Raw genomic sequence first — 288,358 nt, forward strand, 5'->3', positions numbered from 1 at the left:
CTGCTTCCAGGAAAGGCGAGTCCCCATCTTCCCAGACAGAGACCTCTGCAGCCACCCACAGGCTTGCGGAGAACAGGATGGAAATGGAGGAGGTGACAAAGCAAAGAAATACAGCCTGAAGGGAGGAGGGGACCACACCAGGAACAAAAGACTAAGATTTATTGAGCTCCTGAGTGTCCTTAGGAGGTCTCTGAGTCCTTGGAACAGTTCCCAGGCTACGCAGGGCAACTCATCTTTGGAGAAGGGGGCAAGGCCCAGCAGATATGAGTGACTGATTTCCACACACCAACGCACCCATGTGGCCCAGGTTTCGCAGATTTAATCCCTTGGGTACCGCTTCCTAGGGCTGGGGAGGTGAAAGGGGAAGATATTCTCTGCTTGGTGGTCTCTTAGGGACCGAATGGGACCATCGCTGAAGAAAAGCTAGTAACAAGTTTGAAAGACACATTCAGCCTCTAGTTCCTTTTGACTTTTAGGACACACCTTCCTCCCCCGTGAACCAACCCAAACGAGTGGTAGCAGTAACCACCCCCTGCATACCCAGCTAGCCCAGAGAACAGCCCAGACTCCTTCCTGTCACACCTGGCAGAATCATCTGCAAACTGCCCACGCTCTGGCTGGGAGGCGGCTCCAAGGTGACGCGCCCGCCTCCGCCCCTTTAAGGCGGGGCTCACCAAGGGGTGGCCGAGGAAGTCCCGCGGCCCTCGGGACGCTCTTGTGTCCTCCGCATCTGGACTGCTTGGTGCGACCATTACCACAGACAACAGCAACGGTGGGTCCCACGCAAGTGAGGGGCGCGTGCCCTCAGCGCTCTGCTGGATTGGGGACTCAGCCTCAGAAAGGTGAGTGTGGTGGCTGGTTCACCTGGCCGCGTACAAGGACCGGGTAGCAGGGTCCTGCGCAGCCGGATACTGAGGCTGGACTTCTGTCCTTTTAAAGCCCAAGTGGGAGGTTACTGACTTTGGGGGTCCAGGATGGGATTTAGTGGCGTTCCGAATCAGTAGTTGGCTGCTCAGGGTTCCGAGAAATGTCTTGAGGCTCAGAGGCAGACGTTAAGTATTGGCGAACTTGAGAGGGCAGTCCGTTCCAGAGTTTCGTCGCATGGTAAAGGCCACACACCCAGTGTCTCCTGAGTGCAGCGGAGTTAACACCCTATTGCTGCTAGAATCTGGGCTCTGCAGAGGTCAGTCCTTTGCTTGGATAGGTTTGATGCACTCCGAGTTCCTGAAGATGTTGAGAGTCGCGTTTCATTCTCTGCGCTGGCATTTGCTCAGTTTCAGGACGATAGAAAACCTTAGAGTACGAATAGGTTACAAGGCTCTCAGCTACGGCACAAAACAAAGCAGAGGCTAACGATGACTGAAGTGAATTTGAAAAAAAAAAAAAACCCAAAAAGTTCCCTGTTCTTTAATAGAGCTCCGGAGCCTTGACGATTTCGCTGGTTGAGTCTTCTCTGTTCATGGACAAGCTCTTTTGCAGTGTAAGTATTCCAGCTGCAGCTGCAGGCTGAAGCCTGTGTGCTCTGGAAACCGCAAGCCCGGGGCACTTAAGGTATTAAAGAGCTTCTCCAGGAACCCTGGGACATTAGGACATTGCTTTCTCCAGGCATATGGAAGTCAGTGCTATTCATTGTGTGGGGTCTCTGGATGATGATGCCATTAGCATTCAGCCCTCGACTGGGTCAATAGCAATTCAATTAAACAAATATTGTACACCTGCTGGCTAAGGGCAAGCCTTCTAAAGAGCAGGCTGATCTAGGCTTTGGTGGGACAGATGTTAAGACAAGGGGGTGCGGCTTCGAATTTACAGTTGGCATTTAGAAAAGCCCAGGGTCATATTTGTGATTTACTTCAGCACTGTTGCCACAGGTACATAGCATGATACAGGGAAGAATACAAATCCGAGAAGAGTATGTCGCTACCCATCGTGTAAAGAATGGAGAAAACTGTCATTAAAACAAAATTAAGACTCAATGAGGATGAACTACACAAAGGGCCATAGGCACTTAATCTTATCGTGTGAAATACACATAGTAGATTTCAACACCCCATCCCGCAATTTGGACAAGGAGGTTGGCCTAGAAATGGAACGTGGGTACATCTGTGTGCTGTTTGATAGTCCCTGCTGTCATAAGATCAGATAATGTAGATGGGAAAGATTGGCTGGAGAATAGAAGCCAGCCATGTCCTGAGAATCTGCTGCCTTGGGTTAAAGCAGGCTGAAGCAACCAAAGTGAGCAGAGGCTTCATTGTGCTTTTGCTGCTGAACGGTGACCTACCTGGGACAAGTAGATGGACCGAGGGTTTTCAAAGGGAAAATTACTGTGTGACTTCTTTAGTCTACCTTAAAAGGATTCATAGGTCCAATTGGGGCTAGGGGCTAAAAGTTTGTATGTATTCTTTCTATGTCATCATTGTATGTGCTTCAACAGTTCAGTTTGATTTCTTTCCTTAGCTGGGAAGTGAATAAAGACCATCAGGGTTCCCTAGAAAGAGCCTCGAGTTTGTATGCAAATCCATCTCATATTAATTAGATACCTAACATCAAATAACTGTGTCCATCTTTCCACAGGTCCATCCCTGGAGATGTAGCCCAATGTGCAGATTTGTCAGGGAATCCTTAGCATCCCCATGTCACTTTTGTGTAGAATCCATAACAACTCTGCTAACCACATCTTGAAGTATACGCACAAGTTAGACACTTGACCTTCTAATTCATGTTACTCTGCCCTCTAAAATGAGTTAAGCTAGAACTCAGAATCCAGCCTATTTCTTGGCAAGGAGAATGTTTGCTTTCTTAAAACCCTTTCTGCAATTGCTGCCAACTAAACAAAGATTCAAAGGTGTTTATACACTTTAATTATTTCTGAGGCATTGTCATTTCACTGATGAGTAAGAACTCCGCATGTACAGAAAGGTCAGGTGGCATTTTCTGCCTGGATTCTGCTTCAGATGTGTTTAGGTTCTCTGTTTGCAGTGAAATTGAAAAACCCGAACAACTCGTCTTTCTGAGCAATTAAAATTGTCAGTAGTAGGTGTGTGTAAACTGTGCTTAATTTGATTAAGGTGGTCCAGTGAAGACAGAGCTGGACAGATGATGACTTGGAGAAATTTCCAGAAAACCCAATGGCCAAAGTATGTCTGATATTGGAGCTGTGATGTCTGAGGGTTTTGTGCATCCCCACAGGCAAAGAATTTGTGCACCCTCTTGAAGAAAATCAATAAAAAATTCGGGCATGAAAGTGAATATTTATTTAAATGAGAATGAAATAGATAAGAGCTTGAGTATTTCTCTTTTTTTTGGTTGCAAACTTATTGGGTAATTTATCAGAACTGTTGACAGAGCAATGCTTCCTGTTTCCAGCCTGGCTTCCTCCCTCCTGAGACTACTTAGCTTCTACCAGCTGCATGGATCATAGAAGCCTCAGGCTGAAGTTCCTGTATTCATAACGAGTGAGGGGCAATTTAGTGTCTGGAAGCCAAGGACTCCCAGGCTCTTGGATAGAGAAGAGGTAGCTGATGAGATAGCATCGACTCCTAGATTGTTAAGGACTCTTAGCATCTATGTCTAGTGAATAACTCAGAGATGACCCCTAAGGCCTTCTGGGGATCGTTTCTATTTAGTTACCATTTACTAAGAATTTTCTGTATCTTAAAGTAAGCTAGGGGCCTTATTGCTCAACCCTCCTCATCTCCAGGAGTGGGGCTTCATTGATAATGGTGCAGTGTCGGTGGTGTCTTCATGAAGGTTCGGTGAGACTTCAGATGGTTTGGAGTTGGTAGAGTTACTGAGTCTAGGAAGGGTTTTGTAGGTGAGCAGGAACACTGAATGTCTGCTGTTACTCGCTGCTCTCTTTGATGCAAATGTGTATCTTAGTCAGTTTTCATGATATTCTTTCAGACCAGCAGCATGAGCATCCCCGAGAAGCTCATGAGATACATGAGCTCAGGCCCACCCCAGGGCCCAGAGATCAATAGCTCTGGAGCTCTGGATCTGAACAGAGACGTTTTTAGTGAAACATCTAGGAGATGATCTCAGGCAAGTTGAAGACTGTGAACCACTATGGAATTTTACGAAACAGACCAGGCAGAGAGTCCCTTTAGATCAAGAAACAGAGAGGAGTTAGTAATAATGTAGATGTATTACTATTACAAAACAAGTTAAACATCTCCATTCTGGTTCCGAAATCTGAAACTTTGGGGGTATTGACATGATGCTTCATGGAGAAATGTACACACTACACAGCTTTGTCTTTTGCCCCAAATTATGTAAGATAATATACAAGATTACCTGCACGCTAAGTGCAAGCGAAACACAGTGAACTCATGTACAAACTTGGGTTCAATCCTTAAGCTATCTCACTGTACATATGCAAGTATTATAACATCGGAGGAATTATCAGATCCCCAACCCTTCAGGCATTAAGCATTTCAATTAAGTGGAATCGTACAGTAAGCACCAGAACTCATATTGTTCATGTGTATCGCCACTTATGTTGTGCCGTGCACTGTGTTAAAAACGGTACTGTTTAATCATAAGTTGAACCTTGAGGTAAGGTAGGGCTCTCCTTGCTTGGATGCAAGGGTTGGAAAACTTAAGAAGAGAGGGGGAAAAAAGGCTTTGCCTATGTTCTCACAAAAGTCTGAGAAGCTGTTCGGGTAGGATTCAGGACCAGGCACTCTGGATCTAGACCCACCTTTCTCTTCCTGCCACAGAGGAATTTTCATGGATGCCAATGTGTTGTGTTGGCCTCAGGGAGAAAATATGGAAGGCAGGCACAAAAACTATTTGGATGAACCTTTTAAACAGGTCTTTCATTTTATGAGCACCCTGGGTTACCAAGATTTTCTTTAGGGACAGATTCCCATATTGAAGGGGGACCGGCCATAGGATTCATTCCCATTGTGGGTGTTTCAAGTGTGAATGCGTTCTCATCCCCACTGTGGATGTTTCAAGTGTGAATGCTTTAATTACTTTCTTGTCTGAAGCCGCAAAGCAATCCCATACCATTTAAGAATTAGGGATAATAAAAAGGGTTATTTATTTGAGGGGAAAAACAGATCACCGTTCCAAACAGCAGTCCTCTCATTGCAAACAGGAAACAGAGAGTCTCCCACTGCTCTCTTATACTCAATAGTATAAGAGACCACGCCCCAGTGGGTTGGTATCGTAAAGGCTATTAGCTGAAGAAGCAGAAGGAGCTCCTGCAGCACTTGTCCCTGTGATAAAATACTCCACAAAAGCGATTGAAGAGAGGACAAATTGTTGAGCCATGATGGTGGGACTGTCAGCATGTGGTTGCATATAGTATCAACAGACAGCTTATATGCACTAACTTCAGTAATAACTCTTAAGGCCCACTGTCCCAGACAGCAGCCCACTTCTTCAAGGTCAGTGCCACCTCCTAAACTTTAAACCAATGACCCAGACAGTGCCTCCAGCTGGAGACCAGATCCTCAAACGTATGAATTTATGGGGATTATTTCACATTCAAGCCCCAGCAGCACTGAATGGACATAATTGCATAATGCGGGAAAGCCCTTTCCTGTAGCCATATTATGACCTAATAGTCTATCTCTAGTGAGTTTAATTAGTGGTGGTGGTGATTACCGAGCTTGGCTTCCTTTAGATATGCTGAGATCTGACTTGGAACTGGACTCGGGATAGATAGAACTAGGGGCCTCCTGCGTATGAGGCCAGTTTTTATTTTAGACTCTTCTAAAAAATCAAACCCTCTCCCCCAACCATAGAGGACTTGAAGGTGATGCATATAGCCATTGCGGGTTGAAAGATGTACAGAAGAGGTGTGCCTTGTGTGTTTTCACAACTATGTTTTTTTTTTTTTTTTGGTATTTTATCTTCCTTGAAAGCAAATATTCACATTTAATCTAAAAATAGCCTCAAACCATCAAGTTGCATAAGTCAAGCTATATAGCTACAGATGTGAGTCTATGTGGGGATGCACAGCATAAGGAAGGATATACAGCTACAGGTTTAAGTATGTGTGGAGATGGATAGCCTGATGGTTTGTTCTTGGGCTTGAACTTCAGGTTTCTGTCTTCACCTTTCGTCGAGTTTATGACAGGCAGCAACATCTAATTTTGATAGCCTCAGCTCGTTCATTCTTACATTCCTTTCTGTGCGTGTTCACCCATTGCTTGTCTGATCGGTAGGCAGCTATCGAGGCAAAAAGGAGACCAAGCCAAACATAACCTCTCTGGACTGATAGACAGGTGCAGGCTCTCGGGCCCTCTTGTTCTGACACCGTGAAATGACTTACTTATTGTCATTATGATTTATGTTTATGGTCATTCAGGGTTCAAGCCTGTTTGTGTAATTGAAGACAGTGCATGAGAGAAGAGTAGATGTACAAGGGGTGATGTACATGGGGGTGATGAGGACAAGGGAGGTCTTGACCTCAGGAGGGGATTTGTACCAGTGCGGGAGGAAGAGTTCCATGGTCCCTGGGTTTGAAATGGCTGTATGGCCTCACGGTAGAGAGGATCAGGACCATACAGAGTCTACTATCTTGCAAAGAGTTGTATAATGTAGAGATTTGAAAGAATGGGTCTTTTGGTAATGGCTTAATCATTGACTAATTATCACCTGGTTGAATAATGCAGCCGCTCTAACAACCGAGGGAGCCAATCGAATAGAATCTACAATTAAACAACAGGAGTGGGAAAATTAGGAGGAGGTTGCAGAGGACACATGGTCATTCCTCCCTCTGGCTAGGAAAGATGCTAAAATATTCCGCTTCCTTTGACATTAGGTAGGAAGAGGTTTGTTCCTGCCTTTTCTCTAGAAACTTGGGATGAATTCTCTACTCCCGGTGACCTTCATCACATTCCAAAGCTGGAAGTGTGACTGGGGGAAAATTCTCTTTGAGGAAAAGCCAACCAGATCTGGCCAAAGCAGTAGTATGAACAGGGAGATTGTCAAAAGCTAGTTTACAGAATCTGATGCTATAAAAATATCACATCATTTTCACACGTAAAAACCTTAGTTTGTTCACTTACATGTCATGTATTTCATAAAACAGTGATTTTTTTCCATGTGACCTAGATTGAACCCATTTTGTTGTTAATGCTAACATATTTCAGGACCACTTTTAAAAAGCAGAATGTATAGATCGTCTTAGATACACAGAGTTAAGTAGAAAGCTGTTTGAAATATACTAAAAAGTTTCTGAAATAAGGGTTTGCTCTTATTTGATCCTGTCCTGTGTGTACTGTGTACTAGAGTATACAGAGTAATTATTACCAAAACAAGCAGATTTCCACCCCTTTAGATTATAGCAAAAGGAGGGGAGCTAGACATTACACACTGAGTGACCTTCAAGTGCTGTTCCAGATAAAAGGCAGGTGCTATCCCAGCTAGCGGTGAAGGGCGACCTCTAAGCAGACCTGCTGACCATGGGAGGAAAGCACAGGTGGGGTGGCTAGGCGGAGATACAAGGAGGAAGTTTACAAAGCACACTGATGGATACTTTTGAGGAACTGCAAGCTTCAGTTACTCACTTTCAGCATTGTTAACAAAATAAGCAAACACAGAGACGGCCCATGAAAGTCCTCTGAACTGACGGTGAGGCCCAAAAGAAAACTGCTATGTGGATGTGAGTGGCAAAGGCCATGCTGTGAGAAACGCTGCCTTGAGACTTCCCAGTCTAAGAGACAAAGGAAGGACAATAGATAACACAGATGCCACTAAAGAGCAGCGACGGAGCCCCACAAGGCATTTCAAACGCAAACTAATAACGGGAACAACGGGATAATGATTATGTACCACTGGTTTGAGTTGGTGCATACTGGGCTGTTTTTCAGCATTATAAAATAAGCTGGAGTTTTAGATTGAGAACCTACTGGTATATCAGTCATGAACGTTCTATTTCTTAATTCGCAATAAGCAATATCATTGCTACAATAGCTTGGCTTTGAGTTAAAGATATGGTATCTATTGGTATAAGTAAATTAGCTCAGCTTCCTAGATAATGTTCTTTCTTGACATGACTTCCAGGGTCAGCTCTTATACCCCCTATTGTTATCCTATAAGTGAGTGATAGCTCAGAGGTGATGGAAGCTTTTGCCCCTCACATGATCAGTTAGTGACAGAGTCTGTTGGACAGAATGTGTCTGTAGCTGTCTATGCATGTCTTGTCATTCGGTGCTCAAACATCTCTTACCTCTTGCCTAAAAGCCTGGCCTATGATGGTCTTGTTCTGCCTCCCCCTCCTTCAACTCAACCTCCCCTTGTCTTCCCTCCTTATCTTCCTTCCCTCCTTATCTTCTTTCTGGTGTGTTTGCACTCTGCTTTTTGTCCACAAAGCTGAGTGTGTTGGATGCTGTAGGAAACCTTGGTAGAAGTCACCTTCAGCATTTGGGACTTCTGAACAGGTTGGATTGTCTGGCCTCTCTTTCCTTCCCTTAAGTCTCAGGTGAGCTGGCAAAGCGATGGTAGAATGAAAAGGAAGGTTCCCAGGAAGTTGTCTTTGTTAATATTTAATAAGACATGGGCGGGTCAGGGAGGCATATTATGAATTGTCTTTAAACCCCATGAACTTTTAATGCGTAACACAGCAACAAAAAACGTTTGAACAAGCAGGTGTGGTTCAGGCCCTGATTAACTGATTGGCAAGTTTGGTTATATCATTATCTACTTCCTCTCTGGCATCCAGTCTTGTGTCAGTTTCTAGCTTCATCGTAAATCCAGGGTACCACTTCACTATTTGATAGTATCGCTTCTGGGTGCCATTGTCCGCACAGGTTTCAACTTTGGGCTTAGTGGGAGAAGTTACTTGCTTTTTATAGATTACAGAACATCGAGAGCCATCTGGTGTGTCTTGCATTCCGTGCACTCACTCTCCGAAGTCAGTGAGTCCCTCCCTGGTGTAGCATTATGTTAGTCCTTTTACACTGAAGGATCTCTACTCAGTAGGAATGCCTTGGATTTGACTCAAGAGGAAACACGTACAACTTAGAGGCACAAATAACCAAGTAGGTTGGCGATCAAGCCCATTCTTGTTTGTTTAAGTTTTACTCCATGGTTGCATTTCAGATGCTCTGTTTTAGTTTTCCCCCTCTGTCTCACTTCTCATTGACATGCAAGACTCGTAAGACTTTAGTTCACCAAGACTCATTCCAACTAATATTTCAGGATTTCTTTTCCTTGTTGGATTCGGAAGAGGCTGGTTGGTCTGTTTATTCTCAGGTTCAATAATAAAGTAAAGACTCTTCAAAGCATGAGAGAGAATGATGAAAATGCCACTTTGATGAACCCCTTGGGAATCCTGCTGACTCTCTTATGGAGACGGGTGTGTGTTTCTCTGATGTTGCACAAAACACACAAATGCGTGCGCGCCTGAGCACGCACACACACATACACACATTTTTCTTGTCGGACTGTGAGGCGTCACACAGAATGTTTGTCAATGTTCCCTCTGCTTAGTGTGACCTAACTCGTCCTGTACACTCCTGATGGTTCAGATGGTGTTGTGGAAATGAAGCAAGCTGTCTCCATGTTTCATTCTTGATTGTTCATTGAAGATCAACTCACTCTGTAGGGTTCTGTTAGATGGTGTAAGCTTATAAAAATATGAACAGAGGTTGACATTTCCACACTCTGAAAATATCCTTGCCATTGATTTGATTTGGGTTCTTCTTTATATAACCATCATCATTTGGGTACATTTATCAAGTGAGTCGTTTCAGTATCTTTACTGCTCTGCTGTGGCTGATGTAGTTGTCCCAGTCTTTAGAAGGTGGCCACTATTCTAATTCCAGAAAGACTTGGGAGCCATAACTCAAAGTCTTCCATTTTTTTTTGTGTGTGTGTGTGTGTGTGTACATTAGGAGACATAGTCTGTAACTTCTTAGGTTACAGCTGTGGATAATCCAGCTAATAACAGTTAGTGGGAAGTGAAATAGAATTAAAGTCCCCACAACCCACACTTCAAGTTCCCTGTACCTTTGAGAAGAACACGGCTTGTGGTTCGTAGTACTTCCAGTAAGAAACCGACTCACTTTATGGTGTGCTCTGAGGGGCTGGGGGGATGACTCAGAAGGGAAAGCATTCGGTATCCAAGCAGATGAGGACAAGTGGGTCCCTGGAACCAAAAAGTGTCAGGTGTGGTGGCCTGTGTTTACACTTCCGGTGCAGGGGCGGTGGAGACAGGCGAGTCCTGGCAGATGACAAGTCAGCCAGCCTAGTCCAAATGCTGAGCTTCAGGTTCGGTGAGAGACCCTGTGTCAAAACTAAGTGACAGAGGGAGACACCCAACACTGACATTTGACCTTCACAGACACAAGTATATGCGAATGCATGCATGTATTCTCTTTGATATTTTTGTTGATTCCTTTTTTAATATATATATATATATATATATATATATATATATATATATATATTCCAACTAGGAATTCTGTATGTCTGCTTGTAGAAGTCTGGAAGTTTTCCTTGGTTTGCACTGACAACCTGAGTCTAACTAGTCAGAAAAGCAGTCTTCTGGCAATTAGTCCTTCCTGCCTGTGGCTGAGGGAGGGCACCAACTGACCTAGTATTTACAAAGAAATCAGTGGTGTTTCTTTCTCAATTCGTGGTACAGCAGGGGTTGAAATGATACACAGCTAAAGCCCCATCACACATGCCTTTCCACTGTTGGATGGAGTGTGAACATATAAATTTCCTTTTTGGAAGTGTGTAGGAGAAGGACTTGATGGAGAAGGACCAGTCTGGACTGAGTCACAGCTCATTACGTGCGTCCATGCACAGTGACCATGTCCTAAGGCGTGCCTTCAAAACTAATGTGTTCAGGGTTCAATGTGTGGGGAGAAAGTAGGCCGTTTCTGTCGTCATTAAAGTGTCACTAGCAAAGGAATTCTTTCCAGAGGCTGGGGGGAATGCTTAGTGGTGAAGAACACACGTTGTTCTTTCCGAGGACTTTTGTTTGGTTTTCGGAGTGGCTTCGAGCACCCGCTTCAAGAAGCTCACGCTGCCTTGGTCTCTAGCCCTAAAAGATCTGAACTCTCCTGTCTTCTCAGGCACCCGTATTCATATGCACATGCCTGCACACAAATGAACATGTGTGTACATAACTTAAAAATCTGTAAGACACGCTTGTATTGGAACATGAGGATAGTTAAAAAAATAAATTAAAAAAGAAAATTCTTTTGATTTGATTAACATTTCAAAACCTTAAGATGCCTGACATTTACTATCAGAATCTAACAGATTCTCGGAAGTCAGAAAAACTTGTTCAGCTATGTCTGTTTAAGCTAAAAAAAAAAAAAAAATGTCTAGATTCTTGTCTCAGTTCAATGTATTTTCCAGATGATGCCCTCTGACATAGGCATGGGCTAGATCAATTAAGAGACTTCTGTTCCAGGAGGCCAGTTTTCGAGGCTTATACCGTCTATACCTCCTGAAATTTACCATCGCTGTGCCTATGAGAAGAGGCTTGGGTTTGGACTCAACTGGGTTTGGGGTCAATCAGAGTTCAACTATCAAGCACGGCAGGTGCCAGTTGTGGACTTCAAAGTCTCAATATTTTCTCTCATAAATTAACGGTGAAAACACATAGTGGTGTTGTAAAGATTAGCAATGGCAGGTGGGGGAGAGTGCCTGGTATAAGATGGGTATTGTCTTATTTCCTCTTTCACATGGCAGGGAGAAAGTCTGGCTTCTAAGCATTTAACAGCATACAGAGGACTTAGAGAGCAAATGCCCAGTGTTCTTGAAGATTCAGGGGTTTATCCTATGTTGCTTGTCAATTTCTAACCCGTGCAAGAAAGACAGCAGGGGTCAGAAATGACATTAAATTATTGTATTAAAACTACAACAATGATAGCACCCAACTAAGATCTTTTTTTAGGTGACAAAAGTTAAAAGTTATAGTTAGTCCATATACTCAATTTGGGGCAACCTGTTTTAAAGATGAAGTGTTGGCTGCCTGCCTTCTCAGAGCTCACCTGAACCTTTTAGATGGACGCCTCACTTAGGAGGCGCTTTCTTTTTTATATTTTAGACTAAATCTGAAGTCAGAAAACTGCTAGCAAACACGAGCATCCTACCCAAAGGACAGGATTTAGTGTCTTCTTGCTGAGCACAGTATAATTCAGTCAAAACTGGAGCACACCTAAGCCCAATTTGACAGTTTCTTGGAAGACTAAACCTAGTCAGTGGCTTGCTGGACGCCTACCCCTGCTTTTCTAATTCATGGGTTGATTGGCCGTGGTCTCATGTGTATATGGGGCAAAAAGGAAGATTTAGAAATAGCTCCTAGTCTCAAAAAGTTTGTCTCTGATGAATGTGATGATTCAGTCATGTGATCCCAGGTACATGGGAGTGGGAGGTTGACGCAAGAGGATGGAAATATCAAGACCTCTCTGGACAACTTAGTGTCCAACATCTCAGATCTTGTATCTCAAAATAAGAAGTAAAGAGTGGGCTGAGGATTGCTCAGAGTACAGCCCTTTCTTGGTAAGCATTGTAGAAACCATTCTCTGTGCAGAGATACCTTGCTCAGCCTAGGCATGTAAATGGGGGGGGGGGGGGTTGTTGAAGACCTTGGCCCTGCCTCAATGAGGGAACAAGACAGTCATAGTTGACTTCTCAAGGGAGCCCTTAACCTCTCTGAAGAGAGGATGGCATGTGAGGTGGGGGAGGGGGGAGCGGGAGGAGAGGTGGGAGGTGGTACTGGGATTGGAATGCAAAAACAAAATAAAAAGTTAATTAACAATAAAATAGGCCTCAGGTGAAATCCCCAGTATAGGGACAGAAGGGAGAAAGGGCAGAACATGTTTCCCTAGGAAATTAGGATTTCTCTTCCTGAGAAGATTATCCATGCTATATTGTCTTGGGGACGGAGAAAACTTTGAAGTCACATGAACTGCTCAGAGCAGAGAGGAGGGGAACTGTGTCCCTGTTGGGCAGGATGGGAGGAAGAAGATTATTGTGAGAGGCTTGTCGTGGTTGCTGGGAGAGTCCTTTCCTGTGCACCTGCTCCTGCCATGGCCTCCTCAGACTGTGCCGTAGGGTGCCTTGCTATACTGCGTGGGTTATGGAAAGACAACTTGAAACAGTGTCATCTCCCAAGATCCAGGACATTTGGTGATGGAGACTTGGAGACAAACAGCATAAGGATCAGAAATGCCGTGCTGTGTCCCGGGTCTTATAGACTGTATGTTTAAAGCTTTCTCTGCGTCAGCTTACCAATCAGTGAAATAGAGTCTACTAGCAGGGTTATGAGGATTATATAACAATCTCCCTAAAGAGCATCATTTGCTCACTGTGAGGGGTATCTGCAGTCACTACAGTTTCCCATTGTCCTTGTGAGGAAGCTTATTGTCTCATTAATGAACCATTATGTGCCCCGTTGGCTTACCTCAATAGACCCTAATAATTGCTCCATATTTAAAACTCATTTACAGTATTATATGTCAGTGGGAAGATTTCTTGGGATGTTGCTAATCACTCCCGGCTTTTTGCATGTGGATCCTCTGAGGCGCATTGCAAAATGCACGCTCGGGAGTGATCAGTTTAAGCTGTTACACAAGAGTGTCCTCTTCTTTGAGCCGACAGTCACACTGATGGAATCAGAATGGCGGGGGGAAATCACTGTGGCTTTTCGGAAAGATAGAGATTTCAATATGGAAAGAAGTATTTTACACCTCATCATTGGAGAGGTTTGTCTAGAAGAGGAAACCATATAGATACTCTCCGGCTGATCTGACCACAAGCTCTGTTACTGAATAACCCCCTTGGTTGCTATGAGACAAAAGTGAGTGACTTGATCTTGACAAATGTCACTTGGATTAATCATTGACAAGTTCAGAAATAGATGAACCATGATGGGGGTATTCAGTAATTAGTATTTTAGAAACTTTGGTGTGTGGGTCCATGTGGCTGGGCGTGTGCATGCATGTGCACGCATATATGAACATACAGGATACATGGTTCATTTGCATCCACTTGGAGGCCTTTTTCTGGAAGGAGAGTAGAAGGTGTAGGCTTGAGGATATGGGGTTCATGTTCAGCTCTGGGAACCTTCAGCTCTCAGCAGAGTCTCTGCTGTTGATTATGTATGCCTCACCCTGATAAGGAAGTCAAGGACTCCATGGCCCACCTGTTGACTGCAATTTTGTAATGGCAATAAGCGGAGTGAAGTGTTCATTATTAAATGGTTCGGAAAATGCGGATGGGCTGTGCAGTAGGCATAACACACTCCATGCTTACATAGCCACTCTACTGCAGGTCCCCCTGGGCATCCAATGGGGCTGTGATAGGGCTAATGATCATTATTGATCTAATGTTCTCAAATCTGTACATAAATCCAGCCATATTTCTTATCATAGGGCAATACATTTTTTTTTCCTACAGCCTATAATTTTAAAAGGTTTAATGGTTATGACACCTGTTAGGTTGATGGGATACACTAGTCTCTAAGCAGGCTTGGCTTTATGGTAAATATGCAATCATGAAGCCAGTAGATTAGTAGTCTGGACACACTTGCCCCTCTGTCTTTCTACCTCTCTGCCCATCTATCCATTTGCCTAATTGAAGCATAACCGTCATGCACTAAGTATTTATGTGGACTAAGAAAATGCACTCATCCCCTCTGAATCATGTATCATTGGGACTGGAAGATTAAGTAGGTAGACTATGTGATCATTTTGCATCATCAGGTCTGTGATAAATGTCAGCGGGCATTGCGAGAGAAATTACTCGGCAGAGGTATTCCTTCATACCAGAAGGTGGGGCTTGGTGTTAGGCCTATAGGAGGGCACTCAGGGAGATGACACTTTCTCTGAGACCCCAGAGAGCCAGTGTTTGATTTGTGGCCAGGCCATGGAACCAATGACAGACTCCCTAGATTGTCACTTCAAAGGTTTGCACTCATGTTCTCTTTGTTCGGGTTCTGCAGCGTTCTTCTTCATGTGGACTGAAAAGGACAGGTTAGGACTGGGTAGAATCGGACCTTCCGAACATGAGAAGTCTCTCCTGGCATGGTCTTTGTCATGGGTCAGCGGAGTCTTCTTCCCTGCTATAGCCAAAGTCAACTGAACTTTGTGCCTCCTGGAACCTCACCTGTGTTTACTTGCCAATGACAATGGTTGGATAGGCAAGCCGTGGGTGGCGACTAGGCTTGTTTTCCTTCCTGCCTAAAACATGTACTGGCCTGCTTGGTGCTTCGAGCTCGGTGTAAAGTAGGCACTGGCTTGGCAGCCTCCTGCTGTCAAGGTTCAGCCCACTCACATCAAGGCACCTGTTGGAAATGAAAGCTCCCCCGACTTTCATTTGGAACTTGCCGATTTTGGAGGCCTTGCTAGCCATTTCTATTATTAATGAAATTGAAGTTGTAGCATGTGCTTTTGGCAAAGGAATCTAAGCAGGGGTGAAGTGAAGCCCATTAAAAGGGAGGGTGTCTGAACTGAGGGTCCTTCAAGACCGGTCAGTGAAGGGAACTTACCTGTTGTTGGGAATTATTCGAGAAGACCTCTGTGCTGTTGATTAACTCTGTGTACAGACAGCATAACATGATTTCTTCCAAATGGGAAGAAGAGTATAGATTTATAGCTTGATAAGGAAGCAGACATTTGCTTAGTTATTGAAACTCAGCTTCGGTCCTATTTGAACCATGGGATTGGTCCTATTCGAGCCATGGGATTGTACAGGTAGATGTTTACTCTTGCTGTTTTTTAGAGTCTTTTGTCTAAATAGAGACAAAAAATGTGGTAACATTGTATTGCAAATAAGTCAACATTGTTGCGAATTAATGATGAACTATTAAATAGGTTGTATTCACTTTCCTGCCACATACCTGTGTGGTATTTAGAATATTACAATCTTAAATAATATGTGTGGACATTTCTGACTTGGCTATTGGGAAAAGAACTCATTTGATACATTCTATTTTGGTCATCAGTGTCTCTTAAATTGATAGTTTTGTAAAAAAGCTAAGGGTATCCTTGGTGTTTGTGTGAATTCTATGTTTTGATATTAGTGTTGAGACAGATGACAAATCCCTGGGCAGGTTCATGTCTTGTGAAGTCCTGTTTCATACTGAGTCCTAGAACCTTCTGGAACATAGATGCTTACACAGTTGCTTGGTGATTCTCTTAGTTGTCCATCAGAAATCTAGGCATTGGGGTGGTTAGAGTATACCACCCCACATACACAAAACATCACAGCACACAGGTGTTTCTAGATACGCTCATCACACATGCACATAATGCCTATACTAAGAGGAATAAAAAATAAAAGAGGAAAAAATCGAATATTCACTGTCTTAGAGAGGAGTCAGCCATTAGAAAGCAGGTATTCTATGTTTGAGCCATGAGAGACACACCATCTCACAGAATTGCAAATAGTGTTTAGTTGTGGCTTTGGGGATTTTCCATTACAAATTAATGCCATTAGTGATTTTTCAAGTGGCTTCCTAGCGCTTGAGGATATTTTTCTTTTATTTTTTGTTTTGTTTTGTTCTTCAAGTCATAGTTTCTCTGTAGCTTTGGGGCCTGTCCTGGAACTTGCTTTGTAGACCAGGCTGGCCTCGAACTCACAGAGATCTGCCCGCCGCTGCCTCCCGAGTGCTGGGATTAAAGGGATGTGCCACTACCACCCAGTGAGGATAATTTTTAGTGGTTGGTTGGATAAGTGAACTAAGAAATCTTTCCTGTGTCTATTCATGAGCCTATTTTCAAAACTATGTCACTCACTGTTCGTCCCAGACCACATCTCCTAGGCTTAGCATTTACTTATCTCATTTTTTTTTTTTTTTTTTTTTTTTTTTTTTTTTTTTTTACTTTTTATCTTGAGCAAACCCAGACAGACATCCAAGTATTTACCTCTGACCATGGAATCCTTTAAAGTTTCGCATGGTGAGCATGTATTGGGATTTGGAACAGAAGGTTATGAACTGGGTTCTTTCATTTGGAATTTCCTTAATTTAGTCTAAATCTAAAAAAAAAAAAAATTAAGGTAAAGCCAGTGTCTCCAAAGAATCAATACTGGAATTACTTGGAAAACAAAATGTAGATAAGTAATTTTTTCATCAGAATTACTGGAACATGCATTATTCTTTTTCCCTTGTATTAGCCAAGTGCAGATCTTTTTCTTAGGTACATGGGATGCTGTGTTCCCTGGAAGGTGAAATTACTCAGAAAATTAAAAGAAAATTGGCCTTAATAATGCATGGAAGTTTTATGCTTCTTTATGAAATTCAGTATAACTGAACTGAGTTAGCAAATCCACAGCAGTGCCCAGCAAGTTTATAATCAAAATGAGTCATCGAAACTCTCCATGTGCTGGGAAATGTGAATTGGTGTGGATTGGTAGTGCGGGGAGCAGCAACAATGCCCTTGCCATCTGTTTAAGCAGACACAGAAGTAGAAGGTATTGCATTGGCTTGCAGTCTAATGTCAGAAGGATGAATGCGAGACACAGTTAAGGAAGAGTGGTCCTGGGTCCTGGGAAGATGTCCTGGAGATAGAGTACTGCTGTTGTACACAACGGGACAGAGTTTGGGTCTCCAGCACCTAAAAGTCAGGTGCTGCAGTACATGTCTGGAACCCCAGTGCCAGGGGGACAGAGACTGGGTAGGTCAGTCAGCCTATCCAGCACAGCAGTGAGGTCCAGATGCAGTGAAAGGCACTGGCTCAAAACACAAGGTAGAAAGCAATAGAGGAAGTGTCCTGACCTTGACCTCTGATGTCCAGACACGTGGGAAGGTTAGCACATCCACTCACAGGTACACACACAGTCAACACACAGAGACACACAGGTACATACACACAGACATAGATACACACGTAGAGACACATACACACATACTCATACCAGAAATATAAAAACCAATCAACCAGAAAAAGAGAAAATCAGTAATATAAAAAAAATAGCAAAACAAAATGCACTCCCACCCCAAATACTTAAATCATGGAGTACATAAACAATGTATTCAAAGTTTACCAATACTGTAAAATCATTACTGGTTCAGTACTAAGTCAGTTTTTCCTGCTGAGTAATACTCCTTCCCATGACCATGAACATTTTGTTTGCTTTTGGGAGAGCGTTTCTTCTGTCTGTGGCCTACTGAGGATAATAGAGGCAGCGCTCTCACACACATACGCCTCTGTGGGTCCCTGCTTTCAATTCTTTTGGATATATATGGCGCCCTGGAATTTCCTAATGTGATGAGATTTAATATTGTGTGAACTGCCTACATAGTGTTCTAAGAGCTGATATCCATGTCACATTCCCAAGAGGGTTCACAGAGGTCATGATTTGTCACATCCTTGTCCACTCCAAATATTTCCTATTTGGTGTGACCTTTCCTTACTGACTGTGAGGTTCACTGTGCCTTTCTTTCAGCTTCCTCTGATAACTGATCATGTTGAGAGCAACGGTTGACAGACGTTTAGTACACATCCAATCCTTGACTCTGAAGTTTCACTGAAAGAAAATTACCTGGAAAAGGAAACGATCTGGATTCTAGCCATGATTCCGTGTCTAGCTAGTCATTTGACCTTCAGTTCTGTTTAACAAGTGTTAATTAGGCCACTATCAACCATTAATCGCTGTACCTCCTACAGTGGAGAAAAGTAACTGACAGAATTTCCATTCGTTTCAGCTTACAATAATGAAAGCACCTTTAAGAAGGCTCCATCCATACCTTTGAAAATCTGAAGTGTTTAACTGCACCTAAAATTGTAAATGTGACATAAACTCTCTTCAGAATTAGGTGAGATTACCTGCAATTAAAACAATGCATGAGAACGATAACTATAACAGAGAAGTTATTTTTTAAAGGTAATCGTAAGATCCTGGAGGCCTAGGGCCTGTGACCTAAAAACAAACAAACAAACAAACAATAAACAAATAAAAGCTCGATGAACTGAAATCATGAACCAAAATTTTGTGCCTTATATTTCTTCTCTCTATGGTCCTTGGCACAGAAACACAACGAAGTGTTTCTTAACTTAACCTCACAGTGAAGTTGATTTTATGTCATTCTGTATATGGTTAATTTCTTTAAAAGCCGAATCCTTCTTAACCAGGTGATGCCATGTGTTGCATCTCTGCAGCAAGGTTTGAGTTTCTCTCTTCTATTTTAAACCCAGCTTTTGTGCAAGATTGTTCTTACCCAGTCTTGTTTCTCTTCCTTCCCAGCTCGCCTCCTCCTGTCATTTACATTTCCAAACCTGCTCAGCCTGCTCCAGAGCCAAAGCTGGATGCAGCTGGCCATCCTCACTGGCTCTCTGGAGTACCGGAAATGGATGCTCACTTTCTCTTAATGTCTTCATCCTCAGTCAGCTTCCCTGACCCCGCCCTGCTTTTCAGACTATCCTTCCTGGCCAGTTGATTCATTTTTATTCTAAGTTCAATTTCGTCTGTTTTGCCTCTAAGAGATAAGTTTATTTCCTAATCTTATTTTGTTTTCAGCCTACACCCTTGCTAAAGTATGAATAAGGGCTTCCATCACCTACAATTCTACCTAGACTTTGTTCTTGACTGGACTCTGAGTATTCAGGTACACTGGATCTGTCTCTCTCACGTTTAGAGATTTGAGTCCTTTCAATGGACCTCACCAAGCCTGGCACTCGCTTCTCTCCTGTCGACGATCACCCTTACACTGTTTTCTTGTGTTTAACAGGTGACTGGGCCATATTCCTTGCTTTTGCCTCAGGCCTGCCTCCCAAACATACACAATCAACTACTGACAGTCATTCCTCTATATTCGTGGGAGTTTAACATCAAGATCGTTAAGCCCAGAGATGTTCATGTCCCTTATATGAACTGCCATGGCATCTTATCTAGTATCATATCATAGTTATCATATGCTCCTCTGTGACTTAAATCATCTTCAGCTTCCTCCAGTTGCTTAAGAATACATCATAAGGCTCTTTGTTTGTTGTTGGTTTTTACTGTGGTGCTGATTGAACCCAGGGACTCATGCATGCTAGGCAGATATGCAATACAGAACAACATCTCCAGCCCTGTGTAAGTGTCTTAGTATAATATTGCTTGGGGAAAGGCGTCATGAAACATATCTGAAACATTTTTGATTCACAGTTGGTTAATTCACAGATATAGCACCCAAGGGTGCAGAGGGTTGATTGTCCACAGCTCAGCTTCTCATTTGACCATTGCATCTTCATTCTATTTAAAATCTCCTTGGTCTAAGCCTGTCTGTATGGTAGGTAAACTCATCTTTTATGTGTGCTTCTGGTACCCACTTCTTAAGACTTTGTGGCCTTCTCTATACCTTTACTTTGTTTTTGTATCTCTCTCTCATGTTGGACCCTAAATGTCTCAGGAGATCAAACCACATATCGTATTCTTTCTTCTAACACCTGGAAAGGAATGAGACCTTCCTTAATCATTCTACTATCTTTTTCCTTTTGTAAAATTTAGAAAGCATAAGAATGGAAAGCATGCGATGGTTCCGCATCGTGGCGTGTCACAGGCTGATGTGTCTAGTGAGGTGTTCATATAGCGTAACCAATAAATACAAAGGACCAGAAAAACAGCTGGTCTTGGGTTAAGGAGATGAGGTGTTGCTGTGAGCAATGGTGGGGGCAACCAGTGTCTCTTTCAGACTCCTGGCTCCCTCTGCCCTCCAGCCCACGGTTTGCTTTCTCCTTCAGTGACTCCACTTCCCAGCTACTGTGAGAGCTAAGGTCGAGCACGTGTGTATGACGCTGTTGTGGCGGTGGCGGCTGACACAGTAGAACGCTTCCAGTACCACAGTGGTACTTGATGAGTGACATCTGGAAGTCACCGCCTATCCAGTTCTGTTTATGTTGCTCTTTTCCCCACTGAAGGATACTTCATTCCTATCGTCTCTGCATGTTTCAAACTATCCCTATCCCCTCTAATGTGCCATTAACTCTGTCAACCCCAGTGTCAAGTTAAGTTTTTAAATTAAGTTTTAAATTTCTCTTTCAGAACTGAAACCTCATTAGACAGGTCATGTGATTTCCTCCAGCCAGAGATGGCTGAATAGCCCTGATGTGGTGGTGGGGGAAACTGGGAAGGCTGGCACTGGCATTCACCAGTTGACAAGTTGACAATAGTATTTCTATTTTTAAATTTAATTTTTTTATTATTTTTTGGTTTGTTTTTTGAGAAAGGGTTTCTCCATGTAGCTTTTGCTCTGTGGGACCAGGCTGTGCTCGAACTCACAGAGATCCGCCTGGCTTTACCTCCCAAGTGTTGGGATTAAAGGCATGTGCCACCACTGCCTGGCTTTAGTATTTCCAATCTAGATTTACTTCTAAATTAAACCAGGGTGATTTTATCCAGCTCTGTGATGCTTATGAAGATTCAGAAAAGTTACAGATTAAAAAAAAAAAATTCAAGGACTGGTGAGATGGCTCACTGGGTAAAGGAACTGGCCGAGCAAGGGAGCCTGGGATTAGAGTTTGACTTCTGGAACTCATATGAAGGTGGAAGGAGAGGAGCAATGCAGTGTTGTCCTCTGACCTCCATACCAGTTCCAACAGCAATTGGCCGACACAGCTCTTGAATGAATGAGGGAATTTAAACAGTATACTTGTCCTATGAGAGAAGTCATTAATTTGCCATTGATGGAAACCTTAAATGATTGATGAACATTTATTTAGAAAGTAATCCTTTTCCTTGAGACAATTTTCAAGCTGTCGTTTTGTTAATAGTTCAAACAAAGCCCCTGCATTATTATTCTGAAGCTTGGAGTTTTGAGGTGCCTTTCATCTGGCACTTTTATAAAAGATGAATTATGTTTGGGAAAAGCCAATAACTGGAAGCAGGACTTAGCGAAGATGGACTTCATGAGGACAGGATTGTTTAGAAGTCTCCTACTTGGGAGCTCACCAAATCCAGCTGGACCAGGTCTGAACGAGCATGTGATTAAACCAGACTCTCTGATTGTGGCTGAAAATGGGGGCTGACTGAGATGCCATTGATAAAGGCACTGGGACTTGTTTTTACAGCATGTTCTGGCTTTTTGGGACCCTAGTCTATATGGATGCACAGCTCCCTAGGCCTGGATGTAGTTGGGACTGCCTTGGACTTCCCACAGGGCAGGGTTCCCTGCCCTCTCTCCAACAGGGAGGGGGAGAGATGATGGGGAGTGGGGGAGTGGGGGAGTGGGAGGGGATTGGAAGGAAGGAAGGAAGTGTAAATATTTGAATGGAAAAATAAAAAAAATGAAAAAAGGAAAAAAATAAGTTAGGGAAGGTTGATAAAACTATGCCTATGTACTGTAAAAAACCACCTTGAAATAATGAAGTAAATAGATCTGAAAATTAAAAAAAAGAAGTCTCCTACTAAGGAGGATATTTTCTAAAGATAATAGTAAATAAAAAAGAACAATTAGTAAATTAAAAACTATTAACATTTTTATTATTTAATTTTCTCTGTAAGAGAAGTCTATTAAGGGTAGAGATGATGTCAAATATATCATTGGGGTATGGTGGTCTGAATGAAAATGGCCCAGATAAACTCACAGGGAGTGGCATTATTGGAGGTGTGGCCTTATTGGAGTAAGTGTGGCCTTAATGGAGTAGGTGTGGCCTTGTGGGAAGGGTTCACTGAGGGCTGAGGGCGGGCTTTGAGTCCCAGATGCTCAAATCTCTCTCCCTTCTGCCTTTCTCCCTCTCTCCCTTCTGCCTGCTGATCTGGTTGTAGAACTCTCAGCTTCCTCTCCAGCACCACTTCTGCCATGATGGAAATGGATTAAACCTTTTAACTATAAGCCAGCCCCAATTAAATGTTTCCTTTCAAGAGCTGCCATGGTCATGGCATCTACTCACAGCAACAGAAACCCGAACAAAGACATGAGGGAGTTTTCTAATTTTTGGAGTTGGTCAGCCAGGTATTTCCTTGACTTAGTGCAGAAAGAAGATCACAAGACGGACTGTCTGTAGAAGAAATGCAGGTGGAGGTCTTTGGTGTTAGCAGTAGGTGCTGATGGTTCCACACTTATCTGTTCATTTTTAATTTATTTTGAAGGCGCCATTATCGTTTGATGTAACATGAATTTTAATAATTTTATTGGCACTCATTATCTGGGTAGTAATAGATCCCATATTAGATAAAAATCCTTCCCCACAGTCTTACAAAGGGAGTTCAGACTGCATCAGGGATCATGTCAGGGATGGCGCTAAGAAGTGGATACAAACACTTACATTTACACTAACTGGATTTAAGGATAGAACAAGGGAGTAGGTTCTGTTCTGTCAGAACAGCTTAGTATCCTGGTGGTCTCTGTTTAGGCTGAGAATCAAACCCTTTGCCATTGCAACACAATGGTTTTCCAATGTGTTAGATTGCATCCATAACTGTCCTGCGATGCACGTGGCCAGGAACCCACAGGTTAGGCACACCTGATAGTAAGAAGAGTGAAATCAGCGTGAACAAAATAATTGCTTCAACTGTGGAATGATGATGTGAAAATATTGTCTTTTGACCTTAAGGTTTGTCTTTTTCTTTAATACATCCCAGGCATGTTTTTTTTTTTTAAAGGAGAGATGATCTTTGCCTTCTGAAACGTTCCATGAAAAATTTCACTTTGTTTTCCTAGCGCCTAACAACTCTTGACATTTTTGGTAGAAAGATTGTGCCCACCCCCATATCTTCTTAGTGACTCAAATTCACAGTGTGCTTAACTTTGTCCCTGTGTTCTTCCTGTACACAGAACAGAGCTCACTGCAGACAGTTGTGAACATTGTAGTATATTAGTAAGGTTACATGGCGTTGCTTAGATGGAGAGGCCTATGACAGTGTCACTACTGAAGGTCAACAGGGCTGACCTCCATAGAGGTGAGAGACCAGAGGAGAATCACAGAAAAGACGTGAAACTTCCCTGTGTCCTTAAATCCTGAGCAGACATAGCGGGCAGCACACAACCGGGGTTGCAGTCCATGGCCTCTTATTTCCAGCAGGGTGCCAAGCTGGAGAAGCCAACCACAATCCCAGGAACCGTTGAGACTTGCAGCTCAGCTGATCTCCCGCCTCAGCTCATGACCTGTCTGACCATGTTCTCCATGGTAGATGCCGGGGAGTCTTGGACTACCCAGACCTGCTGATATGCCATCATTGTTTTTTTAATGCTATAAAGTTGAGAGGTGGATGTCCGTTGGTGAGGGTTTCTGTCCTGCCTGGTTCCCGCAGTCGTTAAGTCCCAAAGAAATCACACAGAGGTCTACATTAATCATAAACCGATTGGCCCATTAGCTCTGATAACTTACATTAGCTCATTATTCTTATCTGTGTTACCACATGGCTCAGTACCTTTTTCAGCTGTGTAGTCACATCTTGCTTCTTCTGTATCAGGACAGGACTGTGTCCACTTCCCAGAATTCTCCTGTTCTCCTTGACCCGCCTCTACTTCCTGTCTGGTTGTCCCACCTATACTTCCTGTCTGGCTACTGGCCAATCAGCGTTTATATAAAACATTAGTGACAGAATATAGACAATTGTCCCACACCAGATGTCTGTGGGGGAAAGTCCCAGATAGTTGGAGGAGGAAGTGGGTACTGGGTATCATGTATGAAATTCTCAAAGAATAAAAATTTAAAAATTGGTATTTAAAATATAAATCCCTCGAGTCTTCTTATAAGACTCACCCTCTGTGTCTAGCCATGTCTATGTAAATGCACTTAGGTGACCACTGAGGTCTCTGCCAACCCCTGCCCCTTCATTGCTTTGGTCTCTTCTTAATGATGGGCAGACCAGGTTGTCGCAGATATGTTTACCTCTTCAGTATTTGAAGCCAGAGGAACAGGTGTGACTTTAGGGCTCAGTGTGAGCTTTTCCTTCTGTCTAGAACTCTCTCCATCTTAAGCAGCCATTCATTCACTGTTCGCATTACTCCTTATCCTGAGTTGAATGTATCTCCCAGTTTCCTCTATTGGAAAGTTAATCCCCAAATTTGTGTGTTCATGACACACGGAGAGAGAGGACCTCTGGAGGTGATTAGGGTGTGATAAAGCTGTGAGTTGGGGGTCCCCACAATGACGTTACTATGTATAGAAACTAGATGTGAGTTAGCATGCTAAGTCTCACCATGTGACCTATCTGTGACATTATGATGTAGCAAGAGGGCCCTCACTAGATGCTGGCGCAAGACTCTTTATTTTATTTTATTTTGGGTTTTTAAGACAGCGTTTCTCTGTAGCTTTGGTGCCTGTCCTGGAACTAGCTCTTGTAGGCCAGGCTGGCCTTGAACTCAGAGATCCACCTGCCTCCCCCTCTCCAGTGCTGGGATTAAAGGCGTGCACCACCACTGCCTGGCTTGACATAGTAGTCTTAGGTTTCAGGCTGTAGATCATGTAAGCTTCTATTCTTCATAAGTTAATATAGTCTCGGATATTTGGTTCTAACAACAACAAAAAAATTTGGACTAGGACACAGCTTCTCTTGACTCTAGTTTCCTTTCTGAAGACATAAACCTTCACTGTGTGGATGCTCGTGTGGGTAGGGCCCTTATGTGATTTAATCACTCAACTGATGGGTGTAGAAGAAGTCAAGTCAGGCTAGGAACTGTGAACTTGGAAGTTCATCCACAGGAATAATTTTCAAACTGATCAGGTGAAATTGAACCCTATCTCATACATCTTGAACTTTTTAGTCACGGCATGTGTTCACGTCAATAACCCGGCAGTACTGCAAGGTAAAAGGTTCTTTTTTTGTTTGCTTGTTTTGCGTTTGTGAAAGTCCACTTTTTAAGAATATTCGTTTTCATTTCCTTATACTGACCTCTCATCACCCTCAAGGGTCAGGGTCATTCTAATCATTGTGCGCAGCGTCAGGGCTGAAGGAAGTTAACTGGATGGCTCAGTCCACACACGGTGTAGAATATGTTTGCTTCCTAATGTGAGCCTGAGTGACTGTCAGCTGTCCCAGCCCAGGTGCCGATTGTCTTGTTTGATTACACCTTCTACTTGCCTACTACTGGAGGCTGTAGAAAGAAAGGCATCTGCATCTTCTTTTGAAAATACAAATTACACTCGGGAGGCAGAGGTGGGCGGATCTCTGTGAGTTCGAGACCAGCCTGGTCTAGAGAGCTAGTTCCAGGACAGGCTCCAAAGCCACAGAGAAACCCTGTCTCGAAAAACCAAAAAAAAAAAAAAAAAAAAAAAATACAAATTATACAAATGGGATAGAGGACCCAAAAGGAAGCAGCATACAAGGTAGTTTAGTTTGCAAATACTGCAGTGCATTTAAGACAAATGAGCTCACTTATTGAAATTAATGTCCCCAAGGGAAGCACCCTTTTGTAGAGGTGCCAGCAGTCTTGCCGGAAACCTTATTTAAATCACACCTGCATGCTTTTTTTTATTTTTAATTGAATATTTTCTCTATTTAAGCCCATCCTGGCTGGCTGGCAAGATGCTCTCTGCCTGATCTAATTTTTTGAAAGAAGAGACACTGTTCCTAAAATAGTCTTTGCCTAAAGGGGAAGCCAAATTCTTTTCTTGGTATTGCCGCTGCTGTTGTTTTCAAATTTGTTTTACTGCAGACTAAAGGATTTAACTCTTCACGGGCTCTAAATCATTCCGGAGTTCCTTGATCATGTAACCTTAGCAGCAGACACAGCACATGGGAGTTTTCATATGTACGTATGACTGTGTGCGTGCTCTACTGCGTGACGATACGCTATGAAACGTGCGCAGAAGGGAAAATAAGGGGACACATAAAGTCATTCTGAATGGAAGTTCCAGCACTTTCTTCTTCTGCCATACTCCAGCTGTGCTTGGTCTCTTCTGGAGAACCCCCCCACCTTAGGCCTCCCAGTCAGGGACAGGTTTTCAGGTCTGCTGAAAGGTACTCAGGTTCTGAAAACAGAGGAACGAGAAAAGTTTGCTAGAATCCTGAAGGAAACTCATTGGCCGCTGTCTCCTTCCACTTCAGAGAGAACACAGGGTGTGGCTGCTGTCTGGTGCCAGGTGTTGGCCAGGGGCCGGAAGCTGGCCTTCTGTATCCGTTTCTGCTGCTGGTTTGTGACTGCAGCTGTCTCTGCTGGTTTCTAGACCACTTACACAAAAACTCAAAAACGTCTGAGAATGGAAAGTGCTTTTGTTTCTCAGGGGCATCAAACTGCACTCTGACCTCCTAGCTAGCCATTTAGGAGCTCTCTATACATTCTGAGTGGCTGGAATTTTGACATGGTTGATGGAATGCTTACTCTCTTCGGTGAAGTCTTAAATTCTGATTGCCACAAACTTGGCTGAAGCTTTTCACAGGAGGGAAGGTTTGATCTGTGCCCTATTCTGTGTGAAACTTGTCATGTTTCTGTTGCGGCACAAGCTCTATGTTTTATAAAGGATTCTGCTTTTTTTCTGAGACAAAATTATGCGTAAAAGCTTGTGATGTAGTTTAGGTCCTGAATGTTCCCCCAAAGACATGGTGGATTGGGAGGTGGTATACGTTAAGAGGTGAGGCATGGAGGCTGGACTTGGGTCATGGTCCTTTTGAAGAGGCTGTTCAGATCCTGACCCCTTCCTCCTAGCTCCCATTTTTGCTTCTAGGTTGGATCAGTGTGATCAGGATTTCTCTTCCTTGTATTCCTCTGCTAATGCACTGTATTCCCATAGACCCAAAGCAGCTGGGTCAAATGACTATAGACTAAACTTCTAAAATCATGAGTACAAACAAAGCTTTCTCAGTTATTCACCTTGTGTGTTTTGTTAGAGCTCTGGGAAGCTGACTGGCATAGCTTGCCTAGGTCTCTATTGCTATGAAGCCAGAGCCCCTTCACACTGATCACCTGTACCTCGATTATGCTGGGTAGACATGGTAGACAGCTCTAGCCTAAGCCCCGTCCCATGCCCTTCTCCCTGTACTGAAATGGTTGTTTCCAAATTCTGTTAACTAGTAGCAAAGAATATGCTGACCACGGGCATCTTTATTCTCAATTTTTCCAGAAGCCCATTCTTAAAATTTGAATGCTTACCATGGGGTCATTTGCTTTCTCTCAGGATTGTGTAAATGACTCTGTTTCAGTGCGCTCCTCCTGCAGGGTTGCCTTCTTTTGAATCATGTGTGCCTGAAACCCTAGAAGCTTCCTGGGGATTCTAATCACTGTAGTGTCTGCAGCTCTCTAGAGATACGGGAATGCAAAAGTTCTTCAGTAACAGAGATCTCCTAGGGCTTCTTTCAGAGAGGTAGTTGAGAGGTCGCTACAATCTCTGTTGTTCTTTCTTCAGATCGCTGTCACCTGCTGTCACTTAGCCCCCAGAATTCTTGCTCTTTAGATCTTGGGCCTTTCTTTATCTGTCCCTGATGGAGGAGGGTCATCTTTCCATCTGTTGTTTTATTGGTTAAGTAATAAAGAAAACTGCTTGGCCCTGATAGGACACAAAACTAGGTAGGCGGAGTAGACAAAACAGAATGCTGAAAAAAAGAAGCAGAGTCGGGAGTCACCATGATTCTCCCACCCAACACAGACGCAGGTTAAGATCTTCCCTGGTAAGCCAGCTCGTGGGCTACACAGATTATTAGAAATGAGTTAGATCAATATGTAAGAGCTAGCCAATAAGAGGCTGAAACTAATAGGCCAGGCAGTGTTTAAAAGAATACGGTTTCTGTGTAATTATTTCGGGTATAAAGCTAGCTGTGCCGGCGGCCGGGTGCCTGGGACACAGCCCCGCCACTCCTATTACTACATGTCCCTAATGGGATAGTGTGATCTTCAGACTAAGGGTTCTGAACCAGCTTTCTCTCTGCCTTCTCTTCCATCTCTGGTTGCGATACAATGCCTAAGAATACAGTTATCAACCACACACAAACAAACAAGAGTTTCGAACACTGCCCTTTAGGCTTTCAAATACTGCATTGTCTTCTCAGCTTTTGCCTTGCTCACCTGTAGAGGCATGAGTGGATCTGATTCTATCTACTATTTGTGCCCTATGTGAGTCAACTCTCTATTTTTTTCAATTCCTTGTTATTCTGAAGAATTTCACATGTATATACAATGAAATATAAATTCCAGCTTATATTTCATTCCTCAAATGTTCTCCTGAATATATACCCCAAGCTCATGTCTTGTTGTATAATTCACCAAGCCCCTGTGTACGCAGGTGACAGCTGTAAACTTTAAAAACAACTCTGCCATGCCCAAATAGCTGAGACAAGTGTAAGCTATTCAAGTATTAGTTCTTTAATTTTGCAAACTGGGGTTTTCTCGTTTATTCAAAACACCTGTGGGCTTTTGATGACTATTATATAATTGTCTTTGTATTGTATGTTACCATCCCTTTACTGGATCAAAATATACAAGACTAATGAAAAAGAAGGGTTTATTTTGGTCACAATATCAGAGGTTTCAGTTGATGGTTGGTGTGGTGCTTTGGGGCCTATGGTTGGATGGTGTGTCACAGCAGATGTGGTATAAGAAAGAGGCCTGTTTACCACACAGGGGCTGGGAAACAAAAAGAGGAAGGGCCTTGGGTTTCACTATCCCCATCAAGGGCTTTCCTCTAATACAGAATTCCCTCTCAGAAGTCTTCGCCTCCTTTTCTATGACTTTCAGATGGCAGCATGGGCCGGACATGATCCCTTCAGCACAGGGGGCTTTCTAGGTGTAGTTGAGATCCTGACTGTGTGAGAAAGAAGTGAGTATATGTCAGGAACACAACAGGCCCAGTATCCCAACCCCACAAGCTATTGCCACCAAGATCTGAACTTGTAATCCAGGCTTATAACGCTGAAACTTGCGCATTACAAAGAGACACTATTAGCAGTCACAAATTCTGTGAGTTAGGTCCTGCTGCTAAGGAAAATGGGTTGTCAAGTCAATCCCTGCTTGACTGGGACTTACTGGCACTTGTGAATGGATTCATGAATTCATGTGAAACTTGAACTTGAACGGAAGAGCTTACCTAAACCTATTTGAAGTCTGTGAAGTTGAATGACTTTAAGGTTTATATAGAGAGCATCTCATCATGAGTGGAAGCATTATCCCCAACTGGAGGACCCAACCATCAGGTGATCAGATCATAAGGGCTTGGATTTCATCAGAGGCTCAGTCCTTTCATGTCTGTATACTATGACAGCAATGTTGGGAGGGGGTAAAAAATTATAAAATTAGGAAAATAAGAGGCTTTCTTATGGAAAGCGGGTCATTAGAAGGGGCCCTGGAAAAATGCACCTTTTCCCTGGCCTCCCCTCCCACGCTTCATGGCCTCTACAACATTCTCCCGCCAACCACACATTGTTCTACCTTACCAAGGTCCTAAGTAAAAAGATAAAGCCATATGTGGCCCGAAGCATCCAAAATGATGAGCCAAAACAAATCTTCCTCTCAACCCCTCCTCGCTGATATTTGTCAAAGCAAGGGAAAGGTCTGAGTGATACACTTCGTTAGGAAGCCACGCTTATTTCGTGGCTTTGGAAAAGCTGCTGTCATTTTGTGTAAAAGTCAATCTAATTAGATACATATTAAGAACTTTGGAAACTAAACTGTTTGATTTCCTTCCCCTCTGTTGTCTTCACGCATTTAATTCCAGCCATGTAATCAATGTATCCTCTTATTCGAGATAATTTAATTGACTTTGGGCGATTAAAAATAAATTATACTTAAAAGGCTTTTAGTTGAAGTCACACAAATCCTTTAGTATTATTAAGTGCCAACAAGTGAAACTTTGTAATAGTCCCCTTGTGCAGTTAGGATGAAATATGCTCTTTTATGGTGCTCTTTCATGTGCTGTGTTCGCCAACTGAACCTCATTTGAAAATAATTGTTTGAAGATTACAGTTTCAATTTGTGCACGTGTTTCCCAGCCTGTCCTCTTTACTTACCAATTTATAATGTGTGCCATTTCTTTTGAGATATGACTGAAACATTATCAGATACAGATTGGCCAGGCTTCATTCATCAGGGTCAATAGCGTGTTAGTTCACTCCTAATTTTATCTTCAAATGTGTATGTAAACCCAATAGCAAGTTAGTAGAAGCTGTAGGGTTGATGTCTATAATTACATACACATGTTGAATACCACTTCTGCATGCATTTGAACATGCCTATGTTCTGTTACTTTACATGCAAAATGATATGTAGTCTTGTTATGCAATTCCCTGTGAACAAAAATATGGATTCTTATAATAGATTCATGGCTTAATCATGTGTGTTCACAATTCTCTTGATTTCTTAAAGGACCTATGTGTGTGACTATAGTAGAATTCTGACCATTAAAAGTGTCTGTCAAAGAAGGGATACACTGAGCTGTATTTGGTCTCCATGTTCACAGTTGTATTCTACAGAGCCAACAGAAGCAGGAAGTTAGTGAGCATTGATCAGCTGAACCATTGCTTGCATGGGAACTATAGAGTTAGGCTGTTAAAATTTTGCATTATTTTTGTATATACATGCATTAATGTTTTGCCTACATATATGCATGTATATTATGCATATATAGTGTCTGCAGAGGCCAGAAGAAGTTATCAGATCCCTTGGAACTGGAGTTACTGAAGATTGAAATCCATCTTGTGGGTTCTGGATCATTTGCAGAAATAACAACCAAACCATCTCTCTGATAGTTATATTCGTGCACATAGTTAGGTTCTAAGTTAGGCTATTACAAAACTCAAGTCTCAATTTGTGTAACTCAAGTTGCAATGTATTTGCTTCTTAGTACATGAACTTATTTTTTTGTGTGGTATTGTTGTTAAAGATACCTTATTTTGTGCACACATCCAATGCAGTGTCTATCGTATGTGTCTATGGCATTCATTAGCATTGAGCTTGTGGCCAAGGCACTATAGTTTATGTATAATGAAGGTTATTTAGCATACATGTGTTTTTTCTATAAGGCATATTGCAGTCTTCTCCCTCTTAGGAATACCAGGTGGTACATCAGACTTGTGCTGGGGGATCATTTAAAGGAAAGGCACAGAGTGTGTACTTAGTAGGCTGTAGACATCAGAACTGAAGATGTATTATAAAATGCAAGGTACCCTCTCCTCTCTCTACTCCACACTTACCTTGTTAAAAAAAAAGAAGCCAATACAATAAAACAGTTCATGAGCAATGTTTTTAATAATATAATCATTTGACCAGGAAACCTCACACTGGGAGCGTATTTTCCCCTTGATTGGTGCCTTGTCTGTGCCTCATACGGTTTCTTTGGAGAATCTTGCTCAGTAAAATGGGCCAACAACTTAAAAGATTGGTAGCTGGAGTGCCAGAATGTGTTTGTACACACACACACACACATACACACACAGCACTGAAGATGATCATGAGCACGTGGACCCTGTGATAATGTCTGGTATGGCAAGACTCCCCATCGTCCTTTAGACCCTCTCCAGTGGCTTGTGACTCACTGAAACCTGGGTTTGGGAAGAGGACCACATTTTCTTTTTCCTCTCCTGGCAGTTTATGTCTTCATCTGTACTACTCACTGTGGGAATGAAAGGAAATATTTTTTTGGATTTCAAAGAAATTTTTTTTTTGTTTCTATTTCTTGTCTGTCTTGTCCTCTCGACGCATCCCTTCTGCATCCAGTGTTTAGTGCTTTGATCCCTGCTTTGTTTCCAGCACAATAGCCAACTTCTTAACTTAATGATAGGCTGGCTGAGTGTTGCCAAGTGAGCCAATCAGTTTTCATGTTCAAGTTTAACAACAGTAAGCGCTGCTCAGTGTTAAAATGAGAATAAGCATTGCTCATGCCCTGGTGTGGGGGGTGGTAAGGCATCCCTGAGAAGGAGGCCTGGTACATTTCTGCACTTAGTCCAAGTGGAGGGAAAGACAGTTGAGCGTTGTCAGCCGATCTGAAAACTTTGAAAGCTGGGAAGCAGAAATGGAGAGAAGGCAGAAGATTGATGTGTTTAGCCGATGGGAAGCTGAGTGGCTGCCAGCTGTCTGGAACAGGGCAGGGCGGGCACACCAGAGGTGGTAATAGTCAGAGGCCAGTTTTTTGGCAAAGAACTTCCAGAGTATGCCTTGGTGAGTGGCCAGATTGCTGGCATTTGATCTGTGAGTCAGTGCAAGTTTATGTATCTTCTTCTCTAGAAGGGTGTAGTCAGAAAATGAAATACGTGAGTTCCGTCCTCACCCAGAACAATGGAATCCTGTGGAAACACTGTGCAGAAGGAGCCCTTTATGGCTTCTCTGGGATGTGTAAGACCTGAAAGGGTGGCTTTAGGACAGGATTGGCATGTGTTGTGTTGTTTTGTGAATTTTGGCATTTGTGTTTGCTATGAAGAAGTCTTTTACACCTGTTTGAGGTCTTGTTTGGTGTAGGAGGTCGTTCTGTATTTGTGTTGATTTCATTGGTTGAATAAAGAGACTGACTTGGCCTTTTGATAGGGCAGCCCTTAGGTGGGCAGAGTACACAGAACAGAATGCTGGGAAGAAGGGAAGTGTGACAGACGCCATGCTTCTCCTGCCTGAGACGGATGCTGGTTAAACTCATGCCGGTAAGCCACAGTCAAGTGGTGATACAGATTATTAAAAATGGGTTGAATCAAGATGTGAGAGTTAGCCAATATAAGGCTAAAACTAATGGGCCAGACAGTGTTTAATTAATACAATTTCCGTGTGGTTATTTTGGGTATAAGCTAGCTGGGTGGCCCGGGGAGCTGGGCAGGACAGAACAAGGGGCCCGCCCTCCATACAAAACTTGTTGATTTAAAGGTCAGGTTTATTATAAAACTCTTATGTAGTAAATTTACCATGTACATATATATATATGTATGTATATATATGAATGTATATATATATATATATATGTGTGTGTGTGTGTGTGTGTGTGTGTGTGTGAAGTTTGAAATTTAACTGGTTATATAAAGATCTATGTGGACATCTCTTTCCATCTCCCCTGAGTAGTAAGTGTGGCGCTGGGTCACCTGACAAAAAGATATTTCATTACTCAAGAAACTGTTGACGTTTTCTAACGTGTCTGTGTTAGCTTTTGTTCCTGTTTTCGGTACATGACTTCTCTAGTTTGCTAGGAATCTATGCAGTCTCGCCAGCACTGTGCATGGCTAGTTTTCTTTTGCTCATTTTATTTTAGCCATTACAGAAATTAGTTTAGTTTTGAATATAGTGGAATGTCTTAGAAAATGTGCATGCTTGCACATGCACACACACACACATTTTGATGTCATTTTGTTTTCTGAGAATATTTTTTCCTCCTATTACTGGCTCCCATTGTGTATACTTCATGTTTAATGCCTCATTGAAATTGTCTGAATTTCTGCTACTCTGTGATGTACATGAAGCTCCATTCTGCTCCCCATTCAATACTTCTGTTAGATTATAAGCCTTACATGTTCCAGACTTGCGTTACTCTGATAACACAGCACCTGCAGACATTCACTGATGTTTGAGAGGATAGTGAGATGAAGCACAGGTCGGCCTCAAGTCCCCAATCCCTCTGCCTCAGTTCATCACGCATTAAAGGTAGAGCTAGAATAGCCTCTTGTGTTTTTATTTATCTTTTTTTGTTTTGGATTTTTCGAGACAGGATTTCTCCATAGTTTTTGGTTCCTGTCCTGGAACTAGCTCTTGTAGACCAGGCTGGCCTCGAACTCACAGAGATCCAGCTGCCTCTGCCTCCCGAGTGCTGGGATTGAAGGCATGCGCCACCACTGCCTGGCTCTTTATCTTTTTTTTTTCATTTTTTTTTTAGAGAAGTATGTTTTCTGGACTGTCAGTTTTGAATCAAGGATGAATTGATGAAACACTTTAGCAACATTTAAGCTGTTAATATAAGGATTTCTTATTGATCTTACAGCTCCAGTGTGTCTTCTTCATATAATATCTAACACTTTTATAAAGCATACAAGAAACAGCCCCTGTTGATGGATTTTTTCCCTTGGGCTGCCAGCTCACAAAATATGACAGACACTGAGACTTAATACTAGTTATGAAAACTTGACCTAGAACTTTGGCTTTTCCCACTAGCTCTTATAACTTAAATTAACTCATTTTTATCCATCTACATGCCAACACATGGCTCATGGCCTTTATGTCTCTTCCTGCTTGTCTTTCTCCCTCTGTGTCCAGCTGGAGTCTCTGCCTTGCTTCTTCCCAGAGCTCCCTCTGTCCAGATGTCCCACCTATACCTCCTGCCTAGCTACTGGCTGTTTAACTTTTTATTAAACCATAGTGACTTATCTTTATGTAGTGTAATCAAATATCTTGCAACAGGACCCTGTCATGCTGGTTTCAATTCCTGCCAGTTTTCAAGTTCTCTTCAAATTTGATTCTAAAAAAGGAAAATAACACAGACAAATAGCACCATAGACTTGCCTTGCTAACTTGGCTCTCTGCAGTCATTTCTCTCTAAAAGTTGCCTTATTAAACATGAGCATGACATTAAATTCTACTCTTTGTTTTTCTTCAAATTCAATTGTACATCCAACTGATGTTGCACATATACCAATATAAATATGTTTCTACAACTTTGTCTATCTTGAATCATGTTTCTGGTGGCTGTCATAAAATATGTGAAGCAGAGAGCTCATAATTCATTTTCAGTGTTTTGTGTGAGCTTTGTCCCATGAGCATGGCAGCTTCGGTGTGGTTTATTAGATTCAGACCTGCATGATGAGTTTGGGCTTCCGATTTCTCTGGTATTTTGTCTACCTCTCCAATGCTAAGCACATTTTAATATACCTAAGGTTCTGAATAAAATCTCCTTGGCTTTAATTTTTTTCCCCTGATCCATTTATTACATTTCGAATTCAACAGTAGGTGCTTAATCCCGCGAGGTCTCTCTGGGGTCAGTTGTCCTTCTAACATAGTGCTTCTCAACCTTCCTAATGCTGAGACCTCTTAATATATCCTCCTTTTGCCATGATCTCCAACCATAAAATTGTTCTATTGCTGCTTCATACCTGTAATTTCAGTGCTGTTATGAATCATAACATTAATATCTGATTTTCAGAATATCTGATATGTGCACCTTAAAGGGGTCACGACCCTCAGGTTGAGAAACACTTCTAGCACTTGCTATGTTCCTCTCTCGGTAGACAATTGTTTCTGATACTGATTTGAAAATAACAGTGTCGAATTGAAGTTTGAGGTAAGAAAATGCCCGATGTAAAAACCTAAGCAAATGGAGGAAGCAGGCCAGTTTTAAAGTAGCTTTGTCATCCACCCATCTTCCTAATGATTCCTGCCTCCCTCCTCCTCTCCTGCTGGCAGAATAAAGTGACAGAGGCAGAACAAAGTGACAGTATGGGTGGCGAGAGTCCTGGTGGCTCCCACTAGAGGATGCAGTGGTCCCACTGGCGATCACTTTTTAAAGTGACAGCTGCTGTATTTGATTGCCATCGTGGCCAGGATGTTGTTGATGCTGAAGAAATGAGGACTGGTGATAATTTCAATGTGTAGGACAGCCCCACACAATAAACAAGACACCACCCCTAGTGCCGACAGATTTACTTATTGTCTGTCTCTTCTAAGTAGAATACAAATCCTATGAAATAAAGAAGTCTGTTTTGTTTCCTGACTTATCCCTAAAGGTTGGACTATCCCCTGATTTCCTAGATACCAACAATGTTGAGTGGATAAATAAATAATTCAGTAGCAGGATGGAGTAGGTTGTGATTGAACGGTAGTGCGTGGTGGTGTATACATTTGGGGCTGTGTATGAATATAAGAGAATGTGTTTAAAAACGTTTACCTTTCTTCTAGTTAAATAATTTTTTATGACGATGTTGAAACAGTAATCTACATTGTTCATTTAGACAAATGAGCCAAATAGTTTAAGTTATAACAACGTATGGAGAACTGCCCAAATACTGGGTTTTCTGCTCTTGAGACTCAGACGATTCTCCCGTCCACGTCAAGTGAGAAACGCATATGCTGTCGTCACCTTGCAGATGTTATGATGTGATTGCCTGTGTGCATGGCTTGAAACTGGCTGGGAATCTCTGGATGATAGCAATAGAAATACCTATGTCATATTGGTGATATCGGGGTTCCTCTGCCTGTCTGGAGGAGATATAATTACTCTTAGAAAATGTGTCAGATGCTTCTGTTCAGACAGATATGGATGAGGATTTACTTTCCAAAGACGGGTTATGAAGTAACTACTTGTTTGATTGGGAAGAAAGGGAAAGACAAACTGAGATCTTTTGGGGGCTGAATTTTTCAACTTTTAATAGATGCAGTCATATACTTGAAATACTTGGTTCCCATTAAAAACTACAATAATTTGGTGATTTAAAAATACATATAGCCATATTTCACATTAGAAATGGCTTAACATTTCTAGCTAAATAGTTGAACTCACACTTAATATTTTAAAATAGTTTAAAACCCAGGTCTAATAGCATTTTATAAAAATGGTTACTGTCTTAAAATCCTATTCTGATAGCAGGAAATCCTACTAACACCTTCAACATGTGCTTTTTTTGAAGCCAGTTTCCAGGTATCAGGTGCTGTTTTTATTGCCATGACCACTTGAGGCAGGAAGGATTGATTTTGGCACCCAGTTTGGGAGCATCATCCAGCACTGTGGGGGAAGGTATGATGGTGGCAGGACTCTGAGTGTGTGGTCACATTGTATCCATTGTCAGGAGGCAGACAGACATGAACATAGGCACTCAGATGGCTTTGTTTTTTAACAGCTGAGAAACCCACTAAAGGAGGTTGCTACCCACATTTAGGGTGAGTCTTTGCTTCTCTGTAAATTCTCCAGAAACATTCTCCTGTATATGCTGTAAGTGTGTCTTTTAGGTGATTCGAAATCTAGTCACATTAACAATTAAGATTGGCCATCATATAAGGGAAACTTTTAGATACAACAGTATATTGGACTGGTGTTTCTGAAGTTTGGCTTCTGCTTTGTAATGTAGTAACTAAGTGATGTGTCTGTGGTTTACACGGGGCCAATGAATCAAATAAATGCAATAACATGAAGTGAGTTGCTTCTCTTGCACTTGGCAAATACCATTAAGTTGATTGTTGGACAGAGATTGGTTAAACTAAAGCTCGACTCAATAGCTGGACAGCTGAGATAACTTCAGATAAGGAAGTCGAGAAAGTTTGCATGTGTTTTTATTAGAATGGGGATTCTATGAGCCAATGAGGGATTGCTGACTGAAGTCTGCACTGAACCGTGGATGTGCCTTGAGTGGAAAAGCTTCATGTGTCCACCCCTCACCATGACCATGCCTCCCCAAGTGGCCTGCATTTCTCTTCCTCTCCAGCCAGTTTATGAGTGTTGTATATTTATTTCCTTTCTTCCCAAGCTCTTCTTTCCTTCCTCCACGCAGATTATTTTCAGAATCACATCATCAAGACAAGCCATACCATCACTACTTAGTCTTTTCACTTTGTCAAATGGATACTTGCAAGATTATTGTTCCTTTGTCTATATGCAGTACTTCATGATGCTGACCACTTCCTCTAGAAACACCCTTCCTTTGGCGCCTCTGCTTTAGGTTCTGGTTGTCGTAGGTGATACCACACCTTTTTTTTTTTTTTTTGTCTAAGTCTTTGTAGTTTCCTTTGTGAATTTATTCTGCCACAACTGACCATTAAGTGCTAGAGTTCCTTCAGGCTCATGCCATCTTTTTCTATATATTTTCATCTGTAGTCTTCTCCAATAAAAACCCGAATGCCAATCTCTACAATATTAATTTCTAGACATGATCCATCTCCCTGTTCTACAATCATGATTCTAGTTGCCAACTTGGCTTCTTTCATTGGATAGACAAAACACAAAAAGCCAGGACTAAATCTATGATATTCCTGTAAAATCCATACTTTTCCGTGAGAGGCTTTAGTTCTTCAGGAAAAATCACTTGGATTCAACCTCAACATCTTCCTCTTCATTCCGTTAACTGAGTGCCATCAATTCAATATCATTAATATTGCTGAGAGATGAAAATGAAATAGATATAACTAACATAGTCAACCACCTCCAAATAATTAGCAGACATAAAACGTAATGACTGGAGAATGTTTAATAACTTTTATTATTCTATTAAAATATTATACTTCACAATATGTTTATATGTATTTAAATTTTATGTTAGCATTTAATATTATAACAATTTTTAAGTTGCTTATTAAATTTTGCTAGTATTCAATTCTGGAGAACATTTATCCCAATAGTACATTCCAACTAAAGATTTTTTCCCATGTTTATATTGCTTTCTGTGTGTTTATGATATGTATATGTGTCTGCGCATTTTTCTTTGTACTTTTAAAATTTTTGTGTTTATTCTATAATTACAGCATTTCTCCCTTCCTTTCTATCCTTTAAGCCTTCCTATCTGAATTCACACTCTCTGAATTCATGCTCTTTCCTTTTATTGTTATTGCATGGATATATATATTTTGATTTGCATATCCATTTATGTATTCCTAAATATAACCTGCCCAGTCCATATAACGTTACTTGATGGGTATTTTCAGGGCTGATCATTTGGTACTGAACCATCAGTTGCTGTGCTCATCCCTGAGGAATGCAGCCTCTACTGCTTCCAGGCTTTTGCAGTTGCCTGTAGTTCTTTGTGTAGGATTGAGGCCTCATGGGATTTCCCTGGTCTGTTTTGGCATGTTGGTTGGTGTAGTCTTTGTTCAGCTCATGGTTGGACAGTCATGTTGGTGAGCAGCACTCTCTGTGAGAGCCCAAGACCACCTAATACAATCCTCAATGTCATACCTGAGAAGATCTCTTTGAGTTGGTGGTCAAGGCTGTCCTTGGGCTTCACAAAATATCCTGCCTTTTGCTGTTGCCCTTGGCTGCCCTGTACATGGAAGTTAAGTTCCTATTTCTAAAGACACACCATACACTTCAGACACAGGGTCCAGAAGCCACTGAGCTGGGACTTACCTAAATGTTTCCTTCCAAAGAATTAGCTCTTTATGGTACCTGAAGGTACTATGCAAGCTTCCAAAGGATGAAGGCAATCAACAGTCTACTTAGATTTGACACCTAAGAACCACTTCAACAGCCAGCGTGGCACAGTAAGCCTAAGGGTGCATTAGTGGCATAAATACCTGGTAGTAACCAACAGCTCTCTGAACAATGAAATTTCCTTCCCAAACCAAAGAAAGGAAGCATAGAAATAAATGTAACAGAAGTTCACCCAGAAACACATGACCTGGCCAGATCTGGGAATCTTTGAATGTAGCTCAGAGGTCTAGGTTCTGAAAAATCAGCAAGCTGACATATACGGCAAACGACAGCATTATGCATAAGCAAAAGGCTTCCCACACTACCCAAAGCTCGCCGACTTAGGAAAGACTGAATCAGACCTCTGTTAAGACAGGCCTTGGCTGAACAGTGATAAAGCCCACTCACTCTGTGTTTGCTTAATACTGGCAAAGCACTTCCAAGCATGTTATTATGTTGGAGTCAAGCAAGCACATTGGCCAAAATAAATAAATAAATGTACAACAGAGAGATACATAGATAAGGACAGTGACCTGGGGATGAAAATATGTGATACTTGACATGGCAGTGACGTTTTAGCTTTGTAAATAGATTTACTCTCTCCACACACAACCAAAATACACAACAGGTGCTGAAGAAATTTGTGCTTAGGATCTCAGATTGCATGAGTATAGTCTTCAATCAGCTACTGAGAATTAGGAAGTCTCCTAAAACCATGGGCCTCTCTTTTCATTGGGTAAAGATAAAACTATCTCAAATTTGGTGTTTAAGTAGTATAGGGACCCACAGGTGTGAGTCTGTTCCACCTTGATTGGAGGTCAGAGAGTTTGAGCTCATTGTTGACAACAGGTGTAGCTACAAATGAGAGATTCTCACCTAGGGTGTGGTTAGCAAGTATTTTGGGTATAGAGATGGATTCACCCCATCTGGACCAAAGGTTGGAGAATTCGAGTCTACTCCTTGTGTCATGTTGACGAAGTCTGCTGCCTTCCCTCTCCCCTTTTGGAGTGAAGTATATAAGCATGTGGAAAATGAATGTGGATTCAGTATCCACTCAATGTCCCTCCCAATGTTGTTCTATGTTTCTGCCTCTCATTTTTCTTATATCTCTGTTCCTTTTGCTTAATAATTTGAATCCTCACGCTCCTACCCTGGAACGTACGAGTTATGTCAAAGCTTATCTTCAACAAAGTAGGACTTTCCATACTGCCAGAATTTTAATTGGAGATTGCTTGATCAAAATAAGATATACTAGAATATATTGCCTGTTACTCTGCCACATAAATTCACATTTATGTTGTGGAAATAAACCTACAAATTATTCTACAGAGCAGTGGCTCTCAACCTTCCTGATGCTCCGATCTTTTAATACAGTTCCTCATGTTGTGATGGCCTCCAACCATAAAATTATTTTCCTTGCTACTTCATAGCTGTAATTTTACTAATGCTATGAATCATATTGTAAATATCTGATAGGAAGGAGATCTGTGAAAGAATCGTCCAATCCCCCAAAGGGGTTACGACCCCAGGTTGAGACCCACTGCTACAAAGGAACTATGAGAAGTACTTTGAGTTCTTGTTATTGACCAGCTCTATTAAGTTCATGGGGGGAAAAGTTCCATTGTCACTTTGAGCTCCCCTTTCCTTCTCTGTGGTTCTGATTCAGCTGCTGGTGTGACTTGGCTTCAGTCAGACACTTTGAGGACTGGTGTTGGAGTTTTTCTGTTTCCATTTGGGTAATTGTTTTGCCGCCAGATGTGAAGAATGTCTGAAACCATAATATAGATGGGAGGGCCACTAGTGTCCTTGGCTCGGGCTGTTGCCTGTGACTGTCCTGTCATAGCCATAATGATTTAGAGAGACAGTGCTTTTTCCTGCTCATTTAGTGAGAGCTGGGGTTTGAGGCAAGGCATCAGAAGGATTTGTTTTGCAAAGAGATTGAATGTTTACTGTGGCTTTGCATAACCAGGAGTGTATTCTTGCAAAGACTTTTAGTGTATCTTTCTCTTTAGTTGGTACACAGCAATTATGATATCTAATGTGTATTGTGTGATATTTTCATATGCAATATAAAACGACCAGACTTACACTTTTTTTTTTATATTGGGGATATTCAAAATCATCTCTGCTCTCTATTTGTGAACACTTAATTAACTGTTGGCAGTCATATTACCCTGCTAGGAAGCTTACATTTTTTAACTTGCAGTTTGTTGGGTGCTTCTGATAAGAGCCTTTGAACTTAAGACTTGAGAGAAAATGAAACATTTGGGTTTGCTTCAAATATCCTTTGAGATAAGGGAAGTTGGATTATATTAAGTATTCAAATAGGTGTGTTTATCTCATGGGGCTTTTTTTCAAATGTAAGTCCTCTTTGAGTTTCTTCTTTTAGCGTTCCTTACTTCTGAAGTACACACTGCATATTGTAGGAATTGTTTTTCTTGTCATAAAGGAGACCAAACTCCAGTTAGCAGTGGACCTTAAAAACCAGCCTTCAGGCCACAAGCCCAGAGAAACCAGACAACAATGAAGACCCCAAGAGAGACACACATGGATCACAAAGTCTCCTGAGTGAACTGGGAGCATACAAGACAGGGCAAAAGGGGAGAGGAGAGGAAGGAAGGGGAGTGGAAAAATGTATAGCTTAATAAAAACAATTTTAAAAAAAGACAAAAAAGAGAGCACATTAGGTTTTTGTTGTTGTTGTTTGTTTTGTTTGTCTGTTTGCTTGGTTAGTTTTCCAAGTTAGGGTTTCTCTGTGTAACAGCTCTGGCTATCCTACAACTTGCTTTGTAGACCAGGCTGGCCTCAGATTCATAGAGGTCCACCTGCCTCTGTGTCTTGAGTGCTGAGATTAAAGGCATGCACCACCACTCTGAAACACATTGTTTTTCCCTCTTGACAAAGTTTTTGTGTGTGTTTATATGTTTGTGATTCAGTATATTTGATTCTTGTTGAAATGATGGGCAAATGCTTTTACTTTTTTGATAAAAGTTATTAAAAATAGTCCTGTCTCCAGATAAGATGGAATGCGGTAGATAGGGAAGAAGATTATCAATGGGATTCCTCTGAACTAGACTTGCCTTAGGCTCTACTTCTTAGAAGCGTGCCATTTCTGTGACCAGACCGGGCTGGCGGAAAGATGCAGATCATTTCAAAACTAGACAAAACACGAAACTTGGAAGTGCCATTTCGAATGACGGCTTTACCAGAGAAAGGAGCCGTTTTCTGCAACCCATTGTTTGCGTGCTGATCACTTTGTCATCCCTGGATCTTTTTGGGTTGTATATGAATTGTAGAGATAGTTTATTAGCCATGAAAAAAAATTCTGCTGTATTTTTATTGTCATTGTATTAAAGGCACAGCGCTTGGATTTAATGTGTCCAATAGTGATGTGTTTAAGCAGAATCGGAAAACAGTTCTGGAAAAGAACGGATTTAGAGAAGTTACATAAGCTGATTTTAAGGCTGAAGGCTTCCCTGGCCTTCAGTACAGTATAGCAGCGGAAAGTGAGGGTTGTGTGGGTTAATGGAACAGCACAGACAGTCCAGAATTCCTCCCCTCACAACTTGGACATGTTTCATTGAGATAGGAGCTAAGTAATTCATTAGAGGGCTGTGTCCTAATGATAGGGTTGGAATAAATCATCATCTGGGTATAAAATGAACTTTGACATAAACCTAACAGTGTATGCAAAAATTTTATTGAAATAGGTCATAACTCCAAATGTAAACCTAACAGTGTATGCAAAATTTTTATTGAAATAGGTCATAACTCCAAATGTAAAATAACAAAACTCCTAGATGGAAATATTGGAGATCTCCTTTGTAAATTATCTTTAGATTCTTAGATATGAAACCAAGTCAGTTGCGTAAGATCTCTTCAATGTTATCATATTTTTAAAAGTTAACCCTTGATGATTGAGAACTTTTGATCTTCAAAGGATATTAATAACAACATCAAAAGACAAGCTACAAAATTGGGGTAAATATTTGCAAATTGTATGTTCAACAAGGTTCTTATATTCAAAATATATAATGAACTCTCATAAGCCCAGAGTAAAAGAGCAAATAATCTTATACTAAAGCAAACGGACAAAACTCTTGAATAGACAGTTCCCCAAATTACATATAAGCTAGCAAATTAATGCCTTAAACCATTTTCACTATCACACACCAGTAGGAAAATGAAAATTTAAAACCATTCTAATAATTACAAAAAACTGAAATAAAAATACTAGCAATGTCAAATGCTACAGAGGACGTGAAACAATTGAAATCCTCCCAATTGTTAGTGGGGGGGGGGGAGAAAGGATTCATGTAACCACCCAGGAAACATTTCCGATGATACCAGCATTCACTTGCCTCTTTACCCAGCAAAAGCATTGCTGGCCATTTACCTCAGAGAATGAGCGGTAGTTCTCCACAAATTTATAACACTTTTATCGAAAGAATTTGAGACTAGAAAGGCCCCACCTGTCCTTCAAGGAAAATCAGTCTGTGATGTATACACACAATGGTGTACTGCTCTTGGAAATCAAGAGGTAATCCGCTGCTGACATGGCCCACCACTTAGGTGAATCTGTGTGTGGCTTGAAAGGAACCAACCTGGAAAGTTAAAGTTACATGCTGTGTGATTCCCTCTGGGAGATTCTTGAAGACAGAGCTGTTGTGATGGAGAATAGATCCACGGTAATCAGAGGAAATGAGTTTCCCTGACAGTGTTCTAATGGTCCCTAATGCCCTCTTCCATCAACCTCCCTTGATCCTATCCAAGGATCTGTTTGTTGGCACCAGGCAGGTCAGCTGTGTGGATGATAACAATGTTTTCCCACATGCCGCTGGTTCTTCAGGGGTATGTTTTTAAACCCCAGCACCACTTTATTGCGTGTTTTTTGTTTTTGTTTTATAGATGCAAAGATATCAAACCTCTCCTTTATGGGAGCACTTAATGCCGCTCATAGTTTCTTCTCAAAACAAATAGATTTCCCCATCAGGGTGTGCCAGTCTCCTTTATGGACTTAGATGCTAAACAGCGATTGCCAGGAAGTTCTGTTGCAAAGCAGATTCTTGGGAACCAGGTTCATCTGATATAGTGGGCTTAATCATTTAAATATCATGCAAATTGTTAAATTTTATTATAGACATTTCAAACAAAATTTGGCTTAATGACCTCATTGGTGAGTCCACTTCCGATTATACAAGGGCTTGTTTGAGATCCCTGTAGACCTGGGAGTGTGAATGTATAGGTCTTCTCTGTTGGCATACCTCTGACTTCCCCACTTTTATTAATGTATGAAATCCCTCATGCCTCCTACAGCCCTTGCAAATGTCATAAGAGTACTTTGTTATAGCCTATTCCTAGAGTGATTTGTCTTCTACTGTGCCCACTGAGGTCATGGTCAAGCGCATCGCTCATTTCTTCCTTGTGCTGTGGTGTTTCTCCAGATTTCTCCTGGCATTTATGTTGCTCCCAGAGATCCAAGGTCACTGTTTTTGCTCAGAAGTTACTGGCCTCCTTCGTCATTGTCATGAATTTTCTTTAGAATTCGCATATATTTTAATGAGATTCGTTCTTCTCCCCCAAGCCCCTCCCATATTCTTCCCACTCCATACCCATCCAACTTCATGTTATTTCTTTCTCTAACCCCATGGTTCTCAACCTTTTAAGGCAGTTTCTCATGTTTTGGTGACTCCCAACCATAAAATTATTCTTTGTTGCTACTTTATATCTGTAATTTTGGTACTGTTATAAATTGTAATGTAAACATTTGTTCTTCCACTGGTCTTAGGTGACCCCTGTGAAAAATTGTTTTGCGTTTTGACTCTCAGATTGAGAACAAATGCTTGAACAAACAAACAACCCCTCCTCGCAACAAACCATGCTAAACCAAAGCAAAAGAAATCACAGACAGACACAGACACACAAGCACACATACAACAAAACAGCATGGAATCTGTTTTGTGTTGACAACCACTCCTGAACATGAGGCCTACCTTGGAGTGTGGTTCATATACTTAATGTTACTTCATTGGAAAAAACCGTTTACCCCCTTCCAGTATCCACATATTTCAAATAGCTTCTTAGGTAGGGGTTGGACTTTGTGCCCACGTCCCCTTCTTCATGTGTGCCTTTGTGAATTTAATTGTGCAGGTCCTGTGTAGTCTGTCACCATCTCTGTAAGTTCATATGTCCATCAGCCCATGCGCCTGAGAAAGACACAGGCTCAGAAAGACAAATAGTGCATAGTTTCTTATATTTGGATGTTAGCTTTTAAGCTTCAGATATGTGTGATTTACTTTGTGTATTTTACTTGCATTGCATCAAAACTTTCTGTTATTTAAGACTGTTTTTTTTTTTACTCTGTGCCTCTTTGTGGTTGATCAGAATAAGATTTATTTAATGTTAAGAACTGTAGCTGGTTGTAATTAGTATGGAATTTGGATACGATATTCTTCTAAGATATTGCATTTGTGTTGTGCTGTCTCTCTCTCTCCCTCTCTCTCTCTCTCTCTCTTTCTCTCTCTCTCTCTCTCACCACTGCCTGGTCTGTAAGGCTGATCAGTGCAGCTGTTTCACTCTCTGAACTTCAGGCAAGCTTTATTTATTAAAATACAAGTGAAATATCGCTACAGACAGGAGTGTACCTGGAGCTCATTAGCAGACCGGTGCATAAGTGAGTTGGTGAGTTCCAGGTTCAGTGAGAGACCCAGACACAGAGTGGCTAAGGAAAACACCTGAATGCTGGCTTCGATACACATGTTCACACACACACACACACACACACACACACACACACGCACACACACACACACCTGACATTACACAGGAAGATGGTACATTCGTCGTATGGATTGGCATGTACAAAAGGTTCCATTTGAGCATAGGTACTCTCTTATCATCTTTGATGTCTGAACACATTTCTTTTGGTAACTACATCAAACATCACCCAACCTGCAGTGTTTAAAATACCCATTCCCTTTCCAAGTCCAGCAAATACTAGGTGATCCTCCGTTTACAGAAGTATATATAGTGCCCCCTTGTTTATGGTGAGGAAATGCTACAGCAATACTCTGGCAAGTGTCTTAGCTTTGCTGTCCTTGGAGCTGAGTAAGTGCTCTGTCTGTCCAGGAACCTTACATTCAATCCAATCATCCCATTTATCACTTTTCTATTCCTGATGACTTAAGTATTTTGTCTCTTAAAAATGCTTTTTGTGATGTTTGTGAAATTACGACCTTACTGCTTTCTTTCTCCTTAAGGAACCAAGAGTACATTTTTTGCATAAGTTCCCTTCAGGTCTGCCTTACACTGCGAGAAGGCTATGTTCTCTCTTTGTGCTCTGTCTTACAGGAGCCGCCGGCGGTTTTGCAATAGAGGAGCACTCTTGAGGAGTGGCATTCTTGATTCTTCATGCAGTCATGGATCTGGAGAAACCATCTGTCTGGGGGTCATTAAAACAGCGGACCAGACCATTGTTAAGCAACCTGAGCAAGAAGAAAGTTAAAAAGACCGCAAGCAAACCCTTGGACTTAAGGGCGAGGCATCACCTGGACCGGCGTCTTAGCCTCTCGGTGCCTGACCTCCTGGAAGCAGAGGCCTTGGACCCTGAGGGCCGGCCCTACTCGGGACCTCAGTCATCCTACACCTCGGTACCCAACAGCCTGTCCACGGCAGGCATTGTCCCCAAGAGCAGCAGCAGCTCCCTAAAGCAATCTGAGGAAGAACTGGACTGGAGCCAGGAGGAAGCAAGCCATGTACTCGGGGTGGACACCGACTCAGAGGATATCTATGCCTCTTTTGCGGAGGAGCGGCAGGCATCCAGCCAGAGTGGCCTGGATCCGCACAAACATCCCCTTGGAGAGGATGCTCCGGAAGAGACAGAGGTGAGACCTGGGCACTTCCCAGCTTTAAAATAAACCATGTTTTTAAGATACATTCATTGTCCTTGGGAAATTTGGGTAACAGTTATTTTGTGGTTTTATTGGATGAAGAGAATATCATTTACAAGAATTTAAATTAATGTACTATTGATTTTACTGGTGTTCCCATTTGTTTCAGGGCTGACCTCTATGTTTTTCAAAGCCAGCACAAAAGAACCTTCTAGAACCATTTAAAGCTTTAAAAGCCCTAGTGGATGAGGTTTCTTTGTTTCATCTCCTGGCAGAGAAATTGAGCACATAACTTTAACCTTTTTGTTCTAACCCTCCCTCCTCTTCCTGCCTCCCTTCTCTTTCATCCTCCCTTCTCTTCCTCATCTCCCTCCTCCTCTTCCCTTCAAGAGGAGCGGCAGTAATGAGAGCAATAGAGCCTCCCTCCCCCTAGCATTGCTAAGTCAATCAGACTCCTAGACAAAGCATGCACACTGTTTTTTCCAATCTAGACTTTGTAGACAAAGCATGCAGACTAGCTTCTGAGATAATGTGCGTCTTCCTCTTTGACCACCAGAGCCCAAAGGGTGCTCTTTCCTCTCTGGTAGCAGGTCTGGGTAAACTTGTACACCAGTATGGACACTCAGTTTTGAGACATTCTCTTACTTCTCTGAACAGGAAGGTGGAATCGGGGATCAAACTTTGATTGATTAGCGGTTGTAGCAAAGCTTTGGCATTCTAGGAAGGCTAAGTACCAGCATCATGCCAAGGTTCATGGATCTGGAAGAAGAGCTTGAATTCAGCCACCAAATTCCTAAATCCTGATCCTGATTTGGATGACCAATTTAATCAGCTAAATTGCATATTTTTATTTCTTTAAATTCATCTTAATGATGTGGAAATAGTTTCTAATGTTGAAGAAAGAGGCCAATACTTTATATATTCCATATTAATCTTAGAGTTGAATAAACATTGATTCTTCAGCTGAAGGATCTGGTTTTTCTTTTAGAAGAAAATCTGTTGATCACACAGCATGTCTGGGTTTCCTTGGGGCATGAACTCTGGGAATGGAGTATGATGTGATCATGTTCTTTTGAACATGGTTACTCACTAAAGGGCTCAGCTTTTTTTTTTTTATTTTGAACTTACCATTAGGAGATCCTGTTTGTAAATTTTTTATGATTGTAAATATTTGTAAATTTGAAATACATTTTCACTTTACAAAATGCTAATGCAAGCAAGGGTGAGGGGTTATCAGGAGCATGGGCAGCTTACCCATGGCTTTGACACTGAAAACATAGATGTCCTTCCACTCTCGGAATTGTCAACGTGTTTATCATGAGGTATGACTTAATGAAATCAATACATTTTTCTGGAGAAAATACTCTAAATATACTCTTCGATAAGATGACGGGGTGTGGGGAGGAATAAAGGTGAAGGGAATAAACAGGATGTGAGAGCATGCAACGGGAACATCTGCAGAGATGCTCAGAGCAGCAACAGCAGCAAATGGGAGAAAGAGGCTTAGCAGAAGAGGACTGGGAGAAGAGGACTCCACCAATCTGACTTTGATCCTTAGCGTCATGTGTGCTGATCGCTCCTGGAAACATGGCCTTAAGTTGTGGGACTGGAAGTCATTGTCTCCTGGAATGGCCTCCACACATACATTGCTGGCAGCACCACCATTATCTGTCTACTAGCTCAGGCTTGGAAGCCTTTTCCCCATCCCTCATCTATTTCCTCTTCATTTCCCTGGTAGTCTCCTCTTCTGGAAATCCTTCATAGCCTTCAACAGCAGGTGAAAGTTCCCTCCGCTGAGGCGTTTTCCTACCTTTGCACCCTGCATGTTCATCCTGCCTTCATTTTCATAGCAGTGTGCTTTTACTCTGCTGGGAAGTACCTTCTGTCTGCTTGGGCAGGAGTTCGTAGAGAGTACTATTTACTTACACCTTTGTAACTCCATGCTTACACCTTCATTTAAGCTCAATCACCTCTTCAATGCCCTGTCTCCAATACAGTCATATGGGGGACGGAAATTCAGCATATGAACAGAGTGAGGTAGACATACCCCAATTCTTAACAACAACTCTTCTCCCAGCAAAGCCTGGACATTCAAAATGAGAGTAAGGAGAGGGGGAGTTCCTGGGCTCTGCCACACAGTGCCAGCTCCCAAGGATGGTTAACCTTGATTAACAACTTGTTAGGACTCTGAATAATCCCAGAAACAAATCTCTAAGACTGTCTTCCAAAGGGTTCCTATATCAGGTTAACTATGATGATAAGGCTGACTCTAAAGATAAGAAGCATCATAGCATGAGCCAGGGACAGACTAAAAGTGGAGAGGGATTGGAGCAGAGCATCGACATTCATCACCCCCTGCCTCTGGTTGCAGCCCCACGGTGATGTGCTACTTACGGCACCGTGATTTATTTGCTTGACATGACTATGGCCTTGGACTGTGAAGCCTTGAACTGCTTGCTTAAGGAGTTCTTCTCAGGGTTTGTCACAGCAATCAAAAGTAATCCCTCTATTACTTAAATAAGTGTCAACATACAACACACGGAACGATGCATCAGTCAGAATGGAGAAGTTATGTAAAGGCAGCTAGGTAACCTTGGGCGAGCTCACAGAGAAGACAGCCTATGCCACAGAGCATAAAGGATTCTCATTTCATTAGACAGGCCAGATCCCATGTAGAGATGAACAATGTTAGTCCAAAAAAAATGCATCAAGTTCTCATCTGCAGTTCTGCCCTCACTGAGAGATGGGTGTTGACATAAAGGCCATTTATGGAAGCCATCTACACATCGCACTGGGACTCATGGGCAGCAATCTTCCAATTCCTGTGTGATTTCTCTCAAACACTAACTCTACCGTGAGAACGGACCTAACAACTACCATTCACCAGGGTGACTCTGCCATACACATTTCTCCCAACAAGTTAACAATCGTGTTGATTTTGATCTGACTCCTAAGCACCATGATAAAGAATGGACCCTTTATTGAAAACATCACGCTACAGAAGATAACATTGTTAATTCTCACTGTAAATTAGTTGTTATCTCCACCTGTAACTTATGACTCTTTTATTAGAGTCAGTCTAAAGAGTCAAATGGCCGCAAGGTAGCCAATGGCAGAATCTCACAGTCTGCTGATTTCAAATCAATGACACATTTGCACAGAGACAGCTGTGCCAGGCTCCAATTTGCCTCTTTTTTTTTTAACCTACCTTCTCTTCCTATAATAAGTTTTTCCTCTCTCTACAAACTCCTGCCCAAGCAGACAGAAGGTACTTCCCAGCAGAGTAAAAGCACACTGCTATGAAAATGAAGGCAGGATGAACACGCAGGGTGCAAAGGTAGGAAAACGCCTCAGCGGAGGGAACTTTCACCTGCTGTTGAAGGCTATGAAGGATTTCCAGAAGAGGAGACTACCAGGGAAATGAAGAGGAAATAGATGAGGGATGGGGAAAAGGCTTCCAAGCCTGAGCTAGTAGACAGATAATGGTGGTGCTGCCAGCAATGTATGTGTGGAGGCCATTCCAGGAGACAGTGACTTCCAGTCCCACAACTTAAGGCCATGTTTCCAGGAGCGATCAGCACACATGACGCTAAGAATCAAAGTCAGATTGGTGGAGTCCTCTTCTCCCAGTCTTCTTCTGCTAAGCCTCTTTCTCCCATTTGCTGCCGTTGCTGCTCTGAGCATCTGTGCAGATGTTCCCGCCGCATGCTCTCACATCCTGTTTACACAGATAAAGCCCTGGATATTTTTTTTCCCTACCATGTCAAGACATATGGAGAAGACAGCTATCTACAAGAAGTAAATGACCTTATTAAGAACAAAGTTTTCCTTGATCTTGAACTTCAGGATCCAGAACCATGAGAAATCAACTTGTATCAAGTCTCCTAGTCAGTGAGATGGCGCTGCAGAAGCCTGTGGTGACTGAGGTAGTGTCTATTGGTCTTTCTCAGGAGGTGACTTCATTGCTCTTGCCCCTGAGACTGGGAACAGAGAAGATGGGCAGAGAACCTTAGGATACTGAAGAGCACCATTCCCCAACATATTTATGTATGTCATCAGTTGTGTTGAAGATTTCCATTTTTGTTAAATTGCAACCTTCTGGTGACTAGCCATGTAATTTTTCTTCTTCAAGCATTTGTGCAAATCTGTAGAGATTGATACATGATAGTAGATATATGGATGAATATGCTCATGAGTCTTTATTTGCTATTCAAGCTAACGGCGTCATGAGGTGCTCTGGTCACCATTAAGAGTCTCTGTTGGGTTGGGGATGTGTTTACACCTTGTGCTCTTTGGTACATAGGATATGTTTCAAAGCCCAGCTTCTTAACTGTGGCATCGCTTAACCGAATGTGGGGGTATCAAATACTCTGGCAGCCGTGAAAGTTTCCTGGCCATGTAAGGACTGAAAATTAAATGAAAATCAAACAGTTAATGAATGGAAGGTATTTATGGCAGAACTGACCCATGTTACCATAGCACTTCACTACAGCCTTAGTTCTGAACACACAACACGTGCCATTTACCTTTCATGTGCTCTTAATATCAAACAGCATCAGGAAATGCTTCCTAGAATACCTTGGCTCAGAACTAAGACTGTTATATGCTTTGAATTACAGTGTTTTGTCTGTACAATAACATTTTCTGCTCTTATAAAATCATAATGATTTAATTAAAGAAAACATACTTTTCATATTTTACTAGCATCATTCTTCAGCATGTGCCAAATTAATAACCTTTGTGTTTTATTATGCTGTTATGGTAGATTTTATTTTTATAATTACTATTTATTTATGCGCATATACACGCATGTGTAGAGATTGGACAATTGTGGAACCACTTCTGTCCTTCTACTAAGTGTGTGTCCTTAGGATCCCAGGTCTTTAGACTTCACTTACTGAGCCATCTCTCCAGCCCAGAATATTTGCTTTGAAGAATTTCTGTGCTTGAGTTGCTAACTTAAGCTTTAAAAATAAATTGTTAAATAGAGTTTGGCTTGGGATTAGGGAGGAATTTCCAATAACTTTTGAAATGCCTCTACACAGAGTTCTGCTGCTTACATGGTGCAGCATCCTCAGCATTGACAAATCAAACTATCAAAGAACTCCGAGGAATGTTAGAGATTGTTACAGCATCAAAATTCAGCCAAGTTTTAATTCTTCAGAGGAAGAGAATGCATCTCCATTTCATTAGCATGTCTTTTGCTTTCATCTTCTATTAGTGGTAAAGTATTTACCTCAAAGAAATGTTGTAAAATAAGTTTCTTGGTAATTTATTTCAGCAAATATTTGACTCGTAAACCCATTGTATAGACCTAAACACATGGGGGTACCTGAAAGTTTCTTGGAGGAAAAGTGTCATGGGTAAGAGTTTAGGAAGCCCTGTTCTTTAGTCATGGCAGTCATGCTATGCCCGCTAAATCTCAACAATATGGTTATGTGTAAAGCTTGCACAGTAACAACACCAGGTGACCTGCCAATGTGGATGAGGGAGATTTCACTAGACTCTGCTCCTAAATGAAGAACTACACTTAATCAAAGTTTGCCAGAAGAGGGAAAATTGATCTTGTCCAGGGAAGAGTACCCTCGTAGATTATCTAGTCCCAGATGGTAATCTCTAAACACATATGAGCAACAATAAATAGATACAATAGTACACACATATACATATATACTCACATAGCTTTGTTACTTTTATATTGTCATGACCAAGCATCCTGGTCTGTGAAATGTTAATTTGGGGCTCATTGTTACAGAGGGTTAGCATGCATAACTGTGCAGAGCATGGGAGCAGGCAGGTATGGATGATGCTAGAACAGTAGCTTTGTCTGCAAAAAGGAGGAGACTCTGTGTGTGTGTGTGTGTGTGTGTGTGTGTGTGTGTGTGTGAGAGAGAGAGAGAGAGAGAGAGAGAGAGAGAGAGAGAGAGAGAGAGAACACTAACTGGAATGGAGGACATAGGCTTTTGAAACCTTAATACCCTGCCCATAATGACATACCTCCTCCAACAAGACAACAAACCTTCCCATTCTTTCTAAACTGTTTTTCCAACTAGGGACCAAGTATTCAAATATAGAAATCTATGGGGACCATCCATTCAAGCTACCACGGCACATATATACATATCTAGCAATAATAGAGAAGAGGTAAACAATTTGAAAGGGAGGTCAAGAGAATTGGGAGGAATTGAGGAAAGAGGAGGGAGAGGTATAAATTATATATATATATATATATATATATATACGCATATATATACACATATATAGTTAGTACCCTTGAATGATGATACTCTCAAAAAATTAAAAATTATTTTCAAAAAGTCCACTTGTTAAATATCATCCAGCTGGTTCTAGAGGTAGGCTCAATCCAAGCATATCTGAGAATTAAGCCTGTGTGCAGAATGATATGTTCTACACAAGCTGGGAGGGCATTTTGAAAGTAGAGCGATCCAAAACAAGACAATTTAAAAGGAAGACATTCATTTTCTTCTGCCTCTACTGTGCCCCATGAAAAACAAAGATAAAGGCAATGCTTCAAAAACAAATGCTGATAAATTGAAAGGTTAGTTACTCAACCTAATCAATGAATTCTGCCATGTGGTAATACCCTTCCCCCATAGTTCATTTGTCAGTTGAAGCAGTAAACCCTAGCTTTGGTGATACCTCATATGGTAAGTCAGTGGTGCGTCCCACTTGCTTGTTTCCAGAAGACCTACCTTCCACCCATAGGGCTTCAGTTCAGTGACCACAGAGAGGCAATGTGACAGCCACAGAGGGGAGGAAACAGCTTGTAGCTTGCAAAAAGAAGCAAGTGCCTCAGGCCCATGACACTTCAGTTCTGTGGTTGTTACTGTTTGTGTGACCTCAACGTGGCTTCCGTGAGGCTGGTATATATGACATGTTCTAGGGGTCTTTATGAGTATGATCTTCTTCATCTCTATCTTTGGGGAATATACCATCTGCAGATGATGAACTTAGCACTAGGAACGTAGCAACTGGCAATGCAGTCAGACCTCCCTTCCTTATAGAGTTCCTATGATAGATACATAAATAATTCAGAAAGTGCTAAGTGTCAAGGAGAAACAGTAAGTGGAAAACATCTTTGAAAGCACTGTGTAGAGATGCTACACAGAGGTCTTAGGAATGGCTTCTTCTGAGTAATCAACCCTCTTTGTTTAGCATTTCTACTACTGTTATTTGGGGTGTTGGGAATAAACAGTCGATATTCTGGGCAATGGATGCAAAGCTGAGTTATACTCCCAACCTTGAGAATATAATTTTTCACTTGAAGGGGAGGCAAGGTAGCAAGCTGTGTGTGTATCTGGGGAAGCCGTGGAGGATATGAGATCAGTAATTTTGAAGACTGGAGAGCAGCAGGCTACCAAGGAATGGGTGAACATTTCACAAAGAACAAGCAAGTATTGTAGCTCAGGGGGACAGGAAGAGGGAGCAATGGAGGAGACATCAGAGAAGTATCAGAGGTTGCATGTCTGCACTGTTTTCCTACTCTGTAGGATGACTCTTAGACTTTGGTGATGGCCTGGTACCATAAGTGTGCCACATAGATTCAAAATGAAACTGAGGCTCAATGCCATGCCACTCACACACAGTGCAAAGTGAGTCAGCAGAATGTTGGCCATGATTCTCACACCTGCTCTAGACAATGGGGTTGGGCTAAGTGATGGTTTGCCTAGGGTAAGAGTTCTGAGAAAATCTGATGGCCAGTGAATAGCAGGGAAAGGCTCTTCCCAGGGCTTCATCCTTCTTGCTTCTAATACCTTTTCATGTAACAGTACCAACTGGTGAACATCAACAGAAGACCTTGGGTTGCTGGCTGCCTTCAGTTTTAAAAATAAATTTTGGGTTGAGGCGGTAGCTCATTGGATACAAAACACACTGTGTCACTGCGTGAGGACTTGAGTTTCAGTCCCCAGCATGCACTTAGAAGCCTCACATAGCTCTGAACTCTGTAATTCCACCATTGCTATTGGACACGGAAACAAAAATGGGAAAAATCCTTAGGAATGCACGGGGCAGCTAGCCTGGCATAAATAGTGCAAAAACAATAGACGCCCTGTCTCAAATAAAGTAGAAGGTTAGGACCTGTACCCAAAGTTGCCTTCTGCCCCTCTCATGCTTGTCATAGCATATGTCTATCCATATGTGCACACATGAATGCCCACTCCCATCAAACACATACAGAGAGAAAGAACTTAATTCTTTTTTTTCCCTTTTTTTAAAATTTATTTATTTATTAAAGATTTCTGCCTCCTCCCCGCCACCGTCTCCCATTTCCCTCCCCCTCCCCAGATCAAGTCCCCCTCCCTCATCAGCTCGAAGAGCAATCAGGGTTCCCTGACCTGTGGGAAGTCCAAGGACCACCCACCTCCATCCAGGTCTAGTAAGGTGAGCATCCAAACTGCCTAGGCTCCCCCAAAGCCAGTACGTGCAGTAGGACCAAAAACCCATTGCCATTGTTCTTGAGTTCTCAGTAGTCCTCATTGTTAGTTCTTATCGTTGTGTATATTTATGAAGTATAATATTTTAACCCCGTACACATGTATAACTTTTATTTGGTTTTTCAAGACAGGGTTTCTCTGTCACTTTGGAGCCTGTCCTGGAACTAGCTCTTGTAGACCAGGCTGGCCTCAAACTCACAGAGATCCGCCTGCCTCTGCCTCCCAAATGCTGGAAACATGTATAACTTTTAATAGCACAAGCAGCATAGAGTTTCCATCTTTCATGAAGGCTTTGCTCTATACCTCCCAAACATATCTGCCATAATAATAATGATGATGATAATTATAATAACAGTAATAAATTGTCTAGCATAGTGACTCCACTTTGTTATTAATTCTGTTAAAGTATATATCAGCATTATCTCATTGGAATGCCTCAATTTTCAAAGCGCTTGCCTGGTACAGTGTCCTCCCTAAAGAAGTCATTCATTAAGTAGCCTTTGAATTGTCTTTCCCCTAAAACCTACAAGGTAAGTATCGTGCCTTGCTTCTTTGGAAAAAGTCTCCTTGTCCGGAAATATAAGCAAAAAAAAAAAAAAAATCAAAGACACTAAGAAATAGCAGAAGTGGGTATGAGTCTAGGGTCTAGGTTTTCCCCACCCAGATCCTTGTTTATTAAGGGATTTGAGTCTAGGTAGTCTTGAACCGGATCCTTGTTTATTACCGGGTGTTTCTGTGCCCAGTACATCTCCTGTGGTGGCTGGTCTAGGTTCATTTGACACAGCTGTGTTCCAGTGAATAGTGATGTGCTTAAAATCTTCCCACGGGCCTAACTCTCTTGCTTCTCCTTAGTGACTCTTTGGCCTCCTGGCTCTGGATTCTTCATTGTAAATTGCGGATATGATGACAGCCTTTGGACTTCTTTATAAAAGATGATAATGGGTGTGTTTGTGAGTTATGGAGTGATAAGAAAACATTAAGGGATAAATTGTTCAGCTAACACAGCTCTTGCAAATAAGAAGGAAGGTCATTTGTAACTATTACTTCTGGTTCAAGAAGTACCTGGGAACTGGCCAAACACTTATATCAGGAATTGGCCTTTTTTTTTTTTCCTTGTAACTATCCAGATACTAACTGTGTTTGACTTTGTGGGTGAAAAGGTGTCTGTCACCACTCACTTCTGATGTTACTGCATGGAGAGCACAGAAATGAACAGGCAGAACCAGAATTCAAATGAAAGGTCCAAGCCAAAAACCCAATTTTAGATATTTAGATTTTTATTCCCATTTGTTCTTTTCTTTTTTTTTTTGATATGGAACTTTTAAATTGTTGCATTTTAATAAGAAAGATACCTTTCTAATAGATGTTAGCATGATGGACCTGATATTTGTAAATGGTTAATAGCTTCTCTGGCCTGTCTGGCCATCACATTCCTGTTACTTATATTTTGCTTTCTATGTCTTGCATATTCTTGAATATCCATAGTGTTGAAAGCGTAGAATAGGTTACAGGATTTTTTTTTTCCCAACACAGGGTTTCTTTCTCGCTTTTGGAGCCTGTCCTGGATGGAACTCGCTCTGTATACCAGGCTGGCCTTAAACTCACAGAGATCTGCCTCTCTCTGCCTCCTGAGTGCTGGGATTAAAGACGTGCACAACCACAGCCAGACAGGTTACAGACTTTAAATAATATGCCACTTGATACTCATATATACACTCATATGCTTTCATGGATTAGTTTTAAAATGAAATGATTGATCTCTGCCAGTGTTGCCTCGTTGTTAGCTTGTCTTCCTGTGGGTATATGCCTTGTTCTACTGAAATCGGACACCCAGGGATGACACACTTTGTTGTGGCTTTTGAGTATACAGCCCAGCAAGAACTACATGGAAGGTCACATTCATACGAGATCACATTAAGTGTATGGAAAAGGCAAAATTTATTTGTTCATACCAATGTTTTGCTTTCAAGTTCCTTGGTGACAGTTTGTGTGTGTGTGTGTGTGTGTGTGTGTGTGTGTGTGTGTGTGTGTGTGTGCAAGAGTGTATTTACATTCATGTACATGTAATCACATGTGCTAAAGCATGCCTGCATGTCTGTATTTGTGTGTAGAAGTCAGAGGTCAACTTTAGGTCTTTCTTTTCAGGAGATGACCACTTTGATTGTTTAGACAGGGTCTCTCAGTGCTTGGAGCTAAGCCAAATAGACAAAGCTACTTTCCAGCAAACCTCAGAAATGCATCTGGTTCTATTCCTCAGCCCTAATATTACAAGTGTGCACCAGGATGCCCACCTCATTACATGACATCTGTCAATCAAACTCAGGTCTTTTGCTTGTTAAGCAAGTACTTTAACCAACAGAGCCATTTCTTTGGCTCTGTGACAGACAGACAGACAGGCAGGCAGACAGGCCTGCATGCACGTGTGACACACACGCACATGCGTGTGCGTGCGCGCGCGCGCGCACACACACACACACACACACACATACACACCTTGTATCCATCTCAAACCTCCCTGCGCCCTTCTGGGTTTCAATGAATTTTCATTCTTTTAGGTTGGGGATTCACACCTACAGGGGACACAAATTTTGGGTTAGCTTCCCCTATGGCGTAGTACTCTATAGTAGAATGCAAAGCCCTGTGTCTCTAGAGGGAAATCAAAGAAAAGACACCTGTTGCCTTGGAGGAGAGCTAAACACCCTCACATATACATCATGTAGGAAATAATTGCCCTAATATATTTTGGTGTGAATTATTAGATTTTATAATGTTCAAAATTATTCATTCTTTCCTGAGTATGTGCTTAAAAATAATTCGTCTAAAATCCTCAAACTGATGCTCAGTGATTCTTCACTTTGTAGAGAATCCTGCTTGGCAATTAAGGGACATGATAATGATGGGAACTTGGATGGTTTCAAAGGCAGTGTGCAAAGTGAAAGTATACGCTGACACACTGCATGATGTCTTTGACAAGACAATCTATAAATGGCAAGGTAGCATGATGGAAATAGATCAGTAGTTGCCTTGGCTGAGGAAGAGGAGGAATATGTTAGCATAGTGGGATAGAATGGAGGAGTCTCCTGAGTGGCAGAATTGTTGTGTATCCCGACCATAGAGCAGTTGTTCAAATCTACGCCTCTTTAAAGTCACAGCACACGTAGCAATGTGGCGATCTTACTTTGATGCGTTTTAGCAAACCCAACATGCCTGATTATTTTTACTCAGAACATAAACACCAACATCTAGCGGCAGAGGATTATTGGCCGCTCCTTATGATGCAAATATAATTGTGCTCCTTTTACTAAGACACCAAGTCATAACTCCAAGATCTAGTTACTAGGCTTATGGATGAGATGGGAATGTTATAGATTCTGCTCAGTGGATAATTCTCTGGGTTCTGGGTAAGAGTGCATGAGACTGCTTTAAGTTATGTGTCTCCCAGCTGTTGTAACTCGTCCTCTTGTGCATATGGAATGCCTTTCTCTTCTTATGGTAATCATTTTCCTTCCTTCCCGTGGATATATAGTGGATGACAGTTACAGTGGCTGTGGGAACCATAACTTTAAGTTCGGTGACTTCTGTGAGTAAAACCAGCCATAATGTTGAATTAATGTCATTGCTCACATGGAATTTCCCTGTTGCTATAAGTGGGAAACTTACAGCGTATTTAAATAAAGACTTGGCGTTCATTTTCAGTAGTATATATATTATGGCACATATACAGACTAATTTGGTCATTTAAGTAGCATTATTATGAAATAGAATAAGGCTAACATTGGAGATTGTATACAGAGTATCATGTTTTAGCATAATGTCGTTTAGCCATCCACACACTTCAAAATGGAAGATAAGGAGCTGGAGAAATGGCTCAACATTTCTATTACAGAAGACCCAGGTTCAGCACACTGTGTTCTCTAACTCCAGTTTCAGGGCCTGCAACATCTTCTCCTGGCCTCCAAAGGCACCAGGCATGCATATGGTCCACATGCTTACTTGTAACACACATACACACACACCAAAAGTAAATATGTAGATGAAGTGGAAGATGGCAGACTCTTATGACAGTCAGTGAATAGCCAACTAGAACTCTGCTCCCAGCCCTGGTAGCTTTGTAAGACGACCTTCAAAAATGGTCAACTGGAACATTGATTCATTTAATAAAATTAAATGATAGTGGAGACTTTCCATGCTGCAGAGCATCAGAATCTGCTGGTTATTGTTATATTGAAACATCAGTATTGACATAATAAATCAGGCAGAAATTGGGGGCTTGGTAATGTGCAGTATAAAAGTCATGCCATGAATTCTTTGGCATCAAGAAAGTTGGGTAAGAGTCTAATTGTTGATGGCCCAGCCTATCTTGCCTGGGTATCAGTTTAGAAACAGTCAATCAAGGTGATAGCAAGAACCTGAAGGAGAGGTTTTCTTGGCTCTGGACCTGTTGTTGCCTTCTTGTCTATCATTAGGCTGGGCCTCACATGGGTGTTGGGTACAGTAAATGGAGTGTATGTGCCCTAGAGAAAACTCAAGGCACAGGATATTTCCCTCCCCCCTTCCTAGGTGAGTTCATATGAATTGGCCACGAGGTCTTTATGCTCTGAGGACATTTGACCCAGGGTTGGGGGAGCAGAGGAAAGTCTGAGAACAGTAGAATCGAGAGCTCCAGGGCACCTATTATTCCTGGCTGAAAGCTTATTGGTACGCACACCATTTCTGTGTGTTATGGCCTCCTGGATGTTATCAAATGCAGAGCGGGGAGGTCAGGGAGCCTTTGCTTCTCTGCAACTCTTCATCCTCCCTTGTGGAGGATGAAAAATGGCCCTCTTATGCTGGGACTGTCTCAAGGTCTGGGAGTGTATGTCTTAGTGAGGAAGGCTGCTTAGCATACCCCAGTGAATAGGAAGACTCAGGTCATCTGTGCCTCCAAACACGGCCTGCATACCAGGGGACTGTTTTCTAAGCTTTCTCTGCAGGCTTCCTTGTCCCCACGCTGGATTATAACTTTGGAGTTTCCCAGTTATTAGAGCAAGGCATGGTATCTATTTGTTCATACAAGTAATTATCTGAACTGATATGCCAGGCAAATGGCGGCATGCTCAGATTCCCAGGAGAGCTGCCCAGGAACCCAGCCAGCTCCTGTCTGTGTTTCCCTGCGGGCATCACGGGCATCACCCTGGCTCTCACACTGCTCGCTAATGCTGCAAAACCCTGAGCTTTTCTAGATGGTCCCTCGTCTGTGTGCACACAACTAGCCCAAGAAGGCTGCTGAACATCACACTTCCTATTGACAGACATATATTCTGTCACCCCTCCCTTCCTGAGAATCGTAGCATATTGACACAATGACATACATATGACCCTGTAAAATCATCTGTTGGGAATTCCTGGTTCCTAGTTTTGGATTGGTCTTTTGACACCTGTGGGACCCAAGCTATATAGTTGGAAAAAGATTTCCCAAATTACATATTGAATGGGTTCCTAGTTTGTGTATGTTGAATTCTCTGGGGGCTGGGCAGCTCAATTTAGTTTGGTCGTTGCAGCCCAGGCAGTTCCTCCTTGGAAGGGGCGTGGCTATGTGCCCTGAAAATTGTCTTCAAGCGAATGTTGTTTGCTGTATGCGTGGATGTACTTATAATCTCGTACCCAAGCATGCTCTCATAGATAACCTAGGTCTCAGAGGCCATGGCTCAATCGACACCTCTGAGTTCACCTCTTCTTGCCACACAGTTAGCAAAGCCTCCCCCATACCTGAAACCAGGCATGCAAATATCAGATTTCCCAAGGACCGAGGCGGGACATGATTGCAAGGCAATGTTCATTTGCTTTCCTAAAGCAGAGTTTTCTTTTCTTTTACAGAAGCCACATGGCAATGATGATCTTAATGCTTCTATGACATCTCATCATTTTGAAGAAGAATCTGTGAGTGATGTTCAGTACACCTAACACTGATGTCAGCCTTGTAAATACGTCTAACCAATTGCTTATATTTCTTGGCTTCTTTCTCCTTAAAACATATAAAATGGTACCCACCAATAGAAATGTGTCTTGGAAGTTCTAGCTGGAAGAGATTAATTCGGGTTTATTGATTGGTTAGCTTGGAATAGATCTGTCTAAAAATACACAATAACCATGCAGCTGTGTTTGGAGGAAAGAGGACAAAGCCCTTTGAAGCCTTCTGCAACTTTGAAAAGTCAAGGGCAGCTGCAGCCACAAGATCAATTGGTTGAGTGTCTAATGAATGAATAATAAATCATTCCACCTGTTCTTTGAAGAAAGTTGGGAGCTTGAACTGGCTCTAGCGTTACAGGGGATTCATACGATTCACAGGTACTCGAAAATAGTTGGGTTTGTCGCTGGGGCCCATGACAGTTGAAGAATTCCCAGAGAGTGAAGCGGTAGCGCTTAGGGGACCGGATAGCAGCAGAAGGGTAGAGCGGGACACCAAGGAAGGGCCTGAGGGATGAAAGTGAAATGTTCCTACCCTGGAGAGCCCAGAGCGGAGACTATCAAGTGTTGACTTGGGGACCTTGGTGAAGAACCTGTGTCTGGAAGATGGAGACTCACATTGAGAGTTGAACTTATAGCCATGTGTAGGGGGTCTGCTGAGTTGGTTAGGATTGGTGGGGATATAGAGAAGAAGTGGGAAACTTCCACAGCTGAGGTGGCTATGGGGACACGCCTTGGTGGCAGCTAGCCCCATCCTCCTTTCTCCATACTATTCCTTCTCTGGTGTTCTGTTCTTATTTTTAAAAGTTTATCCCCCACCTACCCTGTGTGTGTGTGTGTGTGTGTGTGTGTGTGTGTGTGTGTGCACATACCTGTACATGTGGCTACACTTGCCTTTGTGCACATGGAGGCTACAACAGGGCATACCCCTTTCATCACCTTCCACTTGTTCCTTTGAGGCAGAATCTCTCCCTGGACCGACATTCGTATTTTCTGTGCTAGGCTAGATGCCAGCCAACCTGGAAGAACCTCTCTGTGCAGAGAATATTTGGCTTCTTTTGTTGGTTCTGGGGCTGAAACGCCAGTCCTCATCATGACACAGGAAGCACCCAACTGCCGAGTCATCTCTCCAGGCTGAGTGAATAGTTTTATAAGAGAACTCACAATGAATTAAGGGGTTGAGGGATTTCGGACATCGACATACCATCCGTGTTGGGAAGTTCATCTTGTGAAGTTATACTCACGACTACCTCTTAATTCAGAGACAATCCCACTGGGGGAAAATATAAAGTAATTGACTGATAATGCATTTAACGACCATTTTATCAGAGCCTGCTACAGCGGGGGTTCATTCTTGACAACTGTTGCTTTTGCCATTCCTGATTAGTAAGCGATGTCTCCACTTGGGCCCATATTTCACTGACTCAGATCCCTTTCTCACCTGTGCAGACGCTTGGAGAAGCCGGAGATTGCCTGAGCCACCTCCCCAGCCCCTTCGCATACCTACTCACCATACACCTGAAGGAAGGCCGCAACCTCGTGGTCCGGGATCGCTGCGGTAAGGTTGGTCTGTTGTGCGCTTGCTCAGTAGCCATAAAGACCCTCTCCGTGTCCCGCTCCAAAGGCATGATCAGGCATTGTACAGCTCACACTGTTTAGAGAGGAGCTGGTCCCTCACACCATACTCACAGCTTCAGAGTCTTCCATATCCATTGACTGTGAGGTATTTAAAAGTGATATATGCTGGTGTCCTTAAAAAAAAGAGTAATAACAACATATAAAGCTATTTTAGAATGAAATAGCCATGATAATTTGTATTTGGCATATAGCAAGCGGTCTAGCAAATAGTCCATTGGTCTTACCCCTTCATTGAAAAGAGTGAGTGGATTTCTAAGATGAGACAATGAGATTAATTGATGCAGATAGCCTTTAAAGTTCTTCCCTCCTGCTTTGAGACCCTAGAGGCTCCCCTTTGTAGTCATTATCTGTCTTTTCTTTGTCTTCTATACAAGTCTCTATACATTTCTATATAGAGAGAAACTAAATTGAGACCACGATACCCATATTGTTGTGCAATAGACATCAATTCTTACTTTGCAATACATCTTCAAGATAATGCATGGTTTTCTGTGCAAATATACTTTCTTTTTTAAACTCAACGTGTTGCTCCAAGTCCTTTGTATCTGTGAATTGCCCAAGAGGTTGTTCATATTTTCTGTGTCCTTGGGCCCCCACTTATGGATGCCATCTTTGTTCATGATGGCCTGCCCCCAGTTAAGAGGGTTGAGACATGCAGCTGAGCAGGTAGTACCTTTTTTTTTTTTTTTTTTTCTGTTCTGCTCTTGAGTAACTCCTGCCACCTGCCAGTTAAGACTTTTCTTCCTGGCATATTGCCCATGCTGTCTTCCTGTATGTCCACACATGTTGTGCTGGTTCTTCCTTGGGTAGCATCAGTGGACAAGGGAGTGTCGATCTATCTTCTGCTATATGAACAGTGCACCAGGCCCTGTGTTCAATCATACATATGTTGGCTTCCACTTCTTGTATCTGCTGCCTCCAAGCCTGGAGCATGGCAAGCTTGTCTGTCACACACACATTCTCCTCCTATTCACCCAACCTGTGCATCAGAATTCTTCCTACAACCCTTCCTTACTGCATGTATTTGTCCTGTCAATTCTTCCACAAATCTGATCTCATTTATACAACTTCTGTCAGTCAGAACTGTGTGAAGTACATCCTTTGTGTGTGTGTCTCTTTCTCTGCCGTTGTTCTTTCCTTTCTTTTTTCTTTTTTGTTTTTGGTTTTTTGAATAGTTCTGACTACCCTAGAACTCTTGCTCTGTTGACCAGGCTGGCCTCAAACTCAACAGAGATCTGCCTGCCTCTGCCTACCAAGTGCTGGGATTAAAGATGGTCAACACTATCACCTGGTACATTTTTTCTTCTTAATAAATACTCTCTCTTTTAATATGTAGTTTTAAAACAGAGGATATTGCATTGTACTTGTTAGTAAGTCTATTATTTCGTATTCAGTACCACAATTTCTCACCTGTCATTTGAATCATGCGTGTTTTATATCTGTCGTAAAGACATCCATGTCTATAGATACATTTCATGCCAATTTAGTAAGAAGGGTCACCTAGCTCTTCATAGCTGAGATAACATATGAGGGATGTGATATTGAATCAATACAAGTGACCACTTACAGATGACCTGACCTGCTAAGTGTCCTAGTGACTACTTATGTCAAAAAGGAGCATTGTCAAGTTCATGTGACAACTTCCTCAGGTGTTAAGAATATTCTGCAGAAAGTGTATTTAATTTTACAGGTCCTCAAACAAATTTGCTGTGTGTGTGTGTGTGTGTGTGTGTGTGTATGTGTTTTATTTTGCAATGCATATATTCTCACAAACATATGTACATCCTTAATATTTTTGGAATTCTCTTTCCTCCAAATCTTTAATTTTGGGGACAATCATAGGCCCTGGATCCTTTTGTTCTCCTTTCTAATCTTTTGATCCTCTCTCATATATGTGAGTTATCTAGCTAGCCCATTCTTGGTGAGTCATTCGAATACAATCACTGCACATCCCTATTCAGTGGTTGGTTTACTTGGGTGATGATGAAGCTATGGCCATGTCAGAAAGAGAATGAAACACTGGGGCTCAGGTGCACTACTTTCAAACTTTGCTGTTTTAATTTTTATTGACACACATTTATGGGGTATCATGTTTAGGTATGTACAAACATATGGAATGATTGTATGTGGACAGTTTGCTTATACATCACTTTAAACAGCTTATCAAGGTGACAACATTGACTATCTTCACCTTCTGGAACACGTTATATAGTTTGTTGGTTGTAGTCATTCTACTGTGTGACACCAGTTCAGAACTGCTTGTCCCACACATCTGTAACATTATGCCTGTGACTAACTTCTGTCCCCCTCTCTCTTCCCTATGTCCTTCGTGTCCCATGATATCCACCATTTTACTCTTAACTTCCCTGAGACTCTTTATACAAATGAGAACACACAACATTGCTTTTCTGAGCCTGGTTTATTTCACTTAGCACAGTGTTCCTCGGGCTCATCCCTCTCCTTTTATCATTGGAGAGTGTATAGTCATTATTCACAAAAGAGGTGTATTTTTATTTTATTTTACTTAAATGGAATAATAAATTTAACTTTTAATTTGATTTGGAAGTTCAAATACATGTAACTGATCAGCTATTGACTTCCAATTATGATGGAGGCTTTCCAAGGTATCAGATGTTTAAGTTACCCCTTCAGCCCTGGGAAACAGCTGGAAGATGGTTAATTTCAATGCATTGTTTTATTTCATGGGTTTTGCTCATAAAAGTTATTTTTGATGAATCATTCTCTGTTACCAAAGATCTCAGCTTTTTCCTTGAATTGTTACAAAATCATTCCTGTTTAGGAAACCTTCTGTCTAGATCTAGGTTGGCAAACAGTTTAGACAAAAGGCCCTGTGGTAGTTAGTTTAGGTTTCCTGGCCTATGAGTGCCAGCTCTTCAACTTGGGGTAATACGGTGGGAAAGCATCCATAAAGAGTACATAGGCCAATGGACATGACTATGCTCTGTGAAAACTGCATTAATGTAAGCAGAACAAACAGACTAGATGTTGGACTGGATTGAACCCAGGTACTAAAGCTGCTGACCTCTGACTAGAATATTATGGTCTGATTTTTGGATTCCTCCTCTAAAAACATGGTTTTAATAGCACAGTGACCAAAACCACTGTTTGAATCAAGAAGATGTGCTTACAAAGCAGTCGTAATTGGAAGTTCTGACTTTTACTAGATCTAGAAAACATCTTGGTAAAAAGACAAAATATTACATTAATATCTGGAGATATTAGGGAGCCAGAAGTCATGGTTTGGTTTTTCTCCAGGTTTTGAGGGGAAGACTCAGTTTCAGGAGAAGCCTGCAGTTAGACAGCATCAAGAAAGCACTAAACTGTGCTTGAAGATGTCTTGATCTCGATCCAGGCACTGTCGTGCCCTGGTTGGCCTGGGCTGGGAAACACACCCTGCTGATGTTGAATCTTTTGCTTCTGTCTTTGAAGATGCTGAGATTTTCTGGGATTTTTTTTTTTTTAAAGGATTTCTGCCTCCTCCCCGCAACCGCTTCCCATTTCCCTCCCCCTCCCCCGATCAAGTCCCCCTCCCTCATCTGCTCGAAGTTGTTAGGTGTTCTTTGGAAAGAACTTGTTAGGGACTTGTGGCTCAGGATGTTGAACAGTTTTACCACTGGTGCCCTGTGAAGCGCAGGGGTCTGCAGTTTCCACCCAGGACTGTCTGACCTTGGTTTATGTTCTCTTGATAATTTTCTCTCTCTGTATGTGTCTCCTGCTGTCTCGGTCTCTGTCTCTCTCTCCCTCCCCTGCCCTCACTCTATCCCTAAGTCTCTCTTTCCACCCCTTATAAACATGACTATATACATATGAATACTTATGGATATGAGAACAGTGTCATGTGAGGCCAAAAGCTTTAATTACATAGTTCTAGAAGTTTGGACGCATATCAAAGATTGCCCTGGAAGGACTCTTTCTGGTGTGGAATTATTTGCTTTGGGTTTCTGATACGTCCCTTTGCCTGTACCACACAAGATCTACAATGGGCATTTTGTGTCTACGTGAGGGATTCCTTTCTTTTCCTTTTTTTTTTTTTTTTTTGGCAAGCAGTTTTGCTTGCTGTAGTGTGAACTTGAGTACATCATTGTCTGGGCATGGCCTTGAGCTCGCTCTTTGAGGAATGCCATGGCCATTCCCCTCTCGGTAATTGTCTGTTTGTCCTTGCCTCAGCCCTCTTTCTCTCCCCTCTTTGTTTTTGTTTTCTTCTCTCTACATCATTAAGGACCTACTTTGTATTCCCTGTTTTCTTCCTACTTTGGGGGCTGTAAGATTACCCATGTTGTACTGTTTTTGAGCACTTAAGACTTGCCTTTTTCTATGGTATTGGTGTGGTTTTGGTCCAGTAATTTTAAGTCTTGGAGACTTACAGCTGAAGCAAATAACACAGCCATTAAAGCGTTTTCCCCTTGATGGTAGGTTAACCCAGGCCCACAGCTGTGGCCTTAAAGAATACTGTGGTGCTGGTGCCCTCTTCTGGCTTCTCTCCAGCATTGCAGTGGGGAAAAATGAAACCATAACACCACGAGGGCCATAACCATCACTCCCACTGTGTTGAGGACTGATGATTTTCTTTGTGATTTGAGCTTTTTGAAAACTCATGCCCCGTTCCAACACAAAACTTCTCTTTTTATTCATATCTGGAATAGATATGTATTTGACATTTGTTTATAGAGTAGTGACGGCTTCCTCTTCAGATGACAGGAGGTCACTTTTGAGAGGAATGATCTAAAGGCCAAGAGCATCAAGACCACCACATGAATAGGTGTTTAAAAGCTGATGGACTCCACTAGAGTGTTCCAATGGTCAGCGCCTCTCATTTAAATCTTGCTACGCATAGCAGGCTAGGTTTCATGATTGTTGCCTGGCGATGGTGACACACACCTTTAATCCCAGCATTTGGGAGGCAGAGGCAGGCGGATCTCTGTGAGTTCAAGGCTAAGCTAGTCTCCAGAGTGAGTGCAGGACAGGCTCCAAAGCTGCAGAGAAACCCTGTCTAGAAAAGCAAGCAAGCAAACAAACAACAACAACAACAAAAATGTTTCATGATTGTCTGTTTTCTTTATAATGAAGAAATGATCACATTAGAGCCATAGAGAAACAACCTCCTTGATGGGGCTTCAATGACCGACAGGCAGGTGTTTCTAGAACTCATTATTTGAAGGACTCTTTCTACTCTGGGGGTGGTATTGTGCCCTCCAGTTTAAATTTGATTCAGAAAATACTCCTCCGGATGCAGTGACTGACATGGGAGAGGGAGCAGATAGGGCTCCACCAGGTCCTTACTAGAATTTAAGACGAATCTCCCTTTGCTGATATAAGTTTGACAGTGGGTTTCTTTTATACCATATAACAAACCCTAATTTATGAAATGCTCTATCACTTACTTTGGTTTCTTAAGTGTGTTCTTCTCTATTACAAAGTATTTAAGAAGAAATATAAAACCTTAGAGGGGCTGGAGAGATGGCTCAGAGGTTAAGAGCATTGCCTGCTCGTCCAATGGTCCTGAGTTCAATTCCCAGCAACCACATGGTGGCTCACAACCATCTGTAATGGGGTCTGGTGCCCTCTTCTGGACTGCAGGCATACATACAGACAGACTATTGTATACATAATAAATAAATAAATATTAAAAAACTAAAACAAAGTAAGTCATGCTCTGTTGAATCAATGATCCAAGTTAGGTTAATTAGAAAATGTATTTTATTGCTATTTATTATTATTTATTGTGTGCATATGTTTATGCGTGCGTGCGTGTGTGCGTGTGTTCAGTCACATGCATGCACATGCTCCCATGATGTGTGTGGGTACATGTATGTCACAGCATGTGTGTAGAGGTTAGATAACACTTTTGTGCTGGTCAGTTTTCTCTTAGTGCTGGTTCTAGGGATTGACCTCAGGTTACTAGGCCACTAATGTGGCAGTATCTTCACACACCGAGCCATCTTGCTGCCTCCCCACCCATTTCTATTATCACAAACCATGCTTCCCCAAATGCTCCTGCGTCTTAAACTGTGTGTACAGCTTTGGCCTTAACTTCTTTGCAAGTCAATTATTGATTTGCATTGATTTTCTCCGGCCCTACCATCATCGTCTGACTTGTTCAGTGTTCTCATTACAAGATTAGCGGTTTGCTCCCGAGAAAAGCTTACTCTTACCAGAAGCAATGAAGTGGTTCCCTCTCTATTCCCTACATTGAATATAGAATAACTTTGTTAATTGGGTAGAGAAAAAAAATCATTATCCCTTTGGTTTATTTAAATCTATGTTTGCATCAATACTTTTGGACATTTTAACATGTGTGTTCATACTTGTTATCTTTGCACGCCCTCTTCTGTGCAGAATGGCCCCTGCTTCCAGAGTGTGCTGGATGTGTTTACAGATAACACTGGGATTTGTAATCTGACCTTCACTTTTCTTTTTGAAGAATGTGTTGTGAAAATCTATTCAGAGTAGCGCCTTCCTCTGCTTCCCTGTCTACAGAGGCCCATGCTCCTCTTCCTCTCTCATTAGTCCACGCTTCTCAGACTGTTTAGTTTTTCATTTCTCATTTGTGTTTTTTTAAATCTGTCTCCATTTTTTTCCAATATGAGGACCTGAATGAAAACTTCATGTTTCTTTTTCAAAATGACTTTAGATGACCAAGGACAGATCTTTCTCTCCCCAATGTTAGATTGCCATTTTTCAACATCCACACATGCAAGTGCAGTATGTACCGGTGCTTGCTTCCCGGGCTTCTTCTGGATTTCTGCCCATGTGTTCCGTAGTGCAAGAGTCAAGTGCACACCACACTCCTACTTCTCACACACAACCCAATTGATTTTGCAAGCTTCCAGCTTTGTTTCTGACTGTAGTACCCTCTCTGAACACCAGATGGCATGAGATCCTTACTATGCACGTGCCGCAGCTTAAAATCCTGGGTCTCTGAGACAGAAGCGAGCCGAAAGCTTACAAAGATGCAAACCATAGCCAGTGGTGTGAGTCAGTCATCCTCTCCTCCCAGCTTAAGATGCTGAAATAAATGAACACAGCCGAGTTTGGAATCTGTTTCTGTGGATCCCCTTCCCATCCTGAATAGATCACGCAAGACATGCTGGTCTGTGTGTGTTACCATTTCTGAGAGCTCCTCTCTGGGGACTTTTGTTGCTTGGTTTTGTTTTGGGGGTCCATACGCTCTGCGCTGATAGGGATGTTTGGTGCTTACCACTTTGTTGAGCCGGTTTCCACTTAATTCTTTCTCAGTGGTCCTGAGGGGCCAAGGAAAGTGAGCCAGGAATGACCCCTATGTTTGCTGAGTCTATTTGACCACTTCACTCTGCATAGTTTTTATCTACTTGCCTATGTGGGTGAGGGTGTCCATTGTTAGGCGCAGCATGGGATGGGATGGGTCCCATGATGTTCTCCACGTGTCTGTTGTACATGTGTGTTCTGCTCTTGGGCATGTCTGTTGCTATGTCTTCAGTCTGTCTCATTTTACTTGAAACCTTTGTTTCTAGTGTTACAAAGATGGCCATGCTTCAGAGTCACTGAAGTTCACACTCATGTGTGCTTCTGGTTGTCTGAAAAGAATAGGGAAACAGGCATATTGTCTGTGTGGCCGTTCCACCAAAGCCCGACCAGATAAATCCTGTATTCGCCAAATAACCAATTTACTGAAATTACTGAATCTGTATATATTGACAAGTCTTTCAACTACAAAGTGAGTTATGATAGTTATATGTATATACATATACATATGATAGTTATATGTATATACATATATGTATATAATATTGATGCATATATGTATATATAATATAGACTTTTAAAATAGCTGTAGAATGTATGTGACTCATTAGCAATAGGTTATGCAGGCAAAATCAAAGTAGCATTTTAAAGAATACTTACATTTTTGTTTAATTTAAATATATTTTTGTAATATAGTATGGAGTTATTGCCTCTCTCTCTCTCTCTCTCTCTCTCTCTCTCTCTCTCTCTCTCTGTGTGTGTGTGTGTGTGTGTGTGTGTGTGTGTGTGTGTGCACCCTGTTCATGACTGGTACCCATGGGAGCAGAAGTTGGTGGCACCCAGAAGAGGGTCTCAGATCCATTTAAAAATGGAGTGATGGATGGTTGTCAGCCTCCATGTAGGCACTCTGAAGTGAACCCAGGTCCTCTGCCAGATCAAGTGCTCTGAGTCACTGAACCACTCTTTAAAAAGCTGTTATGCTAGCAAAGTGATAGAGACAGAGATGCTGTAGCATAGGCTGTGGAGCCAGAGAGGGGAAGATTAGTGATGGAAAGAATATGAAACTTCAATGGACTCTAGGTGGTACACGGACCAGAGTCTCAGAAGGTAGAGACAATGGTTGTAGGATATGGATGGAGGAAACTTGAAGGTCATGTGTCTAGGAGAATCCAAATGCCCCAGGAAGCACTCAATGCCTACTTCACTGCAGCACTGACAGATTCTATTTTATATTTCGTACAGGTCTTTATAAGCGTCATAAACAATTAAAGGAGGTTTATGGTAAAATTGAGACTTTCAGATCATTAATTCTGCCATAAGCTGATTCCTGGAATATTGTTGAGTAAAATGGATATTGGTGGGTGTTTTTTTTTTAAATCATACATATTTGTAAATTGCCTGAGACCATTGTATCTCAAGGTTCAGCCAGGGTCAGTCCTCACTCAAGGGGCTCCAGGAGGTTTTGCGTATGCATGGTCCCCTTCAAGGAGAGACTTTGTTCCTATTCAGTTAGGGTGGGCACATTAGCAAATCATGTTTCAAGGGCAGTAAGGCATTGAAAACACAACTCTTCCGAGGATGAAGATGGGAAAGCTGGTCTCAGAAGCCGATAGCCTCCCTCTGCAGAAGTAGCCTGGGCTAGGACCTACCAACAGATGGTTGTGTTCCCTGCATTGAATGATCCAGGAGAACCCTTGGCTTGGGATGTTCGGAACGCATACACTAAATAGGAAATGATTCCTCGGTTTTCATAGGATCAAGTAAACTGCTCCCTCTCTTTCTCATCTGCCCCTTCTGGTTTCTGAATGGGACTGTTGACGGATGTAGTGGGCTGACATTGTTGTAGCTGCATGGCTTCCCGTGATTCTGTGGAGCACAGGCTCCTATGCAAAAGTCACAGATAGCATACCACTCTTACTTATTTATTTTTTTTCTGCAAATTATCTTGTTCTTTTATTTAACCAGCTTCAAAGACAGGGCTCATGGGCCCCATACTGCCAGGCTAGATTTTCAGAGTGCCCTCAAGTCCTCAGTGAACAACCTCTGGGTTTTTAGATAGGGAGAGACCATGTTCCCAGGGATTTCAGAGTTTCAGTTTGGTGTACAGCTGTTTCCTTCCGGAACACCTAGGAAGGATTCAGAGATGTTTTCCCGAGTGTATGTATGGAATCCTGAAAAACGAATTTAAGCTCGCAGTTTTTTCTTCCCGTCTCCCTAAAAGGAAGGTGATAGAAAATCACACACCGTCAGGGATAGCACTAAAGAAACTTTATAGGGAGATTGGTTATGTGAATTACCTTGTGCATTAAAATAAAGTAAATGAACATTAGGACTGTGTAAATGGTTATATGCTCCCCCCCCCCTTTATAACTTAACTGAATCATGATGCTAAAAATAGCAGCCCTTACAAGGAGGCTTTCTTCGTAAATTCTGACTACCATTAAAGGAGATTGGTTTATTTGTTCTCAGGGGACTCCTTTGAGAATGGTAGTTGTTCACATTGCAAAGGAGAATAGGTAGTGTAAGGAAATTGAGTGAATTATTCAAGATTGCACAGTTACTCACAGGATGTTCCTGCACTAACTTCAGCATCCCCGTGTGTGCTGGGTAGCCCTAGGCTTGTGCCTTTCCTTCCAGGAGCTCAGATTGATGCAGAACGGGTCAAATGAGGGGGGGGGGGGGTGATGTGAGTCAGATAATCCAAGCTAACTCCAAATAGAGTATTTTAAGGTTTTTCTATATGAAAAGGGAGCTCACGGATCACAGCAAGGAAATAGGAATTGGGTCCGACATCCAGGTGTGGTTCATGAGGAGAAGAGAGAGGGCTGGATCTGACTGTGACTTTTTGGTACCCTAAGTCACGCCCCCAACCTGGTCCAGCCTCTTAAAGGCCATTGGCTGAAGGAGGTTCCCCATCATCAGCTGTCGATGAATTTATTAGTACGTCTGTATATGTTCCAGTCATTGTTTTCCATATTCAGATTATTTTAAGAATATGTTTCCCAAAAATTTTAAGTTGTACTTATATTTTTGTTCATTATATATTGCATCTATTAGTGAGATTTTTATTTTGTATTTTTAATATTATTATTATTACTATTTGTGTGTGCGCGCGCACGTGTGCATGTGTCTCCATGCATGCTGAGGCATGTATGTGCTGGTCAGATGACAGCTGCTCATGTATGGGAGTCACTCCTCTCCTCCTGCTATGAGTTTGAGAGATCAATTTTTTAAGGATTGAGCAGCAAGTGCTTTTATCCACTAAACCGCCTCACTGGCCCTATTAATGGAACTTAATATTTCACTGTACGTTTTGAAATTTCCAGATGAGTGAGAACACTGAGGAGCCATTTCCAATGGCTCTGGCAACATATTCCTTCCAGTCTCCAGAGCATCTCTCTAGATGACAAGGATGTCTGGGTATTTCATTTTTTATTTTCCATTTTAAATGGCATGTGTGTATGGTGTGTGTGTGTGTGTGTGTGTGTGTGAGAGAGAGAGAGAGAGAGAGAGAGAATGTGTGTGTGTGTGTGTGTGTGTGTGTGTGTGTGTGTGTGTGTGTGAATATGGAAGCTCCAGGTTGGATGACAAGAATCATTTTTACTCTCTTTTCCACCTTACTCTTAGGGAAAGCCTTTCAATCGGAACCAGGGAATATACAGATGGTTAGCATCCTCTGAGGATGCCTTGCCCCTGCTCCCTGAGTCTGGAACTATAAATAGGATGCCACACATACCCTGCCCCATGGACCTGGGCTCCAGGGATCTGAACTTGAGTCCTCTCACTTGTTCAAGAGGCACTTTAACAACTGTGCCAGCCCCCTAGCCTCCTGCCTGAGCTTCTTCAGTCTGAGCTCAGCTTTCTCCTCCACCCTCCACTTCCTGCTGCAGCTTTCGGGCCAGCTCCCAGGTGTCCTTGCTCTCTCCTCTTTTCTCTGTCATCTGAATTACAAGCTGCTGCCAGATTTATATGTGCAAAGCCGGACTCTGATCACTTGACTCTCCTCCTGAGTGAATCTACATTTCCTTCCTCTTCATACTAAAATAACTCCAGATGGACCAAAAACTATAGTGTAAAAAAATAATAATGTACAAAAATTAATGGGAAGAAACAAGGCTGAATTAATTTAAAATCTTATGGTTTTAAAAAAAATGCTTCTCTTCAGGATGTGAAAGTACAAAGACAGAAGTCAGACCTTGGCTAATTTGATTAAATAATAAAGAAAAGAACTTATTGCCAGTAATAACTTGTTAAATTCTGACAACATGTGGGCTTGGGGAGAGTTTCCATAAGGAAGATCCGTCCCAGTTGTAGCCAGAAGACCAGCTGAGCCCTCTGAAACAGAATCACATAATAAGAACAAGAACCTGGTTGACAAAAACAAGCAGAAATCAGAGCAGCAGGAAAGTCCCTAAAGGTGTTATAGATAAGGGGAGAGACAGAGGTGGTTCCCCCCCCCACCCCATACCTGCCAACCAATTCAAATAAAGGTTTAAAATATTCAATGTCTGGGAAGGCAGAAAGAGACAAAAACAATGTATAGTGTGAGTTTGATAAGCATTTAGAAGGATATTGATTTTACGTTTATTTACATGTAGGTGTGTGTGCTTTTATATGTCATGTATGTGGGTGCCCTGAGAAGCCAGAAGTGGGGGGTGGGTCCCCTATGAGTTACCCAAAGTGGATGCCGAGAGCTAAACTGGGGTTCCCCTGAAAGAGCAGCAAGCTCTCCTACCCACAGGGCCATCCTTCGCACCCACGCCTAGGTTTGATAAGTTTAGAAAAAATTTTATAAGGTCTGTTAGAACCAGAACAAGCCACTGTCAGACTTCAGCGGCACAAACTTGCCATAGAAAGGGATTGAAGGATGGATGCCTAAACCTGCTGGCTGAACTACTGTCTGAGGCAGGGAACATATTAAGCGTTTGCCAGCACGGATACAGCACAGCCAGGATGGGTATACTGGAAAGACACCAGTAAGTGCATGTTGCTGTTGTGGCCCCAGCAATACGGCATATTACTTGAGAAAAATAAAGTCATTTAAAAATGATTCTTACATATATGTTCTCCTGTAAAACACCCAAGGGACTGCTTATGGGTATCAAACCAGACAAATGGAATCACTCAAAGGATACAGATTTCATTTCATATCAATACTGGGGACATATGCTACTTTTACTTAAACAAAATTAAAAAGGCTGGGAACAGGAAATAAAGCACGCACATTTCTTGCAGGAGCTAATCCTTTATTGTGTATGTTTAGAGCACTTTGGTCTCTGTCTCAAATCTTCCTTCCTTCCTTCCTTCCTTCCTTCCTTCCCTCCTCTTCTTTTCTTTTCTTTTTTCCTTCCTTCCTTTCTTCCTTCCTTTCTTTCTTTCCTTCCTTCCTTCCTTCCTTCCTTCTTTCCTTCCTTCTTTCCCTCCCTCCCTCCCTCCCTCCCTCCCTCCCTCCCTCCATTTCTTCCTTTCTTTAGTCTTAATTTCTGGGTTCACTAAAATGCCTGTCTAGTATGACAACAGTAGCTAATTTTTGGGTCTCTCTCCCTGCCCTATCCTAGTCTTTGTTCCTGTTTGGTCCCAGGGTGATTTTAACTCCTGCCTTTTTTATTTGAACCCTCACTGACATGTGAAGTAGGAGCTACCTTTCCTACTTCCTAGTGAATATAACTCCACACTGTGTTTACTTCTTTTGAATATTACCCGGGACCCCATGCCGTGTTGTGGGGTGCAAGTTCTCCCTGGTACAGAACAAGAATTGGAAAAGACCACAAGTATCAGTGGTCTGGTAGCATGACTGACAGGTAGCATGATTGACAGGTACATGTCAAAGGAGAGTGACCATCCGTAGGATAGTGGGCATGAGCAGAAACACCTGTGACTCACATGGTTCTTAGGAGGTGCATTTGGTACCTCTCTGCTGCACGGATAGACTGCATGCAGATCCAACCACCCCCTAGAATCTGGATGTCATTATTTTCTAGTACCTCTGTTGATTCCATAATCCATGAGTCAGCAAGTCCTTTATATAGAATGTAGCATATAAACTGCCACATTTGTATGTGTATATATAGTATTATATGTAAATTAGCATGAGAATTGTATATTACCTACATGTACTTCCCCTATCTTTTCCTTAATCTATAGATGAATCACACAATGTCAATATCTTATAAGTAAATAGTTATGTCATGTTGAGGATAATGACCAGGACAGATGTCAGGACTTATTCAGTAAAGACACATTTTACATATTTTAAAAAAAAAATGCTGTGCCCATGCTTGGTTGGGTCTATGCATGTAGAAGTCCTGCCTCCGGAAGCTCCCGTCTGTCTAGGGTGGGAGAAGATGACTGCCCTGGGTCCTAAGAGTCTGAGTTTGAGACTCTTGGGGAGACACAGCCTGCTCCCTTCTCCACTGAGAGTACCAGCTACCACAAAAGCCTCTTTGTATCCAAGGCTCCCCGTGAGGAAGGTTAAAGTCCACCCATTCAGGTGTCAGCTCCTCATCTGTATAATCTGGGAGTTGCATTCCAGAGCCTCTCTCTGGCCCCTTTTCAGGACCTGCCTAGTTGAGATGCCACTTCCCTGACAGTCAGGCACTTAGGCTCCTAGAGAGAGAGAAAGTCACCATGAACTACCCCCTCCTCGCAAATTTTCACTAACAATTAACACCGCACTAACTTGACACCCTCTTTCCTAATTTGGCTTTGTAAACCCTGGTCCCTTTTTCTCTATTAATTCCAGACATTAATATTTTCTTTCATGCAACTGCCGCCATTCACCCGTGAAACAGTTTGAACATTATGTAGCTGTCAAGATGCTTGGGGATTACCCAGTATGCCTTGCCTGTGAGAAAGTAACACCACGGAGGCTGAGTTTTGAGATGTTTATTTTGAGAGTACGCTGACAAGCATGAAGGCCCTGATCCCAGAGTGGCAATTTCATTTAATTAAAGGCCTCTTTTTATTATAGTTTCCCCTACTTTTTTTATATATATATATATATCACGATGATTGTTAAAACCTGGCCAGCTAGAGGTGTTCTCTCAAGCTGCTGAAGGGAGGGGGCGGGCAGATGCTCACTCACCAGTGAGAATTCCACCAAGTGGCTCTGAATGCATTTATATATTTTTTTTTACTAGCCCTCAAAAGCTGCTCAACATGGGTATGCATTTCGAATGAGGGCTGGGCTTCTATTCCTACGCTGCCAAACTTAAGACGGTAGAATTGGACACATCTGATATTTGTGGCTTCTTTTAATTCTTCTTTGTTTAACGTTAGTGCCCTTGTATTACTGGAATGCCAACTCAGAAAATTCCTGCTTTAGTAAGGTTATTAACATTGAATAATATATACTGTCTTCTTCTAAAGGGATGCCACCTTCCTCTCAAAATAGCCAGGGAATGTATTGCTTTTGTTTTCTGTGGTTTTTACCACTGGGACCACATGGAAACATAAGAACGGGCCTATGTCACAAATTATTGAAGTAAGGCACGATCGTTTTTAATGATATGTTTGCATCAAAGTCGAGGAATTAATTTTTGACCTAATGTTTGTAGGTGGTATTGGCTTGAATTTCATAGCAGAAATTCATTTCAGTGAATATTCTTAGAATCTTATCTGGGGCCCTAAATTAAGACGGTGGGTCCTTGCATGTATCATCATAGGGCTGGGTTTCAAGATTAACCCCAATGCTATAGCTCTGCAAGCCACACGTTTCAACTTAATAGTGTCTTGAGCAGGCCTTCCCTTATCTCCCTGCTGATGGTTCCCTTACTGCTGTTTCCTTCCCTCACCTGATATAGAGGAGCAAGTACATCGTTGGCACGTTAGATGATAACTGCATTCATGCAACACACGGACACAGCACACAGTTCCCATTCAGGCATCACGTTCGTAGGTCTTTTTTTCTTTTCAGTTGATCTGCGAAATGTGGAGGAGGGCCTACCATCAGTTTTGTGTGTTAAGAGGGGGTTGTGACTTGAGGGATATTATTCATTCCCTTTGGCATCCATTTCAAAGCACCCCAGGAGGGGCCCCCTCAGGTCAGCTGTGTCAGCTCAGGAGGCCAGCTGAGGGCCTGGCTGATGTGCTGGCCCTGGCTGGGGACAGTATGTGCGGCTTTGGTGCAGGTGCGAGGAGGCAGTAAAGAATGGCCACTCTGTTGATTTAATCTCTATGCCCCTGGTTCCAGGCGGAGTCCCCTCATATCACCCTTTGAAGGAGCGATTGCAGAGACTGGTTTATTTGTTATGATTATATTTTAAGGTAGAAGATTCAATTGAATCGGCCATCTGCTAAATATTTGGAAATGGTTGCTTTCCGTTTTCACGGACTTTATGCTGATCCTAGCAGGGACACGTTTCTCGCCAGGACTCCTGACACTGACTTGATTTTTGGAATTTTTGTGGTTATTGAGGGGTGACATATCCACAATTGAAACCACATTTAAAAAAAGCTCAAAGAGCCCATTCATATTCAACCATTAAATGACAAAATAGAATTAGTCATTTACCATTAAATTGTAGCATTTCTTCCTCCCCATGACACCTATAGGGGGCTTCCCACCCCTCCATGGAGCACCACTGATCTCGGTGTGTTCCGTGGCTTGCTTCAAGGCCGGGGACTGTGGGAAGAGTCTTGACTTGGTAGAGATGTTAGACTTTCATGTGTGTGTTTAAAATTCTGTCCTGTTCTCTTTTTCCTTTAAAGGCACGAGTGACCCATATGTAAAATTTAAGCTGAACGGGAAGACGCTGTACAAAAGCAAAGTCATATATAAGAACTTGAACCCTATTTGGGATGAGATAGTTGTGTTGCCAATACAAAGCCTTGATCAAAAGCTTCGTGTGAAGGTAATAATCCCGACAGCTTTCAAGTCGGCTCCTTTCTTCCAAATATTCATTCTTCGCTAGTTCCCAGGCCTCCTTAAAAGTGAACGTGCCTCTGATAATCCCCCCCCCCCCCCCCCCCCGTTTTTCCCTGTGCCTGGATTGAAATAATAATACTGTAGGGGACATTTTTTTCAGACTGTTTCTGAAACCGTGTTTCCCTCGAATCAAGGAGATACATATGCTGGGAAGCCGCCATGTAAATAATGTCCTTCTTAACTCTGTTTGCACTTACTCGGTGCAGAAGAATTATTATTGGCCCCGCAGTGGTGACAAGTGGGGACCATGTTCTCATTAGAAAGAACTTTATACTCAATAGAGCTCCGAGCTACCAGGTGTAGGCCTCAATTACTCCAACATCTGGGTTTAAACAGTACGAGTTGCGGGCAGAATGGGATAGTTGCATCACAGCAAATTTCTCTTTAATTGGCAGAGCTGCTCACCATGGAAAATGCTAAGTTTTAATGAAAGGCCAATTAAAGTATAGGGAGGGTCCATTGTGTGTAATATTTTGTTGTATTAAAAGTTTCTTTTTTTTGAACATGGCTGGTAAAATAGGCAAGGTATTTATCTGCATATGCTTGCTTGACCGTAGTTTTCTTCAACTTCACTGTGCATTGTTGTAAGGATGGAAAGATGTATTTCCCAGTCCCCAGCCTGTTCTATGTGTGAGTCGTTTGATAAAGCCAGCCGGTGTGTGTGGCCCTGGGTGCTAATGCCCTCCCTTTTTTCTAGGTGTACGATCGAGACTTAACCACATCTGACTTCATGGGTTCTGCCTTTGTCGTTCTCAGGGACCTTGAACTTAACAGGTATCTTATTTTTACCTTGAATCATTATCAGTGAATTGCAGGGAAGCAATGTTAAATTTGACAGTGTCAGAGTTCCCCCCCCCCCGAAAATTTATTTTCATTAAGTGTGGTTTCGTATTCTCCCACCCTGCCCTGTGTCTAATCTTTATGCAAAGATAGCAGACTCATACCTTCAGCGTCTGATGGGTTAATCAGGCCTGCAACGTTGCCAATTTATGTTAAAATCACGTGTCGCGTTTTTGCTTGCAGGACTACTGAACATGTTTTAAAACTGGAAGATCCGAACAGTTTGGAAGATGACATGGGAGTGATTGTTTTAAATCTGAACCTAATTGTAAAACAGGGTGATTTCAAGAGGCACGTAAGTGTGAACCTTTGTGGTTAACCTCCCCTTTGTGGTAGTTCTCTGATAGCTGAGCATCCGACGGGATGCCTGCCCACTGTACGTTAAGAGGAAAAGTAAAACAATCACATCAAGTATCGGTATGTCATTATCAACATTCTTTCTCATGGACCACTGACCAGACAACCGAGGGACTAAGAAGTTAATTGGCTAAAATATGACCAGGATTGTTATTATACTGTGTGTATTTTGCCTGGATTTGAAATACAGCTTCCTTAAGTATCAGAGTTCCGTTTAGAAAGTTTTAGACTCTGGGCGACATTCACATATTCAGTTACTCAAGTAGTTCCCAGGATTTAATGATCGCATCATGAATTATGAAGTGATCAAGTGTCCTCTTGCAATACGTCGAGTCCTTCACCTTCTTTACTGGCCGTTGCTTTTTTAGCTACTAACTTTTCCACCGGGTGTGCTTTTGCGAAAAATGCAAATCTGAGCGTTCCGTATTCTATCACATGGAAATTTCTCATTAACACGCTGTATCGTGGCGACGCCTGCACCGTCAGTGAAGCGTTCGAGTTTGTTACGATAAGATAGAAAGTCTGCCCTAGCAAGTAAACACGCTGATGGAAATCATAATCTCATTTTCATATTCATGGATTGCACATCAGAATTCCAATAATTAAAATAAGAGCACAATGCATTTGATTACAGTTTACTGAATGATATTTTTAAAGCCAACTAAAGAAGTTACTGGTGGGAGAATAGACGTGGTACAATTGAACCCACATGGAATCCCATATGAAAATCTGAAGCCTGTTTAGAAATTAGCCTTCTAATAATACCTCCTAAATTGACATAAATAGTCTTCATTCTAGCTGCTGCTTAATCTTTCTGCTGTAATTAATTTAATAATGAGGACCATAGCTAATTTATTAGAAGCTAGCTAGTAATAGAGGAGGAAAAGTGCACTATGAAGCTTTCAGTTGTCACAGTATCAAGTAAACATTTTCTTTTTAACATCTGAATTCCCTGAGTTGATTTACCTAGAGGGGGGGGGGGGACTTGATCGGGGGAGGGGGAGGGAAATGGGAAGCGGTTGTGGGGACGAGGCAGAAATCCTTAATAAATAAATAAATTTAAAAAATAAAAATAAAAAAAAAATAACAGGATGAAACTCTCCTTACTCGTTTTTTTTTATTTTATTTTTTTTTTTTACGTTGGTCCTGTTGAGCCATCACAGAACCTCCAAAAATTGGTTCGAATTTTGCTTTAGCACTGTTCACACTTGGGACCTCAAGGAAACTGTGATGATGATGAGGACAAGCATCGTCATCTCTGTCCCCCTTGATCCAGGTTTTTTTTTTTTTTAACCCTCATTGTTAGCTTCTCATTGTTACTTCAGAACCATTGGCCTGGATTCACTGTTCAAGTGGACAGTAGGTGGTGGGTGCCTTGTGGTATCTGCTAGGCTAAATGAACATGCACTGTAGGTAGGTATTCGAACCAGGTGCCCATGATGGAACACTTGACAGCCCATGTGTTCTAAAAATTTCCTTGAGAACCCTTTGTAAAGCTGATGTCGCCCATGAAAGTGGCTGTACCCTTTGAACTGTTACACAGCGCACTGGACTATGCTCAGCAGTCTTCCTGCACCTTAGCCCTACCTCAATACCATCACGTTAGGAACGTTAAAGGACTGGCCATTTGATTTCAATTTAGCTCACAATGCGGGACAAATACTGCAAGGAGCAGCTTGGAATTGCACTTGTGATAAATCTCAAAGCGTGTCTTTTCACAGTACCAAGATACCTACGTCTTCATCTAACTTAGCCTGGCCCCTCTTAGGGCTTGAGCACAACTCACCACCTCCTCTGTGGAGGTCGCCAGCGCCTCTGCTTCCTGGTGTGCGCTCCTGAGGCATTGCCAGCAGAAGCCGAGTGTGCAGTTCATTTTACATAATGCAAAGGCAGCATCCCAGGAAAACCTGTCTCTCTTGTTTACATTGCTTTGTAATTTCCCCTTTCTCTTTACATTCTCGATCTAAGCATAACCAAAGGGACAGGAAGGGATGAGTGGCTTGTTCTGAGCCATGTCTAGCCATTATAGATAGCCTTCCACTTACGGGACTATCGTGGTCCTTTTGAGAATACTAGTTAGAAGAAAAAAAAAGAAGATGTTCTTTTTATTAAGCTTAAGTGGATATTAAGAGGCATATTCAGGTTGGGTTTTTAAGGGGAAGTAACAAGTGCCTGAACCTAGGGGGCAGCAGATCTATGTGCTTAGAATGCTCGGTAATACATTGCCGCTTATGTGTAAACTGTGGAGGAGGGCTACTTTGGATTCTCAGTTTCGCACCCATTGCCACCAGTGAGGCAAATTTTGTTGCTGTAGAACCAAAGTGACCAAAAAAAAAAAAAAAAAAAAAAAAACTTCAGCCCTCCTCTGTGCTGTACATCTGAGTGGGGTACATTGCCCTAATTGAAAGCCCCAGTTAGTTGTACTTTTTTTTTTTAAAGAGGAATAAAATCATAAATAAAACTGTGGCCCTTTTCTCCAACTGTCTGTGTCTGACTCCTAGATCTCCCATGACTCAGTCAAATCCACAGGGTTAGTTAAGCTCCCTAAAGAGATAAGAATGAGGGTACCTGTTTCTATAGCATCATGGAGATTCACATGACTAACTACGGTGCCAGGCATAATAGAAATATTCAGTATATGGTAAATAAAGTCGATAGCATGTGAGTATTCTAATCTGGTTTTATGTTTTGTGATGGCTACAAGAAAAATCGAGTCTTTATACAAAAATAGGACTCAAAAGCTTCCTGCCTCTAGGAGGCAGTCATTAAATTCTGTGATTTGATTAAGTGAGAATACTTGGCATTTTTATTGCCAAAACACCTGTAGCATCTGTACCAGCACCAGTTGCACAATGATGCCCTCCCTCACCCTTTCCCCAGGACAAGTATTAATGAGGACTTTTAAGTTCTTTCTGTCCTGTCCTAATGGCTAGCTAGTGGAATGCAAATGGACTCCTCTTGATGAATGTTCTTCAGGTTTCTTACCGATGGAGGAGACATATTAGCAAAGTAGACATGTCATTTACCTGCATTTTTCCATTCCTTGGGCATGAGAGTAAGTGCGGTCTGCTTGATTATATTTCATAATTTAATTGCAGTATCCTGAACGTAAGCACGTTTTAACAAGCAGTTAGCTGGTGAGCCAGCCAGAACAGAGCACTGTGGTACTGGGTACCAACTTGGGAGAGGAGATGGATTTTGCTGAAAGAAAATTTCCACCCTAGATGAAACTGAGCAGCCTTTGCATAGCAAAGAAGGGCTCGGAAGGAATAGGGTGAAATGTGGTGGCCTTCCAAAGTTTCTTGCTCCACACATTTTTCTGGATCAACTAAATGAATTTACATAGCAAGGATGATCCTAAAGTGTTTAGTATCTTTTTAATTAGCTTTCAAAGTAGCAAACTTCCAAATGGCATAAATTCTGCATTGTTTTCTATTATTTTGGCTTTCAAATTTTGACCTATGCAAATAAACAGAATTTTGTTTTCTGTTCACAAAAACCATAATGACCCAAACGTGAATCAACATTAGTTAAGAATTTATAAACATTTTTGCAACGGCACCTAAACATTGTAAGTGTAAGTAGGAAAAACCTGACCCTCCTTTTTGGAGATGAAATGATACTATTTAATTAATTCAAAAATGCTATTGAGATAGGATGATATTGTCTGCCAATGCTGATACGCTCTGAAGGCTCCGAGAAAAGGATGTGTGTAGCCATCTAAGCGTGGTTTGCCTTTCTTTGTTTTCTTGTTTACATGAGCTTTTCACGGGAGGGTAACTTCCAGATTTGAGAGTTAATAACCTGAATATAATATGCAACATATGTAATGTAAAAGAGTTTAATTGCATTATAAATAACCCACTGTTCTTCTGTTTCATTTTAATATCTTCACTCTACAATGAAGCGTTGGTCAAATCGGAAGCGGTTAAGTGCCAACAAGGTAAATTTACTTGTTTTTTTTATCTTTATATCAGGTGAATAAAACTACGTATTTCCACAAATACATTCATATATATATATATATACATATATGTGCCTACATTTGTAAAATTAGTATCATTCAGACATGATTTGTGTAAACATTCTGTACCTCTTATTATAATAAATAAAACGGAAGGGCCTTTCTTTAGAGTTTCATTAAGTGAGGGCATGGCCAGATGTTGGAAGTCACACTTGTTTGGGTAGTGACATTTTATATGTACCAGTCATGTTAGGATTTTACAGTTCATTAAGCTTGGGACACTTAGATTGTGGCACGGTTAGACGCTGTCCCTCCGGGGGTTATTTGCCATGAGAAGCTAACGTGAGTCCTCCAGGGGCGACGTGAAGACCAGAAGAGTATGTGGCAGCCATTCTCGGTCGCCTCCATATCTCCTGGGACAAAACTAGTTCTCAGTGGATAGATATCTTCACAAGGTACTGGTGGGTTTTACAACATTAATATATCTAAGCAATAGTATGATATTTCACAGTTTATACAAGTGGGAATACTAATAAAAATTTTGGAATTTAATCATTTATTAAGTTAGTAAATTAGAAAGTTATAAACTAGGTAACTAAATGTGAGGATCATTCTAGAAGTAACCGCCTCCAAAGTATTTTTTTTTTTTTAACTCAAGTTAGCAGTTCTTCCTACTTTATCAAGAGAGAGAATTCTGGTTAAGTGATATGGTGCTTCAGGCTCTTAGTCTAATTTGATTTCTGAATTTGGGGCCTGATCCATGCTTGTTGTAGAAAGAGGTTATGAGGGCAATCACATCTATATGTATGAGTGTGTGTGTGTGCATGTGTGTGTGTTTGTATGATGCACACACACAAACACACATACATACTTTCTAAAGTTTCTAAAGTACAATACCTCAGTTGACTACTTTCCTATACAATATGAAGTTTGTATCACTAACAAGAATTATTAATATTTCTGAGAAAGAGAGAAAAAGAGAGAAGAGAGGGAGACACACACACACACACACACACAGAGAGAGAGAGAGAGAGAGAGAGAGAGAGAGAGAGAGAGAGAGAGACTAAGACTATCTTGCATTTAGAAATCCATAGGAGCCAATGCTGTGATGCCACATGCTGACTATACTGTATCCACACTAACTAAAGTGGATCTGCATTTTGAGCATGTAAACAGAATCATGAAAGGGTCATGGGTCATCCTCCCACCTCACTGGGTTTCTTGCACTCTGGTCTGTGTTCAAAAACAGATGAGGGAGGGCAAAATAAAGAATGGTGGGCAGCAATCTCAAGCATTCTCCACCTTTGCCTTATTCCTTTATAGTCACTAGAGGGTAGGAGAACATCATTTCTCACCACAGAAGGGCGTCCAGGTCTCTCTCTCTGTATTAAGAGTTGCTGTAACCACCCAAAGCTGTAAAGTTTCCCAGAATGCCTTGGTAAAGCCTGACAATGCAGTATTTTCTCCTTTATTGATTCGGCTGCTGCACTAAAACACCAGGACTGTACATCAATAACCATCTTTAGTTAGGGAGCTTCAGTCTGTGGAAGAGCACGGGCAGTTTGTGGGGGAACATAAAGGCGAGAAGCAGAAATTGTGAGCCTGGGGAATATCGGAGTCTAGGGAGGACAGGAGAGGTTATGGAACAATGGCCCAAGGAACGAAGAGGGGTAGGAAAACCGCCGACGGCTTGGATAAAGATATCAAAATTATGAAGGGGACAGAGGATCCGGAGGGCAGTATTTATATATAGATACTATAGAGTTATGTGTTGAGGCTGAGCCACCGCTTTTATTTTTCTCTTTCTGGAATTTTGACTTCAGTGTGCTGGGCTCAGGAATGTCGTAAATGCCCAAAGCCACTGCATATCTTTAGTAAAATTCCAGACAAGTAAAGCTTGGTGAACGCTGGAAATACACAAGACGTGGCCTGGAGATTATACATTGGTGAGCACCTAATGGGGATGCTACTTCCTTTGCATCCGAAAGTACACAGTCAAGGAGGAAAGTGAGATGCCTTGTTATCTGGCTTACAATAAAGAGTCGCCGGGGAATTATACACCCACTGATGTTAAGTCTGTATAAACATGGATAAAAGTCTCAGATCATCTATCTTTTGATATCTTTAAACCACAAATTTCTCTCATTTAAAAGTGGTATTTTGCTATTTTGTGTGTATCAATGTCTGCTGCATTTCTATCTGTACACCACATGCGTGTCTGGGGCTGCAGGAGGCCAGGGGAGGGAGTTGGGCCCCCTGAAATTGAGTTACAGATGGTTGTGAGCTGCCACGTAGGTGCTGGGTATTGACCTTGGAGCCTCTAGAAGAGTGCTTCCTCACCCATGGGTCAGGTTGCAACCCCTTTGGGGGTCACATGATCCTTTCACAGGGACCACATATCAGATCTCCTGCATATAAGATATTTACACTGTAATTCTTAACAGCAGTAAAATTACAGTTATGAAGCACAGTGACATAAATTTATGATTGGCGGTCACTGCAGTGTGAGGAAGTATATTAGAGGGCCCCAGCATTAGGAAGGTTGAGGCCGACTGCTCTAGAAGAACAGCCAATGTACTTAACTACTGAGACATTTCTCCACCCTGTATAAACTTCTTTTTAAAGACTTTCATATTAGCCTTAATGCTAGAAAATGCCTGGTAGAAAGAATACTTAGCTATGCATATAGAAAACAGTGTTTCTGTGCTACCTATGGAGTAACAAGGATGTTAGTCTCGACCTCCCTCATATAATGACTTCATTTAAAGGCTTGCTTCTTTTTCTCTGTAACTTCACTTTTGTGTTACCAGAAAAGTTCCTGAATAAGTGTATCTTTGTGGCTCATTTTAAAAATATGTCTCTGAAATTTTGCCCTAGATTTCAGTGTGATGGATAGATAAGGATGGCATTTAAGATAGGCTTAGCTTCCTCCCAGAAAATCTTTTCAAATGAGCATCTGATGGATTATCTGGGGTTTGATGTAATAGGCCATGGATTAGCATCTCCGTTTCTCTCACTGTTGCTGTGTGGTACCCACTGTGGCCAGGGCTGCTCCAAGCCTCACTTTGGTGTACTGGGATGCCTGCGGCAGCTCTACGCAATCCTGAGCAGGACTGGGGTGCATGATGTGAAATTTCCAAAGAATCACTAAGCAATTATGTTTAAAAAGAAAAGAAGAAGAAGAAGAGGATGAGGAGGAGTAGAAGAAGAGGAAGATGAAAAGAAGAAGATGAGAAGAAGGGATAGAAGAAGGAGAAGGAAGAGGAAGAAGAGGAGGAAGAAGAAGAGGAAGAAAAAGAATATATTTTAGTCCATAAAGATCTATCTCTACATATCTGGGTGCTTATTTTATTCTAATCTAATGCATCTATGTATCTCTACCTTATCTCTCCAAAGTATGTATTATATGTCATCTATCACTCTACTCTCTCTAGGTTTTTTTTTTTAACTTTGGATGATAAAAATAGAATCCCAGGTCTTAGGCTAAATACACACTCTATGACTGAGCTCTACCCTTGACCTGTATCTGTTTATTCTGTCTGTTTTCTGTGCCTCTAGACGAGGTCCTACACAGACCCAGGGTGAGTGTCTCAACTCTGACCTCCTCCTGTGCTAAAGCAGCCAAGGTCACTGTGAGACTGGATACAGTGACCTCTGTGCTTTCCTAGTTTCTGGAGGCTAACCATACTCAGGCTAGGCTGTCAATCTGCTAGGGCACAGTAAGCTCCTATGAGGGGAGAGTCAGGGCACCATCTTCCAAGCCGATTCACCACGTCTATCTTCTCAGTAGCGTTACATTCAGTCTTACACCAAAATTCGTCAGGGAGCAGTGGGCATGCTGTTCTCGAGTGTAATTGTGAATTAGAGAATTTGCATGTGTGGTGCAAGTATTCAGGGTCCTACAGCAGGACCCTCTCTTAGTCCTGCAGGGGCTTGGGGAGAGCCCAGGGTTCTGCACGGGAAATTTTCAGGAGACTAAAGTGACCGTTAGTAAATGAGACACGTCAGCATGGAGATGTGACCATTCAAAGTAACGTAATGGAGTACCTCCAGGAGCCAGAGATTATACCATATGGCCTCAAACAACCTGTGCGCCTCAGTGTAACCCATGGACCAGTCACAGCTGGGATTTGTTACAATTATTTTAACAGTCTATTTTTTTTTAAAGCTTTCTTTGTAAGTTTTTGAGACAGGTTTTCATTATGTAGCTATGACCAATCTAAAACCCATTATATAGATTAAATTAGCCTTAAAATTATACCACTCCTCCTACATCCGTCTCCTCCCACCTCCCCACAAGGACTGAGATTATGGGTATGCACTGCCACGCCCACTTTAAATGCAACTTCTCTGTTCCCATTGGTTTTTACTTCTCAAATCAAAATCTCTGCTAACTAGTACCGGCTGTCTTAACTAGCCCTCCAGGTAGCTACAAAGCATACGCCAGTCTAAGAGCCATTGACATGAGATAAAAAAAAGTGTGGTAGGCTCCTGGAGATAGTGGAAGTTGAAAGTAGAGAGGTCAAGAAGGGTACATGACATGGTCAGTGGCTCTACCTGCTATCTCTTGGAGGATAGGAGCAGGGCTGGGGTTAAGACGCTGCAAGGAGGTGTCAGGGGCAAAACAAGAAGATGCTCAGCATCCGACACTAGCCCAGCGCTTTTAGACACCTAAGAGTGAGACCAGCAATGCATCCTTTAGTTTAGGTCCAAAATATGGGAGCATTCGCTATATTTTAAATGAAGGCAAGAAGGAGGGACACAGAACAGACTGGAAGTCGAAGGCAGTTGACATAACAATTAGATACTAGATTATAACTAGTGCTGTACAATGTTTGAGTTCCCTGGAGGCCAGGGCAAAGGAATAACCTTATGGATCATGTGATCTTCATCTTTTTTTCCCCTGGTCATAATAAAAAATATATATTCCTTGTCCCAAATTTAGAGTTGTTGAGCACTTACAGACCTTGTCTGTTTATTAAATCTTTTCTTAATTTAGCTTTTAGTTTCCAGTAGAAAACATGAGTGATAATATTTTCTTATAACTAAGAACATGAAATGGATACATCTCTCCTATAACTTTATACACTCAGTGTTAATATTTGCATCTACAAATACAGATCTCAACCTTCATGCGTACACACGTGTGGGAAATGTAGATTGTTTTCTTTGTGTCCTTATATGAGGACCCAGGACCCTCTTCGGACGACGTAAGGAGGTGCAGACGAGGACCTGTTCTGGGAGCTGGTCCCCTGCATGCATGGATCTGGTCCCATTGTGCTATATATATTGTTGATGACAGGAAGCAGTAGTTCTACATGTTGAGAACACTTGACTATTTCAGCGAGCTCTTTTACAGACCGAGTGCTTTCCCTCAGCTCTGCAAAGCAACAGTCACCAGGGCTGGGGCGTGCTTTGCTGGCTAGTCGCTTTTCTTACAGAGGTGGTTGATTGTTTTTTCTCATGCATTTGCTTTTGTCGGCTCCCTGTGTTGTTGAGAGACCTGAGGAATGTAAAGGATAGGTCAAGAATAGGATTTGCCAGCAACACAAGGTTATTAAACTGCCATCCCTGAAAAGATTAAAAGATAATAAAAAGGTAAAAACCACACTTGCTTCTGCTTTTTCTTGTTACTCTATTACATTTATGTATTTATTTGTTTACTTATTTGTTTATTTATTGGGTACACGTGGCATTTATGTGTGTGGCATCTGAACATGTGTGTGTGAGTGAGGCGTGTATGCCTGATAGAGGTCTGTGGAAACCTTTTGCCTGTCATGCTTTTTTATTCTGTGCCTTATTTCCTTGAGACATTGTCTCACTGAGCCTAAAACTAATCCTTTGCCTTAAATCTGCTGGCAGTTTAGTCCTAGCCATATCCCTGTCTCCACACCTACACTGCCATCATTTCCGATACCCATGACCCTGCCGGTTTTTTTGTTGTTGTTGTTTGTTTGTTTGTTTGTTTGTTTTTAATGTGGGCGCCATGCTGAGGATCTGAACTCGTGCCCCTATGCTTGCTAAACAAGTACTTCAAACCACTGAACCGTCTCCCCCAGCTCTTCATCTTCCTTTTATTCCTTTTCCTTCCCTTTTGTTTCTTCTCTCTATCTCTCTGATGTCCCTCAGCACATTCCATTCTGGAGCTCGCAGGAAACAGCTGGATATTGGCTTGCTGTTGATGGCCATAGACGATCCTCTTGGCTCTTAACTCCATGTTCTACCTTGACCTGTGTTTCCCTCATCAATTAATGCCACCAAAATGCACTCCACTATATAAACCCCAAATAAACACATTGTCACTTTGAGACTCCATTCCTGGATGAGAACCTTCTGAGGTTCTAGAGCGAATCTCGGCATCTCCTTGAAGTGAGCATGAGTTCCTTTACTTCCCACTGAACTCTGGGTGCGGGCTTATCATGACTTAAGAAGTAAAGACATCTTTGGAGGGTTGCTCCATTCGCATGGAAACAAGCATGCTTAATAAGCTGAGTACCACACCTTGTTTTTATTTTCCTACTAATAATTGATGCATGCACTTTCAATGGACATCCCTTTTTTTTTTTCTTGCTGAGAAGGATGAGGGTGGATCACAGGGAGTGGGGCCAGACGCAGAGAGATGAATGGATCACATAGAAACACTAAAAGGTTCTGATCCTTGGGGAGGAAGGAGGAAAATAGCACAACCCTGATGCACTATATTTTATCCCTCCTGTCTGTGGAGGAATTAGGGTCAGGACCCAGAAACTTTGCTCTATCAGCTGGTGTTTGTTTCAGCTCAGGTGGGGTGGGCTTCCCCTTTGATGGGTCATTTCCTCCTTTCCTATCGTATTCCAGGCTGCATTAAGATGACAAATTCCCCCTTAAAGGCAGGGACAGAGACATGAAAACCTGAGCTATTCAGCTAACTGAGTAAGTGCAGATGAACCGATTTATTGTGGGGGAGAAAGGGGATGTTTGAAGAACAAAATAGGTTCTGCTAACCTGGCTGTGCTGTAGAGTACACACAGGGTGCCTGGTTCTGTCATGTTCTGTCTCTTCTCTTTGGGAAAGCAAGTCCAAAGAATGTCTTTAGATCACACACAAGTACGCAGAGTGTGGGACATGCAAGCGAAATGTTTTCTAAGGTCAAATAAGTAGAAGAAAAGTCTAACTTTCTTTCTTATCTGTGAAACCTGCAATAAATAATTCTCCTCTCCCACCCTGCATTTAGAAGGGAGGGGTGAAGAAAAAAGAAAAAAAAAGAAAAGAAAACTTGGCCAGTGGACGAGCAAGTCTATCAGATCAAACACAACTGTGTTAAATACTAAAATGTTCAAAGTCCAACTGAGATAGATAAAGGCTTTGATGGAAAGAGGATATTTCCCAGGGACATTACAAGCCATAATCCAGATGTTATGGTGTAATGCAACGAGTGTCCATGGATAGATCAGGAGCTTCAGCCAAAGCGCGCCTGGTGCAGGCCCCAGTCTTGCCCTCCCATGCTGTTCTGCCATATGGAACCCATCTCCAGCCCCCTTAATAACCAGCTTTGGATTCCATTTTCACAGAGCTCATAGAGCTAAGTGGGGCTGCTTTATGGACAAGTTAGATAGAGGCCTTTCCAAGATAAACATCCAATTTGAAATTAGGACATACTGCACCGCAAAATTATTTTAGGGCATATTTCATGGACATGCTGCCATTCTTCTTAGGCAATTGCCAGACTGTAGGATGCCCTTTGATCCTCTGTGGACATTACTCCCTGTTTTATAAAAGGGATTTTGAAATAGTTGTACTGTGGAGGGAGGAATATATCTGTCAGAACTTTGAAGCATGGCCATGAGACAGGTCATGCTTTAGATTGTTGGGTAGAAGTCAAACTTTTAAGAAAGAAAAGACAGCAAAAGAAGGAATTACAGCCGGACTTATGAATCAAAATCTCATTTTTCCTTTAACGGCACACAGTTCAGCCTGTGAACTCAATCAGCTGTAAACTGTGTAACTGCATATTCTGTGTTTGTATGTACATCTGTGGATGTGGACACACATAGATATATGTCTGTGATATGTGCTACTTTTGTGGTGTGATTTTTTTTTAACAAAGTCACTTAGTTTAAACTGTTTTTTATCTTTTTTAAACTGAATATATTATAAAGAAGACCAAGTGACAACTGGGGGTTAAGAAATAATCCTTGTTTACTGGGAGGGTAGATTCTTTCCTATTAAATTGTTTTCCAATTTGCATGTTCCAGTCTGCATTAGTATCTGCAAATCAGTTTCTTTCTCTCTCTTTTTCTCTCATGTGTGTATATGTGTGCATGTCTGTGTGTGTTGTGTGTGTGTCTGTGTGTGTGTGAAGAAAATCCTTATGATTATCATGGTTAAAGTTGGAAGTACATCTTTCCTTAAAAATAATTCTGTTTATGGTTATCATACAATGTTCAGTAAAATCCAGAGTGGCATGGATACATGTCTTGAGAATGGTGGGGTGACATAGTTGGATCGAGTAAGCTGATATATTATTATTATAGACCTAACTTACTACTTGTTAGGATAAACTGTGACTGCCTGGTGTTTGAGCAAATTGGCGTCTAAATGACGACAAAGACATAGTAAGCAGATGCTGGAAATGCCTACACGGAGTTAGCCATGCATTGCTTTGTTCTGACGCTCGGTTCCGTTGACATTTCTTCTGTCTAGTGGTTCTTCCTCTAAAGAAAAAGTATATACTTGTTTCAATTCGCTAATCAAGCAGAGTTTGGAAATGAGCTCTGCCATCTACGTGGAGCATATCAATCAGGTGGGACTCTCAGCTCAAGCAGCTAAGTAAGGAGAGACCACTGAGGTCAGGGCAATGTAAGCCTCACAGGGGCTAAACAATGCTAATGGGATAATGGTTCATTTGGTTGAGTATAATCGTGGCATTTTGGGTTTATAAAAATAAATGTTTTTTTTCCTGAAATATTTTAGAGAGACATACTGATGAAGGACTAACTCCACTTGTTGTTTGCACCTGTCTTTTGCTTAATTAGAAGCAAGTCACAGCCGGGCGGTGGTGGCACACGCCTTTAATCCCAGCATTTGGGAGGCAGAGGAAGGCGGATCTCTGTGAGTTCGAGACCAGCCTGGTCTACAAGAGCTAGTTCCAGGACAGGCTCCAAAACCACAGAGAAACCCTGTCTCGAAAAACAAAACAAAACAAAAAAACAAAACAAAAAACAAACAAACACACACAAAAAAAAGAAGCAAGTCACAGAACTGGGAGCATGGATTTGCAAAACCAACGAATATCAAGGCTTTCCTCCAAGGCAGGAGTAACTTCAGGCTGAAACAGGGAGGGCTGGGATTCCCATTGACTGCCAGACTCACTTTCAAGAGCAATCAGTCTGTTTACAAGCCGTTTTGTTTATTTATTTATTTCTAGTCCTCTTTGATCCGCAACCTCCGGCTCTCAGAGTCCCTGAGAAAAAACCAACTCTGGAATGGGATTATAAGTATAACGCTGTTGGAAGGGAAGAATGTCTCAGGAGGGAATATGACAGAGATGTTTGTTCAGTTAAAACTGGGAGACCAGAGATACAAAAGCAAGGTAAGTTCTGTTAACGAGACCAGGAGGATATTATCTTTCCATGTGATAAAGATAAAAGTTTTCCCACTTGATATTTCTCAAGAGTGGAGCCAACTTATTTTGAGCTTCTCCCCAGCCATGTTAACCAGTGTCCCAGAAAACAAAACAATTGTATAGATTAACTAAACTGATATAGGTATCGCCTAGTGTCATTTCTTTACAGAGTATTTCAGAGGTAAATAATTAATTTTCATGTACTTCGGAGGTAAAGAAAGCTTACTAAATCATAGTGCACCTATCCTTGGATGCTTTTTCAAAACCTAGAATTGCTTTTTTTTCTTTTTTTTGTTTTGCTAGATGCATGAGCTTGAGAATACGCAATGTGGGCTTCAAAGTCTGTAGGTAAAAAGTAGTTGAGTTGTCTTCATTATTCTAAAATAAAGCACCATACTACTTGATAACATTAAAATGTTGGAGATAAGTAAAAATAGTTTCAAAATTGTATGTTTGTTACCTTGTTAGTCTTAGCACCAAAACTAGATATTTGGTGTTTCTGGGGTTTTTTTGTCCCCCCGAAGAAAATAAATCACATAAAGTAGTACTAAAAAATAACAGTGCTTTAAAAATAAGTTGTCTTATTCTGTCAATCCAAATGTCATATAGTTTTGAAGCTTAGTAATTTGGCATGAACTGAATTAAAAAACAATGCTTTTTAAACCATGGAAATTAATTAGTCTCCATCTTTATATAACTCTTTTATGACTACCAGATAGAAATATTTTTCATGTTTTATGAATTAAAGGGACTAGGGCAGTTGAAAGTTATGCCACTTGTCAAAGGCCACTTTAAAAAAAAAGCAAAACAAAACAAAAAACAATTTCTAGGTTTTGAAAAAGCATCCAAGGATAGGTGCACTGGGGTCCCTGGCATCTAGGAAGCAGTCAAACAGACACAGACAACTTGGAAAAGGACACAGGAAGGCAAGAAGTTGGGTGCTGCCTAAATTTCAGTGCAAACATCCAATATCAGACATCCTTCACTCCAGCATAAAGGGGAAGGGAAGGCACACAGTGAACAAGTGTTCATAATGACTGGAAAAGTGAGAGTGAGTGAGACCTGAAATATACAGAGAATCATTTCTAGCAAATCATTTCAAATAGAACGGAAAGATCACTTTCCTCCACTGAGAAATCTTTAGCCACTCACGGTCAGGCTGCGGATTTCTGGAAAGCTTACTCATCTCTATGATGATTAGCTATTCAGTAGGAGGTGAAAAGTAGAGTTAGACCAATGTCTAGCACATTCCCTGTGGGAAATACTGAATTAGATTTTCATTTCTAAGACATATTTTTCTTCTTGGGATCTAAATTCTATGATCCAATATAATAAAAAAGGTATAAAACCCAGCCCAAATATGTTTATATGCCATGATAACAGCTGAGGTGGGAGCTGCTGTGCTTTTTCTTGTGTGGGCGTAGTTGGTGCTGACTTAAGAGGTGATCTGTGGGTTTAGAGCCCGGACTCAGACACCAATGCTCAAGATGCTTAATTACAAACCAAATCTCTATAAAAGGAAGAAAAATGAAGATCCTGTCAGCAAATTCAGCAAAGCCACCCAGAGGCAATTTGTTCACACTTGGAGAATGCAGGAGCATTTGTTTCATTTTCTATAACTGGTTAATTTTCAAACGTGGTAAAGTGGAACTGTCTAGTTTTCCCTTTGCCAAAGCATAGCGAGTCAGTATCTTTGGACTTAGAAGTAGACAGTTCTGGGCTATCATATATAATGGAGTTCTTATGTAATATGTTCAAAAGATGTTAAATAAGCTCACAAAGTGTTTTTCTGATGTTTAGGCTGAGTCCAATATACACACCAGCACAAACATTGTTTGCATTTGACACAACAGTTAGAAATGCTACCTTCTGTAGGAAGGAGCCCCTGCAGGCTCTTTGTATATAGTCACTTTGTATATAGTCACTTTGTATATAGTTCGTGTGGCTTTTACAGCTTCTTATGGTGCTCTTTTTGATGTGCTGGAGAAATTGCTACATATGTTGCTAAATCTCGAGTCCACCAGGGTCCCTTTTCATCCCAGATGTTAAATGTATCTTGTTAAGAGATCGCGCCCCCTCATGGTGACTTCCTGCCCCGTAGACATGACGTGAATGTGTAGCTGCTGTAGCCATGAGCGACCTGCTGAGAAAGTAAACCCTATAACCGCATGTTTTCTAGACACTGTGTAAGAGTGCAAACCCGCAATGGCAGGAACAGTTTGACTTTCACTACTTCTCTGACAGGATGGGCATTTTGGACATTGAAGTGTGGGGAAAGGACAGGAAAAAGCACGAGGAGCGACTGGGCACGTGAGTCACTCTGCTACTAAGGGGGGAGAGGGGGCGGGAGCTCCTAACTGTACAATGGCTAGCTCTGAAAGAATGTCTTGCCTGTTTGTGTTGGGAGTGGGCACCCATCTCCTACCTCAAGGAATAAGCAGTAAGCTGGGCAGCCACTTAGTGTGGGAGGGGTGTCAGCTTTCTAGCTGGTAAATGCAACTCAGTATTTGCATCAGGCTTTAAAAATAAGAAAATAGAGTTGTTCCTCCTCGTCTACGGGGAGGTCGTTCCAGGAACTCATGATGATAATAACATACTCAAAGGTCAGAGTGCAAGGAGCATGTGTCATATTTGCATTTAGGTACTACAGACACTTGCTCATCTTACATCATCTTTGTCTCTGGATTGCAAATGATATCTAACATAGTGTAAAAAGCTATGTAAGTCGTTGTTAGGTCCCAGGTGACTTCATGTCGTTACTATGGCCTATGGGCATATTCTTTAAAGTAACCATTGTATCCAAGGTTGGTTGCATCCATGCATGAGGACTCTGTGTGTTCACAGTGCCCACTGCAATCTGTGAGCCAAGAAGTCTCCAGCATGTTATGTGCTTTCTCAGACCATTGGGACATATCTGTAAACACAGGATTTCATTTTAATTTTGCAATGTATCATGTGATTGAGTAGACGAAGAAGGTGAGTTGTTCCCCAGGATAGAAGTGTTTCAATGTCTTTGATGGGTTCCGTGACAAACTATCATGGAGTCTGAAGCAACAAAAGCTGTCCTGTTGTTTATTTGATTGCTTGGGAGGGAGGTGGTCTCAAGCAAACAACTCAATTGATGTGGCCGCCCGTGGGTGACATAATGACATGAGAATTATAGTTTCTTCATAGGATAGTCGTGAGGAAAACAATAAAATCTCAAACACCGTGCCTGGACTGTTGTGGACACAAAGGAAACCCTTGAAGAAGTTCACCTTACTTCTGATCTTGGGCAGCTGAGCCCTGCCAGTGAAGGAGGGCAAGTCATCCAATCAATGCCTTGGGCTTGAGGACAATGAATTCCGGGGCCAGGATTGGGGGCTTTAAGGATCCAGTTATTTATATTAAATCCCTTTAGTTTTCCCCCGAGAAGCCTAACTTGTATACATATCTTCAATGATGAACACAGATGCTTAAAGGGATACCAGCAGCTATTTTCACTGCTAGCTTCCAGTCTGAAGTCTCAGCTCCCGGCTATGATCTGAGCCACCGCTGGGGGAGGAGATGGGTGCCTTCACCTCTCCGATGTAGCCAGTACACCTTGGTATTTGGGATTCCAGCCAAGGACAGGGCTTTAGTACTCAAAACGAAAGATTAACGTAATTTATCTGCTATAACCCATTCGTTTTACAGTGAGGGATTGCAGAAAGAACAGTAAGAAGTTCCGAGGGAGACTTGGCATGAGGCCAGCTAAGCACTCCTTCAGAGAATTGTCTTTCTGCAGGCCGTTTTTGGTATAGGACGTCGGACCTGGCAATGCCGTGTTAACCCTTCTTGCTGTCTGCATCTCAACCATTCCTGGGGCAGTTGCAAGAGGAATTAAACACCCACTGAATTCCCCCTCTTGTTTCTCAACACAGCTGTCCTGTTATGTGGTGTTCCCCGGCATATAACGAGATACTGGGAGCAGACTGGCTGGCTATCATCCACCTGACACCAATTACTTCCCACAATTCTACAGAGACAGGCATGTGCCTCTCTACACATGATGTCTGCATTCCATTATGCGTGGCCAGGTACCCGCTAAGGGAACAGCCAACCAGAAGCTGTGGCAGTTTCTACCTTTCACCCTGTACCTGCTGAGCACATTTGGCATTGCCTCGCACCATCTTCCCTGCTGCCCATTTGTTAGGCAGCATCAGTGGCTTTCCTAAGTCCGCTGGACCAACTGGTTGCATCGCATAGCATGCTGAGTCATTCCACGTAGCCTAGATCTAGCAGGTGTGGGTTTGTCAGTCACTTCATGTCCAGTTACTAATCTAGCCTTGCTTCTTTCTCCCCTGCCCACGCATGGGAACTGAAATCCTCAGACATTTTCTACGTCCGACATCCTCGGCGCTCTGACATGTCACAGCCCTGCCAGTATCAAGGGCAGAAGGATCAGAACATTGGGAGTGTGGCTAAGTTAGGAAACTCAGAGAACTCTGTGTCCCGAAATGTTATCTGTGCAGAGGGTACTCGGGCCTCCGGTGATGAATGGCCTGGGGTTATTTTAGTGGGTGCAAATAATAATGCCTTGTATGTCCCATGTCACTGCATTGTCACGTTTCCGTCACATAATAGGAAATGCTCTTCCAAATGAGTGTTACGGGGCTTCACAGAGACAAAAAATAACCAGAGATGTCCTGTATGGCCTATGTTTTGCCATTCAAGGGTTCATTAATTATTTTAGACATTTCCTGTTTGTAACTGAGATGTCTACCTGTCTTCTCATCAGTCTGTCCTTCCTCTTTATGGTTGGAAAGGGTTTTTGTTTCTTTTGGGGGCATCCTTTTCCTTTTTCCCCCTCTTGCAATTCAAAAGATAACAAAAGTTATCTCTTGGGAGCCCTGGCTCTGGACAGCATTGCATTGCAGTGAATAGAGGTGTACCGAAGTCTCTACTCATGTAGAATACTCCATCTCAGATTTAATGGGGACAGAATGACAGGACAAGGTGCCCTGGATTTTGTAATTCTAACACTCAGGAGGCTAAGCTGGGAGGATCGTAAGTTTGAGGCCAACCCCGGGCTACCCAGCAAAACCCTGTCTCATAAACAAACAAAACCACAAACCATTGGGGTAGCGTGCAGTTTTTTCTGGCAAGTTGCTTGTAGACCATTCTTATGACTTTCTCTTTTTAACTTCAACTTAAAAAAATTAGTTAGCAGTGTCTGTTGTGCGGGTTTGCATATGTCAAGATGCTCACGTGGAGGTCAGAGGACAACTTCCAGGGCTTGAATCTCTTCTTCCACCATGGGCTCACAGATTCAAACTCAGATCATAAGGCTTGTACAAGTACCTTTAAAAGTGCCCTTACCTATTGAGCCATTCCCATGAGCCTACATTTTCAACATATTTGTCCCCTCCCCGACAGTTTATTTACCTTTGTATCATTTACTCTGAGACTTAGCTATTCTTATTTCAACTATTCAAAAGTTGAAGAGTCTTTAGCAGGGTAAACGAATGTTCACTGTCTCCCGAGACCCCTCTTCCACTTTATTTTGGAGAGTAGCGTCATGTTAATACTTTCAAACCCCTCAAAGAAAGTTCTCCTTGGTGAAGATTCCCATTGTAGATAGTTTGATATGGGGAAGAAACACCACACTTGGGGGGTTACTATGTGGTTTTAGTAATGAACCCACTGTGTGTCTGACTGTTTTGCCATATAATGGAGACCATGGCTAACATTCAGGTCAGAAACAGTGGCATATCCATTGACATAGTCTATGGTGGGCATTACATCAGTGTTTGTAATTTTGGAAATTTTCTGCATGCCAACTATAGATCTGTATAAAATTAAAAAATGAAATTATTTAGTTCAAGTAAATTAAATATAAGCAGTAAAATTCAGTATGTTTTTCAAAATATAGACTTTATGTAAATATGTATATTTATGTAGGTGCTTTGCTTATAGGAGCTGGGGTCACACACACAATGGTGATCTTTAGATTGTCTCTTCTCTGCATCTATGTTCTGAGGCTTTCTAGAGTCCGGATTCCCTTTTGCCATAGCATATCCACCCACAGGTTCTACCTGACACTCAGGGAGCTGTGAAGACAGAGTTGATGGAGTCCCGAAGATGACCATGTTTTCAGCGAGAGCCAGCCTCCCTTGAAATCACGCTGCCTCACTCACTGCAATTTTATTGGCAAAGCAACTATAAAAGGAAATGGTCAGCTCTGAGGCACAGAGAGTGAACTTTCTAGGAAAAGAGGGCATAAACCCAAGAGAAACCAGTCCCAGCTATGTGTGCATGCATTACAATATAACTAGCAATACGAGCAAGTAACAAGCCCCAGGAACGCTCCTGCCCTGGGCTCCCAGCACAGAATTAGTTGTGAACACCATGCCCAGCTTTTATGTGTGTGCCGAGGATCTGGAGTCCTCCTGCTTGAACGACAATCCCTTTATCCACTCGGCCATCCTCCAGCCTCTGTTGTTAATGAAATGAAAAAGTGTAAAGGAAAGATGAATATCAATTATTCCATTTTTGTGCTGTTTCAAAGAAATCACTTTCTTAATGGATATGTTCCATTTCAAGGTGAAGGTAGAGATTCTGATTCATAGCGTATTCTAAACCCCGTTTGCAAAGCCTGGCACCGAGAATGCACGCTCCTGTTTTGATCTGCCTCACGGTCATTCCTCGGTCCCAGATGGTGCCTTAAAGTGGCTCTGACATCCTACCAGTTTATTAGTGGCTTTGAAGCAGTGAACAATCCGGACTGGAATATTTCTCTGGACAAATTGCAGCCCGTGTCGTTGATCTGCTTTTACAACCGGGCTTGACACATTCCCCGTTCCCTTCCTGTTCACCACTTCCTCAGCTGCGGAGATTTACAGCTTCTCGAACCGTAGCACTCTTTCCTGCCCCTTGCATTTAAGCTAAAAGCCGACCAGTCTGTAATATAAAACATGGAATTATGGTAATGAAGGAGAGGTTAAAAGCTACCACGGCGAGTCAAAGTTGGGCCAGTTTGGCTGACTGATATGGTAAAATTATGTGTTGAATTAAAACATTAAAATGTTGTGGGATTAATGCAGAAAGACAGGAACAGGAGGTCAGAAACAATGCTAATTCAGCACTTTAACAGCCTGCCGTGAAAGAGGGAAGCTCTAATAAATGTCAGAAAAATAATAAGAGTAATCTAGTCTCTGTTTTCTTCAGGTGGGTAGAACTGTGGAGATCTTAACCTCAAGCTCAGGACATCCATTTACTGCAGGTGTTTTCTAGGCAGGGGAGGGACAGTGACAGTGAAATGATGAGACAAAGGGACAGGTTTTGATCATTTGTGACTGGGGGTGTAGTTATTCTTACCTCGTTGGCAATTGAGCGTTCTTTGTATCCACCAGTACAGAGCCCTCTTGTGCGCTGGTCAGGCTTCAAAGAAGTGAGGGTTCGTTATGAAATAATGGAGGTGAATCTCCTGCCCTTAAGCACTAAGTTTTGGCCTCTGCAAGTAGCCAACAGTGACTCTTCCATTGGTAAGAAGGTTGTGGATTCCAGAAGCATGCAAATGACCTTGGGTTTCTGGCTAAAAGTAGACAGAGTTCCAGGGACAGTGTGACGTAAGCAGAGATTTGTAAAATGAGTGCCTGAAGATAGGACAGAGAAGGCTCGAGTGATGGTGCAGTGGACCAAATAGCTTTGCATGTAAGCACGGAGAGTTCAAATCCCAATAATCCACGTCAAAGCTGGAAGTATAGTGTGAACAGCTGGGATCCCAGCCCTGCTCTAGGGAGGTGGAATTGGAGATGGGAGAATACAGGGATCTCAGGATCCAGTATGAAAGAGAACAAAGAGAGCCTCTCTGAAACAAGGTAGAAGAGGAGGACCAACTGCTGAATTTGCCTTCCAACCTCGACATATATCCCACGGTACACACACTTAGGAAGTAAGCACAAATGCAGGAACGTATCTACAGAAGAGAGGAGCTCCTTTGTTTCATAGAATCTCGAGAGGTGGAGAAAAGCTGCTGACATCTCTGGGTGAAGGTGGAAAACAGAGTAGGGCATATAGCCATGGAATCCTGTGTCATGGTGGTGAATACAGCAACTTCTCTTTAGCTGTGCAGAAATTGGCGACCTCTCTGCCTTTTTTCCCCACAAGGTGAATCTATGAATTGTTCCAGTATTCCTGTCAATTTGATTTGTGAAGATCTGAAGCTGGAATGTGTGTTTTCTGGTTCCCCACGGGTCCTATGGGTTGAATATCCTGACCTTGCACAAGGAGGAAAGCCTGGCACCCCAGTGACAGCTATATATACATCCTTAATGTTCATTAACCAGATTTCTTATAAGGAAGTTCTGAGTGGTTGCGTTTCTTACAGCACAATAATTTTATAATCATGTTTCTTTATCCTTTTTTATTGACAAACAGATCATTGGGTATTTTTTCCTGGCTTCATAGGGTATAGTGAGATTAAAAAAATACATATTTTTAAAAATTTCTTACATTAATATTTCCAATGCCTTTGTGGATCTGTTACTATTACCTTCAAGAAATCTTGCAGTTAAAAATACTTCTGCTGGCATAATTCACTACAGCCCCAATAATCGCATTTCTGTGCATCAAGATTGACAACTAGAATCCAGGAGTCAAAGCCTGCTTTTATGTCAATGAAACTTTATTAGAAAACAATATTTGTTTCCACGGCTAGTAATCCAGTAGTTTTGTGTTATGAGGGAGTAGAGGAATTTCAGTAGAGACGGTGATTTACAAACCACAGCGACTAGTTTCTGCTTCTTCACATGAAAGAGTTTGCTCCGTGTGAGAATATACTGGGTGCTGCCTGTAACAGGCCAACTCCGTGCCTTGCCCATAAAAGGTAGAGAGGTTGATCTCGTATCCTCGTTGTAGCTAGTACAGATTAATCCTGCATCTACCTACAACAGCTAGTGGGGAAAAAGAAAACGCAGAGAATTGTAGAAAACAGTAACAACTTTGGCTGAATTTCAGGAACAGCTTAAAACAAGCAAGCAAGCAAACAAACAAACAGGAAATGGATCAAAATTATTTGGTACATTCCCTCAGACAAATGCATTGTAGTCATGGGGATAAAAATGCTCAAAATGCAATGTATGAAGCTTTTAAAGAATTAATAAAATTATTTAAGCAAACAAAAAGGATCTTCTTGGGTTGTCTTTTCAAGATTTTAAGTAATAAAGGCATCTTTCGTTGATTTTTGAACTTATATTGTTTCCATCTCGAAAAGTTTAGATTTGCTTTGTTAATAAGTAGCAAAGGATTTACCGCTCGCAATGAGCTAAAAAGAAATTTCCCCCCAAATCATCAGTGAAATTGGTCACCCAGCATCACATAGAGCAATGGCGGTTTTAAACCTCATGGATAACTAGACAAAAAGTTTTCAATTTGATTAAATTAGAGAACATATGTTTCGCTTCTAAAGTATCCTTAACAATGGAAAATAATATTCTTAAGTTATACATACTCTTGTAATATTAATAATGTGGGAGTTTGTAGCTAAAAGATAGCATATAACACTTGATATTTCTCAATTAAGCGCATTTGGTTTCCCTCTCAAACAATTGCTTATTAAATAAAACCACTAAGTGACCCCTCTTTTCAAGGGTAGCACTATATTATTTCACAAAAGCTTCTTATTGCTATAGAAGATATAATTTTGATTAAAAGCATAGAAAATAAAATATATTTGTATTATAATTTTACTGTAATTAAAAATATTTGAGAATTTATTATATACAACATATATAATATAAATTGATATAATGAATACTATATATCTATACATAATATATTATAAATCTATGTAGAATGAAAATAAATAATACATATAATATATATAGAATAATCAATATCCCTTTGTATAATTGGGGTTCCTTTACATAAATAGCAAATAAAAGCCTGTGCATGTTTAGTTTTAATATGTGAATTTTGATCCTGTAATGAAAATGGGAATAGACTGGTAATTTGCTTTTTACCTTTTTAATTGTGAGGGAGAACCCAATTGTTTCAATGAATTTTGCCTTTGTATCTGTGTGACTCCAAATTGCCATTACTTTACTGTAAGGTCACCCGCTCCTGGTTCTCTGCTAACACACAAAGTCCTTTGGAAAGTTTGTATAAATATCTGCTTTCACTCCTTGCAACAGGCAGTGCCTCTATTCTCCCCAAAAGTCTTGAATATTCATCGTATTCGTAACTGTACAGAATCCCTGAGAATTGTAGAAAATAATGAAATCTCAGTGCTTCTGTGGCCCGCCTCCTCCTGCCCCTCAGTGCTTTCCTGGCTTCCCCACCCATCTGTACCCTTCAAGTTAGACAGGGTGGTTGAGGGGAAGCTGGAGCTGGAAGTGCTGCGGCAAAGGGCAAAGGGATTGCTCAGCCCTGAAGCCTCGCCTTCAGAGGGTTTGCTTCTGTAGGTGAACATGTCTGAGGGTTTCAGCAGCTCTGCCGCATTGGCTCTTAAGAGGCAGAAAACCTGTAATTTAAAGCAGCTGCCTACAGCCTCGCTGACAGTGCCGCAGAGAAAGGATCCATCAACAACACGTCACGCTCCCTGTGTCCGCGAGAAACTCACCTGGGAAGCCTGCCTATTAGGAAACCACCCTCAATATATTTCTGTAACTAGAAATTTGCCAGTTGGCCTTAATCGACTGGGGAGAAAATGACATCTGCGTTCACTCTCCCCACCAACCCCATGTGGTTGGCCTGAGTTTTCTCTTTCTGTGCAAAAACTCCTGATCCTTTATTTTGGATAGGGAAGTCACAGGGAAAGCCCCTCCCCCACCCTCTCTTACACGTCACAATATTCTTCTCCCTCATTCTTGATTGTATTGTCTTTTTACGGCCCTTATTTGGCAAAGACCTGGCATCTTTTCCCCCGCTTTGTCATACTCTGTTATTGCCTTTTTCTTTTCATTTTCTTTAATGAAAGAGAATCCTAAATTTAGAGCACATTAGGCCTATAGAGTACCCTGGGCCAGGGGACTCTGGCAACCTTTCCCCATCAATAACCCGTGCCCAGACAGTGAAGTTTGGTACTGAGGAAGTTTGTGTGAAATGGGGGGCTCGGGAGTTTTGCAATGGCTTTGGAATAATCAATCCCTGCTTTTCCCATCCCCTGAAATGTCCCCAGGTGTAAAGTGGATATTTCAGGCCTCCCGCTGAAGCAAGTCAACTGCTTGGAGCTGCCTCTGGACAGCTGCCTGGGGGCCCTCCTCATGCTGATCACCCTGACTCCCTGTACGGGAGTCTCCATATCCGACCTCTGTGTCTGCCCCTTGGAGGATCCCAGCGAGCGGAAGCAGATTTCCCAGCGATATGTGAGTGCATGGCCTTGTCACATGGCCCCTTCCTCCCTGACTCCTCCCACCAGCGTGCAGTTTGAAGTTAGAACCAAGTCTGTACACTGACAAAAGTACCAACAGAGATCTCTGTTGCAAGTTCAACTCCCTGTCTCACAAAATAAGATGTGGGGTGAATGGTATATTTAGTATTTATCTATCCATTTATTTCTGGTACTATGACCTTCTTTATTGTTTCTTATTTTGTCTCCTCCTCTTGGTAAATCAACATGTGTTTGTTATTTCTGTCTTGGGCTGAATGCAAAGGCCTAGAATCCAGAACCAAGGATTCTTTAGTCAGTAGCCACACTGTTCTCAGGATAGTGTGTAGTGCCAGTGCCTCTAGAGGTCCTCATTGTGGAAGTGTATTGGATTGAATAATGCTTAATCTTCACGAGGGAGCATTCCAGACCTGCATCTCAGGTCAGCACAGACTTGGCGAGCCAGTTTGTTATCTTCAGAAGATGTCTGGGCGGAATTCACTGTGGCTGTCTTCTCTGAGGACTTTAAGTAAATGGGAGGTGAAAATAAATACACTCCTCAAGTAGACAGTGGGTTGCAATTCAAGTGGATTCAAAAATTTATGAAGCATGCTTTATAAAACAATATTTGCAGCATCATGAAGACTGCTTTGAAAATATCTTAGCATTTGAAGCTGCTAAGAAAGTAGACATCCCGAGTTTCTTCAGTGAGCCAGCATGTGAGAGAGAGAAAGAATACACAATCATACAGTCTTTATGTATAGCTTAGGCTGGCTTAGAACTTACTATGTAGCCCAGACTTTCCCCAGATCCTAATCCTCCTGCCTCAGTCTCCACACTGGAATTACAGGCACACATGCCTACCATCCCCGCAGAGTACCCGTTTGTAGAAAGCATTTCTCCCTTTACATTATAGTAATATTCATCTCAAAAGCTTCCATATGTCTCAAAAACTAGCTGGTTGGCTTGTTTCGGTTAAAAGTACATGGGGAGAATAGTTTTCAAAAGTTCTTAGAGTTGCTGCATGTTAGATTAGGCCAAACATACAGAAATTAATTTTGGCTGTTTTACCCTCACATGCTCAAATAACAAGGGTTTTTACTGTTGTCCCCTAAGTCATTTTAGCCTGCTTATCCCATCCTTTTAGTTATTAATAAGAATGGCAACTGTTTTTGATGGTTTTGAAGCTATGCTTTTATTAGACACCTTCTGTAGACATGAGAATAGGTACCGCACCACTTGTCTCTGATACACGTGTTTGTAAGGATGCTATGTGCTTAGAGAAGCTGTACAGCACCAGCTTCAGCATCATGAGTAAATGTATTCAATCTATGGAAAATGTTAATTAAAGACTAAAGAGAATGTGACTACAGGGTGGTGCCAGAAGCCCAAGTTTTCATTTAATGAATGGAACAGATTTAATCATAGATCAGGAAACTGAGTTTCGCTCTATCTCTGATTATTTCTCCTTGATCAGAAGCATTTGCAGCGGGAGGAAGGTTAGTCCTACAGTATCCATAAAGTTTATAATAACAAGATCAGCTTGCCATTGCCTTTAAAGGTAGTTGAGAAGTTGCCTTAATGAGAAAAGGCAGGGGAGAAGGAATGTAATTCCACCCACACATTTTCCCAGTGGGTTATCTATGCTAGCACCGGGGGGCAATGTTAAAAGCAGATTGTGAGTGCTTCTAATTTGTTTATTTTGAGGCTGCAGTTAATTAATTCTCAGTCAATTTTCTTCTCATCTGGCTGTGATGCATGCCTAACGGCCCTGGTGTCTGACATGCACAGCTTCGCAGCTCTTCTAAGAATTTTATGAGGAGGGGGGAGATAAATCTGGAACATACTTCCGGGGAAACTTCACGGCAAGAGCGGCGCATGCAGGAGCATTGCTTTCTCTCTTGTGTTTAACCTCCTGTGTCTCCACAGGCCTTACAGAACTCACTGAGAGACGTGAAAGACGTTGGCCTTCTCCAGGTGAAGGTTCTGAAGGCGGTGGACCTCTTGGCAGCTGATTTCTCAGGTAGAGAAGAACATAAGCCTCTTCGTTCACTCTTGTTACCGTGATTTGTCTTGCTTCAAAGTGAGCTTCAGGCAAAACCAGACACTTAATAAGCAGAAGTAACTATTGGGTTCCTTTGGATAAAGTAATAGGAGGCAAAGCACACACGGGAGCAATTGTTTCTCACAGTGTGTATTTCCCACAAAATCATTTCGTTTCAAATAATGCTGCCCAGATGGATTCATGTAGTAGCTCATTTGGCATTCTGAAATACTAATGGATTGATAGCCTCGCAGTTAAAGCTTCTGTACTTGCAAACGGTGGTTCCGGGCCCTGCTTGCTGAAGTCCCTCCTATGGCTCCTTGCCCCCCTTCACATGCTCACTTTGCTGCTGAATGCTGCCCTTCAATCTTCAACAGGCAATGCTTGGTTGATCTGAGCATCACTGTATTAGTGACCAAGGTCTGGGCTCTGGGACTGCTTTCTGCTTTTTGCCGCCCTTCAGGAATACTCTCCTGGTCCCTCGTGAACTTGGGCTTTTGGGTGGAGGCCCGAGGGGACCTTTTTTGTCCTGCAGCGGGCTGTGCAACATGTAAGGTCTTCCAGACATGGGCAAAGTCCAACCAGTCACTTCCCTCTCATGGCTACATTGCACACCAAACACAATGGAAGGATTTGTAGGGTTTAATCTCCTATATATGCAGGCACTGTGAGCTTCCTGCTGTGGGGGCTGGAATCCAATTGTGGGTCCTCTGGGAGAGCAGAAAGTGTTAACTTGTGAGCCATTTGTCTAGCTCTACATTAAGTTTTAATAAGCTGAAAATTCATAAGACCAAGTTTGTTTGTTTGTTTGTTGATTTTGGTTTTGGTTTTTCAAGACAGGGTTTTTCTGTGTAGCTTTAGTGCCTGTCCCGGAACTAGTTCTTGTAGACCAAGCTGATCTTGCACTCATAGGGGTCTGCCTACCTCTACCTCCCAAGTGCTGGGATTAAAGGTGGGCGCCATTGCCACCTGACCATAAGCCCAAGTTTTTAGAAGCTTAACTTGATAGGAATTTTTTAAGTTTAAGCTATCCTTTTGTAAACAGTTATTGAACTGAACCTCAATAGGAACTTAATTTCCAGAAGTTTGCACCCTGCCACAGATCATGGGAAGAAAGGACTACTATGTAATTATACAAAATGATTTGTCTCCACCCCAAGGAAGGTCACAGTGAATAGATTTTAAGAACTGTTTTTGTGACCTTCTAAAAGATAGTAATTTTAAGTCTTTTAGATATAATACTCAACAATTTTTTATATATGGACTTGTGTCTAGTATGTGTTTGTGTATATGTGGGTCCATGTCTATGCATAGATATGTGTGCATGCCCCCTCCGTGTGTGTGTGTGTGTGTGTGTGTGTGTGTCTGTATGTTTAGTCCTGAGGCTGGCTAGATTTGCCACATTGAAAGCAAGTTCCATATAGAGATTCTTCAATGCCCATCATCCTTTTGTGAAGTAAATTGTTGCCAAGAGCAGATGTATCTATCTTACTGTCAAGAAAAGCCTTTTGTTATTAAGACATTTTAAGTGTCATATTATGTAGGTCTTTGAAGATTATCTATTTAAAATATATCTCTGTTTAATCTTGAAAACATCTGACATGATTGTAAGTTTGATTGTTATAGATAAATAATTATTAACCTACCTTTCTTTATTATCCTAAATAGCTTTCAATGATTAAAAACTTTACATTACATCTTTAAATGAATTGCATAGGTACAATATCTTAAACAAGAGTAGAAACATATACACAATATAACAAAAATAACCTTAAATTTGTATCAATATATAAAAATTCATACTAATATAAAATATTTGAGACTAGTAGTTTTTTAGTACAAAAGTAGACCCAACAATCCTACCTTTTATCTCATCATTTCTATAATATATCCCATTTTGCCTTCAGAAAGAGATCCTTGAATCTATTCTCCTTTGCTCAGATTTTTTCCTGACATCGACTAATAATAACTTGTAAAGACGCCCCCTAAAAGATGATAAACATCCACAATCCATTGAACAACCCCAAACTACCCACCTCACCTCTTGAGAATGTGGTTCTCATGTTCTCTAGACATGTCCTGTATATGAGGGTGACAACATCTTAAGGGGATCCTGAGAAACTGGGTTAATGGTTAAATCCTGAAAAAACTAGTTATAACATTTGTTGTCCAGTCTCTGTGTAATGGGAAAGTGCAGGGTTTATTGGAAGTCCTGGCTAGAGTAATCTGTAAGGCTAGACCATCTCAGCTAGTAGCTTTGAAGTTGTTCTGGATGCAGAATTTTAAGGAAAATGGAACAGAGGCATTCGGAGAGGCTGGATCACTTGGGCTACTGGTTTGTTGGTACCTAGTCCTTTTTTTTTTCCTGAAAACACAAATTTTAAATGTGATGTATCTTACTGCGTTAATACAAGGACAGAATGTGTAGTGTGCACAAGTCTGTTAAAGATTATTTTGTTCTAAGTTTGAGAAGATAAAAAGTGTCTGTTAACTTTATAAATTTGTTTGGACTATATAGTCAAACACTTATCCATGCCACATGAAAAGGATGGCATGTAATAATAAGTCATGAGGATTCTGTGGCCAACAAGGTTTATCATATTTAATCCAGTCTCAGAACTGTTCCAATGTCGAGAGATCAACATATATATCACTGATTCTGTAGTTTTTCTTGTTTTTTTTTCCATGTCTGTAGCTAAAATATTCAGATCTCCCCCAATCAAATCTGATCTTCACTCATTTTAAAGAGAATCATAACTTTTGTTTCCTCTGGAAATAAAGGTAAAACCTGTCCCCCAACACAACATAATTTTTGACGTTCGTTTGAAGTTAAGACACACTTGAAATATACAGTTTGGTTTAAATTAGCAGTTTCCATGATCCAATGTATTTTAGCTGCTATTGTTTTTTGTATATTAGCATTTAAATAAATTCAAAGTCAACAAAGCGCTATACAGGATCCAGACAACCTTTGTATTTCCCATACTTATGTGGCTTTATCTTTTTATATTGCTTTATTATTCCTTTAAAGACATTATTATCTTTAAAGTATTTTTCCATGACAGTGTATATACACTTTTTCTTTCTTGAGTATCTAAGTATATTTTTAAAACATATTGTACATTTTTAGAGGTTTTCTGTGTCTGGACTTAGTTTGCTAAGTTACTGAAGCATTCCCTGAATACATGAGACAAATATTAAACTGCCATATCAGCTGAACCATGAGTGTGGCTCAGCTTTTGTGCATGGTGCTGACTGTCTCAAGCCTTCAGGCAACAGCAATGGCCTGTGGAAGAGACCATAGAACTAGGAAGTTATGTTCAGTTTCTTGTCCAGACATTTCTTAGCTTTCTCAGGCCCTATGTTTGGATATTTGAGGCCCCCACATTGGGTGCCATATGTAGACAAACCTTCTTTTCTGCCACCAGTCCCAAATAATGACATAGAGACTTATTATTGATTATGAAAGTTTAGCCTTTAGCTTAGACTTGTCTCAAATAACTCTTATAACTTAAATTAACCCATTTATATTTGTGTATATTCTGCTACATGGCATTACCTCTCTATCATATTGTACCTCCTGATTCCTCTCTGTCTGGGTGGTAGCTCCACCTTTCTTCTTCCTCTCCTTCCTAGAGTCCTTTCTGTCTCCAGAAGTCCTGATTAACCTCTTTCTAGCCATTTATCTTTCAGCATTTATTACACCAATAATAGCAATACATTTTCAAACAGTGTAAAAATATCCAACAGCATTTTGATCAGGTCCTAAAGTGCAGGTCTAATTTGCATGAAGTTCTGAACTCAGTCTCCAGCATTGCATACATTAGTTGTGGCCGTGCAAGCAGTAATCCTAGCACTGGGCACCTGAGGGTAGAAGGATAAGAAGCTTTATGCCACTCTTCACTAGGTAGAAAGTTCAAGACAAATGTGGATTACCGGAGAGTCTGAGAGAAACGACTTGAATAATATGGATCTGAAAGCCAGGCATGATGGAACACAGCTAAAAATGTCCATCTCTAAGAGAGTGAGAAGATGAGAAAAGATGGTCACAACTTTGAAGCCATCCTGGGTAACACTGTGAGACCACATGTTAAAAACAGGAAGGTGGTCTTTCTTAGATCCCATTTTCTAAAAGTTACTGAGAGGTTTTTTTTTTTTTTTTCTTTCCTGTCCTGAGGTCTATGCTAACATTAGCTCTGGCTATCTTAAAGTTATTCTAATGAGGAGCCTGTAGGATGTACTTATAAGCTGTATTACCAACTCTTTGAGAATAGGGTAACCTCGTACTTTACAACAATGGGTTCTTCAGTCTGATGTTATCACTTCTCTGGTAACTGGGTTGCAGCCTTTATTCATGAAACAAATGATGTACTGTGTTGTTTGATTCAAGGTGAACAGACCTGTGTGTTATGCTTGATAAGACAAATCTAGTTCACTTAGCTTAAAACTCAGCTTTTTAGAGAAAAATAAATAACTTTCAGCCGGGCGGTGGTGGCGCACACCTTTAATCCCAGCACTCGGGAGGCAGAGGCAGAGGCAGGCGGATCTCTGTGAGTTCGAGACCAGCCTGGTCTACAAGAGCTAGTTCTAGGACAGGCTCCAAAACCACAGAGAAACCCTGTCTCAAAAAACCAAAAAAAAAAAAAAAATAAATAAAAAATAAAAAATAAAAATAAATAAATAAATAAATAACTTTCAAACTAATGACTTAAAAGAGTGGCTGAAATCCTCTTCCCCCCTCCCTTCTGTACAAAGCTGAAAAAAATGGTAAGAGCACCCAGTTCCCTAGCAACAGTGGAGGCCCCTGCAGAGACTGTATGTTCTCATCTGCCCCCAGTTTATCAAATGCATAGATAATGTTAAAGAGTAATGCAAATATGTCTCATAGACCATACAAAGATAACAAAGTATACCGTGTATTAATAGAAAGGCATTTGAGAACTGACACATTTTTTTTTTAGCTAGAATTGTCCATTAAGAACACTTCTCTTACACTTGAGAGTCAGTGATGGATCACAGGGAGCAGTGTTGCGTGCTCAGCTTACAGTGGTCTAACTGTTCAGAATAGTCTCAATGTGATTGTGAGGTGGTGTAACCTGTGGAGTCAATTCCTTATGTCAGAGTAAGAAGGCATTCGTGGATAGCCTTTGCACAGCAAGCAGGTAGAGATTCAACATCTATTCCCGACTCTTCTCTGTTACACATGGACTTTCTTCTTAATCAAGCTTTTTTCCATGAACTTAATTATTCCCCTTCTTTAAAAATTCAAGTAGATGAGATGTTTATGTCTCCCTGTGCCTTATCCTACTACCCCAGCCCTGTGAATGGCAGTAGATTGGCTCATGAATCATATAGAAATGGAAGAGGTAGGAACTTAAGTGTGTTTCCTTTGCCAGAGTGATTATTCTCTACCTAGACCAGGCCAGGACAATGCTGCATGGCTGAATGTTGCAGCATGAACATTGCTGTGCTGTGCTGTGCTTGATCTCATTCTGCATTGCAATCCTATCTTTGTGCTGAGCTTTATGTTTGGAGGAGAATCTGGATGTTTACCTGAGGCAATGAAGGAGGCAAACCTGGAATTACAGTCTTCACCCAATGTTGGCATCTACTTGCCCTTCAAACATCCCACCATGAATTGTACTTCATTTTTGAGAGCTTTGAACGTATTTCATTATAAACACCAGTCATGGGTTATAAACAGCTTCCAATATCTGCCAAATTAAATAATCTTCAAGTGTGTCTGTCAGAGGAATGTCAAGGACAACATTTTTTTTTTTTGAGCAAGAAATGCAAGTTGTTATCAACATAGTCTTATTTGATGAGTAAATGGGTTAGGACCAGGGTCATGACCTGATGCAGGGCTAAGATTCGGAAGTCCATTTCATTCCATGCCACTGCTGCTTTCTGGGAAGTATAGTTTGCTTTCCCCACAGATGTTTAAAGTTTTCCTCAACCCAAGCAAAGTTGGCATCTTAGCACTGTGCTGACTTTTATCACTTACTATTGAATGTCTCTACAAGGTGAACAGACCCTTAGGGACATAAGATCTGTAGGTGCAATCTGTATCTTTCTTTTGGGCCCCCTCCCTCCTCCTCCAGTGTAGAATTCCAGATGAAGGGGTGGTTTGTACCATCTGTGTCAGGGAGGCACACAGCTTGCTGAATCAGGGAGAACCATTTGCTGTTCCTTGGTTGTGCCATTAGGAGGAGCTCTCGGTACATCTAACACGTGAAGATGAACACCCATTACTTTGCTAACACCCCCTGTCCATTAGGCAGTGCATGAACTCTTCCCCCATGCCTAAATCCTGAGCCTGATTAAGCCTGTATAGTTTAATGATAAATTTATAGAAGATGGCGATCAGTGTATGTGTTTTCCCTTGATTTTTATGGTGATTGCTTCTCATTGAGACCTCCTTTTTACTATGATGGAAAGGCACATATATGTGTATGTGTATGTTGTGTGAGTTGTTAGTTGCTTCTCCCCCAGTGGCATGGGTGCACTGTGAATCTTGACATTCTCATGAGTATTTTTAGGGTTAAATTAAAACCTAAATGAGCATGCCTAGTATATATTTTATATTCAGTAGATTATTTTTCCCATTCTTCATTACATTTACTTTATTAGTGTGTTGCTGACATGAAAAATGTCAAACTCTGTCTTCTTAACCTATTGTTTATAACCTGTCTTAATTTTAGATGATCCTGGAATTATTAAGCATTCCAATCACTTTTAACTTTTCAGTCACTTTTAGAAATTGACAGTGATCACTGTAGGATGCTTTATTCTTGTTATTTCTGGTCCTGTTATCTGCTAATTTTTTTTTAAAAAGTTTTTCAGTAAGGAAGTTCTTGTGCTAATCTGTCCGACACCTGCATTTCACATTTTGATAATCTGGATAATAATTTTATCTATATAAAGCACATTTGTGGGCTCGTCACATTTTTATTATATATAAAAGCACTCCCCCACGTAAAACTGTTGACTGAAACGCCACAGTGAAACTCACAGTACAGAGTATAAATCTCCCAGTCATACGTTGTAGTACTGACTTTTGAAGCATTTCTGTAATTTTACTTTGTTGTGTTTAGTTTTTTTTTCTTTCTTCTTTTTTTTTTTAAACCCGCTTGAATCAGAAGAGCAGACCTGTAGTTATTGTTCACGGGGAATTTTAACCCACATGCCCATTTTATGGTTTAAATTCACTGTCTGTCTCTGGGAGCTGTATCCATAGCAATACTTTTCCTCCTAAGGATGCCCTATTTTCAGGGGGACGACTATAATTGGAATTTCTAGAAACTTCGTGGTAGTGATTGAATGCTTTTAATTTTCATGAGATCCTCCTGGACAGCTGAGACCAAATCGAGGAGTTTGAAAAACACATTAAAAACTATATAAATCTGCCTTTGGCAGCCTGTCCATTTCAACTGTCTGCCAAAGAATGCGGACTTGGGTTGAAGTGAAGTTTGGGAGGATGTAGAAGATTTGCCAATTGTATCTTAATATTGCCATGAGTGCCCGTGAATCCTACTCTTGCGTGGCATCCAATCAACTCATAGCATAGGTCACTTTGGTTTTAGAGGCAGGGGTCACAGCCCATCCTGATTCATTTCAGTAGGTGCTTCTGAGTGGGCCCGTGTTGTGTCCTGGTAACATAGTGGGGGTAGGAATTGATTCCCATGCTCAGCAACAGATGTGCGATTATCATTTTGCTGCTATGATCAGTGTGGGACTCACTGAAGAACACTTGATAGTGTCCTAGAGAAGGTGACATGTTAAGTGAGACAGAGAAGGGGCTGGCATGGCAGGAGCAAGTGCCGAGCATTTCCCAACTCCAAGCATGCAGAGCTCTGTCAAGGCGGGGAGAGATCATCAACTGAGACTAGAAAACAGATCCCGGAGGAGACCTTTGGGGAAGAAGGAGGCTGGTTTCCGAGGTGGGACTGGATAGCTTGAAAGCCAAGCAATGGCAAGTGGGAAACCGAGGAGAGGGAGTGGTGTGATCCCGTGCAGACTACAAAGATGTATTCTGGCAGCTGTGAGGAGCCTGATTTCTGCTGAGGGCTGAGGCAAGCTCAGAGGATGCTGGGATGTTTCGGAACTTGGATGAAACTTGGAAGTGAAATGAAAAGGAAAAACGATTTTGCCACTATCATAAGATCTAAGGATGCCTGCTGACCCTCTTGTACAAAATGTGTAAACTTTATAAAACTATATACACATATTCTCCCACATACATTCACTAACCTCTGTCTTCCTAATGCCTGCTACGATGGGGATGGAGTTTGAATGGTGATGCGGTTGTCTCTAGTCAAACGAGTCAAGCTATCACAGGCATACTTACATTTATGATTAATGTTCACTAGACCCATCAAGCAGGGTGGACCAGCTCTATGTGTGTGCACACAAACACCTTCCTGATGAATCTGTCTATAAGCCATTTGTTTCTACTATAAGATCACTGCCTCTGAGAAGAGTCTTTGTGGGTGGAAGCTTGGTTAGCTTTGTGTATCCACGTCCTGGCCAGTTCGAGGAATAGAGTAGATATTCAGGAAATTACTTTTAAAACAGTACAGTACTGACTGGTTTTGTGTGTCTAGCTTGACACAAGCTAGACTCATCAGGGAGGGAGGAACTTCGGTTGAGGAAATGCCTCCATGAAATTCAGCTGTAAGACATTTTCTTATTGAGTGATCAACGCGGGAGGACACAGCACATGGTGGGTTGTGCCATCCCTGGGCTGCTGGTCCTGGGTTCTATAAGAAAGCAGGCTGAGCAAGTCAGTAAGCAGCACTCCTCCATGGCCTCTGCATCAGCTCCTGTCTCTGGGACCCTGTCCTGTTTGAGTTCCTGTCCTGACCTCCTTCAGTGACAAACAGCAAAACTGAAGTGTAAGCCAAATAAACCCCTTCTTCCCTCAACTTGCCTTTTGGCCATGGTGTTTTGTCGCAGCAATGGAAAGCCTAAGACAGATATTACTCCCAAAATATCGATATCTGACATCTGTAGCATCCAAATAAAGGTATTGAAATGAAAAATTCCGACCTACTGTTTTAGGAATGGAAATGAATTTTAAGTTGGCGCCCCCAAATAAGACTTTTTGATTGATGCTTCTTCATGAACCTGAGCCACTAATGTTACGACTGCATTTGCTTGAACTGAAGGTTGACTAGGAGCTTGACAGCAAAATAAGGTTTAGTGTGTCTGGATTTCAGTTAGTCTGGCATTATTCTCTTAGTATCGTTGGGAAATATTAGAATGGCCCATTTTTATGAGAGAGCGTTGTCCTCCATTTGAATATTCATCATTTAAATCTTAGAGAACCCTCCCCTGTGAAACTTTGAAAGAGAACGAAACTAATATCCAAAGTACGCACAAATTACTCTATAAGCACCGTGTCTTTGTTTCCCCCTCTCTGCCTGTTTGTACTGCAATATTAATAAATGCAGCATTTTAATGAGTTTTGACTGAATTACCTTCAGAGAGTTGTTGCAGTAGGCTCCTCAGAGACACATGACTAAAGTTCCTGGGTTCTGGAGAGGAGCGTGCTCCTCATTAGCTAGGCACAGGGCTGCTGCTGCTCCGGAGAGCTGGGCTCAGCTCAAGCCCACCTGTGCCTCTGCAGGACTGTGGCGCCTCTGCCCTGCTGTGTACTAACCCCGGAGCTTTCATTAAATGTGTCAGGTGCTCTCCCCAGAGCCAGCGCTGATGGCATGTCATGCCGCCATCCCTAGAGGAGCAGCGCTGACACCTACTAATGGTCTGACAAACGGTTAAGTAGCTGTTTCAGCTCAGGTTGGGGAGGGGGTTTGCAGCTGCACCTGAGCATGTCATCCAGGGCTGGAATCTTCGTTCCCATCAGAGCTGAAGGGGATGCACGTCTTCTGCCCCAGCAGGTTCCGCTTGCACTTCTTCTACAGAAGGCCTTGCCAAAGGAACCTGACGACAAGTCAACGAAATTGGGCGTTGGTGGATTTCTGTGTCAGTGACATGTTGCGTGCCCCTTCGGTATTTGGGCTGCCACGAGTCACATGCTTAGAAAGCAGGTCAGAGCCACTTTCATTCATGAAAGCATAAGAGCCGGAATTGATAACAGATGTAGCCACAGTCAGAGGTCAGGAGAAAGAATGACTTCTTGGTACCAGAATCTTGGCGAAGCAGAGGCCAGTTCAGGCGTCGCTCAAGGAGAAGGGTGTCTCTTGCATGTGTACTCTTGGTTGATAGAGTACATATATTTTTAGCTTGGTTATCTGGCTTTTTCAAGAATTCACAGGCATCTGGTGTTATTTTTACATATTCATTTTATATTAGTATAAAATAATTTTAATCTAATTATTATTATATTTCTGCGGAGTGGATACATGTCCTTCCCATTGCTTGCAGCTGAGGACAGTGATGCTTCCATTTCTGCCCATGGATGCATTATTCTACAGGCAACTGAGATTATGGAACTGCCTTTGAAAGGCTTCTTCTTGGGCCCTGAGTTGCCCAAGCCATGAATCAGTGCAATGGGGCTCTCATGTTTAATACTAACTCTGTCCCATGCTTCTACATTTGAACTTTAAAAAAAAAATTTTTTTAATCATACCCATGTGCAGGCTCTGGGGTAAGTAAAACTCTGTAGGGATGTGCAGGGCCTCAGCACTCCTAAGTGTGTCTAAAGAGAATTAGATGTATGTTCAGCAGCCTGAAGCATTGGCTAAACGTTCAGCATGCCTGAGTACATTTTGTGGTAGGTCCTAGATACCTGTTAGAGGGACGTCTGTCTTTAAGCCCTGTATCATGCCCCACTAATGTCAAATGGACATTGTAGCCATTCTTTCTTCCCCCGACAGATCCAATCTTAGGCCTCCCTGCCTGTCCCTGTGAAAGGTAATGGCTTTTCACTTGGTGGTTGTCAAGCAGATTTTGGATTTGAGGTGTCCTTGTTTCTTGTATGTGTTCTTTTGGAGTATAGAGGGAGATAAGAGGGAAAAGGAGAAGATGTGAGGTGGGAAGCAACTGTGTGTGTATGTACATGTATGTATGTGCATGCTTGTGCCTGTATGATGTACCTATGTGCAAGGACCTACACTCACATGTCATAGAGGTGTATGAAGGTCATAATTCAATGTTGAGTGTCCGTCATCATCTTCCACCTCGTTTTAGACAGGGAACGTGTGTGTGTGTGTGTGTGTGTGTGTGTGTGTGTCTGTCTGTCTTTGTGTTTTTGTGTCTCCCTGGGTATTTTCCACTATACACCAGGCCAGTTGACTTAGAATCTTTCTGGATTTTTCTTGCCTCTGCCTCCCGTCTTGCCTAGGTTTTTGTGAGTTCTAGAGACCTGAACTCAAACTTTCATCCTTTCCAACTCTATGAGATGAAAACTTTAAGTTAAAAATCAGCTCTGACCTTACTTCCTGAAATATACTTTCAATGTTTCATGGCATCACAAACTTTAGCATGTGGGGTCTCAAACTGGGAATGTATATCATGTCTACTTATTCACTTAGGGTAGAGGCTTAGTTCAGAAGAGCCTTTTTGTACTTTGTTGGTCTATCTTCTCACTGCCTAATGGAAGTCAATGTTTTCATTTGTTTCCAATTATAGAAGAGTTATTGTCTGCGTTGACCTAAAGAAAATTTAGGAAGATGATAGTGTTATATTTCAAGTACATTGCTTTTAACTGGCACGTGATAGCAACATTATAGATTGTGGTATTTTGGTATGTGTGTCATGGTATCATAATTAAATCAAGCACATGTACCATGTCTGTCATTTTATACATCAAGCCTGTCTTTGTATATAAAGATCCAAAATCATTTCCTATAGCTCTTTTAAAGCATCCAATATAATATTATTAACCGCAATCAGCACGCCACATAAGAGAACACCAGCATTTGCTCCTCCTTAATCTTAACCTTGTGCTTGTGTATAACTCCTTCTCCACCCACGCCTCCCTCTTCCTCCTCTAGCATGTTGTCACCACTCTTTCTCTACACGTCTTCCAAATATTTGACATTTCTTTTTATTTTTTGTATGTATCGCTGTTTTCCTGCATGCATGCCTTTGCACCATTGCTTGCCTGCTACCTGCGGAAGCCAGAAGATGCTATCAGATCTCTTGGAAGCAGAGATGGTTGTAAGCTGCCGTGTGGGTGCTGGGAATTGAACCAGAGTCTTTTGCAAGAGTAACTAATGATCTTAACTCATGAACCAGCTCTCCAGCTCCCTCTTCATGATTCTATCTAATCTATCTATCTATCTATCTATCTATCTATCTATCTATCTATCTATCTATCTATCGTCTATCTATTCTAACTATCATGTATCTATCTATCTATCTATCTATCTATTCTATCTATCATGTATCTATCTATATCTATATCTATCTATCTTATCATCTATCTATCTTTATCTATCTATCTATCTATATCTATCTATTCTATCTATCATCTATCTCTTCCATCTATCTATCTATCTATCTATCTATCTATCTATCTATCTATCTATTCTATCTATCCTGTCTATGAATGAGACCCTGCAGTGTTTATTTTTTCTGTGACTGACTTTCATAATATATTATCCCGCAGGCTCATCTGTGTTGCTGCAAATGACATGGTTTAATCCTTTTAATAGTTTAATCTTCCTTAGGACTGGTTCTAATTTTGTTGTCTGTGTGTAGCACATTTCCTCCTATGCTTGGGTAGACACCTATGTTGTCTGTGTTTTTGGCTATTATGAGGAATACTGGGAGAGACACTATGCTATAGAGGCTGAAACCATTTCTCTTGGATATATATGCATATATGGATATATATTGGATATATATGTATATATGCATATACACATGCACACCCCACCCACCCCCATATGTGTGTGTGTGTGTGTGTGTGTGTGTGTGTATGTGAAAAGAGGATTGCTGCCAGGTGATAGATCTATGTGTAGCTTTAAAAAGAACCCTGTTTATCCATAATGGCTTTACTGATTGTCCCACTATCCTCCAAGACTTCTTTTCCTTCATATATTTATGGTATTTGTTATATTTCCCCTTGTTTCTGTTTTCTTGAAGTACTAGGAGTAAAGCACAGGGCTTTGTACGTGCTAAATGCTTTCTGGCTCAATCCATCTCCAGCCCCATTGCTGCCTGCTTGATTGCAGTTTTCTCACAGGGGTGAGATTCTCTATCATCGTGGCTTTGATTTTTCTTTTCCTGAAGAGGAGTGATGTTGAATATTCACGTTTGGTGCTTTGAATGCCTTTTAATAGTCTTTGGACTATTTTATAATTAAGTTAATTTTATTTTATTTTGCTATTGAGTTCCGTTTAAAGACACACAAGGAACTGAGGACCCTTCCACATGCAGGCCTGGTGCACCCTCCTGTGAGAGCTGTGGTCATTAGTGTTCAGCGTAAAAATTCTGGTGTCATTGATCCGGATCCCTTGATAAGTTAAAGACTGAACATTCATGGGCTTCCCTCACTTTCTGAATTCTCAAATGTGGATCCAGAAAGCCTGCTGAGAGCGCAGCCTCCCAGCCCTCTGTTTCTCTCCGTTCTCACAAGTTTATTGTGAAAGCACCCAGCTTTGGCTCGATTTGCCGTGTCCCTTGTGAGACTCATTGGTCTTTGATGGTTGTCTGTGTTCTCTTTCCAGGGAAGAGTGATCCTTTCTGCCTGCTGGAGTTGGGCAACGACCGACTTCAGACACACACCATTTACAAAACCCTCAATCCTGAGTGGAACAAAGTTTTCACATTGTAAGTGTGTGATGCCCTGGGATCCAAGGAGCAGCTTTAACTTAGAGAACAATTATCCCTGATGTCTGTGGGGCAGACTGGGGGCTCTTGAGGGGAACTTTTCCACTCAGTTTTATGTGCAAAGAGCGAATTTTATTGTTTTTTTTCTCCAAAAACCTTTTATCCTTTTATTTTATAGTATGGCTTAATAATAGAAGAGACCATTTAGAACTGTAAGGGACTGCTCAGGGACATTTATAAAATAGATCTCTTAGTAACTAAATTAATCTGTGGATAGATAGAAGCTTCTAGATGTCCAAACTAATCTATTTCTGGGTTAAGAAAAGTTACAAATGGAATCCTGTCTTAAATTCTAAGCACTTACATGTTATGATACTATCTTAAATGCATGAAGATTTGTATTCTGTCAGAATCTTTTGAAAAATGCAGATTATCTGTGACTTCTTAAAGACTTCCAATGACTCCTGGTATTAATAATCCCTTCAATTAGAATGACTGGCTCCTTTGGACTGCCCTGTGTATCTCATCAAACGTGGGCATCCAGGAAGCTGCATGTATTTAGTTTCCTAGTTTGCCTCAGATTTAAGGCACCTGACAGTTAAAAGGAGACCCCCCCCATTGATTTTGGGTGAGTTGATGATGCTTTGCCCCCTCAAAACAGACTGCTTAGTCTGTGTTTATAAGTAGAAAGAGTCAGAATTGCCTCCAGTGCAATTGATGGTATTTATAGGAAGTCCCTCAAAGGTCTAGCAGAAGCAAACCACCTGGAGACAGACACATCAGCCAACTGCCAGGTATAAGGGATTTTGGCAAAAGCCTTGGCACTATTTTTTATTGTCAGTGGTACTTGGTTTCTGCTCAATACAAAGAAAAAGTGTTCCTACAATCATGTGTGGGGCTTTTGGTATTTTACGTTTCAATTAGAAAAGGCTTTCTATGTACCTCATCTAATAATTTTATCCGATTTTCTTTTTAAGAAATGTATTAAAAATCTTGATTTGCTTATTTTTATGTTTGTCTATGTATATATGTTAAAGTGTGTATGCCTGTGTGAGCTTATATGTGCCGCATGTGCATTCGGAAGACCACAGAGGCTAGAAAATGGGGTGGAATCCCTTGGAACTATGGTTACAGGCAGGAGAGAGATGCAGTGTGGGTGTTGGGAACTGAACCTGGGTCCTCTGCGAGAGCAGTAAGTGCTTTTAACCCCTGAGCCATCTAACTGGTCCCTCATATTTTTTCTTCATCAATTCCAAAGATGATTTTTGCTTTTCCCCATCGCAGGGTGACTTTGCAGCGCCTCTTATTTCTCCTCTGATTTCTCTCTCTTTTTCTTTTCTTCTTTTTTTTTTTAAATCCTGTTTCTTTAAGAGTACCTCCCTTGAGTGTACATGTGTGTGGAAAATGCCACAGGAAGAAAGTTGACTTTCTTCAGTATGTGCACATCTGAATTTTCCATGATGGAAGGTTTGGGAATAGTCAGTTTGATTTAATTTTGGGGGTTTAATTAAATGATAGTTTTATGCCCCGAGGACACACAGGCTTAATTAGTGCAAGTGTTTTCAGATCTTCATGGAGGAGACGTCACCCGTGTGTTTTTGTGTATAATACCTGATATTTCCGCTTTTAGCCCTATTAAGGATATCCACGATGTTTTGGAAGTGACGGTGTTTGATGAGGATGGAGATAAAGCCCCGGATTTTCTCGGAAAAGTGGCCATCCCCTTGCTATCTGTAAGTCCTCTCCATTAATCAACAATTTGTAAATCAGAGTTACTATGGTCTCGAATAATTTTATCTTCGACAGTCATGGAGCTACAATGGAAAGTGGCATTTATACTTTGTACTTTAGATACAAAGAGACATGGCCTTTTCTGTGTGAGTCTAATATTTATTTAATCAACCAGACATTTTGGCTAATCTTTCAATACACTCTCAGACTTCACTCCGTCTCAGAATGGCGATTTCGGTCTGATTTCAAGGAGCGCAGCTCTCTCGTCAGATTTCCCGCAGATGAAGTGAGGAATACGCACTGATTTCCTTTGACTTCCTCCCGGTCCGCTTCACTCAACATTAATTGTTGGTGACTGCGCACTTGGGTGCAGTTCTCCTAAAGACCCTTTCTCCCCAAAGTTCTGTCTGTTATGGATGCTTTCAGATTTCAAATATTTTTGGTAGAAGAAAATAAAGATTTCCCTTGGAAAATCAAGAGTATTTCAATAATCAAATTAAGGTCAGCAAAGAAGAAAACAGAATGAAAAAGAATGCTAAAAATTATGCAGTAGAGAAAGCATCCCTGAATAATACCTTTACAAGGGTGAAGGAGAAAAGGTGGCCCATCAATTACTCTTTTATTTATTTATTTATTATTTAATACCCCCCCTTTTCCCTTTTGATGGGACATTAATATGTATCATATGAACTTGTTAGAGGCAAGCATTTTAGTTTTCCAACCATTTGTAAAATTGGTTATACAGTCATTATGGGGTCACCAAAATATATTTCTTCTCTCATACTTTTTTTTCAGAGCTATTTGTACATTTTTTTTTGTGAGTTGTGCACTCTGTGATCTAACCACAAGCTTCATCTTGCTCTCATAATGTTTACAGGGAGGGGAACACTGTACCCTCTTAATATCTTTTCATCTGCTTTTGATCACTTGGTTAATTTCTCCCCAAGTTCTCATATCCCTGATGCTCCTCCAAGAGAATGCAGGCAGCAGCTGCTGGCTGCTGCAGCCTGCCCCCGCCACATGCTCTGAGCCCTCCATGGCAGGCGGCAGTGCTCATGGAGAGGAGATGGCAATCTGGGATTTTCCTCCACTTTTTTATTACAGCTCTGGCAGATATTCCTGCAAGAATACATGTAGCAGGAATATAGGACACACTTTAAAAGATGTCTAAAGAGGGATGGTGCAAAGCCCAAACATCCATCCGTAACAATTCAGTATGTGTGTATGTGAGCAGAGAGAGTAGTCTCTTTATTTCTCTCCCACTCTCTCTTTCTCTCTTTCCCTCTCTCTTCCTCTCCTTCCTCCCTCCCTCCCCCCTTACACTTTTGAATGGATTAATCTTCAGTGTATTTTATTCATTGGCATTGAATACACTAGGATAGTTTAGAAGCCCTTGATCTTTTTTCCCTTTGGTGATAAAACTTCCTACAATTTTTTTCCTCGATAGAAATTGCCTTTGCTTACTTACTTTAGTCCCCTAGTCACTCCTTGTCTTTGTCCCTCCCTCCCTCCCTTCTCCCCAGACCTAAGACAGGATGGCCAGCTGGATCAGCACCACCCAGTCCTAAGGAATTGACCTTTGGAGTCAGAACACTTACTTGTATGCTTCCCATGAATTTTGGGGTGCCCAGCAGATTCCTGGCTTTTCTCAGTGACAGTAGCACCTGTTTCCCTCTACCTTAGTAAAGACTAAAGGTAACCCTAGACATTGACAAAAGGACTGAAGGGGGTGGACTCCTTGATGGAGGCAACAACTGAACTCAACTAATGGATTTATTTTTCAAAACATCCCTCGCCAAGGAGAAAATTATGTGAAAGGCATACCTTACTTAAACCTGCTTTAATCACATGCCGAGCTCCACAGTTGAGTTTTGCAGTACAGAAACAAGCTGTACCAGGGTCTATTGTTCATTCATTTGTTTAGCAGAGGCTGATGAAATCTCACTGTGTTGCAGGCAGTTTCAGCTAACAGGGCTCTAATGCTGACCACAGGAAGTACCCTCTTCCCTTGTTGTTTATATCATATTTTCTTTGAGACGAAGATACAGAAAAATGACTAAAATGAAATTAATGTCCAGTGTTACATGATAAACATCCATGACTTGTACATCAAGAATCTAGGGACAAGAACCTCAGTTCTCCGTGGCTACATGGTTCTGGTTGCACACGAAAGGGGACATTAAAGTAGGAATTCAAGGAGGTGACATAGCAAGCAATATAAGTATTGCGGGAATTTTCAGAGAAGAATTTATGTTCAAAGGTTTGTTCAGAGAATGAACTTTACCTGTCAACATCCAGAGATGGCTGGGAGGTCAGTGTAGATGGAATACAGGGGACAGAGAACAGAGGCCTATGAAACAGAAAGGGACACAAGTGCAGGGTAGTGGCAAGCCTTGCCATCCCCTGAGAGCCTGTGAAGAGGTTGAGCTTTTCCTAGGTGAGAAATGAGGAATTACAATTTACTTCCTGTATTATTTAGAGTTTCTATTGTTGTTATAAAACACCATAGCCAAAATCAACTGAGGGACAGGGGGGATGGCTTTTATTTTAACTTAGAGTTGTGCATTTTGGTCTATGGCTAAGGAAAAATGGGGACAGAAACTCAAGGCAGAAACCTGGAGGCAGAACTGAAGCCGAAGCCACCAGAGGGGTGCTACTTACTGGCTTTCTCCTCATGGCTTTCTCAGCCTGCTTGCTTACAGCATCCAGGACCACCAGCCATGGGAGGGCATTGTCTACAGTGAGCTGGTTCCTCCCACATCAATCATCAGTCATCAATCAAGACTCTGGTTAGAGCATTTTCCCAACTGAGGTTCCTTTTCCCCAAATGACTCCAACCTATATCAAATTGACATAAACCTAGCAGGACACATTATTTATTTGTTTTTGATACAAATAGCATGTGGAACAACCAGGAGAATGCTCCAGTTTAGCAGTCTCTGCCTTGCATAGCAACCTGGCCAAGGGTGTAATCCTCTTAGTTACCTTGGGGACGCTGGCATGGCACGGAGTGGCCGGTTCTGCTGCTGCTGTCCATGCAATTGATTTGATTGAGATTAATTTTAATTCCTTGACTGATGGTTTGGCGAAATGACCAAAGCCTAGTGTAGATCTGTGTCTCCTTGACATCAGGTGGTCCACTTGCAACAAATTGACCTTTTCAAATTAATTTATTTTCTAATAGAATGCAGATTATAAATGTGATTTCTAAATGTCACGACTCTCACTGTAACTGAAAATTATAATCCAATAATTATTTAATTTATTGTTCTATTATTAAATAATACTGACCTGTACTTGGGAGGCTTTGTTTAAAAGATATGACTGCTTTAGGTGAATGCATTTTTCTTTAGTTTATATCTCTTGCGGGATGCATAGCTAACAAGTTCAGCATGGTTGCTATGGGAAATCATTAATTTTCTAACAGCTTACTTTTTCAAAATTATTTCTGGCCATTTACAAATTAGTGACCCTGTACTATAGCAGTTTAGTAAGCAAGCTTTTATTGTAGACACCCTCATCTTGGAGTCTGAGCTCCCCGGAGTTTCTTAGATAGCCATAGTGAACTCCCATCATGCATCAAGCCATAAGGAATGCTAAGGATGTGTTTGCACAACTGTGATATGTGTGCAGTTAGGGCTGGCAAGAGAGACACGGCAGAAGTGTTAGACTCCTAGGGAGATATCTTTCCATTCGGCACAGATAACGGAAAACCCCCCATGCCACAGGAAAGGAAAGAGATGCTATGAGATACATGGTTTAAAGTTTGAGAAGACATTGAGAAGCAGGGGTTTGCACGGGCTCCGGAAGGAGTAGCGTTTTGATTGTAACTGCTGGATGAACGGGGAAGTCCTCTAAATCGGAGGTGAAGCAGGTACAGGGAAATGGTCATGTGGGAAGAAGGAGGTGCTGGGCTCCAGTGTGAGCGTCGGGGGTGTGTAGAAGGGCATTGGATCTTCTGTTAGCAGGAATCCAGGATGGGTTTTGAATAGAGGCAGCGACTCTAGAACACCCCACTAGAACCATGGTGTAAGAAGATCCCAGAAGATTTCTTAAATATCCAAGAATTAACAAAGAATATGCTCCAGTTTTATTTTTTGTATTTCTTAGGAAACGGGCTGATTCCTTCTTTTATTTTTCATTGTGTGAAAGAATTAGGAGAGAAGAGCCTGCAGTACTTAGTAGTCATTTTACAAGAGAAGGAAAACTCTACTCAGTGATGCATTCTTTTAGTTTGGTCTGGTAGCACGGGTCCATAATCCCAGAGACTTAGGAGATGGAGGCAGGGGAGTCATGAACTCAATGGGATGCAGAGTGAATCATTGCCAGTCCTGTCACTATAGGGAGATCCTGACTCAGCATAAAAGTAGAACTGGGGATAGACTTCAATGATGGAACACTTGCCTACCATGGAGAAGGTCCTAGGTTCAATGCTAGGACCATATGACAAAAACTTATAGTGAACAACATATTCCTAAATGAATGGGGGTAATTTTGTGCAATCGTCTTCGCTTTACCGAAGTCCTGAACTAAAGTTCCACTCCCCACTGGGTAGTGTTGTACTTCAGGATTCTGACGGTGTGACGGTAAAACACCAGGAACAAAAGGGACTTGGAGAGAAACGGGGGGCTTATTTTAGCTTGCAGTTCCACATCACAGCCTATCACCGAGGGGAGTCAGAGAAGGAACCCAAACAGGGTAGGAAGCTGGAGTTAGGAACTGGAGAAATACGGCTTACTGGTTTCTCCTCATGACTTGCTCAGCCCGTTTTCTTACCGTACCGGTGCCCACCATGCCAGGGATAGCACCACCCACCTTGAGTTGGCTCAGTCAACATCAATCGCTAATTAAGAAAATGCCCTGCTGGCTTTCCCACGAGCCAGTCTGGTGGGGGGCATTTTATCCACTAAGATTCCCATTTTCCAAATGACTCTAGCTTGGGTCAAGTTGACACAAAACTATTCCGCACAGTGAGGTAAGTCACAGTGCACTTAAAATACCCAAGTCCATGGCAGAGAATAGACTTTCACTTTTCATTTCGTTCGCTAGTAATGTGCTTAAACCCTGCTGTTAAGGTGCATTTAAGACTGTTGAACAAAAAGCCTGCGCTGAGCTCAACTATAGCTTTTCCTTTGAAATTTTGCTTTTGTGTTTTCCTTTTGGAAATTAAAACATAATTTCAACATAACTACTCTCTTTCCTCAGTCATTTAAAAATTCAAACATTAGCACTGGAGAGATGGTCCGATAGTTCTAAGCAGTCTCCTCTCCTGGAAACCCAGTTCAATCCCCAGCACCCACAGAGTGGCTCACAACCACCTGTAACTCCAGTCCCAGGGGATCTGATGCTCTCTTCTGGCCTCTGTTAAGTACAAGGTTTGCTTGTAATGTGTAGACATAATACAGGCAAATTACTCATACACATAAAGTCAAACAAAATTAAAAACTCATACACTGAAATTACAATAGTTATTGGTGCTAGTGAATTATTCAAGGCATATATATATATATATATATATATACATATATCCAATGTATATCTGACTAAAAAATTCAAGATCAGTGACCATCTTGCATATGCTTAATTTATCATCAATTGAAAACACAACAAAATAAAACAAAATCACAGGGTCTCCTTTCCAGGCCATCCCAACTGCTTTGTGTCAGCTGCTGATCTTCAGAAATACTTTTCACCAGAAACACTCCCCACTTATTGCCAGTGACCACAACGGGCTGGGACCCACAAAGGAGGTTTTTTTACTAGTCTTCCTATTTCCTACGCCGGTCTCTGCAGGCTTACTCTTGCTCCTGTAGCAGCCAGCCTCCAGAAGACCTGCACTCTGGGAACTCTGACTGTTGGCGAGGACTCTGGTCCCCTAGTTCTATCCTGCAGGCCCTCTTGGCCTTTCCTCCTAGCTCATCTTCATCCCTCGTGTCACCTGCTGACCTACACAAGCACTTTGTGGACAGGGATCCCACCATCACCTTAGTGGCCTAGGATCCAGAGATGGTAATAGCAACCAAAGAATGGTACGCCTACTCCACAAAGACAAGACCAGATAGCTGCACGAAAATACATCTCAAGCATCAGAAGTTCGGATAGCTTGATACCAGTGCCAAAACACAAGCATGAACACCCAGGATAATATGCCTCCCCCAGAAACTGATCACTGTACTGGAATAGACTCTGAGAAATGCAATCTAGCTGAAGCTTAGCAAGAACTTAAAAACAGAAATTATGACTGTTTTGAAGAATCTTAAAAAGGACATGAAGAGCATGAAAATAGACATAGTTAAATGAGATAATACAAACCATTGACTATGTGAAAGTAGAAATAGAATCGTTAAAGAAAACTCAAACTAAAATAAAACTGGAAGCAAAAAACTTACGATGTCAGACTAAAACCTCAGAGGTAAGCCTTACTAACATATTAGAAAACACAGAAGAGAGAATTTCAGGTGGATATCCCAGCCAAAGAAAATACTAAACCAAAAAAAAAAAAACTAGACAAAAATCCATAAGATCTGGTTATACTATGCAACCAAATCTATGAATAATAGGGAGAGAGGAAGAAGAAACAACCCAGGTCAAAGGCACAGACCATATTTTAAACAAACCATAGAAGAAAATTTCCCTATATAAGGGAGATGCCCATGAAGGAACAAAGAACACACAGAACACTAAATATACAGAACTAGGAGAGAAACTACTCATGACTCAATAATAAAAGCATTAAAAATACAAGGAAAAATAATAAATGGTAAAAAAAAAAGTAACATATAACGGTAGCTCACTAAAACAATGAAACCCTAGAATCTAAAAGGGCCTGGGCAGATGTATCACAAACTTGCCTTTTTGTCTTATTTCCTTTTAATTTTGATTGTGTGTGTTTATGTAGCTTTTTTGCATTATTTTATTTGGGGGGTTATTTGTTTTTGAAAGGAAGATAGAAATAACATGCAGTTAGGTGGGTAGGGAGGTGAGATAATCTTGGAGGAATCAGGGAGGGGAAAGCATTATCAAACATATTGTTTAAAAATATCTTCAATAAAGGCATAATAGTTAATAAAACTGATACATAAATATGCAAACTCCTTTAATCAAATACAACCAAGATGATCTCAAACGACTGTTAGAATGTACCCTAACTTGACATCTAGTACTGGATCATTTTTATTTTCTCTCTGATTCTTTCATCAGTACCATGGTAATGCAAAGGATGACAGAAAGCACTTTTCAGTTTTGAAATATCCTAATAGTTAGGTTTATTTACTATTTGTATTTTCAATTTGAGTGCACTCAGTTCTCTCAAAACCAGACTGGCTTCTTCTCTAGCCTAGACGTTCTTCTTCAAAATGTAGTTGCCTTCTAACATAATCTACTGGACCAATTTGAGAAGAATGCAAATTGTTTAAGTTGCTCAGTGTGTGCAGAAGCAAGAAGGTCTAGTCATCTTAGTACCTGACAAAATAGACTTTAAACCAAACTAATCAGAAGAACTAAGAAAGGATACTATAGGCAGAGGTTTCCTGTGCCTCAACTGCTTCCCAAATAACCCACACGGAGACTCAATATTAATTGCAAATGCTTGGCTGATAGCTCAGGATTATTGGTAGCTAACTCTTTCACTTAAATTAACCCATATTTTTTGTTTATGCTTTGGCACGTGACTTGGTATCTTTCCTCAGTGCTGATGCCCATCTTGCCTCCTCTGTGTCTGCTGGCAACTCTCCTGCTCCACCCTTCTTCATTCCAGTATCCTCAGTATGATTTTCCTGCCTAACTTTATCCCGCCTTGCTATAGGCCAGTCAGCTTCCTTTATTAATCAGTGAGAGTAATGTATATTCACAGAGTACAGAAAGATTATTCCGCAGCTGGACACTACAAATTCATCAAAGGAAAAATCCACCAAGAGGCTTTTACAACTCAAACCATTATGTGTGGAACACAAAGGTGCCCAAGTTTATAAATTTTATATTGACTATTTTCCAATAAATTATTATAATTAATTATTTTCTAATAATGAAAAACATATTTTATTATTTTCTAATAAATTCAAATGAAAATAACTCTATTGTCTCCACTCAATGGAATGCATTTTGGAACAAATTTGACTCTTCTTATGCAAGCACAGTCCATAAGGGAAAGCAACCTATGGCCAGAAATATGGCCTCTATACTGTTTTATGGAACTGCAGTGTTTTGGTGGAGAATGCATGTATGCTTTATCCCTAACAGGCTCACTTACATAACTTTATGGGAAAAATTTTCTGTAATTCCTTTTACCAAATAAATACCACACAAATCTTCATTTGCATTTTCAATGAAGTATTCTTTGTAAGACCCTGTAGTGGGGCTACATGATGGAAGAAACATGGACAATCATAGTTTTTTGTTTGTTTGTTTATTTAAAGATTAATATGGAGATTTGGCCACTAAGTTAAATAACAGTAAAATTTAAGATTGTATTAACAAGTTTATGATCAATATAAAAACTAGAAGTGGCATGTTGCCAGGATTAGGCTTTGAAGTGTAGATTTGATCCATGAACTAACAAGTTTAGTCTTGGGGTGGAGGGTAGATAAAATGGAAAAAAAAACCCACAAATGTATCACCTATAAGATTATTAGGTATAAACAAGACTTAAATCCAAATGTAAGGTGATAGGAGGTTATTTTCATATGTATGTGTGTATGTGGGGACAGAGGATGAGCACGTGAGTTCAAGTACCCAGGTGCCAAAGGTGTAGGATCTCCCTAGAGCTAGAGTTGAAAATAATTGGGAGTTGTGAGCCACCTGACTTGGATTCTGGGAACCAAACTTGGGTCTTTTGGAAGAGCAACGGATTGTCCTAACGTCTAGGCCACCTTTCCAGCTCCCCAAAGAGTCATCTTTTAGCACAAACATTCCTCTTGGCCACTTCTCCAAGCATGTGTGGTAACTGAAACAAAGAAGAAACAAAAGGAAAGGTTAATTAAATTAGCTTTGCTCTACTCGACCAGGGCACTGTTACCATTCTGGGCTTTCCACGAACCACATGCAGCATGTCGTAAGGATGGTACTGGGTCACGTCAGTCAGGCTGAGAGAGTGAGAATGCAGGGTGGGGATTTTCCAGTCTCCTACACAAGAAGGGGGTGAGAACGAGGTTGAGCACGTCACACAGAATGGCAGGTCTCAAATACATTGAACTCTTCTATTGAATGGCAAATCTCTTCTACATTAAGTCAAAGTAAAATCTTCCTGACTCCTGCTTTGAGCCATCTCAAACTCAGTGATGTAAAGCAGAAAAGTGTGGATGTAAATAACCTGCCTGCCACATAGTGGACGGCTGTGAGAGTTCAAATCAGGATAAATTATCACTGAGATTATAAGAGACGTGGCCCTTCATGTGGAAGATCTCATGTTTTACACTGGAGAGAAAATACTTTTTTTAAATTTCAAGATTAGAATTAAAAAGGATATCGTCTACCCAACTTGAAATAAAATATATTATGGATTAGGGCTACAACTTAGTGGAAATTTGCTGTTCCGCCATTACCGGTACTGAGTAATGAAACAGAATAAACATGGAAGCTCCAAACACAGACAAAATAAAAGCAATGCTACGTGGTTTCATGGAGCTTCAAATTCTGTAGGTCTGTCCACAGTGAGGTGAGTGTCTTGCATGCTACTTTAGAGCAGAAGAGTTCTGAGCAGGAACATCTGTAATCTTATTTTCATCTATCTGCTGATTACCAGATAACTTTTAGATACAATAAATGTGTAATTCTCAAACATTAGACAATAAAAAATCTGTGTATTATGTGTCTATGCATGCATAAAACAGGAAAATGTTGTCTTCCAGTACCCACTGATCATGTTCAAATACTGTTGACTTGGTTTGGGAGACCTCTGCAGAGTCCAAAAAGGCAAAAATTACACTATGGTCACAGTACCAAAGTCTCCTTTTTATATGCTATCAAACAAGAAAGAAAGAATTGTCAAACTACCTGGCTCCAAAAGAAAAAAAAGATCTGAATTAGTCAACGCACATTCCACGACTGCAGTTAGATGATTCTTAAAAATTGCAACAACATTACCTAAACCTGTGCACAAGGGCCAAAAGTATAATTGTAACATGATTGGTTTAGTAACTAAATATAAAGATTGAAAATCAATTAAACAACTCAACAAAGATAAATAAGACTAAGAAGATTAGAAGAGAATTGATAAAGAAAAACAACTCCCTCAGAATAGGGTGAGCAGTGTAGCACAGCGGCAGAACGCTGGCCAGGTGTGTGCAGAGCCGTGTTATCTACCTTCGTGGAGACTAAAGGTAGTAAAATGCAAAATGAGAAGGAGGATATGCAGACAGTGGTGCAGTGGCTGTGATAAATCCACATCCCAGCATACACCCCCAATACTAGTGCAATTGATAAGCCATTGACAGTGTTCAAGAAAAAAATTATGGTGGGGAGGAGAAACAATAAACAAGATGCAACTGTGAATACCAGCACCTCTTCTCAGTTAAGGAACCAGACAGTAGGGCTGGCTCTGGAAGCGGATGTGAGAGGACCCGAGTGCTGTGAAGATGCTCTCTCTCTCCGAAGGAACTAAAAGACCTTTCTGCACTTGAAATAATGTATGTGCTGAAAGGGCAAAGGAAATCATCTTTAGAAGTATAATTAGAGGAATTTGGATATCATTGGATATCAGACAGTGAATCTGCCATATAGTGAAATTTATTAGTCGTGGAAAGTTTAGAAAAGTTTTCAAATGATTCTAAACTTTGTTTTTCTGTGCATTCTTTTGTCATGAAGAAAATAACCTATCAAGGAGATCAGTTGTGTTGGTAGTGTGTACATGCATTAATAATATGAAAATTGAAAAATGTATTCAATTCTTCCTTGTGACTAGAAGAAGCCTTAACAAGAAAAGCATAAGGAAAAGAAAATAATATGCTTCCTGTGTATCAGAAAGGTTTGACACATTAGAAAGCATACCATGTAATTGATAGCAATGATGTATTAAAGGTGGAATGTTCCACAGCCGCATCAGCAGGTGTGGAAGGGGTACTGGAGAAAATTCTACTCCCATTCCCGAGTATGGAACAAGTAGTCCAATAATTTGGCAACCATCTTAGTTATATTTCTGTTACTGTGACCAAAATGTAGGACATAGGCAAAGAAAGTAACAAATAGTTATTTTCGGCTACTGATTCAGAGGTTTCAGCCCATGGTCACTTGGTCCCATGCACACTTAAACAAAAGAGTATGCCAGTAGCAGAGTGTGGTACCAGAGCGTCTTCACCATGTCTCACTGTGGAGTGGAAGGGGAGGAAAGGAGGAAGAGACAAAGGGGATGGAAAAGGAGGAGGAGGAGGCTGCAGTCAGAAGAAAGATGTACCCTATTGTCTACTTCAACCAGTTAGATTGTGAAATTCAGAGTCTTGCAAGATCGCCCAATCAGCCAGGAAACAAGTGCTTTATGTCATGAGCCTTTAGTAGGAACACTCCATATCTAAATCATAGCAGCATGGAAGGATACTTCCTTACCACGAGTTCCAGTGTCTGCCCAAAGCCTCAGAACCATGACAGTAATACCACAATATTCCTTCTATGCCTTCACCTCCAAAATGAAAGTAGTATTATTGCCTTCTCTAGCCAACTGCTTAGAGAATTAAACAGGCTGAAGTTTATGAATCAATCAGTGAAAACATAAGTCTTCTATATCAGCTACAGCCAATCCAAAATTATATGGAAAAATATTATGTACATCTTAACTAAAAAATCACATTAATTAGCCAGGCGATGGTGGTGCACACCTTTAATCCCAGCACTCGGAAGGCAGAGGCAAGCGGATCTCTGTGAGTTCAAGACCAGCCTGGTCTACAGAGCTAGTTCCAGGACAGGCTCCAAAGCCACAGAGAAACCCTGTCTCGAAAAAAAAAAAAATCACATTAATTGCTATCACATAATTTCAGATATCTGTAAACATAGTTAAGCAACAGAATATAAAAGATCAGTAAGATACATATTAAGAAAGTGATATTGATAGCTGTATTAATTAGAAAATTAAAAACCAAGACTGCAACATAAACAAAGAAAATAGTATGTCTAAAATCTATATGAAGGTATTCTAGAACTTAGTGAATGATTTGATAGAGCACTAATTAGAGATCATTTAGCATTAAATAAATCTGAAATATGAAGTCACTGTGTAAATGATAAGAGACTTGGTAAGTTGGTCTGGGAAAATCAGCTGTTTAGGAAGTTAGGGTAAAACATCCCACTAAGCGCAATAGTAATTTCAAGAAGAATTAAACACTAAACACTTAAAAGAATGCAAGTTCTTTTCGTTTCTTCTTGGTTTCTGTCAGAACTAGTCGATAAGACCTTATTGCTGAAGGCCACACATGTTTTACTTGTAAAATGAATCAAGTAGGAACTGAGCTGTAAGCTTTCTCCCAGCTCCCGAGGTTTCATGGTCTAGAAAGTACTATGCAGTCTGATGAGGGTCGATGGTGTTACAGAGCTGTAAACACTAGGGACTAGAACCCCAATCTGTCAAGCAAGAGGTGCCCACTGTTAGAGGAGTGCCATGATTGTTCACGGTGGTAACCAACAATGTTCTGATTGTACTTAAGGCCCATCTCATAATTCACAGGCTCCTAGCTGGGCGTGAACTAATTACTGCTTATCAGAATTGACATGGTATCAAGATGCTTTCTAAATATGTTTATAACCTCAGGAAAATGCTACTTCTGCTCTTAATAATATTACCCCTCTTTGCAATGAAATACGATGAATGTGGAGAGGCTGGCTGTTTGGGGTTCTGAGAATAAATGGTGGCTGGGTATACCGGCCTAAACAGGTCATTTGTACCACCTCCATTGAAGCTGAGTGAACACTGTGGAAAGGGAGCAGGAAGAACGTAAGAGCCAGAGGACAGGAAGAAGGGCAGTGAAATATGGTCTTCTAGATGTGGTGTAGACAATGTCGTCATAATCTCACAGCACCTGCGCTGACCTGCATTGGGCCTGCACACGCCCACTAGATCTGTCAATAGTCAGTTAAGGATCTGGGAGGGGCCCATGTATTCCTACCCATTCACGCTTAACTATTGGATACCAGTGGCTTCTGAGAAGGGCTATGGTTGTGTTCAGTTGTGGACCCACTGACAAGCCTACCATGCTTCAGTGAGATTTCAAAACCTGTGGTCAAACATGTGATGCTTATGAGACCCAGTGAATCTCAAAACCCAAACCAAAGCACTTTCATATGTGCAGAAGGGGTTTGGTGTGAGGGTGGAGGGAAAGGGGGAAGCTAAAGTCAGGCAGAAAAAGGATAGGATAATCAGAATACACTCTATACATTGATCTAATTGACGAATTCAGTAAAAGCTGTCAAGAAGCTGATTATATTAAAGGGATGTCTTGAAGATACAAATGGAGAAGGAGCAGTAAGAGAGAAAAATTCCTAAGATCCTCAAATGTCAATCGATGTAGCCTCAACACCAGTTACCATGGTAAATTGAAAGGCGGAAGATGGAATGGTTCCGAAACCAAAACAACAGTGAAAATGGAATTATAGCCTATAAGCAAATGTTTGTGGCCAGCATGTATTTTCTTTAATTATTGAATCTGAGTCAAGTCAACCTGGCAGAAAAGTTAACCGAAAAGAGAAACCCTGATAGCCCAGAAATGGCCTCTCTAGTTAGGTTCTCGGTAGTTAAAAATGGAGAACAAACTGGCAAATCAGGGAACGAACCACTGGCTTCTCATGGAACTTGGCTGAGGTTTTGCAAGTTCCTTAACTTCTCTGGCTTTGAGTCCTTATTGTTGATATGAAGCTAGTTCCTCCATGTATGTTGTGAGGATGTGCGAACTGGTGAATATGAATCAGTGCCCACGCACGTCAACTGTCATGTTCCTTTACCTTATTTTAGCAATTTAAATGATCCTGTTAATATAAGCATCTGGATGAACAAATCGGCTTAAGAGTTTTCATTATCAAATGGGAGGAAGGAATAATGCTGGAAAGAGTGACTCAGATAAAAATGGCTTAGAATGTCATGTGTACCCATCTCGTATCTGGGTATCTATTTTAAAACGACATTTGGAGCTCACGGGGATGAAGTAGGTATATATAGTCAGTCACACAGACACAATAGCAGAAATGCAAACTAAATATATCTGTCTGCTTTCACAAAGCAGTCTCATTTGTTTACAAAAGCTCCTATGTACCAGAGACCTGCTCATTTCCCCAAGGTAAAATGTGGAGAAAAACAACCTTCTTCACTGGGAATGCAAATCACTTAAGGATTTCAGGAACCCAACCTGGCAAGGCTTGTTTCGGCCCTCAAATCACCCACCTCCCATGACTCAGTGATTATACCAAGGGGCTGTAGCTTGAGAAATGAATGGATGATCCACACAGCCTTCTGCCAACATTTATCACAGTCTAAAACTGCTGGAGACTGGTGGATATAAAGAACTATTAACACACAACTCATCAGATGTAATTTCAAAGAACATACTTTACACCTGGGTTGATGGTACAGGCCTGTAATCTCAGCTCCTCGGGAGGCTAAGGCAAAAGACTGGCAACATTCAAACCCTTCTTGGGCTTATAGGATGCACTTAGTGCCAAGCTAAGCAACCTAGGAAGACACTGCTTCAAAATGTTAAAGAAGAAAGAGCTGGGGGGGGAGGGGGGGCGGGGGCGGGTATAAGACAGTGGAAGAGCACTAGTCCAGGATATCTGAGAACCTGCTATTACCAATATATTAGCACACATATCTATGCATATGTATATATGCATAATTTCTGCGCATGCAAATTAAATCAAATGGAGATAGATGATATTAAACATATGCCATCTATTTAATAATTCTTATGTACTCCCCACTGTGACTGACTGCTGATGTATTTCACCTCGGAGATAAGTAGCATTATTATTTACATCTTAAGAATTAAGAAACAAGAACAGAAGAGCTAGGTAATTTAAATGAAGTTATCCAGCGAGCCAGAAGCAAAGGCAGAATTATCAACTCAGTTCATTCACCTCTAGGGTCTGCCTCAGACATTGCCTATCCTCTTTAGATTTTTTTTTAATTTAAAGTTTATTATAAAGAAATCCTAAATAAGAAAGATAACATAACATACAGAAGTTATACAGAGACATGGTACATAAAAATGCATTTGAGAGTGTAAATGCAAAGTCCAAGGTAAACCTCAGAATGGGTGTTTAACTGTTTGGAAGCTCCTTGAGATGAAAGAACTAATATCAATAAGAGTCTACATTACAAATTACAGATGCATCTGTCCAAAATTATTAATGCTGTATTCTTCTTGTAAATTTTTTGTGTGTAAATTTTCCCATAACTTTTAGAATCCTCTGTAAAGTGTGTATGGAAATAACTTGTATTTTAGGAACAGTGGGTGTGAGAAGCCCGAAGAGTATCAGGCTTCATGGCATTTCTTGATTTCGGTTTTGGGTTTGCTTCTGGTACAAGGCTTGACTGCCTTGGAGAGGAGATGTAAGATATGGTGACATGGGCCAAGGAAGGGGTGCTGGGCTCCTTGAGCTCCTGGGTAGCTGATGTCTATGCAGGGATAGGCATTAACCTCTCCTGCTGTTTGTAGCTCATGTCACTGGACCCTGGCCTGGTGCTAAGCTGCATGAAGAAAGTGAAGTGCTATCAGATAAAGTGGATCAGTTGTCCTCTTGCCAAGTCATGTGTCTCACGTGTCTCGCTCCTTATCATATTCTATTGTCAAGTTATTTAGCTTGTGCCTCAACTGGGCTCAGCTGCTGTACAATGGTGTAGCCTCATTTTTTTTCTCTCGTCATGTGGAGTGAGAATAGTATTTGATACAGGAAACTAGTCTTTATCCAAATGTTCTCCCCTTTCTAGTTTGAAGGTCAAGCAGTGATGGAATCGATACTACTTTTTACTTGGGATTTTGATCTTAAATGCATGGCTTTCCTCTTTAAGCTCTCCCGTGGTTTTATTCCTTCGTATTGATCCTGATTCACTTTGGTAACATATTACATCAGAGTGTTTTATGGTGAATCACAATAGAGATAATTCTTGTTTGGGAAAAATGCGATTGGGATTTTTTTTTTTTTCTGTGTGTCCTCGTGTGCTACAGTACATCACCTTCAGTTCCTGTTTTTAAAAACAAGGAGTAGAATATTCCTCTGACTCAAAAGTTTTATTCACCAACTTTTAAAAAGCTTTTCACATTTTCAGTGCTTAAGAATAAGCAGAGGTGGTGCTCTTTTATGTAGAAAAATGTTAGTTTCGGATTATTGTGGTTTATATTAGAATTTTTATTTTCTTAACATGGTAATTTTAAAGTTTAATTTGTTTGCAAATTTACACACACACACACACACTTCACAAATATATAAAACCTCCCTGCCACCTTTATACCATATCTTCCTTCCTCTGCACAAATCTGTCTCTTGTATTCATTTCTGCTCCTTTTGATTGTGGCCCACCAGGATTAACCAGCCCCCTTTGAGTGGCTGTGGCTTTGGAGCTATTGTTTGGAGTCTTCGAGCAGTGGACTTCTCTTGCAGAGTCTGTGCGTGGCCACCGTTGAGAGGGGAGGCAGGCCCTGGATATCGTCTGTTCCTTACTGTGGTTACAGGCCACTCTCACAGTTTTTCTTTGATCCCAAATCTCAAATTATTATTTAGTAACAGACTTCCTGGTGCTTTTAAAAATCACTGGATAATTATCAAAGAGTTAGCTTTTTCCGTACTCCAGATGGATGATTTATTTTCATACTGAACTGAAAAATAATCTAACGTAGATAGAAATGACCATTTTTAAGTCGTGGTGGTTACTTTTGATAATTATGGCAGTAGCTTCCCTATATATTAAAAGTACTGTTCCTAACTGTGAAAGGTATTTGTTTCTAGCTTTAATAAGTACTGCTTTAAACTATGGAGGAATTCCTAATTCCAGAAGATACTATTCCTAATTATGAAAGAGGTTATTCATACTTATGGAAACACTATTTCCATAAGTGTGTGTGTGTGTGTGTGTGTGTGTGTGTGTGTGTGTGTTATACTGCCACATGAAGATGCCTTGAATTATGGTCTAATATTGTCCTTGGTGCAAATAATGTTGAGTACAAAAATTATGTGGTAAATCAGTTTCAAGATTTTAATCATACAGTACTGAAGTTCAATATATTATCTGGTATTTTCGTCCAAGAACCTCAGTTTGATAGAGGTTAGCACTCAAGACTCTCCAACATGGGGGCCTGCCTGCTTTCGTCATGAATTTAAACCTGTTGCTTCTTTCTGGCTGGGTTGATGGGGGCTTCACACTTTTAACTTAGGTTTCAGCTATCTCATAACTAGAGATGAAAATTCACACAGATTCTCACCTCTAAATATTCTTTTGACTGCATTTTAATTTTGCAATTAACTAAAATTGTTAAGATTTTAATGTTAGAAACAATATTCTGAATTCTCACTATAAAGCACTATAAATTGAGGCTGTAATCATTTATAGCCTTAAATGTGTAATAAACATGTGAAGCTTTCATGTGACAACATCATGTAGGAATTGAGCAGTTGCAAACAGCAGTTCAGAGTAACTTTTTGTCCTGTATCCAAGTGTCAACAGTTCAGTTACACAGTAATACTGGAAAGATTTTCCAGAATGTTCTCTTCTGTTTTACTGTCAGTAGCTACTGTGATACCACATTCTCAAACCTTGTAGCTCATTTTCGTTTTAAATATTATATAGAGGTAACAAAGAGACATATGTCAAATAATATCACCAAATCATATTGATACTTATAAAATAAGGTTATATACTTCACATAGTCTTAACAATAAAAACTTAAATCCTTTATTTAAGACTAATTTTTGTGACTCTAAAGTTTCACTGGTAAAAATGAGGGAGATGTGCATCAAATTCCTACTTAATCTGTGGTCCAGGAATGGAATTGTGATATTTATATATATATTAATGGAATTGGGTGTTTATTTTTGTAATCTTCAAGCTTTTGAAATTTGTATGTTTTATATTAGTCTGCTATTAAAGTAGTAAACATGACTATATTTCATTGTATCTCTGACTTTGACGATACCTTTAATGTTCCTATGTGGATTCTGAGTTTTGCTGACACAATGCTGGGGACATTGAGTAACAGGAAATGATCACTTACCAAATTTAAAAAAAGAAAGAGAGAGAACCTCCCTCTTCTATGAAATATTTTTATATGGCTACTTTTTTTGTTCTTCTGCTGACCTTCCCTCATCCTTAAGAAACCATGGAAATTTTAAGATAACATTACAAGAACTGAAGAACGAAACCGAACGAAGTTGGAAGCACTTCAGCTTGGCAAGTTGACATGCTGTTTTTGTATTTATGTCTTTCAACTTTAACACCGACAATTTATTGAGTGAGACTCTACGCCAGAGCGGAAGCCGCAAATCCTGTTTGGACACCGTTGAGGAAGGAAGCTGGGACTTTATGGGACACCCCCTTCCTCTCAGCCACTGACCAGGAAAACCATCTTTCTGTATGAAAGCTATTCAATCTGAGAGGTGGGGCGCTTTGGGAAGGAAGATGACCTCTCCCTTGTAAAGTGGAATTGCTGTTTCCCCGCCGTGACTTACTCAACTCATTTCCACCAGTGTTTATAAGAACACTTGTGTGAATGACTGCCCTGACAGCAATAGTCATTTAAAATATGGCTCAGATTCCCGGCCTTCCAATTTTCCAAGTTCTTTGAATCATCAGGCGTCGCAGTCACAAGGAGCCCAGGTTGTGCTGAGGCTCTTTAGAGTGAAGCATGCTTCCTAAATTCCAGAAGTTTCATCACCATCCACCATGGCTGTGTAGGACAAGCAGGGCAGCTGCTCTCAATGTCAAGACAGAACAAGGAATTCTATTGGTAGCATGCTTTCAAGGGAGCCCAGGGCTTTCTGAACTGCAGAGGGAGGATGGTGCTTGCTGAGAAGGGAGGTTCCTGTTTGCTGGGAACTGCAGGCAGGTAGCATAGGGAGAGGAAGTGCCCTGAAGTCTGGCAGGGAAGTCACAGGGTCTTGGTCCTGTCAAAGACATGGATGTGTAGGCATGTTGTATATCTTGAATGATTTGGGATCTTGATTCCAATTTCAGGTAGGTTTTGATTTACTTAATATTAATTTGGGGGGGGGGGCACCAGTAAACCACTGATAGCTTCATAATAAAAATTAGTTCCTTTATTCATTTTCTTATGGTTCTTTAATCATTTTGGTAATAATTTTATAACTAAATTAAGACTGTAAAGAAAAGAGAGCTCTCCATTTTCTTCCTACGTTAGCACCTTGCATTACTACATTGATTTGCCAGCATGAAAACATCACCAATAGTTGTATGTTATGAATAAGTAAACTTGGGTCTCAATTGGATTTCATCTGGTTTTTCAGTAATATATATTTTTTCTTTCTCAGGGCCCAGTTCATGGCACTATATACTTCTAACCCTAGTCTTTTTGGAATCATAACAGTTTCCTATTCTGTCACTTTTTCCCCTTGATCTTGACAATTTTTAGGACTATTGGCCAGAAATTATGGAGAGTGTTCATTGTATTTGAGGATGTGGAAAATGTAAACTTTAGAATTTGGGAACAAAAAATAACTTCCTGCCACCTTGTCATAATCTGTACCACACACACCACGTTGAACCAATGGTCGTTACTTTACCTTGCTGTCAATTGCAATGCCATTCTAGAATTAAAAGTTGACTCATCTTTCATTTATTACCAACCTAATATTTGTTTCATCTGTAATCATATAGTGGTAAAATGAGATCAATATAAAAATTGTTAGCAAATTACCCAATCATGCTAATACATACAAAATGAGTTGTAAAATACATTTTTATAGAGGGTAAAAAAATTAAATACATTCTCAACTTAGTCAAAGTTAGTTTTGATTTTTTTTCCATTTAAAACATGAAGAACATTGGCACTAATATGTACTTTGTCTTTTCTTCCTAACAGATTAGAGATGGACAACCAAACTGTTACGTGTTGAAGAATAAAGATTTGGAACAGGCTTTTAAAGGGCTTATTTACTTAGAGATGGACCTCATATATAATCCAGTAAGTGCCCTCAGGATGTGCCCCCCACCCCAGCTTTTCAATACGGAAAACAGATGATGTTCAGGCTGTGTAGTCTCAGATTAATGTCAAATATTTCAGAATTGAAGCTGGAGAATGGTGGTGTTGTGTTTTTTACCTTAGCCATAAAATTCATGTTGAATGCTCCAGGTTTCATATAGTTGAGCCACAGAATTGGTGAGGCCTCAATGTCAAGGAAAAAAAAATTAAAAATAAAGGAAACAGTAGTCTTTGTATATCTATTTATACATACATACTTTGTATGTCTATATGTTATCTACTGATCATTCAAAAATATCACACATCATACATACATATAGTCCATTCTATAAACATGTATTTTAGGTTTTATATATAATCCACATGCAATATATAGCCTATCTGTTTAATCTGTGATATATAAGTGTGTGGGCTCTAAAACAATGACTGTCATAGATTTTTATATCTCCCTAGTCTCAAATTCTCAGTAATGCTGAAACTGAAAGATGGCCGTCAACATAAGAGTGTGTTCTGCTATCCCTTCCTTTTCCACCCAGATAGACCGTCTGCGTAGTTTGCAAGAGAGGTGACCCAATCTACTGCTTTCTTCTGAGAAGTTCTTGTGTATGGATTATATGGAGATTATGTTATTCAGTCAAGACATGAGTGCAGTCATAGGTGGAAAATATGTTGGTTAAGGGATACAGTGGCGGTAGATTCGTGTTTCAGTTTTTGAAGTTTTCCCTGTTTGTTTGAACGAGTCAGTAAATTCCCCTGGGGCACAGTTTCCCCCCTGTAAACGAGCTAACATGGCCCATTTACTTGCTTTTTCAGGTCACTGGAAGTAATGAGATTGTCTGTTGGAAATGTTATTTTTATGGACTGGGAACTGTCATTCCTGTTTTAGGTGCAATTGCTGAAAGTTGAGTCCAAAAATGAGAGGAGAATTTTTTGTCATTTAGATTAGCATGAAAATTTATGAAGCTCGGTGTCTGTCCCGGTTTTGAAATACTTCTGTGGATTTCTCCAAATGGGGACCAAACTGTCCCAGGTCCAGCCTGACTTTCCCAGGGATTTTATGATCCTGGGACCTTGGTTAAGCAAGACAGGACCCACCACTTTCTGGTCCCTAAACGTGACCTGTGCAGTAAAAGGTCTCATTCTCTGTGATCTTCTCAGCCATCTGGGAAGAGAATGGAGTCCCTCTGAATGCTGTAATGGCCATGTTTTTCCAGGTCAAAGCAAGTATCAGGACCTTCGCTCCAAGAGAGAAGCGCTTTGTGGAAGACAGCCGCAAGCTGTCCAAAAAGGTAGGTGGCACCCCCAACTGGCTTGGAGTCCCTTCAGCACCCAGGATCCAAGTATTTCTGATTGTGGCTGGATTCTTTCACTTTGCTCCTCTCTCACTCATTCACCTGGACTCCTCATCTCCTCATGTCTTTCTCTTGTCTTCTCTCTTAAAATGGGGCTTCAGCCAGGTCAAAGAGGAGAGGCTTAAAACATATGCCTGGGAGGAGAGAGAGTGTGTGTGCCCTGCAGCGGGCCAAGCGGTTCTCTGAGCCTGAGTGTGGAGCCCAGATAACCTAAATTTCCTTCATTTGCTTCATTTTGGTTTCTCCTTTCACGGCTAAAGGCAAGGGCTCTCTGTTTGTTCAGTGGATGAAGCTATTTCCCAAGGGACTGGGGAAGCTTCTAGCCTCAGGTTCACCCGTTTGCTCCCTGTGTCTAAATTTAGGCAGTGTGGGCATTTCACCCCATACTGAATTAGCTATCTCTCTTTTTGCCCACCACACTGAATTCCTTTCTTATCAGTTCAACAAAAGGTAAAGATCTAGGATGGGGGGGGGGGGCGGTGGGGCTGGGGGGGGAGGAACTTCATATTCAAAAAGAAAACTCATGACCTTTGCATTTCTTTCTTCAGTGTCCCTCCCTGTCCTCTTTAGATAGAGTCCGGGATTTCAGGCAGGACCCATTGTTCCTCTTCAGTTGTGTAACAAAGAACAAAGTGTCCCCCCTTTAAAAGTGTTTATTACTTCCATAGCTTCCTCTGGGGTGAGCAGCTGTGCATGACACAAAGCAGTTAAATATAAAGCAATCTTATCTTCCTTTTGTTTCCCATGAACTTCTGCCCCCCCCCCCCGCCCCATCCCACCCCCCCCCACACACACACACACTGAGGAAGGGACTTAGCAGTCTTCTGGTGGGAAGTAACTGGATGTTTTGTTTCGGTGCCATAGCATTGAGCGCAATAATCATTGTGTGTAACCCGAGTAAAAGTCTTCGTTATTATTATTTTTTGTCTTTTGCTCTGTTTACTTGAAAGTTAAAACCTCAGTGGAGGTAGGCAGGGCGACAGCTTTGCAAGCAAATCAAAATACTGTGCCTCCCGCTGGGAGAAAAGAGATTTCCTTTACAAAATAACTTGGCCACTGGGGTGGCTTTGGCTTTGAGAGTAGAGGGGAAATCTGGGACTAAATTCCCTAGGTGGGTCAGGACCCTCCTCAAGTCCTGCACACCGCTGGGCTACCCTGGACGGTCATAAAGTTCAAGTTCTTACTTATGAAACAAATACTTAAAACCAAGTCTGGAATTCTCACAACCACCTGTAAGGTTAAACACAATGACAGTCCTTTGGGGGAGAAAGGTCGAGAAATATCCTGATGACTGCCCAGCTGGGAAAGGGAAGGCTGGGTGACCAAAAGGTCACCTTTTGGTCTAACTAAGCTGTAATACTAGGGCTTTCCTACTGGTGTTCTCTCCAGTTGCAGCCGTACTAAATACCATCTTGACACTCATTTCCATTCTGACTCAATACTGTTCTTTGTTGCTATGTCTCTATACTTCTCTCGCTCCTTGCCACGCTGTGTACACGCACATATGTGTGCTCTCCCACGCCATGCACGCGCATGCACACAGCACTTGCGTCCACCAAATGCCTGGTTGCTGCAGATCTCTCCTCTACCTGGTTTCATACTGAACACTATTCCAACAAGCTAGTTTTCATAAAAATGAGCCATAGCACAGATTGGAACTTCTTGTTCCCGATGGATGGCAATATTTTGAAATAGTTTTAGAAGTACGAGGACTTCATCCTTTTTTAATGGGCACTGCGCATAATACAATTTAAACAGCCAGGACAGCTGGTCTAAGGGAACAGCCAGAGAATGTAAGTCTAATTGACCTCTCTGTTTTCCATTTTTTTTTTTTAAAACCCAGATCTTATCAAGAGATGCAGACAGGGTGAAAAGACTCACGATGGCAGTATGGAATACAATACAGTTCTTCAAAAGCTGCTTCCAGTGGGAGTCCACACTGAGAAGTACAATAGCGTTTGTGGTAAGATTGTTTTCTTTGTAATGTTCACATTATTTGTATTTGTACCCATTCATCTCTCTAAACTATACTATAACATAGGTGATTAGCCTTTCGAAGATGTACCTAGGTAAAAGGAACCCATAAAAATTCTTTAAATTCTTCAAATACTGTTCCTATGTCATTTCTTTCTCAGCTCAAAAGAGCCAGTGTCTGTATTTCTGTGACGTTATGGCGGCATATTTGTATAGTCTTTACATGGTCTATAAAAAGTGGCAGCTGGCAAGTAATATGACTAAAATATAACTAAATGGCTCTATTTTAGTTTTTTCAGTAAATCATTCACAAAATTCAATATTGAAAATGTGTATCCACATCAAGTTTGGACACAATTGATCACTGCGAATTAAAATGGGACTCGATACCATAATTGAGAAATACTCGTCTATATGAGATAAACTACTTTTCTCAGAACATTGGCCCATTCTCATGAGCATAATAGTATCATAGAGTCGGGGAGCTTTAAGAAATTGTCATACCTCCTGAATCTGTTACCAAGAGTCCGTGGTCTTTGAAGAACATCCCGGTTGGCACCATAGCCTTTCCTGGCATCTCTCAGGCATTCTCTCCCATTTATAAAGAACTGGTCCTTAATCAACTTAAAAATATCAGTTGTGGAGAAGATACCTAGATTGCTAATGCCTTACATGTATTTTATACCTGGTATGAATGCGAATTTCTATATGTTCTACATAGTTAAGAGATTGAAAGAGACTTTATATATGAAATGGTCCAAAGCAAACTGGGTCCTCCTGTTTTCTGTTGACAGTACATCCTCCATGTTTTCATCTGTCTTGAAAGCTCAGCTTTAATTTATATGATGTATATATCACATAAATATATTCATGAGAACAAACTGATATGGAAGTAAAATATAAACGTAGCTGTTATAGATGTGTGTGTGTTTAAATATGAACCTCAGATACTAGTGCTTCATTGTGATCTCAAAGTTTTTTCCACATTTTTTATATAATTAATTATGTCACCTCCCTAAGAGAACTTTTCTTTGCCAATGGGTAGCATTTTGATTGGTTTATTTTCATTTTTTTATCATTTCAGGTCATCTATGTCTTTGTTATTGGCCTGGCATTTACTTAGCCTTCTCTGGTGCTTACATCTTCCTTAGCTGCTGTCTTCAGAGGTTGCTTTTGTAACTCCCCAGCTCCACTTCCTATCCAGATTCCCTTTCAAAACTTTCCATGGACTGTTGTGTACAATTATGGGCCTCAGAGGAAAGTGATCACAATTGGTGGCTGTTTCCAGCCAGCACTCTGGCCAGCCGCATGAGAAGTAAAGGATTTCCCCCCTTTTTTTTTCAGTTGATTTCTGGCCCAGAGACTTTAGAAAAACAGATCTGTTGCCCTGGATTTGGTAAGGGGATGACAGAAATGATTAATGGGCTGCCGGCCTGATCCAAAGAAAGATTAAAACAAATGAATGGAAACAGGTTGTCCAGTAAAAAGTACTTCTGTACAGGAAGGTAGTCTTGCCAGGGGGCCCCTCATCCACTGCCTCTGCCTTGGGTGAGCCCTCTCTGCTGGCCAACACCCAGGAGAAGATCCAGTACCCAGGTGTTAGAAACTGCAGTAATGTTCCCTTGTACCAAGGATCCCTATCGCAGATAGATGAACAACAGTGCTGTCCTGTCCTCCCTGGTTTTATTGAAGCCCAATGTACAAGGATACATGGCCTATGAGACTGTGGCAGGCCCTACTATTTGTGTGAGTGGCATATTTCCTTCCAAACATCACTGGGAAAACATCAGATTTAGTCACATATCCTGTAGAGTCAACTCGCTGTGCCCAGGCACTCCAGTTTCCCAGATCCAACCAGTTACAACTCAAATAATTTTTCAAAATTACAGCTGTGCTAAACAAGTACAGATGTTCCTCTTGTCTTGACTCGTACAGAATAGTCTCATCGCTATCAACATTTCATTTGCATTTTGTTTTAGTTCATAAGCAATCTAGAAATATTGTATAAGATATGTGTATGTCACAGTCCAGATGATGGCATTGGACATAAGGTACTTGAGCTTCTGTGGGGTTGGGTGTCTGGGGGGTGGTGGGAATCTTAGCACCAGAACCCCAAGTATAATGAGGGATTACTGTATACATAAACTGTATCACTTATCCTGAGTATAGTGCATTGAAATGCATTCATATCCAAAAGCTTATACCATATGTAATGCATAGTGCCTAGACCATGGTGGATCTCAGAGATACCTAGACAATAAGGGGAAGATAGTTCCTGCCCCATAGCTCATGAAATAGGATTTTCTGAAACCCTTTCTGTTACTATATACCACTATTATGATTATCCTTGTATAGTTTCTGCTCTTTAAAATAAAGGGCTACATTGAAATACACTTAAAAGACAGAATGAAGGGCATGTGTGTATCTGTGTGTGTGTGTGTGTGTGTGTGTGTGTGTGCGTGCATGCATTTTACCCCCTCTTCTGTTGTTGTTTAAATTACATCGTGAGCAGTCACGCTCTTTTGGGGAGGCATGTTTTGTTCATAGAATATTCTGTGGACTTGCTGGTTGTCCATAGAGTTCTTCTGGGGCTACACACAAAGGGACTCCACTGGGCATGTTGCTGTACCCTTGAGTATATGCAATTCTGTCATAGATTGTCTATCAGCTATCAGGAAGTTAGCACCTCAGCTAAGCTGAGCCAGAAAGTTGCAAGGTTAGGAAGAGGCAGCTCAGCATTCTGTCTGTCTGTCTCTCCTTGCAAGGATGCCCTGTGTATCACCACTGGTACCCACCAATAGTTCTCCCAGGGTTAGGGCAGGTTGCTGCTGCTTTTTATCATCCACCTGGTACTTCCCTCATGGTCCACTTGCTGTCGTGGGTGTTACAGAGGAGAGCAGCCTTGTGGGGGTCTGAAGCAAAGGTTTAATCTGAGAATTTTTTCAAGAGCCAGATTGTATTGGAAGGTCCATTCCATATCTTCTATTGGAAATGAGGATGCGAGATGGCATTTGTCTATTGAAGAGCTGAATAGAACGATTTTGGTCCAACTATCTGTGATAGGACTTTTTCTGTCCCTGTGGGAGTAAGAATCAATGCTAGCACACTACATACTCAGGGAGAAAGGAAAATACTTTTTTCCTTCAGTTCGCTCGAAAAATAGTCTCCTAACTTCTCATTCTTTCCTGTTCTTCCAGATGAGACAAGGCATGCACACTGTGGGATTATATTTAGCATTTGCTGGCTATTAATGCTATATAAAGTGAAGCAGGCCTTAACATTTCCCTGGGATCCCTATGAGTGTATATGCATAGAACATCCCTTGTCGGAAGCTTCAGTTCAAAATTAAATCAGCGTTTTAAGATCTAAGTCCAGGGAGTGTAATCAGAAGGAGATAGACAGACGTGGAAGAATTCATCATGTTAGATTATCTAAGTATAAGCCTGACTCATGGTAGGACTTGCCCCTTGATCCTGTGGGTGGTTGCATCCCTAATGCTAGGGGAAGGATGCGATCTTGAATACTTCCTGATTTGTGCAGTGTCAAAATGGCTGTGCGATGTTGAATTCGTCATTGCAAAAATTCAAATCAAATTCAAATCGATTTGAGAGGGGAGAACATGTGAAGAGTAGTTGGAAGGAGGGACATCAGAGATGTTTAAGGGAAGAAAGAGAGGGGGGATCACTATATTTTAATTTAAAATATATTTTATATAAATATTTAATTAAAATACATTCTAAAAATTATCAAATACAAAAACATATATTAAACATGACTTATAAATGTTAAATTTTTATTTTATGGGAAACAGTCAAAACATACAAAATCATGTTTTTCACCTCAATGTGTTTTGTTAGGCAGAATCTTTCCAAGAAAATTCTTATTCTGTCTTTAAAGATTTTCTTCCCTTTATGAATGTTTGCTAAATATTTTGGTGCATTGTTCTCTTTGAGCTTGAATTCAATTATAATTTGATTATAATTTAGCTTTATTCATGCTAAATTATATAATTTCCCTCTTCAGAAAGTTATGTTCTTGACTTTTCCAAATGAAAGTCGATATAAGTGCTAAGTTATTGACAGAGAGCAAATGCACCTGGAGTAAGGGCTTCTGTCTGCATACTGCTCTATGGATTGATTTGTAAATATGGTATTTTTCCATGTACACATGGCTATACCCACACAGACCTTGACCTCTGGGGATACTAAGATCAGATTCTAGCTTTCCTGACTGGATGTAGGCAGCCCAAGTCATGCTCCAATGTGAATTCCCTGAGTTCCCACAAAAGCCTGCAGGTGTAGATGAAAAGCTGGGCCCACTTTTGCCCAGGTGAAAAATATGAGCCCACGCAGTCGAATGCTGATGCTCACGTGTTTTCAGGAGGTAAAGTGGAGACTGACTCTCAGATCATCTGACTTTAGCAGGGACCTGCTTTATTCCAGGGCTTCTCCTTGCCATTGATCTTCATGAGTCAAGGCCACTATTGCCTTCAGGTTTATATTCTGTCTCTCAGAGAAAGCGTACAGGTTATCACAGAAATGCCGGGACACTGTATGCATGGGGGGGAGATGCCTCTTCCTAGGCACTGAGAGAACGATACCCACCTGGGTGGGATTAGTTCTCCATTGGTCCCTTTGTTCTGAGTGATGGGGCTAAAATTAAATAGACTAGGCGTGCTTGGGATACCCTGGGAAACAGTTCCAGCCTCAGTGATCACGTGATCTGCATCCACTTTGGAATCCATCTATGTAATCTCGGAGGCATTCATTTTTATTAATCCCTGGTTGGAATGTTGGGTTCCTCTATTGTGGAAGGATAATCTTGGATGATTCAAAAGTGTTTGCAGAGAAAGCATAAACAGGCTGAGTAAAACTAACGGATCATGAGAGGAGCTTCTCCTTTTCGAGTTTTCTTTAAGATTTCAAGTTGTTAAAGAGATAGAATGGACAGTTATTGTAGACAGTAACAAAGGCCTTCATGTTGTCTTATAGAACCAGTAAATAAGCCGGCATTTCTGGTTTAATCCCCATAATGGCTTTATGGTAATATAGCATTTGATAGTGGGTTAACTCACAAAAATACTTTTGCATTGTGATATTATATAGTATACTGTAGAATCAATTATAAATATGTGATTTTGTTTTTTTTTTCTGTATAGATTCGTGTATTAGCTCAGGACTCTGTTAAACGATGTGAGGTTATATTATTGCATAAATACATTTCCCGTGTGAAAAGGTAGCATTTGTTAAGAGATGGGCTCCTCCCAAGGTTTGTTTAAATAGCAAAGCTCCCATGATGCCTTTAAAGCGGTGTTGCTTTATGGAATTGTGTCGTTCCACCAATCTTTCAGACAGGCACCTACTACCCTGAGAGAGGCTCGTGTGCAGGGCATTGATGGATTCCTTATTTTATTAAGTTTTTCCTTAGACATTTGCTGTTAAGAAGTAATCTAAATCTGCCATATATCAATGGCCTGCTTCATAAAGCGATGACTTTAACATCTGTGATTTTTTTCCCTAAACTTTTTGAGTGTAAGAAAAATGAAGAATTCTTCTTGAGTTGATATGCCTTGTAATAGGATATATAATTTAAGGTATCAATCAACCCCTCAGATAAGGTTCGACATCTACCTCTCCATTTCCTAGTCATAGACAGTGTTTAACATTTACAGACTCCTTTGCAGGTTGAAATCCTAGCGTATTAGGAAATAGAAAATGTTTTTACTTTGAACTTAAACACAACAGTAATAATGGAGCCAGTCTTTCCGACATGCAACAGTATATGTGTAAAACACAGAGAGAGGCACATGAGAAAGAGACAGAGAGAGAGAACACCATACACACACACACACACACACACACACACACGTAGAGAGAGAGAGAGACAGAGAGAGAGAGAACACCACACACACACACACATATGTAGAGAGAGAGACAGAGAGAGAGAGAGACAGAGAGAGAGAGAGAACACCACACACACACACACACACACACACACACACATGTAGAGAGAGAGACAGAGAGAGAGAGACAGAGAGAGAGAGAGAACACCACACACACACACACACATATGTAGAGAGAGAGACAGAGAGAGAGAGACAGAGAGAGAGAGAACACCACACACACACACACACACACACACACATATATTAGAGAGAGAGAGAGAGAGAGAGAGAGAGACAGAGAGAGAGAGAGAGAGAGGGAGAGAGAGAGAGAGAGAGAGTTCTCTCTGCCAGATCACTTTAGCAAAGCCTTGAGGTGACTGTAAGTTATTTTATGCACTGCTACAAGAAAACACCCTGACAGAAAAGGTGTGGAGGTTTCCATTGGCTCTAATTTGGAAAACACTACTGCCCATCAAATTAGGGAAGCCGTGATGCCGCGAGCTGCAAGAGGCAGCTGGCCACATGACTGCTACGCCTGACTCTCAGGAACCAGGAAGGCATGGAAGCCGGTACTCAGCTCACTTCTCTTTTGTTCAAACAAGGACTCCTTACTGCCCACTAGCAGTCAAGTAGTGACGCCAATGGTCAAGGTGACTCTTCTCAACTCACTGAACTCAATGTGCAGCTTCACTTCACAGAAATACCCCAAAATGTGTCTCCATGGTCATTCTAATTTTTTTTCTGAACTTCTTAAATGGTGCCATGCAAGTGGTTTTTGGATGATTTGGATATTGGTTCATGGGATCTAAAATGCTTAGCTTTTTTTTTCTAAGCTCAATCACTAGCTTATTCGTAATCAGCTGTACCTATATTTTATTATTCTTTTGGTGGCTGTCTCCATAGCTACTGGTGGCCACCACTGTTCATGTCATGTGGTCATTGCCTGTGCAGTTGGAGTTTAAAGATGAACAATATTTTTATAAGAGGAAATGAAAGTAAACACAAGGTTTGGACCATTTTATACGAAGGGGAGAATTTCTTAAGACATCTTAACAGTACATACATATACATGCACACAATATGCATATAAAACTTACAGTTCTTGATATATCATTTATTTTAATACTGATATAATGATTGCTCACCTTTTTAGCATGGAAGACACTACCCATACTTCCAAAAACATTTTAAAGATTTTCTTCTCTGACACTTTTTAAAAGAAGAACAATTCATCATTGCACATCACGATTATAATTTTTACAACATAATTGTACCTTATATTGACAACTTCTCAGGCATTAACTAATTATGCCATTTAATAAAATTATAGTAATTGCATTTAAAAAATTATCTAAGGAAGATGTAAAAGGACACTATTAACTATTTTAGCATATTTTCCTGTTTATGTTTTCCAACTTATAATTGAATTGTGCTGGCAGACAGAATCATAGGGCATACAGACTGAGTCACTTGGTAGCTTAGAGGATTCTGAGTTTGACTTATAACGTACCAGGTCTTTATTATCCTAATTCTAGAGCAATATACACTGCCAAGCCCATGTAGCCATGCTAGAAAGCCAAGGAATGATAAGCTCTGTCTCTGTGGTTTTTATACTAGCCTCAACATCAGAACTCTGCCATTATTGTTACCTGTTCCCATCGTCCTCTTGGGCTGAACTTTGGGCAACTGTTTTTTCTCTTTGCACTTGAACACAGCATCAGATGTACGTACAAGGAGAAGAGGTGTGTGGGCAACACACACACACACACACACACACACACACACACATCATTCTCTGAGCTTTATCCTAGAAGCCTTGCATCTTTCGGATTCCAATGGGCTCAACTTACTTCAGCCTAATCTCCAGGAGGACCCTGTTGTGAGCTTGAATGTGGTTCTCATGTTAGAACCTTAAGTTTTAGACAAAGATAGGATTCTAACAGCCGTGTGACTCTTTTGTGTAGCAAATAGTTGGCTTCTTTCTTTACTGCCATTCCCCTCTCTATTATACTTCCTTCCCATTGCTGCTGGTGGTACAGCATGTTTATGATTGTTACATATGGAGAGGCAAAAATGAACTTCTCATACTACATAGCTGTTGGTCTATCAAATTTCCTCCTGTTTTTCTTTTTCTTCCTGTGTCTCATATTTCTCACCCTATGCACTCTTTCCTCTCTTACCTCCCTGCTTCTTACTGCTCCTCATCCCTGTGTTTCTTACCTTCCATTCCTACTGATGTGATTGAATACTCTTTGACATAAGCAGCAGATGGAAGAAAGAGTTCATATTAACTCATCATTCAAGGGTACAGGTCATCCTGATACAGGAGTCAAGGCGCCAGGAGCTTAAAGCAATTGGTCACGTCATATCCACAGTCAAGAAAGAGTCAGCAGTGAATTCCTGTGCTCAGTTCACTTTCTCTTTTTTGTTTTGATCACCATCCCACCAAGAGAATGATGCTACCCACAGTAGGTGGTTCTTCCCATCTCAATTAATGCAAATAATATAACCCTCCCGAGGCATGTTCTGAGACCCATAGCACTAAGGAGATTCTAGATTCAGGCTGACAACCTGATACATCACAGTTTACCTCTTTGCCTGTGTTCTTTCACCTTCCTCCCTCATAATGAAAACAAAAGATAATGCCTTGAATCTGAAAATATTTGATGAAAAAAATCTCTTTGAAAACCAATTTTAATAATAAGCATGGAACATTTTTTATGACATAAGCGACAAGTACTGGCAGGAGTTTTAAGTACTAATGGGTACTGATGTTGTTCTAGCAAAAGTCTTATTAAGAATATTGCGTTGTGAAGTGGATTTTGTGAGGTGGAAATGCCAAGATCCATGCTATATGCTGTAAGGAATGTTCAAGAGCCAACTAGTTCCAGGGACTCACTAATGTGCCAGTGACCTCCAAATCCCAAAGCATGGACCGTCACCCTCAAGGCTTTGAGAGCTGTCTTCACACTTGCCTCCCTCAAGTTCTTCACATCAAAAGCAGGACACACACTCTGTGCTTGTGTGCTGTATTGAGGAACTATACAGAATTATACAGAGTGACGCTATGGATTATTATGATCTGGTATACCATGCTTCGAATGGCACAAGTCTAGCCTTAGATTCTTACTGTTGATGAGTGTACGGGGTACACAGTAGGCATATAAACATTGCTTCCTGGAAAAATGCCAGGATCACTGGAAACCATCTGTTCCTTTTATTCCGGTCCCTCCTCTGTTGCACTACCCAGTAGCTTCTCTTGTGCGGGAAAACCCGAGACTATCTGACAACTCTATTGTCGTCTTGTCTCCTGTGCGGTTTTTCTCACCCTGCCTGTCCAGGGGAGTGCTAATTAGCAGGAAAAATGGCCAAAAGGCAGCCAGCAACAGGAGGGCTGGGTGAGATCTCCAACGGGAACCTCTGGTCGTTGAATCTTGGAGCATTTATTTTATTATTATTATTTTTTTTAAGAGCAGAGTGCTTTTTCTCCTCTCCATCTGTTCTGTAACGTGACACCTGGATGTGCAAACATTTGGAGTGATACAAAAATGGAAAAGAATATATAGAAATAGAGAGAGGGAAGGGCCCATGTGGAATCAGCCACAGCCATTCCCCCCCTCTCCCCCCCTCCCCCCCCCCCCCCCCCCGCATAGGCTTTGACCTGTTGAAGAACTACGCTCCGCGCTTATATTTCTGGCTAATTTGATATTGCCTTTTTGTTGCAGTCTGAGCTTTGTTATTTGTTTCTAAGCTGTCATTTTTATTAGTCTCTCTGGCTGATCTTTTGGGGCTCCGCATCAGGTGGCGTGTGCTCTCATTGTCTGGCCGGGCGCTGCAAACGGAAGGCCTTTTATTGCTGTGTGATGTGGGCGTTCTTGCCTGGGTAGCCTGTAATTATACCCACCACAGGTGACAGTTACAAGAGAGCCCAGTAATCATTCGAGCTGCCTGATCTGATGTTTATGGAGAGCAACCTGCTTTGTGGTCTGGTTAGGGTTTACTGCCGGATTGCTCTGCTGCCATTTGATTTATGCTTTTGAAAAGGCATGTTTTGTTGCCTCTCCCTGGATCTTGAGGTTATGTCATTAGCTCTTTAAAATAACAGATAGTTGTGTGAGTATGTATGTGTGTTTGTATGTGTATGTGTGTATTATTTGTTTTTATTTGTATGAGTTGTTCACTGGCCTAATAGCCCATATCTTACATCTTACTTATGTCAAAAGCCACATAAGGATATGAGAAAAACCACAATCATATTCAATGCAAAGCCCTTTTGAGCAGGGCTTATGAACTATTTTAGTTTCCCCGGGGTTTTCAAACCCCCACGATCCATAATTTTTCCCCGTGTCACTTTGGAATGTATTGTCTATTTCTGCACAGTCTCCTTAAAGTTTCTGTCAATTGTCAGGGAGGCTTCCTTCTTGTCTAAGAAAAGAGGGAAAAAGAAACGGAAGACATGGCGTACCCTTCTTGGCAAAACCAATACTGAGTGAGACAGCCAGGGCTGCTGTTTGCATCTGGAAAAGATGAGCCACAGAATGTTAAAGTTGGAGAAATGTTTGTTTTCCATCAGAGGAGCAGAAACAAGGCCTTCCTTAGACTTCCCAGAGACAGCATAAGAGCCCACCTCCCAACCCCCCACACCATCTTAGCCCTCCACCATTTTTACAAGGTGTGACTTTTATTGGCATTCACTTAGCTATTATGGTTTTAGTTCCCGAGTATGAATTGCATCTACACAGCAGCCACGGATTCTGTTGTTTCTTCGACATTTTCCCCTCAAGGCCTCCTATTGGAAACTAGTTTATAAGTCAGTGGAGTTGTTGGAAAGATAATGCTCCCAGGGACATAGATCTGAATCACAACTCAAGTGGGTCTGGTTGACCCTTCTGTTAGGGCGCATGGACCACCACCATCAGGATGCAGTGAGGATAGAGATGGGAATGATGTAGATGATGACAATGTCTGTAATACTCTGTGTGTTTGCAAAGTGCTGAGTTTTGACTTCTGCCAAAAGAAAGAAAGAAAGAGAGAGAGAGAGAGAGAGAGAAAAGAAAAGGAAAGAAAAGAAAAAGAAAAAAAAACCCGTTCTTCACTCATTGGTCTACAATCATCATTTCTGAAACATATTTTAAAATATGCCTTCCATTTTCAAACCAGCAGAATACTGAGTGTTTGCTAATAGTAATATTGCCCCTGTTGTGGATGGATCTAGGTAGAGCATTCAGAAATAGTTTGTAAATTATTCCCCAAAATGAACTGTTTTCCTGAAAAATGAATACAGTCCTTTTTCAGAAGGAAATTCTATATGCTGTCTCTGCCACCCCCATTTTAGTTTGCGTGATAGGAACAAAAAGCATGTTGTGTTTGAATGTAGCTGCTGGAGCCCTCCTTAAATGGAGGACTCTCTTCGAGTATTCTTACTTTTGCCTTTTATTGTGATTTTTAAATTTTCAAAAAAATGTAACTGCTACCAAAGAATAATATTTATGTACGGCCACTTACCCCCCGACACATACACACCTTCCCCTGCACACACACACAAAGACAAGCTGGAGGAAACAGAAAAAAAGGGAAAAAAAAAAGAGGAAAGGACATAAAAAAGAACGGGCAAGCCGCTCGCTGCCTGTCTGCGTTATTTAAAATCCTGCAGGTGGCGGCAGAAGCCCACAAATGAGGAAAATCCCAAGGTACTTTTCTTTCAACTACGTGGGGATTTTAATTCCAGCAATTTATTTTTAATTTGATACAATAATCTGTAAACAGAAATTATTACATCCATTTAAAAATTTAATTTCCATGTTGTGTAATTTTCTGCTCCGTTTTTGCAATCATTTTCTCTCACGTTATGCAGCCTGATTATGACCATGGAGAAGGGGTAGAATCTAGATCACTGTCAGAGTAGTCCAGATATTCTGTGTCAATCACATGCCTTGCCTATTTGTATTGAATTTTATTTTTACATAACTTTTAGGTAAAGTTACACATTATTGCTTGTTTAGACAATCTCTTTCTCTGTCTCTCTCTCTCACTGTATACAAAGACACATATTTAAATGTAATACTAAACTCAGTTGCTATAAGGGGTATTTTCTAACTTGCCTAATTAAGGTTTATTTCAATGTTCTCAGAATTATAGATCTCTTAAAAGATATTATCTCCTGTGAAAATTACAGCACAAACAATTGTCCTCAATTAGAAAATGTATAGCAGATATAAGAACATTTCAGTTTCTCTCATTGCTTCTTTTGGGGCATTAGGAATTGTAAAGGCAAAGTTAATGACTTAAAGAGTCAAGATTTCTTTCTCTCAAGCAGGTTAAGGTTCAGAAGTTCTTAAATTGCAGATTTTGCAAAGGCACATATTCATCTGCAATGTTTTAGTTTTCAGCGTGAAGACACTACTCTAGCGTGATTTGCTTGAGCATAAAGCTAATTTCGGCTCTCCTATTTTTTTGCAGCCTCATTTAAAAAATAAAACAAAACAAAATCCTTGCAGTGCACATTTTCTGAGGGAACTGACATGATTCTAAGGAAATGTAATTAGTTTGGTTTAATGCTTTAGGCTTTAGAAGTTGAGTGTCATCAGCGGACAACTGTGATGGTCCTGAGGAAAATATCTGCATTTCTGTCGTCTTTCTTCAGAACTGTCTGCTAAGTCTTATGATAAAGTTCAAAACACAATAAGGTCTGGTCTACTGGTCCCTTAAATCCAGATCGTCTTGTAATAGAAAAGGGGGAGAAAAGAAGAGAGAGAGAGAGAGAGAGAGAGAGAGAGAGAGAGAGAAGAAACCAGATTTCTTATATTCTGTTTCAATTGCTCTTTCAATTACTCATGAGGGAGACTAGGGGAAGGCAAGTCCGACCCCCTGAAAACCTATTTTGCAGCCTCCGTATGAAGAATATTCAGTTCTCTGCTCTGTTAGCAGCTGACCAGAATCTAATCCATTAAAAATATGTCGTGGTAAGCAATTCTCGAAAATGTTTATAATAAATGGTGAAAGCCAAGCTTCCTCTGTGAGATTAGCAGGCAGCGAGGATGCCTTCGTCGGGAAATAGGTTACTGCTTGACCAAGTTGTCTTGCCCAGAAGCCTTCAGGATAGAAGTTGATTTTAAAGTACTAGGGTAAGGACTGTATGTGATCCCTGCCCCCGTCTTTTGAATGTAACTGTGCTGTCTATAACTCTCGCAAGGTTTCCTTCAACAGATCTATTATGAAGCTAATTTTAAGGGCAAAAGCATGGTGTGTTTTTTTTTGGGGGGGGGGGGGTAATCCCATCCCTGTCTTGTGACCAACAAATGACCTATGCATATTCATATAATTCATTTACTTTTACAGAACCAGCCTTGTAGCTTGGGAAAAAAATGGGGAGGGTGTGGTATTTTGCTGAGGATTGTAGGGACAATCCAGCTCTCTGCTTGATTGAAGTCCAGCCTCTGCAGTGGCCACAGTTGCCCAAGAATAATGCTTTGGAGGTGGATGATACCTTTAGTATCAGGGGCCCGAGTGACTAAGAGATCAAATACACTGGCTAAAAAGCCTTAGGGAAGCATTATGTGTCTGAGGTCTGATCTATTGTCTGGGAGGTCGGGAATGTTAATGCACTCTGCAAAGATTACACACCCTCTCTAATTGCTCACGCACATCCTTAAAGGATTTAAGCAGTCAGAAGAGGTGGTGCTCCCTGGCAGTTTTTTTTGTCTTCTGCTGCAGTTGAAGTGTATCTGTCTTCCCACCTAGACCACTCGATCCCCCACCAGGTTGGACGGCCCACGTCTCTAATGAGGGAGGAAGGGAACCAGAGATGATGCTTACAGCATGGTTCCTACTTGTTCTTTAAATCCCATGGAGTTTACCTTGTGAGGAGAGCGCCACTGTGCCCCATGGGGCCTCCACACAGGTCCAAAGCTCTGCACTGATTTCTGGCCCAGTGTGTTTTCACCATCTCTTCTCTGTGCTGAAATGCTACCCGGCAGTTTGTATTGGGGTCCGATCAGTAGATCAGTTAAACAAGCATGGGGGGAAGTGTGAGCGTTAATGTCTCTGGATTTCCTCCATTACCGAACCACACATGTACACAAATACACACCTACCTAATACTGGTACTCTGAAACACACACTCACATGTGTAGGCATGCATGCACACACAAGAACGCACACAGCCAGACAGATTCTAAAATGGTAACAAGACCGTTCCACAAATAGCACCCGCTAGCTCTGTCCAGAACGACACTGCAAATTTCACTTAGCATGCAAGCCCACTTCTACCAGCTTTGGGGTATGTTTATGGAATCTTGTATACCTGGGAGCCTATGAAGCTATGTGATCATTCCTAAATGACACCAAAAACCTAAAATGAAGGCTTGACTGATTCATTCACAAGGCCGTTTAGGGAGCATTGGTATCTGTGTGTCACGTCTGTAATCTGTGTGGCTGTAGGAGTGGGGAGGGCAGGTCTCGATACCACCCTGGATGTTCTCTCCTCACTGGGCACCGTTGCATCACCAAGTGGTGTGGATCCCTCTTAGAGCAGCCCCAGCTATGCACACGGCTTGCGAATATGGCCTGAAGCCCACAGTATAATATTTATGTCGCGTGCGAAAGAGACCTGGGAGGATTCCCTGGAATTCACAATGCTACTGAGTGATGGGTGGGGAAGGAATTTTTTTTTTTTTAAAAAAAGAAATCTTTGCTTTCCCCTTGGGATTTTCACACGTCTCCGTCGACAACACGGTAGTGTACTCATCCCGAATAAAGCTGTCAGTGTGTGCATTGCGTGTGTGCCTTGAAGACGCTAAGCAGATGACAGGAGCAATTGCTGGAGGGAGGAAAAAAACACATTTGAGTCAAATTCTTCAGAGGGCGCTTCTCGAGGCTCTCCGGCCTCTGCTGCTTCGACGTGGTGGACTTCTCACACATTTTCTCTCTGTGTGTGTTATCTCTTACTGTGGGTAGATTGCACTGAATGTTTCATCTGTATATAAAAATTAAAAATTCAAACAAAAATCTGGCCCACATGAAGAACAGGCCCTCTGGGCATATGGTTCATTATGCATATTCGTTTAATTACTCAAACACTTGTGATGGCTTTTCTGCCCTTGCTTTCAACTTCCAAAGTTGGAGCTCCTCTATTGCTCGGAGAATGCAGCGCCGAACTCTGTTTTGAAGGTGGGGGGAAGAAAAGAAAAAGAGAAGCAAAAAGACCCTTTGAAGAAACAATGTAGTTCACTCAGAAGAGGTAGATTTCTTGATATGCAGCGGAGGGGAGCTGGCATTTCTCCCCTCCTCTGGCTCCCCTCTCATCTTGCTCTCTCCTGCCCAGTCCCACCACAGCCCCACCCCCAGCTCTCAGGGCTGCTCTTACTGCTGTGAGTTCATATAGCTATGAACAGGGAGGTGAGGTGAGACTAAAGATGCAGGTTTCTGGCAAGTTCGTTCGCTGGGAGTAACTCAGGGAACGGCAGGATGGAGCTGTCTGCATTTTATCGGTTAGAATGTGGCCGCTATGAAAATGTGACTTTAATTGATTTTTCAGGGCAAACAGGTGGCGATGGTTTAGACAGTCCCTGGTCTCGGTGCCACTCCTAATTTGAGGCTGTACAGAGAGTAGCTCTGTTAAGCAGTCTCCTGGCTTTGGTGTTACCTGGACATCTGCCTCTCGGCATTTCCTGATCCTTTCAAAGGGTTCTGTTTCTAAGCTAGTTGCAAAAAAGGGACTTTATTTTCTACTCTTGCTATTAGATGTAATATTAAAAGAAATCTCAGCGTGGATGCTATTGTGTGGCCCAGTGAGTCACACAGTACACCCTTTAGTCCATCCAGCTTTACTTGTGAGTGTTCACTGCAAGGAGTTAATGATCTGGTTTGAGGCCTCTGGCTTCTGCTACACCTCCATTCTGGGTCCTCACTGGGATTCCTCTTGGATATCGTATTGTTGCTTGTGTCCTGGGGATCTTGCAGCTTTAGTTCTGCAGGTCGGGCCCCTTCTCACACTCTAGCAGTTTAGAGATGAGGTGGGGATTGGGGTGGGTTACCTCCTAGTCTTATTTTTTTGCTGTTGTTATTTAATTTATTTTTTGCTTGTTTGTTTATTTTTGTTTTGTTTTATTATTTGGTTTTACTTTTAAAGTTTGTTTTTTTTTTGGTGGGGGGGAGGCTGCAAGGGCAGAGAGTTTAAGTGAGGGCATGGGGAGATGAGTGGGATTGGGATGCATGATGTGAAATCCACAAGGATTCAATAAAATTTTTTTAAAGAGTAGTGTTTTTGTCCTTTGGTGTAACAAACACATTAGATGGAATTCAGAAGATGTTTAAATAGGATCCTTGTTGTCTCCCTTCATCTAGGCAAAGGCCCATTTCTTTTTTTACATGATGCGACAGATTTTCCACCTGCTAGGTCACAGTGGGATGTGTGCTTATTCTGTTTTGACTAGACTTGAACTTTCTTGTTGGTGAGGAAAAGATTTCTGGGTTGAATATAGACAGGGGTATGGGAACTGTGCTGTGAGGCCTTTTGGATGGTTTCCTGATTTACAAAGGAATCCTTACTTTAGGAGGGGATTTCCTGAGCTCCTGCTGATGCATAGTTTAAAACCTCTTGAATGTGCCTGAGAAAGGCCAAGCCCAAATCTGGGCAACACATATGTTGTTCAGTGTCAGGTATGGGAGGCTCTGATGCAAGCACAATTTTCCTTTCTAATTAAGTAAAAATAATACTCAGAGAGGTACTCCAAGATATGCGTGGTGGAATTGCTAAAGGAATTCAACACACCACTCACTGCTCACTCTACGAGAGGCCCTTGTAATTCAGCAGACTCAATGTATCTTAAGCAGGTTTGGTGCAGATGCCCTATAGTCCTGCTGCTTTCAGCCCCAGAAACTAAGCTGCAGATGGGGTAGCTCAGCCGAGGGAACCCCTGGACTCTAGTGCCCCACTCCTGCTAATCATCAGCTTTACCTAGTTGATTTCGGACCTGCCCATACCTTGTCTTTCTTCTGATCATTCTAGGAATCTGAAGAACCAATGACTGGTAATGGTTCAACTTTAGTCATAGTGACAGCGTGCTGGTCTCTGACTTTGGACAGAGAGCCCTTTCCCAACAAGCTTTGTCCAGCTGCAGTATGATTAGAGTGGGCCTCTTTCATCCCCTCCTATGGGGGGGATACCAAGCAGTCTAAAACAGTGCTTCTGAAAGGAGTGAGTCCCTCACCAGTTCACACAGGGGAACTCTTGGGTTTTGACCTCTTCAGATACCCAGCTTCGTAGAAGAATACATAGAGATGTAAGAAGTTTCCGTCCCTTTCTTGAATGAGAATAGGAAACTTGCTGATGACAGTGAAAAAAATGTATTTCTCGAAATTAGGCTTTCAACTGCTCAATTACTGACTTGGACAAAAATTCATAATGAGAAATTGATTGTCTGATTGTAAACTTGAAATTATGAATATTGCAGGGGAAAGCCAGCAGTTACTGCACACTAGATACATGTCTTTCCTTTCCTTCAGTTTAGTGGCCTGTCCTTTATGTGTGATGTGGAGATTGTTTGGGGCCATGAGTGAAACGGGAAGCATCAAGAACTGTACAGCACACAAGGGCCATAAACATCATGCAGACATCACAGACATCAAAGTGAGGCTATTTTCCCAGAAAGAACATGGGGAGATTACTGAATGAGAAATGAGCATATCGGTGGCATATTCCTGTAATCTAGGACTTGGGAAATGTGTGGATTATATGCATGAGTGATTAACTTTGAGTCTCCAGTAAGAAAAGCACTGCTGTTGCATGAAGGGAAAAAAATCAAAGCAATTCCCCTAGGAGTCAGTTAACTAAGAGCAAGTGTGGATTTGAACTCTCTACTTCATGCTCCCCGTGGCTTCTGCCCTTTCTCTGTTGAATGAGTCTGCATCTGTACCTGCATCTGTATCTCTGTGTATCCCCTTCTATCTGTCTGGAGAAGAAATGGGATACTTTACTGAAATACTTAACAATTTTACAAGGGCTTAAGTCATTGACTCCAAATGATCCCAGCTGACCCAGATAATGAACATCAATGTTTGTCAACCGTTATCAAAAATTGTTGCTTTCATTTTTTCTGGTTTGTTTCATGAAGTTGATTTCAGCCTCTATATTTGAAACTTTCAAGAAATGATACACATGCATTTTCTGGGCTAGGGGCCTGGGAGATGCCTAATTTAAGATTGCAGCTACACATTAGCTTAGGTTATCAAAGTTGATCGCATGGAAATCCAAGAGAAGTAAGGTTGATTGCTACAGCGTTCTCTTAAAGGCAGGTTAAACAGGCTAAGTAAACAGAAGGATAGCAGTCTTTAGCTTAAGTGACTCCAAGGTGTATTATTAACTTTGGCTGTGAGATCCAGCTCAAATTGCAGCCTCTTAGGATGTAAGAGATATTGTCAGAATATTGCATCTCCACAGGGAGGAAGAGACAGAAATACCACTGCGAAGTGGAGGCTATAACTAGTTTATATAGTGAGTTCCAGGTTGGGTAGCTCTGCAGAACCCAGATTAGAATGGAAACAAGCTGTATAATGTGATATTATGGCCACTCCACAGTATGCTTAAGGGAAAGGCTTTTATTATAGATATAAGAGAAAGACATCCAGAGGCATCTAAAGAGTCCAAAGGAGAGGAAGGAAATAGAACATGGTCAGCAGACTGAACCTGGTCATGAGAGAAGCAGGAGCAAGGTGGGGGAGGGGGATAGAGCAAAACAGGAGTAGCAGGAACATAAGGAGAAGGTGTTGGGGGAGAGAGCCCCTTGTTCATCCTGGCCACCCAGAACCAAAATTACCACATAGAAACTGTATTAATTAAATCACTGTTTGGCCCATTAGCTCTAGCTTCTTATTGGCTAACTCTTGCATCTTAATTTAACCCATTTCTATTAATCTGTGTATCGCCATATGGTAGTGGCTTACCAGCAAAGTTTCAACATGTCTATCTCCAGTGGCAGCTCCAATTGTATCTTCTTAACTCTGCCCTTCTTCCCAGCATACAGCCTAGCTTTTCCCGCCTAGTTCTGTTCTTCCCTGCCATAGGCTCAAAGCAGTTCTTTATTCCTTAGCCAATAAAAGCAACACAGAGACAGAAGGATCTCCCACACCAAGAAGGAATAGCTGTGGTGGTGATGAGGGAAGTCCAGTGACCTGGAGGGACACTAAGGTAGGGGAGGAGATGAGAAGGGGTAAGATGGCTAGTATGGACTTTGAAATGTACAACTGGTACTTGTGATACTGAGGAACCTGGAGGCCAGTATATACTTTGGTATGCTTATAGACACCACCATAGGCAGCCATTTGTCCTTTCTTCAAGTGATAAGAGGAAATGACTTCTTTTAGTGGGTGGAGGAGGAAGAGACTAGCTTCACAGATTCCTGAGGGATGCTGGCTTTTGTCTAACCTCCAAAAGTCTTTCCTTTTATAGTCCAGGTTGAACTCATTCATATATATTTGAAATACCTTTTGTTTTTGGGGGAAATGGAGTTTCCTTTGGACCATCCTCAGATGTCACATATGCCCACGTTCCAAGGCACCAACATACCCCTCATTGAGTCACGTTTGCGTGGCATTAGGAGTCCATGCACTCCACAGATTTTCAAGCCCTGCTCCTGGTGTCATGGTAGTAAAAGCCCACAGTTCAGCTTGTGGTGCAGATTTCCTCCAGACCACTGTGCTCTTTTCACACCCTTGTTCCATGGTCCTACTGCAGATGAGTGACCACAAGTAAAACTTGCCTAGATCTTTATTTTGCAGTGTTTACATTTTGATCTCCCAATTCGATTCAACCGGTGTTTGTGTATCTGTGACAAGCTAATTCCATCTTTTGTTTACTATGATACACAGACAAAAGTCATTTATGATCTCTTAATCCAAAGAACGGATAATTCTGAAGTTAAAAATGCATATGTGGGCCGGGCGGTGGTGGCGCACGCCTTTAATCCCAGCACTCGGGAGGCAGAGGCAGGCGGATCTCTGTGAGTTCGAGACCAGCCTGGTCTACAGAGCTAGTTCCAGGACAGGCTCCAAAGCCACAGAGAAACCCTGTCTCGAAAAACCAAAAAAAAAAAAAAATGCATATGTACAAAAGTAACCATGTTACAATAAAAGTCTATGTGCTTCTTCTCTGGTAGAAAAGCATGGTGTGTTCCATGTAGAACAAGTGGTGAAAAGGGAAAATGAATGTTCCTGGGGATAATTTAAATAAAAACACTGGGAAGAGAAACAGAGGAGGTTACTTTTGAGTTGCACAGATTTATATCTTGGAATTTGGAGGCTAGGGAAGGATACACAGAGAGGGTAAGTACTGAAAACTGCAAGTTTAGGCCATTATTTGATTTAATGGGCCTTGACTAGCAAACTAAGAATTCTCCATACTTAGTCTAAAACTCTACAGGGTGGGAAGATGTAAAAGGCTGTGAGCAGGAGGACAGCATGCTGAGCAGTAAGACTTGGTTGATGATGTTGGTCCTCTTGTGAAAGAGATCTGGGGAGAAGCATTATGAATCATTTAGGAAATAGAAACATTAAATAATCTGGGTCCAGACTCAGAAGCTGGGAAATGGTTCGGGTTACATTTGGTCCACTGTGGCTGAGTATGCGTCCATGGAGAGGAACCAATTGACTATTACAGAATGATTGAAGCAGTTAGTTATATTTAAATGTATGGGTTTATATCACGGACATTTAAAAATACAACTTCTTGTTGTGAAATATATTTAAGTCTCACGAAAACAAACAAAAACATTTTGTAAAGAGTTTCAATGACCCCTGCTTTTTCTTAGTGATACCATATATAATCACAAATGTACCGTGTCTGAATTGGGATTCTGATATTATTAACTCCAGTATGAGATTGATTCCTCTTTTTCCAGTGGTGGCGTGTGCTGGGTAGTTTCAGTGAGCTCTTCATACAGTAGGCAAGGAAAGAATGCCATCCTCACGATGCTGAACTGTCCCAGTGACACACAGGGCCTCTCTCGTGTTTCTTCTTGGTCACCTCTCACTATTTCCCATCACTGTACTACTGACTCATGGACTGTGAGAAAAAAATCATAGAGTATGGTACCTATTAAGATGAACTAGATTCATTCTGTTTAGTGACCTGAAGATCCATTCCAGTTCTGTGTCTCACTAAGTCATCCATCTTGTCATCTCTTAACTGCTTGGAGGGCTGGACAATGGCAGACTTAAATTTACAAAAATAATTAGATAGTGCTCAAAATGGGCCCTTTGAGAGGAGTGGTGTTTTAAGTTATCCACTCCCAGAGTCCCTCACCTGGGATTCCCATACTATTCATCCATTTTACCTGTTTGATCAACGTGGATGTTTTGATCCATAACCATGCCAGTGAGTTTTAGTTCTGAAGTGGTTGTAAAATGGCCAGGGCTTCATGGGTTAATGTATTACTACAGGAAAAGAGAAGGCTTCCATGTGTCAGGTAAATTTGGGAAATAATGTCAGGGTTTAACTTCATGTAATTAATGTGATGGAATTCTTATTCCTTCTCCATTCATAGAAGAGTTCTCAGCACTGAGTGACATTCCTTCCACTTGATTGTGGTTTTGCCACTAAAAGCCATTCCTATCTACTTTATTCAACATTGCCTAATTTTGGAAGATTTGATAGAGGAAGTGATGTGAGATTTGATGTCTTCTTCTGCGACTTGAAAAGCAATCCAATCAGCATTACTTTTGATGGCCATATTGTTCTGTAATTTTCTGAGTTATTTTGTTCTTTTCTCATTAGACTTTGGGTTGATTCTAGATTGTAGATTTTGTTTTACTTTCCTTTTGGCTATTATTAAGATTTTAAAATAAATATTCGTATACATGTCATTTGGTAGACATGTTGAAGAGTTGAGATTATGGTCCCAGTGTAGAGACTGTACAGCAATATTCAGGATCTTTTTAAAAACTTCTTAATACTTCTCATAAAACTTGTAGAGTCAGAACTCTGGGAGTTGGACCCATGTCTTATTTAGATAGATTTCCAGGTATTCATATTTTTTTAAAAGTTTATATGGACTGTTTTAGAATACAGGACTTCGGGAGTATCATATACACATAGATTGTTTGATTAGTTAATGCCAATTATGTTCCAAGTCATTGATCATCCACATCCAATTGAATTTATCTTTCTTAATCTTACAAACATCTGTCTCATCTGACTTCTTAATTTCATCAACTGGTGTGTAAGAAGTATTCAAATTTGATCAAAATTTCATTTTTCTCATAATGAAAATACATTTTTCTCACTAATGACTTTTTTATGTTTGAAGAAGTTTGGGCTCCTCATACTTTGTTATTCTGTTATGTAGTTTCCCCTGTGCCACCCTTTTACAGTGATTTGTAGCATTGTACATACTATATAATTTAGGTATAAGTCCGTTGCAAAGCAAATATTTTCTTAAGGCTCTGTCTACCTTTTGCAGGCTCATTGTGTATGTCATTCTTTGATTAAGCAGCACCTACCATGTCAAGTTTCTTACCCACTGTACTTTACACTTTGTATAAATATTTAAGGAGTCCTGCCTTAGCTCTTGACTTCTTTAAAGTTTTATTGTTCTGACCTTTACATTAATGTTAGCCAACTGGTAGTTTTATTGGAGAAATTCATAAATGCATATAATGTGTTGTAATTAGATTTATCTCACAGTCACTCCCCTACAGTTTCTCCACTATCCCTACAAAATAATTGGATTCCAATTTTATGTATTGTATTTTTGAACACACTGAGTCCACTTAGTGTTGTCAGTCATGGTTGGCAGACTCCCAGATTGGATGCTTAAAAAGCATTTGACTCTCCTTCCAGCACCTAGCAGCCTTAGTTAGTGGTGGGACCTCATGCCCCCTTCCCCTTCCTATGGGACCTTGTCTGGCTTGAGCTTGTGTAGGTCTTCTGCATGCTCACACAACTCCTGTAAGTTTATATGTATAACTACACTGTCGTGGTCAGAAAATGGTTTTCCAGTAGGTATGGCTCTTTAAACCTTTCTGCCCCTTTTCCTTAATGAGTCCCCAAGCCTTGGTAGAAAAGAATATGATATAGGTGTTCCAGCCTAGGCTGAAGACTCCACATCTTTTGCATGTTGACCAGTAGTGGGCCTCCGTATTAATAGCTATCTACTAGAAATGGGAAGCTGCCTCTCTGATCAGAGTTGAGAGATACCATAATCTATGGTTGTAAAAATAAATCATAAGGAATCAGTTCAACGCATGTTCACTTAGAAAAAAAAATATTAGGTTCTTTCTTTGACTCAACTAGATACAAATTCTTGATCCCTTTAATGGTGCCAGACATGAGTTCGATCTTTGGATAGGTGCTTAAATATAACTTAGAAAGTGGTTGGTTACTTTCATAACATTGGTGCCACTATTACGCTAGTGCGCATATCTTTCCAAGCTGATCATTATTTTAGCTCACAGAGTTCAATGATGGATAAGACCATTAATAACACTTCCCCCTCAGTAACATGAACAATCTTTCCTACAATGTGATAACTAGTCAGTAGGGTATTAAGCGTCCAACCCAGTACAAACTCACTCTTTCCATGTTCTATAAATCTATTATAAGACATCTTCAGCAATAGGGTCTTAACATCAAGTTCTAGAGGGTAACCAAAACTAAGGGCAATATCTTGTCATGTTTTGTTGTGGTCTGCATGATCCCACTGACCCAAAACTACAAGACACATAACTTGTTCCTATCATTAGACCTTTTATTTGACAGCCTATGATGTGGATTTTTCAGAAGTGTTTAGTGTTGTTTATCCCTCCCCATAATCCCTACTTGACCCTCCTTGTTCCCCAGACACACTTGGGTTTTGTAGCTCCATTGTTTCCCCATTTCCCCTTCATGCCACATGCCTTCCATCTTATCTCCCTCGAAAACATGGCTCCTTTCTCATTTCCTGACTCGTATGATCATGCCAATTTAAATACATATATCCAAAGAGTCAATGATAGCATCCACAGATGAGTATAAAAAAGGTATTTATCTATCTGGATCTAGATTCTCTCACTTTAAATGACTATTTTCAGATCTGGCCATTTACCTGGGGATTTTACAATTTCACATTTTTATAGATGACACAAGATAATGCATCATTGTATAAATGCATCACATTTTGACATCCTTTTTATTCATTACTCATACAATTTATTGAGTCGTTTCACTAATTCAGAGGTATCCGTCTATGCTGACTCACTCCTTTTGCTTGGAGCTACAGTGGGAATGTATGGAGGAGAATGATTCATCTTGTGGTTTCTAAGAAACAAAAAGAGAGACACACAGGAGCCATGGTCTCAATATAACCTCTGAAGACATACCCCAGTGACGTACCTTCCTCTGTAAGGCCCTGACTTCTGAGTGTTTTTTCACCTCCACATAGTACCATTTGATGCTGTTGGATGCTATCTGGAGACTGATAATACACAAAATTATGTCTACGGCATTGCTTTTATCTTGAATTCTAAACCACATACTAGTGTCTACTTCAATCCCAAACCCATGCTTCCAATTGATCAACCAATAGATACATACATTCTTCAGTTGTTCAAGCTCCATTCCACGTCATCCTCAGCAGTCATTCTTGTTTTTATGCTTCCCCTGGGCCATTCTCTCTAAATATGTATCTTTACACATATCAATAATGTCTGTAGTTTCTAATGATTACCCAAAGGGTCCTCTGTTGAGAAAGACTTACCATTGCTTTGGGGAGGAGAAGAATACAGCAGAGAGGAGTGTTAGCAGAGGGAACAACTACCTGAAGTATCTTGGATTTGAAAAGGAGAAATAGTTAAGGCACATAAAAATGACAGAAAAAAATCTTAACACTTGAAGGGTTCTGTGTGTCATTTGCCATCTTAAAATATCTAGTTATATTAAACTATAACATGTGTCATAAGGTGTTGAAGAATGCTTATGTGATATCACAATAGCCTAATTCCAAAATCTGACAACGACACAAAAATCAAGCACTATGTCATTGGAATCAGTGTAAAGCTTCTTTTGTCTTTACGAATTCAGTACAACAACATATATTAAGAGACAGAGCCGGGCAGTGGTGGCGCACGCCTTTAATCCCAGAACTCGGGAGGCAGAGGCAGGCGGATCTCTGTGAGTTCGAGACCAGCCTGGTCTACAAGAGCTAGTTCCAGGACAGACTCCAAAACCACAGAGAAACCCTGTCTTGAAAAACCAAAAAAAAAAAAAAAAAAAAAAGAGAGAGACAGTCAGGCTTCAGTGAAGGCATTTCCCCAAAGGAATAGATTTTTTTCAAACTCTTGTTTAGGTTAAATATATCCTATGAAGGTGTTAAAATGAGAAAGGTAAAATTCTTCTCCAGAAGACGCCAAAAATGAAAAGTAAACAACCCAAAAGCTATCAATTAGCCACCATCCATTACTGATTTACTAAATAACACTCCTGAAATAAACCCTGATTAGAATGGATGGAAATCTTATTGTTTAAAAATGTTCCATTAAATTTGAAGCAGACGCAAAGGGGTGCTTTTAGAACATCTGAGAGATGTGAGCAGTAATGAGGGGAGTACCTCGATGAAATTCCCCATATTAAAACTAAATAGATTTGTGCATATTCCTAATATGATATTATTTATACAGTGGAAGCTAAAAGCAAACACCTTGCTTAATGGTAGAGGAATGAAAAAAAACAGGACAATTTTCATTACAGTTTGGAATTTGGCAATAATATCTCTTTATGTAGGAGCAATGAAATTAAGCAAGAAAAACCAAGTTACAAACACAAGGAAGGAAGACACAGAACAGATTTCTTATTCATAGCTCATGTGTGTAGTGCCTGCACTACGGGCAGTACGCTAGCCGGAAAATAAGCTGGGGACTTAAAATTTATGCACACAGAGACACAGGAACATGGGTCATCTTTGATACAACAATGCCAAGTTTATTGTGCGCCAGGGAAGCTTATATAGGGATCCTTAACTGCTATCGATGCCCCAGCTCTCGGGATCTTTCAGCTGTCGGCCTTACCTCACCAGAACCCAATCCCCTGTTATCAGGGTCTTGTGCTCAGAGCAGCTGCAGGCACAAGTAAACAAGTTGTTTTGCTCAATTCACTCCAGCAGGCAAATGATCTGAGGCAGGCAAAGAAAGTCAAGGGACCAGGGGGCTGCAGCCCCCAACACATGTGAATATATTTTAGAAATCCCAGATTAATTAAACAAAATACTATTTGAATCAACAAGAAAAACTTCCACAAGGTTGCTAATTTTTAAAATGAATATATTCAAGTTAGCGATTTTGCATGTAATTATAACCAGATTTTGAAAAAAAAAATCATTTAGGATTCAGAGTAACCAAAACTGAAAGAATTAAGTGATATATAATATTTGTAAAGTTTTTAAATTTTAGGTAAAATGTGTCTTCAGTGTTTAAACATTATTGCTTTCAGTTAGGAAGTTTTTATATTTATGATGACATAGTCTTACTTGAATTTTTTCTGCACACTAGAAACTGATACATACAGATCATGTGACTCATCTCATAATCTATGTGTGACAGCGTGCCTTATGTTTTGTAGTAATTTCTCCAAGAGGGCATTCCTGTGCTCTCACGCTTTGAGTCCTTGGAGGTAGCACCCTGTCTCTTGCCTGTGTTTCTCACCCAGTTCTGCAGCTTAGGGCCTGAAACTCTCGCTCGTCCATCCACAGCAAAGGATACATGTCTCCAAGGCTGAGACTGATTGGTCCAGGTGATGCATATCTTATACTACATCAGAAGTTATATCTAATTATTTTCTAAGAGCCCTAAAATTTCATAGCTTTCTCATTTGAGGGTTCTTCAAGGGATTTTAGAAACATACATGTATATAAAATACCTGTAGTTTGAAATATTGACAACCGTTCTCCCTAGTTCAAATTATTTTTACTGATGGCAGTATTTGGCCTGTGACCTTAAAATCTTCTAGCCTGCTCTCCAATTTTTGACACATAAAAATTCAGAAGCAACAATATTAAACAGGGCTGTCAGGAAAGTGATGTTATGAAATAAGGCAATAGTCTCACTTTGCAGAACATGACCTGCTAATTCTGCCTATATTCTTTTTATTCTGTTATAGTCTCTAAGAGTTCATTGTGTATGCATCTGTGCCCACATCTATACCTTTTGGGAACTGTTTCTAAATTTAATCCCTTTTAACATTATATTTTTACTTCTTTGAGGATTTCATACATTTATTTTGATCCTCACCCTAACTCCTCTGAGAACTACTCCCCCCCATCTCAACTTTGTGTACTTAAAAAGAAAAACTGAGTTCAGTTGGTGCACCATGTACTCTGAAGTCTGTCTCCATGGACTGGAGTGTACCCAACCTACCAGGGACCAGAGGCCACACCCTTTCAGAAAACTCAGCTTTCTTCCCCAGAAGCCATTGATTGATTATCTTCAGCTAGGGCCTTTGTGAGGTCATCCGTGCAGCAATCCTGCCATATCTAGAAGACACTGTTCGTTCCAGTCTCCCTAAACTGTGACTCTTACAGTCTGCCTTGACACCTCTTCTGCAGTGGTCCCTGAGCTTTGCGGTAAAGGTCTGTGATAGAGATGATCCATTTGTGACTTAATAACCCACTGGCCCCTGTTCTCTGCACTTTGACAAGTTGTTAGTTTCTGCACTAACCAATGTCACCCAAACTAATAAGTGTCTCTGATGGTATCTGAGAGCTATGCTAATTTATGGCTGAAGTCTGAATCTAGAATGGGCAGTTTGAAACTCATCCGCTTACTAGAATAGCAATAGGCTATCCCTAGAGCCTATGATCTCTCCAATAATGTGCTCTTGTTTAGATCTGTATTCCTAAACAAGTGTTTCTTCCTGCGGAAAGGGTCTTAAAACAAGTCAGAATATAGCTGGTTGTTCCTCCAATGTTTGTGCCGCTATTGTATGATAAGCATATCTTGTTAGCCCAGTCATTTATGTAGCTCATAGGGTTAACAGCTTGATACACGTGTTGATTGGTGGCCATAGTACCCAAACAGCCTGCATAGTGCCTTCCAATATTATGAAATCCAGCCATCATGGATAACACTTCCTGGTCAATACCACATTTACTTCTCCATGTCCCATTCCATGTCCCTGTCCCATGAAGTTGTATCTTTGCAATAGACTTTTCCCATTAAGTTCTGGTTAGCAGCCAGGAGCAGTGACAACACACTGTATCATTTTACTATCTGTAGACATTCCCTCACCAACAGCTTGGGAGAAGTATCCCACACCTGGCAAAAGGCTTTATATTTTTTGGTGACCTATGGTTTCTAAGAAGAACATTATCCCCTGTATAAGGAAACTTCACTTTTATTTCTTTCTATCTATGAATGTATATATTTATGTATGTATGTATATATGTATGTATGTATATTATCATCTATCTATCTATCAATCTATCTATCTATTCTCTACTTATCTACCATCTATCTATTATCTCTTCATCCATCTATCTACCATCTATATATCTGTCTATCTATATAGCAATCATCTAGAGTGTTTCAAACAGTAGGTATCATTTTTCAGTTATCCTCAGTTTTAGTTATCCTCTCCTCAGCCGGATTCTTTCCCCTCCCTGATCATTCCTCTCCTTCCTCCTGACTATGCTCTCTTTCCCCTTAATATCTCTTGTGTTCTAATAGCCACTCTTCCCTAAGATCTCCCCAACACCCTCAACCAGAGGTCCCTTTCCAGTTCCCCGATACTCCAGGTTAAACACGCAAATCTAAAGAGCTGACAGGAAGATTCATGTGAGCACATGTAACATCTTTGACCTTCTATGTCCAGCTATGTCACTTAGTGTATTTCCCAGTTCCATTTATTCACCTGCACATTTCATAACTCCACTTATCTTTACGGCTGAATTAATTCCATTGTGTATAGGCAGCACATTTTCATTATCTATTCACCAGTTAAGCAACATCTAGGTTATTTTCATGGGTCATCTACTGTGAATAGTAGACCAGCTATGAGCATGGCTGAGTATGTGTCTCTGTAACAAGAAATACAACCCTTTGCATAAATGCCAGTAATAGTATGGCTTGGGCATATAGTTGATCGGTTTCTAGGTATTTTCAGAACTGCTGCACTGGTTTCCACGGTGGCTGCACCCATTTGCACTTTCACCCTTTTTGAGCAATCCCTAAATTTATCTCACTCTGTCAGTGAATCAACAACGTGAAATTCCCATCCTCTGATCCAAGAGTCATGGACCCTCGTTTGTTTTCCCGACAGGTGTTTTTGGTCACTGTCTGGAATTTTGAACTCTACATGATCCCTCTGGCATTGTTGCTGATCTTTCTGTACAACTTCCTCAGACCCATGAAAGGGAAGGCCAGCAGCACACAGGACAGCCAGGTAAGCAAAGATTCCCGGAGTTCTTCCAACTCCATGCTGAGGACTAAGATAGCAGCAAGACCTGTCCCATGACTAAGTCAAGCTCCAATCTACTGTTTGAGGCATGAAGAATGAGATACAAGTACAGTTTCCAGAACAGGTATTTTATCTCATATGTTCTGGAATCTTCCTTTTTCTGGGGACTCATAGTCCCACATCTCAGCTGATGTTCTCAATATGAGAGGAGCTCTCTGGATCTCTGTTGTCATTTTCTCCCTAGAAATCTGTACATCTATCTAGTTTTTCATAGAGATCCTGGGAATTACATTCTAAACACTAGAAGAAAAATCTATGGTGGTTCCTTGGGCCTCTCCAGCATACTGTAGCACTCTCTGGACAGCTGGGTTAGGCCATTGGTCCTTTTGAAGTTTATTCAGGGATTACCAACTTCCAGGGTACTCAGCAAGTGGGTGGGAATAACTCCCATCATCTACTCCCAAATGCTGTGATTTCTTCCATTGGCCCTCAAAGTCCCTTTATGTGGAAGGACACATGGTCACTTCTGAAGGAAATTCCTTGGTGCCTAATGCTTCTCTGTCCTCCCAGCACTTATCAACCTCCCAGCCCAGAGGGTATTTTTCATCTGTTCTAAGTGAACAGGTACATGTCTTTAGTAACTAGCTTTAGAAATAAATATTGATATTTCTGATCTAAGAAACAGCTTTTAAAATCAAAAGCTCTAAAATTTCATTGCCCAGTAAATTTCTTTCTAGAACCAACATCTAGACATGATTTTTTCATGATTCAAATGCAAACCATTGCCACATGGTTTTATATTCTCATTTTAAAGCTAATATTTGAAAGAATAGATATTGAAAGGCTTTCCTGGTTTCATTTAGCATGGAGGAAAGGTAGAAATACACATAAATCCATTTTTTGTTAGTTGGTTCTTTTATTTTACCACTACTAGATAATCAAAAAAAGTACAAGAGAACTTTGTTTACCCCTGCTAATCTGTCCCCACTGCATTCCAATGTATCTATTGGTTTTTATGAGGGATGAATAAGTTAACCCCTACACAGAGAGTGTCAGACAGACCAATGGCTGATGGTCATGAGGATGAACAGATGTAAGGAAGCACTAGCCTGAGGGAGGTTACATTGGTGACTGCTCAGAAATTTGGAGGTATAGAGTAGAGCTCTTTGGTCACCCCCAAACAACTTCTTGTATCAGTCATAATGCAGAAGATTGCTTTAAGTTGCTGGAATGGAACTAAATAGGAAGTCTGACCTTCGTGTGGTTATGTAGAAAGAAGTCTTCATGTTGAAAAATATTGCTTTGAAAAAATGGTTTTCTAATGCTGAATGTTCTTCCCCTGCTCCTGCGCCCTTCTGGTTGTAGCACCTTTTACAGTAATTTTCTCATATCTTCTCTTCTCTCCTCTTCTCTCCTCTCCTCTCCTCTCCTCTCCTCTCCTCTCCTCTCCTCTCCTCTCCTCTCCTCTCCTCCCTTCCCCTCTCCTCTCCTCTCCTTTCCTCTCCTCTCCTCTCCTCTCCTCCCTTCCCCTCTCTTCCCCTCCCTTCTCCTCCTCTCCTCTCTCCTCTCCTCCCCTCCTCTTCTCTTTATTTGTTAGGATTAGGTCTCACTGTATAGCCCTGAACACTGTATATGGACAACCTAGTCAGCCCAGCCTTAAACTCAAAAGATCCCTCTGCCTCCGTCTCCCGAAGGCTGGGAGTAAAGCATGTGCTATCATATGTGACTGTTTACTTTTACACCCTGCAATTATATGATATAAAATGTTCCTATTAAATAGACGGCACTTCTAATGGTGCTGAACGAACCCCGTAGCAACACAGGTGCCATCCAGCACCTCCTCTAGTCATGCAACTGTTAGTCAGTATGGGAGCCTGCGGTTTTCTTCTCTTTCTCTGTTCCTGTAGCCTTCTTCATGATGACACTATTCAGACTAGTGCATTTTCTATTGCCGAATGTTTCGGTAATGGCAGCAAAGAGAAGGGAGTGATCCTTACAATGATGAGTTTAGTAGTCCGCCTTAACATAGTGCTTAAGGTGTTTGCCAGACAAGAACAAATCTGTTTGCAGAAAGGATAAATTGGCTGTGTAGCTTTGAAGCTGGGCACTGTCAAAGGGCGCTTGCGCAGTAGGTTTATTTCTACCTAGTAGCTCCAGGTAGACTCTGCATATTGTTTATAACCTTGCCACAGTGTCTCTGAACTTCAGAAGTGTGAATGTTACAAGAGGATCTAATGAGTTTTAAAACATATCGATGTTCCAGCTCTGTAAGAAAAGTTAAAAGCGTGCGTCTCATTTGCATTGGGTGATCCCAGTGGATGTTTCCTTAATTAACTAACGAGCTATGGGGTTTCTTTTCAGGAGAGCACGGACGTAGAGGAGGAAGAGGAGGAGGAGAAGGTGAGTGCTGTGCCAATGGCAGACCCTTAGAAGCAAGCCATGGTGGCCACGATGTGTCTCCAGGTTGTGTCTGTTTTGACTTTTGACATTATGTAATGTTATAGAAACACTATGGTATGGAAAGAAATCAACCTTTTGCTTACTTAAAATAGAATGACTACAATATCTATTTGTCCTCTAATATACATTGTGGTAGTGACAACTACCTATCATATCTCAGAATGATTATTTTTTTAAATAATATGTGTTTGTTGTTTTGATGGATCGTGTGGTATTGAGTCTTTTCCAAGATTTTTTAAAAAAGGAAATAGAACGAGGTAAAAACATAAGCAAATAAGTGAATTTTTCTAAGAGTCAGGATGCAAGCCAAGCTGGTTCCTTCTCTCTGCTGATGAAAGGGAGCCCGAAAAGTCAAGAGCAAATCAAGGGAAATGGTTGCTCCTTTAGGTTCACGTCTGCACTATGGGGTGGTCGCCCACTTCTGAGCCTGTCACTTCCCCAGCTGTTGCTGGCAGCGTTCTCTGCTATATGTCTGTGTACAGCTGTCCTTTCGCTTCTCCAGGGAGAATCTCTCAAATCTGCTGCTTTTGTTGTCATTACACTTTCAGACAAACCTTCTGGAGCAAAATGGGGGGGAAAAGGGAAGTACCAACTGAGAGGCTTTGAGCTTAATGGACTTCCAGTTCCGTAAAACCTGGGCATGTGCGGGGCCTTGGCAGTGGCTTGGAGGAGGCTGGTGGGGGACAAAAGGGCAGAAAAAAGAACCCAAAGAGCAAGTGTATGATATAAATGCCTGCCAAACAGACATTATTTCAAAGACTGGCTCTGTGACACCAGATCCTTACAGTTAATTGAGGGGACCAGATGGTTTTGCCCATTTGAAGCAAATGAGTATATTACAGATTGAATCTTATCTATTGTCTGAAGGTGAGCATTATTAGAGACATGAATGAATAAAGCACAATATATTTTAAAAAAATAAATCTCCTTTTTTCCAGAATAGAGATGATAGCAATATAAACTTCTTTAATAATTATCGATTAGTTGATTCGAATGGCTTTTGAATGATCAAACCATTGAATAATAGGTGAAGACCAATCTCAGATCATGGAGGGATGCTTTGCCAATGATAATTACAGGTGGTTATTTGAAACTTATCTGAAGCCACTTGCAAGGCTGGCCCCTTGTACTTCTGATGACCAGCTGTAAATTGGGGTTCCCATAACCTACCCCTGAGATTTAATAAGTTTCTAGAACTGCTCACAAAACATGGGGAAATACTTCGCTTTACTGACTTATTATGCATTAGTCAACTTGGGAGCAACCAAATAGAAGAGACACATGGGGACAAGCCTGGGGCAGAGCAGAGCATCTATGCTCACCCTAGGCCCAGGAATTCTATATGTTAGCCTACCCAGAAGCCTCCTGACACTGCTTTGTGTTTCTATTATCATGTGCATGAGGTGTCTCTATCAACATGAGATTGATTAAGTTAGTGACCTCCGGTGATAGAGGAGACTGTCTTCTTCTGGAGGGTCAGGAGCTTGGGAGGAGGCTCCTGCAAATTCCGGCCATGGTTCCTCATCAGATGCCTGGTTCCCGTGGCAGGAAGCTCCCCTTGTCTTTTGAGGACACCACACTTAAATTCAGTGTGTCCAAGAGGAGCTTGTTTTTCACAGCAAAGTGGACTCCTTCCACTTTTTGAGGTCCTGTTCTTTAGTTCCTTTTTAGTTCCTGTTTCAGGAACCAAAGACAAAACCAAATACAACGGAACATGTTCCTGTTGCTCCTATTGCTTAGCAAAGCAGGGGAGCTTCAAGAGCTCTGGCCAACAGCCAGGACCCATGATAAAATATGTATTTCTTATTATATCTCAATATCGCACTAGGCAAAAATTAAATCTTTTGAAAGCCAAAGCTTAAATGTGAAGCAGATTTTGGTTCATCCAAATCTGTTTAAATGTGCCACCTTTGAAAGAGGACTACATTTCCCCCCTAGGGACAGTAGTAACGGAGTATCTTTAACATACCACCTAAAGACAACCTTCCAACAGGAGGAAATGGACCTAAGTGTACTTCCAGTGCTTGTGAGGCTGAGGCAGGAGGATTGCTAAGAACAGCCTGAGGTACAGAGTGGAGGATGCTGTGTCAAGCAATCATCAACAAAACACATAAAACACAGGATGAAAATTATTGTATGAACTCTTCCACCTGGCAGATATTAAAAAAGGCTTTTCACTTGTGATAAGGCATCATGGAAAAACCAAGGCACACTTTTGCCACAGTCAGACCTGTGACGCCAGTAGGTTTACGGTGCTCAGGAGAGAACATGGGAGACAGATTACCTGCAGGAGCAGGAGTGATCCCAAAGCAGCTGCACCATTGAAAGGTCTCACCCAAGCATAAATGAGAACTTCCCCAAAGCTGCGTAGATGGAGTCCCCCTACAACTCCCCTTCTACAGTCTATGCACTCTGAGATCTCCAGAGACCACGAGGCTGTGTGAAAATAGAGCATAATCACATACAACTGACTGGGAGGGGGTGGCAGGGAGTGGTTAGACCCTCGAGTGAGGGTCTGGTGACCTCTCCAGTACTTCCTTCTGTAAGTGAATGCTAGCAGCCAATAGGCCTGACCACAGGGCTCTTCTGCAAGTAGCAGCAGCTACACTGATAAAGAGAATGGCTCGTATGCCTTCTTCAACAGTCTTTCAGGCAACACAGTCCAATCTAGAGTCTAACCCAGAATGTGATCCCTTCCTAGAGATGCCTGGGGTTCGGGAGATGGAGCAATAGGTGCTGTTTCAAATCTTTCTAGGCAAGGATGACTACAGAAAGCATCTAAAAGTGGCATCCACAGAGATGGGTCAGGACCTAGTGAGGACCAACTCACAATGGTTTTATCAACCTGTCGTGTGTGGGAAGAGTTGGCAGTGGGGCTGTCCTCACTCCAGGGTATATTCAGTTCTGAGATTTCTAATAAGGTATCGTGGTATGTTATTTTCCTAGCTTGGTCATAACCATGGTATTTTGTTTCCATAGTTTTATGCTTTTATATAACTTTGTAAAACAAAAACCTAAAATGAAAACCAAAAATAGCTATCTATGGCCTTTCTGATAAACACACCTTTCTGTTGCTAGGGAGTCTGGCATATTTTTAGTCTCTGCCCATATCATGTCAAACTTGCTTCTTGCCTTTAGTGTTTCTATGGCTGCAATAAAACATCATGACCAACAGCAACTTGGGGAGGAGAGGGTTTATTTCATTTCTTTCCTTTACAGTAAACTCTGTCACTGAGAAAAATCAGTGCCGGAACTCCAGCAGAGTGGGAACCCGGAGGCAGGAACCGATAGAGAGGTCATGGTGAAATGCTGCGTTCTAGCTTGTTCCGCAAGCCTATTTCAGCTGCTCTCTCATAGAACCTAAGCCCACCAACCCAGGGCTGGAGCCCCACTCAGTGAGATGGACCCCCCCCATATCCATTACCAACCAACAGCATGTCCTATGGACTGACCCACTGGCCCATCTGCTGGGGCCATTTTCTCAATTGAAGTCCCCCTTTCCCAAATGACTACTACATGTGTCCGGTTCACATGAAACTAGCCAGCACACTTCTATCGGGGATTTGTAACTAGATTTGTTCAGCTTCAAGTTCAACGTTATGAGGGCACATTCCACATGTGTCCCCGTGCATCATTTCTTCTCTGCGGACCATCATGTGCTTGTTTGGGACCTGACCAGGCAGTGACATTGTCACTCCCCACCAGGGGATGGTTGAGTGGTCCTCTTCACAGAGTCCCATGGCTTCTGATGCATGTTAGACATGACAGAACATGCTTCTGGGATGTGTCTCATACCCAATCCAAGAGGAATCACAAACTAATTATAACACACAACCATTCCCTGAACAAGCAGAAGGGAGGGAAGCTATTCTTTACCCTACCCATCTATCCTGAGAGTAGCACACCTTTATCTACAGTTCCTTTTCCCAGAAAACACCATCACAGGTGACAGACGAAGATAGGCTGCCTGAACCCCTTGGCCCTGCTTCTTCAGGGGATGAATGTACTCCCATCTTCTGCCTCTCTCTGACTTACAGACCAAGACATGCATGGTCTGGGGTCTGTCAAACTTTTATTGTCCGGAATAGAGGTGGTCAGAAAAACGACATCACTGTAGCCTCTGGCTCCTTATATTTGTTAGCAGCACAGTGCAGTCATCTGTGTTAGAAACCAGATTGGCGGCCACAATTCTGCCTTCTTTTCTCTTGTGATAGCACATAGATTTTGCAGGTAACTAGATTTGGGGCTTTTTAAGAAATGAAGCACACAGGCTAAACGTTGAAGAAAGACAAATCCTTCTTTCTTATCCCAGATGGTCCATGTAAGAAATTGCTTATTGCAAGTCTAGTTTTCTAGGGACTCGAGAACAAATAGATAATGACATAGTTCAGCCAACAACAATCAGTTAGCATTTTCTATTTTTATTAGATTTGCTATGTGGAATCCCTCATGTGAACCTTATTTGTACGGATGAACTACAATGAAAATTGCATTAATTTTGTACACAGTAAAGGTCAGTAATTGAAGCACGAACCAAGAAATGACTGTATAAAATGCTGTCGTCTCCCATACTTATGAAAGGTCATGTAAGACAATAATATCTTGTTTTCATGGCTGAAGGTATAAATACTTTCCAGAGAGTTTCTTTCCTGTGTCAGGCCAACAGTCACATAGACTAATCCAGCATTTACCATTAGCATCAGGAAGAAGAAAGCATAATAGAATGTAATAAAAATTAAAAAACAAAAGACCTTGCTTCTTGCTCTCAGAAGAAAGCCTCCTCTGATGGTCATGGTGTAGGCTAGTTTTTGTATAGTTAGACTGTCAGGGGACTTGACTGACTTCTTCTTTCAGGGTCACTGATGACGTCACAGATGCTGATCAGTGTTTGTGAGAAAAAAAATCCATCTGTTTATATCAGCTATGGATAAAAAAATAAAAGGTAATGGATATGTTTCTTTAAGCAAGAAATGCCTAAGTATTCATTGAGGGATGTTCTATATTGAAAAAGGAAGAAAGAGCATTACTTATCCCATTCCTGTTGAGGAACTTGGCATGCTAAGTCGTGAGAGGTGCCCCAGTGGTAAAAAGCATTTGGTGCTCTTGACGGGGTCATGGGTTTAGTTTCCAGCACCCACATCAGGTGGCACACGTGTACGTTCAGTTCCAGGTGACCTACAACCCTCTTATAGTCTCTGTGGCTACCTACATGCGTGTGAGATGCACACATACACTCAGGCATATACACAAACACATTAGAAAATAAATCCCTGAAAACCTAGAATGCTGCCAGTAGGTGGTGGCACACACCTTTAATCCCAGCACTCGGGAGGCAGAGGTTAGCGGATCTCTGTGAGTTCGAGGCCAGCCTGGTCTACAGGAGCTAGTTCCAGGACTGGCTTCAAAGCTACAGAGAAACCCTGTCTTGAAAATCAAAACCCAAACCAAAACAAACAAAAAACATAGAATGCCACCCTGTCTTAAGCTGTCGCTGTCACTGTCAGCATTTAAGATGCCTTTCTATCTTCCAAACAGATCTGCACACTTGGTATGTATTTGGGAGTTTCCTCCCAAGTTAGCCTGCAGAAGACTTTGGTGCGGTGCCCAATGCCACTGAAATTAATTCCTAATGAAGTGAATCCTTTGTTCCCTTAACCTAAGAATACTGTTGGCCATGGAGAGTCTGACTGTCTTACAGTCTATCAGAAGGAGGGGTTTTGTTTATTTTCTTTTGTTATCTTCTTAAGAAAATAAATAGCAACAGCAGCTCACACGTACTTATCTCTCTCTCTCTCTTTCTCTCTCTCTCTCATACACACACACACACACACACCATGTAGGTCAATCGCTGTTTTTGTTAATTATAGGAGACACAGTGCCAGTTGTTAATGACAGAGTATGATGTTTTAAGGAAAGAAAAATTCCAATAAGCTTCTTTGAACAGTTAGCTTTAGGCGTGCAATCGTGTGTACACATGTGTGCACATAGTTTCAGAACAAGTACAACCTATGTGGAGGATGCTCTGTGGAGAACCTGATTATGGAAATTTCCTGGGCAGTAATGCAAATGGCCAGTCTGATCTAAGCTCTGATAACTGGATTTAATGTGCTCTTTATTGATGTGGTGATTTTACCGCTAGGGTTTCTACAACTCTGTCTTCCTTTAAGCTTTTAGTAGGAGAATGGGTTACAATTCTTAAGGACCAGTGTATGTATGTTTGAAATCACAAGAGGGCAAATTCCTGAGTTCTCATGCTGCCTTGACAAATTGTCTCATATTTATTTCCTTTTTTGAAAACCCAATCTTTATTCTGCAAAGGGTTGCAACTTCATTTGCTTCTGAAGTCATCCAAAAATAATCTTCACCTGGTCCTGGGATCATTATCTGGGTATCACGCTTGTTATGACACTGAGCACTGTGGTTGGTACTTGAAGATATTTTAAAACACCCACTGTAAATGTTGTTCTTGGTATGTGCTTTCAAACAACATGAAGCAAGACACACCAGGCTGTAAATTTCACAAGTCTTCTATGCTGCTATTAAGTAATATTGCTATTTAAAAGCCTAGAGTCCAGAGTTCTGCCTTTTCTGTAGTCGGTGCTACATCAAGTTGTTTACTTTCCCACTGTCTAAAATCATTCCATGAAGCTATGATAGAACAAACTGGACATTGTATCCTGGTTATCCACTGGCCATTTGTTCTTTCCTGACCTCACACTAGTAAACTATGCATTCTGGTACCCTTTTATTTCCATCCTATCTCTGCCTTTCCTGCCTCCACTCCCTAAAAACACTTTCTCTGTTTCTTAATTGCGGTTTTGTTTATTGTTCTTAATCATTTTGAGGCTGGCTGTGTTGCCTTGAATTTGAAACTAACCATCAAAGCTTGGAGGGATCAACGTTTCTTACTCATTTTGGGGGTGGGGATAGTAATGGTTGCCCTTGTCTTTCCCAATGAAGCCCGTTGTTTCATCCTGTAACACAACTATCCACCAAGTTTACAAGATGCATCTAAGATACTTTATAAGATAACTCCCAGCACTCGGGAGGCAGAGGCAGAGGCAGGCAGATCTCTGTAAGTTCGAGACCAGCCTGGTCTACAAGAGCTAGTTCCAGGACAGGCTCCAAAACCACAGAGAAACCCTGTCTCGAAAAACCAAAAAAAAAAAAAAAAAAAAAAAAACTGACAGTTCACAAAACAATTGATAGAAAATAGCATCACCGCATTTTTTCCTACTAGAAAAGTAAATAATGCATCATGAAATGACTGTAACAGCATTAACATAAAACAAGATGGTACAACATTTAAATATTCAGACTCATGGAAATATTAGTAACGTTATAGTGTTCAGGCATTATGTTCCTCTGTGACCTTTAACTCATTTAGCACTCAGAATACTTACTCCACTGACAATCAATGTCCCCAGGCATCAATTAACAAACCTCGTTTAAGAGAAATGAATGCATCTGAGATTTCTTGGTCAAATTCACAGTGTTATTCAAACCCAGACACTCTGGTCAAAATCTTATTTGTAAACTATGCTACACTGTTTAGAAATGGGCATAAGCAGCCTTCCTTCCTTCCTTCCTCCCTCCCTCCCTTCCTTCCTTCCTTCCTTCCTTCCTTCCTTCCTTTTCATTCATTCTTTCATTCCACACCAAAGCAACAGCAGCAGCATTTGCTGATTTTTTTTCCCCTGTGAACAGAAAGGTCATGGTCCCACAGGTGCTCCCACGGAAACCAGAGTTTGACAAGAGTCACCTTTGCACAAAGTTTGGGCGCAGCTGAGGCAATTGGGAGGAAATGTTGAGGGAATCAGGCTTGCTAATAGGAGCTGATGTTTGGGTGGAGATTTCATGTATAAGAATTACCTTTAGCTTTTTAAATCGCTGTGTATGTGTATTATATACTTAACTGTTGTGGGTGTGTGCATATGTGAGTGTGGAGTTCGGAGGTCATCATCAGCTGTCTTTTCTATCCACTCTCATCTTTTCTTTTCTTTTTTTTATTAAATTTATTTATTTATTAAAGATTTCTGTCTCTTCCCTGCCACCGCCTCCCATTTCCCTCCCCCTCCCCCAATTAAGCCCCCCCCAGCCCGAAAAGCAATCAGGGTTCCCTGTCCTGTGGGAAGTCCAAGGCACCCCCACCTCCATCCAGTTCTAATAAGTTGAGCATCCAAACTGCCTATGCTCCCACAAAGCCAGTGCATGCAGTAGGATCAGAAACCCATTGCCATTGTTCTTGAGTTCTCAGTAGTCCTCATTGTCCGCTATGTTCAGAGAGTCCGGTTTTATCCCAGGCTTTTCCAGACCCAGGCCAGCTGGCCTTGGTGAGTTCCCAGTAGAACATCCCCATTGTCTCAGTGTGTGGGTGCACCCCTTGTGGTCCTGAGTTCCTTGCTCGTGCTCTCTCTCCTTCTGCTCCTGATTTGGACCTTGAGATTTATGTCCAGTGCTCCAATGTGGGTCTCTTTTATTTTCTGAGACAAGATTTCTTACTGTACCTGAAGCTCATCAGTTCAGCTAGGTGTGCCAACCAATGAGCTTCAGGGATCTCTCTGCCATCTCACCTTGCTAAATCCTTTCCAATGAGTGCTGTCATAGCTGGCCTTTTAGGATTGTTTCAGGGGCCCAATCCAACATTCTCATACTAGGATGACAAGTACCTATTGACTGAGCCTTAGTCCCGGCTCTACTTTTTACTGTTCTTAATCAGATGAACATCTTGCCCAGTAATCCCCTCCCTCTCCTAACTAGGAGGAAGTTAAGGGATCTATGAAGCAAAGCCAGAAACCACCATTGACTGTGCATCCTATCTGGCAGCAGCTCCGGAAGCCACAGGTCCTCTTTGCTTTTTGGCAACATTTATTCATCAGCTAGCCCAGAGACGTTGTCATGGAACCATTAGTCCACCCAGCCTTTGAGACCCAAAAGTGAAGGACCACTGCCTCCCTCTGAGCTGTGTGTTTCCAGTATCTTTCTCAGGATGTTGGGGATTGTGCTCTTTCCTTTTCCCATCCTTTCTCTTTACAACCGACCAGACTCCTGTTTCAGGTGAAAGCACATCTCCATAAACACCAAGGTAGAGCATTTTCTCAAGATCAGATGGTTAAAGTGGAATAAAACAGGAAAATATCAGTATTGATTCAAACTCGAACAGCTTTGTGTTCATTTCTCAAAGATGAAAATGTACTCGAGACAAAGTACTTTCCAGAAAGAGCATATATTGCCTTCTCTTCCTATTAAAATATAATCTTTGGGGCTGGGGAGATTGGTGTAGGAGGTCCTTCTGTTCATGTGTTGCTTTTATTGGTTAATGAATAAAGAAACTGCTTTGGCCTAGTTGATAGGGTAGAACTTAGGTAGTCAGGGAAGACAGTACTAAATTCTGGAAGGAAGAAAGCAGAGTCAAGGAGAGACACACCATGGAGCCACCAGAATCAGACATGCCAAATCTTTCCTGGTAAACCACTGCCACGTGGCGATACATAGATTAATAGAAATGGGCTAAATCAAGGTGTAAGGATTAGCCAATAAGATGTTAGAACGAATAGGCCAAGCAGTAATTTAATAAACAGTTTCTGTGTGGTTATTTTGGGGCTAAGCTAGCTGGGCAGCCAGGATGAACAAGCGGCCCTCTCCCTTGCAACAGGAGATGGCTCAGTGGTTAAGAGCACCACTTTCTCTTTCAGAGGACTCAGTGGGATCAATCCCTGCATCCACTTGACAGTTTGCAATGCCTGTATGTAACTCCGGAACAGGAGATTCTGATGTGGTGCACAGACATAGATGTGGGTAAAACATCCTACATATAAAATAAGAATAGATAAATCTAATACTACCTTTGTGCATGCATGCTTATGAGGATGACTCTGATGTATCGCCACAAGACACTTATAAACATCAGAGAACAATCTTGGGTGTTGGCCCTTGCCTTCTACTCAGTTTGAAACAGGATCATTTTGGTTTCCACAGTTGTGTGCTCCAAGTGAGCTTGCCCATGGGCTTCTAGCCGCCTTCCCCACTCAATTTAATAACATACACCATGATATTGTGTCTACCTGTGCACATGAACATGCCTCACGGGGCTAAATCCTAAACTCAGTCCCTCGTTTGTGAAGCTAGGGTTCCCAGGGAACAATTTTTTATCTCATGTAGCAGAAATACTGCTTCCTGATCCTCGTTAGCACAGATGTTAAGATTTTTTTCCATACTAAATGCTACTCAATCAATTTCTAATGATGATCATTCAAATTTTGAAATTACAGGCTTCTAATAGTCAATGAATTAAAACAGACAATGCCTTCCTCTTGTCTAAAGTTCCAGTTTAATGTCTTTCATCTGGGTGCCTGACATTAGCTGGGAGGATTTGGGGATAAAATTTTTGCCTTGATCCTTTAGGGATAGTAAGCATTCTTTGATAAGTACTACTCAATTTTTAAGCATGTCAAAAGTATTTTTTTTTCTGACAAGGTTAATTTTCAGGGATAGCTCCCTGGTTTTGCTTAGATAATTAATAGAGACATGAAGGATATTTGTAAATCAGAACAAGCAGGAAAGATTTAAAGTAACATACTGACTATATAATGAATTCTCCGTTGTAAATTCATTCCGTTGGTGTTAATTCTCTCCCAGAGGCTCCAAGCCCTTCATTGCACCTACAGAGCTGTGTTCACTGGAGACACAGGGTAGGCAGCAAGGCCTTAAGGAAGGGAAACTCACATGATGCACTCCTGGTATTTTGCTTGCTTTAAAAGACTGAGTGGCTATGTTATGCCATGGGTACGTTATTGATTTTTAATTCAACTCTCTTCAAAACTCAGCCAAAGACTCAAACATTCTGGTGCCTATAAACAAAGGCACAATTAAAAGATGCTGATTTTGCACCAGCTTTACAGGATAAGCACCTTTAAGAGCTGGAGCTCGTCGTGGTTTTGACTCGCTGTCAGCGTCGTCACTCATTCTGACAGTGCATTACACAAATCAGCAACTGGTGTGCTGGAGCCATGGGTAGGCATGGCTGTGGTCACTGATTACTCAAGTATGAGGAGTTCAAATCCCCAGCCCCCATATGACAACAGAAGGGTACCTCCGCCCTCTAATAATGCCCCCTCCACAAGGGGATAGAAACGGTATCACAAGAACAAGCTGGCCACCTAAACTAGCCATACATCAAGTCTTGGGCTCAATTGAGAAAGCCTGCCTAATGCATAAGATAGAGAATGATAAAGTTAATGACATCAGCCTCCTGGCCTCTGCTTTCATTTGCCCTCCCCACATACCCACATGTGGGAACATGCACACAAACATGCATGTTCCACATGCACACATATGACAAAAAAGAAACCTTGTAAAATTGGATTCTGGATTTGAAGTCTTCCTTTTTTTTTTTTTTTTTGCCTACTCTTATTGATGACAGGTGCTCGCACATCAAGGAGACCCTCAGTCATGAGGATTTCACTTAGGTCTCCATCCTTTTACAGGTTTATAATCAGAGAGAAGACCTGCTGTGGCTATGCGGTCAGTTGCAATCATCTTGTTCATTTGTGCAGGCACGCCGGCGGTCATCACTCTTTTTCTGCACACAGTTCTCTGTATGAGTCGGCAGCCTCTGTGGCGAGAGGACTAGAGGCGCGCAGCCTCTGTCTGTCTTTCTGAATGAATCCTTCTTCCTCTTCGCGGGCCGCGTGGTGTCGGCGGCAGATGCAATGTTGCTGCTGCTAAACTGTTATCACCACATTCCCTGGTTCAATCTGAGATGTGTAAATAAAGCCAGCGGGATGCACATCCAGCTGCTAGACTATCTCTCCAAGCATCGGGGCGACATGAACAGACTTGCTCCAGAACAGCCTTTCTTAAGAAACCTAAATCCACCCCAGTATTCTCGAAGCTAGACAAAAGGCTGTTCATCTTTTGTCTTTTTTGCCTATAGAAGGGAAGGGCTTCCTGTTCATTTCTGTCCTGGGCAATTTACATATGTGATAAAGTTTCTTTCCAGGTTGGATTTTGTCAACATTATGCAAACGAGGCTTATCTGGGGAAAGGAGATCTTGAGACGATAAGCCCACAAGATTGGTGTGTAGACAAGGTTGTGGGGCACTTTCTGATGAATGGTTGTTGTGGGAGGATTCAGCCCACTGTAGATGGTGCGTGCCATGCTTGGGTTTTAGACCTCAGATGTATAAGAAAGCAGGTGGTCTAAGCTATAAGCAGTGTCCTTCCATGGCGTCTGCTTCCGTTCCGGCCTTGAATTCCTGCCCTGGGTTTCCAATGTGATGGACTATAACCTATAAGACATATGCCCTTTCTTCTTCAAGCTGCTTTCGGTCATTGTGTTTTGTCACAGCCGTAGAAAAGCAGCTAAGACTTCTGACCCCCGCCTCCCACTGCAGTCATGGCCACGCTGATGTGAGTTTCAGTTTTCAGAACCACAACCAAGACTCCGTGGTAAATGTCATCGTGTTCACCGCTGTAGTGAATCTGACTCCTTGGGGTTCGGGTTCTGGTCCTTAGTGGCTGGAGTAGAAGCAAGGCTAATGAGCTGTAACTATGTCAGGCACCAGACCAAAGGAGAGGATTAGTGCTGGTCTTGCCTAAGAAAGCATTTGCCCCTGAAAGGGATTGTTACAAAGTCAAGCACCCTGCATGCTTGGCCCCCCCTTTTTAAAATTAATTAATTTATTTATTAAAGATTTCTGCCTCCTCCCTGCCACCACCTCCCATTTCCCTCCCCCTCCCCGAGTCAAGTCCCCCTCCCTCATCAGCCCAAAGAGCAGTGAGGGTTCCCTGCCCTGTGGGAAGTCCAAGGACCTCCCACCTCCTTCCAGGTCTAGTAAGGTGAGCATCCAAGCTGCCTACTCTCCCACAAAGCCAGTAGGTGCAGTAGGATCAAAACCCAGTGCCATTGTTCTTGACTTCTCAGCAGTCCTCATTGTCTGCTATGTTCAGCGAGTCCGGTTTTATCCCATGCTTATTCAGACTCAGTCCATCTGACCTTGGTGAGTTCCCGATAGATCATCCCCATTGTCTCAGTATGTGGGTGCACCCCTCGCGGTCCTGAGTTCCTTGCTCATGCTCTCTCTCCTTCTGCTCCTGATTTGGACCTTGGGATTTCGGTCTGGTGCTCCAATGTGGGTCTCTGTCTCTGTCTCCTTTCATTGCCTGATGAAGGTTAATATCCACGAGGATGACGATATGTTTTTCTTGGGGTTCACCCTCTTATTTAGTTTCTCAAGGATCACGAATTATAGGCTCAATGTCCTTTATTAATGGTTAGAAGCCAATTATGAGTGAGTACATCCCATGTTCCTCTTTTTGGGTCTGGCTTACCTCACTCAGGATAGTGTTTTCTATTTCCATCCATTTGCATGCAAAATTCAAGAAGTCATTGTTTTTTACTGCTGAGTAGTACTCTAATATGTATATATTCCACACTTTCTTCATCCTTTCTTCCATTGAAGGGCATCTAGGTTGTTTCCAGGTTCTGGCTATTACAAACAATGCTGCTATGAACATACCACTCTTGGGAATATACCCAAGAGATGCCCTATCATACAACAAAAGTATATGCTTGGCCCCTTTTGCAAATGTCCGTGTCCTTTTCTGTTTCTCTATAATGTTGTGATACTACCAGAGGAAGTTCACCAAAATGCTGGTGCCATGCTATTGGAATCTTCTAGCCATGGAACTGTGAGCCCAAGAGCCTGTTTGCTATACAAATCACTCAGCTCTTGCATTCTGTCTTCGCAATACAAGTGAGTTCATGTACGGCAAAGCTCATCCGTGGCAGGACCAGAGAAGCATCCACTTCTCCCCAACTCCATAGATGGTTATTCAGAGATACACCTTTGTTTTCCTAAAAATCCAAATAATACTAAAGGTTTTGTGTGCATTGTTACATAGGTAGATGTTACTTTTAAAACTGTAAAATTGATCTACCTTATTGGACATAATTTGCAGCAAAATGGTGACTACTATAAAGATGAGTGGGTTTCCAGACTGTAAAGGTCTATTGAATTCATATGTCTTAGGAGCATTATTTTATATTTATCTAAATATTCTTCTATGGATCTAAGTCATGGATTACCTATCAGCTTCTTAGATGAAAATGGAATGAAAATTTCTCCAAAAATATTTTTAAATGGCATCAAATCATATGCATTCTCATGAAAACCGCCCAAGAAAATCCCAGGGAAAATGCAAGAAAGGCAGACTTAGCAAGAGCATTCTCTCAGAATGATGTATTGTATGGCAAATAGAGGGAACAAAAATCCATAGGCGCAGAGAGAGCAACTGGCAGAAAGAACAAATATCAGATAAATGGATACTTTTAAAAAGGCCACTTGTTACAGTTGTGTAGCTTGGTCCTTTTGTGGGACTCCTAACAGTGGGAACACGGGTCGTTTCTGACTCTTTTACTGGCTTTTGGGACCCTGTTTATCCTGGGTTGTCTTGCCCAGCCTTAATACGTGGGGAGGTGCTTAGTCTTTTCAGCTTGATATGCTGTGTTTTGTTGATACTTATGGGACACCTGATCTTTCCAAAACAGAAATGGAGTAGTGTATTGAATGGGACCAGAAGGGGCTTTGCAGGGAGGGAACTGGGAATATAGGAGGGAGGGGAAACTGCAGCTGGAATGTAGGACGAATGAATGAATGAATGAATAAATAAATAAATGATTTTATTTTAAAAAGAAAGGCCACCTAAAACATATGACACTTCTTCTATGGAGTAACACATTCTTAGCAGTTGCCAGCCCTGGTTTAAGTCCACTGGCACCTGTTTGTGAACAAATTCCTTACTGTCTCCAGGAAGTAGGACTAGTGTTGGTAGCTGTGTGACATTGGCAGATTAGTGACTTCAAAGATAGCTTCAGACTTGCAGGAAATGAGCAGCTGTGTTCCCGGATAACTAAAGGGTGGAAGCATGGGATGATGTAAGCAGACAGGCAGCAGGCAGTGTAGACAGGCACCCTGAGGAGGCTTCTCTAATCCCATGGAATTTGAATTGGACTTTTCATTTTTGTGCATTTATGATGCCTAGAACTTTACTAGATGTCTGTGTGCTTGTCCATTTTCGAGGTCAGTGTCAATAGTACTTTGACATTATTGCGCACCCGAGGCCCTGCCCTTTCTCTGGATCCACCCATTTCTCCACCAAGAAAGCATCTTCGCCCTGAGGAGTCCCTGCTGCAATCTTGCGGATCCTGAGAATGCAGTCAGATAGAGTAAGCTGGTCTTATCTGCTGATATAATAAGTTCCACCAGGGAACAGCACAGTTGGTGGGGGTGGATGATGCTAATCACATATATAACTATGAAAATACAAATACCACCTTACTGTAGGGTAGAGGCTAGTATGCCTTGATCAACACAGAGGAACCTTTCAAAAGACCACCAGAGCCATTCATAGAACAGAAGTTATCCTTGACCCTAACTGTGAAGATGCATCCTTCACCTGGACATATCCTGTATCATATATGAACATCAAATGCCTTGTGCAGGGATTCTGCAGAGGGTATGGGAATTCATGAAGACATGCACCCCCATCTCAGAGAATGGGAAGAACTGATCCCTTTCTATACCAATATATTTCAGATGAAAACAATATATCATATGTTCCTGTTTTCCCAAAAAACTTCCATTTATTAATAGCCTCCATTGTAGAGCTAAACATTGTAATTAATATTTACATTAAAACAATCTGCAGCAAGCTGCTTACATATTTTAGATTTTTTTCAACAGTCATTATTAGTATCCTTTGAAATGCATGTTTGGGTAGTAAACTTCTCAAATAGTAGGTTAAACCTAGACGAAAAGCAGAAATTATCCATCCCTGACTCTTTCCAGGGGCTGGAACTAACTATTCCTCAAGGTAAGGCTGTGAATGATCACTGGGAGAACAAAATGCCAGCCCCTTTTTGTCTCAGGGACTGGTGGAAATCCACCCCATTCCTCTGCCTCATTGTCCATTGGTTATGCCAGCCTACCATGCCATGACTGTCACCAGGGCTATAAAAGACATAAAATCTCCAAACTGACAATTCATAATGGTTAGCAGGAGGACTAAGAAGTTATATATCAGCATATAAATATATGTTGAATATATTAAGAATTTAATTCATGCCATTGATAATATGTTGGAAAAATAGCTTAAATACAGGAATAGAAGATTTTATTTCATCTATTATGTTGAGTAATTCTGCACTTCAAAAAACTTGGATAATGCACTTTGGTATTTAAATAAGAATGATACAGAGGTATATAGTTAATAAATAGACAGGGTGTGATAATATATTCCTAAAGGCAGTTGTTGGTATGCTGGCTATATTTTAGATTGCTTGGTATTGTTATAACAAAATATCCAGGGCTATGATAAGTTCTTCATAGAAAGGCCTATGTTGTTCACAATCCTGGTAATAGGAAAGACTGATACCTTTGGTGGGTCTTTCTGGCTGTATTACACCATGGATGAGAGCTGATGGCCAAGTACTTGGTAACCATGCTTTAATTCAAATTATGATAAAAATATTTGAACATAAAATATATCTAGAAATGGGGGAAAATAGTGAACCCAGTAGTTGTTCAGAACAAATTCTATGAAATAGTCAGATAAGCAAATATCTCATGGGAGGCACTGCCTTTACAAATGCTTAAGAGACAACATTCATAGCGATGGGTATGAAATATACCCTGGGTGTATAAGTTTGATATTATGGTATAGAACTGAGACTATGTTCCATCTGTCATGCTTGTGAGTCTTCAGGGTACCTAAGCTCTTGCTAAGAAAGCCTCAATTTTATCGGCAGTGGTGTCAATTAATATGTTAAGTTAATGGTCGTGAAGTTCACCTCTGAAGATAGCTAAGAACATCTTTCTGGATCTTGGAAATGAGAAGATGAAACCTCTTAGAATGTGTATCCCGTGATGATAGAAGATGAAAGTAGAGCCACAGATAAAATGTATTTATTGAGTGTATTTGAGAGTTTGGACTGTTAATGACCATTCTTCATGTGTCATTTTGAAATACATAATCAACATGAAGACTTTTTTCCTTTTAATGTACACACACTATATACTTTTGCTTTGAAAATACACATTATGAAATAAAAATGAAATCATTTCATAATTTGGTTACTGTAATCAAAATGAAAATATAGGATTTTGATTACTCTGACTCATAAAACAATATGCAAAGTCTGATTCTTATTCATGGACAGCAAATACTCACAGCAAAACGTCAAATTCATTTGAAAACTGAAAGGGTGCTGTCACAATTGTTCATTAGTTTGGTGTGCTAATTAACACTTTCTTCCTAAACAGAACCTTACATTTTAGTTGTTTTGTAGTAAGGAAAAAAAAAACAAGCAATAAAAATGGGACATTTCTTAGGAAATTGAGTCACTCAGAAATTGGAGTCATTTTGTAAGAAACTGTTTTTTCCTAAAGTCAATGCTGCTGCAAGGGGAAGCTCCTTTGCCCTTTGGGTGAAGCTCTCCAGAGCCTTGAAACACTCCTTTGTAAACTTGGGTCTTCTGCAGCAGACAGAGATGGATTTTTGACTATTGTGCCTATTCTGAGGTCATTGTGGGTTGCTGAGTATGAATGAGGTTGCCGTAGCAGCAGGTCTGACTTTTAACACAAACTGCTTAAAGAATAAAAATAAGTGGAAAAAGAGCCAAAATTAAGGTAGAGAGGGAAACTGTCCCGCAAAGTTGCCATTGCAGGAAGAAGCAACAACCTTGATGTTTCCTTCTGCACAAAAGGGTGGGGTAGAGACTACTGTAACAAGTGAGTGGATTGTACATATCTGCGACCATCACATGGGGTGCTTGCTTCCTCATTCTGTTCATGACCTCATTTAAATGAGGCAGAAATGGAAGATGAAAATGAGTTTGCCTTCCTTCTTTTCTTTCTTTCTTTCTTTCTTTCTTTCTTTCTTTCTAGGATAGAGAATATCATAGGAGCATTACCCTACTGATCGCCTACGTGGTGGTTTATCATAGCCCTAACCCAAGTAACATTCTCAGTGAAAAAGTTTTCTAGAGACCCTTGCTGTATATAGCACCTGTAATAGGCCGTGTCGATGTGGAGAGACAGGGAAGTAGGGAAGAAGGGAAGAAATAGTGTACAAATATCAATGTAGGAATTTCCCTTCCTTGGGCATTTGAGTGATCATTAAATTGTATTTATAGTGTTACAGCTTCTGAGCATAGTAAAATATATTGAAGATCTTCTATATACAGGTTAGAGGTGACCGTCAGACAACAGAATTCCATTTTGCATAAAGAATTGAAAACTGAGGAAGATAAGCTTATGTAGTATTCCAACTTCATGAAGAAATCACAGTGCAGCTGTGAGAACAGGCCTATGCAGTCCTGCTGTCTTTAACAGGTCTCTAACACTGCTCTGTTTCTGACACAGTTGCCCAAGGACAACAGACATTTTCCCAAAGTCTGCAGTGTGTTAGAAACAAGGTTAAAATGTAAGAGTTTGCACAAGCAGTCATTGTACTCAGAAATGCATTGTGTGTCCCTCCAAAGGGTCCTCTCTTACTGCAGTGCATGTCTGCAGCACTGTCATAGAGGAGGGCTTTGGTGTACTTTAGATACCCAAAGGACAGAGGGGACACCAGCTGGCCATGCTAAAGTGGTTGTAGAATTCTCTGCAGGGACCTGAAGTATCTGGTGGCACAGACCCTCTCTTATCATCTCTGGATCCTAAGAGCTGGCTGGAGCTCACAGTGGGAGTGAGAGTAACTAAAAGAGGGAACTAACTGGCCTTTAGATCTTGGAACCAATAATCAGTTTTGGAAACTGTGGCTGGTCTCTATAAATAACTGTTTTGTTTTGGTTTTAAGTAGCTAATATACATGTTGCTTTTTGTGTTTCCTAGGAATCTGAGAAAAGGGGATTAATTGAGAGAATCTATATGGTACAAGATATTGTTTCCACTGTCCAGAACATCTTGGAGGAAGTCGCTTCCTTTGGAGAAAGGATTAAGAAGTAAGTTCTGCACATGCGCGGTGGTGTATAAACTAGATCTGGCACCCACAGGACAGTGGGGGAAGGAGGGCACGGGAGCCGGTAAGTGATGTGGAAAGTAATGACATCACACAAACTGGTGTGACTTTGTCTGCCTCGTCCTTTGGGCGTGGCAGCTTCTCAGAGGCAGGGTACTTCAGAACTGGGGTGAAGAAATGACTCAGTTTACACTGTTGTCTGAGCACAACTATTTTCCCCTGTTATTGAAAATAATCCTTTCTCGCATAATGTATCCTGATTGCAGTTTCCCCTTCCTCTGCTCCTCCCACTTTCCTCCCATCTCTACTCCCACCTGGATGTGTGCCCTTTCTTTCTCTCCTTTGTAAAGAACAGGCTTCTGAGAGTTAACAACCAAACATGACACACTAAGATAGAATAAGATAAAACAGAAGCTATCACATTGAACCAACAGGAAAGAATGAACCCACAGGAGGAAAAGATCCCAAGAGAAGACACAAGAATTAGAGACCCTCTCATTTGCACACTCAGGAATCCCAAGAAAACATTGAACAGAAAGCCATCATAGATATGCAGAGGACCTGGTGCAGATCCATGCAGTCCCTGTGTGTGCTGCCTCTGTCTCTCTGAGCACAGCTATTAACAATGCCCCGTTTCAACTTATTCAGAAATCAGACAGGAGCAAATATGCTCTGAAGGGTTTTGAAATCTGAATCCCGGAATCCAGTAAACATTAGAATAAATTTTCTTACTTCTCCAAAAATGGTACACAGCTAGTAGTATCGTAGGTGGAGTGACTTGAAATTACCTCACCGCCTCCATGGATATCTCGGGGTCAGGGTGAGGACTTTCTTTAACATGTCAGAGAGAATATCGTTCACCCTAGTAGGCCAAGTGTACTATAATAAGACACAGTTACTCTGTTATTTACTAATGTTATGTAAATGAATGGGTACAATATGTGCCCCATAAAATTTTCTTTATCAAAGCAAGCAAAAACAAACAAAAGCAAAAAACAAGCCAGAAGAAAGAGAAAAAGAGAGAGGGGTGGGGGACGGGATGCATTGCCTCAAATCCAGAATATATCTCTCAAATCCAGCCCTTCATGTTCTATCATATACTTTTTGGCTGAAGGGCTTCACTCTTCTAATGCAGGCTCAGGTAAGGATAGGATCCACTTTTTCTGTTTTATTTTATGTAGTATTTATGTGTATAAGGGCATCTTTATCTGGTATGGCATTAATATTTACTGTTTTCTGTAGTTTATAAATAGATTTTGTTCCACCTCTGATCCAGAACCATAGCATCTATGTTATGTAAGTCACTGTTTATCCTATTGGTCATATCTGTGTAATCCATTCTAATTGCCTGAAGAAGATGCTAGTTTTGAAATTGTAGAACTAAAGATATTTCAACTAGTGTTAAATACCCTGCGGAAGTTTCTGCATAAAAACTCAGGTAAATCCCAAGTGATGGCTAATATCAGAGAGTATATAATAAATGTCTTCTCTGAATACCGTTTGTTTGCAGTTAGAAGTTCAAAGTCGTTGCCAGGGAATAACATTGGACTATCAGCACAGTAATTTTTCCTGTTCTTGCTGCTTTGTTGACACATCCTCTCTCTGTAGCACTGGTGGAACTGAAGCTTACTATGTAACCCAGGCTAGCCAGACGTGACTATACAGTCCAAGTGAGCCTGTTACTCACAGCAGCTCTCCTGCCTCAGCCTACAGAGTACTGCAATTGCAAGCATAAGCCGTGTATCTAGCTGAATACATGTTTGGGTAAAACTAAGTCCAAAGCAATGTTCAGGGACTGGAGAGAGGGCTCAGTGGTTTAAAGCCTTTGCAGCTCTTCCAGAGGAGCCAGGTTCAATTCCCAGGACCCACACACAGTAGGTAGGTAACAACTGCCTTTAGTTCTAGCTCCAGGGATTCTGACATGTCTGACCCCTGTGGACCAGCCACCTGCACTCCCTTGTACACACCTACAACCTTGTACATACAAACCTTGTACATACAAACACACGCATGCACATGATTAAGAATAGTAAAATTTGAAAAACAAACCCTTTCAAATAGACAGGGTTTTATTAAATTTATGCGGTGTATTTGTCGTTCCTAATATCTAAGAGAAAGGGGTTAGCATGTGAGGATTTGCGCTGACGCATGTTGACATCTGAGCTGATGTATTTTCCGAGGTTTCGCATGATTAACACATCATGCCTTAGATTAGCTCCCCAAATGTTTAAGCAAAACATATGGAATAGTACCATACAACGAGGAGAGTGGACAATTGGCTTATCTTGCCCAGAATGACAGGGTGCACATAGTGGCTGTACAGATTAACAGTAGCATCAGCTGGTGGCATGCTGGCCGACCACTGTGCATAGCCATTTATACAGTAAATGTTTTATAGACTCGCCCAGTGCTGGAGTAGTTCTAGCAGAGCATCGTAAGCCTCGCTAGTGCCGTGCACCGTGCCCCCGTGTCTGCGCACAGTGCGCTATTACCCAGTTACCGAGCTTCAGGCAAGGGGCTGGAGGTTGAAGTACACAGACACACAGACCTTTTAACACTGGTACCAAAGCCCCAAGAATGCCCCTTTCTTGTGTTCAGGGGCAGATTATATAGAGATAGCCACGCCCCAGCCAAACCCACCAGAAACCACTCTCCTGCCATCAGGAACTCCTGAAGGTCTTGTGCTCAGAGCAGCTGTAGGCACTCAGATCAGGGGATTACAAGAAATTCAGGATCTGGGGTCTTGCTGCTCCCAACAGCTAGTACAGCCTGAAGAGAGTAATTCAATTTGTAATCCAGGATCATGCTTAATAAACCTCAGAGCTCAGATTTGAACCCACGTCTGTTACTGTTATACAGTAATTTCACTCTCCAAGGATTGCTTTCTTTTCAGTAATGGAGAAAATTGGTAATCGCCAAATATAATTGTATATCTTTACTAGACAAAAGTGAGGCTTGCTACTATGGGAAGGCTTGATGAGCACAGAAGATGGCTTAGAATGTGCTAGAAGGCAAGACTGAAGAAGCTTCTAAGCCATCTCATGGAATGGGAGAAGGCAGTTCAGCAAATGGTGGGTGGGGGGCTGCAGCAGATGGGCACCCTGTGTGTAGATCCAGATTCAAACAGTGTGGAATAGTGGGTCTCAGCCTTCCCAATGCGGCAACCCGTTAATACAGTTCCACAAGCTGAGCTGACTCCAACTATAAAATTATTTTCATTACTACTTTACAACTGTAGTTTTCCTACCGTTGTAGCAAAATACCTCTGCTGATGGTCTTCGGAGGGTCACAACTACAGGTTGAGAACCACTGTTGGAGAAAATACAGGAAGAGGTAGGGGATACAAGGGTCCAAGGGCTAGGAAGAAAAGTGATGATGTCTAGAGATGAGGCGCATCCCAAAAGACCTTGAGTGGACAGGAAGGAAAGGTCATTGAAAACAAGAAAAAAAGAGAGAAGAATATACTGGGGGGCAGGAGGATAAGAGGATGTGGAGTGGGGGCACGGCCGGGGAAGGAAGATGGCGTGTGGTACAACTGTCTCATTCTTAGACATCTCTAGAACACAAATGTTGCTGTTGTGCCGCTGACAGTGGAAAAGGAAGTGCGTCTGATGGGAGAAGAGGGCAGAGTGATTTAAGCAGGCTCCCATCTCTACAGTGCTTTTGAGGGGCAGCTGTGCTTAGCACAGCTGTGGTGGCCATGCCCGGAACGTGTTTACAGGCAATGAACAGAGCACTCTTGTGCCCAGCTGCAACACAGGAAGGCTCATCGGGCTCAACTCCTATTAATTCTTTGCCTATTCATTATTACAGTGACCTTAAAGTCCCTGCTGGGCATTCAAGCGGAGTGTCGTGTGTCACACTCTTGGAATTCCATTGTAGTTCTGTGCTTACAAACTCAGGGAACTTCTACCCAATTTGTGGAAACAGGGAACATTTTACATGAAACTCCTAGAGCAAAGGCTTCCATGCTACTGCCCAGAAGATTGTCACCAGTGCTGTTTACACATGGGAGAAGCAGTGTTTATCCTTCCTGCCTTATCTTCTCTGATTACATTTTCTAATATATGCCAACTTTAAATGTGTGTGCACAGCACACTGAAACTCATGGTCAGTACTACACTCTCCTAGAGAACAGGCCGTAGTTTGAGAGCTGAGAATACCAAATGTTCCTTTGTGGACTGTGGTTCCAACTCCATGTCCTTGAGCATCTAAAGAAAGCTTCAAAGAGTTGATAAGATTAAGGGAGCCTAATAAGATAGGGACTCATTTCTGTGGCGGGTGTGGAGTAGTGGTTTTCAACCTTCCTAATGCTGCGACCCTTTAATACAGTTCCTCATGTTGTGGTGACACCAAACCATGAAATTATTTCCGTTGCTACTTCATACTATAATTTTGCTACTATTATGAATCATGTAAATATCTATGTTGTCTGGTAGTCCTTAGGTGACCCCTGTGAAACGGTCATTCAATCCCCAAAGGGTTGCAGTGCACAGGTTGAGAACCACTGATCTAGAGTGTAGCCGCCACCCCTGTATGAAGTAGGACTGTCTTTACTAGGTGGTGTTGTTGAGAAAGCAAGTTGCATGCAGTTGGAAACAGGGAGAATTCAGCAGAATGGCAGTTACACATTTTGTGTTTACCCGAGAGAAGATAAAGGAACAGAAACTAAAGGGCAAATGCCTAGAAGAACATTTGGCAAGATGGCATGAAAACAGTGCCCAAGCTAAGTGAGCCGTCTTGTTGGACACACTGTAAGAGAAAAATCTACAGGAACATGTGGCCAGTAGTTTTGTTACTGAGAGAGGAGGGAGGTGTCTGAGGGCTTCATTTGTCCCAGCCTCAGGGAAAAAGGTAACCATTGAATTTGTCCTGAATTCACTCCAACACAGCTTGGATGGGAACACAGAAGAGGTCTGCACCCACCTTACTGGCTGGTGTCCTAATCACTTTTACTAAGTGACTTGAAATTTGTAGAATATGTTAAGAAGGTTAGTTCCCCACTCCCTCCACCGCTGCCCATGACAAGAATGTGGAGACCTCCCAACTCAGGAAAACTACTCAGGTCTGTGAAAAAGGTTTGATTTCAAGATGGAAAAGCTGTGTTGACCAAGGTTATTCAACCTGGGGTGTGCTATAGGAGACTCCCACTTGAACTGTGGCCTTTGACATACAAACACAATGCATACTTTCCATGGGTACACACAAATGTTAGGGTCACACAAACTGGTGGTTTCCTCCATCTTTCCTCACCAACTTCATCTCCACCTTAGAGTTTTGGCACTTAAGTGTGGGAGATATTGATTCCCAAGTCCTTGATTTGTTTGTTATACTTTATAATTATATCTTATTTCTACCAGTTTCTTCCTGGCGTTTAGAAATCAAATACATTTTCCTACACTGACTTCATTTCTAACAACCTTGGTAGATTTCTTTACTGCGGTTCTTGTTTGAAAGGGGTTTTGATTTTCTATTAGATCTACCTATCATATAAGAAACTCATCTTCTCAGGACAATCTCTGTGTCTTTTAGTTTGGTTTGGAGCATTGTTCATGGCTACAACACTGATGAGAATGCCTTTGGTGGAGATTGCTTTGTCCATGTCACATTGAAAGTTTCTAACAGTGCCCCCTGAGGGAAGACTTCTGCTATAAATTTTTCTCAAGATTAAGATGTATACCTGTGGTGCCTCCTTGTTTCTCAGTTTCATTGTGCGTGTGAGTTGACTTTGTCAAACATTTTTTTCTTCATAGTCATGGGGATGACTCATGTACCTGCTCATTTCTTTTTGCTAATGTAATGAAGTCTTGTGGTTGAATTTTTTTTAGATGGGATGCCCAGCTCTCCACCGTGGAATAACTCCCTCTGTGCTATATAATACAGTGATATGTGATACTTTTGGCCTCTTTATTGCTGGATTTTATGATATACACATGCCTAAGATTTTAAAGCTGTGATTAATACTGTGGCTAGTTAGTTTTCTGTCCTGCAGGCCACTATGCATCACCACCACCACCACCATTGACTTTTGTTATTGTTGTTTATTTATTTTTGAGAGAGGGTTTCTCTGTGTAGCCCTAACTGTTCTAGAGCTCATTCTGCAGATGATGTTGGCCTCGAACTCAGAGATCTGCCTGTTTCTTATCTGTTTCTTGAATTATGCATTTTATTGAAAGGTTTCTTTGTTTCTAATAAACAGATGATTTTCTAAAATGTAAGTTCTAGGTGCTTTGGTAGCCATTCATATAGTGACTGTGTGTCCTTGGGTAAGGCTGCTCTTTAATTTCTTTCCACTCTGAGCTGCATCTCATGTGGAACAGTCCCAACAGTGGCAAGAATAATGCAGGGGGATGGCCATGAGTTGGATGCCAGCTAGGACTGTGTTTGAGTTCTGGGCTGGTATGATACCATGTCTCAAAAAATTAAAAAATAGATAAAAGTAAGATGCCTTACCATATTTACAAATTGACAAGGAAAACAAGAACAAATTTAAAAAGAAAATGCATATTTTTACTTAAAGTTTCTTGTAGGCTAAAATTTAAGACACCAAGTAAGTAACTGGCTACTAAAGTATGAGATTGTTGTTTAATTTTAGAAATATCTATGATATACATACTATTAATAATACTATTTCTTTGAGAGGATATCATAGTCAGATTGGTTAAATCAGCTCCCCTAATCCCTTAATATTAGAGTTGGACTAGAGCCCAAGTTAGTTGGCTTATAAGTCAGTGATCATATGTACTTTTCTAAACTGAGTACCAGCAAGGAAAAAATAAACCTTTATTGGTAATGTCTAGCATAAGAGAGTCAAAAGTCATATTAAAAGCTATAAATACTTGGCTTTTAGGATTTTTTCCTCATCAATGACCCATTTCCACTTTTAGTAGTGGTTTTACATTTTTAATTACTTTTTTATTTTTTTAAATTATAATTATATCATTTCTCCCTATCCTTTCTTCCCTCCAAACCCTCCCATATTCTCCTTTCTTGCTTTCAAATTCATGACCTTCTTTTATGTTACTTGTTGCATCCATGTATATATGTATAAGTACATATATGTATATTCGTAAATGCAACCTGTTTGATTCATATAATGTTATTCGTTAGTCTATGTTTTCAGAGTTGAACATTTGGTATTGAATAACCAGTTGGGGTGCTCTTCTCGAGGGAAGACTATGTCTCCCACCCTCAGTGCTCCATAATTCCCTCTAGTTCTTGTGTAGGCGGAGGCTTCCTGGGCTGTCCTCCATCCACTTTAGCATGACTACTGTGCCAGCCTTGATTATCTCATGTTTAGCAGACATGATGGTGAGATTTCATGAGTGTAGCTTTTGACATTTCTAGGAGACACCGTCTCAACAGCAAGCTCCCTATTCTTCCAGCTCTTATAGTCTTTCTGCTCTCTCTTCCTCAGTGTTATCTGAGCATAAGTATGAAAGAGTTTTCTAGATGTATCCATTGGGACTGGACTCTGCGATTCCAAATTTTGAGTGGCTGTGCTTTTCTGTAATGGTCTCTGATGGAAAGAGAAGTTTCTTGATGAGGGATAAAGATTACACTGATTTATGAAGATTTAGAGCTAGGAATCTCTGATGGAAGAGACTATCTAATGATTGTCTTATTAAGCTAACACTATTTAAATTCCATGCTGAACTTAGAATGAATGAATTTTCTTCATCTCTCTTACTGGTAGTTGCCTGGATTTCCTCCTAACATATATTATGTTTTTCTCTTAAACTCTAATAACAATGTCCTTTAGATTTTCCAAAAGGTATACAAATTTGCTTAATATGAAGGAACTGCACATAATTTTAATTATATTATGCAAATATTATAAAATTAATATAAAAATACACATCTCAATGGACAAAGATTTAAAAAATATTGATAATCATCTGAAAGAGAGGGTAAGCTACTTGCAGTTTATTATTATTGGTGAAATCATGAGTATTTATTTATGGCGTGTGTATATGGTTACAAATATGTGTGCATAGTGCATTGTGGGTACATGTGCTGACATGGAAACATGCATTGTATCAACAGGAAGATGTCAAATGTTCTGATTTCAAGCTCTCTACCTTCCTCTCTTGATGCTGTCTCTCCCTGGACCTGAGGCTTTCTATTGCAGCTGGACTGGTCATCCAGTGAGCTTCTGGGAATCAAGCCCTAGTCACTTCCCAATGGGATTGCAGGGCAGATAGCTGTGCCTGGTTTGGGTTTTGGTTTGCTTGTCTTAATTACTTTATTTATTTATTCATTTATTTTTATTTTTGCTTATTTTTTTACTGTTATTGAGGATCTAAACTCAGGTCCTCATACTTAGATAGGTTTATCTACCCAGCCACATTCCCAGCCCTGAATACTGATTATTTACCCAAGTCAGCCTCAAATGTGCTCATCTGTAAAATGTGGCTAGTACCTGAATGGCAGAATTATTAAGAATGCTACAGTTCAAATACATGAACATAAGATATGATACTTAATGGCCTCAGGGCTAGCTTATTTTGCTTCCTCTGAGATGATCCAGCATTTCTCCTCATTTCCTCCAAACAAAGACCACAGGAAAAGTTCTAGGTACTCCTACTGCAAGGAAGTACATCCACATATCCTTTATACATAAAGGGGAAACAAGGGGTAGCAAAGTCTCAGTCCAATCGGAAGCTCGGGAGCAGACAGGTTTTAAGGACTGTGCAGCTCTGTTCGTCCTGTGTTCACATCCACAGCCCACGTTCTAGGGCCCCATTCACACACAAAAGCATGAAAACCCACAAATAACTATCTCCGTGTTCTACACATTTCCCCGTCATTGTCTGTTCCCCGGGAGAGAAGGGTGAGCTTAGAAATGCCTTAACTAGTGACTCATTTTGAAGAAACTTAGGCACCAAGCCATGATGGCAGGAGACTTAGGCAAGGTGCAGTGTGGAAAGGGTTTTGTTGGAGGTTGGTAGCTCGAGGAAACCAGTGTTGCTGATCTTTTGACAAGTTCAGTGCTAATTGATCTTCATATAATCTCCTCATTAATATCTCACAGATGCCTTGTCGGGTATGCTCTCAAGTTTAGCAGAATTTTATCTTCAAGTTATATCTATTAGAGATACACACACATACACACAAATACACACACACACAGATTTGTGTGCATCCTGTGTTTGAAGGAACCTTTTTAAATTTATCTAATTTTATAGCTATACCAGAAATACCCGTGACATGATGACTGTGTGGCAGGTCTCGGCCTCGGATAAACTGACACTCACATGGTTTCTCCGCAGCATGTTTAACTGGACGGTGCCCTTCCTTTCCCTGCTGGCCTGTGTGATTCTGGCCATAGCCACGGTGGCTTTGTATTTCATTCCTCTGCGGTATATCGTTCTGCTCTGGGGTAAGTCTGACATGATCCTTTTGCTAGCAGGCAGTTCCAGGTAAGGACAAATTATTCATTTTTAAAGTACGACCATAAATGTTAAACGTGCTCTTGTTACCAATTAAACATGAGATTAAGGAAAACATTTGGGGAATGAAAACTTCCAGGACCTTTCCGCAAAGGCCAGTTGTGTAAGGGCTCAACCTGGATATTTATAAGCCCTGTGCAGAATCACAATCAAATGAAACTGTGATCAGGCTTCCTATTTCCCTTTAGGCTTCCCTGTCGTAAATCCCCTCGACTAATATATGGCAGTGCCCTAGTAACTTTCCAGAAGTACTGTTGTTCAAACGGTAGGCAAATACCTGCATTTTGCCCTTTATAGACAGTAAAAATGGGTCTGGCCACCGCCTTGCTGCTTCTGACACACTTCATTTCGACTGCAGGGAAGAAATAAACTAACCTCATAGTTAAATCCAGAAGCAGTGGGGTGAGGGATGGACATCTGTGGGTGAAAGAGGAGGCGGGTATGGTTTGCAGAGGACCTGGCTTGCCTGCATTAACTTTAGCCACGTGGAGAAAGCAACAAGAAAATTGGTCAGGTTGGCACCCATTTCATGACTAGATTTCACAGTCAAGCAAGCAGCTGGACCAAATGGAAGCCTCTTTGTGAACTCCTACATCTTTGCTGGGATGACGCATACCTACGTCATTGATGGAGAAGCCAGGGGCCTTTGTCTTAGGCCTGTTGCTGAATCCATCCCCCATCCTCATCATTTCCTGGGATCTAGCACATCAAGACATTCAAGGAAGTCCTGAAGACAAGAGACTGCTGGGATGCATTTGCTCGTAAGCAACAGCAGAAAGCCGGGAAATGGAGATAAAAGCTGCAGCCTTTTCTAGCGCCATCAAGCAATTCTACCAAGGTGGGGGTGGTGGATGGAACCTGCTGATGAGAAAAGCCAAAGTGGACATTTGGACATAAGAGGAGTTATTGGAGAAAGGAAATAACTCGTAAGAATACAGAACAGCAAGGAGTGTGTGTACAGAGGGTAACAGGGTCATTCTCTATATTATTTAGGAGATGGAATTTCTCTTTTTTAACATTTTTATTTATTCTTCTCTCATACCATACAACCTGACCACAATTTCCCCTCGCTCCACTTCTCCCAGAATCATTCCCAGTCCCAATATCCCACCAGAAAAGAACAGGCCTCCCAGTAATATAAACTGAACATGGTATAACAAGATACAATAAGACCAGGCATAAGCCCTCAGGTCAAGGCTGCATGAGGCAGCCCAGTAGGAGGAAAAGGGTCCCCCAAACAGGCAAAAAATCAGAGAAATTCCCACTTTCACTGTCAGGAGTCCCCCCAAAACATCAAGCCAACAATCATAATGTATATTCAGAGGACCTAGTGCAGACGCATGTAGGCTGTGTGATCGCTGCTTCCGTCTCTGTGAGCCCCCATGAGCCCTGCTTAGTTGACTCTGGAGGACGTGTTCTCGTGTCCTAGGAGATGAAATCTAGTAGACGGTTCTCTCCATTGTAGCCAGTCAGAGTAAGAACATATTCTAATTCCCTTTAATTCAGGGAGTTTTGACTTAAAAATATTAGGCATGAATGAAGATCAAGTGTGAAGTTTGAAACACAGCTGCATTGTATAGCAAGCATAATTTTTTTTCTTTCTTCATTGTTCATTTTCAAATTCAATTTTCATTTACTGTTTGCGCTTAGATGTTATCTTCTAACCAGAAGAGACTGATAATGATAAGCCTTTGGCGACTGCCTTGTTCACATTGAGTTGAATGCCATGGTCAGCTGTTAAACGTTATACATAGTTGATTATTCTTCTCCGCACCTTTTGTTCGACAATTAAGGCTGAAACAGTCTTTCCTGTATTTCCTCAAGACATGGCTTGCCTGAATCATATGAATACCCTCATCTCTAGATGTGTAAGTTCCATGTATACTGACACAGTATTTGCCTCTAACCTATACTTATTCTCCCTTGTCTTTTAAAACTTTAGTAATCACCTGGATTACTAATATATAATACTATATAAAATATGATAAATAATTGTCACACTCCATTTTTAGGGACCGGCAAAGGAAAAGCCAGCCTTGGTCCAGGACAGACATTTCTTTTGCTAATATTTTTTGATTCCTGGCTCTCTAATTCAGGGCTGCGGAGGGAGTTCATATATGAAGAGACTACATGGTTCTGCTTTGTCTTCTGATTGTCGATTTTGGCAATCGGTGCCTCTATTTTCCCAAATCACTTTGACTTCTGATTTTATCTTCTTGTATCTTAGCAGCTTTCTAACATCTCTTTGAATAAACTTAATAAAAGATTTCTCTACCTGGCTTTCAGTTTGTGGCTGATATTGTTAAACAGCGCGAAATTCTTTCTGCTCTTATTGCCCCAAACAAACCTTTCTAGTCTTTTATTTTGGTTGCTTAGTTCTACATGATAGACAATAGTTGATAATTTATTGATGAATTTATTAATTGGTAATGGAGTCCAAGGCTTAAAACATCAATACATAGTTGCTTGCCTCCTCTCCTTATGCAAAACACACATTGCATTTTGACATATATTCTGCAGTTCTATTATAATCTCTCCTTCCTCAAGTTAGTTATTACTTATGAGTTAGGTATTAGTTAGCATAAGCTCAGAGAATACTCCTCTCTTACATGTTCTTTAAGTGACTAAATCCTCTAATAGACTCACACCCTGTCACTTAGAAAAAATTACACATGCACACACACACACACACACACACACATACACACGCGCGTGTGCATCTAAAACGTTCATTGCTCCTTCTAACTTTGTTAAGGTTTCAATGTCTTATTCTTAAGATTACCCGTTAATTTTTGTTGATTGCTAAGCCAGATGAATTAGTATCAAACACTAATTGATGACTTCATCCCTTTGGAAAAATTAACCAAATTTTATGCACTAGATTTCATATTTTATACAGTAAATACTTTTGTAAATGCATTTCAAGCACAGACATGATTTGACATAAACCTATGAAAACAGCTTAACTTCAGAACTCCCATGGGAAATACTACTGGACTCAGAAAATTCACCATGAGGTTTTGACAGGTGAAACACTGCTCTTATTCTTTGGCTCTGTAGTGTGTAGTGTAGACATCTGGGTGTAAACACTATGTAAGAAACAGTTGGAAATAGGAACAATTGACTCTCAATGTTCATAGTTGTATTCTTTAAAAGTGACCTGCTGTGGCACCCACCACTTCTTTATTTTAGAAGCAGGACTAAGGGAATTCTCACCAAGGGTCAGTTATAAAGAAATTCTGAAATTGTCCTTAGGAAGCTTTTCTACCAGTCTTTGCTAACTTGTAAGATACACACATTTCTGGAAGTCTCTGTGGGACTTTGCTAACCTGTGTGATATATACAGTTCCAGAGGGTCACACAATTTCCACTCTTCAGTCTAAGGCCTGCTTTTTGTTCCCTATGAGATGTTTCCCCTAATTACTTTGATTCTTTTCTTTATCATGGTTGTGCCATGATTATCCATTTGTTCTGGTCTCAGACACTTCCGTTGTTGCAAGGTAGATAGAAACTCTTCATGCTACATTTTGAGTCTCTTGTAAGAAGAGATGATGACCCACCCATCTTGTATTTCCATTCAAGAACATGGTATTGTCACAAGAAAGGAACTCAGGATTTGAGAGGATAAGCGTGGCTTCTCTGACTTAAACTCAACCAAAGTGCTATAGTTGGGACTGTGCACAATGTCCTCAGGTATACTTGATAGGCAGTGACATTCTATGCCATGTGGTTGTAATTGTGTCATGAAAATGCAGACCAGACACAATTTCTCCAAGTGATTTCTTTTTCCCTATTGGAGGCCTCAGCTCCATTCACTGATCTCTTATGTTGTATGGTCTGGGACCACTCACCAATAATTTTATTACCAAATGTTCTACCCTAAAATTTGACTCTTCCCCCGCCCCTTGACTAACAATATTAAGAACAGAGAACTATCTGTATCATTTCAGTTGAAAAAAAAAAAGAAGAGGTGGTGGTAGCACATGCTATTAATCCCATACTTGGGAGGCAGGGGTAGGCAGATTTCTGTAAATCTGAGGCTAGCCTGATCTACACGAGCTAGTTCCAGGATATCCAGGACTACACTGAGAAACCCTGTCTTGAAAAGCAAACAAACAAAAACATATCTAGCATTATGAGTAGTATTCACTGGATGAAGATACAAATTCCATGTTTGGATATGTGCTCCTGAAATAGTGCCTATGATTCACAGTGGCACAAAGACTTTTTTTGTCACTGTCTCCTTGGGGTATTACCTAAGTGGCATCTACAGTCCCAATTCCAGTTCTGCTCTATTGTTGGTTGATTGCAGATTAGAACGTCCTTGCCTCTATTACTCAACATGGTTTCTGTCATCAACCCTGGAAACCAGAGGGAAAGATTTTGTTACAAAGATTGGGTTGTTAAAAATCTTGGACCCGGGAGAACTAAGTGATATACCTGCAATCACGGTTAACACGTTAGGAAGCTAGAGCGGGAGCCCAGGTATGCCTGTCCCTTTGCTATTGCCCTATTACCCCATAAAGTTGGCCAAGAGGTCTGTGATGTCCTCTTCATACTTGATCTCACATAATAGACAATTCAGCAGAATACCTGAAATTGTCAAACCTAAGATACCTTAAAAACGAGCTATGCCTCTGAAGCATGCAAGCTGAATACCTTGTGATTTTTATTCCAAATGTTTCAAACGTAGTCAGTCTCACTGCGTTGTGGACTCCTTCTGCCTTTCTGGGTGCGTCTGAGCCGCTGTGCAGGTTTGTAATCTTCCCAGTGACTAAGAATGCAGTGTTTTGATCGGCTGTGATATTATCCCTGCCTTGCTGTTCGTTGCAAAGGCTCCAGATGCGCACACTATATATAATTAACAATAGAAGATACATCTTTTCTCAATACGTCTTTGTCTCCCTTCATCACTTTGCCTTGTCTGTTTTTCTTTTGCCAAAGAGCCCATGCTACAATTAAATGTCTTTAGAATAACACAGTGAGAGTATTTTAGTTTAAAGGAACGCTGGGGGGGAATTTTAGTTCCAAACACGAAGCTTGCTGTGGGGGTGCAGGGAAGAAAGGCAGAGTGCAGCTTTGACTGGAAGGAAAGGGGGAACATTACTGAGATCCTACCCTCGCCCAACCACCAAGCCACCATTTACTCATGAACAATGGCCTGCTCCCATTTGCAAAGCAGATGTAAATCTGACCCCCCAAAGAAAGGACTGGAGGAGGCATTGTGTCAGGTACAATGCCATGCAGGAAGTCTAGTCCTTAGATGAAGGCAAAGTCATATTTAATGAACAAAGGGAAACATCAAACCTTTTATGTGATGGGGACTGTTGAACTTGGCTTCTGAGTAGGAGCCATTCAGAGCACAACTAAGCTGAGCTTTCATTCAGCATCATTGGGACAGGCGGGCCTTCAGATACGATCCTTGTTAAACAAGCACCCTGTGGCAAAACTTCAGAAAGCCACCTAGTCTTTCTGCTTCTAAAACTCAACATGAAAAAAAAGGGGGGTTGACATTTGGTGAAAAGACTATAGCTTATGAGATCTGGATAAGGCAGAGGCACCCCAAGGAGCAGAGTAGAAGACAAAAGAAGGATGGGAGGAATCTCTGTCTGCAGAGGAATCCATGTTCTGGGCATGCCCAAAAACTCCATATGCACGACCAAAGATTGACAAGAGGCTGCATGGTCACTTGGCATCTTGAACATTGAAGCTCATTCTAATTGCTACTGTCCCCATGCGAAGTTGCTTGGACAAACACGTGTGGCAGCGTTGCAGTCCGTAAATGAAGTTAGAGACCACAGCACGATAATTTTCCAATAATAACTTTTCACAGTTTCTGCCAGCAACGTGCAATCAACATGTCAAGCTGTGTTCTGCGAGAAAAGAGGATCCCGGGAAAAGGAGTAGAGGGAGAGCGGTTGCTGGAGTTTCTTTCTATCCACTGAAGCTCCCACCCTCCTCTCTCCGCAGCTATGTTTTGTCCGGAGCGTCCAAGCAGGGACTTGTGTTGACTAGTAAAGGGCTTTTCCCATCTGGGACATCTGTCTCCATAGCAGAGGAGGCTCTTAGTCAGTGCTTACCCAGAGAGCCAATCGGTTCCCCCATTTCGGTGCATGTTTCTGCAGTCCTGCTGCTGGGATTGTAATGGGATTTTCACAGCTGAAGAAGGCAGAGTCCCCTTTTCACAGCACGGCCCTCCGTTGGTTCAGGAAAAAAGTTTTTGTGAATGATGTCCCGTGACAGCAACCTGTGTAAAGCCAGAAGTACAGTGACTGTGTTCACACTAACTTTTAGTTGTGAATGTCTCTCCTTCTCCCACTCAGGCATGTTTTCAAAGATAGATGATAGATAGGTAGATAGAGATAGACAGACAGACAGACAGACAGACAGATAGATAGATAGGTGGGTGGTGAGTGGATGGATGGATGATAGATAGACAGACAGACAGATAATGGATGGACGGATGGATGAATGGACAGATGGACGGATGGAGAGACAGACAGATAGATGGGTAGACAGATAGATGAGAGATAGATAGATAGATAGATAGATAGATAGATAGATAGATGAACAGATGGACAGACAAACAGAAAGACAGATAAATAGATGGATAGATAGATAGGTAGATAGATAGATAGATAGATAGATAGATAGATAGGTGGGTGGTGAGTGGATGGGGAGACAGATAACTGGATAGATGGATAGATGGGTAGATATGAACAATAAACACATCATATTTTTGTTTTGTAGGCATAAATAAATTTACTAAGAAGCTTCGAAATCCTTATTCCATCGACAATAATGAGCTGCTGGACTTTCTCTCCAGGGTGCCCTCAGACGTTCAAAAGGTAGGTGATGATTGGTCACCACCCCCAGGGGCAGCAGATTGAGTTCTTGCCAGTCCTAGAGATTTGGACGGGCGCATGGCGGTGCTTGTGTGAGTAACTGAAACGAGGACTCAGAAAATCCCTAAAGCATTCTTCCTGGGAGGTGGTGGGGGAGAAGAGCCAGCCCTTCGTCCAAAGGATATGACGACTGGGGAAAATTATCCTGCAAAAGAGCTACTTAGGAACAAATCCGGAACTCATACTGAGTAGCTATGGGCTGCAGCATCGGTCCCCTTTTGATGGCTTGCCTCCCTGAAGAGACTGAGATGAGCTCAGAGGAGGCGCCGGAGATCCAGTGCTGAGAGACACTGGTTATTTTCTTAGTTCTCCAGATGGCGGGCATTTTCAGGGAAAGAGGAGACAAGAGGATTATTCTCTTTATTCCTTTCTTGCCCCAATTATCTCTTCAGCCTGCCCTCTCTCCTCTTTCCTCTAAAGACTGAGGAATGCTGAGGGCAAAGGCCCTCGGTACGCTGATCCACACAGAAGAAGTGGTGGTGGGAAATCAAATTGGAGATCAATTGCAAGTATTATTCACAGGTAATGCTCACTTAGTCCAGCAGCGTCCCAATTTTGTGGATGCACAGAGATTAACAAAGGCAACGGTGAAAGGAAGTCCCAAAGAATGGCGGCCCCATCCAGGGCCCTGCGAACTTGCCTGCACCAAAGCCAGAGGAAGGCAGGCAGGCTGTCATTTCCACTAATGGAGAAGAGTGACCACTGAATAGGTAAAGGGGGATAGCGTGGCATGAAGCATCATCAAGATGATCAAAGGCACAGCCTTTTCTTTTCGGGGAGAACCCCAATTCGAGTATCGATTTTCCTCATGGAGCCAATGTAGCGTAATTGCTTTCCCAGTGTCTTCAGGTGGATTAGAGACACACGGGGCTGGAGGTCTCAAGGGCCCCTCCCCACTTCATCCACATTTTACAGATGAAAATGGACTCTGTGGTGCTTTAAAAAACCGAAGATAACGAACAAAACAACAACAACAGAAAAAACTTTACATGACATAAACCTGTTCAAATCAGGGAACATCAAATCTGTTCTGCAGGTACATTTACTCTCTAGCTTTACATGGCATAAGTGAGAAATAATAGCCTGGCCTTTGTGTGGTCTGCATTAAGATTGACAGTTATAGTATCTTCTATTATCCTGGGGGACTTTGACGAAACGCAAGATGGGAAGGATATATTTGTCTTTTTGTTTATCTGGTTTTGGCAAAGCGTAGGCTAATGTAAGTATAGGTATGACAACCTTGGGGAATTTGGCAGAAATGCTAAAAGTAGGGAGCACATGTGTCCGGTAGCATAAATGCATTCTACCCTCAGCCTACCAGAGCTACACATGAAAACACTATGCTTGCAATGTCCCGTCACTAGGGTTACAGTGTGTGAGTTCATACAGCATCTGTGAATAGACATTCCCCATCAATTCCGTCTCCCCACAGTCCTGGCAACAGCCCTTGGAGTGTTCACCCAGGTATACTTGGTGTATTTACAGAGAGATACGTATGATAACAATTTGAAAGAGAGTCCTCCACGCATTAGCATGAGTGCCCCTGTCCCCACCCTTGGTGCCTTTTAATGGCAATGACGGTGTGCCTCTGGGGACTCCCCAAGGGCTCATCTTTATCACAGATGTTCCAGTCATTACATTATAGTCAAGTTAATTTTAAGACATCTACAGAAGTTTGGGGCCTACCATCCATTTCAATATTTTGCCCTCCCTTAGGTAAAATTAATGACTGTAAGAGCCTGAATATTCCTCCATCGTTGTAGTACTTTAAAAGGACTAATACTCAGTAAGCTGTCATATCATAACATATTATCAACAATCAAAAGAAGTAGTTATTAGGTTATTTACGGTTAAAAGCTAGTATGAGCAAGACCAAGATCAGGGACAGCAGTTCCAGAAGCCCATAGAAGCCCATGCATCCCATTAGAGAAATCTGCTTTTAATACTTTGGTTTCAAGGAATGATGCATGACTTCTGAAAGCCTTCCTGCAATTAATCCCCTCCATGGTCCTGTGTTTAAATAATGATTCATTGCCTTTGAACCTTCCTTCCTTCCTTTGCCTTGCCGTGTCCTCGGGGAGCCATTAACACGCTCTGTGGCGAGCTAGGGTTACCTAACTGCCAGCATCATGTCTATTTGTTTTCACAGGTGCAGTATGCAGAGCTGAAGCTCGGTGGCAGCCACAGCCCACTTCGAAAGAAGCGGAGTACCGTCTAGGGCTCACGCGGACTGAGGACCCCAGACTCCCGCGTGTAGCTGATCAGACCTCCGTTCGGGTTGCTCCAGTGGTATGGAGGTGCCCGGAAATGGGTGCTCTGTGCGGCTCTCTCATCATCCTCTACTCTCTTCACATCTATGGACACACACACACACCTGCACATATGTCCCCATGCATGGGTATCCTGATGCCTACACAGTCAGCTCAACAAAAGTCACTAAGTCTAAGACTGTGAGAGTCTCTCATCCATTTGTAGGAAGGGCATAAAACAAGGTGTCCACAGAGCTGCACTCTGTCCGTGAGAGCAAACAGGAGACTCACCTGATTCTAGGATGATGCTGAACTTATTTCAATACCGTCAGCAGATTTTCACTAAGATACAGTAATTTCCGTCTGGAGCTGGTGTGGCTCACAATCACAACAATGAAGAGGCCAAGGCAGGACAGTTGCAAGCTCTGTGCCAGCCCAAGAGTTGTAACATTCCAGTCTCTGCTCTGTTACAAAGCTCTGTCATAAAATGCGGCAATCCACAGAGGTGGGGTTCTTTCCGGTCTCACCCCCACCCCCCGCACTTATTTCAGATTATTCTGCCACTGTTTATCTATCCAGATAATGTGCATTAGAACATGAACATTTAGTGATGTCTAGAACTAACCAAAATATATTGGAATCAGCAGTGATTCCTCATGTCATGGTCATGATTTTGATGACCCTTCAGTAATGGTTGCCAGCCTGGATGGCATTTCAGCTGTTGTTGCCAAGGGGTGTCACCGAAGATCCCAATGAAGAATAAGGATTTAATGATAGTATTTTGTTGCTGTGAAAATGCCATTTCCTCCAATTTCACTTTTTGCTTATTACCAAAACCAGATGTCAATATGCATCCTTGCAGAGATGATGCGGGTTGGGGGAGACTAATTAGTAAATTCAGGAAGTACTTAGGAACAGGAACGTAGGAAGGGACTTACTTAGAGACTTGGTGAAATACAGTCATTTCAGTTACCCGATGTTTTAAGCAGACAGTTAACATGCTTTTGGCTGTCTGAATTTGTCTTTTGTTTTTCTGAGGATCAAAATAAGATAAAGACAATACAATTTCGTCTCAAAGCCCCGTTCATACAAAACAACCACCAAAAAGTCCTCTGTAAATAGCGTGCGTATGAGTCCCGAGCTCCTAACAACTCCACAGCACACCCTGGGAATTTGAAAACAATTAATTTTGTGCATGTAGAAAATGTATACAGATCTTATTGTGTTAAAATTATATATAAGCTTTAAAATCTGTATTTCCTTGACACATACTTGCTATGTGTAGGTTTGTATATATATATACAGTTATATATTATAAAGAGAAGTTGAAGCGAAAAATGGAATTTACTTATGTTTTCTTCTTTCTTTGTTTGTTTCTGCATTGTAACTTAATAACCTTCTAACAAAATGTTTTATGAAAAATGCCAAAGATTCTAAACTTTATCATGTCACGTCTGTTTTTCTTCATATTCTTCTTCCTGGTTTCTTTGTGGCAGAGCCCGATTCCTGCATGATTTGATTTACTTCAAGTTAATGAAGCTGGCTGGAAAAGAGCCTTGAAGAGATTCTAAAAGCCCCAGTAAATCTGTTAGTTGTACATACAATAGCTACTCGAGAACATCTTTGTCTAACCAGTTACTCAATCTTCTGTGTAAACAATACCGCATTGTCTTATTCCTGTCATCCAGTTTATCATAGTCTGTCATTTAGTAATGACCCAAGGCAGACATCTTTAAGCCGACGTGTGCGATCTGATCAGTCATTGGAATGAAAACTTTTGGGAGCAAAATACCCCTTATTTATTTAAATGTAGATCCCATCCTTCATGACTGTTCTTTTGCTTTAGAATTTCTAAATGAAATAATTTACCAGACAAGAAGGTATCATTAGTGAGGATTCTTTTTTTCTCTAGCCCAAATAGAACTCACAGCATTAAATTTAGGACACAAATGCCAGCTGGTATTTGGGAGCAAGACAGGGCCAACTTCTCCTAAACTCTCTACTGAAGACAATCACTAGTTGATTAAATTGACATTGCGTGTGAGAAAATGAGTGTCTTTTGGAAGTGAAATGTTAAGATTTATATAATTGTTATAGTTGTACAGGTCTAATCCTTGCAGACTCTGTCTTAGGCCAGGATCTCAGAAAATGATAAATACTATAATTTAATACTTTATTCCATCTTGAGGAAGTACCTGTCACAAACTGTGGACAGAACTATTGCCCTTGTATGCATGACACCAAAACTATTATGAGTTTCCTTTTTCTTCCACCACTATTTGATACACAAAAGGAAGATTTATTTTAGCCCAAGATCTTACCAACTTCTTCAAGATCTTTCTTCTTCTTCCTAAGAATTTTGACAATTTGCACTTCTGGAAAGCAGTCCTATGGCATGTCCAGATTTGTCAGCATGACAGTTTGTATGCTTTGGGACCAGTATTGAATAACATGCATGCTACTAGAATAGAATCACTGCAGTACCACAGCAGTGAATTTGATAGCTGATCACCACTCTAAAAACAGAAGAGACAAATGAAACTAAATTCCCCACTCTTCAAGAGTCCAGACATAAGTATTTGAAGCCTCATTCCCTAGTGTCCCCAAATGCCTTACATTGACATCTGGAGCCTAACCCTTAAACTCTCACAGCACTTCACACAAAAGACCAGTGTAGTGGGATATTTGTAATCTGTGTGAAAATGTTTTGCTATGATTGATGTAATAAAAAGCTGAATGGCCAATAGCTATGGAGGCAGTATAGGTGGGACCTCCTGGGACAAAGAGGACTCTGGGAAGGAAAAGGCAGAGTTGGCAGTCAGCTATGGAGAGAAAACGGGAGGTACAAGATGGAAGAAAGGTAATGCCATGGGACAGAAGAGAGATTTAAAACTGTGAGTTAATTTAAGTTATAAGAGCTAGTTAGGAACAAGCCAAAAATATTGGCTGAGCTTTCATAGTTAATAAGAAACCTCCAGGTCATTATTTGGGAGCTGGCTGGTGGGATAGAGAAAGACTCAACTCCTTACTGGCAAGTCTTTAGAACATGAATCTTATTATAAAACTTACTTAGAAGCAGTACCAAGAGCTCCATTTGACCCCTCAGATTTGATTGAGCCAATACGTGAATTCCATGATAAAAAGACTAAGTAATTTCTCTTTTACTTGCAATAATGTAACTACCATCTGCTTCTCTGAGTGGCATGATTTTTTCTCTCTCTAGAAGCTTACTCACTGTTTTATCGGAGTGTATTTGAATAAATTATGTATTTGTGTCTTGGTAAATTATTTTGTTAGTGCACCACTGTCTTTCCTATGTTGTTTTGCACGGCATCTGCTTTGTGACTAGCAGGCAGGTAGCATACGTAGTGTGGATACTCAGAATGGAGGTCCAATCACGTCTAGGAAAAGACGGATGATAAGGTGCAAGATATAGCCACATTAGACAGAGTGTGTGAAATCCACTTAATGATCTTGGAGAAATTTGAAAATTGCATATTCACACTATTTGACTTCAAGATAATTAAGTGGAAATACTAAAGTTATGTGAAGTGTTCACAGTTCTCTTTTTAACCCCATACTCCCATTTATAGCTCTACCAAAATATCTTAAAGACTTGTCTCCTGGACTGGGGGGCAAGGGTCTCCTTGGATATACTTGATTTAATGTTTGTACTTTTCTCTCATCTCCAAACCCATAAAATGTAGTCACTCAAGGGTCGATGTGGTCATGTTTCTATCCTGATGGCCATGACCACCTTGCAAGTCAACTGTCTGCCGTATCCCACATATGCAAATGGTGTCAGTGCTGGCAGTCCCATTGGGCTGGGCTAGTCTTCTTACATATATCCCTTTCACTTGTGATCTCTCCCCCTAGTATTTCTGACTAAGTAAATTCTGTTCTTCAAGTCGTTCAAAGTTCTGCTCTGGTGATGTTGCTTTTGTCTTTATGCTATATGAGTTTCTACTTCCTTATGCAGTGTTATGGTGAGGGCATCAGCTGGTGAGTTTGGCCGTGTTAACAGTCCACATCACTTATGAAAACAATCTTGCCATCCTGAAGGACCTTCATCCAAATTACCTTCCAAATGCCCTGTCTTCAAGCACAAATATCCGATAGGTTTTAGGAAATGAATTTTAGAGGATTCAACCGAAACATCAAAAAATCTTTACTTCTATTGTAGGGCAAAGCTCCCACAGGCCTTGTCCCTGATATTCTCTCCAGAATACGCCAACATGTAAGTCACTCAGAAACATGGATCTAACAGCACAATCACAGACCTTTTGTGTTTGTGTCTTTTCATATGTTGCTATTAGAAAAAAGTAATAATAAGGATAGATTATTATTCATATCCTGGATAATAATTATTACATGAAGTAGAGAGCTTATTTTGTATGATATATATGATTTCTGGCTATGTTAATGTCAATCCATTCAATTATATCATGTCTTATATTTGAAGGCATTCTTATAAGGCAATAGAAAAAAATGTAATATTTGTGAACTATAAAATGACCTTTTGATTCTTCTCGTATTTTCTTGTAACTTAGCAGTTAACATACTAAACACAGATTGATATACATGAGCAGAATAGGCAACATTCCCCTAGTGGAGTCAGATAGTAAATAGCTACTTTCAAGCAACTGACTGAAGTTTTATAAAACTTGTGTTCTAGTTGCAGTGGGTGGCTTAGCAATTGGGAAAGTACAGAGAATAGTTCTAAGTCATTTGTTGTGTTCCTAAAATAGACTAATGGTGCCCCAGGCTTATGTAGCATTGCACAGTGAGAGCAAATAGCAAAGTCTAATTGGGAAGTTATAAAAGAAAATGAGGAGGAATTGGCATCACTGGGGAGAGAGAGCAGAGTCAAAGATGGCTGTTTGATTCAAGGAAATAAAATGTACGTAATTGCTAGTCTTTCTCCAAGTCTAGGGAAGTAGTGTTGATCTTTTGCTATGGAAATTAGTAGAGTGGGAACCATGGGTGGACTATGGGAGTCAGTATTGAGGCTGAGGAGCCTAAAGAGCCTCCAGTGGCAATAATAAGAAGGTAATAATGATAGCCATAGTGATAATAATAATAAATAATGAGAAGGTAACACTGTGTGTAGAAAGTGCTCAAAGAAGAAGCATTCCATACCTAGGAAAAGTACATTTCAGGACTGTCACTCTAACTGAGGAAAGCCTTGCTGTCTCAGAAAATGGGTCTTGAAGACAGCATTCAGACATGTAATCATGAGGTGGTTAAGAGTGTGGATAGCCGAGTTGGCTTATTTGGTAAAGCCCCAGCTGTACCAGCCTGAGGACCAGAGTTCAGAGTCCCACCTCCCACATAAGAGTAGGATATGGTGACCCATGTCTATAAGGCAGGTGCAGGGAGATAGAGACAGGGTGGATCCTTGGAGTTCACAGGGAAGCCAGTTCCTGGAAATACCAGATTCATTGAGAGACCTTGTTTCCAAAAGTAAGGGTGGGTGGCACTAATGAGATAGCTCAACAGATAAGGTGTGCGTGGCCAAGCCTAGCAGCCTGAATTCAATCCTAGGGCACACTTTGTAGAAGGAGAAAAAAAAAACAGCTTCTATAAGCTGTTCTCAAGCCTCCAAATTTGTAGTGTGTCACTCCTGGGTCTACCAGCTCACACAGTAAGTAGATGAAATGTAGGCAAACTGTAGGAGGGGTCAACAGTAGAAGAAATAACCCAATGTTGACTCGTGGCTTCCAAAGACAAACATACATGAGCATGCGTGTGTACACACACACACACACACACACACACAAACACACACACAGAGGGAGAGAAGAGAAGGAGGAGAAGGCAATTAGAATCAAGGGTGATTCTTGTGAGGAAAATAACTAGCTGCATCATGAACTCTACAACAACAAAAATATCCATATGCGTGTGGCAATGTCAATATGCGAATGTATCTAAAAGTATCTCTGTTACGGTTTGCCCATCCTGACCATATCCACACACTTATGGAAGCAGTGGCTGAAAATAACAACTCCTGAAAGTATGGTGAACAGCTCATTGATGATTCAACAGAAGCTGAAATTCCAGAGCAGTGCTGTTAAAACAGGCTCTTCTTTTGCATGAAACTGGCTGAACTTTCTTTACATGGAAATGATGGGTGTTCCGGGACATAGAATGTTAATATTTTGGGGGAACATATCAAATGTCAGTGAGGTGCTTTAATAGAAATAGATACAAAAATTGTCAGAATTCTTTTTAAAAATGAATATAAAAAAACACCAATCTTGTACAAGGTTTCCTAGATTATATGCAAATAAAAGTATAACATTTACCCACACATGTTATAAAGAGAGTATAATCCTCATTTCCAACACTTCAGGATGTGTGTGTGTGTGTGTGTGTGTGTGTGTGTGTGTGAATATAATAGTATTCAATAATCCCCTTGATGAGCATAGATGTGGGAGGGAAGGTATAGAAGTCACTACACAGAAAAGATGAGGAAAGATAGATGATCGATTTATTTGTTAGAAAACTGAGTATATGTAAGTGCAAAAGATTGAATGCACTTCTCATTAAAATAAGTGCAGAAACTTATTAACTGATTCTAAGACTATATGGGAATGCAGGATTTCAACAACAGATAAGTCAGTATTGTAAAAGTAAATGCTAACCCATAAGCCCACTGTAACTAAGATAACGTGTCATGGTCACAAGAAGTGAAAAATAAAGAAGTCAAAACCTGTGCTGATACCCACATATGTGGTAAACACTTTGTCTTAGGCTGTATCTTTTCAGTGCAGAGAAAAAAAATCTTTGTAAAATGGTGTTGGGTTATCTTTGTATTAATATGAGTAAAATATTAGCCCCTTTTCTTACCCCATAGAAAAATATCAATTTATCATATATAAAAGTGGAAGGCAAAATAAAAACACATAAGAAAATATCTTTATGCCATATAATAAAAGCAAAAATGTCTTAAGCTATAAACAAAATGTCAATTCAAAGGGAATACAATAGTGCTTTGGAGAAGAGTAGAATTAACTTTTCTTTAAAAATAATGATTTAAGAGTAAAAAGAGAGGTTATCTTTATGTTCTATTATTTATTTGTTATTATATGCCATATGCTATTACTGTTATTATTTTTATATATGGCCTAATAAATGATTTGTATACAGGATATCATGAAAAGTCAAATATTTCAGAATAAAGATATAAATAGGTATTTCCTAAAGTGCCTACCCAAATGGCTAACAAGCATAAAAGTTGGCCAACACTTTTAGTTATCACACAAATAAAATTTAAAATATCAAATACAACTATGTAAACACAGTTACCTGGGAATTTAATTCATGCTACTCCTTTGGCAAATTTGATGTTCAGAAATTTCCATTAAAGTTGATCACACATGTCCTGTGCCCGTTCCCACAAGACCACCGTTTGGCACATAACCACATAGACATGCATCTGTCCAGCCATTCACAGTGCCGCTACTTGCCTCTTTCATAAATGAGAAAGCCCATTTCCTTCATTATCTGTGCTGAGGTTGTTGTAACTGTTAAGTGGAATAGGCAGAAATTAACTCTACTGTGGTTACATGGAGCACTATGAATCTGCTTCTCAACTACCAGCCCGGGGCGACTCAAAGATAAAAAGCTAGAAAGTATGATTTCAGTTAAGCCAAGTTAAGATACAGGTAAAACACACCCCAGAGCATGGAAGTTGGAAAGCAGAGTAGGTAGGCTAAGACCGTCATGATTGACTGAGCCTGCTCTCCGACTCCTGGGTATTCATTGTTCTAATATTTTGGTTCCCATTCTAGTTACATAAGCTTATTTACTTTATAAAATGTGTTGATCTGCACACTTAGGACATAATATCTGCACTTCTAGTTTTATTTCAAGAAAAGTTATAGGACAGTGTTGTTCGATTTTACGGATAAACTAGGGCTAGTCATCAGTATTCAGAATATGAAAAGAGCCAGTTGTAGCTCTTATATTTGGAATGTATATCAAGTGGCCAAGGCAAATGCACATGTAAAGACACTTTAATTTTCTGAGTGAGTAATGGAAGTCATTTTAATGAACCAGAATATTCTCACACAGTCTTATCCTTTGTTTGAACATTTAGTTCAACTACAAACAGAAATTACTTTTCATTCTAAGGTATTTACTATTGTGATCATAAAAGTGACTTCCCCTAACTGGGCACCCAGTATACCAGGTAAAATTTCTTGGCAGGGGTGAGTGGGGTGGGCTGGGGAGAGATTCTGATGTAGCTCAGTGACACAGCACCCACCTAGCAGGCCCAAGGCCCTGGGTTGCATGGTCAGGACTGAAATGCAAAAATCCTTTCTTAGTCTGGGGATACAGTTTGCTGTTGATTAGCAGGAGCAAACAGGCAAATAAAACTTCAGCATCTGTTTCAGACGTTTCTGTCCCACCTGGTTCTGTAGCAGTTCGGTCACAAACACACAGAGGCCTACATTAATTATAAACTGGTTAGCCTATTAGCTCAGGCTTCTTATTAACTCTTATTACTTATATTAGCCCATAATACTTGGCTGTGTTAGCCACGTGGTTTGGTACCTTTATTCAGAGAGGCATTCTCATCTCTGTGTTTGGATGATGACTGCAGACTGAATCTTTCCTCTTCCCGGAATTCTGTTCTCGTTGCCCTGACTCTACTACCTGCCTGGTCACCTTGCCTATATTTCTTGCCTGGCTCCTGGCCAATCAGCATTTCATTAACGCAATACAACTGATAAATCTTTACAGGGTACAAGATCATTGTCCCACAGCAAGGATCTAATGTGTTCCATAAACTTTCTCACAGCTTGGCATCCTTGGGGCTTTATCTCTCGCATGTGTGATTCCTTTGATCCCTTCCCCACCTTTTCACAAACTAAAGTTTGTCCAGTAACAAGGCTTTAAAACCTGTTGAGCTCCTGAGGAAGACTGTGCTTTTAGGAAGAAATAGGTTACACAGGACAAATAGGTAGACACACACACAAGATGCACCTATATGTTTCTACACATGTGATCATCGTTTTTATATTTTGCACATTTCCAAAAAATTGAATCCAAGACTACAAATAAAAATACCAAGAATCTAAGTTTTTGAAGAAATACACCGTTTGCCTTTTGTTGCCTTCCAAATCATACCCGCAGCTCAACCTCACTAGGCACTCAATGCCAGAAGGCAACGCATCATTATTCCAGCCAGCTTCTCTCTCTTGGGGATGACTTTATTATATGATACTTGTTATGCCCGACAAATTCCGAGATTTCAGCTTTTCTTTCATTTAATTCATTGGGATACAATCTTGTCTCCTTCATATGTTCACATTATTACATCAAAATTATTGGTTCAAGAAAAACTACGTGATATTTGCTTAAGAGAATAGCAGATAGTATTCTTCCATTGAAGGACATCTAGGTTGTTTCCAGGTTCTGGCTATTACAAATAATGCTGCTATGAACATAATTGAACAGAAGAGACTTGGACCTAGAAGGGCTTCCAGGTGCCCAAGGCGAGGTCCCCAGTTAGTTCCTGGGGCAGCTGAAGATAGGGAACCTGAAATGATCCTATCCTATAGCCATAGTGATGAATATTTTGCATATCACCATAGAACCTTCATCTGGCGATGGATGGAGATAGAGACAGAGACCCACACTGGAGCACTGGACTGAGCTCCCAAAGTCCCAATGAGGAACAGAAGGAGGGAGAAGATGAGCAAGGAAGTCAGGACCACAAGGGGTGCACCCACCCACTGAGACAGTGGGACTGATCTATTGGGAGCTCACCAAGGCCAGCTGGACTATGACTGAAAAAGCAAGGGATAAAACCGGACTCTCTGAATATGGCGGACAATGAGGGCTGCTGAGAAGCCAAGGACAATGGCACGGGGTTTTGATCCTACTACATGTTCTGGCTTTGTGGGAGCCTAGCCAGTTTGGATGTTCACCTTCCTAGACCAGGACGGAGCGGGGAGGACTTTGGACTTTCCACAGGGCAGGGAACCCTGACTGCTCTTCAGACTTGAGAGGGAGGGGGAGAGGAGTGGGGGGAGGGGGAGAGGAATGGGGGGAGGGGGAGAGGAGTGGGAGGCTGGGAGGAGGTGGAAATTTTTTTTCTCAATAAAAAAAAAAGGAAAAAAAAAGAGAGAATAGCAGAAAAAGAATGCAGCCACTCCATGGTGTCAGCTATGTGATGAACACTGCTAAATATTTGATTTTAATTGTTCATTTAACTCTTTCCTCTGAAAGCCTGGATTACTGAGAGCCAGTGTAATATACTTTGCATTGTTGAGTGAACTCATAGATTGCTGAGCTCCATTCCTTTTATTCACGTTGCTTGTTGGGCCCAGTCGAGGTCTAGACAAAAGGCCTCTGCAATGGGATTTGGCATAGCAAGCAGAAGATGGTGTCTGTGACTGTTTGACAGAGTTGGAGTTCTCTGTGCAGGTGTCTCACTTCAGTGCCTGTGTTGTCCCAGACTCCACAGTCCTTGGATGTGCATATTGTCACCCTCACGTGCAGCAAGTATTGTACTTAGGACTAGACTACTACACAGGCAAAGAGTCTCAGCTAAGAATCTTTCTCCCATTCATTTCCCATTCTCTATCTCTCTCTGTCTTTCTTTGTCTGTGTGTGTGCGCGCGCACATGTGCATGTGTGCATGCCTGCCTGTCTATCCGTCTGTCTCTGTCTATCATGTACACCAGACTAATTGGCCTGTAAGCTTCTAAGGATTCTTCTGACTCTCTACCATCTCATCATAGACTGTAACATAGGTGTTTTATGTCTATATATGTATATGTGTGTATCATACAGAAAGCACTTCTGTATCTTATCCTCCTGTCTTTGCAGTCATTAATCATGATTCTGAATAAGGTTGGTCCATAACCTCAGCAGTCCTCTTTGACTAGATTCACTAGTATTCATCCATAATACCTTCTTACATATATGAATACCTTTCATTCCATCACATTCTCTTTTTATTTCAGTAAAGAGCTTTAAATTAATGTGACATCACTAAATCTTCTTTATTGAAATAACATGGAGATGTGCTTTGTCTGTCTCTTCATCCAACTTCCCCACTTGGTGTGGGAGAATTGTATTCTGTCGATCAGGTTTTAAATCAATGCTGATTGGCCAGGCAGGAAGTATAGGCGGGTCAACCAGACAGGAAGTAGAGGCATGGAGATGAGAACAGGAAAATTCTGAGAAGGGGGAAGCCCATTCCTCCCCAGTCCTGCCCAGATCACTGAAGAAGCAGGATGTGATCTACCCCGCTGAAAAAGGTACCGAGCCCTGTGGCTAACATATACTAGAATAATGGGCTAATATACATTATAAGAGCTAATACAAAACCTGAACTAATGGGCCATTCAGTTTATAACTTATGGAGACCTCTGTGTGATTTTTGGGACTTGCCAGCTATGGGAACTGGGCAGGGCAGAAACTCCAACAAGCCTGGCCCTCAGGTTACACCCACTCACTGACTTCAGGCTTCAAAATTTATTTGTGCATGTATATGGTATGTGAGTGCCATGTATATGTATATGTATTTGTACATGTATATGTATTTGTACATGTATATGTATTTGTGACCATGTGTGTTAGTGTGTGGGGGTGCCCAAATGAAAGTGTGGACAGCTTAAGAGTATTGGGAACTCCCAAGGGCTTTCCTGTCTGTCTCCCATCTCACCATATAAATACTGAGGTTTCAAGTTTGTTTTTTTATACTCTGTTGTCTGTGTTATTTATAGATTCAAACCTGGGTTCCTACACCTAAGGAGCATACATACACTCTATCAACTGAGCCATTTTTCCAACTCCAGCTTCACAATTCACTTTAGTGAGTCAGGGTCATGTTATGGTCTCCTGAATAATTACCATTTAGTGATGGTCATTTATGTTGGGGATTTTGAATCATAGTTGTAATGAATTATAAAAAAAAATTTTTGAATAATTAGCATTTTCTGACTAAGCTAAGGAATTTGAGTTTGCTTTCATGAGCATCATAGGAATGGAAGATTGCTCTCAGATTTGGGTGCTTTTATAATGACTCACATTTTAATGATGATTTTTTTCTGATAGTCTTTTCCCTTGCTTCTCATCAATGGCTTCTTACAAACTGGTTGAGCTATCTACTTCTATCAGGTATTTACATTGGCTGTTTATGAAAGATTTCCAAAACAAATAGAATCTCATTCTTGCTAATAATGAATGCCTGCTCTCCAAACCCTTAGTTTTCACGAGGGATTTTGATAATTTATAATTCAGTAGGAGTATTATGGATGTAATTTACATGTGTTCTTAAAACTTTCCATTATATTTTAAACCTTGTCTTTTACATCGTTCCAAATAGCCCAATGATCTATAAAATTTCACTGTTACTTCATCTCTCCCACCTACTCTTGTCTTTTTCCACTGTGTTCTCTGGAGTCAGACAACAGATCTTTTGCATGTCCTAAAGGGGCAATTTAAAGGAGAGAGTCTCAGAGCTACGGCTGACACCAAATTAGGCTCATGAGGCAATGGAAAGTTTCCCCATCTCCAGCTGTCTTGCATTAGTAATTCAGTTACTCCTAGGAGTCTGGCCAACCACAAAGACCAGGATCCAAAAGAGTAAAGGTTCCTTCCTGTGTAGGCTTTAATACCATGGCGTTTAATTATAATTGAACAGCAGAGTTAACTTTCTGAAGCCCCAGTTTCTTCATATCTAGAGTAGAAACCACAGCGCTGGATGATGGAATGGCTCAAGACACTGCCATGCACATTCTGCTCCTTCTGTGGAACTGTAATGCGTGTAAATATTTATAAATATATGTAGATGCATGCATGTTCACATCATATGGTGAATTAAAATAAGAAATCTTTCTCAAATATTTAAAAAAAATGATTCTCATGGAACTAGTGTGACTAGGTCATGAAATGGAGTTCTTAGAAACAAGATTAGCAAATATAAGAAAAATTAGAAAAATTTCCCTTGTCTTTTATGCCATGCAAAGTTGGAGTGGAAAGAGGGCTGCCACGGAGGAAGAGAGCCATCACCAGACACTGCACTCGGGTGCCTTGATCATAGAGTCCACAGTCTTAAGAACTGTGTTAAATAAGTATTCGTTGCATACAAACCAAATGGTTTATGATAATTTATTTAAGCTGCCTAAATAGAGACTCTTTTTATAGATAAATCTTTGTTGTGAATAAATAGAAGACAACAATATACTGGGATCCCTGATCACTACTGATCAGAAGCAAATGATATACTTGCTCTACTAAATTCTGACCCCAACCTCCAAACATTGCCACATCTTCCCAGCAATACAGTTATTTGAGTGGTTGTTGGGAGGCCCCACTGGTCAGATGGTGCAGTCTCCCATAGCTTAGCACCTCCCCCAGGCTCAGCACAATGGGACGGATTCTCACTCTTGCCCCAGTGGCAGCTTTCTGCCCTCTACTTAACCTTATCTGGAAGATGTCTCTAGGCCTGAGTGCTTAGCTCATCTCAAGGATGCACAGGTGTTTGCAAACATTCTTCCTTCACTGCCCACATAGAAATGAAAGAACACGGTCTAACTATTTTCACTGAAGCAGGCCACCTGAGACAAATTATGGTTTGCCCAGCTACCACCCCAATCTTTTCTTTTTGAAAATTTAACTTCTTTATTGATTCTTTAGGAATTTCACATCATGTACCCCAATTCTGCTCACCTCCAGCTGCCCCCATATCCTCCCCTCAGTCCTGTAGGCCCCCACAAAAGAAAACAAAATAAGGCAAACAGGCAAACAAAATAAGAACAAACCAGACTAAAAAAAACCAGAACAAACAAACAAACAAAAATAAACCAAAATCCTCTTTGCCTCTCCTTCTTTCCTGCCTCTCCAGTACCTCTTCATTTGTCCTGATAGCAATGGTATCCTCTGTGTGTCATATAGTATACATTTTGTCCTATCAGCTTTACTAGCAAATGTTCATGGCAATGAGTCGCTGGTCTGGTCAAAGACCTCTGGTTTCTGGTACACCATCATCACTGGATCCTCCCTGGAACTTCTCTGGGATATCTTGTGACTGCCCCAAGTCTAAGGGATTCTTCAGGTATTATTTCACCGGACCAATCCCTTCAGGAGCTCCATCAGGTCCTAGATGAGGTAGATGATAAGATGGGCCAACCCAAGGCCCAACGGTGAGCCTGGGTGGCTGCCACCCCAATCCTGTATATCCCCTATACTCTGGAATAAAGTTGAGCTGTCTCACCGAAGTCAAGTTGTAGAAAGCTATTTCCTCAGTGTTCACATGCATCCAAGGCTCTCTGCCATTGCTTCTGCCCCTTCTTCCTTGTGGACTGGTAGCCCACAGACTGTGCGGCAAAGGGGACCCCACAAGTAGTAAAGAAAACAGTGCCTGTTGAGATGTTTGAAGTCCAAGTGGAAGAGTCTATTTAAGCTGTCAATCCTTTCTGTCTTTTTATTGTCAAATCACCACCACCATCTCTAGAGCACTTTAGAGCACTTCCCTGGATGGGATGCGCTCTTTTCGTTTGGTTCTGCCACAAAGAACAACTAGGGCCCCAATGCAACATTATCTTTAAGAGCCTGGTTGAAGAAGAACTCTAAAAATTTTCAAAAAGTCAGACAAACCTTAATCAGCATGGAGAGTCCATAAGGCAGCCCAGAAAAGAGAACAAAGCAAATCATAAATTTATCTTCAGTGAGGGTGGTATATAGAGGCACTTTGCCAGGAAAAGGTAAGAGGGAATACATCAGAAATCCAATCATAGAAGGAGATACATAGTCATGAATTCAAGAGAACTGCTCAGTCCTTAAGGATTGAAATCCAGTTTCTGTTGTAATAGGAACCCTGGTGTTGCTGTAACTGCGTTACATTACTGTCTGCATTTGCTCCGTGGGATAGGTCTCCTTTGTAGTCCATGGGTCCTATTGCAGCAGCTGATACGTAACACTGTGACATCAGCTGAACTTGTCTCCAGGAGCCAGGAAAAAGTCCCACCCAGAAGTTGCAATTCCAGCACTGTGGTTACTAGACAGAGATTTTCTTGAGTGCCTTGGGGAAAAATTCCATTCATTCTTCAGCTCTAGAGCCTTAGTTACCAAAACCACACTGCTGAAAAGAAGGCCGGGAATGGTGGCACAAGCCTTTAATCCCAGTTGTGGGAGACAGAGGCAGTTGGACCTCTATGAGTTCAAGGCCAGCCTAATCTAAGGAGTGAGTTCCACTACAGTCAGGGCTGTCGCACAGAGAAACCCTGCCTCAAAAAGCAAAACAAAACTAAAACAAGAAAAAGGAAAAGACATTTGAAACCCATTTTTAAAAAAATTATAACCAATACCTTACCAAATTTTTAGAATTAGGCATCCTTAGAAAGAAGAATGTCAAATAATGAATACTGTATTAAACCAAAAGAGTCATCCTTGATGGTGCATTACAGATGATTATGAAGGTACAAGACAAATTGAAAACCCTGAAAATAAGTGAAAAGTAACTAGTCATATAAAAGGCGTGTTCTTAGACTTACAGCAGATTTTTCAAAAAAAATTCACACAAGCCAGAAAAAAATGGGATTAACTAATTAAAGTGGTGAGAAAAAACTAGACTACACGGCCCAGATAAAATGCCATTAAAAACCGAAGAAAACAGTATAATATTACACAGATAAGCAGAAACTAAAAAATTATTATCTCCCAACCATCTATGAAGCTTACGAGAATCTTACACAAAGCCTTTTCATCACCTTGAAAACATATCAACATACAAAATTAACTAGAATAGACACACAAAGGAGAAAGAGAAACAAACAACAGCAAGAGAGAAAACAAACAAAAAAAGTCACAAAATATTCAAAATAAAGAGAAGCAATTTATAAAAAGACAAGAAGATGCTTCTGCTATCAGTGATAACACGGAAAAGAAATTATTAAATCCACAAATCAAGTATAAATACTGGCTGAATGAATAAAAAGAGACAGAGACCCAACTATATGCTGCAATTAAGAAACTCACTTCCCTAATGCACATACGTACAGACTGAGTAAACATCATCCATCAAAAGTTAAAAGAAAGCAGAAGTGAATATATACTCAGATAAAGATTATCCCAAGACAAAAACCATAAAAAGAATATAGACTATCATCTCGCATAGCAATAAGGGTGGATTCAGCAGTAAGATGAGAACATATATAGTTGCATATCATATGCATGCACACATGAACGCATGCACACATATACATATACACATGAACACCTACACATACACATTTCTCCAAATACATAAATACAGTCTGCTCAATCTTTTAGTGTTATTTGTACCTATATTATTTCAGGGTCAAAACTGAACTTGCTTTAATGAGTCAGAAATTATCCTGATACTCAACTCAGGGAAAATACAAAGATATAAAAACAAGTGATGGACACAGATGCAAAATTTCTTAATATTCTCACAAACCAATTTCTACAGCACATAAGGAATATGACATGATCAGTGGATTTCATTGCAAGGATGTGAGGCTATTTCACTGGTCTTTGCTTTTTTTTTTTTTGATCAATGAAGCAGGTACATTTTTTTGTATGTAAAATTTAACATTTTAATGCCAATTAAAAGTAGAGGGAGGAGACAATAAATTTTAGTTGTTTGGTAACATTAAGGCAAGGTATTCTGACATCCTCCACTATCACTATTATTTAAAGAGAAAGAGTTAATGTTTGCCAGTTAGAATAAGCTACATTGCTTAACATGCACATTAGTATGCAATGTCTACGCAGGTCACATAAGAAACTTTTTATTCTTCTGTTTCAAGTCATAGGTCTTTCTTGCTTGCATCGTTAAATTTAACCATTTTTCAGCTTTTCTTTATGCATCTAAGATCAGACTACCATTGCCCTGTTTATTCCCAATATTTCCAACCTCTCTCTCGGCTTTGTCATACCTAAGAGCCCATCTTTACCCACTCACTTTATGAGTTTAGGAGTCATCTATCTCTGTCTTTTTTGATTTTTCTAATTATTCTCAGCTATACCTAAAATGCCTCTTCAAGAATGAATCTATAGGAAGAAAAGGACTTGAGTCTCTTTCTACCTGAAAAACTACCTAGCGCTCACTTCAAAAACTACATTTAGTTCTGTGTGAGTTCCTCAGTACTTACCCTAGAAGATAGGAGTGCAGAAAGTCTAGTGGCTGATGAGAACTTGACCAACAGGCTCTTTTTCTGGTCTACTTTTCTTACTTTTTTTTCTCTCTTAATTAAATGACGGTAGACAAAAATCAGACATCCTTAAGTAATTGTGTTTTTAAATCAAGTATGCTTTTGTTTCTTGTCTTTTCTCTTTAGTCTTAGAAATTTCTTTTTAAATCTTTCTATTAACTATTTAATTTGAGCAAATGGAATTCAAATTTCTCAGCCAGCTACAGCACAGCTTTTCCTTTAGACCATCATCTAAGTCTGAACATAAAAGTGATTTTCTTTTTTTAATTAAAAAACCGTTTTGCCTATTAGCTCTGTGTTTTTATTAACTAACTCTTACATCTTAAATTAACCCATTCCTATTATTTTGTATTTTACCATGAAGCTTGTGGCTTACCAACAAGGTTCCAGGGCTTCTGTCTCCTTTGGTAGCTACAGGATGTCTCCCGGACTCTGCCTTCTTTTCCCTAACCCAACCCCTAACCCTAACCCTAACTAAAGCAGCTTCTTTATTAACCAATGGTAATCAAACACATTCACAGCATACAGAGGGGAATTCCACAAAGGGTGATTTTCTTTTATGTTTAGTTGTCTTCCTTCTTTGGTTATCTATTTCTTTCCTTGTCAGCTCTTTTACAGTGTTTTTTTTTTCTCAAAGTTGTGTAGACACATGTTTAAGTTTGAGTGTTTTGGAAAAAAGAGTGAATTGATTGTTCTAGACTATCTCTTTTTTTCTGATCACATGAGTCTTTAATTTGCTAAACGATATGGCTAGAATTAAAGCCTTGGCTTTGACGGCTAGATCCGCCCCATTCCTTAGCTTTCTGAGAGTATAGCCTCGTGGTGGAGGTCTTTGCCAGAGTCATGTTTATTTCCACAACTCTATGGAATTTCAAAGTCCCTGCCACTACAGGAAGTAGGTTATTGGCTTCTCATAAACATCATTTAAGTGTTTATTGGTGGGGCCTCTTAAAAGAGCTGCAAGGTTTTTGCTTCTAAAGCTGAGTCAGGAAGTCTCTCTTAAATGAGGTGCACTTGCCTCTAGCAAACAAAACACACCTGAGAACCTGCTAACAAAAAGCCATGCTTAACTCTGTTCTTTTTTGTCTAGAATTATTTCCCAAACTTTCTTGAGTTTTATGTGGATGCAATTGTCCACATTGGTGCCATTCTGTTGACAGAGGTTTCTGGTGCAGCCATTCAGCCCCAAAGAAACACACAGGGGTCTACATTAATTATAAACTGATTGGCCTATTAGCTCAGGCTTCTTCTTAACTCTTATAACTTCTATTAGCCCATAATTCTTGTCTGTGTTAGCTATGTGGCTTGATTCATTTTTGGCAAAGCAGTCACATAGTACTTCCTCTGTGTCTGGATGATGAGTGCAGACTGAATCTTTCCTCTTCCCAGAATTCTCCTGTTCTTGTTGCCCTGCCTCTACTTCCTGACTGGCTACTGGCCAATCAGTGTTTATTTAAAATACAAGTGATAGGGTACAGATCAGATCATTGTCCCACAGCATGCATGCACGCACACACACACACACAAATATACACACACTAGCCACAATAATAACAACAAATCTGTAGGAAACTAAGGAATGCTGATAGTGAGAGAGTCTTCCCTAGGAAAGAACACACCAATTGATATCTAATATTCAATAATCAATCTTGAAAACATACATGTGAATAACATACAGACTGAGCAGGTTGTACTTACGTATTTAGCAACGTGTATGTGTGTGTACATAATAAAAATTAATGAAAAAAGAGGCCATTAATTTTTAAGAAAGCAAAAAGTATATGGAAGAGTTCAGAGGAATGAGAAGGGGGACATGATGTAATTATACTATAATATAAAAATATACAAAGAAATTAAAAAAAAATGCAGTGGAGCTGGTCCTGATGGCCTGATGTTAGAGAGTTGACCCTGAGGGTGTGAAACCAAGAGAACTGGCCCCGCCCCTTGCTCAACATTCATGTTTAGGATAGACTACTCACCTTGGTAATGAGAACTCTGGAGAGCTTGTGGACTGACCAATGCTCCAACTACCCAGGCCCAGAACCAGGGTTATGACATCCATCCAATCCCATCTATGATCTTCTGGAACATGTGAAGGTGCCAGTCCTGCAAATCCAAAGCTACAGGATCTCCACAACACAAGACAACAACAGGATAATCAAGAGGAGTCCCAGGGAGGGCCCAACATCATAGCGCAGCAGAAACCGGAGGCCTCAAACCAGAGCAGCGACTCTGCAATGAACACCTGCAAGTAAAGGTAGGAGGACAAAAGGGTTTACTGCGTGACTCACTGTGTCACATTGCTGGCAACTTCCTTGACAAGATTTTAGCTTTTTCTTATTTCTTTTTTTTTTCTCTTAAATTTTATTCTGTTTGGGGTGGGGGTTGCAAGGGCAGAGGCCAGATATGAAAGTGTGGAGAAATGAAGGATATCCAGATTCATGATGTGAAAGACTCAGAGAATAAATAAAAAGAAAGAAAAACAACAACAACCAAAAAAAAAAAAAAGACAGTTGTCAGCAAAATCATATGTTAACAATTATCTGAAATGGAAATTAGGAGAACATCATTTACTAAAGTACTAAAAGAAAATAATTATCAACTAATTTAATTAAGAAGTCAAAATACAGAACAACTTTTAAAACACCGAGAAAGATATTGAGGAAGAAAGTGTGCATTCATACATTGGAAATTCTATTCATTTTTTATTAAAACAGCCATATAATTCAAACCAGTCTACAGATTCCATGCATTTATTATTTAAATTGTAATGAAGTTTTAAAAGAAATGAAAATAATCATAAAATTTTAGCGAATCATAAAAATCCCTAAATGTCTAAAGCAGTTCAAACAAGACCAAAGCTGTGGATTTTCTAAATTTTGCAGTATATTATGGAGTAATACTAATAAACATGTATGACATTATTACAAACAAATACACAGAGCCATGGGACAATAGACAACCTAGACACAAACCCAACACATATGATGAGGCTTTGCGGAAACCTCTAAGGTTATGCAAAGAATTAGAAATTCTCTCCAACAAATGGTGCCAGGAAAATTGTCTATCATGTGCAAAAAAATGACATCTTTTTTCCCCAAACATAAACTAAAATGAGTTAGGTGTTTGCATTCAAGACTTGAAGCTTTAGACCTCTTAGAAGGAAGGAGCTCCCAAGACAGAGCTCTATGCACTGGTGGTGGGAGTAGATTTTGGTTTACGGCATGAAAACAAACAAAGACACCAGTGCCATAAATAAAATTAAACAAGTTATGGTAAATTAAAGGGGGGGGGAGTGTAAGAATCATTTTAAAAATAAAGAAAATAGATAATATCAAGTTAGAAATTTTAAGCACTAGAAACAATCAACATTGGAATGCAAGTCAGGAAAAGAAATAGGTGATTTTCTAAATCACAAAGGTGTTAATTTTTTATGATGTGAGAAATTTGTGATGTTTAATCTTCAAAGTTGGCTAGACTAGATTTAGAATCAGTAAGGAGAGACATAACTGAGGGAGGCCATTCTGTGGGGCGTACCATCATCCCTTGGGCTGGGATCCTGGACCTAGTAAAGAGGGGGAAAGTAGGGAGAGAGGCAAGCAATGGTACTCACCTGGTTGAGAATGAAATGTGACCAGCTACTCACACAGATGCTGTCAAACCTCCCCTCCATGATGGACCATGTCCCCACAAACAATTAGTCAGAATGTACCCTTTCTTCCATAATTGATTTTGCCATGGTAATAAGAAAAGTAACTAATATAGAAAATCACCAAGGCAAATGAAAGATAAAAGGACCCATTTAAAAATTGTCGATGGAGCCAGAGGTAGGTAGGAGTTTGAGGCCATCCTGGTCTACAAGACCAGGGTTTGGGGAAATAAGAAATGTCAGTAAAGGGCTCCAAAACTTTCAGTTATAATATGAATTAGTTACAGAGAACCTAACATATAGCATTGTACCTATAGTTCACAATAATGTATTTGATATTTGAAATCTGTTAATGAAGTAGATAGTAAGCACTGTCATCTTGCCATGTTACACACAGAGTTATGAATTCATTTATGTGTTACTTATGTAGACTATGGCAATAATTTTACCGAGTATTTACAGTTGAAAACATCATGATATATAATTTGGAATATATATGTATAATTTTTGTTTGTCAGTTATATCTTAATGAAACTAAAAATCATTATTTAACTCAAATACAGCTATTTCAAATCATACCATTATTACACCCAGCACACGTTACAAACATGGTAACAAGATAAAATGATTAAGCGAGCTATTCAGGGCCTGACACGATTGAGTAGCAGAGCCGAGCTCTCTGAAGCTAACCAGGCTATCCTTGTGCACTTGACCTTCCAATTCTGCTGCAACTCTCTTCAAAAATGCCACTGACATTTTCAAAAGAAGTGACCTATAGTTTTATAAACTGGGGTCTCATTAGCTACACACCTCCATGTAAACTATTGGTGAATCTTCCTTGTCTTATCCGTTCCCTTCTCATCCTCCACTGAGTTCAGTCCTAAGACGTTCAAGGGTCATCACAAGCAAAGCAGCTTGCTGCTCCACTTCAGCCTGCACTGCTTTGGTGTGCTCCGTCCATCCTTGCCCTTCTCCAGAGCTCTTGACCGTGCCTGCTTTCATTTTGCCCTCTTGGCTTGTATGCATATATTCTCTTTCACATAATCCTGCCATTTAGTGATTTCTCATTACAAAGCAGAGAACTACTATGCTACGTTAGCTGGGTTTTAAGAAATTCAAAGTAAGTGCAATTTGCAGCCTATATTTCCTTACTTTCTACTCCAGTGTTTTAAATCAACATACACTGATTTAAACTTTTCCACAACATTTAACTTTGTGACATATCCTTTTAAACTAGGACCCCATTCCAGCTGCTCCCACTTAATCTAGTGGTAAAGATTGCAATTACTTTATTACTTTCAATATAGCTGGAATTAAATTTATATTTCTCTACATATAAAAAAGAACTATATAAAACATATGTGAACTAGTTTTAAATTTTGTTCTGGAAGGATCTTTCTGTGAAATTTGGTACACTTCCATAGTTGTCTTCCATAATTATCTCATATTGACCATGCTATGAGCACGGAAGGAATCCAGGGTACCCAAGACAAGTTCTCTCACAACTTTGTTGTAAACCTTATCAATATGTTTCTCAGGTTTTAGAAAGGAATGTTTCTAATAATAAAGTTAAATTTTGAACGTTTCCTATTAACACCCAAATATAAGGCAACAAAGGGAGCGCTTAGCTATTCAGGACCCTGGATAGGGCTTCCTATAAGGGAAGTGTCAGGAGTGTTAGCCGGGAGCTTTCCTGACAGTCAGTGCCACTCCTGTGCATTTATCAATGCCAGTCTTGCTATGCATATGCTTCTGGTATTTGCCATGCATTGTTAGCAGTGATTGTCATGTAATTAAATCACTGCTCATCATGAGAGCCTCTTTTTATGCTGAGATAAGCATCAGGAGCTTGCTGTAGGACCCGAGGATCAATAAAGATGTTCCCAGTAGGATTACAAAGAAGCTGGGGTTGAGCAGGGCACCGGAATTAATTAGGAATGATTTCTTTCTCTTTCTACTTTCAATATATTTTTAATTGTTTTTCCATTTTCACTGGGCTCTACCCCTACTTCCTTTTAAGTTCTGCTGATATCCAGACACTCCTGTCCAGAGATCTGTTAGAAGCGGGGCTCACATCCCCTCCTACTTCTCCAGTCATGTCGTATCCTTCTAACTCCATTTGGTCCCAGTGATCTCAGGGCCTCAGAGTTGTGAGGGAACTTTGGCAACAAAAATGGCCATTCTGTTTCTAAAGGTTCCTTAAACATTCACACACCAGCTTTCGACTGCATGGAGGATTCTAACTTCAGCTGTCATGCCCTTGATAAGCCAATGCAGTTTCTGGAGGTAACTACACATTCTAAAATGAAACCTGAATCAAACCAAATTTTAGGGGGAAAAAGGTTCTTCTTGTTATTTCCCCAACTGTGGCCCCCATGCCTGAGGAAGTGACTTGTGAAAGAAGCAATGAAAGAGCTCCATGTTCAGAATGCAAATCTGATATTCTAACCAAGATGTGAGTCCTCTTGCCAGAGGAAAGGAGTACTCTGGGATCAGACAAAGGTATTCCTGGTATTAGGTTTTAGTATGCAGAATGCTCCCAACTGAAGGACATAAAGAGGCTCCAAAATGAAGATTATGCTGTCCTTCCTATATTATCACTTGATGTGATTTGGCTATAGACACTCAGCCTCCTTTCTATCCAAAGGAGCCATCAGAATTAGTGCTCTTGTGCCAGCCTACATATGCCCAACCCATGCCTTTCTATCTAGTAGCTGACCCTAGAGAAGGTCTACTCACCTTTTTCTGTAGACTGCATTACCTATCCCAGCAAGACCTTACCCCTTTACTCAGAGACAGGAAATGTTCCAGCTGAAAGGGTAGGAAGAAATGAACCAAAGAAGACCTTCCAGATGTCTCTAGTCATCTAGTCAGGACTATAAGATCAAACTCCTTTTTTTTTTTTTTGCCAAGCATATTCATGTATGGCTGTCTCTGCTTCAAACAATTTAAGCGTAAAATAGGTACTGCCTTGTGCCTCTTGTCTTCATTTAGAAGGTTCCCATGTGCGATGAGTGAACACCCACTGAGACAGTGGGGCTGATCTATTGGGAGCTCACCAAGGCCAGCTGGACTATGACTGAAAAAGCATGGGATAAAACTGAACTCTCTGAACATGGCGAACAATGAGGGCTGATGAGAAGCCAAGGACAATGGCATGGGGTTTTGATCCTACTTCATGTTCTGGCTTTGTGGGAGCCTAACCAGTTTGGATGTTCACCTTCCTAGACATGGACGAAGGGGGGAGGACCTTGGACTTTCCACAGGGCAGGGAACCCTGACAGCTCTTTGGACTGGAGAGGGAGGGGGAGAAGAGTGAGGGGAGGGGGAGAAGGGTGGGAGGAGAGGGAGGGAAATGGGAGGCTGGGAGGAGGGGGAAACTTTTTTTTCCTTTTCTCAATAAAAAAAAAGAATGGCCCCCTGTGTTTGAAAATGGCTCTCCTAATGAAACCTTTGTAAATAATAAATGACTATAACATTTTATTTTTCTAATGCATATTTTTTTCATTTATATATTTTCATTTCATGAAACTTAACACCTCAATAAACTAAAACCAGGGAGTGGAACTCTTTGAAAAGATTAGAATGAATAGGAGGGGTGGCTTGGTTGGAAGAAGTGTGCCATTTGGGGTTGACTTTGAGGTTCCAAAATCCCATGCTTTGACGCCCCCTCGCTGTTCTTGGGGATCGGGATGTAGCTCTCTACTGCTTCTCCAGCACCATGCCTGCCATACATGCAACCATGCTCCCTGCCACGATGGCCATGGACTCACCTCAGAAACTGTAAGCAAGCCCTAATTAAATGTTTACCTTTATAAGAGTTGCCTTCCTCACAGTGTCTTTTCACAGCAATAGCAATGTGAATAAGGTACCTCTTCGTATAAATTACAATTATGTAAGTGTGTCAAGCTTTTCTGTGGTTAGCTTGCCCTTCCGTTTTTACTGTGGCCTCCAGGAGAGGGAGGCCTACTACACTTCTACCCACATATGTTACAGTAAGACTATTTGTCATCTGCATTGGATGGGTGATTAGAAATCTGAATGAGGCTGATGCTGCAGAGGGGTCGTGAATGGGGCTGAGCGCTGGTATTCAAAGACTAAAAGGTGATGGAAAAATCTCCGGGACCTGAAAATTAGATTTTGAAATGAGCAACAGCATCACTGAAGGCTGGGATTGGCAAATAGCCACAGGGCCAGTTTGACCTAAGCTAAGCCATGCTCGTGTGTCAAACTCTCAGCTACAGTGATTGGATCCGCATAAGGAAGAAATACAAATGAGACCAGAACCTTTCAGACTTCCATATACAGACACCGGAGACAGCTGACTGGTTTGTATTCAACTTGCAAGACTGGAAGGAGCTACTCACAGCGGTCTTGCCTGCCAAGTGAAGAGAATCAGCATGTAGGATGCAAACCAACAGAGACAAGGCCTGAGATTGGAGTTCTCAGGGCTGCCTGGCACTGGAGTAAAATCCGTTCCAAGATATCCCCGTGAACTGATCCAGTAAACTCCCCTCCTGCATAATTTACACTGGGCTGACTTCCCTTCCACAAGGCAGAATTCTAATTAACACATTAGATCACACGAAACTGCTCCTTTCTACTAATTTATTAGTCTCTGGCTGTATAAAAGGCTGAAGACATATTTATGTTTGTTGGATATGACTATTTCTTCTCTTTTAAATTTTTCCTTTGTGGTATTTGCTCATATTTGACAATTTTTCTTTTTTGTTTTACAGTAACTTTTTATATATTTAGAATACTAGCCTTTTTAAATGCCATATACACAACAAATATTTTTTCCTCAGACTGTCATCCATCCTTTGACTATGACAGGTTTCCTTAGCAAACACATGTTTTCCTTGTGCATGCTGCTTTTTGGCATTCTGCTTCAAAGTGCACTTCCTAATCCAGAAGTGTTTAAAATTCAGTGTTCAAAATAAAACTTAAAAATCAAAAGTATCTGTCTCTACTGGGAATAATAATTCAGATGGAGAAACAAAAATAAATTTAAAAAAATAGAAAAAGACTACAAACTATACATTTGGTCTAATATTAAGTGCACCTGTATTTTGAGACAAATGAAAAGGCAGACGGAATGCCTGATTAAATGAATAGAGACTGCTTTGATGGATGAAAAGCATGAACTAATATTGACTGATGTCCATGGGATGTCTACAGAATGCCTGGCACTCTGAAGGGCTTGTCATGTTTTTCTTTGGTTTTGGTTGCTGTCACAATTCACCCAAGGTTGGGTAGTATATTTTAAAGTAGAAGTCTCTTTAGTTTACATGGTTCTAGAATATGAAACTGTATGATTAGGCAGTCCAGAGGTTTGCCGAGGGCCTCCTAGCTGTGCCCCAACCTGGCAGACATCATGACTGAAGATCTTGAAACTGGAAATCACACAAAATTACAGAAAGCTGGCGTCTGGGGTCTGAGCTTGCTCTTTGCAAACTAGCTCATTCAGTCCTTGAAGAACTATGTTCTCTTCTGAGAATGATGCCTCCAACGGCCTAATTACTTTCTGCCAGGGCCCAAGTCTCAAGAGTTCCTTCTGTCTCTCACCATCACCCCACTGATAGTAGGATTTTAGTACCCAAATTTCTGGGTTACACACTGAACCCAAATAAAAAGAACAACACCATGTATTAATATTTAAATCTCTCATTAACCCCAAATAGTAGTATCACCACAAACATTAGAGCTGGTAATTAATGGGGTGGGAGGCTATAATAAGAGAGAGGTAGGCGGAATGAACTGGGAGACAAACAAATAAAATGATAAGATAGCACATTGCACCAATCAGGAGAGCCAAGAATGCACAGTATTTTATATTGTAAATTCAATATAAATGTCATTCAAAAAGGACAAAATTGAAATAAAATAAAATTATAGACTTATAAAGTCTCCTGGTACTTTTAATACTTTATTTTGATTTGTTATAAGTTGTGATAAAGTTAATCAATTACCTAAATAGATTTCATGAATAATCCATTCTCTCCTACCGAATGCTATTTTTATTTCATGTAAAATGCTATTTTATTTCATGATAATATATATGGATATATTTCTGGTGTTTTTTTTCACTCCTCATGATAGAAACATCTGTTTTTATATCAAGAATGAAACTATGTCAGTTTTTTAGATCTTTTGTTTCCCACTGCCTTTGTCCCCAATTCTCAACAAATCTAGTTTTAGAATCCCTTTCCAGACCCCTTGCTTTCTTTCTGCGGTGCCTGCAGCCTGGATAGCCACACTCCTGAAGTCCCACCAGGCTCACTATTCTGCTTGTGTACACACTTACTACCTGCCAGGTTTATCTCTACGCACGAGGGAAGAAACCTCCAAGTTTGTCTGTCACTTCCTTGTTGGGCGTCCGTAGAGAGAGTTGTTCTGAAGTTAGGGAAGGACTGTACTACTTCGCATTTCTGGGGCTCCCATCTACCCTGCCTTCCACCCTCATCACTATCCTTCCTGTGGAGTTCCATGTCAACACGGGGTTCATTTTTCTTCTCTGACAAGATCTTCCTGTTATTGGATTACTTAGTGCATTATCCGTTGAGAACTCTCTTATCCCTTCTCTCACTGACCCCATCTTAAGACTCACTCCTCATACAGATGCCATCTATATGCTTGTTAGTGTGAATGATATCCTTTCATTTGGACATAGAATCGCTTGCTACGCAAGACACTGCTTCTCCATAAGCCACAGCTTTTATTGATAACATTGCTATTTTTAATTAGGTATTTCTAATGCAGATATTATTATTTATTCTCCTTCTCACCCTGTCTTACACTAGACTGTAACTTCCTTATATGTAGGGATCATGTCTATCCACACCAAATGCCAGCAATGAGCACAAAACACACAGAAGGCTATCAAGTATTTATTTAATAAATAATTGGCATTTTACTGATATCTAATTAGTGTGTGACATCTATCATTCTTCGTATTCAAAAATCCCAATGGAATCTACATTAGCTTACTCTTTTGTCTGTGCTGTGTGTTATGTATGTGGAGCACACACATGTTCTGTGGAAGCCACAACAGGACATTAGAAGTCTTGACCCATCATTTTCTGCCTATTGTTTTGAGAAATAGACTCTCCTTTTAAAATATATTTCTTATTTTATTTATTTTTTAAGTTTTGTTGATTCTCTGTCAATTTCACATCATGCATTCCGATTCCATTTATATCCCCTTCTCCTCACATCTGCCTTCTGCCCATTCAACCTCCCCCTCAATACAAAACCAAATTTAAAAGAAAAAACAAACAAAACAGAAGCGAAAACAACACACACACACACACACACACACACACACACACAGAGAGAGAGAGAGAGAGAGAGAGAGAGAGAGAGAGAGAGAGAGAGAGAAGAAGAGTCACAGTTTACCCTTACCCTTTGGCCCATTTATATTTTTTGCAAGGGTCTGTTGCCATGAGTCATTGGTCTGGCTCAAGGCCTCTGGCTTCTGCTATACCACTGATATTGGGCTCTCTGTGGGGCTCCTCTGGGATATCCTATTGCTGTCCTGTATCATGGAGAGCCTGCTGCTTTGGATCTGGATCTGTCGTTTCACTCCCTTCACATGCTCATTCATAGATGTTCATAGCTGGGATTGATGTTGGAGTTAGCTAACTCATCGCCCTGGTTCTGGGCCTGTGTGGTAGCTAGGTTGGTCAGTCCACCAGCTTTCCTTCATTCCTTCATTGTTGTTAACACCTGCAAGCTCCCCAGCACTGCCCATCTCCAGGGAATTTTAGTGAACGAGAAGTTCACCACTTTGCTAGGCTGTGCTGCCAGGGAGCTCTGGCCATCCCTCTACCTCTGCCCCACGATACTGCAGTTCCGAGCATGTGGGCCATGCTTGGCTTTTTAATGGGGATGCTGGTGTTTCAGACTCAAGTCTCCACTCTTGCTCATAAGTGCTTTTGCCTATTGTGACATCTCAGCTTCTATAAAATTACTATGAACATGAACTTTGGGAAGGCTTTTTTTCTTTTTATTGAGAAGAATTTTTTTATTCCCTCACATAATATAGGAAGATTTTTTTACATACCCTAAAAGCACCCAGTTGGAACTTAATTACATTCATGAAGTATTTTTGTATAATCTGCTACCTTCACAATTCAGAGTAATCAGTCTCTTAACATGGGAGGCAATGTTTTGCAACGCTACCCACGTATGTTCTACACGTTTCTAATGATGGCTATTTCCTCTCACATGTTTTTGGTGTAGAGAACTCAACCTCTTTAGTTCCCTATTGCTCTATTTTTTATTGTGTATGTATGTCCACACTGAAGGAAGGAATGAAACCTAAGCCCCATCTCAGAAGAGGGCTGTACTTCCTGTCCCTTGCTGCCTAAACAGAGCCGCGAAGCTAATGTACACAACTATGGCATTATCTAGAGTTGTACAGAAGCAGCCTGCTCTCCTCCACACTCCCTGGGAACCTGGCAGTGTTCTCCCCTGCATCCTTGGGTGTCTGTCATCCCAGCAGCCAGCACACACACACAAAAAAAATCATTCCTCACTTTCACAAAACTGATTTCTGTTTATGGAGCAGCTGGCAGGAGCATTCCAAGGCCAGGCGCTCCCTGAGAAGCAAGCTTGCTTCTTTCAGCTGTCAGGGGCTTTTAGAAATAACACCCTCCTCTGAGGAAGTCAGAATAGCAACAGGAAAATAAGTAAAACCTATTATAAAACAGTTGTCCAAGAACTTGGGCACGGCGCGGGGGAGAGATCGATACGCTGTGAAGGTTAAATCTATTTTCACACTGTGTTCTATTTCACAGTTTAATGGCGTTTTAATGTGTCTGTCACCGAGCTCCTTCATGTTACACAGGTAGAGCCTTTATAAAGGAGAAAGAGCCTGGCTTTTCAAGCTTTACTGTAACATCTTATTTACCAGCTGTGACCTGACACTTTCTTTTCCCTTCCAGAGAGACAGCGGGACTGGCTCTTCTTGCCGCCCCTCCGGCTTTCCTTTCTCTTCTCTTTCTTACTCCTAATTTTACAGGAGGCAACATTAGGACCCTCCGAGTGACTCTTAGATATCTTTCTGAAAAGCTCCCCAGGACACATACCTGAGTCAAAAAAAGGAAGCTTACTAAAGCGTAGCCGACCCTTCCACCCCGTGCCGTGGATTGGCATCCTCTGTTTTGCTGGCGTCTCCAGCTGGTTCTGTTCAATATCACTGCTGTCCTCCCTGTTCTCCAGGCTCCTTGCTCAATCCCCAGCTTTGTCTCTCTCTTTTCATACTTCAGGTCACTGAGTGCATCCCAGTCAGGGGCCTTCTCCCTGCTTTCCAATCCTTTTGGGAAGAGTCCCTGTTGCTTATTAATTTGTAAAGGAAAAGAAGTTGACTTATTTATTTGCAAACTTTTAAATCACATGGTAATATACAACCATATATTCATTTATTAGGCATTCCACAATTATTGGCTACAAACTAGATAGAAAAAAAAACAACAAAAGTCAGTTCCCTCAAAAATCATAGAACTAAGTAGTTGTCCAAAATCATGATGTCCTCAAGTTCAAGTCCCCCTCCCTCTCTCTCTGACCCCCCCCCCATCAAAGAAAACCGGTTCGAAGTTTTTCCTCTTAGCTTTGGGTATTATTGGCAAACACAGGCATCCCTTGGCTTAAGACTTACCATCCAAATGTCTACCTCTATCACCAGGGATTGCAGCCTACAATGATGATCTGATACTATGTACAATGACCTCATTTAAAACGGTGGTCACTGTCTAAAGTTCTGACAAAGAGATGGACAGTGACATACTTGTTGCATCAATTTGGTTAAGACACAGATGGATGCTTAAATTCCCTCCAGGGTATTTCTATGAGGATGCTTTTGGGTGAGATTTGTGTTTACTTTAGTGTGCATGGAAACACAGCGGGCAGAAGGGGGTTCCTAACCTGATCAGCTGAAAGCCTTCCCAGAACAGATTCCCGCCTTGGAATCAGGTGATATTGTGTTAGCAGAGGGCAGAGGAGCTTGAACTACATCAACTTTGCCTGGGCTTCCGCTGTCAGTCCACCCTGACAGCACAGTTTGCATTTGCCAATCTTCAAAACTGCGTGAGCCAATGATTTTAGAATAGATTTTTTTTTGTGTGTGTGTGTGTGCATAAGCACAGAGAAGCACACAAACTCCTTATCCTCTGGAGACCTCTGATTAATACACAATCTGCTATGATTTTGACAAGGTGTGAGTGTGGGCTCCAAGTGTTGGCATTTAATCCCCATGTTGTATTTAGAGGTTGGACCTTTGAGAGGAGACAGGATTAGGTGAGATCTATAGGGCAGAAACAAGTGATTGAATTTAGGAATCTTTGTAAGAAGGGAGAGAGAGCAGAGCGCACATTCGTGTGTGCATACATGTGCATATGCATGCACACACACGTTAACTTGTCCTGTGTCTTCTCTCTGATGCTGTAGGGCTTTGACCAGCAAGAAAGTCATCACCATGTGCGAGTCACATATTTGAGTCAATTCAGCTCCCTTTTTTGGTAGCCATTATGTTATTAAAATAGGAGAAATACGCCGTCTAGTACTAATATAAAGGAAATATAGCAAAAGTAACCTATAGTGAACATAATATTTACTCATGATCAGCAATTAGGAGACAGACTTTATACACTTAGATGTCTGTATCTGAACACAATGGAGACAGCATGACATAGTCCTTCTTTTTCTGATTTACAAATGGCCAGGTTTTCTATGGAATTTAAAGAACAGTAGGGGTGGAGATACAGATCTAGGCTGATCTTAGAGGAGGTTCTCCAATAGTAGTGTTTGGGCATCTTGAAGGCACTGAGATGTTCTAAAAAGTTCGTAAAGTCAAAGTCATCACCATAAAAATCTAAGAATTTTGATTATTTCCTTGTGCTGACATTTGTGCTAAGCTCACAAAATAATGGCAGGCAAACTGTTATATACATCGATTAAATACCACCAAACATTGCTCTTATTACCTCCTTGTACTGTTGATATAATATCAGAAAGCAATTTCACTTAAGGAAAAAAGTCTTAATTTTTAATAATTATGATCTTCTGATACTAAAATAGGAAGTTGACATACAGTGCTTTTTTGCCTGTTCCATGCGAAAATATAATGGTTATTTTAAGAAAGCACTTGTGGTTTGAGTTACTTTCCAAACTTGCCATTAAACGAAATAGCATTTTTATTTATAATAAAATATAGCTCAAAAAGACAATGGAATCCTAGAAAACATGTATCTTTCATTATGAATGATTGGATATCTTTATGATGAGATCTGTGCTGTTAGTAAGCAAATGTAACATTTTAGTTTGTTTATGAAACATATCAGGATATGAAATGGTTTTCCAATATAGTGAACAAAGATCTCAGTGAACATGAATTTGAGAAAATTAACAAAAAAAAAAAATGACCAGCTCAGTGAACTCCCAGGACATTCTGAAGCTATATCATTACTCCTAGAATTAAGACAGTTTTTAATCTCCATTTAGTACTTTCCCAGTGAGGTTATGAACCAACTGCCTATAGAGCAGAAATATTACTATCCAATTAATATTTTGGAAGCTCTGACAGATTACTCTAACCTCTTGACTCAGCAGTCTGTTCTGAGTGTCTGATCTCACAGGAAGTGGGATAAACTCGGGGCAGGTCAGTTCACGGGGTCCTCACTGCCCAGAGCAGAGGACATTCACTAAAGTCTGTGAACCACAGAAGACTGTAGCAGGGGAATTTCCATTTGAATTATGAATATTTAAACGGCCTTATTAAAACTGGGTCCACAGAGAGCAAAAACGCGTTTGCTTTTAAAACAATTAAAACTATAAGGAACAGGGTGGATCCAAATGCATAAACTCTGGAGCCAGAAGTCTCAGGCTAAATCCCTAGGTCTAGTACTTCCCAGGGATGTGGTCACATATAAATTAATTCCAACTCTCTCTTTTCTTAGTCAGCTAAGAATATGAAAACTGTGTCTCTGGATTAAAATTTTGAGATCTAAATCATAGCTCTCCCCTTTATTACCGTTCTGTGTGTCTAGATGTAACCTGCTGGAAATGGAGACACTTCTCATAGCCTTGCTGTGAGAAGAAAAGTGTTAATTCACATATTTCAGAGACATGTTGAGTGTCTTCTCTTAAAGTTATTTAACTTATACCACTGATATGAACCAGAAACTGCTGGGTAAGGAGATGTAACAACAAAGTAGACAGACTTTGCCCACCAGTAGATAAATAAAACACATAGTAACAAAACATAGTGTGACATTTAATAAGGAAATTTCAATGTTGAAGAAGCTTCTACATCAGTGCTGACAGACAGATCAAAGAAACGCTCCGAAAAGGAGTGAACTGTGAGGCATGGCAGGAAGGTAGAAACTAGACAGGCAATAAAACAAAAATTATTACTGATAAAAAAAGAAGACAAGGTATGAATATGAGAGGAGGAAATGAGGAGTGCGGAAAGAGGAGTTTGGGAGAAGGAAAGAGAAATCAAATGTCTTTTGTCAAACTTTTCTCCATATGGTGCTCTAAAGGCCAGGCAATTACTATCCTGGGAGTAAGTACCAGGGAGTCTGGACTTCACCATCAAGGTATTGGGAAGTCCAAGATTGGGTGAGGTTGATTCCATCTGACCTGGTAGGGTGCTATGGAAAGGGTGACAAGAACCCAAGCCAAGCAGAAACTAATGGCAGCTGATGCTACAAGTCAATCAAATGCAATTCTTCATTTAATTTAAGAATGGACAATAGGAGGCAACACAAACAATATCTGAACAGAAGGAGGCTAAACTTAAGAAAATTCTACCTCATAGTATAACTGCTTCTGGGAATTATTTTAGAAGGAAGGTTATGTTTTATTTTGAATAATTAACTTTCTGGAGTATCCTAAGAAACAAGACTTGCCTGTAGGAATATTACTGAGAGATAAAGTTTCTTATAGTGTGTTCTGCATTATGATGTCCATTGATATTTCTGACTTTCTTACCCTGCAGATTTTTGACTCACAAAAGATAGGGTTCTCTAGTAAGATTTGCTATTTCTTTAAATACAGTGGCTATATTCTAACTAAGCCACACAAACTGCACTTCTGAAAACTTAAACCTATTTTTAATTCTACAGTGTTTTGAGAGGAAGGAGAATACCATAGGGCTGTTCAAAACAGTGTATTTATGACCTCCAAAGCAGGCTAAAAGAACTGAGAGTGGAGAGATCTATTACCACCGCCTCATTGCCTCAGAGGTGGTTCAGGTCATGTTCTACTCAAAGAATTTGCTTTGTTAAAAGTCAGTACTTGTTATGAAAGAAACAAAAAGCTCCTTACTCAGTTTCTTTGTCTAGATTTACCTTTTTGAGCTTGGATCTCCTACAAGCAGATCCTGAGGTGAGGATTGTGTGGTTTTCCCAAGATCACACACAGGTAAATTTGGGAATAGACAGAAAAGACCAGCCAAAGAAATTAATTAATGAGCAAGATATTGTGGGAACTAGATTTCCATCTTGTTATGTCACTTGAAAAATGAATGAGAGATCCAGAGTGTTTATATTCTAATTTCTATCTCCTATTTGATAGAAGCTACATACATGTAGTATTAGATTACAAGAGTGATTGGAATCTCTTGAATGTTATGATAGAGCTTGTGGGAAGATTCTTGGATGTTAGGACTTGTAGTGGGACAGCACTGAAGCAATCTAACGGCAAGAACTAAGGGCTAGGAGTAAGACAGAGACTGGGTGTGAGATGGGCTGTCTGTCCTCACAGAGAGGCATGCTGTCCAGTGGATTTTGACACAGCATAACCCTCAGTTCTACTTAAGATGCTTTGTAAGGCATGAACACACAGCCAACAATAAGACGATGGAACACTACCACAGTGAAATGAAACCCTTGTCTTAAAGCCCCACCTTTTCTTCTTCCCTAGCACACAAAGGAAGCCTTGACAATCCTATCCCTGATTCCAGCAGATGCCACAATGGCCGTTGCTCAAATTGCTTCCTCTCTCCAGTCTGTTTTCCTCAGAATTGGTCCAAGGAGGAGCCCGCTCTGTCATTGTATTGGCACAGAGCATTAACTCAGATTGACAGAGCTGTCATTTATTTATTTGAAAGTCATTCAGCAGTAGACTGGCAGTTGTCAACCTGACAACAAATTGGCAAACAATCCCATATTTTATGCTGCCACCGTCAAATATTCTGACTTTCCTCTGAGGGTTGTCAAGAACTGTGACTGATAGCTCAGAAGGTAACAAGGTAAAATGTTGTCTTACAAACGTGAGGAGCCGAGTCTGGAGCCCCAGCATCCACAGAAAAAGTGGAGACCATGGTAGTCTGTAACCCAACTTTGTGATCCGGAGAGAGGTGGATCCCGGGGGTTTGCTGGCCAATAGTCTAGCTGATTCAGTGTGCTCCCAGTTTTGTGAGAATCCCTGGCTGAAAAAGAAAAAAAAAGATTGAGGGTATTATGAAAAAAAAAACAAACCACCTGATATTGACCTCTGACCTCCACATGCATGCACATAGAGCTATAGAGTACACACACACACACACACACACGTGCATGCACACACATATAGAAACATACACATGCATCCATCAAACACACATAAATAGATAGATGCAGGTAGTAATAGTGTCTTTGGGTTGAGTATACTTATCATATAGGACTCCCTCACTTACTTTAAAAATGACATAGAGTTTCAGAAATGTAGAATTAGTATGATCAACTCAAAAGAACATGTGTTCAGTGATTTCTTAAGGAAAATTAAGAAACTGAACAATGAAGTGATTGGCCCAAGGCCCCAGAGATGAGTTAGAGCAGTGATTCTCAATCTTCCTAATGCTGCGACCCTTTAATACAGTCTGCCATGTTGTGGTGACCCCCCCCCCAAAAAAAAATTATCCTATTGCTACTTCGTAACTGTAATCTTGTTGCTGTTATGAATCATAATGTAAGTATCCAATATGGTGGTAGATATCCGATATGCGATACCTGTAGGGTTGTGACCCACAGGTTGAGAACTGCTGATGTAGAGGCTTATTTGTGATAAGAAACTTACACTTGCCCTTTTAGCCCCACAACCCACTGTCTTCCCCCCTCTCTCTGTCTGTATCTGTCTCTCTTTTTCTTTCTCTTTACTGTAAAGGACCACACGTAGTCCTTGCCCAAGTTAGGCATGAGCTCTCCTCCTGAATTACACTGTTCACCTTTGCATTGGCTTCAAAGTGCATTGATAATGCATTGGCTTTATATAGGAAACCGCACAAAATCTAGTACCATGTAAAACTGAAAATAAATACAAATGTTCATTAATGGCATCATTGGACCTGGGTAGATGGCTTATCCAGTAAAGGCTTGTTGCACATGCATGAAGAACTGAATTCAGTCCCCAGAACCCAAATAAAAAGTTACATATACCTACAATATGTTGCTATAATTACAGTGTGGAGTGGGAAGATATAAAAAGATCCTTGGTGTTCATTGACTAGCCAACCTAGCCAAGTTGGTGAGCGCCAGCTTCAATGAGTTACTTGGTGTTAAAAACGAGATAAAGATCCATTGAGGAAGACAGCATCCAACTCTGACCTCCACCCATACACATACTTATACAAATCTTTCAGAAATTAATCACTAGTTACATTCATTGACGATGTTAGTCCAAGTTTTGGATAAAAAATAAGAAAATGGATTTTGGTGCCATCCCATCTACGTAATATGAGTAGATTTTTGATCCTGAGCAAATAGGCCATTGGGTGAGTACAGAGCCTGAATCATTCGGTGAGGCAACTTTTAATTGTTGGTTGGAAGACTGTACCTGAAACATCCCTATATGAAGACTATCTGAGGCCACTGTATTGAGATAAACCCACCTTATAAACAGTATGAAACCTCAAAAAGAAACAGAGGACTCAAACCCATTGTAGTCTCATTGAAATGTTGGACATAAAGCCATTCCTTGGCTAAATTAAATGGATATTTTGAGACAGTACGTTTTGGAGTGGCTTGGTATGTAACAAGGGTGTGGGAGGAGGAGCTTAGAGAAGTCTAAAAGTTTAATTAATGCTACTTAACACCATTCTGTCTGAGACACCAAACTCTTGATGTACGCACAGAAACTATCCAAAGCCACATGGAATAGAATATACAGAAAGCATAGCTCTCTGGTAATGAATGGGTATGAGTCCTAAAGCCACAAGGGATGGCAGGTTCTGAGCCTTATTTGCTAAGTTTTCCAAAGAGATATTTTGAAGCTTTCCATGATTGGTCCAAGAATCTTGCAAGAAAGTGTGTTCATAAAAGCATTTTCTAAACCACAAGTAACTAGAGAAGAAGCATTTATCAATATGTTTCTTCCTCCGTGAGGGTTATTTCATAGCAATCTCGTTGACAATTTTCTTCCAGCGGAGTGAGTAGTGTGAGAAACTCCTGGGACATACACAATGGCTGCAGTGTTGAGAGGGGACATCATAATGCCAAGGGAATGCGCGACTGTTCTCTAAATTTATTTTGAATCTGCTTTTATGACAGTATTTTTGCTGTGAGGTGAGCACGGGTTCTTATTTAGTACAAAGCAAATATAGTATCAGAAGAAAAGTGGCACCTGCTTTGTAGCTTGGATACCTTTTAGCAGCTTCATTTTTTTTTTTTTTTTTGCTCCAGGCAGAATGATATCTATAGTCGACTGGATGGAGGACTTCCTGGTTGTTTCCTAATCGGGATCATCTGCCATCCACAAGTTACACAGAGAAACTTGAGCTACTCAAGCTGAATGAAGAACTCCCTCTATACAGGACAACTCATAGCATTCCCCAAGCTTCTCTAACCACAAGAGACTTCATCTCCAAATACATCATGAAGCATGCACAACATGGTTAGCTAGCATGTCTTCCTCGGTCCTGTCATTGAAAACGAGATAACTTTCCTCATTAGAGGATCTCATTAATGTAAAATTTAGGGCTCGCAGTACACAAAGCAGCCTAGATGAGTTTACTCTAGAAGAGTCTGGGATGCTAAGCTCCCTCAAGGATAATGCCCTCACTCTAAATATCAGGTCTAACTTGCTTCTCTTCTTTGCTAATTTTTCCTTCCACCTGACAACTTATTTTCATACACAGTATGGAAGTCTCCTCCTTGTGTAGATGCTGGTTTCTACTCCCCCACCCTGACTCTTCTAACTAGCTCCCTGGTGCCTCCGGAATTAATTCTTCCTGTCGTTTTAAATAATGTGACATTGAAATACAATTTTTTAATGTGCTGGCATTTAATATGTCACAATATTTCAGTTCTTCTGCATTCATTTGGGTGCTCGCGTGTTGTTACAGCTGCTATGAAATTCTGACAAAGAGGTGTACTTCCTTCTTCTGTTCCACCATAATTGCTCTTTGCTGCCTCTCTGAACCGTAACCATGGCGATCTGCAACATTCATCAGAGGACCTCTTGTTATTTCCCCTGTGTGAATGAAAAACAAAGTGATATAAATATGTGAAGTTTTCAAAGGGCAGCTTTTTCCTTCTTCCTCCATTTTTCTCTCCTTCTGTATTTTTGGCCTTCACCCTCAATGTGGAGGATCTATTGAAAGGAAATAATGTTTCCCATCTTGAGAGTGCTAATTAATTTTTTTTAAAAGAAGGAATTCTCTATAGAGGATCATTCTGTGACAGCTATACAGAGAGATAACTCAAGTCATTGACTTAAGTGGGAAGGCAGCAGTATGGTCAGTGCGGAAGGGAGAGAAGTGGCTTAGTCTTTTCCAAGTTTGATTTGGAACAAACAGGAACTCATTTGAGGTTCTTAATATGGTCTTTCATTCCAGTGTGGAAGCATTTGGGAGATGTCTGGGTGGGTTCTTCCTATCGGTAAGATTTAGAAAGATTTCAGACAGAGAGAATGTTGGAAGGCTAGTTAATGGTTATTCCTGTGTATATTCTCCAACTCTTCTTCAGTATGTTTCTTTAATCTTGACATTTTAGATCAAGTTGTTGAGTGTAATTCTTGCATTTGCACCTACCCATCTCTTTCTCTAATTGATGCATGCAGTGCCTTTGCCTTTTAGTCCAGTCCTTGCAGTTGGTGTCTGTGTCTCTGGAATCCTCTTTGGGACCAATCATTGCTGTCTGTGTTTCAGGAGGCTGCTCTTAGTCCCCTCTTTGTAGTCTCTGTCAGTGTCTCAGGGAGCCTCTTATGTCTCCAGGGATGGATGAATTTGCGGGCAGAACTGGACTTTTAGATTACAGGGCTCAATGCAGGAGTGTTGGAGCAGCCTGACTCGAGGAGGCTTGCCAGCTGACAGGTTAGTGCAGGCTGAGGAGGGTAGGGGAGAGGCCCAGGGTTTTGGCCTGGGACCTCGGGCTTAGAGACTGGGATGTCCATCTGGGCGGCTGGTCACTCACCTCTTGGTCTACTCTGCAGTTACAGTCTGTGTCTCAGAGAGCCATGGAGGACACAGGGAATGGGTGGGTTTGGGAGCAGAGTGGGACTTGTAGATTACAGGGTCCAATGCAGGGATGCTGGAACAGCCTGCCTAAACATACAAGTTTCATAAATTACTTCTGCTTTCCATTTGTTCTGTAAGCTTATCTAAAAGATGCCAGCAATACCTACACTCCAGCCTGAATATTCTGAGTTCTCTGCACAAGGTTTATCTATCTACCACCTTCAATTTCAACTTCCTAAGAAGTTTCATAGCGTGGAAAAATATCAACGAGCTTTTGTCAAACTATAAAAAGAATAGCATCTAATATAATCCCCTATAGACTTGACAATCTCTTTTAAAACCTTGTGAGCGCAGAATGTGTAGTTCAATTTTTAATCTCCATTCTGGTCTCTGCGCTCCATTAGAATCACCTATTAAGTCCTTATTTAAGCATCGAAGGCTTATCAAGCTCCTCTTCCCATACATCTCCAACTTCTAATGATTCAGTTCCAAAGGCTTCTTAGCTACATGGCCAGGTAACCATGGAAATAGCTCCCCTACTAGTCCCAGTTTTCTATGCTATTCAGATTTTTTTTTACTGTGTTGACAAAAATACCAAAGAACACAACTTAAAGCATGAAGAATATTCCCTACATAAAAAAAAAGCTATAAAGAAATGCAACATAGAAAGCCAAAAAGGTTAAAGCTTTGTTTAATGAGAGCAATTACTTGGGGAACAGTACAAATAAAGTTGATTCATAATAAACACACACACACACACACACACACACACACACACACACACACTGCTGTGGCTGCAAGGGGGCTCTTGAAAACAAACTGAAACCTTAACCGAAACATAATCTTCCCACTAAAAACGAAAGGCATGAATTGAAGGAAAATTTCAGTATCTTTAAGACTCGGAAACTACAGTAGTACCATAAAGTGCCAAGCACCTGCCAACAACTTTTTTCCTACCCCAACGTCAGTTCTTTCTCTGCATGACAGATCTATGTTCACCCACTGCAGTATTTTTCCTCTCTTTATCAGTAGATCCATGTTGAATGCTCTAACATTTCCTTCATGAAAAGGAATGCGACTTGTCTTCTGGTTTTAGGGACAAGCTGGGCATGGTGGTGCATGTAAATCCTAGAGTTGGATTCTGAAGGACTTACTCTGTTGCATTAGCTGTGGCTGGCAAAGCAGTGGCAATCTACAAAATTACCTAGTAGAGAGGACAAACAGAAATCGAAAGATGTCTATTAATGAAAAGTATTTGGAGAAATGCTGGATCCTGACAGCCTGCCACCATCAAAAAAAAAATTCAGATGGAATAAATAAAATGTACAAAAATCTGCAAATACTAGACAAGAATGAGAAAAATGGTTTGTAAAATTCTCTGCATAGTAGAAAATATTCCAATAATTTAATTAAAAGAAAAAAGTACCAAGAGGGTTGACCATGTAACATCTATATTCTATCTGAAGAAACTAACAGATAAAAAATATAGGAAAAATACTTTGTAACTGTATATGACAGAGTGAGATGTCTATCGTTAACTCATCTTAGGAAAATTCTCACATTGGCTGTTGGCTACCTCCTCATTATCATCTGGCTTGTGTTAGGGAATCTCAGGCAATGAATTTCTGTTCTCGACCCATGTTAGTTCTAGAGAGTTCTAGAGAGTCCCTGAGGTCCATCCTCTTGACTGGTAGGAAAGAAGTCAGGATGCAGATTCACATGACAATGACTGGAACTTGGCACTGAAATAGCCACTTAAGTCTAGGTGGGGTGGGCCTCTGGGCTTCACTAGGAGCCTTAATCCTCATTTCCAAACTCCAAGTCTTTAGCCATAAAAGTGTACAAGTCTATTCTATCTCACAATATGAGGTAATGTTTTCAGAATGGTTTATACTAAAAAACCTAGTGGTAAACTCTCAGCATTAAGAACACAAACACATATAAATTATATGATATATATATAATATATGTACACATATATAACTATATATGTGTATGTGTGTGTCTATATTCACCGATTGATGAAGGGATGAATCTTGGCTTATGAGATTCCAATTTCATTTTAACTGAAGTAGAAATAAAAGTTGACTACTGATTAATATCTTATGGATGAAAATAAACATTAAAGACAGCATTAAAGAAAGCAAGTTTCTGAGTTTACTATAGGAAAGCTTTGAAGTCTTTTCTAAAACATGTAAATTCTAAGAATTTACTTGATCCTTACATCTGATAATTAAGAACAAATATAAAATTTATTATTAAAAAAATCATTCAGGCCAAATTGATTGAAGCGCACATATTTTGACCAGTTTATCATAAAAAATCAAAATAACATATTGTTTTCTGCAGAAAAATGGTGGCCAATATTTTTTAATTGTCAGCAAAATAGGTACTTATGCCATCTTGCTCTGTATTTCTAATGAATAAGTGAGAATCCGAATTTGTGCCTTTTATGTTGTATTTATGTACACTAGAAAAATATATAATGTATGTTGTGCTCATGCTGTTCTAAATAGAAGTGACATGACTTTTTCTTAGCTAATGTCTAACTTAAAATTTTCTCCGGCTGATTTTATTCACTAACCTCCATATGATATAATATGGACCCTGTGTACCTCTGATATTTATTTTGTAAATGAAATGAGAAAGTTAAATCAACTTTGTGTATTCCAATGTTTCTATTTCATCTGTTAGATATGGAATATTTAATGTTTACTAATTTATAGGACATTTTTTTTTTCTAAAGTCAAGTGATTTACTCACCTCAAGGTCTTCACTGTTTTTACACTTGGGGTTTCCCTTACAAGTTTGTTTTATGAATATCAGCCTCTCATGTGACTCTCACCCAGCAAATCTGGTAGCCTAGAATTTTCTAGTATCCCGAGTACAGATACCAAGTTTTTAATCTTTTCTCCAAGTTGGGTGACTGTTGGGACATTTGCAGGAAGAGAGTTTATTAAACATTTAATACACTGCTATTCAGCTTTTGAGGTTATATTCAAGGATAACCAGAAACAAATCAAAAACGTTAAACTAACTTTCAAAGCTAAGGCTTTGGTTTATCAAACGAAATTCTTAAGGTAAATATCCGAGAGTATCAAGTAGGTGGTAGAGTTTTCTCTGTTATTTAAGCGTCTTTGTTGGAGGTGGTTACTCACTCAGCTCGCGGTTTCATAAGAGGGCATTTTCTTCCCTCCCCCAGAATGATGCTGGCTGTGTAGTGAAAAGTGACAGGCCCTTTTGTGCAGCCTTGAAGCAGGGCGTGAAGAGGTTCTTGAAGAACCTGAAATAGAAGCTGGTGAGTGTGAAGACGTTATGCGAACCAAGTTGGGTCTCTGCTTTACCCAGAGAAAGAAAGGGCCAGGGAGTAGGTAGGCAAACACTCTCTGAGATGAACTCGCTGGCAGAGTTTCCTGGGACCAAGAAGGTTTGTGAACGACCAATGATAAGTGATTTCCAAAGCAAATGCTTAGTGAACTGAAGGTGTTTGCGAGAGTTCCTGTCCGTGTTGTCCCAACAGCATCACTGAACTCTTGGTTCCGAACACAGGGCATGCCCAGTTTGCACTGTGTCTGCTGTCATGCCCCAGCTGCAAACAGGCATCCGCTGCCTCAAACACCTCAGCTCAGCCTTGAGACTAATGTATGTTACAGTTGGCAATTGGGAAAAATGTATGTGTATGTGGGAATTCATATGAACATATGCCACATGTGTGCGTGGCTGCTAGGGTTAGAAGATGTTGATGAACTCCCTGGAATTAGGGGTGCTTGTAAGCTGTCTGATGTGGGTGCCGGGAAAGTGCCCTCTGGAAGGGCAGTCAGCACTTTATCTGATAAGCCATCTCTCCAGGCCCTGAATTGCAGGGATCTTTTTTAAAAAAATTATAAATACGAACCTTTCTGTTCTTATAGAAACATATTGGTCTAATTATGAAAAACAAAAAATTTTAATACTTTCCTAACATCATCATTCATTAGCATGTAAGTCTAAAGTTAGTGTGTCTTTGGATTGTACCATGTTCAAATATTTGGTTTTAAAAATTGCTGCTTGAGTTGTTGACACGAGTTTTATAAATAATACTAAATGAATTTTGGCTTGAAAATATGACAGAATTTCCAACGATTTCTAAAATGGTCCTAAACCTACTTCTGTCATTTTTTATGTTATGCATTTATGCAAAGTGGCGTTCTTGGCATTAATGATTATAAAACCAAAATATTGATCAGTTCTAAAATATGTTGTCTATATCATGTAGTATCAAATATTCTTTAAGTAAAAATAAACAAGCACATCCACATTCATCTCATTAGTATGTAAATTTGCTTTCACCCGTAATAAATAATAAACTTGTACGCGTACAAGAAGTACGTTAAGTTTCCTTATGATTTATTATCAGTAAACATTTGATTTGCTTACCTATTTTGTATGCCTACTACTGCTGTTTGACTCTACAATATCTCTCATAAGCTGCTACGTGTGAACACTTTGTTCCAGCCAGTTTGGGAAGGGTGTGGGACCCTTAGGAAGCAGGGTGTTACAGGAGGAAATATGTCACTGAGGGTGAGCTTTGGAGCTTTATATAGCCCAGACCCACATCTGTTCATTCTGTCTCCTGGGTTCAGACAGAATGTCACCAGTTAGCCTTTTGCCTCGGCCAGCATGACTTCCCTACCTGAAGTCCTGCCTTCCAGGCTGTGAAGAAATGATCCCTTCAAACCACAAGGCAGACTCAACTCAATCCTCTTTGCCTCAAATTGCTTTTCTCAAGTTATTGTATCAGAGAATAGGGAAAAGTAACTATAGCACCTCTACTCCCTAAGGCATGTAAATAATTTCTTGGGTGAAAAGAATCACAAATAAAAATAATTTTAAAATAAGAAGTAGGTGAGGGGTAAGAGCAATTAAAAGGCAAAGTACACGCACACGTGCACACAAGGGCACGCACATACATACATACACACATGCACACACACACGTACATCCTTGTGCAATTTGGGGCCTAAAGAGACAGCTTAGGAGCACTTACTGCTTTTATTGAGGTGCTCTGGGCAGGATGTGAATGAATTGAGTTTCAACTATTAGCATCATTGAACCCAAAGTAATTGCACATTTTGAGCCCACCAGTCTTATGGCCGGAAGGGGAGGCAAAGCAGGAGGTGGAGGACTAGAGAGTTCAGAAGGCTGACATGTTCTAGGCCTCAGAACTCGGAAGTGTATTGAAGCAGGTGGAGAGCTGGGTACAAACAGAAGTCAAGGTGAACCCAGTGCAGTGAACACAGAGGGAACGGAGAAGGAGGACACCAGCCTCCGATATTAAGAGCCAGAATTTGGAGATGGGAGCCAGCAGAGATGTAGGATAAAGGATGGACAGGGAGTGGGTGGTACAGAGACAGTATAGAGCTGACCATTTAGAAGACAGAGAATAAATATATATATATATATATATATACATACATATATATATACATACATACATATGTGTTCTGTGTATACATGATGAAATTATATTATTTATATCATATTAAATTATATATTTTATTATATATAATTTCAAATTGATTAAAACCTATCTTTCCTTATACTGAACATGAAGGTGTATAGAACAGTCCTGCTCTAAATTAGACTTGGGTTACCCATGCTCACCAGCTGGCAGGGATTGCCGGAGGGCAGACAGGGATCACTAAGGTTAGGTCTGCACTCAATGAGAAAGCATTTGTCCAGCTGCTGGGAGCTTCTCACACCTTCCTTTCTCATTTTGGTTGCAAACAACCTTCACCAAGACGAGACTGGAGCTGCTAGTGAACTGCTTCATAGGCTGCTGTCTAGGAGACTTTCCAAATTCTAACTCCTGGATTCTTAGAAGCACTAGGCACAGCCAGTTAAATTTCTGCCTTCTTGATAAAAACAAAACGAAACAGAACAGAAAACCAAAACGAAAACGAAAACACACACTTTCCTGTCCCAGACAAGTTCAGATGCAGGGTGGACACCTAGTGTTCTATTTTCATTTGAGGCTCCCCTTTGTTGGTTTCTCACAACACAAAGCAGAAGATGCAGAGACACAGAGTGGAGTACGAGCCATTGATGCTGCCCCGGCTTCTCCCTTCACAGTGCACTGGGAGATGCCATGTGGTGCAAGGCGCTCGTTTGCAGGTATAAAAATCTGTAAAATTGTGCTCGAAAATTAAAAAATTTTAATTAGAAGGCAGCATCTGTGAACCTTTTGCTGGAAGCCACTTTTTTTTTCCCTGACAAATTGGCCCAGCTTTGTGGCCCCTTATCCCCCATCCCACCATGTTGGAGATTATAAAACAGCCCCGTCTCCCCTTGCTATGTGGTGCCTGTAACAGTCAGAGAGAGATTTCTCTACTTAATATTTAACAAGCTACTGATGCCTTCTGGAAAATTCTGAGAAATATTTCCGTTGGCGTCATGACTTCCTGCCCACATTCTCCCTGCTCCCCTGTTCCCCTTCTGATCCCTCATTTCCTGAAGCAGCTTGAATCTACCCTGGATGCTGACTTCTGAAGAGTACGTTGTTCTTGAAGTCCTACCCTCTGTTGTTTGAAACAGCAGTATCCGCCCCGGTAGCCAATTTGAGCAGCCACAGGCAACATGTTATTTTTTTAATTTCAAGTTGAAGATATTTTATCAGTTGCAAACTAAACATTTAAAATCCCTGCCTAATAATGAGAGTCTCTTGCAACCTCGACTGTCCTGTTCTGAGATGCTCTGGGAAGGAGCTGGATGAATGGACTTTCAGCTGCTGGATTGGACTAAAAGTTTCAATCACACATTTGAATCAATTAATGTCGTTGCCGGAAGGGGAGGCAAAGGAAGAGGTGGAGAGCTAGAAAGTTCAGGTGGCTGATGTGTTCTAGGAAGTGTTGAAGCAGGTGAAGAGCTGGGTACAAACAGAAGGCAAGGCGAACCCAGTGCAGTGAACACAGTGGGAACAGAGGAGGACACCAGTCTCCTGTAATAAGAGCCAGGATTTAGAGACGGGAGCTATCAGGGATGAAGACGAAAGCGTGGGACTGAGATTACAGAGCTAGCCATGTAAAAGACAGGGGTTGACATTTGCAATGGTTTTTCATAATTATTACAATGTGGTAATTTATGTATGTATGTATGTATGTATGTATGTATGTATGTATGTTCCAAATCTAAAGACCATGAAGTCCTTACAGGGTACTTGTATAAGGGCCCACAGGAGTGGATCTGTTCCACCTTGACTGAAGGGTAAAGAGTTTAAACCTACTCTTGCTCTTTCAAGGTAAATGACAAGAGGTTTGAGTTAAGGTGCGGCTACAAACAAGATATCTTGACCTAGGCTGTGGTTTCTTCGTGTTTTAGGCCTTAAGGTGGCCCACAGAGGTAGATCTGTTCTACCTTGACCAAAGGTCAGAGAATTCAAGCTTATTCCTGTTCCTTCAAAGATGTGACAGGAGTTTTGACCCAGGGAAGGGCTACATATAGGATGCTTGGTCTAGGGTGTAGTCATTGCATTTCCTTCCTAAACAACAGAATGCTTAACTCGGGATATAGTAGTTTTATATTCCAGGTATTGAAGTAGATAAGTTCTTTGTAGGATGTTAAAGCTGTCTTTTGCCTTCTGCCCCCACCCCCGGAATAGAGTCTACAAGCATATGAAAAGTAAACGCAGGTGAATTCAGTATTCACTGGATTGCCCTTCCAGCTCTATCCTATGCCTGTTACTTTTCTTTCACATCTCTCTTCCTTCTATTTCTAATCCTCATGTGCCTAACCTTGAACAGGTAAACCCCATTGAGGATGAACCCCAACAGATATCACCCCCAATGTGGGACCCCAACATACTTGTGAATGCAATCTTTTTTGGGGGGGATGTGGGGGTTTAGAGTCTGACAGATATCCAAGTTAAGATGAAGCCATTATGACTGTCCCAAATCCACTAAGCTTGGTGGTGTCTGTATATAAACAGAGTAGGGCTCATGAGTCCTCATCCCTCCGAAAAGAGCTATTGGCCAGTAGGGAAAGAGGGATTCACTTTCTTCAGTGGTGTAGCTGTTGGCAAGTTGCCCATGATCCAGTTAATAACCTTACACCTATACTTATACAAACGACTCTAATTAAGCTTTAAAATAGATTAATTTATAAATTAATGAAGAGATAGACAGGAGGGGACCAGTAAGGAAGAAGAATGGGGTCATCAGGAGTGGGAAGGGCAATTGGGGGGGGTGCAGATGTTCACAGTATATTGCATATATGTCTAAAATTGTAAAAAAAAAACACGAAGAAACTCAGTCATAGAGGTTGAATTATACAGGCAAAGATGATGGTGGTGAATCTCTAACCACAGGAACAAGAGAAATGCTTAGAAAAATCACATGATCTCAGAAAGTCAGGGAAGAGATTCTTGCAGTTGCCTGTATTGGTTTTTTTGTTGTTGTTGTTGTTGGCTTGTTTGTTTGTTTTTACTTTTTTACTTTTTGAGGGCTCACCACACAGCTCCCAAATAAATATATGGAGACTTATTCTTACTTATGAATGCCCAGTTTTAGGCTTGTTTCTAGTCAGTTTTTCTAACTTAAATTATCCCATTTCTCTTTAACTATGCTTTGCCTCTGGGCTTTTTACCGTCTTTTATTCTATTTGTCTTTCCTTCTTATTCTGTGGCTGGCTGTGTTGTTGTTTTCTTGGCCTCTAACATCTTCCTTTTCCCTCCTTTTCTCCTTTTCTCACTTCTTATCTAAAGATTTCTCCTCCTATTTATTCTTTCTGCCTGACATCCCAATCTATCTTCCCTCCTGTCTAGCTATCGACTTTAGCTCTTTATTAGACCAATCAGGTGTTTTAGACAAGCAAAGTAACACAGCTTCACAGAGTTAAACAAATGCAACATAAAAGAATCTAACACATCTTTACATCATTAACCAAATGCTCCACAGCATAAGCAAATATAACACATATTAAATTCCACAACAGATGCTCCAGAATAAATGAAACATATTGGCACCTCTATGGCTTATATCTTTTAGAACTGCAAAAAAATGACATTTCTCAACCAAATCACAAACCCTGTTATCTGCTGTAATGGTAGTTTTAACAAAGTAACACAGCTGGTATTGCCCGAAGGCAGAAGTGACTAGGCTCACCATTTCTATTCCTCTTTAGCAGAAGAATTTAAACTGTTGACCAGCTACTCAGTTCCCTGAAAACATACTTACCTTTGTCACGTTCTTAGCTGCTCTGCACCCGTATTTCTTATGTTCTTCTTAGCTGAAACATTCCGTCCTGGAGGCAAGGGGAGACTCATGAGTGTCGGGTAGTTAAAAAAATGGTATGTCTGGAAAAGCAAAAGCTTGGAAGGTTCTTGAAGGTACCTCCTCAGCTTTATAGAATGCGGTAGGCCAACTTCTGGAGGAGACTGATTAACTGACCGGACCAGCAGTGAGAGGTAATTCCTGGACCTGTTGATCTGCCTGCAAGTTATTCAGAGAGATCCAGGATTGTAGCTTTCATGAGTCATCACCCATAAGGGGGTTGGTTTTTTTGGTGACATGGTGCTATTCTTGCTTCTGTAAGTAACTCCTCCCATACATTCCAGGAAGTAACCCTAATGACTCATTGGCTGGATTTGGATGCAATGCTTACTTTGGTCTGTCAGGCATTCCCTCTATAGGGTGAGTAGATACATATGTTACATCTCCCCAGGAAATACCTCTCACCTAAATGGCATATGTAGTATTATTACTGTAGATGGCAAGACAGGCGCTTCTTAAAAGAGAGGGTTGGGTCTACTATCGCAGGTTGATATAATACCTGCGAATTGGGAAGCTGAGGAAGGTAGATAGCAAGTTCAAGACCTGTCTAAGCGCAGCAGTAAGACCACATCTCAAATTACGCAATGAAAACGAGAGTTACAGGTACAGCTGGATGGTAGAACTCTTTCTTACTGTGGTGATTTGTGTGAGGATATTTCCTATAGGCTCTGGCATCTGTATGCCTGGTCTCTATTTGGTGGCACTGTTTGGGAAAACTTAAAAGATGTGGCTTTGCTAGAAGAAGTGTGTCATTGGGGGTAGGCTTTGAGAATTTTAAGACTTGTAGCATTTCCATTTCGCTCTCTGATTCTGGCTTGCCATTCTAGATGTGAATTCTAAGCTGTTCCAGCTGCCATGCATCCTTAGTGATATGTTACCTCACCCTTATGGTGACTTCTATTCCTCTGGAAACCTAGACCCAAATAAACCATTTCTTCTATAAATTGCCTTGGTCATAGCATTTTATCAATAATAGAAAAGTCACTGATATACTTAGCAAATGAGTCAATAGCTTCCAGCCCCAGCACTATAGAAGCAACAATAAAGGGAGCAACAAAAAAGTATTATTTTAGCCCCATATGCACTTTTATCCTTCTGATATTCAATTTATGAAATGAAGCCCTAGAAATCACTAGTTGTACTGATACTCATGGTGAAGAGATGTGTCCAGGAACCCTGCCACTTTTGGACCTATCACTATCCTCGAATTTTGGACTTGTAAATGCTCTCAAGAGAACCAATTTACAGGGAGGGAAGCATTGTTTTGCACAGTGCTTCAGGGTCCTTGTCTGTGGTCGATTAGTGCTGTTGTTTCTGGGTCTGAGATGAGGCAGAACATCATTCTAAGCTTACTAAAAGCCATTTAACTCATGATAGTAAGGAATGGAGGCAGCAGTCAGGGACCTGGTAGCCTTCAAAGACAAACCCTCATGTTCCAGCTATTTAAAGGCTTCCTATCGTTGCTAGAACTTCATGTAGTGCTACCAGGATCAAAACTTCAACTATGAGTATTCAAGAGACATTTCAGATTCAAACAGTAGCAACCCTACTTTGCCATGCAATTCCAATGCTATGCTGTGAAAGAGAAATAAAGCTCTAAGAACGATTGCTTCTGGAGTTCCCAATAACAAAAATTGAATATCTAACCACTGCATAGCAGACGAATGAACGAGGAGTCTTGGATTTGAGATGATGGAGCTCAGCGAGCATCAGACTGCATTAGTGGGTCAGTTGAAACTCGAATCAATCCTTTGCTTTTGTCTTTATCAAAGAGTGATCCATGCACCTGAGGTGCTAGTGAAAGAAAGATACTGATTCCTTTTTGGCAATTAGCCTTTCTGAATCTCAGTATCTGGGTTTGAAGCCTGGAAGTGGCGACTTTAATCAAGGCTAAGTTGCTTCTTCAGCACATTGACCATTGAGAAACTTCTACTCAGGCCACTGCATGCCCAGGTACTAATAATCTGGGAAGCAGGCTTAAGGGGCTGGAAGAAGCAGTGGTGATGGGTCCCAATTGTTTTCTACAAACCTCGACTAAGAAGACAACGGAGGTAGTTTATGGTGAGAGAACAGCTCCATCGGTCACATCTACTTCAACTGGAGAGAGTGAAGCAGCTGACTCTTGGAACTTCTTGGCAATGCAGAATGCAGCAGGGAAAGTAGTGATTACAGAAACTGGAAGGCATTCTCTGACCATCTGAAGACGCCCTGGCCTGAACTGGGTATGAGACGTATTTGTTCTCTATTTCACGTCCACACCAGAGCTCTCCCTCTTTGCCTCTGAAGTCTCTGGTCACCACAGCTGCGATCCATCCCCACTATTGCCCTCCACAAGGACGCACCCTCTCCCAGTGTCTGTACCACATTCCCATCTTGCTAGCATCTTAACCACCTGTCTCGCTCTCTCACCGTTAGCATCAGCCTTCAAACGTGCTCAACGTTTACATTCTTGGGGAAGAGGATATGGGGTACAGGTGAAATAATAGGCATGGTATATGGAAGCCTTCTCTGAGTCCAGAATCCCTTTAGCTATGGATATTCCGTGAGTCACATTTTCCCGAGCCAACTTCTCAAGAAGTGTTAGGCACGGCACCTTCCTAGTACCACCCACCATGCTGTGCGCTGCATGACACACAGGTAAGGAGTTACCTGACTCCTTACACTCAAGCTGTTATGATTAGAGCCACTGGAATAATCAGCTCCTGATACTAACGGGATCCTCTGGTTCTCATCTTGCATTGGCTGGAGCTCATTTTACAGGGGCTACAGATGCATCTTAAATACCTCTAATCCAGGGTTTATCCTAAAACAGAAGGCCATTCTCATGATCCTGTCTTTGGATAATTTTCATTCCTCTTTTTCTGTTGGCTGTGGATGGTGGTGGCTCTCTTCCACGTATTTCATTCTAGAATGCAGGTAGTAAGCAAAATGTATTTGCACTGTGCCTTGAAATATTCCTGAATCATGGCAGAGAGGACTATTTAAGAGCTAAATGAGGGAAGATCTTAAGGTTCCTATTGGTTGCACACTAAACTTGCTCATGTCATCTGGGCCCATTATCAGGCCTGTGTCAGGAGGCTGGGTCTGTACTTGTAGCAGGTAAGTAGCAAAGGTCCACCAGAAAGGACAAAGCAACAGGTAAAGAACAATTATTACAGAGAAAGTACAGACAAAGAGGTAGGACTGACAGTCACACTAGCTGCCCTAATAGTACCTTCTGACATTCCTATTCTATGATGCGGACTAGTCTCACCACTGGGTCTACCTGGCCTTCAGGTCAACACGTTCAAACACAGCACTTGCTAATTCTCACCCACTGGATTATCTGTCATTGCTATATGCAAATGCTCCTCCTCTAAATTGCCTTTCTCTCTTTATCCTAAGGCCATGCGCTGATAAATAAAGGGGAATAGAAAACATGTTGAGTCCAGTATGGGCTTATAAATTTGTTAGGACCTCAACTTTGTGGTGTATGTCTTATGGAAGCATTTTAATAGCCTACCCTCTTTGTAGATCTCCCACTGTGAGCACATTAATTTCAGAGAATAAATGGGTCTTGACTTATAGGACATGTTTCATATTTGAGTTCCATTAATTTTCTTCCTTGCTCTCTCCAGATATTGTATGAGTATGAATTGCCATACTCATCCTTGTGTTCTCCTACATTGTTCACAGCACAAAGCAAGTTTGTTGAAAACTCTCTCTCTCTCTCTCTCCCTCCTCTTCTCTCTCTTTCTCTCTTTCTCACATCCCATTTTTCTCCCTTTGTGCTCACTGACAATATCACAACCTTATTGCACTCCATTTAATGTTACTTACTGAAGATGCCCTAATGACTGGTGTATGGAAAACACAAAATAAATTATGTAACTTTATTTTCCCAAAGACAACTGGGGTTACACATGTGTCAAATAGCACAGAACAGATAGGGATTTATTCTTCCATTAGCTTTTTAGGTTTGCTTATCTTTCAGAGTAATTTAAATTGAAATGGAAGACAAATCCTTATTTGATTGTTAGGCAATTCAGGGCTATTTATTTTGTGTAAGTTGGTGTGGGATCTAAGTGCACTGCTGTTAAAAGGCTATTTAATGTCACATAGAGGGCCTATTAATTTTTTCGATAAATAGCCAGTGTGTCCAGCTAGTTGCATACATTTAATAGGGCAACGTCCTTTCTGCTCAAAGTCGGCCTCCGTACTTTGTGGTAATGGTGCCATAGCTTATTTCTGTGAGACACAGTGAAGCTCTGCCTTTGTTATCCAAAGTTTGGGGATAAATCTCAAATTAGAATGGTTCTGTTGAAAGGGGGTCAAAGAATAAGGGAAAGGTTTTGTTGTTGTTGTTGTTATTGTTGTTTACAGCGTGCAATCAATACACCAAGCAGAGTGGGGATTTTATAGATATTTTTCTGGATAACCCTCTTTGTGATAGCAATGAAAATGTGATTATTGAGGATGAAGTTGAATGCTAGTGTATGCTCGATAAGGAGGCAAACGGAAGATCCGAACAGGGACTCATTGTATTCTGGACACCCTTGCTGGCCTGACATCATACAAGTCATGAGTTATTCGCATTTTCTTCTACAGTTGAAAAATATTGCTAATTTGGTCCTAAATATCCCTGGAAAGTAGGAACTGAATGTGGCAAACAGAGACCTAGGAAAAGGAGAGAAATCGTCAGAGATTTTAATAAGGTTTGCCGTGATTGGGGGAGGTGGCTCCTACAGGGTTCTGGGTTGTCACTCCTCTCCGATATAGATGATGCTAGGCTCCTTGGGAAGTGGATCATAGTGAAAGAATGTTACGCTGCTTAGTGTGTGTCCTTGAGTGAAATATTGGGCCCCTGGCCCCTGGCTTCTGGCCCCTGGCTCCTGGCCCCTGGCTCCTGGCCCCTACCTGCCTCTCTGCTTCTCAGCCACTTAAAATGAACAGCCAACAAAAGCCTAAAAGAAAGTATGTCAAGTAGCCATGTGATTAAACCAAAAGGTAAAATAACTGTTTCTCTTTATTTAGATGGCTATCTTATGGATTTTTCTCCTCATGTTGGAAAACCACTTATAGGTCATATATCATAGGTGAACAGTTTTATTTTTAATTTAAGTCATTGACAAATAACATGAGGCAGGATATATGGTCCATGAAGTCAGGAGTCTTACTTGGCTTTATAGATAATCATTTTTTTTTTAACAAGTGATTCAATGTCTACCACAAAGTCCGTGCTCAGATATTTGTCAAGGGAACTAACATACAAAGATATGAAGGGAAATAATAATGATGAATAAAAATGGCAGAGTAACTCTGTTGTCTTCTTTCTGTTTCCCTTTTTCTTTGTGTATCTGTATATGGTGTGTGACTATGTGTGTTTGTATGTGGGTTACTACGCATGCATGCCTATACACGAAAGAAGCTAAAGTTGATGTTGGATGTTTTCCTTGATTGTTCCCCCTTTTATTTTATTGAGACAATGTCTCTCAGTAAACCCAGCTCCATGACTTGGCTATTTTAGTTAGTTTGTCTAATCAGTTTGCCCCAGGGATTCCACTTCCTGTCTTCAAGTGCTGGAAAGACAGGTGACCTGACCTGTCATGTGGCTTCTAGGGAGGGGTTTGAGCTCCAGTCCTCCTTTTTGCATGACAAACATTTTGCCCTTTCCTTAACCAGCCCATTTTATTTCCTACCGAGAAAAATGTTTCCACAGAACAGATGAATATTTTGACAAAATATATTGCTATGAAAGGATAGGAAGAATCAGTTTAAACAATATCGGAACCTGTATTATTTCTTTCGATATATGGAAAGATGTTTTGTTGAAAACTTAAGGACATAAGGAAAGATTGAAACAGGCAAAAATAAAAAGAATCTGAAAGTGTTAATATCATCAGAGATAAAAAGATATAAATGAATAAATGATTCATGAATAAGAACCAGCCTTATGTAATTGGTATTTCCAAAAAGAAAAAGGAGAAGAAGAAGAAGAAGAAGAAGAAGAAGAAGAAGAAGAAGAAGAAGAAGAAGAACAAGAACAAGAACAAGAAGAACAAGAAGAAGAAGAAGAAGGCACAAACAAATCTTGTTTGGGAAGCAATTTCCTAAAACTTAAGAAGTGAAACAACTTAGATGTATAGATTTATGATGCACTTAGAGTCAGGGAAAACTTACAACAGAATGTTAAGTGATAAAAGATCTCCTAGTAGCTTCAAAGACACAGAACTATCCTTTGGAAATACAATAAAAATAGCTAATCCCTTTGAATGGAGGAAAGTGATGGAGCTAAGATATTTGTGTCTCGCCTTCCTGTGGTGGTTAGTTATTTGTTTTGTTTTGTTTTCCAACATGACACAACCTAGATATGCTCAGGAAGAGGAAATCTCAACAGAAAAAGAAAAATGCCTTCACCAGATTGACCTGTGGGTACATCTGTGGAGCATTTTCTTGATTAATGATTGACATTGCAGGACCCAGCTCACTGTGGACAGTGCCATTCTTAGGCAGATGGGCAAAGGCTGTATAAAGCAGGTGAGCTGAGCAAGCCATGGAGAGCAAGCCAGTAAACAACATTGCTCTATGGTCTCTGCTTCAATTCCTGCCTTCACGTTCCTGCCTGTGTTCCTATCCTGACTCTTCTTTTTGATGGATTATGAAACCTTTTTCTTCCCAAATTTGTTTTAGTCAATGTTAATCTTAGTAATAAAGCTTAAAGAAAGACACCTCCCCTAACCAAAGGGGGAAGGGTTTGTGTGTTTCATGGTTGCCTTGTAATTATGTGACTAAATATATGTATTATTTCTGTTTGTATATTAATGTTGACAGAGATGGAGTTATTAGGTATTGTTAAAAATGTTATCAAGGAATAGCAGGGTTGAGCAATGGCAGTGCAGACTCATTCTGCAGCAGAGCCATGCCTGTCTTCTTAGAAGTGAGCTTGAACTCCAGACATTGCTTATGGAATATTTAAAATTAGTAAGGGAAGTTTCAAGAAGTTGCTAGAAAACTTATAAGAGCAACCTTCTTATACACACATACCTGTGCACTATAAATATTATAAAAGTATAGAAAAGTACACACACACACACACACACACACACACGGAGAGAGAGATTAAGATTTCAATGACTTGCCAGGCGGTGGTAGTGTATGCCTTTAACCCCAGCACTTGGGAAACAAAGACAAGAGCTAGTTCCAGGACAGGCTCCAAAGCTACAGAGAAACCATGTCTCAAAAAACAAACCAAAGCAAAACAAAAAGATTTCAATGGCTCAAGAAATTTGGATAAAGGTGCTCATTGTGAGGGAAAAATATGAATCTAATATTTTATTCAGGTATTAAATTAAACATAAGATAAAAAGACATCCATAAGTCTTTATAACGAAGGAAAATAAGTCACTATGAATCCTACTTTAAAGAAAATTGAGGTTTCATACAGGAAAAAATGAACAGAATTTCCATGAAAAAAATATAATAAATAATCCAGGAACAGAGGCATTTTCTTGTAGTCCCAGGACTAGAGAGGCAAAGGCATGTAGATTTGGAATGTGAGCCCTGCTAAGGTGCATAGTTAATTCCAGACCAGACAGTCCACAGAAGAATATTGTCTAAAACAATAATAATAAAATGGACTTTTTTCTTACTGAAAGCTAAAACAATTACAGAGAAAACGTCAACAATACAAAATCTGTCAATAACACAAATGCATATGGGAGATATATGTTAAAATACATATATGTGAGAATATTAACTTGTGAACTGACAATAAATTCCTAATTTGATCAAAAGAAAAATGTTGAATCTGATTTTTTGTTACATATCAAAATGCATGCTAATTTCATAAAGTATTTCAAACACAAATATTGAAAACATTAAACAGACATGTGGGGGTATATTTTCAGAAGGGTGAAAAGTCCTCATGAAATCAGGAGAATGGGTAAACTCAAGTAGATAAGAGCTAGCCATTAGTTCACTGCAGAAAGTGAAAGATCAGACACTGAAAATACAAATGAAATCTTTGAAAAATATGCAAAGCTGTAAAGCTTGTACCAAATGGCTTTCCTTGCCCTTGCCATAGTACATATTTCGGTAAAGAGCTCTGGAAAGCCAAGTGTGGTGAGATCTTGTTTGTACTGTAACAAATAAAGCTTGCCTGAAGGTCAGAGGGTATGGCTAGCCACTAGTTAACCATAGAGGTCTGGAGGTCTGTACAGACAGACAGGAAGTGTATGGCTGATCAGAGAGAAGCCACTAGTTAACCATAGAGGTCTGGAGGTCTTTACAGACAGACAGGAAATGTATGGCTGGTCGGAGAGAAGAATATACAACGGGGGAGACAGTAGTTCGGTCCTTTTTTGCCTGAAGAGTTAACAAGGTAAGAGTTGGCTGTGACTTGCGCCTTTCTGTCTCTGATCTTTCAGCATTTGCCCCAATATCTGTCTCTGCATTTTTTATTATTAAAACCAATTAGAACTCGTGCAACAGGCTATATTAATGGTCATTCAGGCTCCTAAGAGGGTATTGGATGCTCCTGGTGTTGAGGTGTGAAGGAGCTCGAGCCGGGCGGTGGTGGCACACGCGTTTAATCCCAGCACTCGGGAGGCAGAGGCAGGCGGATCTCTGTGAGTTAGAGACCAGCCTGGTCTACAAGAGCTAGTTCCAGGACAGGCTCCAAAACGACAGAGAAACCCTGTCTCGAAAAAACCAAAAAAACCAAAAAACAAAAAAAGTTGCATCGTAAGAGAGATGCAACTAAACTGGGTTGCAGTACTCGTTTCGTGTTGGGAAAGGTCAGTTTGGAGCGGGAAGGAAATGATAAAATGATATCCTCCCCTACTTCAACAATAGGGACCTAAACTGGCATATGTCTATGAAAATATGGGGAAATTACTATTACATTTTGAAGCTGGACATTCTCTTGACGTGGCAATTTTACTTCTATGAAATTCATACTGCTGACAAAGTCACATGGGAAATTATGTGCACACAAAGATATTCATGAAACAATAATTTGATAGGAAAGGTTTATTAAATTCCAAAATGTCTATGATCAGGGGAAGATAAATGATAATACTGTTTTACAATTGAATACTATGAAAGAAAGGGGAAAGAAGAAGAGGATCATTCTCCATAAACTATGAAAGACAGCCAAGAAATATCATTAAATGCAAAAAAGGGAGTAGAAAAATGCTTGTTTAGAAAATGCTATTGTTTCTGTTTTAAGAAACATAAAGTTGCAGAGATATATTCAGAGACTAATATGACATGTAAACACCAACCAGCAGAAGTAGTTATATTTGGTGAGAAGTAGTGGACAATGAGCAGGGTGACAGATCTTCTGTTCCATGGTTAGTTCTGAAATAATTCAGCTACCTGCTACCTAAGAACATCTGAGCAGTTACAGAACATTGCATAATGTAGCGAGCACCAAATCAAAGCACAGAAGAGGATTTCCCATTGTTTCCTGCAAGGTAGCCACTGAGAAGTCACAGACAGCAGTGAAATGTTTCCATTCCCGATGTTAACCCTCCCCACCGACCCAGTGATCCAAATGAAATTAAGTACTAAAAGTCCAGTTTTAACGAGTAAAATGCTCCTGGGTGATTTTCGGTCCCCCACACCCAGAGATGAAACAGGGAGAGGAGACGGTAAAATCACATGACAGCTCTCTAGAGAGCAGTTGAAATACCCAGTAGGCCTGGTCTTGAGCAGCTCCGGAGGAAGAGCCACCCCTTGGCGAGCCTTTTCAGAAGGGGCCAGGGTTTGGAGAGAGAGACAGGGCGTGCCCAGGTGGAGCTTCCTCTTAAAGAAGCCTGACCAAGCACACTCGGAAGTGCTGTTGCAAATCCATCCATTCTCGGAGGTGTGCTGAAGGGCCCTATGAGGTCACATACAGTGGCCAAAACTTGGTAGAAGACTCTGTTGCTAGCTTGCATGTGACCAGACAATGCATTTGGTTGCAGTTTTGCAATATTCTCCCATGTATTAAAAAGTGTACCTAAAAAAAAAAATACACCGACTGAGGCCTGTACTGTTTATGTTTTCCCTGTTTCTTGACTGCCTCCGGGGTTGTATGGAGAGAGCGTGATGATGTTCAAACCAAGACGACACTGATTAACACTGTTCTCAGAATGTCCCTTGTAACTAACTGACACCTGGATGTGCCTAAGGAACATGTTGATGAGCAAGAAATTCTCCTTTTACTCAGTTAACAAGGTCACAAAGGTTTGAAGAGAAACTTCTTTTCTCTCTATCGTTCTTCCTTTCCAGTTGTGGCTGTCCAGATAGAATAATTGAATGCCTTCTGTGGTGACCAGTGCTACCAGGTTTCCCAACGGCTTTTTGATGGTGGGTGGGGATCTTCTAACCTCCCTTCCCTGTTGATGCCCCCTGTATTGGTGCTTGTCTCCTTAGCTCAGGAAAGACCTGCTTTTAGTAGGGGGTTCCCTGGAGTGGGGTTCTGGGTTTCAGCTCTTAGGCTTTCTCAACAGCCTAATATGAGGAGCAGAGCAACCGATCTTTCTTTGACCTCCAGTTTTCTGCAAAACTCTACCCTCATCCTTAGGACTAAATACTTATGAATTTAGAATACTCATGTATTATTCATTTGTGAGGAGAATCTCATGAATTTTTTCCTCTATTCTCCACCTCTAAATCCACTCAAAACAAAACTCTGTGTCTCGGTCACTGATCACCATCTTTTGTGAAGCAGAATCTATTTGTTGTAAACCACTGCATAGAATAGCTGGGCTGTGAGCTTCTGTAGACTGGCCTAGCCACACCTCCCATCCCACCACGCTCTGGGATTACAGTCATGTGGTAACATGCTTAACTTTAGGCAACCTCTGGGGGATTCGAACTCAGGTCTTCACGCATGCAAGCCAAGCACTTTACCCACTGAACCATATTGGTAGCAGGGTATCTTTCTGTCTTATTTCCCAGAATTTTCAGGATCAATTGTGTCCTGAAGAACCAATTGGAGGAGACTAGGTCCTGGACAGCCAACTGTCTGGTTTGATTCCCCAAGTTAGTCAGGTGGTATGAATGTTTGTGGATAAAGTTTTATTGTGGGGAGCTTCCAGGATAACAACAGCAGAATCAAGTGACTACCCTAGAGACCATGTGTCCTTGGAAAGCTGAAGTATTTACTTAATGGCTTTCTATAGACACAACCTGCTGACCTTTGCTCAAGATTTCAAGAAGTCTGCGATAATTGTTTACATTTATTGTAGCTGGAGGCACCCATTCTCCCGAGCAGTGCCCACAGCTCCAGCACATTCTGAACCCTCTAGCTACCTGGAGTCCATCCATTTTATCTGCAATAGCAGATTTAGGACCGAAGAGGATCTCCGTGGTAACAGAAGGAGATGCTGGGCTTACGGGCAGCTCTCAGGAAGTTGACTGCAGCTGCTGTTACATCATCAGATTCTTTGCCTTGCAGCTGAACACACTTGCACAAATGGTTTACACTTTCCCAAGGTGAAGTTACACCATTGTACTGAGGTATCACACTTGAAGCCCTCTGAAACGCAATAATGACCTCTTAATACTGCTACGCATCTTTCCTTAGGCAACAACGATGCAGTTTACTGCATGGCCACAACATCTTAAGGGGCATTTTTGGATTCGAGATGAGTGCCTAATACCAGACCAGGGATATCTGACCTACAGGCTGTATGATGACGAAGTTCCCAAGAGGAAAGTTTTGTCCACATAGTGTGGCCAATGTTTAGAGTGAGTACCCGCATCCAGGTGTACCACATACTATCATGACATACACATCCTGTTGTGTCCTACGGATGTATAGGTTTCCTATTTTACTTATTCATTTCTATTTTTTTTTTAACTTTTGAAATGTCTAGGTTGGACAATGAGCCACATGGTCACTCTGTCCCTGCTGAGTCCTGACTGTCTGAACCAGCGTCAGGAGTTAAGCTGGCAATAGAAGAAATGTGGAATGGGCATGGGAGAAAGAGAGTGTGGGTTGTGCGGCCTGGAACCCTGGCACTTTCGTCGTGCAGTGTGCTTCTCGTCTGCTGAACTGTTAATTCTGAGACATTCTAGAATATAAATGAGACCCTTTGGTAAGAGTTGTTCTGAAAAGAGGGGAGGGTGGTTAAAAACAAATCTGGCTTTGGAGGGGAAAAAAAGTAGATAGAGAAAATCAAAACCCGCAAGATATAAAATCAAATATGAAAAATACTCAAAGCTATTGCATGACGATTCCGTCTTGTTGAAGTATAAACCTATGGTTTTGGAATTTTAAAAGCAGCAGATCATGGCTGACGAAATGCGCATCTTACTCTCGCAAAACTGGCTGGGGAGAAATCCAGTTTTGTGGCATACAGGCTTTTGTAGTAAGATCTAATGATTCTCTGAATTTCCTCTGTGTCTGTGGTTATGTCCCCCTTTTCATTTCTGATCTTATTTATTTGCGTGTTCTCTCTCTGTCGTTCAATTAGTTTGGATAGGGGTTTGTCGATCTTGTTGATTTTCTCCAAGAACCAACTTTTGTTTCATTGATTCTTTGGACTGTTTTCTGTGTTTCTATTTTGTTCATTTCCGCCCTCAGTTTGATTATTTCCAGTCTTCTACTCCTCCTGGGCGTGTCTGCTTCTTTTTTTTTCTAGAGCTTTCAGGTGTGCTGTTATGTCCCCAATGTATGCTTTCTCCGTTTTCTTTAAGTGGGCACTTAGTGCTATGAACTTTCCTCTTAGCACTGCTTTCATCGTGTCCCATAGGTTTGAGTATGTTGTCTCTTTATTTCCATGTTTCTGTTCCTTCTCCATGAAGGAGGTTTTTGTATGCATCATCCCCTTTCAGAGATATTTCATGGAAGAAATAAATGAACATGGTCATATTCCCGCTTTTAATACAAACTCCTGATGAATCTCTGTCTTCACATACCCAGATGTGAAATATCTATTTAAAGGGTGGCTTTTGTGTCTTTCCCTTTCTAAGAGTGCAAGGAAAGAATGAGGGTCCACATAAATCATTTGTGCTACACATGGCAAAGGACCATTTGATTAGGGGCTCATTAGTCATCACTTCTTTTTTTATTATTATTATTTTATTTATTTATTTTATTGAAAAAAAGGAAAAAAAAAGTTTCCGCCTCCTCCCAGCCTCCCATTTCCCTCCCCCTCGTCCCACCCTTCTCCTCCTCCTCCCACTCTCCCCCTCCCTCTCCAGTCCAAAGAGCAGTGAGGGTTCCCTGCCCTGTGGAAAGTCCAAGGTCCTCCCCCCTCCGTCCATGTCTAGAAAGGTGAACATCCAAACTGGCTAGGCTTCCACAAAGCCAGAACATTAAGTAGGATCAAAACCCCGTGCCATTGTCCTTGGCTTCTCATCAGCCCTCATTGTTCGCCATGTTCAGAGATTCCGGTTTTATCCCATGCTTTTTCAGTCACAGTCCAGCTGGCCTTGGTGAGCTCCCAATAGATCAGCCCCACTGTCTCACATAAAAACAGAGAAGTCGGCCAATGGAATCGTATAGAAGACCCGAATATTAACCCACAAACCTATGATCACCTCATTTTCGATAAAGGAGCTAAAAGTATACAATGGATGAAAGAAAGCATCTTCAGCAAATGGTGCTGGCACAACTGGATGTCAACCTGTAGAAGAATGAAAATAGGCCCATATCTATCACCATGCACAAAACTCAAGTCCAAATGGATTAAAGACCTCAATATCAGTCCGAACACACTGAACCTGAGAGAAGAGAAAGTGGGAAGTACCCTACAACAGATGGGCACAGGAGATCGCTTCCTATGTATAACCCCTGCAGCACAGACATTAAGGGCAACATTGAATAAATGGGACCTACTAAAACTGAGAAGCTTCTGTAAAGCAAAGGACACTGTCACTAAGACAAAAAGGCAACCTACTGACTGGGAGAAGATCTTCACCAACCCCGCAACAGACAAAGGTCTGATCTCCAAAATATATAGAGAACTCAAGAAACTAGACTTTAAAAGGCTAATTAACCCAATTAAAAAATGGGGCACTGAACTGAACAGAGAATTCTCAACAAAAGAAGTTCAAATGGCCAAAAGACACTTAAGGTCATGCTCAACCTCCTTAGCGATCAGGGAAATGCAAATCAAAACAACTTTGAGATATCATCTTACACCTGTCAGAATGGCTAAAATCAAAAACTCCAATGATAGCCTTTGCTGGAGAGGCTGTGGAGGAAGGGGTACCCTCATCCATTGCTGGTGGGAATGCAATCTTGTGCAACCACTGTGGAAATCAGTGTTTCGGTTTCTCAGGAAATTCGGGATCAACCTACCCCTGGACCCAGCCATACCACTCTTGGGAATATACCCAAGAGATGCCCTATCATATGACAAGAGCATTTGTTCAACTATATTCATTGCAGTATTATTTGTAATAGCCAGAACCTGGAAACAACCTAGATGCCCTTCAATGGAAGAATGGATGAAGAAAGTGTGGAATATATACACATTAGAGTACTACGCTTCGGTAAAAAACAATGACTTCTCGAATTTTGCATGCAAATGGATGGAAATAGAAAACACTATACTGAGTGAGGTAACCCAGACCCAAAAAGATGAACATGGGATGTACTCACTAATAATTGGTTTCTAGCCATAAATAAGGGCCACGGAGTCTACAATTGGTGAACCTAAAGAAGCTAGTCATCACTTCTTTTTTTTTTAAGTGGGATAGCTTGATTTAATGGTTCCTCAATTTAAATACAAATTAAACTTTTCCATAAGTCCCCATAAATATAAGCACAGTGTTTTTAAATTTAAAAAAATACATTTTTAAAGTTTTTCTTTTTTTCCTCCTTTTTTCCCCTCTTTTTTTTAAAATTTATTTATTTATTAAGGATTTCGGCCTCCTCCCTGCCACTGCCTGGCCTGGGTCTGAAAAAGCAGGGGATAAAACCGGACTTGCTGAACATAGCGGACAATGAGGACTACTGAGAACTCAAGAACAATGGCAATGGGTTTTTGATCCTACTGCATGTACTGGCTTTGGGGGAGCCTAGGCAGTTTGGATGCTCACCTTACAAAACCTGGATGGAGGTGGGCGGTCCTTGGACTTCCCACAGGTCAGGGAACCCTGATTGCTCTTCAAGCTGATGAGGGAGAGGGACTTGATCGGGGGAGGGGGAGGGAAATGGGAGGCGGTGGCGGGGAGGAGGCAGAAATCATCACTTCTTAAGTACACATTGCCTATAACCATTTGCAAGTTTGCTGCTTCATCCCGCCAGATCAACATTAGTGTTTTAAGTCACACTACGGATATTCCATCCTGAGGGGTCTAGAGTTGAGCTCCCTTAGCTGTAGCAGAGCAGGGGCAGTAACCAAAGCAACTGATTAAACATTTCAGAAGATGTTAAGGAAGAGTGGTAGTTTGAAGCTTATTGATTTGTTTAGGGATAACAGGGGTGGGCAGAAATCACGCCTCTTAGAGACAATTAGAGTCAGTGTTCATTCAGAAAAAACTGTCCCACCACCTTTGTCAGAGCCATGACATGGGCAAGAGTGAGCTGGGAACTCAGACAGCATCTGGCGTGCCATGTCGGGAGCCCATGGTGAGCAGTAATTATCAGATGAGGAGTCAAGCACAGCAGGTGTGTGCAGGTGGGAGCCGGGTGGGAAGAAAGCCCAGAGCGGTGCAGGAGTTGCAGAATACAGACTGGCTAGGGTGAACCCCTTAAATTACTGCAAGGGACTCAGAGGGCCATTAATTTTTAGCAGTCAGGCCCGCGGGCACCCAAATGCCATAATTAGGTCATTAAAAGTAAATGTGATAGAACTTTATATTGAACCAAATGCTTCCTCAACAGGGGTCGTGGAATAAAACCATTTTCGGATATTAAAAGGATATGAAATTACATTTTATGCACAGATGATATCCGAGCAATCCATGTATCTTCCCAGTTACACATGAGCTGTGCCACAGGCTGAGAAAGTGGAATAGAGTCTCTCTCTACCGATTCCCAGAGATGATGGGTATCACATTATTCTCCATTTCAAAGCAGATTTGAGATTAGGTAACAGTTCTAAAGGAAGTAATGCCACACCTGTAAACCTGCCAGGTTCTGAGAAGGTGTAGGGGGTCTTGGCAGTGGGAGGTTAAGGTTGGCTTGTATGGTCTCATGTCCTGTGGGTCTCAGGTGGGGTAAATCTGCAGAAAGGAGGGTTTGACCTCTGTGCCTGGAAGCTTTGCTACTGTCCGACTCTTTTTCAGGAAGGCACTGGAGGATAGGATGGCCTAGTAGGAGCCATAAAGTTGAGATCTGAGGTTTGGAGATTGGAGCCCTTCAATGAACAGCAGCAATGAGGGTCAACTGGCAGGGTGTGTGGAAATGGGCTCAAGGGCATGTTGGCAAGGTGCTGGAGCTGAGTTTACTTGCTTTTGTGAGGGATCATTCAAGTGTATGTGAGTTTGCTATGATCTGCCTATGACATGTGGAGGGCAAATATTAACAGGATACGTGGAGGCTGAGCAATCAATCGAAGATTCCATCCTCACTGGTCAGAACCATCCATTTTCCTTCCTTCTTTCCTTCCTTCCTTCCTTCCTTCCTTCTTTCCTTCCTTCCTTCCTTCCCTCCTTTCTTTTTCCCTTCCTCCTTTCCTCCCTCTCTCCCTCCATCCCTCCCTGGCTTCTCCCTCCTTCCCTCCCCACCTTCTCTCTCTCTCTCTCTCTTTCCTTTCTTTCTTTTCTCTAACACATTGTCTCACTGGTCCAGAGCTCGTTGTTACATAGTCTAGACTGGCTGGCCAGTGATCCCCACATATATCAATCTTTCTCCACTCTCCGACATTGGGATCACAAATATGAGGCCTTGGGTGCTGCTTTTTAAAATGGGTTTGGAGATGGAATTCAGGTCCTTATACAGGATATCCAATGCTTTCCTGCCGAGACACCTTCCTTAATCTTATTTTCTAAGGCTCAACTTTGTGGGACTCCAAAAGCAGCTAAAGAGTACAGGGAAGTATAAAACAAAGCAAGTGTCATCTTGAACCTGTGTCACCACTGAGTAGAAGAGACACTTCTCTTTGATACCATTGCCACTAATCTGATCCTTACTTTAAGACAGAACAAAAAAACATACGTTGGAATCAGAAAGCTCTGTAGGCAGAGTAGGGGGAGGGGCAAGAGAGGGCAAGGAGGAGTCTTACTTCTGATAACTTGAAAGTTATCGTAATTATACTGGGCATAGCATTCACTTTACCCAGACGGCTTTAAAGAGTGAAATGTCTGGGGACTGTTTGATTCCTGGGAGAGAATAGAAATCCCGTGGACCTGCCCTTGATATCCTGAGACACAGGAAGAAACTTCATCCCACAAAACACGTGAAGGGTGACAGTTGAGGGAGCAGAATGTGGAAGATACCTGTTAAAACTAAATGCCACGTCTTTAATTAATGCAGCCTCTCAGTCACATCTGCCCAGGACCAATCAAGAGTGGTTGGTAATTTGGCTCCTGTTACATTTATTTTTTTTCATCTCTAGTTGGCCAGTTTTGGAAAACCAGCTGATAGACCCCCCTATACAGTCAGCATCACTTCTTCAGTTGTTCTTGGCCAAATGGACACTGCCACTCAGCCCCTCCTAATACTGGGTGAAGCCCTAAAGCCTCACCTGCTTGACTATAGCTCTAAGATACACCTCACCTGACTCCTCAGAAGCCCCTCTCAGGGTTGGATAAAGCCTCTAATCATCCCGTTTAACTCTAGGCTGAGATCTAACCAAGTGTAGATAGGGTCTACCTGACTCTCTCCTCATTCTCCCTTCTCATTCCTGCACTACTGGGAGAGTTTCAGATGACACACGTGACCCACCCCAGAAACACAGCTGGAGACACAGATGACTATAAGAAACTTTATAGAGGTTATTATATAGAACTGCCTTGTGTTTTAAATATTAAGAAAAGAGCTTTTCTACCCTATGTCCAGATTCTGTTTAAAATTCATCATGTCGTTTCTAATGCCATGGCTCAATAATTTAATATCTCCAAGGGGGCACTTACCATCTACTGAATTCCACTCAGAGGCTAAGGCGGTTGATCCAAGAACTTTAGTGGACAGAGTATATGTTGCATTAAGTTGGCTATAACTGATCACGAGAAACCGACAACAAGCCTCACACTCGAAACACAAACTTTAAAATATACATAGCTGAAATAACAAGGAAGACTATAATTTGTTATGAACTTCAGTGGCATTGCAAAGGTGTGGGCGGTCAGAATCTTTCAATGTTCTTGTCTCTTTGGTCACCTTGACAGCTAAATTATTAGGAGGTAGGATGAGAACATACTTTATAGCTAAGAAGGTAGGTTTCTCCAAAAAAAAAATAATGTGAAGGTGAAACTAATTTATTGAAAATCTGGATAGACACAGTCTTAATTTCTTCATGACTAGCTCTGACCTCTAGGGAGGAAAGACTCTTTAAATTTGCTATTTCTGTCTTCCTTAAGTAATGTGTTTGATAGTGAAGAGGTTTTATTATTCTTTATACTTGTTTTTCTTATTTGAATAAACCCTGAGCTTATTTTTTGGTTGTTATCTCAGTTTGTCTCCAAGTAAATATTTCAGCCGTACACACTAAGCTAAAGGCCTATCAATCAGGTTAATATATGAGGTTATCATGTAGGATTCTTAGTAGAGTGGTAGGTTTATGCATTTTTGACTTCATACTTGACTCTTCCAATTGAGGCCAGCTTTTGTGGTCAGTGACCACTCTTCCGATGTTTTTGTTCATTTGTTTTCTTTTTGTGTGGGTATATTTGTTTGTTTGGTTTGGTTTTTCCTCCACAGGGTTTCTCTGTAGCTTTTTGTAGCCTTTCTGGAATTCATTCTGTAGACTAGGCTGGCCTTGAACTCAGAGATCGGTCTGCTTCCCGAGTTCTGGGATTAAAGGTGTGTGCCACCACCACCTGGCTTACTCTTTTCCTTTTTCAGAATACTCTTGTTTTTGATGGTTTGATAATAATTTGAAGCTGATATCTTCACCACACTGTAAATACTGTAACCACTAAATATGAATGGAAACTATACAGCATAGCTGGTGTGGCATTAACATATTCAAAATGACCACTTGAATGTCCTGTCTCAGGCGTGAATTTGACACATCTGAAAAGTCCAATCAAGTCAGTACCAGTGGTCATAAGCATATATACCAAGTTATTCATGTATGGGGCACTCATTGGTCAGCTGAAAGTCTACCTTCCCGTTATGGTTGTGGAATGGAGGTGAGCAAATCAACTCCTCACTGAGAGAATCCTGATGGATAAAGGACCTATCTGCACAATGGCCAGAGCTTGCTCTTACTATCCTACTGTTACCATCATGAAGAACTGTAAAATTGAGAACTTTATTTTATTACACTTGTTGGGAATCATCACTTTTGGAACACCCAGATTACTTTTGTATTTGGCGCCAACCTAGCAATCATAGGGAAATAGATAAAGAAACAGAACTCCACAGGAATTCCAGACAAATCCAGAACTCAAGCAAGGGCTGCCATCCCTAAACTCTCACCCACTAGACATTCTGGTAGTGGGTGATTGCATGGAGGCCTAAACCCAGTGAAGACAGTGTCATAAACACAGGCTTCTGTGTGGAGCAACAGGCTGGATGAGCACATTCTACCACTTTGGAAGTCGCCGTTTCCTCTAAAGCTTAAAGATGATGAAACAGAGCAAACAAAATGCAAGAGAGCATTTGTCGGGTTTATTCAAAGAGGCAAAACACCAAGGTGAATGACTTCACTTCTCTGCACGTCACATACACTTACTCATCAGTGTCTTGACCTCATGCAGTGGTAGAGCTGACAATATAGATGCAAAGGTTGTGTGTGCCAGAGCGTGAGCTCTGCAGGGTATGCAGGAAAAAGTATAGACAGATAAAAGCTCATGGAGAACAACATGAATTTGCGTCAGTATTTGCTTCCTCCAGCTGGCTGCTATTCTCGTGAAGCTGGACCCTTCATCCTAGTGCTAAGTACATTTAGCTCAGGAATTCCAAAAACTCCTGGAGGACCCACAGGGATGGAGAAGCTATGGGAGGACCAGCTGGGCCTCACATCAACAATGTCCATCATCAGGTAGACAGCATTGTGGGAAACTGCTCTCCACATCTACTGAGTAAATGGGATCTTATTTTCAATGCTGCCTTCTGCACCTCTGGTGAGACACCTGAAAGAGAGACAACAAGCCTTGAAATTCTGGGAATGTGGTTCTGTCTATATGGACAGCACAGAAGACATAAAAGATATTAGGAAGCCTGGTCATCATATATTTATCAAATTCTGTCTGCTGCTGTGCATTGCCTGCCTATAAAGTCAGAGTTAAAAAGAGAGTAAGGATTGGGGGAGCAACTAGAGTGCCTAGCCCCTATAAACATAATGTTTTGCATAGCTCTGAGATGCAGGCTAAGGAGGAAGACGGTCCACCCAAGGCTATCAGAACAGGCCGAACACCAGATGCTGTTGCTAAGAGACAAATGCGCAAAGACAGCTCCTTCAAGTGAAAACAATTCAACAAGATTTTCAGTACGAGTTATCAGAACATAAAACTTGTGATTTTGCTTTCTAATTTCAGCCTGAGGTTCTCCCATGGAGTGTGGCCCTCAGCCCACATAAACGCACTCTCAGGGGCACCCTTAGCAGAGATGAGGAGTTAGGTAAGACACCAGGAGGCGTTGAAGCCAAGATCCATGATCCAGAAGAAAGCAACTACGCGCAGATGCTGGGAGGGTCATGGCTTCAGGAGCTGCTGGGAAGTATCACCTGCGGAGAGCAGGAGCAGCGGGTAATGAGAAAAAGAGGCAATGCCTCAGGAACCATGCCCTTAACAGCTGCTGACCCGAAACCCTGGTGATGCACACTGTGCCACGTGTTCCTCTGAGTCAGCAGGAAGAACGAGCACTGGAGGAGGAGGCTCAGCTGGGCCTCGGGTGTTGGGCTATGGCTCAAGTTCATGCAACTTATGTCAGCCCTGACAGCAGGTGCAATGCAGCAGCAACTGTATTAACCCTGTTTATGAGAACATACCAGAAAAGAGGGCAGAGCAGCTGCCCATGAAAGCAATATGTTTGCAGAGAAAATTCAAGTCCAGCAGCAAGGGACTTGTAGTTGTGCCTTTTTATATAACCCCATCCTTCTGGTATAAACGGTTGCCGGGTGATTGATGGAGAGACTGGGTGCAGCTTTGGAAGCTCTCTCCATGGGGGCTGTGCTAGGTATGTTCCTATGTGCTGAGTAATGGGTTCTTTCTTCCAACACAGCAAGTTGTGGGTAGTGATCTGTTATCTCTGCCTGGAACTAACAAGGAAGAGCACATCCCAAACATGAACTTTAAACACCATGGAACATCTACATATGCCTTTGTATGCTCCGACTGTGGAAGGGAATAGGCTGGTTCCTGTAAGACTTCTCAGGCAGGAAAACTCTTGAAAGAAATAATAATACTGTTAAATGGCTGACACAGGGTTGCCTTGGCCTGGGCTGTAGTGGATCGTGTGACATTTCAGAAGAACCAGTATTTCCACACAATCTGTACACGTCAATGGCAACTTCAGTCATACCACAGATTTCGTGATCAAAATGATGAGCTTAGCATCCATTAGACAGAGCATTGGGCACCCTCCTTTCTCTTTATTTATCTCAGGGATACAGAGACTATAGAATCTACCCTTGTATTATAGCATCTGTTTATCTTTCATCTGGCACCTATCAATCAATATTGGTGTATATAAATGAGAATGAATATGTAAAAGTTAATGGATCTAAGGAAAACATTATTACCAGAGCCCATACCCTAGTTCAGCTTGAATTTGATTTAGATAATCACATCTGAACATACTTGGTTGGTATGGAAAGCTGTGCTTTGTTGGTTTTATTTGTTCTGGTTTTGCTTATGTTAAGTAAAAAAAAAAAATACTCCAAATGACAGGGCAGCATCCTCTCTTTTCTCCTTTGGAGATGAAGCTACCCAGAAAATTTAAGTGAAATGGTCCAGATCCTGTAGCTCTGAAGTCTGTGACCTGGCTGGGAGTTCAGGCTTATGGGAGTGCCCACATCTCTGGTCCATTTCTAGAGCTGCAGCCATTCTTGGGAACTCAAAGGTAGGTCTACACTTAGGCTTTGCACCAGACGGTCAGGTGTGTAAGAATAAAAACGAAGCTTTGTGTGGGCATTATGGGGGGGGGGCGATCAGAGGATTTTTATAGTATCAGTTTTTAGAAAATCAAAACAAATGAAGATTGCAAAAATCATGCTCATGAATATAGAGCTGTGGGCTGGCGGCACATTGCTTTGGCCTGCTTGTCTCTTAGGGGTATGGGATGAAGTACATTGGAACCCATGCTTTCTGAGACTCATGGTTTGGGTAATTGGAGAGATGAAGTAAAACTGTGAAGGTCTCAGACAGATCACGAAGGTCAATGAGCAACACTGATGACAGAATACGGCATTGGAAGTGGAAGGAGGGGGCAGAGGGAAAGCAATTGGAGGTACATCTCCGTTGCCTGGATGGGGAACCTTAACATTGCTAGTTGCCCAGCTCTCTTTATAAGGAGGGGCTTGCTTGTTGGAATCAAGATTAATCAAGGAAGGGGGGGCATGTTCTTTTTTAATCAAATCATACAATATTAATGCGTATGAATTTGGCTTAAAAATATCTGCGGGAAAGAAACCACTTAAAAATGTGCTTTCTCAATAACCCCAAAATTAATATTAGGAAGAATGGAAATGTGCAAGTCGTCTGCATTTTAGCATTAATAAAATTAAATGGGAATTTGATTATGCTGTGTTGCGGCAACACATAATGTTCTCAAGCAGAACCTCTGCAAATCTGTTAATTCTGCCGAAGATTAGCGATCTGCATTGCAACACACTGTGCTGCCCTTTGATTCTAGCACAATCAAGATGCTAGGATGTAAAAGTTATTTTCTGGTTATTACGATGCGCTTCAATCTTCATCTTTAATCAACTGAAGATTCACAAGATGACTTGGAAAAGCAAACTGGTGCGTGTATGTGTGTGTGTGTGTGCGCGCGCGCGCGCACGTGCACACAAGCGCATGAGTGCATCTACCACCAACTGATAAGCTCTCACCCTCTTCTCTTGAATATCAGAACATGCCCTCTGGTATCAGTTATTAATAAGGATCCTTATGAGTTTTAGTCATTGAAAATTAAGGCAAGTATTGGAAGGCTTTTTGCTTCTCTAAGTCCTCGGGGTGCACCTTGTAGCTCAGTCCCTTCTGTCAGAGTCTGTGAGGAAGGTGGGAGTCAGTGAGGCAGATGGAAAGCAGCCAGTTGCTAGATAACGCCTGACTGCCCTCTGACCTGTGGGTTAAACTGCTGTCTGCACGACTCAGTCTGGGAAACTGTGTTCCAGGGAGGGAGAGCTGCCAGT

At 41.1% G+C, this 288,358-nt stretch overlaps 1 protein-coding gene across 2 annotated transcripts; it reads left to right on the forward strand.

Moving 5' to 3' along the window:
• The first annotated feature begins 703 nt into the window (after nt 1-703).
• Nucleotides 704-222,680, forward strand: Mctp2 (multiple C2 and transmembrane domain containing 2). 2 transcript variants are annotated; one of them, XM_041638380.1, is made up of 23 exons: nt 704-842; nt 47,190-47,722; nt 62,041-62,103; nt 63,580-63,688; nt 79,720-79,862; nt 80,634-80,710; nt 80,960-81,071; nt 85,041-85,076; nt 94,504-94,668; nt 96,881-97,011; nt 105,842-106,028; nt 107,960-108,053; nt 121,712-121,814; nt 123,445-123,547; nt 143,546-143,647; nt 144,880-144,954; nt 146,861-146,980; nt 176,154-176,276; nt 178,653-178,691; nt 197,648-197,757; nt 207,047-207,156; nt 213,977-214,074; nt 216,281-222,680. In XM_041638380.1, exons 2-23 carry the CDS (start codon nt 47,258-47,260, stop codon nt 216,347-216,349), a joined length of 2,634 nt encoding a protein of 877 aa, XP_041494314.1. In that variant the 5' UTR covers nt 704-842; nt 47,190-47,257; the 3' UTR covers nt 216,350-222,680. The 2 variants fall into 2 exon arrangements, with proteins under 2 accessions (XP_041494314.1, XP_041494390.1); XM_041638456.1 differs by lacking the exons at nt 704-842; nt 47,190-47,722; nt 62,041-62,103; ... (3 more) ...; nt 80,960-81,071; nt 85,041-85,076 and having other exon boundaries at nt 94,549-94,668; nt 96,946-97,011.
• Nucleotides 222,681-288,358: the final 65,678 nt, after the last annotated feature.

Source organism: Microtus oregoni, unplaced genomic scaffold (assembly GCF_018167655.1).
Source record: "Microtus oregoni isolate MIOR12 unplaced genomic scaffold, Mior012 000000F_ref0000247, whole genome shotgun sequence".
In the NCBI taxonomy this organism is placed as follows: domain Eukaryota; kingdom Metazoa; phylum Chordata; class Mammalia; order Rodentia; family Cricetidae; genus Microtus; species Microtus oregoni.

Excerpts from the sequence above, each read along its gene's own strand:
- Mctp2 (XM_041638380.1), top strand. The coding sequence starts at position 47,258 with ATGGATCTGGAGAAACCATCTGTCTGGGGGTCATTAAAACAGCGGACC. Across the intron at positions 63,689-79,719 it reads CGTGGTCCGGGATCGCTGCG|GCACGAGTGACCCATATGTA; the intron begins GTAAGGTTGGTC and ends TTTCCTTTAAAG. Across the intron at positions 106,029-107,959 it reads AGCAGATTTCCCAGCGATAT|GCCTTACAGAACTCACTGAG; the intron begins GTGAGTGCATGG and ends GTGTCTCCACAG.